The sequence below is a fragment of the Tachypleus tridentatus genome, chromosome 7 (genome assembly GCF_004210375.1).
Source record: "Tachypleus tridentatus isolate NWPU-2018 chromosome 7, ASM421037v1, whole genome shotgun sequence".
In the NCBI taxonomy this organism is placed as follows: domain Eukaryota; kingdom Metazoa; phylum Arthropoda; class Merostomata; order Xiphosura; family Limulidae; genus Tachypleus; species Tachypleus tridentatus.
This window is the reverse complement of record NC_134831.1, coordinates 42,539,247-42,827,604: the sequence shown is the minus strand read 5'-3', so window position 1 is coordinate 42,827,604 and position 288,358 is coordinate 42,539,247. Positions and strand designations below refer to the sequence as shown.

The 288,358-nt window shown below is 33.1% G+C and overlaps 4 protein-coding genes, 1 long non-coding RNA gene and 1 pseudogene across 17 annotated transcripts; 4 read left to right on the top strand and 2 right to left on the bottom strand.

Annotated features, from left to right (window-relative positions):
- Nucleotides 1-11,128: 11,128 nt before the first annotated feature.
- Nucleotides 11,129-24,957, bottom strand: LOC143255532 (apicoplast pyruvate carrier 1-like). 2 transcript variants are annotated; one of them, XM_076511351.1, is made up of 10 exons: nt 24,732-24,957; nt 19,031-19,302; nt 17,633-17,759; nt 15,955-16,082; nt 14,643-14,769; nt 13,601-13,900; nt 13,211-13,333; nt 12,436-12,645; nt 12,088-12,187; nt 11,129-11,620 (listed from the first exon to the last, which is right to left on the bottom strand). In XM_076511351.1, the coding sequence occupies exons 2-10, from the start codon at nt 19,288-19,290 to the stop codon at nt 11,529-11,531; spliced, it is 1,467 nt and encodes a 488-aa protein (XP_076367466.1). In that variant the 5' UTR covers nt 19,291-19,302; nt 24,732-24,957; the 3' UTR covers nt 11,129-11,528. The 2 variants fall into 2 exon arrangements, with proteins under 2 accessions (XP_076367466.1, XP_076367465.1); XM_076511350.1 differs by lacking the exon at nt 24,732-24,957 and adding an exon at nt 19,958-20,089.
- A 62,036-nt stretch (nt 24,958-86,993) lies between these two features.
- On the top strand, nt 86,994-88,559 carry LOC143257664 (zinc finger MYM-type protein 1-like; annotated as a pseudogene).
- A 16,414-nt stretch (nt 88,560-104,973) lies between these two features.
- Nucleotides 104,974-127,322, bottom strand: LOC143255530 (complexin-like). The gene is made up of 5 exons (XM_076511348.1): nt 127,027-127,322; nt 121,542-121,642; nt 113,161-113,324; nt 108,882-108,996; nt 104,974-106,274 (listed from the first exon to the last, which is right to left on the bottom strand). Exons 2-5 carry the CDS (start codon nt 121,594-121,596, stop codon nt 106,201-106,203), a joined length of 408 nt encoding a protein of 135 aa, XP_076367463.1. The 5' UTR covers nt 121,597-121,642; nt 127,027-127,322; the 3' UTR covers nt 104,974-106,200.
- Nucleotides 127,323-127,360: 38 nt separating this feature from the next.
- On the top strand, nt 127,361-146,833 carry LOC143255531 (uncharacterized). 3 transcript variants are annotated; one of them, XR_013030689.1, is made up of 5 exons: nt 127,361-127,458; nt 129,173-129,262; nt 136,587-136,693; nt 139,776-139,958; nt 143,896-146,833. It is a non-coding gene; the product is annotated as an uncharacterized LOC143255531 (long non-coding RNA). The 3 variants fall into 3 exon arrangements; XR_013030690.1 differs by lacking the exon at nt 129,173-129,262; XR_013030691.1 differs by lacking the exon at nt 136,587-136,693.
- A 9,764-nt stretch (nt 146,834-156,597) lies between these two features.
- LOC143255528 (uncharacterized) lies at nt 156,598-213,646 on the top strand. 6 transcript variants are annotated; one of them, XM_076511343.1, is made up of 8 exons: nt 156,812-156,848; nt 160,834-161,688; nt 173,792-174,200; nt 181,981-182,054; nt 196,794-196,910; nt 206,509-206,615; nt 207,883-207,950; nt 208,311-213,646. In XM_076511343.1, coding segments are annotated over exons 1-6 (1,554 nt in total). In that variant the 5' UTR covers nt 156,812-156,847; the 3' UTR covers nt 206,607-206,615; nt 207,883-207,950; nt 208,311-213,646. The 6 variants fall into 6 exon arrangements, with proteins under 6 accessions (XP_076367461.1, XP_076367459.1, XP_076367458.1 ...); XM_076511346.1 differs by lacking the exon at nt 156,812-156,848 and adding an exon at nt 156,598-156,806 and having other exon boundaries at nt 206,509-207,950; XM_076511344.1 differs by lacking the exon at nt 156,812-156,848 and adding an exon at nt 156,599-156,806 and having other exon boundaries at nt 160,774-161,688; nt 206,509-207,950.
- A 10,531-nt stretch (nt 213,647-224,177) lies between these two features.
- LOC143255527 (mitoferrin-2-like) lies at nt 224,178-256,003 on the top strand. Of its 5 annotated transcripts, XM_076511338.1 has the most exons (6): nt 224,178-224,412; nt 228,802-228,889; nt 251,601-251,881; nt 252,367-252,592; nt 254,043-254,099; nt 254,551-256,003. In XM_076511338.1, the coding sequence occupies exons 3-6, from the start codon at nt 251,762-251,764 to the stop codon at nt 255,132-255,134; spliced, it is 987 nt and encodes a 328-aa protein (XP_076367453.1). In that variant the 5' UTR covers nt 224,178-224,412; nt 228,802-228,889; nt 251,601-251,761; the 3' UTR covers nt 255,135-256,003. The 5 variants fall into 5 exon arrangements, with proteins under 5 accessions (XP_076367453.1, XP_076367451.1, XP_076367454.1 ...); XM_076511336.1 differs by lacking the exon at nt 228,802-228,889; XM_076511339.1 differs by lacking the exons at nt 224,178-224,412; nt 228,802-228,889 and adding an exon at nt 247,058-248,100.
- The last annotated feature ends 32,355 nt before the right edge of the window (nt 256,004-288,358 follow it).

The window sequence follows — 288,358 nt, the reverse complement described above, 5'->3', positions numbered from 1 at the left end:
AAGATTACCATCTCTCCTATTCCATTTTATCATTTTGATATTTGCTCTACCAATACACTATCATTATTTTGGATTTATTTCTGTTCCTTTATCTATACACTATATCTTTGTTGACCACTTACAGCACCACCATTTCTATTTTTTCTACGTAATGCCAACATATTTCATATTCATGTTTCGCAACGTCATCTTTGTTTTTCTGCTCAAACTATGAACTGTTGTCAATGCATTTAAAGACAGTTAATATCATTACTTAAACAACCAAAAACTTATTTCTGCATGATTTATTGATGACTTTAGTAGGCTGTCACGTGCTATTTCTGGTGCTCTTCTTGTGGTAAAACTTTCATCACTACAAACTGGTACTTGCTATTTGTGTTTGCTGTTCAGAGAGATACAAAGTCCTCACAATACATCTTTATATTTCCTTAATTTCCATACTCCCAATAAATTTCCTGTCTTGCATCGTGTTTTTATCTACAGAGTTGAACAAATATTATATTTTAAGCATTTCACTGTACTACCGTGTTTTGTTATTAAGTCGGTTCATGGTTTATTAGTATTGTTTGAGAGATAATGCTATTCTCAATTTATGTAATGATAACAAGTTAATATGTTTCTTAAATAAACGTTTACTTTTCCCACATTCATTTTCAAGCCTATTTTCAAATACTTTAAATTTTCAATATAAACTCTGAAACGAATGTAGGATTAACTTATTAACGTACTAAATGATCGAGTAACTTAAGAGCAAAACAAAAACAACAATAATAATTCTCACTTCTATCGTAAATAACTTTTCTAACTCTGCATTAAGTAAACTTAACATTCACTGAATTTCTTAAATTTCGATAAAATAAGAAATCGGAGAGAAAACTTTCATGGAGTTGGGATACAAAATTTATAGATAATCCAAATTTCAGTGAACAAATAATGCCTGTCCTGCTACAAGTAATACAACATAATATCAGTGCTTTTAATTATTTTAATGAATTAAGAAATCGTGTCAATTTAATAATTCGTGCATATTGAAAATGAAAATTTTAATAACGTCTCAATGTTAATACAAACTTTACAGAGTGTTGTTAATTACAGGTGTATTGTGATTGTACATTATTACTATTTACATCCATGAATTAAACAGACCTGTTGCCATTGTTTCTATTAGTCATTATTATTATTACATAAAAATACAAACATACACCTTAACAAAAAATACAAAAACCAATAATAATGCTCCAGCGACGTCTAATGAAACACCCCAATTTGCCTCCAAAGTACAACAATGAACATGTAGAGATAAATGCATAGAAAATCTAGCTAGTTTCTTCATACGTCATGTCCTTGTTGACTCTTTGTTTCAGGTAAGAAGTAATGCAAGGAGTAATGTTTCCAAACGTTAGTATTGTACCGAGTGCCAGATAAATCAGGAAACATCCAGCAACTGACACAAAGAGTCGAACTTTCATTCTGCTGATTTTCTATACGAATAAAACTAGTCCTTTATAGATTTAACTAAATTAAGAAAATAGTAATCCATAGTTATGCACATTCATGTTAGAGAGCATTTACCTAATCACACCATACAACTGCAACTGTAAAAAGTGTATTGATTATTTGGTCTCAATTGTCTGGTCTTTACTTAAAGCATTTCGTGAGTATTATAGACCCCCCTGTGGCACAGCGATATGCCTAAGGATTCACACTGCAAGAAACCGGGTTTCGATACCCATGGTGAGAAGAGCACAGATAGCTACACAGATTTGTGTAGCTTTGTGCTTAATTCCAAATAACGATGTGTAACACAAATTTTATTCCCGGATAGTATGTGCTACTTCTTAATTGCTTATGTTCTAAAAATACAGAAACTGGCCATTATTCTCTTCAAACTTTCATTTTGTCACCTGGATAATGAAATTTAAACATTAACCTATTTTCTTGGTAAAAACGGGCAAATTTGCACATTTTCATTTACATAAGTTCTGATTAAAACAACATGTGAATCAAGATTTACATGTATTTATACTAAAGTTATATAAAACTGAGCAAAATGTTTAAAATCTATAGTTTTCGAGATTTGTGACTGTAATGTAAACAACTTCTGCGTATCAGACTCCAAATATTGTCTCCTATCATGTTTTCGTTATACGCTCCCAGGTCACAAAAGCAAAGTTTGAAGAGAATAATAGGTATTTAAAATTTACTTTAGACATAATCAATTGGAAAATAACATTTTCTGTCCAGAAACAAGAAAAAGTAAAAATTTTATTACGTACTGTAACCAGTCAATCAATGTTATTGAATTAGACAAATGAATGGATTAATTAAGATGATGTCAAAACATACTTTGTTAACGCCATAAACAAACAAATAATATAAAAAGAAATAAATTCTTTAAAACTTACTAAAAGCCAATATATTTCCAATATTACTCAGATTTAATGATATAAAAAACTTCTACCTTATCGAGTTTAGGCTTTGGTACATTGTACACAAGGTTAAGTATTCTATAATAAAATTTTCTTTATTCTTTTGTTGTAGAATAACTGTATTAATTGTTAATCGCTGTAGATTTACAGGGCATTATTTCGAATACGATAGCTTTCAATGTTCCCCATGGAAGAGGAGAATTTTATGTAGCGGCGTATTTAGGACCTCATCTCATCCAGAAACAACATCAAACGTTAATTCACATATCATTAGAGAATCTGAGGATACTTTTGTTTAGATAAGTTGTGTAAGGTTTACCTCGTTTCCTTCACACAATTTTGTTAGAACTACAGTTAAGATCGAAAATTGCGTGATTCTAACATGATATCGAGTAATTAGGAACGTGCAAAACGTGATACACCTGGCTTATTATTTTAGTACATGTAACTATTTAGTGACTCAAAGGTTAAATAGAAAACCAGCATATATAAAACTGAAATTAGGAAAGTGGTATCTAATAAAACTAAATCTAGAATATATTAAGTCATTGTAAACAGTAGATATTTTTCGCTTCGTGTAATTAGTAAACTAAAAGTCACTATGAAACGAGAATAAAGAGTAAAATTTCTAATGTTTATACTGTTATACTGTTATACTGAATTGCTTTTTACTACGGCTTTTAATATAACAAAAATAGTTACTTACAGAGTCCAGTATTGTTTTTTCCTTTTCTTAAAAAAAAATATGTTGGACAAAAGTAACAGTTATTTTAACCATCACAGAAAATATGATACATGAAAACTAAGAAACCCTGTGACTTCACAAAGAAAAAAATAACTTTTATCAAATTATTTTTATTCTTCTATGATAACTGTTCTATTTGTGCGCATGCGCACAACTCAATAAATACAAATGCATAGGTATAACAAGGTAAAACCTTGTATTTTAGAACAGATGGTTTCAAGCATTAATGTAAATATAATATTTTTTATTGTTTTACAGTTATGGATACAAACAAGACAGGAATTATCTAAGAATTTGTATATGTATTGAGCTTGTTGGAAAATTACTTTTCTGTCATATAAAATCAATAATTCACATTATGTGATGACGTGAAAACCCACTTGTAGTGAAAAATATATATGTAAAAAGAGGTGGTATGAGTTGAGAAAATTCTATGTAGAGGAGCGAACAACGTTTCGACCTACTTCGGTCATCGTCAGGTTCATAAATAAAGAAAGAGGTTTGTTTGTTTGTTTGTTTGTTTTGGAATTTCGCACAAAGCTACTCGAGGGCTATCTGTGCTAGCCGTCCCTAATTTAGCAGTGTAAGACTAGAGGGAAGGCAGCTAGTCATCACCACCCACCGCCAACTCTTGGGCTACTCTTTTACCAACGAATAGTGGGATTGACCGTCATATTATAACGCCCCCACGGCTGGGAGGGCGAGCATGTTTGGCGCGATGCGGGCACGAACCCGCGACCCTCGGATTACGAGTCGCACGCCTTACGCGCTAGGCCATGCCAGGCCTTAAAGAAAGAGGTAACTGATCTGTACCTGACCACATGTTTAAGATGGTTGCGTAATTGAGTGTAGAAATGTACAGGGCGTGCCTTGATGTTTGATTATATTTATTAATATGGGTGTAAAGGTGTCACTTTGTGTTGGTTTATTTTGGGCTTGAGTTGTTATATAAGTAAGGTTTCTTTAATTTTGTTTTTGTTTATGTTTGTTTCTTTATTCAGTATTTGATTGTTTTTTATGGTTATATTGTGTTTATTTGATTTGCAGTGTTCGAAAACGTGTGAAGGAGACTTTTGTGTTCTTTAAATCTGTTTTTTTCTACTTGTTTCTCAATATAGAAGTCTGGGCTGTTATCATTTTGTATTTTGTAAATAATGTTGGTATGGTGTTTGTCACTGTTGGCTTTACATTGTGTAGACTTTAGTTTTGTGTCTGGTTTATGAATAAATTTAGTATAAACTGGAATGTGTTATTTTGTTACTAGTTTCTGCCAAATATTCGTCATTCTTCTGATGATATCGGGAATATATGGTATGCAGCCGTACACGGTTTCGTGGTTGTATAATTCGTGGGGTGTATTTACTTTTGTTGGTTGATTTTGCTTTTTGTCTAGGTAGGTGAGTATAATGTTTTCTACTCTTTGTGGAAGAAACTTATTGATGTAGATGAAGTATTGTTTTATTTTGTCTAATTTGTCTTTAATTTTATCTGGCGAACATAGTTTTATGGCTGTGTTTATTTGGTTTCTTAGTATGTTGAGTTTTTGTTTTGTTTCATGTGCTGAGTCCCAAGGAATGTATAGTCAAGTAGGGGGCTTTTCGGTGGATTCCTTTTTTAAACTGTAATCGGTTCTTGTAATTTCGAGATTAAGAAATGATATTTGATTGATTTCTTCCTGTTCATGTATGAATTTAATGTTGGAATGTATAGAGTTAATGTGACTGGAAAAATTAAGTATGTGTTCTGTAGATTTTAATCCCACAATCGTGTCGTCTACATATCTGTACCAGTATAGTGGTGGATGTGTGCTGTGTTAATTGCTTGTGTTTCAACTTGTGTTATAAAAAATACTGGCTAGAACTGGTGATACTGGGTTGCCCATGATTAGGCCATTTGTTTGTAAATACACAACAACCTTCAAACATATTGTTAGCTATCGGTCAGCTACCCTCTCTCTTTCTTTGTGAATCTGACGATGACCGAAGAAGGTCGAAACGTTCTTCGCTTTTCTATATAGAATTTTGTCAACCCATACCAGCCGTTTTAAAATATATAAATAATTCACATTAAATCTATGTTGGTCCGTGATGGCCAGATGGTTGAGACGCTCGACTCCTTATCTCAGGGTCGCGGCTTCCCAAACCTCGTCGCACCAAACGTGCTCCGCTTCTCAGCCATGGAGGCATTATAACGTTACGGTCAATCCCACTATTTGTTAGAAAACAGTAGCCCAACAGTTGGTGGTGGGTCGTCTGTTTTCTCTATCGTCTTACACTGCTAAATTAGGGACGACTAGCACTGCCTGTACTCGTGTAGTTTTGCACGAATTTCAAAACAAAACAAACTATATAATAAAGTATGCCAGTATTTTAATAGCGAGTTTCAGTGCCCATATTGATAAATTTAAAGACTTCCTAACGATAGTGATCAATACACCAAAAATCTAAGTGCATTACCGAGCTTAAGAAAACAACGCGTATTGAATATAAAGTTTCTTTCTAACTGGCTTTAAATCTACAAGATATATATGTATATATAATTATTTTCTTTTGAGGTATATACAAAACAAAACGTATATGACATCATTTACCTTACTGAAAAATGTGTTTCTACATTTAATAATACGGCTACAAGAAGAGATGTAAAGCAATCGAGGGCGCTCATAAGAGACCTTCTCTTCGCCATACTCATTATGTAAAATTTAACTGGGCTAGTGATTGATTATTAATAGCTAAACCGACAAGATTTAAAGTTTATGAGTTTGTAATGCAATCTGGTGACCAAGGTCCAATGGTTGTCCGCGAGAGGTTAAGTAGTGACTCTACAAGAAAAAAAAAAAAAACCTTAAAATTTGCTGTGAAGGGAAACGGAGTACCCCGAGAAAACCCACTTTCACGATCAGGGCGCCGAAAAATCTACCCTAACCGTGCCTTGAAGTTGCTGGAGAGAAAATCAGGGTGAGTAAAACTTATAACAAAAAACACAAAAAATATACAACGATAAAACACAAATGTTGAGCCTGGCATCGATTAAAAGATCGATCTAAGGAACTAGGAAGATAAAGATAGGCAGTTCGTGGATACAAAACTAAGTGACAAATTATATCTGTCTCAATGAGTCGTTCAATTTCGGTCTGGGACGATTGATGTCTTCTTGTGAATCTTGTTTCGGTCTTCGTGCTGAACGTGATGTTGATATCTGTAGCGGTTGATATGTCTGTAGTCTTAACGAGCGTGGGTTGAATCTGGCATGAAGCTGTCTTTTTTTGTTTGGGTCGCTACTGAATAGTTATATCAACGTTGGTCAGAGTATCCTTGTCTTTCTTTGAGGATTAATTAAAGGGTTGCTGTTGCAGAAGAGATAATTGGCATACATCAAGATAAAAAGCTACTGGACGAGGGGCACTCTGACTGATAGACTTTACGTGTTGAAAAGTAGTTAGTCGATGTCGGGGACGTTCGACACTAAAATGAAAATACTGTAGGTACATCTGTGGTTAAGTATATAATCAGATACCTGTTTATGCTCGGTCACGTCTTTAACAAAGTACGAAATATAAAAATAAAAAGAACCACATTATGTTTTATACTTATAGTAATACACAAATATATGCTACTAAAAACAAACATTTAATGTTGAGAAGTTTTCTGTTAGTGATAAAAAAAATTATACGATTGTTTGATACTCTATAGGGTATTTGATTTGGCATTTGGTTTCTTTCATTTGTAACTGGTTTGAAACTTTCGTGATATCTTATAAATGAAGTAAATTAGCTACCCTATGCTCGCCATCAGTATCGGAATAATTCATAGGCTAACCAAGTGAAGAAATTGCGGTTCGTGAATCTGGAAGTGCAGAGGCAAGAGTTAGTTATTTGTATCATTATTCCAAAATATTACCAGAACTCTCTTTAATCCAGCAATGCAACCATGAATTTAAATTAAACTATCATTGATTCGTATCTAATTAGATTATTGAAATGAATAGCATCGTCCTTATTCCAGAAAACAAAAAGATCCAGTTCCCCTTTTACTATTAAATTCGTTTGTTTTAAATGAGGAAAGTAAAGTAAGAAAAATATATTTATTTACTAATTTTAATATCATAGATCAAAGAGTTGTTATTTTTTTCACATTTTTTCATTCCTAACTGGAACAATAATTAATTTCAGCATCTTAAGTGTTGTGGGTTTCTGTGGCCCTGTTTAACTAAAAGGGCAGATAACTTATATTCATGGGATTCATCCATTGCTTTATGTTTCATCCACAATACCCCTTGAAGATTGTGTTTTTACGTTTTATTGTCTAAAATACGTGAAATCAAATAGGTATTTATTAGACAGATTTCAAACAAACCTTTTCTTGGGTTCTTCTTTAATATAAAACTGCTTATAATCAGATGGAATGTAATATACGTAAGTTAAATATTTAGTTAATGTTAAAAGCTGGATACAGTTTGATCAGTAGTTACAGTAAGTTTGATATTGAAGTCCAATGTTATACATCAGCAGCTTTAATAGCAGGGCCAAATTACCAACTAGCATGCCACTTCCATGGAGAACACGTCTCACTCCTAGGATCAGCCTCTTACGCTCTAGAAGAAGTCAGCCATTTCCGTAGAGAAGCCTCTCAATCGCTCGAACAGGACCTTTGCCATGCACCAGAAGCCCCATATCATACACATTACATTCTAGACTTTGTTGATTAGTGTCATATAGTTTTAATTTAAAATAACTGTTTTCGAAATGCCATAAAATGGTTTGAGTACCTGTTTAATCGATAATACCTAAAACTATATTCATCCTGATCCTGTCAAAGGTATTTTGCAGTGTATAAAATTATTCATTTCAAATTAAGAACCCTTATTATGGAAATTGAATGTTACATGTATTTGACAGATTCAGAATCTGAGTTCGATTGCCGGCAGTGACGTGAACGATGCAGTACTAAAAAGGTTGAGACAACTTATGGTTTGTAGTCTCATGAGTAATTTTACCCTGAAGAGAAAATTGTTTTGAAACACTTGGTTTTCCAAGTTTAACTATCCTGATAAGCGCTGCTATGTTATAGCTTCGGAATTTTGTAGTATGCTAACTGTAGCAACCCAACACTATAAAATTTTCACTCTGTGTTGCGTTGGTGAACTTTTATAAGCTTGATAGGACCTGTTCTAGAAATTTTAGTCAAAAATACCTGAAGATAGAAACGCTAGTGCTTTCGTAAAACATACATTGTTGTCTCTTGTACTCGAAAATATTCTACAAATTTTGGGAAGTAGGTGGTTAGTTTGTTGTTTTTTTTAATTTCGCGCAAAGCTTCTCGAGGGTTAGCTGCGCTGGAAATAGGTGGGAATTTCGCAATATGTATTTAACAATGTAGTTACATTTATTTCTAAATATTTTTTAACTAAAATAAACATCTATGTTAAAAATAAGTTGATATTACTAAACCTGTAACAACAACTAAAAAACATTTCTTAAAATGGGTTATTCTGCGAACTTGTCAATGGTCTGTAACCGGTATAACACGATAAATCGAATGATAGTTTGGGATTTATATTTATGTATTAGTATTTTAAGCAGAATGTCTTGCTAAATAATTTACATCAATAAACTAGTTATACCAGTTTTTTCGTACTTCTCAAATTCCTTCGTAAACAAACACTTACTGTATGAATAAAAGGCCTTTCAAATAACTCTACATATAATATACTCTCCTGCTCTATTTACCATAGTCTTTCATTTTTAGAAAACCTCACAAATAAAGGATACAATTCCCTGATATCTCTATAAATAAGTAACAGTAGTGAATTTATTATATATTGGATTAACAGTTAATAATTTAAACAACATGATTTGTATGTACTACACAAAAGTAAGTTAGTAGCTTTTGTTCTAATGATTCTGAGATAATTATCTTTATATAGAAATCTGTGTGAGTAAATAACATTTCAAATATTACATATACTATTGCATCGAGCTTTAGTGTCTTAATCACTTAATTAAAATTAACTCTTAAATATTAACTAAACATTCCTCAAAATATACTCTTCAAAACAAGAAACGCAAAAGGGATATTTTTTATTTTAAAGAGAAATATATGTAATAACGTTACAAGCACAAAGTATGTGATGTTACACGTGTTAAGGCACTGATTGTCAGACAAAAAATGACAATAAAAGTTCTGCACTTTTAAAACGGAGGAAAACATCGGATTTTTCGCCAATACGCATGCGTGTCCAATAGATTTGTTTGAGAGATCTGCATGTTCTGCAAGTGCAACATGTGCAAAATCCCTATAAAAGTGACGGGTTCTCGGTTTTCATAGCTCAATGTTAAGCCACCGACACGCAATACAGTTACGCCAAGACTGACTGAAGCACAACGCAACAACGCCATTGGTCGCTTGGAAGCAGGCGAATCTCGATCAGATGTTGCCAGAGCTGTGAATGTCCACCCAAGCACCATCACAAGGCTATGGAATCGTCACCAACAACATGTATCAACTCGTGACCGTTCACGATCTGGCAGACTTCGTGTGACCACGCCCGCACAAGATCGCAACATCCGGTTACGTCACCTTCAAGATAGAACCACCACTGCGACGTCTACTGCCTCAACCATACCAGGGCTGCGTAGGATTTCCGATCAGACCGTACGCAACCGTCTACGAGATGCAGGAATCCGACCTCAACGTCCAGTCAAAGGAGTCATCCTCACCCAGCAACATCGTCAAGCACGGCTGCAGTGAACTCGGGCACATCGGGTATGGCCTCATCAATGATGGAGGCATGTTTGGTTCAGCGACGAATCACGTTTTATGCTTCGTAGGCAGGATGGAAAGACCCGTGTTTACCGTAACCGAGGTGAACGTTTTGCAGCAAACTGTGTGCAGGATGTTGACAGATATGGTGGTGGCAGTGTCATGATGTGGGCTGCCATTGCCTACAATGCCAGAACAGACCTTTTGCACATTCGAGGGAATCTTACTGCTCAACGATACGTAGACAAGATTCTTAGGCCCTATGTGCAACCCATCATGGTGAACGTCAACGATGTTTTTCAACATGAAAACGCCCGTCCTCACACAGCCACTCACCACTGTCTTCTTGAGACACCACAACATCAACGTTCTTCCCTGGCCCTCCAGATCACCAGATTTAAACCCCATCGAACATCTTTGGGACGACTTGGACCGACGTCTGCGACGGCGACAACCTCAACCGCAGGCTATACCTCAGCTTGCAGCAGCTTTGCAGGCAGAGTGGAGAGCCATTCCACAGGATGTCATTCGTCATCTCATTGCTTCCATGGGCAGGAGATGCCAAGCAGTTATTGATGCTCACGGGGCCATACTCGTTATTGACGTTGAGTGACGTTAAGCTTCAACTAGTGAGCGTGGACTTCGCCTTTGTAGACTTTGGATGTTCAGCAGTGAATGTGCAAAGTTTCACAAATGTCATACAGAACTACCCGGAATAAACTTGTTAACAATTTGTCTCAAATTTTGCCTTTTGCGTTTCTTTTTTTGAAGAGTATACATAACTCATATGTTAAATATAATAATTTATATAACACTATGTTCAACTATTTGTCTAAAGAATAGAAAATCTTCACATAAATATTTTTTACCCACATAATTCTCGGATTATATTTTGTTTTCGATCATATCGTAGAACAGAAGTCGTTTCCTTTGAGATAATAATCACAAAAGAAATTAAAAAACAAGTTTAAACGTCAGCAACGTTATAATGCATGGTTACTTTCGACTTAGAGTTTATCAAATTCTGACAAACCAGGATTTTCTACAATTTTCTCTGAAAGACATGTTATAAATTCAGTGAAATAAACACTTTTGAAACATTTGCTTTCAACACATTCATAGCAATATTTGTGTATGATCTATAACGATAATATATGTAGATACTTAGTAAATAGAAACAGTTGGTATCCAGAGAAAATTATTTTATTTTTCAATGTTTCATGTTAGGGTCTCATTAAATCTTAAACACCTTATTAAACACAAGTCCTGATTAACCAAATAAATACATCTGTACTCCAGTTTACATTATTCTATTATGTTACTGAAGACGTCAGAGCATATGTCAATTATTCAATGAGCCATATAGCATTTTACTTCATCAAATTGTTTTCATAAGACACCTAATCAACATTTCTGTGGTAATATACTTTTAGATGGGTTAAAAAATTTTTATCAAAGCAATTATAGATGAACAAACATAACGATACTTTATTATATAAAGATTAAACAGGAAGTGAGGACAGTGTTGATGTTATTGTTTTAAAACATCTTAAAATAGCATTAAGAAAGTCTCTTCTAATGTTCAAAAAATCCTTAAGTAGTTCCCTCGCTGTTCCCGTCAAAATTTCTTGATATTAATGGTTCTGTACGTTGCGTCTCAGGGAAAAATATAGTCACAAGTATCCCTATGGAAAGAAAAACAGGCGTATGGGAATAAAATTATAAATTATTTATCATTACGCAATCACGTAATATATGTTCATTAATTTATAAAATATTTCATTGTCATTTATACTACATGATAAATGTATATCAATCTCATAGCCAATTTGTGGTGATAGCTCTAACACCTTAATTAAGTAACTGAGAATAATTTTCATTATTGCATTGTTCACAAGAAAACAGTGAAAGCGGAACTTATTAGACATGTAAGGACACAAATAATATGAAGGCTTCCTTGCTCTTGAGTGTCTCAGAGTGCGACTGTTTTAAGTATCATAAAAAAATGGTATTGAATTTGCGTTGTGAATTAGACATTAATTTACTTTTATTTTTTCCAAGTAAACGAATGATGAAACAACAAACGCTGATCTTCAAAACACAGTAAAATAAAACACTTCTTGTTCCTCAACTAAAACGAAATCATTCTGACCTGTGAAAGAAACAGTCGCTGACACACAAAATGTAGCAAACCATCCCAACGAAGAAATAATACGATGGATAGCTAAGGACCAGAGAAAGAAGGAAGCCGTCTGAAATAAAAAGCCATGAATTATCAGTTAAAACTCGTTATGTTTACTTAATGTATTCTAGAAATATATCAGCTTTATTTCTGATAATTTCAAATGTAGAAGATAACGTGGTTTTAAAGTAATTGCAATTTCATAAAGAGGGTTGGTCTTCAAAAAACTTGACTATATATACTTCAATAATTACTTTATAGAAACATTTATTTAGTTTTGATTTAGCAATAAAAAATAATATAATGTTGTGCACTTACTGACGTAAAAATTACCATTCCGAAAATTTCAGAAGTGTATTTCGATCCAAAAACTTCAACAACAGCAGCCGGAACACAGACAAAATCAAGAGAAAATGTAAAAGAGAGCCCACAAATCCAGATCATGTACATTACTTTTCCATCAAGAGATGTCGCTACTATAGTGAACAGTAAAACTGTCTGTATTCCCAGCAAGAGAAGACTGGTAAACTAAAAATATAATATATTATAACTTAAAGTGACTAAAGTTAAAAAACTAATTTAAAATACGAGATAAATAAAACAACACCTATAAAGAAGGACAAAAATCATAATAAATTTAATCCAGATGTATGTTCTTATTATAAGTACACGTTATTCGGTCCAGAGTTTGGATAAAGTGCATGTTTCTTATACTTTCATTTTCGTGAGAAAAACTGATTACTTATCAAATCGACTGTTTAGGTGAGTAATCTAAAAGTGTTTGTATTATTATTTTCTTTGCGTTAAACTCAACTGTTTTAAATACTTTTTCAAAACAGTGTTTTTTTTTTCATTATTTTCACTATTTCAGCATCGCTGAGTATTATTACACTGATATATTTTCTCTTTATGTACAAAGGAAAAAATAAACTATGTTGTTATACGGCATAGCTCAGACACACATTTTGTTATTATAAACTCTCTCTCTTACTGCTTAACCATAGAGATTTTATACATTTAACACAACAAATATTATTTTAATAATTTTTGATAACAACATAAGTTCAATCACTTCCCTTAACCTTGTTTTTACCTTGTAAGATATTTGGTCCTGAATTAAGCCCACAGTCACCCGGCTGAGAGCATGAACAGCTCCAGCTACAGAACCAACGATAGATAGAAATGTATCGTCTTCTATGAACGTCTGTCCATATGTCTGAAAAACAGTAAGAAAGTAATTTTCAAATAAAAAAAATTCTTTCATCACTCCGATTAGATTGTTTTAACACAGTCCTGGAGTTGTTACTTAGTTTCTAAATGTAACTTCTGCTTATTTTATATAAAGTTAGAAAACTGCATTAAATGGTTGTTTGCAGAGTTTGTTCCATGTCGCACATCAAGACGATTTACAATGACAATAAAATTAATATTTTTTGGTGATTAATTTTAGTTACGGTATTTAAAAGTTACAGATACCACTTACCTTATAAAAAACATTCAAAAACATATATGGGTAATATGAGCTAATACAAACTATAGACAAAAGATAAAATTCTTTCATTTTAAGAGCTTCTGTTGGTGACACATGAAGTTCAGCTTCATTATTTCTGTACGGTTCTTGTTCATCAGCGTTCGCATTGGCTGGAGTTTCTTCCAATGATGTAGATAGTTTTTCATTATTTATTGTTGTTCTATAGTCCAGAGTTTTTGTACTTGACTCTTTAATGTACGAATGTCTTGACGTTTTGCACATATGTGTTAATTCAGTGGATACTGTTTCTTCCTGGATTAGAAATATGAATAAAGTTCTTCTATATGTATAGAAACTGACAATATAATATTATGAAAAATAAAAGTACAAACTTTTCTAATTTTTTAAATTAGCTGGTTGAGCCATCATTTTACAAAAGGATGTTTACTTTGAAAAACACTACATTTCATTAATATTAAACACTTGGTGAGCCCCTTTACATGAAACTTTAATTCCACCAACGTTTCTATATATTGTTATAAACACCTGTCCTTATAGCTTCGGTTCACGTAAGCCAAAATTTCTTCAGAAATACGTAGTAACGCTATAATTTTTTTTAGCAATAGAATCTCAAATACTGAAGAAAGAAGAAAATACAGGTACTTCTCTGTTAATGCAACACATCTGAAACACGAAGAGTAATGGTACTTATCAATAATTTATAAAACACTTATGCTCATTTTTATTAATTTGTATAAATTATATGTCCAACGTGAAACACGAGCAGAAGTTAAACGGAGCATTTTAGAACGTTAAGAGAATATACATATATAGAAGTTCAGTATATGTAGTTGAAACTGAATAATTTTTATAATTTGGTTGGAGTTTAACATACGTCCACATTAAACTTACCATTCAGAATTAGAAGATTCATAGTTCACTTAAAGAAAACAGCCACCAGTAAATAAGTCGAACTTTTTCATATCATGTGATGAAGATTCACTTTTCAGTCTAAAGTTTTTTTTATAAACTATTTTATTCAGACTCCTCTAACCTGTTTAAATTCTTGTGGTAATTCTTTATACATGAGTAACCCAATCAGTAGAATGCAACCGGTAAAACTTGCCATTATCAGAAACAAAGCAGGAACACTTTCTATAATTTCATCGTTGTAAAAATATCTGAAAGAATGTTGAATGTTTACTTGTTAATAAAAAACTAAACTGGCGTAAGAATTATTTTAATACTACAGTGATGAGATTGAACAGTATCACTCCACTTAACGCGGACTTATTTGTAAGGTTAGAAACCAGACTTCGGCAATACAGATAATCCAAGGTGTAGCTTTATTTTTAACTAAAAACAATGAAATTATCTCCAAAACTAATAAAAAATCATGGGTAAATTATAGCTTAAATTCCTTGAGGTGATACAATATTTGTGTCTTTCGAATACCTTGCTATAGTCTGGAACCTAAAATGTCATTCACCTTGTTTCAACAATTAACATGTATGACGCATAATCTTTTGAAGATATTGTAAATAGTTTAAAATAAAAATGGTGAGTAATGAGTTCAAATAATAATATGCAGGATCTGATGGGTTGTATACGACTAGCTGGGGTACCCCTACCCTGGACGTCAATTATGTAAATTCGTGATTAATGAAAGGTTGTCTTAGAATATGAAAAGTTGTTTCCTTTATACATAATTTTAAGAAAACGCCCGTAAAAAACAGCAAAAACAAAATATGAAACGGTAAGTTTGCATATATTTCCTCATGAATCCACCAAACCTTCTTGCCATATTTTGTGAAAGTCCATCAACAGAGCCAAATTAGTGGTTACAAAAACGGAGCAAAATATTCATATGTCCACAACATGCTAATTATTTACATGGACATACAACAGACAGAACCATCATATTTATGCAGATGGTGTCAGCGATTTACATCCGCGTTAGATGTATTCATGACGTCATATTTGTACCCTGAGAATGACGAAAAGTTCTATACAATTAGAAACAGAGACGAGACGGGAAAATAGTGACTTCTAAAGCGAATCTACATGTACACACAATAAAATATTTACAAAGTTGTGGTTTGCACATCGCGCGGTAATTTTTTTTTCAGTGTCATGTAAGAAAGAGTTCCATTATAGTATGATTTTACAATATTTGTTTTTTTTTTCCAAAATGTTCTAAATATTTGGGATTTGTACAGTGAAATAAATAACTGTTAAAATAAAAAGATGTAAGAATATTGATGAGTTTGAATAAAAAGTAAAATAAGGTAGTAGAAAACTGAACCTAAGATTGTGTGTGTTCTTTCTCAAAGCGTCACAGAAGTTTATAGAAATATGTTACTTACCCATCAGAAGCAGGTTGTAAATTATTAGGGTTTACAAAGAATGTCTGCACACTGTTCATAAAGAGAGGAGTTACAGCTAGCCCTGAAGCAACTAGCCCTGTAACGAAGCCTTTCTTGTTGGGAAACAACTGTGAAAACAAATGTTAATACATTTTGTGGCGTGTCTTTTGAAATAGTCAAGATAAATGTTATATCACTTCATAAGTTAAGAAACGTGTTGTATGAACTATATATTATCTGGTTATTAGTGGTAACTATATGTATTTGGATCAACAGACACAACCACTTTGTTACAGATTTACGGGATTATTTAGTTTATTTGTTTACAAATTAGTGATAGTTCTACGCATACCGCACGCAAAATATGTTGGGACACTAACTGTCACAACCTTGTATATCCTAACCTCAATTGTCATAGCTAACTTCGAAAATAATTTTTTTGCGAAACCAAGTTTCACCAACGGAGTGGCAAAGAATAAGCGTTCAAGGCAGTTATACGTAAGTAAATTCCATTGTGAATGATTAAGATCATTCATGAAATATATTCGTGACGTTTTCACATAATAATAATTATTAGTAATCAACTAGTTGTTGTTGTTCTTTTGAACTAAGCACACTAATCTACACAATTGGTTGTTTTTGCTCAGCCAACAAAGGGTATCGAAACCTGTTTTTTAGCTTGTAAGTTCGCTGACATAGTGTTCTTCCAGTGAGAGGTAAACATCAAATAGATTATCAACTAATATGTTGAAAAAGCAAGTTGGTAACACCACGATCCAAAACGTATTTTAAACATGTTTCTTAGCAAGAGAATTATAACCTTATATTGTTGTTAGTCTATGAACTTGAAATACAATATGAAATATATACATTAAAAGGGGGAAAATATTTCTTGTTTTATTAATTTATAAGATAACACTTATACAGTTATAATGTTTCACGACATCCCCATCATGGCCCCATTTCAACCCCGTCACTAAAATCGCAATGGACAGACAATACTATAACTATTGTATCTGGATAAATGCATTTTAGCTCTTATGACATCTCCTATTTTCAGAAATGAATCGTGACGTGAAGTGACACATACAGAGTTCAGATTCCCAACGGAATAATTACCGATACCCTTCTCATAAGAGTTTATACAAGTGTGGTGAATTCAAGAATTAATACAATTCGAAGACTTAACAGGCCTGGCATGGCCAAGCGCGTAAGGCGTGCGACTCGTAATCCGAGGGTCGCGGGTTCGCGCCCGCGTCGCGCTAAACATGCTCGCCCTCCCAGCCGTGGGGGTGTATAATGTGACGGTCAATCCCACTATTCGTTTGTAAAAGAGTAGCCCAAGAGTTGGCGGTGGGTGGTGATGACTAGCTGCCTTCCCTCTAGTCTTACACTGCTAAATTAGGGACGGCTAGCACAGATAGCCCTCGAGTAGCTTTGTGCGAAATTCCAAAACAAACAAACAAACAAACAATCGAAGACTTAACTTATCGTGTATTACTATTGTAGGTTAGCTTTAGACGTTAACATGGATATATAAATGTATATATTTACATGTATGGTGCTTTATAGCTGTTGAAATAAAATAGTTAAATGATGTTATTTGAACAAATGGAATGTGAAATTATCTTTTTTTAAATATTTGTAATTGAGATGTTTTCGAAACAACTGTGCTCACCTCGACAGCCGTGACCACTGGGTGGCTATAACAACAGACAAGTCCCAAAGTACTGATCACTCCATAAGTGATTATCGTTGTTACGAGGCTATGTTGTATACTCCAGTACGTTGCTGCTATCCCAAAACTAACAGACGAAAATGTTTTTTATTTAACTTGAATAAATACGACAGTACGAGAACAACGAGAGTTACATACACATAACATTCACATTAACACAAAGTATATATTATATGTAGAGATGTCTTTCAGATCTAAAAACAGTATTACCATCTCTCCTATTCCATTTTATCACTTTCATATTTGCTCTTCCAATGCAGTATCATTATTCTATGATTTCCTTCTGTTCCTTTAAATATTCAGTATATCTTTGTTGTCCACATACAGCGCCACCATTTCTAAATTTTCTTCATAATGCCAACATATTTCGTAATCATATATCGCAACATTAACTTTTCTTTCCTGATCAAACTATGAACTGTTGTCAATACAGTTAATAATGGAAATATCTCTTAAGACAGTTAATAGCATTACCTGAAACAAAAAAAAACTCTCCTTTCTGCAGGATTTATTTATGTACTTTATTAGGCTGTTTACGGGCTATTTCTGGTTCTGTTCTTGTGGTAAAATTGTTATCACTACAAATTAACTGGTATTTTATTTGTGTTTTCTGTTCAGAAAGTTACAAAGTCCTAACGTAACTTCTTCCTATTTTGCTTATTTCCATATTCCCATTAAAATTCCTGTCTTGCATCGTGTTTTCATCTTCAGAGTTGAACAAATATTATATTATCAGCAATCCAATATAGTAACGTGTTTTGTTATTAAGTCGGTTTATTAGTATTATTTGAGAGATAATGCTAATTTCAATTTATATAATGATAACAACTTTATTGTTTCTTAAATAAACGTTTAATATACTCACATTCATTTTCAAGCCTATTTTCAAATAATTTACATTTTCAACATAAGGTCTAAAACGAATGTAGGATTAACTTATGAACGTACTAATTGATCGAGTAACTTAATAGAAAAACAAAAACAACAAAAAATCGGACAGAAAACTTTCATGAAGTTGGGATACAAAATTTATAAATAATCCAAATTTCAATTAACAAAAAATGCCTGTCCTGCTACTACCAATACAACATAATATCGGTGCTATTAATTACTTTAATGAATTAAGAAATCGTGTTAATTTAATAATACGTGCATATAGAAAATGAAAATTCTAATGACATCTCTATATTATTACAAAATTTACCGAGTTTTGTTAATTACAAGTGTATTGTGATGATATATTATAACTATTGACATCCAAAGAATTAAACAGACCTTTTTCGAATGTTTCTATTCGTTATTATTATTATTACATACAAATATGAACATACATCTTACCAAAAAATACAAGAACCAATAATCATGCTCCAGCGACGTCCAATGAGACAACCTAGTTTGCCTCCAAAGTAAAACAATGAACATGTGGAGATAAATGCACAGAAAATCCAGCTTGTTTCTTCATATGTTGTGTCCTTCTTGACCCTTTGTTTCAGGTAAGAAGTTATGTAAGGAGTAATGTTTCCAAATGTTAGTATTGTACCGAGTGCCAAATAAATCAGGAAACATCCAGCAACTGTCACCAAGGGTCGAACTTCCATTCTGTTAATTTTCTGTACGAATGAAACCAGTACTTTATAGTTTTAACAAAATTAGGAAAATAGTTATTAATAGTTATGCACATCTGTGTTATAAAGCATGTAATTAATCACACCATACAACTACAACTGTAAAAAGTGTATTGGTTATTTGGTCTTAATTGTTTGACCATTACTTATAGCAATTCTTTAGTATTTTAGACACTTCAGTGGCACAGTGGAATGGCTGAGGACTCACAGTGCTATGAATCGGGTTTAGATACTTTTGTTTAAACAAGTTGAGTAAGGTTTACTTCATTTTCTTCAGATAATTTTGTTAGAACTACAGTTGAGATCGAAGATTGCGTGATCCTAACATAATATTGAATAATAAGGAACGTGCAATACATGATACATCTGGTTTATTTTAGTACGTGTAACTATTTAGTGAATCAAAGGTTTAGAATAAACAGAATACCAGCATGTATAAAACTGAAATTAAGAAATTGGTATTTAACAAAAGTAAATCTGGAATATATCAAGTCTTTGTAAACAGATAATATTTTTAACTTCGTGTAATTAGTAATGTAAAAGTCATTATGAAACGAGATTAAAAAGTAAAATTTGTAATCTTTATACTGTAACTGTTCTGAATTATTTTCCACTGCTGCTAAAAAAAATAGCTACTTACAGAGTCCAGTGTTGTTTCTTCCTTTTAAAAAAAAATATTTTGGACAAAGTGTAACAGTTATTTTAACCGTCACAGAAAATATGATACATGAAAATTGAAAAACGCTTTGACTTCACAGAGAGGGAAACTTTTATCAAACTATTTTTATACTTGTATGACAACTGTTCTATTTGTGTGCATGCGCACAACTTAATAAAAAAAATGCATAGGTATAACAAGGTAACACCTTGTGTTTTATAACAGATGGTTTCAAGCATTAATGTAAGTGTAATCTTTTTTATTGTTGTATGGACACAAACAAGACTGGAATGATGTAAGAATTTGTATATGTATTGAGCTTGTTGGAAAATTACTTTTCTATCACAAACAAAACAATAATTCATATTCCGAGATGACGAGAAAACCCACTAAGAGAAAAATATATATGAAAAATGGCTGGTATCGGTAGAGAAAGCTCTATGTAGAGGAGCGAATAACGTTTCGACCGTCTTCGGTCATCGTCAGATTCATAAAGAAAGAAAGAGGAAACTGTTGCACAGCTGACCACATATTTGAAGGGTGTTGTGTAATTCAGTGTAGAAATGTAGAGAATGTTCTAAGATGTGTGATTTTACTTATTAATGTAGGTATAAAGGTATTCCTTTGTGCTTTCTTTTTCCATGGAACAATTGAGCTCAGGTTATACAGGGGCGTCAAACAGCAGCTGACCTCATTGGTGTGTTGGAGAGAGCATCCTTATTGACTGAAGGCCTTCGCTTGTGTGGAAATGACTGTATCTTTTAGTAGGAAAACGCTGCAATCCATGTCCGCAGGACAAAGGACTTTTTTATGGCGTATAACGTGACTCTTTCAGACCATCGAGCGTGTTCGCCCGAACTAAACCCAATTGAAAATGTTTGGGGGTGGATGGTAAGGGAAGTCTATAGAAATGGGTGTCAATTCCAAACAGTGCTTGATCTTCATGGAGTCATCTTCACCACTTGGAATAACATTCCAGCTAGCTTTCTGCTGGTGATATCGACCATGTCAAAGCGAATGTTTGAAGTTATTCGCAATTAAGGCCGTAAAACTCTCTACTAAGACCACTTGTTGGGCATTTCCTACCCTGTTTGAGACTTCTTTTTTGTATGGTCTTAAACTTTTGTCGAGCTAGTATTAAGGCTAATTTCATCATGTCCACGCTTTCCCGATTCAATTCTAAAAAAGTTTTTTTTTTTTCTCTTTTCTTATTTTCATCTTTCGAAGCTCTACTCAAATAAGTAGTTGAGTCTAACAACGCAAAATGCATACTTTTTCTTTATCTTCATTGGCCTTAATATTTTGTCCAGTTGTGTATAAATAAATCAAATAAACTATATGTTTTTCCTGAATGGTCAGGTGGTTGAGACGCTCGACTTATAATCTGAGGGTCGCGGGTTCCAAACCTCGTCGCACCAAACATACTCGGCTTTTCAGCCATGGAGGCATTATAACGCACGATCAATTCCACTATTCGTTAGGAAACAGTAGCCCAACAGTTGGCGGTGGGTGATCTGTCTTCCCTCTAGTTTTACACTGCTAAACCAGGTACGGCTTGCACAGACAACCCTCGTTTAGCTCTGCACGAAATTCAAAACAAACCAAACTGTATGTTAAAGTATGCCAGTACCTTAGTGGCGAGTTTTAGTGCGCAAATCTATAAATTTCAGGACTTGCTAACGATGGTGGTGGAAACGAAAGAAACCCAAGTGCATTACTGAGCTTAAAAAACAACGCCTATTGAATATAAAGTTTCTTTTAAACTAGCTTTAAATCAACACGATATATACGTATATATAATGATTTTCTTTTCGAGGTAGAAACAAAACAAGAACATTTGTGACATCATTTGCCTTAATGAAAGATATATTTCTACATTTAATAATACGGCTACATGAACTTATCTCTTTAGCAATACAATTTAATTAATAATTTAACCTATTTTAACCCTTTGTGTTTACTATTTCGTTTTATACGTAAAACATTAAATCTTCGATTTTAATATAACATATCTTTAGTTTCTTCTTGCAATGGCAAATGGTATTTCTCTAAAAAGATTGTCTTTGTTTATTTTATAACAAATAACAAAGCCGCATTGGTTCTCTCCTATGTTCATTGTAGGCAAATGAACCCCGAATTTTAGCATTGTATGTACTCTTTCTTGTTGTTTTTTTTAATTACCGACGGCGAGTTACTACCAACCAAAAACCCATCAGGTAGTTTGTTTTTGGTGTTTGGGTATTATTTTATCGCTAATTTTCTCTAGATATAAATTTAATAAATGTAAGAAAACTAGAGATAAAGGAAATAAATTAAAATGGGTTTATTTATCAGAATTTTGTAATAATTTGGATAATACTTTTTATACCAATACTAGTGTACTTTAATTAATTTGTAAAATGATTTATGAACTTAATTTTTCCAAAATAAGAACATTAATGACTGTAATAAGTTTGTATGTTTTTTTTTATTTTGGACATGATAATGCAAAACACGGACTTGTAGATATTATAAAATATCTCTTAAAAGTCAATGGTTTATCAAGTTAAGAAAAAGAGAAACTACAAATCAAACCTTTATATTTGGTAATTAATTTTAGACACAAAGTATTCAGTGAGTTCCAGATTTCTAAAATTATTGATCAAACTATAAACAGTAATATAATTTCTTGGAAAAAGTTAAAACCTACCATCAGTTATAAATACGAAGTTCCAAGTAGTCCACTACTATATAATGTACAGTGATAGCCAATGTACCTCAACCACAATGTTGTTCTAACTTCCGCAATTACCTCCAAAACCTAGAATACCTTTTATATCCAACATTATAGCTGGTACCTTAGGATCCTTTGAGTTAGTGCAATGTTTTTATTTTATTTTATTTTTGTTTCGGCTTGTTTTTGGTTATAAAAACTATAATTTAACTTTTTTAAACTAATTTAAATGTAGATGAAGTTAATAACTTACTTTGTGAGTGTGAGCTTAGTTTATTCATTGATACTTTACACAAACCTAGAATAGTCACAAAATATAATAAGAATAATATTCTAAAATCTATTGAAAACAATATTGATGAATATATTTTAAAACATAACTATATTATATTTTATCCACCTAGATGATTTATGTAAAGGAAGTTGAAGTCACTTGAAAAGTTAAAATTAAACTATCTCGTACAAAATTGAGCCCGGTATGGCCTAGCACGTTAAGGTGTGCGCTTCGTAATATGAGGGTCGCGGGTTCGCGCCCCAGTCGCGCCAAACATGCTCGCCCTCCCAGCCGTGGGGGGCGTTATAATGTGACGGTCAATCCCACTATTCGTTGGTAAAAGAGTAGCCCAAGAGTTGGCGGTGGGTGGTGATGACTAGCTGCCTTCCCTCTAGTCTTGCACTGCTAAATTAGGGACGGCTAGCGCAGATAGCCCTCGAGTAGCTTTGTGCTACTGGAAGTTACCGACACGTTATAACGCCATCAAGGATGAAAGGGCGAGCGTGTTTGGTGCGACGAGACGCATACCTTAACCCACTTGGCCATGCAGCGCCGTTCAATAAAAGAAATTACTTAATATATTACTTGTTAAAATTAAAAACAAAAGCGTTAATAATATAAAAACCTACTTTTTAGATAATAAAAAATAATTAACTCATTTTAAAATACCTACGAAATTCTGAAGAAATAAATAATATTGAAACATTTGATTTTACTTCATTCTACACCACAATTCCGTTAAAAGATTTAATCTTTGTTTTAAATTCATAAATAGAACAGTTCTGTTATCCTGTTATTAAACTGCAGGAAAGTAGATTTAGCTCCCAAAAACATAAAAGATATATTAAGTTTCTATATCTACAATAATTATGTATTTTTCAATAGCTTATTTTAAACAAGTATTAGTTTCAATGAGAGCTACCTGTTCTACTTGTATAGCAAATTTATATCTTTACTGTTATGAGAATAGATTTATTTAAAACTACACAATTTCATATATTTTTATCCTAACTTACAGATATATAGATTATTTAATTAGTATAAATAATCCCGAAATAAATGTTATTTATTAGGAGAATTAGAAACTGAAAAATTTTCAACATCTATGACCAAAGCACATTATTTAAATTTATAAACTAAAACAAATGCTAAGGATATCAATGTACACATTTTTTATAAAAGAAAATAATTTCACTTTATATTTTACAGTCTACCCTATTTTAAGAGTACGATACCGCACCCTTCTGTTGTAGGCATTATAACTTTTCAATTATTCAGATATTGTAAAATTTGTCATAAGTTACAATAATATATCAGTAATGTCGAAACAATGATACAAAATTTAATAGTTAATTGATGTGATAAGGAAACTTTGAATAAAATTATTAAATTGTTCTGAAACAATTAATTTAAATAAATATAAAGAAACAAAAATTTTACTAAAAATTTATAATAACTATTTTTAATTATAAATAACGCAATTTAATAGCGTGGCACAACTTTATGCAGATGCACACCTTACCGCAAGTAAAGGCTTTTTTAGAACACGATAGTCACAATAGACTTAATGGGTGGTGGTTGGGAGTTACATTAGTTAATTTTCATAACTGAGTGGGACCCTTCATACTGATATATTTCGTTTACTTGGCTACCAATTAGTGCCTTTCTACCTCAATGGAGCTGGAATGCTAACTTCAAGAGTAAATTTAATTAACTTACTTACTCCCAAAATGACCTTATTTTCTTTATTCTTATAAACTTTAACTCACTTTTTCTTCTTCTTTAATTCGGAGAGGAGTTGCCTTCCCACAACTGTCTGCAGGCAGTAAAGGATGGCATAGATGAAAAACGTCGCGGGCTTCAGCACCCACATCTCGCTCTTCTAATTTATATTTCTATATCTATTATTTCTACTGCTATTTCTTTACTTTATTTTTCTTTATGTGAGACTGGCGAAAGGGGTTGATGACTGATAGATGGTGTATTCCCATCGGAATGTGAGTCTTTCTTCTCTAGTCACCTCCAAAACCTAGGGTACATTTTATATCCCACATTATAGCTTGTACCCTGAGATCATTTCAGTCAGTGCAGCGTTTTTTTATTATTTTTATTCATTTTTGTTCATAACAAATTAGTATAAAAAAACACTATTTTATTTTGAAAAAAATTAAAATATTGTAAACAATCCCAATTTTATGTTAAGAAAGATATGATAAACCGCTGTCATTTTTAAAATAAAATATATAAGCTTATTAAACTTTCTAAATAAAATGTTAATTTCTTATAAATATTTTAATACATTAGAGCCACTCAAGATTAATAATGAAAGCACAACTAGAAATATCAGTACTTATTAAATACAAATGTATAAAAGAGATCAGTGTTAACAACGCTCTCAGTGGTGTTGATGACGTAATCGTATTTAAAAGGTGAATATTCAATATTACATTCACAAAGTAATAATCAATATGTAATTATTAATTTGCATTTAATTTATACCTCATTATTAAATTAAGTAACCTTTAAGTAATAATAAATTAAATATTAATTAATAAGTTGCGTACAATTTGTATCTAATTTATTAATCAGCCTTCAGTTAGTAAATGATTAATTAGATATTAATTATTATTTAGCATATCATTTGTATTTGCACATTTACATATACGTTCCCCTCAGTGGACTCAGCAGATAGTCCAATGTGTGGCTTTGCTATGAGAAAACATGCATAAATATGGTGTCACACTTCCGCCTCTATAACACCGTACCTCTCTGTGGCAGCGGTAAGTCAACAGATTTACAACGATAAAATTAAGGTTCGATTCTTCTCAGTGGACAGAGCAAAAACCCCGATGCGGCTTTGCTATAAGAAAACACACACAAGCTGTAATACCATGTGAACATAACATAATGAGTGTGAAATAGCCAGGTGATTACGGTACTCAATTCGTAATCTGAGGGTCGCATGTTAGATCCCCGTCACACCAAACATGCTCGCCCTCCCAGCCGTGGGGTCGTTATAGTGTAACGGTAAATCCTACTATTTGTTGGTAAAAGAGTAGCCCAAGAGTGGACGGTGGATGGTGATGACTAGCCGATTTCTCTCTGGTCTTACATTGATAAAATATAGACGGCTAGCACAGATAACCCATGTATAGCTTTGCGCGAAATTCTAAACAAACAAACAAACATAACGTAATGTTTGGAGTCAGTGAGGGACTGATTCATTCAGCTGGGCTGTTCCATCCTCTCACCCAAACTAAAACTATTAAATAATGATGGAAGAGAGTTACAAACCAGCCCTTGTCATTCATACCTCTACCAAGTTCTATTTTCAACTCAGTCAACTTTACTGCCTCCATGATATCCGAAGGCATTCCTTTCCAACGGCTTACCATTCTATGTAAAAAATGAAATTGTCTTAGTTGAAGACAGTTTCTACCTTGCCTAAATCTATATTTGTGTCACCTAGTCTATAATTCTTACTGTTAAATATGAAGAATGTTGATGCACCAATATTATCAATTACTTTTACATTTAAATCGATCTCCCTCAACTATTATTTTGTCAAGAGAAAACAATTGTAAGCATCTTAATCTCTCCTCACATGACAACCCCTCCATCCCAGGTACCCGTTTAGTAACCCTCCACTGAACTCTTTACAACAATTCAATATTTTTCCTCGAGTAAAGAGCGAAAACCTGAACAAAATGCTGCAAATGAGGAGCAACTAGTTACCTATAAGAAGAAAATAAAACCTCTTTTGACTTGTATTTAATATTTCTGTCGATATAATCTAAAATGTCTTTTTTTCCCTACCTCTAGCAACAGCACACTCTTTTGATGGTTTTAGAGACTGATCAACTACAACACCAATATCCCTTACTCATGACGCTGTTCATGTTATTCACTTATCTTGCATTTATTACATTTAAAATCGATTTGTAACTTATTTGCCCAAGTGACTAAATAATCTAAATTCTTTTTTAAAGCAGACGCATCCTCTTCACAACCAGCAGCACTCAGAACCTTAATATCATCAGCAACTTTAAGTAATTTATTGTCCATTCCTTCATGTATGTTATTAATGTGAATCCAAAAAGCAATGGTTCTAAGAGCCCCGATGTACAAACCTTGCAACTTCAATCCACTTTCACTGATCTCTGTTTATAATAACTCTTCTGTTTTCTTCCATCAGGCCACTTTTCTATCGAATAAGTTAACTGAAACACCATGCCTGTAAAGATAAGTTTTCGTATAAACCTTTTACGTGGCACTTTATAAAGTGCTTTATAAAATTTCAGATAAACCAAATCTATACTCTTACCCACATCTGCATACGCAATAACTATGTCCATGTATTTCAAGGAAATTTTTGTCCTCAAAATCATTTTCATTTAACTACGTTTCAGTTATTCCTATTATACAAAAGTTGTCTGTTTCTCCTGTACTCTAGTCTTATACTTATAGCAATACTATACAAACAGTTAACCTTATTATTAAAACTATTTTTATACTGATTCTCTATGCTAAACGTTATCATCTCAGTTTTGTTTCGTTCAGTTTGTCTCTGCAATCACCATTATGCTGTCCTAGTTTAAATCTTCCCTTACAGCTGAGTTACTAGCCGTTTAAAACATACCGGACCTTTTCCTATTTAAGTGTAAACCATCCATTCTAAAAACGTCCCTCCCACCACTTAATTGATCCATAAGTCTAACTAGCTAACCTGCTTATCCTTAGATATTAATTTCAGCCTAACATTTAGACTCCAAATTTTAGCTTCACAATTAATTCTTGTCAGTATTCCAGGCACAGTTAATTTATTGTAATTATCTTTAAATGTTTTTATTCACGTGTTATACTTATTAATTAGCTCCTGTGATTTACCCTTCCCTGTATGGTTATTCATACGGACACAACAAAACTACATATTTGTTAGTTTCCTTTATTATATCTTTTCCTCTGTCAGTAACGTCTTCCACTTGTGCCCTAGGGTACTCTTTTCTCCCTATTTACCCCACAGAGTATTCTATCCATGTACTGTGTCAAAGATTCACCTACAATTATAACATTTTTAAGTTCATAATCCATATCCTTGTGCATTCCATCTGGAGGAAATCCCCCTTATATTTCGTCGTCTAAATAAGTGAATTGCTGAAATCCGTTGTTTATTAGAATAGGATCTTTAGAATTAAGTTCGCTATTTTATCCTTAATATGACTCATCCTAACAACTTGTATGACAAGTGTGAGACCTGTGAATATCAGTGTGAACGATGTGGGTCTTTATGGATATCATTGTGACTAGTCTTAGTGTATAATGGGTGTCAAGGTTTGGCACAAGACTGATACGGTTGTCAGTGTGAATAATGTGTGACTGTTATGGATGTCAGTGTGAGTTCTGCAAGATCAATATGGATGTAAGCGTGACTGAAGAAACACTTATTGGTATCAGTGAGTAGAAACTATATTAATAAAACACCCATTTCAATGGAATCATATTGAAGAGAAAATAACCCCGTCACAAAATAATGCATAACATAGATATATTATTAATGAACTTTATTGAAATATTGTAAAAGAAGACACGTTTATAAAATACTGTAACTGAGTGACAGAGCCAACTTGTAAAAAAAGAATTAACTATTATACAACTGAAATAATAGCTATGATTGGGAACAGTAATTGTTAATGATAAACTAGATGTCATTGGTATTAAGTAAGTTAATACTCATTGTCGTATTTGACGTAAAAACATCTTTAATAACGTTATACCTTATTCATTACAATATTTTTCAACACAGTGTTTCTCTCCTGATATTATATTCAAGTACAAAACATGAAAACAGTTCAAAACATTTTACTTGAAAAGATAAATTTCCCTAAACAACGGACCTTTCTTCTATACCAAAACACATTATCAATGGTTTTTGTTTTCAATTTCGTTATTTATACATAGACACGAACCAACACCAGTGACATTATACGAGACACATTATAAAACGGAAACAAAAACTACAGCTGTAAGAAATAAAACGTGGCGCATCTTAATTATTATGTGTTATAATAATTATTTCATAGTGTCCACAGTATTAGAAATCTGTCAATACGGAGAAATTTCCTTTTGTTTCTTCCACCATCACTACATGAAAAACGACAGTCGTTAATATGAACATAAAACTAACAGAACGAACGACAAAGTTCTCCCCGTTCCTTTATATTTCTGATCTGTTGTTTTTGTTACATTGAATCAAAAGATTCTTTTTATTTAACGTATATTTAACAGTTTACATTTTAGTAAGTACAAATCAGCTAACTGTTGTTCTATTGATGGTTTATGTTTGGTCTGAAACTTATAAGAAATGTTGATTAGATAGATTTGTAAACATAGTTGAAATAAATATTCATCATATTTACAGAAAATGTATGGTATACATAATTCACGCAAAAGAATATTTGACTACTTATTAAATCTATACTGACGCTTGCCATTTGACATTTTCACAGTCTAATGTTCTTGTTATTAAAATCAACGGAATACAGTTGTTGTTGTTAATAAACACAATGTCCTCTCGTGGCATAGCGGTATGTCTGTGAACTTACAACGCTTGAAACCAAGTTTCTATACCCGTGGTAGGCAGAGCACAGATATCCCATTGTGTAAGTTTGTGTTTTATTACAAAAAAACAATAAATATCTACAATGTTTTCACGATGTACAGATCTCTTGTTCATGTCCACGGTGTTTACACAGTGAACAGTTCATGTTGTTAATTAATGTCCAAGGTGTTTACACAATTTACAGATCTGTTGTTACAATCCGCAATCTTCACACATTCTGCTGTAAATGTCAACATAGCTTTCAAAATGAACATTTATGTTGTTACTTTCCTCGATAGTTTCCCGGTTTACAATTCTTGTTGTTAATAATTGATATTTTCACAATAGATTAATCTACAAAGACATGATGGACGATTTCACTCAAATTTAGTCTAGATCAAAACCACATTACTTCTATAGTATACAGTTTCGTTGTTAATATTCACAACGTGTTTTCAATTCGTTGTCAGTAATTGCTAGTTTAATAAAACACATTTATTGAATTCACTTAGACTCCGTCATAACCAACATCTTCGGGTTATCTGTCATGAAGCTGTTTGTCAAAGGTTTTGGTTTCAGTGTTAAACGTTATTTCTAGTTGATACGACACCTTTAACGTATCAAAATTAAAACTATTTTCTTCAAGAAAAAAGCTTCAGTATTTCTATCTTATTATTGTGATATGATATGAAGCAAGAGACAAAGATCGTTTGCTGCTACTAAATTATGTGACAAGAACAGATAGAGTAATCAAAAACTAGAATAATATTTTTATCTTTGCCCATTTTATGCCTTTAGTACCCATACATCAGATTAATAAGATAAACTTTAAACCACAGAAACTTTTTCTAAAGCGGATTGTTGAGCTCAAATTACTAAGCATAAACTCTTTTCATAAACGTTTTGAACGTAAATATTTAATCTTACCTAGTTCACAAGAAAACCTATATTTTTCCAGTGTGCTCTGTGATGAACATCCAATGTGTATTTGAAGAAATGTGTTATTAATCAATATAACAGAAAATAACAAGAAGAAAAAAGTTAATCAGAGTGAGATTTCGGTTGACAAAGGTGAATATGAAAACAGAACAAAATGAAGAAAAGAAAAATTTGAAAAATGTATTTTAAAGATCAGAAATTAAGAATGGTAGTTTGCCAACCGATAACGTTATAAAAGATAAGTGTAAAAAATATTCGTAAAAAAATGTTATTTTTTTCAAAGGAAAGAGAACGAAAATACTACTAAGAATGTGTAAATCTCTTTGTTTATTGTTTTACAAATTAATTTTTTATTAGGATACTTTTGTTGGAAAAAAAAACAAATATATTCTTCTAGGTCTGAGATCATGAGGTATGGACGTTTATTAAAGCTTATTCATTTCGTAGTAAGGATCAATGATCACGCAAGTTTCAATACACCATGGTATAAACGACCTTTACAAGTTGACGAAGCAGTGTTACAACTTGTAAAGGTCATGAGATATTATTATTAGACCTGTTCTATTTTTTAACACGACATGTTTTATATAGTCCCTTCGGAATTTTAGAAAATTAGAAAACTGTATAAATATAGTACTCCAACCACACTGTGATCGCTACATCCATTATCAAAGACATGTTTCATTCAATCCAGAGCTTTTCAAGTCACCTGGGATGCAGTATAAACAATAGTGGTCAAAACTATTTTAACAAACCCTTTGGTAAAATAGCAGTTCTTATGGTGGAATTAGTAACTGATATGACAAATACAATATGGTTGGAATACAATTGTTATACACTGTTCTAATTCATGGAAATCCCTGTCGGACAAGATAAAGAATGTAGCATTTAAAAATTTAATAGGCCGTATAATAATGTCTTACGAGATGTATAATTAAATATTTACTATGTTTCAGATCAGAATTAAGCCCATGAAACAAGAGTGGCGTATTACGAATATATTTTGAGCAGCTCATCTGTGATATTGATATCTGTATTTGTTAAACACAGTAGTAAATGACATTATGCGAGTTGATAATTACAGTACTAAAAATATGTAGAATTTGAATGAATTTCGCGGAAAGCTACACCATGGCTAGCCGTCCGTAATTTAGCAGTGATAGACTTGCCTTACTCGAAGGAAGGTAGATGGTTAACACCAACTATTACAAAGGATTACTTTGATTAATCGTCACATTATAATAGTGCCACGGCTGGAAGGGCAAACATGTTCGGTGTGACAGGGATTTGAACCTGGAGATTGCGAGCCATGAACCCCTAACCAGCAGGTCACAGGTGTAGGAAATGAGTATTGTGGTGTATTAGATACGTGTATAAGCTGAATATTGTCATCTTAAACACTCATGATGGTGAATGTTATTATGTACAGTAACTGAGATATCACCAAGTTAGTTAGTTTTGTTATATGTTAGATAGGTATAGATATGGATATGTTATTGGGTACGTATGAGGTATTGGATTTGTTATGATTATAATATTAAAGTAACATATATCAGGTCATTATTATAATATAAACAGATCTATAATAACTATCATATCGACTACTTACTGATCATGTACTAAATTTGGAGTTACTTCATTATTTCCATAAGGTTTCCAACTGGAGAATGAATTAATGTAGAGTTTACTGGAATTACAACATTTATCACAATTATAACGCACTGTCACGTGTGTACAATAATCATACAGGTATTTTGACGTTTATGTAGTGATTACATTGGTAATACAATATGCATGTGTTAATACCGCAGCAACTCTGTGCTGATTCTGAAACATTTCTACTGTAACTTTAGTAGTACTGCAACAAGCATATGCGAATTATATTAATACTACAACTTCTCTGTAGTAATTTTTGTACTGTAACATGCATGTGATTATAATAATTGTACTATATCATATTTTAGTTACCATAGCAACACTTCAATGTTACTGCTGTAGTAGAACTGGTGTGTTCTTACTCCAAGTGATTAATCATTGAGTATTATTGTTTTATAAACGTCTCACTTTTGCATTGCTTATTAATTTTAACACTAAAAAAGGGAAACACATCAAGAAACAGTTAATATTAAACAATTGTATTTATATTATTATCTTATATTAATATATTTGAATAATTAACTGTTTTATCAAATTATACAATATTTATTTATTTATCCTGCAATATATCAAATACTAGATATTTTAATATGTTTACACGTCTTTTTCTAATATCTCTTACGCGTACATTGCAATGACAATAATAAATAAGTCATCATATGGTCGTTTTTGACATTGTTTATTTTTGTTTGTGCATCAGTGAAATGAAATAGAACCACGTTAGAACCGAGTTTATATCGAGTGTATTCGATATAGAATTTCTGAATAAAATCTATAACCACTTCGTTACCAGAATCCAAGTAAATATAAAGGTACAAATTAACAGAATATTTACGAGTCAATGTTTGTCGAAGCATTAACAATTTGTCCAAGTATATTTCTCAAAATAATTTCAAACCTTTCTATTCCCTAAATAATTGTTCTAATGATACTTAGTTAGCTTATTGTTTGTGATGACAATATTCACTCATTGTTGAAAAAAATGTGCAATAAAAAATATTGTTGTACATTTTAATAAAAAAACCTGAAGTAACTCACTTTCCAGTTTGACCTTTAAAACAAAATATTATGTTACATTAGTGCAATAAAGTTTCTATCTTTGTGTCGCGGCATATTTACAGAATTAAATGGTTAAAATTTTGGTTACGATTTCATGGTTCAGATTTCTAGATAATACAATAGTACTGTGTTTTCGGACATAATTTGTATCAGTATAAAGTGCTTCTAGTGGCGCAATTTGATAAATAAATGTTTGTTAGCTTGTGAAACGAAAGTATATAAATGAAAATGTTGTTAACACAGTTAGTGCCGCAACTGATTAAGAACTATAGCTGCAGATAAATGTTGGGCAGAGGTTTACATGCAAAGGTCGTACAATAATTATCTTGTTGTTGACGTTAATCTGAAACTATCTATCGATATAAGTAGACATGTAATAATATTATTTTTTTAATAGTTTGAAACTACATACACCGTATCAACACTACTAGAGATGTAATATTTTTCTGAGCGCTTAAAATAAAAGACATGGAGATATTTTTAAAACAAATCTAACCATTTTTTTTTTTTATTTCATTTTCATAAGTGTGTAGAGCATGATGTGGTATGTGTTTTAACTTATTATTATGCTACATAAAGTTGTGAAGATATTATAATATTAAATTCACATATCATCGAGTCATCAACCCAAGTCTTTATTCTATTCCATAGATGACCAAATATTATTATGAATTTAATATTATCATATTAAATATGATAATATTTAATAAACAAAATTAAAATAACAACATGACTTCCAGACTATTAATCATCAGTTTCAATAAGGAGATATTCCACTTTTAACCAATATGAAGATTTTTACACGTTACTTTAAAGTGTTTCTATACCACGTTCATCCAAGTAAATTTACCTGTTCAAATGATAACGTGCTAAAAATGTTATCCATATCTAACCAGAATTTCATTAAATGGAATTAGTGATCTTCAAATGATTCAGTTTCGTTATTAAATATTCTAACGTTAAAACACGTTATTTTCACTATTCAGCTGTTAATTTATAAGGAAAAATGGCAAAAATAGTGATAAAAATGTATATTAAAATAACTTTTCAAACAATATATATCTCATTGAATTAGCTACAAAAATTGATATTTTTACTCCATTTTCTAAGAAAGGTTGTCGATAGGATGAATATTTTGGACAGTTACATTTTGTTTATTAAAGAATACATGTATACACCAAGTGGTCAATTTATTAGGTACACCTGGTCTTTAAGGCAAATAGTCAAACAGAGATTCGTGTGCCTGCAACTCAATGCATAAAGCGTCAAGACATGGTCAAGAGTTAAGACGTTAAGTTGTTGTTCGATCAAACATTACAATGTGGAACGTGTGTGATTTAAGTGACTTTCATTGTGGAATGATTGTTGGTACCAGACGTGATGGTTCAAGCATCTCTGACGTTGCTGATCACCTGGAATTTTCACGCATTACAGTTTCTACAGTATATATATAATGGCGAAAGATTAGAGACAGATAACATAGACACTCTCTGAATTGCTTCGATAAACAAAATCAGCGGATCACCTCATCGTGATATGGTAAGGGTTAACCTCCAAGTGATATCATTTATTTGATTATAAAAAGAAATTTTCTATCGAGGTAAATAATGATGGCCTATAAACTGAAAATCTTACGAACAAAATGCCGGAAAGCCACTCGAAGTGAATACATTATTAAAGAAGAAGTTTCTACGCAGGTTTCTTATAAAAGTTTTATCAAAGAATTGAACATTTGTTATATTTTATATCCTGGAAAATATAACTGTCTAATCTTCAAGTCTTATCTTGCAGGCTTGGTATGGTCAGGTGGCTAGAATGGTCGACTCGTAATATGAGGATCCGAGGGCTCTAATACCTGTCACACTAAGCATGCTCACCTTTTCAGCGGTGGGGAAGCTATATAGTGAAGATCAATTCCGCTATTTGTTCGTAAAAGTGTAGCCCACGAGATTGCAGTCGGTGGTAATGACAGCTGTCTTCCCTCTGGTCTTACCCTGCTAAATTAGGGATGGCTAGCACAGATAACACTCGTATAGCTGAGAGCGAAAAAAAAAAAAAAAAACAAAGAAACATTATCTCATGTCTTTTCTTTGAAGAACAAAACGTTAAATTTTGAACTCTGGCTTGAAAATTTATGGTAAAAAAATTTGTTTTATAATTCAAGTGTCATAATTATATTGTTTTATTCTGTGGTTAAGAGATATCCTGAAACTTTTTAAAATAAAACATTAAAATTTCCACGTTCACATATAAAAAATTATAAAATAATTAATTAACTTAAATTAAACTATCATTGATTGGTGTCTAATTAGGTTGTTGGAATGAATAGCATCGTCCTTATTCCAGAAAACAAAAAGATCCAGTTTTCCTATTGCTTTTAAATACGTTTTGTTTTAAATGAGGAAAGTAAAACAAGAAAACATTATTATTTAGTAATTTTAATATCATAAAAACAAGGTGTGTTTTTCTCACTTTTTATCATCCCTTAATTTAACAACAAATGGTTTTAGCATCTCAAATGTTGTGGGTTACTGTGTGCCCTGTATAAATGAAAGAGCAGATAACTTCTATTCGTTGGAATCATCCATTGCTTTATGTTGCATCCATAATATCCATTGATGGTGGTGTTCTCACGTTTCATTGTCTAAAATACTTAAAATTAAATTGGTATTCATGAGACAGTTCTCAAAGAAACCTCTTTATGAGTTCTTCTTTAATATAAAACTTTGTTTACAATCAGATGTAATCTAATATACGTAAGTTAAATGTTATTCAAGTCCAATGGTATACATGAGCAGCCTTCGAAGTACAAGTCAAATATTCATGAAAAGGAAAGTCCATAGATTAGGTAAGCCGTAACAGTCAAATATATTTCTACCGAAGGAAAACTAAAAGAGTGAACTTTATGACTAGATATTAACGTGTAATAACCTGAATAACAATGCTGCTCACTTTTAATTTTGATATGAAAGTGTTTCGTAAGCATAATGTTATATTTATGCATATTAATTTTATATTTGGTATTTATTTACAGATACCATCTCAGAAAAGAGGGCGCCACAGGATTCTTAACACACCTGCACAAATATTTCTTCATTAGCGTAATTTTGCAACTTAAGAACTTTGATATGTATTTAAATTAAACACGTTTGGTTGGTATATTGACTTGAAACAAGGTATTCAAATTATTGCTTTGTAGTATAAACATAAACATACCATGTGAACTTATTCAATACATTTCAAATACTTTTCACTGTTTATGATGATGAACAATTAACTGCCAAACTAACTGTTGTGGCTTTACGTAAAAGATTCACTATTTTCTCCAAATGTTTCTTAGGCACTGACATGATGATCAAATAAAATACATAAGTTGTACCATAAGTTGAGATAATGTATGGAAAACATAAAAGTAAACATTTTGTAAGCTATCGCAAACAAATAAAAATAGAACATATTTTATTGAAATATTTTGAAAATTAACATGAAAAGCTTCTTGTGAATAAAGTTTATTTTATTTTAAGTTTCGAAAAATGTCTGGATAGCCTATATTATAATTATTCACCCTCATGATTTCACCAGCTTTGTGGTATAGTTCCACTCTGACTGTTGAATTAAATTAAACCCAGTAATATCTCGATAAATTATACAATTAGTTAAAGCAATATCTGTAAAAGTAATTTACAGTGTTTCAATGTATTTCCAAGTAAGGTATAATTTGTTGTCTTCTACATTACATAATGTTTAACATTAATTAGTATAAATAGAGTTTTATAAATTTTTTGTCATGTATCTTTTAATAATCTAGAGATAGTTGATATCGTCAGGAATGTAAGTACTGTAGAGGTTGGTGTTCATCTCTATCTTCTAAAGATGAGGCGGCTGGTGGAGGAAACAAATAAACTATGAATAGCTTCCCTTCCTTTTAAGGGGAAAACAGTCCTGTTTGGGTCCTATGGTTCCAGAATAAGGTGTTGAAGGAAATTTATCGACGTCTTGCTGCGGAAGCATTCCATTGAATTAACGGACAGATGTTCTAGTGAAAAAAACCAGTCATGTTTAAAGACGGGATCCATTGTTCCAGCCAAGTGGAATGTAGCTCAAACTGAGTCAGCCAGGCGTAAACAGATATCTTCAAAGGAGAGACAACATTAAAATTTTTTTGGATGGGGTTAAGATATAGACTCATATTGACTCATTATTAGTGAGTAACCACTAATGCCACTATGAGATCACTTGCATTGTTTGGAGCAAAGCCATTCAATTACTAATAATGTGTAAAATCATGTAATGTTTAGGATTACGACAAATAAAGTAAAAATAAAAATAATTTAATATTTTGGTTTGTTTTCAATTATGTATAGAACTTTGTTTTTTGAATTTCGCCCAAAGTTACAAGAGGGCGATCTGTGATAGCCATCCAAAATTTAGAAGTGTGAAACTAAAGAGAAGGCAGCTGATCATCACCACCCACAGCCAACTCTTGGGTTACTCTTTTATCGACGAATACTTGGAGTGATCGTCACGTTATAATACACCCACGACTGAAAGGGCGATCATTTTTGATGCGACGTGGATTGGAGCCCGCGACTTCCAGATTACGAGTGCACGCATTAACCCATCTTGCCATGCCGGGCCCCAAGTACAAAGCCACACAGTGAGCAACCTGTTCTCTGTCCACCACGAGTATTGAAACCTCGATTGTGAGTCCGCATATATACCGCTGTGTTATTACTGTGCTCATTTATTGGACTTAACTAACTACAATGTAAGTAATGCAAATATAATAAAAAAAACATGCTCGTTTCTAAATTTGACATTTTTGTACCAACGTCTTCTGACTAGTTTACTGAAACCTCTTTTACACTGGTGTATGTATTTTGTTTTATGTCACTAACCAAAAATAATATTTTGTTAAACTCAAAACGCTCAGGATAATCAACTGAATATTTATTGGACCAGTACCTATATGTGTTTGTTGAGCAAATAATGTTTTGGTATTTAAAATCAGGTAAATATGGCACTGATCCTGAGCATAAAGAAATGACGATTAAAATACATCACCATGTTAAACTTCAGTTAGTATTATGAATAATAAGAAAGAGTTGCAACATTATTGTTCATAAAATTAAGGAATCTATTTGAAGCAGTAACAGTTGATATAATTGTTAAAAATGTAGTAATTCGCGATGTCGAGAAATCCTCTTGAAGTAAAATTGTATCCTGAAGACGGCTGGTATAGGTATTAAAATAAAGTACAGAATGACGATTTAACCTTCTTGGATCATCTTTAGGTTAACAAAATAGCTACATAAGCTATAACAATTTAGCAATATAAAAACTAGAGGGAAGGCAACTAGTCACAGCCACCTACCGCGAACTGTGGGGCTACTCTAGTACCAACTAATAGTGGAATTGACCTTCATACTATAACGGTTCACGTCTTGAAGGTGTTTGGTTTGACGGCAATTCGATCCCACGACCCTCAGATTACACGTCGACTATCCATAACCAACTAGCTATGCCGGGCCGCCAAATTGACGGAGCGAGTGTTTGGTAAGAAAAAAAATATATATATATACATCTGCTTTAGAAACGTCCCACTCCTAGGAAAAGCCTCTCATGCTGCAGAAGAAGCCGGTCACTTCCAAGGAGAAGCCTCTCAACCGCTCAAACAGGCCCTTTGCCATGTACCAGAAACCCCATACCATATACATCATATTCTAGACTTTATTGTTCAGGGTCATATAGTTTTGATTTAAAATAACTGTAATTGAAATGCCATAGAATGGTTTGAGTACCTGTTTAACAGGAAATGCCTAAATCTAAGGGGATCCTGTTTCTGTCAAAATTATTTTGTAATGTATAAAAAATGTTCATTTCAAATAAAGAGCCTTTATTATGGGAACTGTATGTCACATATACTTGACAGATTCAGAATCTGAGTTCGATTGGCGGCAGTGACGTAAACGATGCAGTACTAAAAATACAGCTTATAATTTATATTCTCATGAGTAATTTTATCCTGAAGAGAAAACTAGAAAGAAACTTCAAAACACTTGGTTTTCCAAGTGCAGCTATCCTAATAAACGTTACTAAGTTATAACTTCCGATATTTGTAATATTCTAACTGTAGCAAACCAACAATATAAAATTGTCACTTTTTGTTGCATTGATCATATTTTATAAGCTTGAGGGGAGATGTTCTAGAAATTTCATTTAAGACAAAAATACCTGAAGATAAAACGCTAGTGCTTTCGTAAAACATACATTGTTGTCTCTTGTCCTCGAAAATCTACACATTTTGGGAAATAGGTGGCAATTTCGCAATATATATTTAACAGTGTATGTTACTATACTATGAGAGGGGTTAAAAATCTTTATCAAAGCAGCTACAGATGAAGAAACATTTCAATACTTTATTACATAATGATTAAACAGGAAGTGAAGGCTGTGCTGATGTTACGGAGTTAAAAAACATCTGTAGATTAACAAGTATTAAGAAAGTCACATCTAATGTTCAAAAGATCCACAACTGGTTCCCTGGCTGTTCCTGTCAAAATTTCTTGATATAAATGGTTGTGTACGTTGTGTTTCAGAGAAAAATATCGTCACAAGTATCCCTATGAAAAGGAAAAAAAACAAACAAAAAGTATATGGGAATAAAATTATAAATCATTTATCATTACGCAATTACGTAATATATCTTCATAAATTTATGAAATATTTCATTGTAATTTTTATTACATGATAAATGTATTCACTCTCATAGCCAATATGTGGTGATAGCTCTATTCCCTTAATTGACTGAAATTAATTTTGATAATTGCATTGTTCACAAGAAAACACTGCTACGATTAATGTAATTTTTACCAATACCTTTTTGTTTCCTTACGTTTTATCCGAAAGGACGAGTGTATAATAATACATCCATTACGTATAATGCATTTCGCTTAATAGCGAAAATTATTGGACAAGTTTGGATACAAATAATATAAAGGCTTCCTTGCTTTTGAGTGTCTCAAATTGCGACATTTTTAACTATCATAAAATCACGGTAGTTAATTTGCGTTGTGATTCAGACATTTATTTATTTTTATTTCTTTTTCCAAGAAAACGAATGACAAAAAAACAAACGTGATCTTCAAAATACAGTAAAATAGAACACTTCTTGTTTCTAAACTAAAACGACATCATTCTGACCTGTGAAAGAAACAGTCGATGAGAAAAAGGGAAGCCGTCTGAAATAAAAAAGCCATAAATTATTAGTTAAAACTCGATATGTTTACTTAATGTATTGTAGAAAGATATCAAATTTATTTCTGATAATTTCAAATCAAGAAGATAACGTGGTTTTAAGGTAATTACACTTTCACAAAGAGGGTTGGTCTTTAAAAAAAACTTGACTATATATAGTTCAATAATTACTTTACAGAAACATTTATTTGTATTTTTCTTAGCAATAAAAAAATGATATAATGTTGTGTACTTAGTGATGTAAAAATTACCATTTCGAAAATTTTAGAAGTGTATTTCGATCCAAAAACTTCAGCAACAGCAGCCGGAATACAGACAAAAATCAAGAGTAAATATAACAGAGAGCCTATAAATCCGGGTAATGTACATAACTTTTCCCAGCAAGAGAAGACTCGTTAATGGAAGATATAAAGTATTCTAACTTAAGGTGACTAAAGATAAAAAACGAATTTAAACCAACAGCTATAAAAAAAATCATTCTCTTTCATCCAGAGATATGTTATTATTATAAGTACACATTATTCGGTCCAGAGTTTGGTTAAAGTGCATGTTTCTTATCCTTTTATTTCGGTGAGAAAAACTGATTATTTATCAAATCGACTGAGGTGGTGAGTAATCTGAAAGTGTTCGTATAACTATTTTCTTTGCGTTAAACCTAACTGTTTTAAACACCTTCTCAAAACAGTGTTTTTTTTCAACATTGTTTTCACTATTTCAGTATCTTTGAGTATTATTACACTGATATATTTTCGCCTTATGTACAAAGCAAAGAATGGACGATGTTGTTATACGGCAAAGCTCAGACAAAAGTTTTATTATTCTAAACTCTCTATTTTACTGCTTAACCATAAAGATTTTATACATTTAACACAACAAATATTATTTTAATAATTTTTAATAACAACATAAGTTCAATCACTTCCCTTTACACGGTTTTACCTTGTAAGATATTTTGTCTTGAATTAAACCCACAGTCAGCTATTTGAGAGCATGAACAGCTCCAGCTACAGAACCAACGTCAGATAGAAACGAATTGTCCATATGTCTGAAAAAGAGTAACAAAGTAATTTTCAAATGGAAAAAACAAAACTTTCTCTCATCACTCCAGTTAGATTGTTTTAAGACAGTTCTGAAATTATTTAGTTTCTAAATATAACTTCTGATTATTTTAAATAAGTTTAAAAAATTGTACTCAAAGGTTGTTTGCTCCATGTCGCACATGAAGACAGCATATAATGACAATAATATTAATATTTTTTAAAGTTCAATCTTAGTTACGGTAGCTAAAAGTTACAGATACTACTTATAAAGAACATTAACAAACTTATATGAGCAATATGAGCACATACAAACTATTGACAAAAGATAAAATTATTTCATTTTAAGAGCTTCTGTTGGTGACACACGAAGTTCAGCTTCATTATTTCTGTACGGTTGTTGATCATCAGCGTTCGCTTTGCCTGGAGTTTCTTCCAATGATGTAGATAGTTTATCATTATTTATTGTTGTTCTACAATCCAGAGTTTTTCTATTTGGTTCTTTAATGCACGAATGCCTTGACGTTTTGCACATATGTGTTAGTTTACTAGATACGGTTTCTTCCTGGGTTAGAAATTTGAATATAGTTGTTCTGTATGTATAAACTGACAATACAATATAATGGAAAATAGAAGCGTCAACTTTTCTCATTTTTTTTAACTAGGTGATTAAGCCATCATTTTACTAGAGGCTGTTTTCTTAAAAAAGCACTACATTTGGTTAATATTAAACCTTGGCTGAGCCTCTTTTGATGAAAATTTAACTCCACCAACGTTTCTATATATTAGTTTAAACACCTGTCCTCACATCTTCGGTTTACACATTTCTTCAGAAATACGCAGTAACACTATATTTTTAACAAAAGATTTTTAAATACTGAAGAAGGAAGAAGAAAACAGGTACTATTAAATTAAACAAACATATCTAGAACACGTAGAGTTGCGTACCAATCATTTATAATTTTCTTACGCTTATATTCAAATAAAATTGCTAGTAATAATGAAGTGTTTAAAAACGCGATGGAAATAAGCAAAGTTCTCTTACTGCCAAATTTAGGTTTAATGAGGAGTTACTTATCTTGCAAACAACTCATGTTTATAAATCATCTAGATTTGTATTAATTATGTAACCAACATTCAATATCTTTGGTTGCAAATGAATTATTTTTATAATTTGGTTGAAATTTAACATACGTGCACACAAACCTTACAATTCAGAATTAGAAGATTCCTAGCTCGCTTTTTTGAAAACTGGCATTGGTAAATAAGTCGAACTTTTCATATCATATGATGAAGATTCACTTCGCGGTCTAAAGTTTCTTTAATAAACTATTTCATTCAGAGTCTCTAGCCTGTTTTAATTCTTGTGGTAATTATTTATACATGAGTAACCCAATCAGAAGAATGCCACCGGTAAAACTTGCCGTTATCAGAAACAAAGCAGGAACACTTTCTATAATATCATCGTTGTAAAAGTATCTCAAAGAATGTTGAACGTTTACTTGTTAATAAAAAACTAATCTGACGTAAGAATTAATTTAATACTACAGTGATGAGATTGAACAGCATCACTCCACTTAACGCGGACTTATTTATAACATTAGAAACAATACAGATAATCCAAGGTGTAGCTTAACTACAAACCATGAAATTACCACACAAAACTAATAAATAAAACTAATGAGTATATTATAGCTTCAATTCCTGATGTAATACAATATTTGTGTTTTTTGAAACCTTGCTCCAGCCTGGTATCTAAAATGTCATTCACCTTCTTTCAACAACTGACATTTCATATTTCTAAATTTCATGAATTTAATGAAACAACAATCTATGACATATAACACTTTGAAGATATTGTAAATATTTTAGAATAAAAATGATTAATAATTATTTCAAACAATAATGTGCAGAATCTGATATATTGTATACGACTAGCTGGGGAGTGCCTACACTGGACGGCAGTTATGTAAATATATGATTAATGAAGTGTTGTCTTAGAAGATGAAAAGTTGTTTCCTTTACATATAATTAAAAAAACGCCCAAGAATGAAGAAAAATAAAGTCCTACGTAATGAGAAACGAAGACGAAACGGGAAACTTGTGACTTCCAAAGCAAATCTACATGTAGACAGAATAAAAATTACGCAAAGTTTGCACATCGGGCACTAATTTTTTTTTCAGTGTCATTTTAGTAAAAGTTCCATTATAGCATAATTTTACAATCTCTATAATTTTCTTCCAAAATGTTCTAAATATTTGTGACTTGTAAGGTGAAAAAATAACATTTAGAATAAAAAATAAGTAAGGATTTTCATTATTTTCATGACAAAGTAAAATAAGGTACTAGAAATTTGAAACTAGTAGAGAGTGTTTTATCTCTAAAATCGTCACGAAAGTTTACAGAAATTTGTATCTTATCCATCAGAAGCAAGTTGGAGATTATTAGGGTTTACAAAGAATGTCTGCACACTATTCATAAAGATAGGAGTTACAGCTAATCCTGAAGCAACTAGCCCTGTCACGAAGCCTTTCTTGTTGGGAAACAACTGTGAAGAAAAATGTTAAATTATTTTGTGGCGTGTCTTTTGAAATAATCAAGTTAAATGTTATATCATTTTGTAAGTTGAGAAACGTATTGTATGAACTATATATTATCTGGTTATTAATGGCAACGATATGTATTTGCATCCACAGACACATCCATTTTATTATAAATTTACAGGATTATTCATAAGTGTATAAGAAAAGAAAGCGAAGCCACGTCTACACAATAGTGATGGTACTAAGTAGACGAGCATACCATACGTCAAAATATGTTGGGGCACTAACCACTATCGCCACCTCGTTGTATATTTTAACCTCAATTGTCATATCTAACTTCAAAAATACATTTTTTGCGAAATCAAGTTTCACCAACGTAGAGGCAGAAAACAAGCACTGAAGGCAGTCAAACGTCAGTAAATTCCATTGTGAATCAACCAAAATAAAGGTCATTTATGAAATGTATTCGTGATGTATTCACATAGTAATAATTTTTCGAAATCAACTGGTTGTTTTTGTTGTTTTGAATTAAGCACAGGTGTATAAAATTGCCAAATTTATTCAGCTGCCAAAAGGTATCATAACCTGTTTTTTAGCTTGTAAGTCCGCAGACATAGTGTTATGCCAGTGAGAGATAAACATCAATTTAGATTAACAACTGATATGTAGAAAAAGCAAGTTGGTAACAGCACGATCCAAATGTATTTTAAAACATATTGCTTAGCAACAAAATTATAACTTTATATTGTTGTTAGTCTATGTACTTAGAGTAGAAAATAAAATGTATACAAAAAAATTTAAAAAATTTCTTGATTTATTAATTTATAAGATTTCACTTATACATTTATAAACTTTCAAGGTATCCCCATCATGGCCCCCTTTCAACCCCTTCCTGACGTGGAGTGACACATTCCCAGCGGAATAATTACCGCTTCCCTTCTCATAAGAGTTTATAGGTTAGCTTTAGACGTTAACACGGATATACAAATGTATATACTCATATATATGGTGCTTTATATCAACAGAAACAAAATAGTTAAATGGTATTTTTTAAACAAATGAAATATGAAATTATCTGTTTTTTTAATATTTCTAATTGAGATATTTTTGAAACAACTGTGCTCATCTCGACAGCAGTGACCACGCGGTGGCCAAAACAACAGACAAATCCCAAAGTATCAATCACTCAATAAGTGATTATGGTTGTTACGAGCCTGTATTGTTATCTCCAGTACGTTACTGCTATCCCAAAACTAACAGACAAAAATATTTTTATTTAACTTGAATAAATACGACAGTTCGAGAACTACGAGAATTACACACACATGACATTCACATTAACAAAAAATATATATTACATGTAAAGCTGTCTTTGAGATCTAATCTAAGTCTATTAATGCATATAAATGATATATTACTAATGAACTTTATTAAAATTTTGTAAAAGAGGACATGTTAATAAAATACTGTAACTGAATGACATAGCAAACCTGTAAAATAACAAATAGCTATGATGGAAAACAATATTGTTAATGATAAACAAGATGTCATTGGTACAAAGTAAGTTGATACTCAGTGTCGTATTTCACATAGAAACATCTTTAATAACGTAAAACTTTATTTATTACAATATTTTTTCAACAGAGAAACAGTGTTTCTATACTGATATTATATTCAAGTATAAAACAGGAAAACACGTTGAAAATATTTTACTTGAAAAGATAATTTTCACTAAACAATAAAACCTTTGTTCTACACCAAAACACATTATCAATAGGTATAAAAATATGTTTTTGTTAGTTTTCGTTTTCAATGTCGTTATTAATACAAAGGCAGGAACCTACACCACTGACAAGATACGTAACACACAACAACATGGACACAAAAAACTACAGCTGTGACAAATAGAACGTGACGTGTGTTAATTATTGTTTGTACATGTGTTATAATAATTTGTTCATGATGTCCACAGTATTAGAAATAAAACAATACAGTGAAAATTCCTTTTGTTTCTTCCACCATCACTACATGAGAAACAACAGTCGTTAATATGAACATAAAACTAACAGAACGAAGACAAAGTTCTCCCCGTTTCTTTTATATTTCTGATCTGTTGTCTTTGTTACATTGAATCAATAAGATTCTTTTTAGTTGACGTATGTTCCACAGTTTACATTTTAATAAGTACAAATAAGCTGTCTGTTGTTCTCTTGATGGTTTATGCTTGGTGTATAACTTATAACACATGTTGATTAGATAGATTTGTAAACATAGTAGGAATAAATGTTCATTATATTTACAGAAAACGTATGGTATACATAACTCACGTAAAAATATTTGACTAGATATTAAATCTATATTCACGCTTTCCATTTGACGTTTTCGCAGTCTAAAGTTCTTGTTATTAAATTCCATAGTATGCAGTTATTGTTAATATCCACAATGTCCTCCCGTGGCATAGCGGTATGTCTGTGGATTTACAACGCTAGAAACACAGTCTCTATACCCGTGGTTGGCAGACCACAGATATTCCATTGTGTAATTTTGTTCTTTATCACAAAAAAACAAAAAATATCTACAATGTTTTCACAGTGTACAGATTTCTTGTTCATGTCCACTGTGTTTACAGTTCAGTGAACAGTTCAGGTTGTTAATTAATGTCCAAGGTGTTTACACAATTTACAGATATGTTGTTACAATCCGCAGTCTTTACACATTCTGCTGTAAATCTCAACAGTGTTTTCAAAATGAACATTAATGTTGCTACTATCCTCGATATCTTCAAGGTTTACAATTCTTGTTGTTAATAATTAATATTTTCACAAATGATTAATCTACAAAGACATGATGGATGATTCCACTCAAATTTAGTCCCGATGAAAACCACGTTACTTCCACAATATACAATTATGTTGTTAATATTCACAACGTTTTCTCAGTTCGTTGTCAGTAACTGCTAGTTTAATAAAACACTTCTGATGAATTCACTTAGACTCCGACATAACCACCTTCTGGTGTTATCTGGCCAGAAGCTATTTGTCAAAGGTTTAAGTTTCAGTATTAAACGTTATTTCTAGTTGCTACGACACCTCTAAAAACGTATTAAAATTAAAATTATTTACTTCAAGTAAAATGTTGCAGTAGTTCTATCTAATTATTGCGACATGATATGAAGCAGAGATCGTTTGCTACTACAAAATCAGTGTATTCATACATTATATGACAAGAAGAGTTAGAGTGATCTAAATCCAAAACAATATTTTATCTTTGCCCATTTTATGCCTTTAGCACCCACACATAAGATTTATAAAATAAACTTTAAACCACAGAACCTATTTCTAAAGCGAATTGTTGAGCTAAAATTACAAACCTAAAACTGTTACCATAAACGTTTCGAACCTAGTTCAAGATAAAACTTTTATTTTTCCAGTGTTCTCTCGTGATGAACATCCAATGAGTATTTGAATAAACGTGTTATTAATTAACATAACAGAAAATAACAAGAAGAAAAAAGTTAATCAGAGTGAGATTTCGGTTAACAAAAGGTGAACATGAAAACAGAACAAAATGAAGAAAAGAAAACGTTGACAAATTTGTCTTAAAGATAAGAAATTAAGAATGGTAGTTTGCCAACCGATAATGTTATATAATATAAGTGTAAAAAATACTCTTAAGAAAATGTTATTCAAATAGTTTTATCAAAGTGAAGAGAACGAAAATATTACTAAGAACATGTAAATCTCTTGTATTTATTGTTTTACAAATTATTTTTTTAATTATGGTTCTTTTGTTGGAACAAGAAACAAATATTTTCTTCAAGGTCTGAGATCATGAGTTGGGGACGTTTGGTAAAGCTTATTCATTTCGTAGTGAAGATCAAAGATCACGCAAGTTTCAAAACGCCATGGTATAAGCGCTTTTTACAACTTGACGAAGCAATGTTACAACTTGTAAATGCCATGAGATACTACTAGTAGATCTGTTCTATTTTTGAACACTAAATTTTTATATAGTCCCTTCGTAATTTTCAAGAATTTGAAAACTGTATAAATATAGTACTCCAACCACAATGTGAGCGCTACATCCATTATCAAAGACATGTTTCATTCAATTTGGAGCTTTTCAAGTCAACTGAGATACATTATAAACAACAATGGTCAAAACTAGTTTCACAAACCCTTTCGTACAATAGTAGTTGTTATGATATGATTGGCAATGTATATGGCGAATACAATGTGGTTGGAATACAACTGTTATACACTGTTCTAATTCATGGAAATCCCTGTCGGACAAAATAAAGAGTGTAGCATTTAAAAATGTAATACGCCGTACAATAATGTCTTACGACAAATATAATTAAATATTTACTATGTTACAAATCAGAATTAGGCCCATGAAACAAGAGTGGCGTATTAGGAATATATTCTGAGCAGCTCATCTATGATATTGATATCTGTATTTGTTAAACACAGTAGTAAGTGACATAATACGAGTTGATAATTTCTGTATTCGAAATGTGTAGAAATTGAATGAATTTCGCGCACGGCTACAACAGGGCTCTCTGACCTACCCGTCCGTAATTTAGTAGTGATAGACCAGACTTACTCGAAGGAAGGTAGATGGTTACCACCAACCATTATTAACGAGTACTTTGATTAACCATTACACTATAATGGTCCCACAGCTGGAAGGGCAAGCATGTTTGGTGTGACAAGGATTCGAACCTACAATCTAGAGATTGCGAGCCATGAACCCCTAAACAGCAAGTCGCAGGTGTAGGAAATGAGTATTGTGGTGTATTAGATACGTGTATAATACGTGTATAAGGTGAAAATTGTCATATTAAAAAACTCATGATGGTGAATGTTATTATGTACAGTAACTGAGATTATTCCTAGTTAGTTATTTTTGTGATATGTTACATAGGTATGGGGTGAGTATTGTGATGCATTAAACACATTCAGAGGATGGACATATGATGTGTCAGACGTATACAAGGTGGATAAAGTGATATTAAACTTTTGGTAGTGAATAATACTGGATAGAGTATGTGTTAGATATGGATATGTTATTGGGTACGTATGAGGTATTGGATTTGTTATGATTATAATGTTAAGGTAACATATATCAGGTCATTATTATAATTTAAACAGATCTATAATAACTATTATATAACTACTTACAGATCTTGTACCAGATTTGGAGTTACTTCATTATTTCCATAAGGTTTCTAACTGGAGAATGAATTAATGTAGAGTTTACTGGAATTACAACATTTATCACAGTTATAACGTACTGTTACTTGTATACAGTAATCATACAGGTATTGTGATGTTTCGGTAGTGATTATACTGGTAATACAATATGCATGTGTTAATACCGCAGCAACTCTGTGCTGATTCTGAAACATTTCTACTGTAACTTTAGTGGTACTGCAACAAGCATATGTGCACTATATTAATACTACAACTTCTCTGTAGTAACTTTGTACTGTAACATGCATGTGATTATAATAATTGTACTATATCATATTTTAGTTACCATAGCAACACTTCAATGTTACTGCTGTAGTAGAACTGGTGTGTTCTTACTCCAAGTGATTAATCATTGAGTATTATTGTTTTATAAACGTCTCATTTTTGCATTTCTTATTAATTTTAACACTAAAAAAGAGAAACACATCAAGAAACAATTAATATTAAACAATTTTATTTATATTATTATCTTGTGTTAATATATTTGAATAATTAACTGTTTCATCAAATTATACAATATTTATTTATTTATCCTGCAATATATTAAATACTACATATTTTAATATGTTTACACGTCTTTTTCTAATATCTCTTACATTACAATAACTATAATAAATAAGTCATCATGTGGTTGTTTTTGACACTGTTTATTTTTGTTTGTGCATCTGTGAAATGAAATAGAACTACGTTAGAACCAGACCGCTTCGAATTTATTCGATATAGAATTTATGGATAAAATCGAAAAACCACTTCGTTACCAGAATCCAAATAAATATTTACATTACGAGTCAATGTTTGTCGAAGCATTGTCGAAACGATAACAATAATACAATAGTACTGTGTTTTCGGACATAATTTGTATCAGTATAAAGTGCTTATAGTGGCGCAATTTGATAGATAAATGTTTGTTAGCTTGTGAAACGAAAGTATATAAATGAAAATGTTGTTAACACAAGTTGTGTCGCCACTGATTGAGAACTATAGTTTCAGATAAATGTTGGGCAGAGGTTTACATGCGAAGGTCGTACAATGATTATCTTGTTGTTGACGTTAATCTGAAACTATCTATCGATATAAGTAGACATGTAATAATATTATTTTTATAATAGTTTGAAACTACATACACTGTGTCAACATAACAAATGATGTAATATTTTTCTGAGCGCTTAAAATAAAAGACATCAATATATTTTTAAAACAAATCTAACCATTTTTGTTTTTTTATTTCATTTTCATAAGTGCGTAGAGCATGATGTGGTATGTGTTTTAATTTTTATTATGCTACATATAGTTGTGAAGATATGATAATATTAAATTCACATATCATCGAGTCATCAACCCAAGTCTTTATTCTATTCCATAGATGACAAAATATTATTATCAATTTAATATTATCATATTAAATATGATAATATTTAATAAACAAAATTAAAATTACAACATGGCTTCCAGACTATTAATCATCAGTTTCAATAAGGAGATATTCCACTTTTAACCAATATGAAGATTTTTACACGTTACTTTAAAGTGTTTCTATACCACGTTCACCCAAGTAAATTTACCTGTTTAGATGATAACTTGCTAAAAATGTTATCAATATCTAACCAGAATTTCATTAAATGGAATCTAGTGTTCTTCAAATGAATCAGTTTCGTTATTAAATATTCTAACGTTAAAACACGTTATTTTCACTATTCAGCTGTTAATTTATAAGGAAAAATGGCAAAAATAGTGATAAAAATGTATATTATAGTAACTTTTCAAACAGTATTTCATTCATTTAGCAAGAAAAATTGATATTTTTATTCTATTTTCTGAGAAAGGATGTCGATAGGATGATTATTTTAGACAGTTACATTTTGTTTATTAAATAATACATGTATACACTAAGTGGTCAATTTAATAGGTACACCTGGTCTTTAAGGCAAATAGTCAAACAGAGAATCGTGTGCCTGCAACTCAATACATAAAGCATACAGACATGGTCAAGATTTAAGACGTTAAGTTGTTGTTCATTCAAACATCACAATGTGGAACGTGCGTGATTTAAGTGACTTTGATTGTGGAATGATTGTTAGTGCAAGACGTGATGATTCCAGCATCTCTGACATTGATGATCGACTGGAATTTTCACGCATTACAGTCTCTACAGTTGAAAGATAATGGCGAAAAAAACATTATGTAAGATACAATTATATGGACGAAAATATCTTGTTAAAGAAAAAGGTCAGAGGAGAATGGCCAGACTCGTTCAAACTGATAAGAAGACCACAAACACTCTAATAACCACTCTTTAGAACTGTGGTGTGCAGAAGGGTAACTTTGACGTACAAAACATCGAATTTTTTAGCGGATGGCCTACAGCAGCAGAAGACTACGCAGGTTTCCATTCATGTCAGCTAACAACAGGAGTATGAGGCTACAGTGGGCACAGAATCACCAAAACAGGACAAATGAAGATCAGAAAAACGTCTCTTGGTCTGACAAATTTCAGTTTCTGCTGCGGAATGCATTTGGTAGTATTGGAAATTGGCGTAAACACATGAATCCATGGAATCATTCTGCATTGTATCGACGGTAAACGTTAATGGTGTTAGTGTAATAGTGTGGGATACGTTTTATGGGCATACATTAGGCCCCTTAATACCATTTAAGAATAATGTGAACGCCAAAGCCTACCTCAATATTGTTGCTGAAAATGTGCATCCCATTATGGTTATTTTCTACCTATTTTCCAATGGCTACTTCCAGCAGGATAATGCACCATATCACAAAACACGCATCATTTGATGCTGGTTCCACGATCATGACAGTAACTTCAGTGTACCCCAATGGCCTGGCCAGTCATCATATCTTAATTAAATATAGTACTTTTCGGATGAGGTAGAACGAAAGGTTCGCAGCATGAATGTGTGGCCGGCAAATCTGCAGAAACTGCGTAATGTTATCGAATCAGCATGGACCAAAATTCCTGAGAGATATTTCCAGCACCGTTACTTGGTAGGTTTACCTAATAAAATGGCCACTGCCTGTATGTATATATATATATAATATTTTTCGACTCCATAGACCTGAAATTGGCGTGTAAAACGTTATATAATTTTATAACTGATACTTGAAACCGTTGGAACTTGGTTGCATAATCGAGGAAAAAAACCAATACAACAGTTCGTTTCACAAATACTTCATTTATCACCAACCATGGTTACACTATTTAAGGTACCATCAGGTACAGATTAACATCCTTCAATCCGACCTCCTTAGCAAAACTTTTGGCTATTAAGAAAAAAAAATCAATATTTTCCTTGCAGTTTTTAAGATTAACTTGATGATTAGTTTTAATAAATTGGGATGCAAAGGTTGAATCTGTTTTCCTCGATACTCATGTTCTAGAATATTTGAGGGTTGGTAATAATTTTATAATAATGACTTCTAATCTGTCTTTATCAACATATAATCTCTTTGTAGTAATGATTGAGAAAATTAATTTAATTGGGATAGTAAATTATACGATAAAAAGTTTTCCATCTAAATTTTTGGTATAAAACAATTAATTGTAGCAAAAGCCAAAAAAGTTTAAGGTTTAAGATAAATCCCCATTTTAACCTTCTATCCGCTGTTGAAATATTAAGCGTGTAAGTACAGTATTCCACTAATGATTTACATTATTAGAAGGAAAACATATGAAGGGACATTCTCCGTTTGAATTCAAAAACGTTCTCAACATCTCTTGGGTATCGCTATGTGGAGGAAATATTCTCTTCATGATTGTACAACACAATAAATAATATATTCTATTCTTATGGAGTTTAACATAAAAATGTTATCTAAGATATTTTCTTTTTATGTGAATGACACAGTTTGGTAGAAAGCTCGACACATCAAGAAGGATCGGAGAATATTTTTGTTTAAATAAGTTGTGTAATGTTTACCTCATTTGCTTCACATAATTTTTTTAGAACTGCAGTTGATATCGAAGAAAAATTGCGTGATCCTAACACAATATCGAATAATAACTACCGTACAATACATGATATACCTGGCTTATTTTAATATATGTAACTATTTAGTGAATCAAAGGTTTACAATAAATAGAAAACCAGCATATATAAAACTGAAATTAGGAAAGTGGTATATAACAAGAGTAAATCTGGAATATATTAAGCTATTGTAAACAGTAGATATTTTTAACCTCGTGACTTCCATCCGTAATGTAAAAGTCACTTTGAAACGAGATTAAAGAGTAAAATTTGTAATGTTTATATTGTAACTGTTCTGAATTACTTTCTACTACCGCTATAAATATAACAAAAATAGTTACTTACAGAGTCCAATATTGTTTCTTTCTTTTTTTAAAAAAAATATTTTGGACAAAAAGTAATAGTTATTTTAACCGTCATAGAAAATATGATACATGAAAACTGAGAAACGCTGTGACTTCACATAGAAAGAAATAACTTTTATGAAATTATTTTTATTCTTGTATGACAACTGTTCTATATGTATGCATGCGCACAACTCAATAAATATAGATGCATAGGTATAACAAGTTAAAACCTTGTGTTTTGGAACAGATGGCTTCAAGCATCAGTGTAAGTGTAATCTTTTTTTATTATTTTACAGTTATGGACACAAACAAAACAGGAATGATGTAAGAATTTGTATATGTATTGAACTTGTTGGAAAATAACTTTTCTATCATGAACAAAACAATAATTTACTTTCCGTTATGACGAGAAATAACCGTTATGACCCATTTGTAGAGAAAAATATATACGTAAAATTGTCTGGTATGGATAGAGAAAGCTCTATGTAGAGGAGCGAACAACGTTTCGATATTCTTCGGTCATCTTCAGGTTCACAAAGAAAGAAACAAGAAACTAACCCATAGTTGACCACATATTTGATGCGGGTTATGTAATTGATTGTAGGAATGTAGAGGGTGTGCTTAGATGTTTGATTATATTTATAAATATAGGTATGAAGGTGTTCCTTTGTATTTGTTTAATTTGGACTTGAGTTGTTGTAAACGTAAGGCTTCTTTAATTTTGCGTTTGTTTCTTTATTTAGTATTTGAGTGTTTTCTATGGTTATGTTTTGTTTATTTGATTTGCATTGTTCGAAAATATGTTCTTTGAATTTGATTTCAATTTTTCTTCTTGTTTCTCCAATATATAAGTCGTGGCAGTGTAGGTGTTACATGGTATAGTCTTTAGTTTTGTGCCTGATTTTTGAATAAATTTGGTATTAAATGGAATGTCATACTTTATTATCAGTTTCTGCCAAATGTTAGATATTTCTCTGGTGATGTCGGGAATATATGGTATGCAGCAGTATTTGGTTTCGTGATTTTTTTTAATTCGTGGGGCATATTTACATTTGTTAGTTGATTTTGCTTTTTGTCTAGGTGTGTGCGTATAATGTTTTCTAAGAGAACTTATTGATGTTGATGAAGTATTGTTTTATTTTGTCTAATTGGTCGTTAATTTTATCTGGTGAGCATAGTTTCATGGCTGTGTTTATTTGGTTTCTTAGTATGTTGAGTGTTTGTTTTCTTTTATGTCTTGAGTTCCAAGTAATGTATAGTCCAGTATGGGTGATTTTTCGGTGGACTCCTGTTTCAAACTGTGTATTCGTTTGTAATTTTGAGGTTAATATTTGTTTGTTTCTTTTGAATTTCGCACAAAGCTACTCGAGGGTTCTCTGTGCTAGCCGACCCAAATTTAGCAGTGTAAGACTAAAGGGAAGGCAGCTAGTCATTACCACCCACCACCAACTCTGGAGCTACTCTTTTACCAACGAATAGTGGGATTGACCGTCACATTATAACGACTTCACGGCTGAAAGGGCGATCATGTTTGATGCGAGCGGGATTCGAATCCGCGACCCTCGGATTACGAGTCGAACGCCTTAACACACTTGGCCATGCCGGGCCCTTGAGGTTAAGAAATGATATTTGATGCTTTCTTCCTGTTCACATGTGAACTTAATGTTGGGATGTATAGAGTTAATGTGATTGAAAAAATTAAGTGTATGTTATGTAGATTTGAATCCCGCAATCGTGTCGTCTACATATCTGTACCAGTATAGTGGAGGGTGTAAAGCTGTATTAATTGCATGTGTTTGAACTGGTGATACTGGATTGCTCATGCTTAGGACATTTGTTTGTAATTACTGCCTTCAAACAAGTGGTCAGCTGTCAATTAGTTACCGCTTTCTTTCTTTGTGAGCCTGACCATGATCGAAGAAAGTCGAAACGTTTACATAAAAGTTTCTCAATCCATGCCAGCCATTTTAATATATACACTGCCTGCCAAAGTCTTAAGGCCAATGAACATAAAGTAAAAATTTGCATTTTGCGTTGTTTGACACTCATTTGAGTGGAGCTTCGAAAGAAGAAAATAAGAAAATGGAAAATAAAAAAAATATTTTTAGCCTTTAAGAGTGAAAATGTGAAAACTATGAAATTAGCTTAAATAGTAACTGATCAAAAGTTTAAAAGCATAGTGAAATAAAACGTTAATCGGTAAATATGTAGTGAAATTTAGTCATTTGTGTTCAAGCTTTAGCAGTGTCAACAGCTCCCACTGACACCTCCTGTGCTACATTGGGTAAAAACACGACAAAAAATAAAACGTTGGCAGAGTTTAAACGTCACAGAATTGTCGAACTGCAATAGCAAAGTCTCTCTCAACGTGCCATTGCTGGTGAGATTGAGCGTAGTAAAACTGCTGTTGCAAATGTTTTAAAAGACCCTGAGGGATACGGAGAAAGAATTTTAAGTCGCCAGCCAAAGAAAATTTCGCCAGCGTTGAGCAGGAGGATTCGGCGGTTTGTCCGGCAAGACACCAGCTAATCGTCCAGCAAGAATAAGGCCCTTTACAGACGCAGAATGCAGCTCAAGAACAATAAGACTGCATCTACGAGAGAAAGGTTTTAAAAACCGTAAATGTCTTCAAAGACCTCGCCTCCTTTCATACCATGAAACAGCTAGGTGTAACTTTGCTGAGAAGCACCAAACATGGGACATAGAAAAATGGAAGAAGGTTTTGTTCTGTGATGAGAAAAAATTTAACCTGGATGGTCCAAATGGTTTTCTACGTTACTGGCACGATAAGCATATCCCACCGGAGACATTTTGTAAACGACACAGTGGAGGAGGTTCCATCATCATCTTGGGTGATTTCTTCTTCCATGAAACAATGGAGTTTCCTTATTGACTGATAGCCCTCGCTTGTGTGGAAATGACTGGATTTCTCAGCAGGACAACGCTGCAATCGACAATGACCGCAGAATAAAGGACTTTTTCATAGCGAATAATGTGATTCTTTTAGACCATCCAGCGTGATCGCCCGAACTGAACCCCACTGAAAATATTTGGGGGTAGATGGCAAGTGAAGTCTATAGAAATGGATGTCAATTTCAAACAGTGAATGATCTTCGTGAAGCCATTATCACCACTTGAAAAAACATTCTCGCCAGCCTTCTGCAAACGCTTATATTTACCATGCCAAAGCAAATGTTTGAAGTTATTCGCAATGACGGCCGTGCAACTCACTACTAAGACCTCTTGCTGGACATTTCCTACCCTGTTTAGGACTTCTTTTTGGTGTGGTCTGAAACTTTTTACCAACTAGTATCTAGGCTAATTTCATTGTATTTACATTTTTCCTATTAAATGCTAAAAAAGGCTTTTATTTTCATTTTCCTTTTTCTTATTTTCATCTTTCGAAGCTCTACTCAAATAAGTGGTTGAGTCCAACAACTCAAAATGCATATTTTTTATGTTCATTGGCCTTAAGATTGTTTATATATATGATATTTTTAGACCTGAAATAGAAGTTTAAAACGTTATATCTTTCTCTAACTGATAGCTGAAATCGTCGGAACATGGTTACATAATCGAGTAAAAAAACCAGTAAAAGAGTTCGTTTCACAAATACTTCATTTTTCACCAACCATGGTTACACTATTTAAGGTACCATCAGGTACAGATTAAAATCCTTCCATCCGACCTCTTTAGCAAAAGTTTTGGCTATTGAGAAAAAATCAATATTTTCCTTGCAGTTTTTTAAGATTAACTTGATGATTAGTTTTAATAAATTGGGATGCAAAGGTTGAATCTGTTTTCTTCGATACTCATGTTCTAGAATATTAAAGGGTTGGTAATAGTTTTTGCTTAATATTTTATAATAATGACTTCTAACCTGTGTTTATCAACATCTAATCTCCTTGTAGAAATGATTGTGAAAATTAATTTAATTGGCATAGTAAATAATACCATAAAAATTTTTGCATCTTAAATTTTTGGCGTAAACCAATTAATTGTAGTAAAAAGGCAAAAAAGTTAAAGGTTTAAGATAAATCCCCATTTTAACCTTTTATCCGCCATTGAAATATTAAGCGTGTAAGTACAGTATTCCACTAATGATTTATATGATTAGAAGTAAAACATATGAAAGAACATTCTCCGTTTCTATTTTAAAACGTTGTCAACATCTCTTGGGTATCGCAATGTGGAGGAAATATTCTCTTCATGATTCTACAACACAATAATTAATATCTTCTATTCTCATGGGGTTTAACATAAAAATGTTATCTAAGATATTTTCTTTTTGATGGGCCTGACATAGTTTGGAAAAAGAGAGGTCGACTTACGATCTGCGAGTCACGGGAGCGAAACCTCTTATCAAATATTGTCGCTTTTTCAAATGTGTCTTCATTATGTGGTGACGGTTAATCACACAACTCGTTGGTAAAGAGCAGTCCAAGCTTTGGCAGTAGGTGGTGTTTAGTAGCTGTCTTCCCTTTAGACTGTTACTTCAAAATTAGAGACGGATAACACAGATACTCTCTGAATTGCTACGATAAAAAGAAAATCAGCGGAGCACCTCATCACAATATGTAACAGTTACTTAAGACTCTCTCTTTACAGCTAAATATAAAAATAGTTGATATATGTGTAAGTGGTAAGGTTAAACTCGAAGTGATATCATTTATTTGATTATAAAAAGTAATTTTCTATCGAGGTAAATAAGGATGTCCTATAAACTGAAAATATTACGAATAAAATGTGGGAAAGCCATTCTAAGTGAATACATTATTAAAGGAGAAGTTTCTCAGTAGGTTACTTATTAAAGTTTTGTATCGAAAAATTGAACATTTGTTATGTTTTATATACTGGAAAATATAATTATCTAATCTTTAAATTTATTTGTACTATTTTATAACAAATTATATTATATATATTTTATATCGTTTTTTTTTATAGTGTTATTTCTACACTAATTTAATCTGACGCATAGAAATATAAAAACGTATACACTCGTTATTGTTTTGTACAAAATTTACACATTTGTCATAACAAAGAACGTGTAATTTGTAGAAGAACGTATCCTAATTTTGGTTTTTCTTTCTACAGTTAATTTAATTTGCTTTATTAAAACAATTTAACCCTATTTTGCAGGCTTGGTATGATCAGGTGGTTTGGGTGGTCGACTCGTAATATGAGAATCCGAGGGCCCTAATACTTGTCACACCAAGCATGCTCACTCTTTCAGTGGTGGGGGAATTATATAGTACGATCAATTCCACTATTTGTTCGTAAAGAAGTAACCCACGAGATTGTAGTCGGTGGTAATGACACGCTGTCTTCCCTCTACTCTTTCACTACTAAATTTCGGACGGCAAACACAGATAACCCTCGTGTAGCTGAACGCGAAATAAAAAAAAAAACAACAACAAAGAAACATTATGTCATGTCTTTCATTTGAAGTACAAAGCGTTTGATTTTGAACTCTGGCTTGAAGATTTATGGTAAAAAAATTTATTCTATAATTCAGGTGCTATAATTATATTGTTTTATTCTATGGTTAAGAAACATCTCGGAACTTTTTTAAAATAAAACATTAAAATTTTCACGTTCACATATAAAAATTCTAAAATATTTAACTTAAATTAAACTATCATTGATTGGCGTCTGATTAGGTTGTTGGAATGAATAGCATCGTCCTTATTCCAGAAAACAAAAAGGTCTAGTTTCACTATTGCTATTAAATTCGTTTTGTTTTAAATGAAGAAAGTAAAGCAAGAAAACATGTTTTATTTACTAATTTTAATATCATGAAACCGAGGTTTGTTTTTTCTCACATTTCTTCATCCCTAACTGGAACAACAAATGATTTCAGCATCTTAAATGTTGTGGTTTCTGTGTGCCCTGTTTAAAGGAAAGGGCAGATACTTCTATTCGTTGGAATCATCCACTGCTTTATGTTGCATCCATAATACCCCTTGATGATTGTGTTCTCACGTTTCATTGTCTAAAATACTTGAAATCAAATTGGTCTTTTTGAGACAGTTTTCAAAGAAAACTTTTCTTGGGTCCTCTATAATATAAAATTTTGTTTACAATCACGTGTAATGTAATATACGTAAGTTAAATGTTATTCAAGTCCAATGATATACATCAGCAGCCTTCATAGTACAACTCAAGTATTCCTGAAAACGAAAGTATACAGATTACGTAAACTGTAAAATAAAACATTAAAATTTTCACGTTCACATATAAAAATTCTAAAATATTTAACTTAAATTAAACTATCATTGATTGGCGTCTGATTAGGTTGTTGGAATGAATAGCATCGTCCTTATTCCAGAAAACAAAAAGGTCTAGTTTCACTATTGCTATTAAATTCGTTTTGTTTTAAATGAAGAAAGTAAAGCAAGAAAACATGTTTTATTTACTAATTTTAATATCATGAAACCAAGGTTTGTTTTTTCTCACATTTCTTCATCCCTAACTGGAACAACAAATGATTTCAGCATCTTAAATGTTGTGGTTTCTGTGTGCCCTGTTTAAAGGAAAAGGCAGATACTTCTATTCGTTGGAATCATCCACTGCTTTATGTTGCATCCATAATACCCCTTGATGATTGTGTTTTCACGTTTCATTGTCTAAAATACTTGAAATCAAATTGGTCTTTTTGAGACAGTTTTCAAAGAAAACTTTTCTTGGGTCCTCTATAATATAAAATTTTGTTTACAATCACGTGTAATGTAATATACGTAAGTTAAATGTTATTCAAGTCCAATGATATACATCAGCAGCCTTCATGGTACAACTCAAGTATTCCTGAAAACGAAAGTATACAGATTACGTAAACTGTAACACTCAAATATATTTCTACCGAAGGGAAACTAAAACAGTGAACTTTATGACAGCATATTAACGTGTAATAAACTGAATAACAATGTTACTCACTTTTAATTTTAATATGAAGGTGTTTCCTCAACTTAATGTTATATCCCTCATATTAATTTTATATTTGATATTTATTTAAAGATACAATCTCAGAAAAGAGGGCGCCACATGATTTTCAACCCACATCCACAAATATTTACTCATTTTTGTATTTTTGCTACTTAAGAACTTTGATATGTATTTAAATTAAACACGTTTGGTTGGTACATTGACTTAAAACAATGTATTCAATATATTTCTTTGTAGTATAAACATATACATATCATGTGAACTTATACAATACATTTCAAATACTTTTCATTGTTTACGAGGAAGAAAAATTTATTCTAAACTAACTGTCACAGCTATCTCTTGCTATATTTGTGTTAAAAATATACTTACCATTCTGAAAATTCTTTAAGCCAGAAGTCTGTGTTTAGTCTTCAGGTTTCTCTCATAGTGAATACAAAAGACATTCACACTAAAATTTTTAATATCAATTAGTCTGCTGAAGCACGAAAATATCGTTCCTTGTTAAGGAACATAAATGACAATGCAACATGTTCGTATATTTATAAGTAATAATACTATAGGCCCGGCATGCCCAAGCGTGTTAAGGCGTGCGACTCGTAATCTGAGGGTCGCGGGTTCGCATCCCGGTCGCGCCAAACATGCTCCCCCTTTCAGCCGTGGCGGCGTTATAAAGTGACGGTCAATCCCACTATTCGTTGGTAAAATAGTAGCCTAAGAATTGGCGGTGGGTGGTGATGACTAGCTGCCTTCCCTCTAGTCTTACACTGCTAAATTAGGGACAGCTAGCACAGATAGCCCTTGAGTAGCTTTGTGCGAGATACCAAAACAAACAAACAATAATACTATATTTATTTTTGGCCGAAATGACTTTTCATTTTTGACCTAAATGTAGGTTATTTTATCCGATCGGAGTTTAATATTATACAACCAACAGTTATTTATGAAATTCGCAAAAATTTTAGACTAAATGTAGGTAACAAAATTATATAGTTTCGTGCTCCTCTTTCCTGTCGAACAAACTCATGTTGATTGTTTTCGAACAACTCGAACTGAAATTCATCTGTTATCGAACACAAATACGAATACTTCATATTTTTGTTGTTATGGAAACGAACACACATGGATGTATTCCTGATTATGAACATCAGCCTCTCAAATGTCTAGTTAGTGAAGCGGTAACAATCAGATATGAGGGCTTTGCTAAATACACTCAACAGAAACAGAAGATACTGGAACGCTAAGGCTTGTCTGGCTTGTAAAGATAGGGTAGAAAAGGTTTTTTCTCATGGATCTTCCAATCATCTAGAGATAGTTGCTTTCGTCAAGAATGTAAGTACTGTAGAGGTAGGTGTTCATCTCTATCTTCTGAAAATGAGTCCGTTAGTGTCTTGGAGAAAACAAATACACTAAATAGCTTTCTTTACTTTCAAGAGGGAAACAGTCCTGTTTTTGTTCTATGGTTCTAGAACTAGGTGTTAGAGAAAATTTATTGACGTCTTGCTGCCAAAGCATTCCATTGAATTAATTGACCGACGTTCTAGTGAAACACCAGTCATGCTTAAAATTGGGATCCATTGTTCCAGTCAAGTGGAATGTAGCTCTTACTGAGTCAGTCAGGCGTAAACAGATATCTTCAACGGAAAAACAATATTGAAATTATATCTGAAGTGCATGTAATCAATCTGAGTCGTCAGCCCATAAACACATGGCACTATATAACTGGAGGTAACAATGTTCTGGCCCTGGCTGAAACCTGTTACCTCTTCAAAATGTGTCGGTATTGTCACCATATCTGCAAGAATAGTTAGGTCACAAAATGTACGTTTCGGTGTACCTTTACAGTATTACGTTTTCACGAAATCATTCAGTGAAAAGAAATACTATGTCATTGCATTTCAATTGCGATTACTTTAATTTTCCCTACCACAGTATATAATTATCAATACCGAATACCCCATGTTTGCTCTAAAGAGAATATATTTACAGGTTTTTCTCTTGCCAATACTTGTGTTTCGATGGTTGATTCCTTCTTTTCGTGTAGTAAAATCTTCCGAGGTCACTGAGATTGGTTACTTCGTAGTACCTAATTGTCTTAAGGGATTAATTAAACCTTTCTGTACATCAAAGTCGCTGCCAAGATGTCTACTCTACTACTAACTCTCCGTAAGGAATATAGCCTGAGAAACTTAAGATTCCTTTTACACCTCGACAAATTCTAATGGTAATGGTGTCAGTTTTACTTACCTGATAAGTGTCTGCGATACGACCCTATTGGAACATAAAAGATTGTACCAACGAGTCATATTGAATAATCTTCAATGAACACACCTTTTTTTTTCCACACGTTTGGTATTTGTAATTTCTCTTCTGGGAGCTACGGTACTGTTGGAAACAGTAAGGTTGTCTATAGACACAGGCTCATGTAGCGATTGAAGCGATTCACATAAGTAAACAATCAACATGGGACTGACACGAATATACATCCTTCTAGGTGCTTCAAAAATGTTGAGGAAAGATAGATAAGACATTATAATATTAATGATTTACCTAATAGGATTCTTTAAACTTTTAAAAGATTCAACGACGTACAATTTACCCTGAGTGTATCAGCGCTGGTAACAAACGGTAGTTGGGAGCTAAGACTAAAATTTATTAAATTGTTTGTTTGTTTTGGAATTTCGCACAAAGCTACTCGAGGGCTATCTGTGCTAGCCGTCCCTAATTTAGCAGTGTAAGACTAGAGGGAAGGCAGCTAGTCATCACCACCCACCGCCAACTCTTAGGCTACTATTTTACCAACGAATAGTGGGATTGATCGTCACATTATAACGCTTCCACGGCTGAAAGGGCGAGCATGTTTGGCGCGACGCGAGCGCGAACCCGCGACCCTTGGATTACGAGTCGCACGCCTTACCCGCTTGGCCATGCCAGGCCCATTCATTAAATACCAGACTGTTTTCAAACACTAGCAGAATTGTTTTACTATCTATCTTTCCAGACGTTCTAGATCTAGCTAATAAGTTGTAAGTTTCTAAGTCTTCCTACACAATGATAAGATAATGGATATACGTTGCATTACACTCGTTTCTCTAAAGAAGGGAATGTCTCATTGAATTTTTTGGCGAATTTATTGCACTGACATAACAGGCAGAACACTTAATTTACAGTCCGTGTTTCGAGTTGGAAAAAAGTGATATATATTGTTCCAATAGTTACACAATCTCATAAATTGTCCTTAAAGTTTAATACAATAATGTCAACATCATTAGTAAGTTATCAAAGAAAGTAGATAAGAACGTATAATAATATGTCAGCCACACAATAGCTGTGATATTCAGAGATGAAGACGTTTTGAATACTATAAGATAATTCCTGGCGCCGAATTAGGTGCAAGAGTCACATAAACGGTTGGTCCTCTTTAGGACAGCACCAAGTTTACAGACTTCTTATATAAAATAATGATTTCTAGTTCCTGCAGTGTAGAGAGCAAAGAGCTTAATATGGCTTTGCTCTAAGACAAGCAAACATTGTTTTTTACATGGAGGTTAATATAAACACATTATTAGACCCGTTATCAGGTACAAGCCACTATGAGGTCACTTGCATTGTTTGGAGCAAATGCACTTCATTATTAATAATGTGTAAAATTATATAATATTTAGGATTATGACAAATAACGCAAAAATAAATATCATTTAATTGTGTAGTTTGTTTTGAATTAAGAGCAAAATATTTTTGTTTGTTTGTTTTTTGAATTTCGCGAAAACGTACAAGAGGGCTATCTGTTCTAGTTCCTAATTTAGTAGTGTTAGACTAGAGGGAAGGTAGCTGATAATCACTACCCACCGCCAACTCTTGAGTTACTCTTTTACCTACGAATACTTCGAGTGACCGTAACATTATAACGCCCCCACGACTGAAAGGGCGATCATTTTTGTGCCCAGATGATTCGAATCCGTGACCCTCAGATTACGAGTCGAACGCCTTAACACTCCTACGAAAAGACGTTTCTAGTCCTGATTTCTCCATGCCCGTTCCCCTGGCTGTGGTTTCGCTAGATATTAGATAGGGACAGTGGGAATCTCGTTAATCCATTCATTAATGGATTTAAATGGCAATTTCATTTAAATACAAAATTATTAGCCTAATATTAATAACCTTTCAAGTTGCTCTGGGGCCTATTAGGCCAGACTTTTCGTAGGAGTGTTAACCTACCTGACCATGCCAGGCCTCAAGTACACAGCTACACAGTGGGTAATTTGTTCTCTGCCCACCAAGAGTATTTAAACCTGCATTTTAGCGGTGCGAGTCCGCATACATACCACTGTGTTACTGGGGGTCTCATTTAATGGACCTAACTAACTACAATGTAAGTTATGGAAATATAATAAAAGTAAAGAACATGCTCATTTCCAAATTGGACATTTTGGTACTAACTTCTTCTGAATTTGTATAAACTAGTTTACTGAAACCTTTTTTACACTGGTGTATGTATTTTGTTTTATGTCACTAACCAAAAATAATATTTCGTTGAACTCAAAACCATCAAAAAATAAACTGAATAATTATTGGACCAGTACCTGTACGTGTTTGTTGTGCAAAAAATGTTTTATTATTTAAAATCAGGTAAATATGAAACCGATACGGAGCATAAAGAAATGACGATTAAAATGCATCACCATGATAAACTTGAGTTAATATTATGAATAATATGAAAGATTTGCAACATGTTATTTATGATATCAAGGAATCCATTTGAAACAAATGTACAAAAATGTAGTTATTTGTGATGACGAGAAATCCTCTTGAAGTAAAATTGTATCCTGAAGACGGCTGGTATAGGTATTAAAATAAAGTACAGAATGACGTTTCGTACTTTTTAGGTCATCATTAGGTTAGCAAAAAAGCTACGTAAACGTTTTTCGTCAATAATTTTAGCAATGTAAGAACTAGAAGAAAGGCAGCTAGTCACCACCACCTACCGCCAACTCTGGGGCTACTATTCTACCAACTTATAGTAGGATTGACCTCCATAGTATAACGTTTTACGGCTTAAAAGTCGAGAATGTTTGGTGTGACAGAGATTCGAACCCTCGACTCTCAGATTACACGTCGACTGTCCTAACTAACTAGCCATGCCGGGCCGCCAAATAGACGGAGAAAGTGTTTTGTAAGAAGAAAAGTATATATATATGTAAGTTTACTTTAAAAACATAATTTTTAACTGTAATTAAATAATTTAGGTTTATGCATTTGCTTTCTATTCATGTAATTTATATTTATTTTTAACTTAACAGTTAAACAGCAAAGCCAAACTACCAACCAAAATGCCACTTCCACGGAGAAGCACGTCCCACTCCAAAAAGAAGCCTCTAATGCCCTAGAACCGTTGTTCTCAACCTTTTATATGCCGCGCACCCCTAAAAAATTTTAATATGTTCTCGCACCCCCTCACAGTAATTATTTATTTAAGAATAAATGTGAAGGTGCCCAAAACAATTTTTTATAATTATTTTTAATGATATATAAACAAAAACGAAACATTTGGAAAAGACAAAATATTACAACAAACTCAAAGTTGCATAAACCCTACATGGCCTACAAAAAAATAAATTTTCATTCATGTACGAAATGAAATTACTTTGAATTTGAAATGTTCAAATGTTTATAAGCCAATTTAAATTTAACTCTTTTGTTCCTGTTTACTTCTTACGAGTTTTTCAAAGCGTGGCACTTTGTTGCTGATAGCAATCCGCTAGTCTTCCTGTACACCTAAGCGATTTCTATATTTTGTCTTGATTGATAAAAGGGCACTAAATCCAAACTTGTATAAGTATGTCGTCACGAATGGGATGAGCACATTTAGTGCTTTTTCACAAAGTCTTGGAAACATGTTCATTGCCAAACACCAATATTTTTCCAAAGTTTTGCTTTCAAACTGCATTTCAAGAACACGATTTGTGCGCAATTCAATAAGATCTTCCTTCAGTTCTTCATCATCTGACATATTATCCAAATTGAAGGAGTATAGATTCATAACCCATTTTTCAGAAGTTTCCAGTTCTCCTTCAAAATATCCATCAAATGACTTTGATAGTTTTTCCAAATGATCCACAATTTCTTCACACATTCATGGAATTAGGGACTCATCCTCATCTATCAATTCTTCGAGTGATGGAAAATTTAAAAGATTCCCTCTTTTAAAAGATGTAACTTTTCTTTGAAAGCATTTAACTTTTCGTAGCATTTCAATATGTTTATGTTTTTCCCTTAAAGAGATACTCAGGTCATTCATACGAGTGAAAATATCACTCAAATAGGCTAACATTTGGTTGAATTCATGTGATTCTATTTCTCCGAGCAGATCATAGTCACGTTCCTTCAGAAAAGTTTTGACTTCTTCTCGCAGTTCAAAGAAGCCCGTTAAAGCTCTCCCACGTGGCAGCCAGCGGACTTCTTTGTGGAAAAGCAAAACTGAATGCTCACTTCCAACATCTTCACAAAGCGATTTGTAGAGGCGGTGGTTCAGAGCGCGACCCCTAATCCAGTTGATGGGTCTTCACAGGAGTGTCAATGACCTTTTTCAACTTTGGAGGCAATGTTTTTTTATGCCAAAGCATGTGGATGAAGAAAACAGTGATTACCTTGCAAATACGGAATCTCTTGTTTCATCAGTGCAAAAAATCCTGATTTATTTCCTAGCATAGCAGAGGCACAGTCGATACACACAGAACTAATAATTTGGATATCTAAGTCATATTTTGCAAAGAAGTCGTTCACACACTGGAAGACACCTTTCCCTTTTGTGGTTGTTTTCAGATCTTCACAGAACAGAAAACCTTCCATTATGGCACCATCATGGACATACCTCACCAGTGCGATGAGTTGACTGCAGTTTGCAACATCAGTTGTTTCATCGAATTGGAGAGAGATTTTCAAGGGACTAGCCCTGATATCTGCGATAACTTGGTCCAAAATGTCCAAACTCAAATCACCAATTTGGTTTTGAATAACATTATTTGATAACGGCACTAATTTAAGCTTGTTTGAGTCTTTTTTTCCCAGTACAATTGTTGACATTTCTAATGCACACTGTTTTATCACCTCTTCTGCAATTGTATGCGACTTCTTTCATTTGGCTACCTTACACGCCACGTAGTATGAAGCCATCAGCAGTGGCTTGACAACAGATATAAAATCTAATTTTGGATGGGTTGCTCGAAAATCAAAGCGGACCTTTCTACCTTTCAACGATTCAACATTATGGCCTGCAACAGCTGCTCTACCATGCCGGTTGTTGAAGTGTTCCTGCAGATTAGATGGCTTTTAATTTGCGTTTGAAAGGACAGCGTCACAAAGCATGTACTGGGTTTTTTTCAGATCCTCAGTTGATCCGATGCAAGTGAAAACAACCTTCACGTAATCATCATTCCATTTCCTTTTCTTTGACATAATGAAGTTTTTTTTACACGAACACAGAATCAACAAGGCACTGACTACCATAGCATCGTGCATGGGTTTATATACTCTGCGAAACTTTCTAGAACATTCTCGAATATACGTCACTGTGTGAGTAAATTACATTTGAAAATATACATATAAATTTGTATCGAGCTTTAGTGTCTAAATTACTTAATTAAAATCAACTCTTAAATATTAACTAAACAAAATACATAACTGATTCGTTAGATATAATAATTTATATAACACCATGTTCAACTATTTGTCTAAAATCTTTACATAAATATTTTTTTACCCACAGAGTTCTCGGATTATATTTTGTTTTCAATGATATCATAGAACAAAAGTCGTTTCCTATGATATAATAATCACAAAAGAAATTAAAAATCAAGTTTAATCATCAATAAGTTTATAATGCATGGTATCTTTTGATTTAGAGTTTATCAAATTCTGACAAACCAGAATTTTCTACAACTTTCTCGAAAAGACATGTTACAAATACAGTTAAATAAACACTTTTGAAACATTAGCTTTCAATACATTCATATCAATATTTGTATATAATATATAATGATAATACATGTAGATATTTAGTAAAGAGAAACAGTTGGTATCCAGAGAAAATTATTTTATTTTTCAATGTTTATCTTAGGGTCTCATCAAATCTTAAACACCTTACTAAACACAAGCCATGATTAACCAAATACATCTATACTTCTGTTTACATTATTCTACTATGTTACTGAAGACGTCAGAGCATATGTCAATTATTCAATGAACCATTAACATATAGCATTTTACTTTATCAATTTGTTTTCATAAGACAGCTAATAAACATCACTGTGTTAGTATATTTTTAGACGGGTTAAAGAACTCATTTTCAAACCAGCTACAGATAAACAAACATTACGATACTTTATTATATAATGATTAAACAGGAAGTGAAGACTGTGTTGATGTTACAGTTTTAAAAACATCTGTAGATTAACAAGTGTTAAGAATGTCATTTCTAATGTTCAAAAGATCCGTAACTAGTTCCCTGGCTGTTCCTGTCAAAATTTCTTGATATTAATGGTTGTGTGCGATGTGTTTTAGGGAAAAATATAGTTACAAGTATCCCTGTGAAAATAGAAAAACAAACAGGTGTGTGGGAATAAAATTATAAATTATTTATCATTACGCTATCACGTAATATATATTCATTAATTTATAAAATATTTCACTGTCATTTATATTACCTGATAAATGTATATCAATCTCATAGCAAATATATGGTGATAGCTCTAATCCCTTGATTAAGTATCTGAAAATAATTTTCATTATTGCATTGTTCACAAGAAATCAGTGAAAGCGGAACTTATTAGACATGTTAGGATACAAATAATATGAAGGCTTCCTTGCTCTTGAGTGTCTCAGAGTACAACTGTTTTAAGCATCATAAAAACATGGTAGTAAATTTGCGTTGTGAAGTAGACATTTATTTACTTTTATTTTTTCCAAGGAAACGAATGATAAAAACAACAAATGCTGATATTTAAAACTTACTAAAATAGAACACTTCTTGTTCCTAAACTAAAACGAAATCATTCTGACCTGTGAAAGAAACAGTCGCTGTCACACAAATTATAGCAAACCATCCCGACGAAAAATAATACAATGTATAAATAAGGACCAGAAAAAGAATGAAGCCATCTGAAATAAAAAGCCATGAAGTATTAGTTAAAACTCGATATGTTTACTTAACGTATTGTAGAAATATATCAACTTTATTTCTGATAATTTCAAATCCAGAAGATATCGTGGCTTTAAGGTAATTACACTTTCATAAAGAGGGTTGGTCTTTAAATAAACTTGACTATATATAGTTCAATAATTTCTTTATTGAAACATTTATTTAGTTTTGTTTTAGCAATAAAAAATTGAAACAATGTTGTGCACTTACTAATCTAAAGTTACAATTCCGAAAATTTCAGAAGTGCAATTAATTATAACTTCTGCAACAGCAGCCGGAATACAGACAAAAGCATAACTTTTCCATCTAGAGATGTCGCCTCCATTGTGAACAGTAATACGGTCTGTATTTCCCAGGAAGAGAAGAATCGTTAACTAAAAATATAATATATTATAACTTAAAGTGACTAAAGTTAAAAAACTATTTAAAATACAGGAAACATAAAACAACAGCTATAAAAAAGGATAAAAATCGTTATATTTCATCCAGAGATATGTTCTTATTATAATTACATATTATTCGGTACAGAGTTTCGATTAAGTGCATGTTTCTTATCCTTTTATTTTGGTGAGAAAAACTTGTACATAAAGCAAAGAATGGACTATGCTGTAGAATGGCAGAGCTCAGACAGAATTTTATAATTCTAAACTCTCTATCTTACTGCTTAACCACAAAGATTTTATACATTTAACACAACAAATATTATTTTAATAATTTTAATAACAACATAGGTTCAATCACTTCCTTTTACACGTTTTTACCTTGTAAGATATTTTGTCCTAAGTTAAGCCCACAGTCACCCGGCTGAGAACATGAACAGCTCCAGCTACAGAACCTACAATAGCTAGTAATGTATCTTCTTCTGTAAACGTCTGTCCATATGTCTGAAAACCAGTGAGAAAGTAATTTTCAAATGAAAAAAAAACTGTTAGATTGTTTTAACACACTGCTGGATTTGTTAATTAGTTTCTAAATATAACTTCTGCTTAGTTTATATAAGGTTAGAAAACTGCACTCAATGGTTGCACAGTTTGTTCCATGTCGCACATCAAGGCGGTTTATAATGACAATATAATTAATATTTTCTGAAGGTTAATCTTAGTTACGGTAGTTAAAAGTTACAGATACTACTTACCTCATAAAAAACATTAACAAACTTACATGAGCAATATGAGCTAAGACAAACTGTTGACAAAGGATAAAATTCTTTCATTTTAAGAGCTTCTGTTGGTGACAGATTAAGTTCAGCTTCATTATTTCTGTACGGTTGTTGGTCATCAGCGTTGACATTGGCTGGAGTTTCTTCCAATGATGTAGAGAGTTTTTCATTATTTATTGTTGTTCTATAGTCCAGAGTTTTTGTACTTGATTCTTTAATGTACGAATGCCTAAACGCTTGGCACATATATGTTAGTTCACTGGATACTGTTTCTTCCTGGGTTAGAAATATGAATACAGTTGTTCTATATGTGTAAAAACTGCAATACAATATAATAGAAAATAGAAGTACCAACTTTTCTAATTTTTTAATTAGCTGGTTAAACCATCACTTTACTAAAGGTTGTTTCTTTAAAAAACACTACATATCGTTAATATTAAACCTTGGCTGAGCCTCTTTTGATGAAAATTTAACTCCACCAACGTTTCTATATATTAGTTTAAACACCTGTCCTCACAGCTTCGGTTCAAGCATGCCAAAATTTCCTCAGAAATACGCAGTAACACCAATACTAATTTTTTTAACAATAGAATCCTAAATACTGAAGAAGGAAGAAGAAAACAGGTACCACTTAATTAACGAAACATATCTGGAACACGAAGAGTAATGGTACATATCAATAATTTATAAAACTCTTACGCTCATTTTCAAAAAGTATTGCTAGGAATAATGAAGCGTTTAAATACGTTATGGAAATAAGCAAAGTTCTTTTACTGCCATGTTTGGGTTTAATGGGAGTCACTTATCTTGCAACAATTCATGTTTATAAATCATCTAGATTTGTATTAATTATGTGACCAACATGAAACACGAGCAGATGTTGAACGGAGCATTTTAGAGCGTTAAGAAGATATATCTCCAGAGGTTCAATACATCTGGTTGAAACTGAATTATTTTTATAATTTGGTTCGAATATACCATATGTTCACACAAACCTTACTATTCAGAATTAGAAGATTCCTAGCTTAACGAAAACTACCACTAGTAAATAAGTCGAAATCATATGAATAAGATTCACTTTGCAGTCTAAAGTTTCTTGAATAAACTATTTCATTCAGACTCCTCTAACCTGTTTAAACTCTTGTGGTAATTCTTTATACACGAGTAAACCAATCAGTAGAATGCCACCAGTAAAACTTGCCGTTATCAGAAACAAAGCAGGACACTTTCTATAATTTCATCGTTGTAAAAATATATCAAAGAACGTTGAAAGTTTACTTGTTAATAAAAAACTAAACTGACGTAAGAATTAATTTAATACTACAGTGATGAGATTGAACAGCATCACTCCACTTAACGCGGACTTATTTGTAAGGTTAGAAACCAGATTTCGACAATACAGATAATCCAAGGTGTAGCTTTATGTTTAACTACAAACAATGAAATCACCACACAAAACTAATAAATAAAACTCATGGGTAAATTATACATTCAATTCCTGATGTAATACAATATTTGTGTCTTTCGAATACCTTGCTCCAGCCTGGTATCTAAAATGTCATTCATTTTGTTTCAACAACGAATATTTATTATTTTTAAATTTCATGAATTTAATGAAAGAACGATGTATGACATATAACCCTTTGAAGATATTGTAAATATTTTACAAGAAACGTAATTAGTAATTATTTCAAACAATAATGTGCAAGATCTGATATATTGTATACGACTAGCTGGGTATCGCCTACACTGGACGGCACTTATGTAAATTCATGATTAATGAAGGGTTGTTTTAGAATATGAAAAGATTCTTCTTTTATATATAATTTTAAGAAAACGCCCGTAAAAACAGCAAAAAACAAAATATGAAACCGTAAGTTTGCACATATCTCTTCATGTACCCAACAAACCTTCATGCCAAATTTGTGAAAGTCCATCAAGATGGGCAAAGTAGTGGTTACAAAAACGGAGCAAAATATTCACATGTCCACAACCTGCTAAGTATTTACGTGGACATACAAAAGACAGTACTATTATATTTATGCAGATGGTGCCAACGCTTTACATCTGCTTGAGGTGTATTCATGACGTCATATTTGTGCCCTGAGAATGAAGAAAGATTAAATTCTACGTTATGAGAAACGGAAACGAAACGGGAAAATTGTGACTTCTAAAGCACATCTACATGTACACACAGTAAAAATTCTCAAAGTTGGGGTTTGCACATCGCGCGGTAATGTTTTTCTGTGTTATATAAGTAAGAATTCCATTTAGCATGTTTTTCCAATCTTTATAGTTTTCTTCCAAAATGTTCTAAATACTTGTGACTTGTAGAGTGAAAAAAACAGTTTAAATAAAAAGTAGTTAGGATTTTATGATTTTGTCAAAAAAATAAAATAAGGTATTAGAGAACTGAAACTAGTTGACATTGTTTAATCTGTAGAAGCGTCACGAAAGTTTACAGAAATTTGTAGCTTACCCATCAAAAGCAGATTGAAGATTATTAGGGTTCACAAAGACTGTCTGCACACTATTCATAAAGATAGGAGTTACAGCTAACCCTGAAGCAACTATCCCTGTCACGAAGCCTTTCTTGTTGAGAAACAACTGTGAAAAAAAATGTTAATTTATTTTGTGGCGTGTATTTTGAAATAATCAAGTTAAATGTTATATCACTTTGTAAGTTTAGAAACGTATTGTGTAAACCATATATTATCTGGTTATTAATGGCAACGATATGTATTTGCATCCACAGACACATCCATTTTATTATAGATTTACGGGATTATTAAGAAGTGCATAAGAAAAGAAAACAAAACCTCGTCTACACAATAGTGATAGTTCCACGAAGAAGAGCGTACCGCAGGTCAAAATATGTTGGGGCACTAATTACTATCGCTACCCCGTTGTACATCCTAACCTCAATTGTCTTGTCTAAATTCAAAAATAATTTTTTTGCCAAATCAAGTTTCATTAAGGCAGAGGCAGTCAAATGTCAGTAAATACCATTGTGAATGAACCAAAATAAAGGTCATTCATAAAATGTGTTCGTCACGTATTGAAATAATAATAATTATTAGAAGTCAACTTGTTGTTTTTGTTGTTTTGAATTAAGCACTAGTCTACACAATTGGCTGTTTGTGCTCAGCAAACATAGTGTATCGAAACCTGTTTTTTAACTTGTAAGTCCGCAGACATAGTGTTCTGCCAGTAAGAGATAAACATCAATTAGATTAACAACTAATATGTAGATAAAGCAAGTTAGTAGAACCACGATCCAAAATGTCTTTTAAAATATGTTGCTTAGCAACAGAATTATAACCTTATATTGTTGTTAGTCTATTACTTGAAGTACAAAATGAAATATATACATAAAAAGTGGGAAAAATAGTTCTTGATTTATTATTTTATAAGATAACCCTAATACACCTATAAAATTTCACGGCATCTCCACCATGGCCTGCTTTCAACCCCATCATTAAAATCGCAATGAACAGACAATATTATAACTATTGTATCTGGATAAATGCATTTTGGCTTTTATGATATCTCCTATTTTCAGAAATGAATCGTGACGTGGAGTGACACATACAGAGTTTAGATTCCCAGTGGTGTAATTACCCATACCCTTCTCATAAGAGTTTATACAAGTATGGTGAACTCAATAATTAAACAAATCGAAGACTTAACTTATCGTGTATTACTATTGTAGATTAGCTTTATACGTTAATATTGATATATAAATGTATATACTTACATGTATGTTGCTTTATAGCTATTGAAATAAAATAGTTAAATGATATTTCATAAACGATTGGAATATTAAATTATCTATTTTTTAAATATTTCTAACAAATATTTCGAAATAACTGTGCTCACCTCGACAACAGTAACCACTGTGTGGCCAAAACAACAAACAATCCCAAAGTATTAATCACTCCATTAGTGATTTTGGTTGTTACGACGCTGTGTTGTATACTTCAGTATGTTGCTGCTATCCAAAAACTAGCAGACGAAAATGTATTTTATTTAACTTCAATTAATACGCCAGTACGGGAACTACGAGTGTTACACACACATAACATTCACATTAACAAAAAGTATATATTATATGTAGAGTTGTCTTTGAGATCGAAAATAGATTACCATCTCTCCTGTTCCATTTTATTACTTTGATATTTGCTCTACCAATTCAGTATCATTATTTTGGATTTCCCTCAGTTTCTTTATCTTTTCAGTGTATCTTTGTTGTGCAATTACAGCGCCACCATTTCTAATTTTTCCACGTCATACCAACATATTTCTCAATCATATATCGTAATGTCATCTTTGTTTTTTTGATCAAACTATGAACAGTTCTCAATGCAATTAATAATGGAAATATCTCTTGAGACAGCTATTAGCATTACCTGAAACAAACAAAAACTCCTTTCTGCCAGATTTATTGATGCACTTTAGTAGGCTGTTACGTGCTATTTCTGGTGCTCTTCTTGTGGTAATATTGTTATCACTACAAATTAACTGGTATTTTATTTGTGTTTGCTGTTCAGAAAGTTACAAAGTCCTCACAATACTTCTTCCTATTTTGTTAATTTCCATTCTTCCAATAAATTTCCTGTCTTGCATCGTGTTTTCATCTTCAGAGTTGAACAAATATCATATTATCAGCAATCCACTACAGTAACTTGTTTTGTTATTAAGTCGGTTTATTGGTATTATTTGAGAGAAAATGCTGATTTCAATTGATGTAATGATAACAAGTAAATATGTTTCTTAAATAAACGTTTACGATACCCACGTTCACATTCAAACCTATTATCAAACACTTTAAATTTTCAATATAAGCTCTGAAACGAATGTAGGATTAACTTATAAACTTACTAACTGATCGAGTAACTTAATAGAAAAAACAACAATAATTCTCACTTCTATCAGTAGATAACTTTTCTAACACTGCATTAAGTAAACTCAACATTCACTGAATTTCTTAGATTTTGAGAAAATAAGAAATAGGAGATAAAACGTTCATGAAGTAAGGATACAAAATCTATAAACAATCCAAATTTCAGTTGACAAATAATGCCGGTGCTGCTACAAGCAATACAACATGATATCAGTGCTATTGATTATTTTAATGAAATAAGAAAGCGTGTTAATTTAATAATACGTGCACATTGAAATGAAAATTCTAATGACGTCTCTATATTAATACAAACTTTACAGAGTTTTGTTAATTACAGGTTCATTGTGATTGTATATTATAACTATTTACATCCATGAATTAAACAGACCTGTTGCCATTGTTTGTATTAGTTATTATTATTATTACATATAAATACAAAATACATCTTACCAAAAAATAAAAGAACCAATAATCTTGCTCCAGCGACGTCCAATGAGACAACCTAGTTTGCCTCCAAAGTACAACAATGAACATGTAGATAAAAATGCATACAAAATCCAGCTTGTTTCTTCATATGTTGTGTTCTTCTTGACTCTGTTTCAGGTAAGAAGTTATGTAAGGAGTAATGTTTCCAAACGTTAGTACTGTACCGAGTGCCAGATAAAAGAGGAAACACCAGCAACTGACACCAAGAATCGAACTTCCATTCTGCTAATTTTTATACGAATAAAACTAGTACTTTATAGTTTTAACGAAATTAAGAAAATAGTTATCCATAGTTATGCACATCTATGTTATAGAGCTTTTAACTTATCACACCATACAACTTCAACTGTAACAGGTGTATTGATTATTTGGTTTTAATTGTTTGACCATTACTTAAAGCAATTCTTCAGTATTATAGACCTTCCAGTGGCACAGGGGTATGACTAAGGATTCACAGTGCAAGACACCGGGTTTCGATACTCGTGATGAGCAGAGCACATAGAGCCCACTGTGCAGCTTTGTGCTAAATTCTAAAGAACAATATGTAAAAACAATATTGTTCCTGGATAACATGTGCTATTTCTTCATTTATTATGTTTTAAAAATACAGAAAATGGCCATTATTTTCTTCAAACTTTGGTTTTGTGACCTAGATAATGAAATTTAGAAATTAACCTATTTTCTATGTGAAAACGAGCAAATTTGCACATTTTCATTTACATAAGGTCTGAATAAAACAACATATGAATCAATATTCACATATATTTATACTAAAGTTATACACAAACGAACAAAAATGTTTAGAAGTGTGTCGAGATTTGCGATTGTAATGTAAATCACTTTTACGTATTAGCCTTCAAATGTAGTCTCCCATCATTTTTCGTTATACGCTCCCAGGCGACAAAAGCGAAGTTTGAAGAGAAAAATAGGTATTTACAATTTACTTCGGCATAAGCAATTGGGAAATAAAACTTACTGCCCAGGAACAGGAAAAGGTTAAAAAAATTCCGTACTGTAATCAGTCAATCAGTGTTATAGAATTAGACATATGAAATTATTATTTAAGATGACGTCAAAAACATACTTTGTTAACGTCAAAAACAAATAGTATAAAAAGGAAAAAAATTCTTTAAAACTTGCAGAAAGCTATTGTATTTTCAACATCGCTCAATTTCTATGATATAAGAAACCTTATCGAGTTCAGACCTTTGTACATTGCACACAAGGTTAAGTATTCTATTATAAAATTTTCTTTATTCTTTTGTTGTAGAATAACTGCACTAAATGCATCTCATGATCGTTAAAGGCTGCAGAATTACAATACTTTATTTCGAATGCTACAGCTTTCAATCTTCCCCATTGAAGTGGAAAATCTTATATTATCCAGAAACAACATCAAACGCTAATTCACACATCATTAGAGAATTTGAGGACACTTTTGTTTAGATAAGTTGTGTAAGGTTTACCTCATTTGCTTCACATAATTTTGTTAGAACTACAATTCAGATTGAAGAAAGATTGCGTGATCCTCACATAATATCCAATAACAATAAACGTTCAATGCATAATACATCTTGCTTATATTAGTACGTATAACTATTTAGTGAATCAAAGGTTTAGAATAAATAGAAAACCAGCATATATGACACTGAAATTAGGCAGTTGCGGCGCCAAGGGTGGCTTGGGGGCTTGAGTCCCCAAAACAAGCCAAGCCTCTTCAGCTGTAGAACTCAACGTCTTCATTGAGACAGAAGTATGTGTCATGTGTCCCATAGCAACGTACTGAATGCACTGAAACTCATGCGTTGTATTGCCGCTCTCTGTGTAATGCTATTCTATCTTGAGCTTTGACGAAGATTAGACAACCACGTTGATTTCAATTTACAACAGATCATCAGGGATTTTACTTGATAAACCAAAGGTTTCACATGTATTTACCCATTAATTTCATTTATCTTTTATTGAAAAGTAAAACATATCATGCATTTATACAGCAGAGATGCCAACCATTGCGATTTGAGCGTAATCATTACGATTTTGATCTATACATTACGACTATACGCTCATACAGACAAATATTACGACTTATTGCAACTCCCAAATTATTATGTATTATATAGGCCTATACAATAAAGTGATAAATTGTTTCCCCCAGTGCTTGAAAGGGGTGAAAAGAAAATTTCTAGTAAGATACAAATAAATTTCGGTAATAAATAAAAGACATAGTCCAAATGGCTACTTGCGATAATCATTTGAGAGAATGTGGACAAAGACCTCTGGAATAATGTTCATTGGACAGATAAGTCCAAAATTGAATTATTTGGACTGGACACCACAACAGAGGACATGTTTGGCGTAAACTAAATATACCATTCCAGAAAAAGAACCTCATACCAATTATGAAGCATGGAAATGGAAGTATCATGGTTTGGGGCTGCTTTGCTGCAGCAGGACTTGGACAGCTCACAATCATAGAATCCACTATGAATTCTACTGTGTATCATAGGGTGCTTGAGGAACATGTGAGACCATCTGTAAGAAAATTAAAGCTGAAGCGGAACTGGACCCTGCAACACGACAGTGATCCAAAACATACCAGTAAATCCACCAAGGACTGGCTGACAACTAAGATATTGCGAGTCCTTGAATGGCCGAGTCAAAGACAAGATCTTAATCCCATTAAGATACTGTGGGGTGACTTGAAACGGGCTGTACATGCAAGAAACCCCTCCAAAATCTCACAGCTGAAAGAATTTTGCATTGAGGAGTGAGGCGTCTCACTGCAGTTATCTCAGCTAAAGGGGGTAACACTAGCTATTACGGGATATATTAGGGAATATGCATTTTTGTAGAACTACATTTACAGAAGATCTTGAAAAGTCTTTCCTTCAATTTTAATTGTTTAATTATATTTCTATAATCTCTCAGTATTGTTAAAATTGAGATTAAATATCTATATATCCAAAAATGTTACAAAAATACACAGGCTTTTATAGTGTGTCCTAGCTTTTTCACATGACTGTAAGTGTATTGTGTTTAGGTCAAAACTATGAAGCATTTAGCCGGTGTTGTGTCCTCTGTGAGATCATTTTGCATTGTGTATCAGCCATCCAAAATTGTACTGATGATTGTGGCATACACATAAAATTGTGACTTATAATCCAATTAATGTTACACTTATGATTAGATATAACCTTACGTGATAACTGACCAAATAATATTTCTAAACAATTTTAGAATGAATTTTGAAATTGTCATTGGGCTATTGAGAAGTGCCTAATTTAATGTAATGTAGTAGTTACATTATTGTAACAGGTGCTTGTCACACTTATGATAATAAGAACAATATCACAATCACAGTTTGGCCTATATGAATAATGTGAACTTATGAAGAAACCAGCCTTTCTGTGAAGGTCAACTGCAATTTAGACATTTTGTTTTTGTGTTACTGTGATCATTCAATATCCAGGCCGCGGGTTTGCTTTGTTCGAGCGCGCGATTCCCGCCTCGAACGCCTTAAGCGTATGATCACGAGCCGCTGACCATGGTGTATGCTCTGCGTACGGCTAACGATTGGCTCAGGCCGATCGAGATTTAGATGTCAGCCGCACGCCACACACACGCCCCACCGCTCACTCCCATTAGCTGCCCACAGTTTTACAACATACCCTATCAAAGCTGTGTTTGTGTTCCCTAATTAGCCCTGTAATTTTACATTATCACTACCCTCTAATTAAGTACTTGTGCTGTTGTGCTATATGGTTAAAGATAAACACTTTTTCTAACAGTATTTCACGGATATGTTCTGAATTTTCATGTGCTAATAATAATTTGGTAATTTAAATCCCGCAGAGCAGTTGTTCGTAATGTTGAACTATGTTTAGTTGTTATTTGTTCCTTATTCATGAAACGACCCAATAGTATATATGTTATATCTTTTTCCTTAGATTTCGATGTTTAAACTGAATATCCTTTGTAAGCCCTAATTCCAATATAAGGAGAAAAATTCCCATTCGTTTCATATAAACTAACACAATTTGAAGTAAGAAGTGGTACCACCAGTCAGCCAGCTCGGGGGTCACTTTGACGTTCACACGCTCTGTATAAAAGGGAGTTATGTTTGTTTACGTGGTTCACTCGTGTGCCCCTCTCTCTCGAATAGTATTAAATTGGCACTAGCTGGATTATCGGCACCAGCTAGTGAAAGTGGGTTTTCTCGGGGTTCTCCCGTTTCCCCCACATCTAAATTCTGACATTGGATCTATAGATCCAAGCCGCCCTGATGGACCCTAAGTCATGCATCGGCCGTTGTTTCTGTGGTATCATTCATTCACTCACGCATCACCTCGGGTGTGTGGTTTCAGTTCGCCGGTTTTTCGTCTTCTTTGCTTACTCAGAGTTCGTAACGTACATCAAGTTTTTGTTTTTGTTTGTATTTTGTTTTTTTTTCGAGTAGCTTTACCATATTCTTAATTCATGAGTGGGGCAAAGAGAAAGTCCATCTTTCTGAGCACCCCCAGTTATCTCTATCTCTTCTGAGGATAGAGAATTTCAAACCGAAATTACTGTCAGTTTTGTTGTTGTTGTTGTTATACACGGCTCACTTACGACTTTTACGACGACGTTTAGGAGTTTTCGAGCTGTGCAGACGTGTTTAATACTTGTGCGATAGTGCGAAAATTGGTTTAGCGTAATCTCCCTTATTTCTGTCTTGACCCACATTCTTAGAGTGTACGTGCTCGCCCTTGGGAACGTTTCATAGCTACCCAGGCTCATGAACCTGATATTTCTAAACCATAAGTCTGAAAATAACTTGAGATCGGTCCATGATAACCAGAAAGAGAAATACTCGATCTACATGTGAACCATTACCGACCTCAGATCAGATTAATTTACTTCAAGAAGCCGTATAATGTTGTTCATTCAGTAAATCCGAATCAGCCAACATCCAGCTTTCAACTGACGACAGCGATAACAGTCCTTGCAATTCCCCCAAGGATTGTAATACCGACCCCGAGACAAATGAACTCATCGACCGACCAAGCAAGTTAACTCCTGACCAAGCCTTGCCCACTTCCAAGACTTCTATTGATCCTGCACCTTCCATTACTCAACAACCCACCCCAAGATGCCATCAGCTATTATTGTCGAATGCATTCCAGCCACTACCAGTATCCCGGAAATCGCTAATGAACTTAAAAACTTATTCCCACGAATAGCATTCAACAACCTCAGACGACTCCCCAGAGGAGGGGATGTTATCAAATGCGCTGATCCACATGGATACGCAACGTTACTTAACCCCTGGCCTAATACTGCTTTTAAGGGCGCTAACATCTCAACTCGTGCTGGTAAAGCTCCCTGGTAAAGAAGTTATAATCTGAAGTATCCTCTTCGATGTGACGTTGGACGAAGTCAAGGAAGAACTCGTAGCCCAGGACACTCATAATAATAAAATTGACCGTATCAAATCCCCCAGAACTGGCCTATCTACTCCACTGGTGAAAATCAGGATCCTTATTGTCAAGGATGCAGAAAAAATATTGTTATCAGGTGTTATTCTCTACTATTCTCACCACCAGGTAGAAGAAGTCAGGAACTCTGCCCCAGAATCATCCAGTGCTACAAATGCTAACGCTTTGGGCACACCGCGATGGTGTGTCGATCATCCGTTCGGTGCGTTAGGTGCAGCGGCCCTCATCAGGTTTCAATGTGCCCTAACAAGAGAGAAGTCACCCGGTGTGCTAATTGCAACGGGCCCCACGCCTCTTCCTACCGAGGCTGCTCCACATTTCAAGCAGCCCTTCGTGCGCAGCTGACTTCACTTCCCAATACACAAACTACCAACAATGTTAAAAAATCTATCCAGTTTGCTACACACCACTAGTTTCTGAATCCACTGAGAAGCTACCCACCAGAGAAGTCTCACGTCCATCAAGACTACCCAACCTTACAGCCAAGAAAACTTATGCTGAGGCAGCCGCTCCAGTTGATCTTGATGTTTTTAAAAGCTTTACTGATAAAAATGTTTAACGATGTTATCCGTACAACTGTGATAATTCTCTCTGACGTTCTATCCGAACTCTACGACAAGGACTTTAAAATAGACCAAGTCGCTCATTTAGTATGCAAAAGCGCCAACGATCACCTTGGCACCAATTCAGTTCTAAATCCCGTACGTCTTGGCATTCAACTAGAACAGAAAAAGAGGTGTCAAGGATATCGAATAAAATCCTTCCTTGACGACCTGTAAGTTCACCACTTTTGATTTTGGCTTTTTTTCATCCCTTTGTATTTCTCTTTTTTAATTTCTTTAAATTATAGAAATGGTGATCATAACACATATTAATGTTTGTGGAGGTTTATACCAAAAAACATACGAAATTCTCCAGTTACTTAAAAAATTAACACCGATATTTTACTTTTAAATGAAATATTACTAAAGGAAAATACTAATTTTAACATTCCTGGTTATGTTATGAAACATATACCTCTCAGCCATAATTGTCGTGGTATTGCAATACCGTACCTTAACTCTTTGGTAATCTCTTTCTCCAAACTCACGTACATTATTGATAATGAACTCATCGTTTGTCAAATACACACTTCATCTACCCCTGTTACCTTAGTTGCTATGTATGTCTCCCCTCGAACTAAACCCGATTTAAACACTTTGCAATATTTCTGTAATTCATTTCCGAACTCGATTACCATAGGCGACCCAAACAGTAAACACATTGACATTAACTGCTGAACAACTAATCGTAATGGAATCTTACTACACAAATTCATAGAAAATAATAATCTTGTCACTTTAAATAATTATCAAGCCGCCCACACGCATAATAATGGCAGCGAAGACATCCTTGACTTAGTAATTGCCTCCATCTAACTAATTTTCAGGTTCTTGATGATGTCGGAAGTGGCCACTACCCTATTCACATTCAAATTTTCCCTAATCTCTTTCCGAAATCAAACATACGACCGCTAAGACCTGATTACTCTCACTTTGATTGGACTCAATTTAATAACCAGATCTAAAATCAATTACTTTTAACTAAGACTGCATCCTTCTGCGAATCTGACATAGATAATTATGCAGTCCAGATTACCAATGCCATAAATCAAGCTATCCAAAAAAACCATACCTAGCACAGAATACAGTACTATCCCCACTTCCTGGAGAATTAACCCCTAATTGCATCAAACAATCATTCACAGATGCCGACTAAGACGGCAGTTCATATCTTCTCGTAACCCAACCATTTAAACTCAAATTAATAACATCAACAATAGGATCAAAACCCTGATCAAATCTCTCCAAACCCATAATTGGAACCAATTCTGTAATACCATCGAAAAGTCCTATCCAAACCCTACTCTCTTCTGGAGAAAGGTTAAGTTCATTACTAATACTCAACCTAGCATTAACTATCTTGAAATCAAGTATAACAATATCTCAGCAACCTTTGATCTCAACAAAGCTAATCTATTTACCAAATATTTCATGAACACCTTTCTCACCCCAAACGTCTCATCCTTTAATCAATCTCACTACTACCGAATTATCCAGACCGTGAAATCAAACTCTACTATATTCTCCCTCGATTCCCTATTAATGTTAATCTAGATAATCAACCTTCTTATTACACTCGTCCTATAACTAGATCTGAGATTAGACTTATCCTAAAGAAAATTAGAAACAAAGCTCCGGGACCTGACAGTATTAGTAATCTAGTTCTTAAAAACCTGTCCGACACTAATCTTAACCACCTCGTTTCAATCTTTACTCTCTCCCTGTTCTCAGGATACTACCCAAACATATGGAAATACGCTTTAATTAAAGCCATCCCCACAAAAGACAAAAATCTTAAAAACCCAAGTAACTACAGACCGATCAGCGTTCTAAATACCCTTGGCAAACTCAAGGAAAACTCCATTACCAATAGAATTTCTTGTTTCCTCGAGATCAATAACCTGATTAACGAAAATCAAAATGCGGGGAAAAAAACGTAGACAAACTACTGATCATCTTGCCTGTCTCACTGAATCAGTGTTTAAAAGATATAACCGGAAACAAACAACCATCGCTACCTTTCTGGACGTTCAAAAAGCATTCGACTCAGTCTGGCATGATGGCCTACGCCACAAAATATTAGCCCTTGGCATTCAACATATCTTTGTCCGATGGATATCCAGCTTCCTTATTAACCGTAAAGCAAGTGTTAAAATAAATACTTCTGTTTCACACCCATTAAGCCTAAACGCAGGTGTGCCTCAAGGGTCCGTACCACCCAATACTTTATAATATATATGTTAATGGCATACCTTTTCCCCCTCTAAACTCCACCCTTATATCCCAATATGCTGATGATATCGCTATCTGGAGCACCTCTTGCAACCCCCATACTGCAGCCTCTAGGGTTCAAGCAACCCTTGATGCAGTGTGGTGTAATAAATGGCGTGTCGTCTTGAACCCCAAGAAATCACAAACTATCGCTTTTCACAGGAAAATTAATAAGTGCAGGAAAAATTGAAAAATATACAACTTAAACTCAATAACACTGATATTAACTTTATAAAGTCCATCACTTTTCTAGGCCTTACCATGACTCAAAACGTATCCTGGACACAACACTTTCAGAAAATCACTATCCAAGCAAGCAAAATAATTTTTTTTTCTCAAACGAATTAGTAGCCCTAACACGTGCTGCTCTCCCAAAATCATTCTTGCCATATATAAAGCATTCATCAGACCCCTTTTCGAATATGGTAATGCAGTTACGTGTAACATGACTTCTAAACAATATTCTGTATTACAGAACCTTCAAACCGCACCATTAAAATCGCTTACCGTCTTCCTAATTACACTCCCATATCATACCTCAACTCTTTAACTCAGATATTATAAAGTCAGGACAGATTCATGAAACTTGCCGATCGCTACTACACTAAAGCCACTGACAGAAACCTCCGAACACGCCAATTATTTCAACTGGCAGACACACCTCAAGCTTGGGCAAAGTACACATCACCATTAAACTGGAGTACCAGCCACACTGACTTCTATTAACTGGTACCGATGAAACAGACCTTATTTTGTTACCTATTTATATGTCATTAATATTTTATATTTTAGGTCAGGCACTGGGTGGGTAGATTTTTCGGCGCCCACCCAGTGAAAGTGGTTTTCTCCGGGTACTCCGGTTTCCCCCACATCTAATTTTTTGCAATTGGATTTACAGATCCCCGGCACCCCGGCTCTGAAAGGACCTACTGTTTCTATTTCTCCTTCCTTTTTCTTTCACTCTCTGCTCCTGTCTTCTTCCCCCCCCTCTCTTCTTTTTCTTTTCTTTTTCTCTCTTTCTTGACTTATGTCACCAGTTCTCTTAAGAATGTGTGACCTACTGCAGCCTTGGTCTCCCTGCTCCAGATTTTTGATGAAATCGTCCTCTACGTACCAATCACGCTGTCCTGCTCCTCGACTGTACTTTCCTATTTTATCGGTACGCTTTGCCACATACAATTCAAGTGTTTTCACCTCGGGTTCATACCTCTCTCCTCACGACTCGTTTTATCCAGTAATGCGTGTGGAGCTGAAGAGAAACAACAGTTTCTGAGCGCCCTGGATTTGCTTTTAGAGCCCCTCAAAGGTCTTTAAAATCCAAACGACTACCAAGTTAATAATAATTACGCGGCTCTCGCTCTCTCTTGTACTCGGCCTTACACTGGAACACACACTCAGTTTGGATTAATCAAAATCAAAATCAGCGACTCGTTTTCAAACAAGGACACCAACACACCAACAGTCAGACATCACCCACCAAAACATAAACTGATCATACTACACATAAGGTTGATTATGCAACACTACCTGCTACCCAAGAAGAAACAGCGAGTAGATGGTCCTACAAACACATGTGGTGCATGTGAGAAGGACAGTAGTGATTGTGATGGTAAGAATGCGGACACGACTAGTGCGGGACCTCAGCCGCAAGAGGGCTCCACTCACACCCAGGGTGCAAAACTACTACCAAGAACCAAGGACTTGAGCCAGCTTCCAGATAGTGGTCCTACCTGTCGAGACATAAAGAGATACCCGGCCACAGAATACAGCGGCCAGTCAAAGTCATTCAACAAGAATTGGCGTCATCAGCACTTGTGGTTGGAGTACTCTGTAACCCAAGATGCTGTATTTTGCTTCGCATCTCGTCTTTTCAGTCACACACACTTCAGTAAAACTGAGTAGTCCTTCACCCATGGAGGCTTCTGGAACTGGAAGAAGGCGACCACATCACTGAAGTCCCATGATAACTCTGCAGGACACACGTTTGCCATGCAAGCTTGGGCAGAGTCTAAATTGCAGAAAACAAAGGGTGCAAGGATCCAACATGCTCTCGATGCAAGTCATGCTAAAACTGTGGAGGAAAACCGACATTACATAAGAGCCGTGATAGATGCACTGCTCTACACAGCCTGCCAGAATAAAGCCCAAAGAGATCACAGGGAAGGTAGTCAGTCAGATAACAGGGGCAATTTCCTGGAACTTCTTGACATAATTTCCAGGTATGATGAAATCGTGAAGAAGAAGCTGAGTAGTACTGGCAATGTTTAATACATGCACCATGATATCCAAAACGAACTGCTTGACGTCATCACTAGAATGATCAGGAATGATATCAGCAAAGCTGGTCATGGAAGATAAGCATTTTGCTTTAATGGTGGATGAAACAAAGGATTTGAGCAAACAAGAACAGCTGTTCATTGTGGTAAGGTACCTCCACCAACAGAGTCTTCACGAGGAGTTCCTGGACTTTACAGCTGATGAGGGTCTGGATGCAGATTTATTGCTCAAGAAAGTCATGGAGACTCTGACTAAAAGTGGTATTGAAAACAATGCTTGCATTGACCAGTGCTATGACAGAGCTGCAGTCATGTCAGGGCACATCAGTGGCGTACAGGAGAGGTTCAAGAGAGAGGTGTCTCAGGCTGTGTATGTCCACTGTTATGCACACAGGCTCAATCTTGTGCTAATTGATTGTGTGCACAACGTCCAGGCTGCAGCAGAGTTCTTTGTGACAATTCAGAAGCTGTACAAATTCTTCTCTACATCGGTTGTGCATGAAGAATTTCTGAAGGTACAGAAGGAGCTTGAACCCGTGAGCCAGCACATAGAGTTGAAGTGACTGTCAGACACAAAATGGGCCTGCCAACATGCTGCTTGTCTAGCTGTGAAAAGAACCCTCCCTGCCATTGTGACAACCCTAAAGCGTCTTGTGAAGGGGGACAATGTCCACAGAGTCACTAAATCAAAGGGCCTGTGCATACTCCTAGATCAGCAGTTTGTAACCAGTCTAGTGGCCATAGAAAAACTACTACTGATGACAAAACAGCTATCAAACCATCTTCAGTCACCTAACCTGCAGCTGGCCCCTATCAAACCATCTTCAGTCACCTAACCTGCAGCTGGCCTCTGCAGAAGACCTAGTACAATCTGTCATCTATGGTCTCTCAGAAATGAAACTAAAGCAGCATGGAAAGACTTGGAAGGGTCTGCTGAGGATATGTGTAAGAAAGTGGGAATACGCACTGAGACGGTGCATCAAGGTAAACAGCGAACTGCCCTCAGACACCTGGACAAATTCATAATCACATCTAGTACTGGCCAAAGAGATGAACCAACACCAGATGCCAGGAGACACACCTTCTATGCCATCATAGACAGGATGCTCAACGAGCTGAATAGAAGATTCTCCTCTGATGCCTGCAGTGTTCTGATGGGTGCAACTGCATTGAACCTCAAATACTCCACATTTCTGGGCAAGCAAGCACTCTTAGGAATGGCAGCAAACTATGGTTTGGCAAAGGATGACCTCACAGTAGAGGTCCACTAGTTAAACCGACTAATTGCCAGGAAGAAAGACAAGGAACATGAAGTATCCACACCATCGAAGCTTGCAACCATGCTGGAGCCATACAAGGATGCCTTCATGGATCTCCACAAACTTGTATGCATCGCTGTGACCCTGCCTGACACTTCAGCTGCCTGTGAGAGAACTTTCTCATGTCTGAAGCTTTTCAAAACATACTTGCGCAACAGCAGTGGTAACAATCGCACCAGCAACCTTGCTGTCATATCAGTAAACTCCAGGAGGGCAAAACAACTCGATATTGATACTTTTATAGACACATTTGCTGCCAATCACCAGAACAGGCGCATTGTTTTGAAGTATTATTGACTATAAACACAACATGATGAAAGATAGTTAGCCTGACAGTGACCTTGCTTTTCCTAAGAGTGTATTAACTTCACATGGGATAATTCGTTTCTGCTATGTAAACTTTGTATTTATGTAATATTTATTTTATTTGTAGCTTTACTCTTAATGGTATATTAAATGTTCAATCTAAGCTGATCTTGATTTTCTTTATTATTATGTATTACCTTGGGTGGAATTTAGGTAAGCTTCCTCTTTTACATATACGCGTATTTTCATAAACAGATTATTTCTAATTTGTAACAATGAATTATTAATCAGAGTATGAGATTCCAATGAAAACTGCATTGAAAACGCAGTTCAAAATAGCACACCTTTCTGAAATGTACCTTGGTATTTACATTATTATAATTTACAGTCTATACTTCATATTGATGACATTTTGGGAAGCCCCTCCACAGTTTACCTTCAAACATACGAAACCGAAGACCATTGTGCCATATAGTGGTCGAATGCTTTCTCGATATCAAGGAAGCAGGCGACAGTGTATTCTTTTTTATAAAAGGTGTTTATTATTGTTTCAGTTAATCTAATTAAATGATCTGTTGTTTGTCTATATTTTCTAAATCCGCTTTGTTCTTCTTGTAATTTTGAATTAATCTCCAAAAATGTGGAGAGTCTATTAGTTATTATTCTTTCAAGAATTTTGCCTACACAGCTGGTCAGGCTGATCGGTCGATAACTGTTTGGTTTATTGGCTGGTTTTCCTTCTTTGCGGAACATTAAAATATTAGCTTGCTTCCAAGAAACTGGAATGTATTTAGAGTATAGAGATAAATTAAATATGGGTAATAGGTGGTCAAATAATTTTGGAGTGCCTTTTCTGAAAAGAATTGTTTCTATTCCATCATTTCCCGGTGCTTTGTTTTTTGAATTTTTGATTGCTTGTTCAAGTTCATTTAATTTGATTTTTTTAGTGCGCAGTTGGGTATTGTGGTCATATGTTGCTGTTTTTAATGTTGACTGGAAAATGTGGTTTATATAATTCTATGTTATTTGTTACGTGGTTGTTTACTTTATTGTAGTAATAGTTGTACATGTCCGAGTCATTGTGTGTTTTAAATATGTTTTGTAATTGATGTTTGAAGGCTTCTGCCTTTTCTTTGTTGGTTTGTGCCAAGGTGTTGTTATATTCCACTGTTGAGTATTTTCTTGTCGTGGGTTCATTTGCGAATCTTTTTAAGTGTAGCCAGAACTTACTGGGGTTTGTTTGTTGGTTTAGTTGGGAACAGAGGTTGTTCCGTTTTTCTTGTTTTAGCAGTTCAATTTATGCTCTAATTTTATTTCTAATGTTGTTAATTTGTGTTTTTATTTCTTGTTCTCTTGTTGCCATGAATAATCTTCTTAATTTCTCTGTTGTTTTATCATTGTTAATAGTTGTTTGGTTGGTTTCCATGCATTGTTTGTGGTTGTGTATTGTTGTTTTGGTACCGTGTCCGTAGCTGCTTTTAAAAGGCACTCCATGATTATTTGACTGTAAGAAACAATTTCTGATTCATTGTTTGCTGTATGTATAATTTGGTCTAGTAGTATGTTGTCTAATACTTTTTGAAATTCTTGCCAATTTGCTTTTTTGTAATCAAATTTGTCTTGCTTACAGATTTTATCTTTATGGAGGGTGAGATCGAAGACACACCATATTGGGAGATGGTAGCTGTCAACATCGTTTCCCACGTTAAAATTTATTAGCTTTTGTCTAACATTAAAGGAGGTGAGACAGATGTCTAAGATATAATTTGAATTTGTTGCATAGGTAATATGGGTTGGTGTATTATCATTAATAAGGGATATGTTATTGTTACCTATAAATTGTAATAGAAGTCTGCCATTGAAGTTAGTGGATTTTCATCCAAAGTTCTTATGTTTGCTATTGTATTTTGGTTGTGGGAAAAGATGTTGTAGATCAGATTTATGTCTGTGCACTTAGTTGGAGAACACTATAATCCTGCTATTGTTATTATCGAGTGGTTTCCTAAGAGGATATCAACCACTATATTTTCATTGTTTCTGTTCATTTGGATCTCAGTAACTGAAAGATGATTTTTATTTTGTAACATAATTCCTCTGTTGGTGTCATGATTATTTCTTCTATTTCTTCTTATTGACGTATAGTTACATATTTTCAATCTATTCTTAGAATAAATTAGTGTTTCACTTATAATAAGAATATCAGGGTTAGTATCTGTTATTAAGTCTTCGATCTCGTGTTTCTTGGAAGCAATTGCACCTTAAATGTTGATGCTTAGAGCTGTGAATTTAAGATTTTAGCATGTATCCTGTGATTGTTGTTATTAGTTGCGGTATGTGTGGTGTTATGTGTTTTTTAGCTATATTTATGAAAAGGTCTATGCTATCTTTTGATTGGGTTGATTTTATAAATTCTATAATGAACTCTGTAAGAACGTTTTTAATTAAGACTTGTTTTGTCGTTTGTGTTTTCTTTTACTGTAAGATTGTTGTTTTCTTGGATGTTTGTTGTATCTGTGATTTTGTTAAGTTTTTGTAAAGTGGTTACTGTTTTGGTTGAATTTTGTTGTTCTTTAGTTACTGGTTTTGGTTGTGTAGTGTTTTCTTTCAACTTTTGTGCATATGTAATTGGTTCTGTAGTTATGCATGTTTGTTGTGTTATTGTGTTTGGTATGTTATCTTGTGCTGGTTTTATTGTTTTGATTTCATAGATGCTGTTTATATTTGTCGCATCCATTATAATTTGCTGTATGTGTTTCTCCACAGTTACAGCAGTTTGGTGTGGCTTGTTCTTTTTCACAAGCAGATATGTGGTGTTCACCGTCACATCGCAACACCTCGGTGTTGCTCGACATGCTGCTGAAACATGTCCATATCTTTGGCCATTAAAACACTGTATAATTACTACTGCTGGTGTTTTAGTTGTTCCACTTGGAATTTTTGGTACCACAAAATGATACCATTGTTTATCAGTTCCAAGATATTGTAATGTTGTTCCATGTCTACTCTTATTAAATTTGTTGCTTAATTTGTGACCTTGGATATAATTCTTTCCACTTTAGTGTATGGTATATTTAGATTGTGTAATGCTTGCTCAATATCCTGTTTTGTTATGGAGTGGTATATATAATTATTTTCTTTTCGAGGTATATACAAAACAAGAACGTATGTAACATCATTTGCCTTACTGAAAGATGTGTTTCGACATTTTGTTTGTTTGTTTTCTTAAATTTAGCACAAAGCTAATTTAGTAGTGTAAGGCTAGAGGGAAGACAGGTAGTCATCACCACCCACCGCCGACTCTTGGGCTACTCTTTTACCAACGAATAGTGGGATTGACCGTCACATTATAACGCCACCATGGCTTAAATGGCGAGCATATTTGATGAACGAGGTTTCTTTTTTCTAAATAAATAAGTTTATTACTTTCAGCATCCTCTCACTCTAATATCCCCGATCAGATTTTACAAAATTAGTGGCGTTTCGATAAAAATGGAACGTAATCAAAAATTTAAATCATCAACAAATTTTCTTCAAGTGTCACACTCCAGTAATACCGAAACATCATATAATTACCCTTCACAAGAAGACCATTGAAGCAAGTGTATTAGTTTTAGCGATCTCAAATTATTCTAGACAAGTCACAATAATGTATTTGTTTGTTTTGGAATTTTGCACAAAGCTACTCGAGGGCTATATGTGCTAGCCGTCCCTAATTTAGCAGTGTAAGACTAGAGGGAAGGCAGCTAGTCATCACCACCCACCGCCAACTCTTGGGCTACGTTTTTACCAACGAATAGTGGGATTGACCGTCACATTATACACCCCCACGGCTGGGAGAGCAAGCATGTTTAACGCGACGCGGGCGCGAACCCGCGACCCTCGGATTACGAGTCGAACGCCTTAACACGCTTGGCCATACATGTAACGACAAATGCAAAACAAATTTGTACTTTTAATGAGTTGGTTATGGAGGGTCTCCAATTCGTGAATTTCAAAAGAAAACAAGGAAGGTAAATACCCAATTTAAACGTATTTGTAGTATGGAAAGTATTAAAGATATAAAGCGATAAAGATATTACTGGCAAACTGCCAAGAATAAAAAATATAGTAGTTATCGTTAACAAATGAGTGTTGAAACACGTGTGAAGGGCTTTCTGATTGGTGGAAATAAGCTCACGAGTTGAATTATACAGACATAGGATATAATAATTAGTTGAGAAACGTATAAAGAAACCAATCGAATTCAAAAGATTAGATGACTGTTAATATATATTATGTGGATTAACGCTAGAGTTAGTTAAATATGTAATGTGTAATTTTTAAGTTTGATTCAAATTTAAATAGTACATTGGATGTCAACTCCAGCCAACAGTGGATCATATAAAAAGTAGTAGGACTACTGTTCATTCTACAAAACGATCATTGATTCCATTTATTACGACTTGTTTTGCTTACTCAGTCTTAAGGAAACCTGTATTGATTGGTTCAAAAATTGTCGGACAAGGCTCTCTCTTCCTTGGTATGAATCAAGATGGCATTGAGACAGTTTGTAGCTAACATTCTCGAAAGAGTCAAGAAGCCTTTTAAAAAATGATTTTATTAAGAAAAATAGCCTTCAAACAATACTTAAAGTTGTTTTTGGATAAATATATGTACATATATCTATTGTAAAATATGTTTATTATAGTAAGTACGGAGGCATTAATTCAAAGAGACTTAGGACAACTATTCACAAATGATAATATTTTAAAAGAAAATCTGAATGAGTGGTTGAGGAAAATAAACCTTAAGCTTAATCTCAAGAAATGTAAACTGTCCCAGAAAACATTGTCAGCAAAAGAGGAATGTCCAGAGATCCATCTTTGATTGAATTTGTTCATTATTGGCCAATACTTAAGAACTTGAGAGAGGTAAGAGCTTTTTGTTGTTGTTTTTGGGATTATCGTCGTTGTCTAAATTCATTCTCTAATAAAGCTTTTAACCTACCTCAGTTATTTCAAAAACTCAATTAGTTTTGTTTGAATGCTGATTATGTACAAGGGTTAACAATCTGGAGAAAGAGCTGGTATCAACACATCACAAATAGTACGTTACTGTATATTATAGCACAACAATAAGTGCTGCAGAAGGTTGTTATGACCTTTAAAAAAATCTACTAATTATTTGACGAGATCTAAGTCATTATGACTGTCATCTGTTTGGGCAAAAATTCACACTTCGGACAGAGAAACAAAACTAATTTTGCGATATAAGAAACAGCAAGATTAAAGAGAGCGATGTTATAAATGGAGAACAAAGATGATTGTTCTGTTCAGAGAAAGGAACAACTACAGTCATGTTGTGTTTGAAAGAAATCTAAAATAATTGAGTATTGATAAAACAATGATGAAAGCTACATAACGGAACAGTAGAGACGGTAATGTTGTCGTTTCAAATTTTGTCTTTCTCGAAATCTAACCTACAATTAGACATCTAACATATTTTATTTTAATTTCAGAAAATCGAGTTTCTAACTTTGATATTTCTCGCTCAAAAGATGTTGACATATTTATATATGTCATGAAAAAGATATTAATTTATTTAGTTTTAGCAGAGAAGTGACAAGCTGGAGTATGCAATACAACCTGATAGCTGCCACAATTAATTCAGAAATGGTTGATAATTTGGGTTTTGTCACAGCTATAGAGGTGAATATAGTTATTGTGATAAAAATAATTTCAGAAATATACTAATAAAGGATAAAAATATCTGTCATTAATGTTAATTTCACTTTCAAATAATTTAAAAAGTTTTGTTTATTTTATTTTAACAATTAAAAATCATCGTATACATGATAAAAGTAAGCGTATAGTAAAATATAAAAACCAGTAGGAATTCTGTCAGATTTAATTTAGAAAGCATACGTATTTATACATACTTATCAACCTTCAATACACTCAACTGCCTCTTAAGACATAACTCATAGTTTTCAATTCCCAGGAAAAGCTTTTTTTCTGTAACTTAAATATAATTGCTCAAATGTTCATGAAAATGGTCTTTTTATTATTCCCCTTCGAATGCAGATACAGATACTACGAATGTGTAGGCACTATTTTTTTCCCATAAACTTTTGTATAGCTTATGTAAATTTGTAAAACACTTGATGTGTTTTCTTATACAAATACCGGCTTTGCCACTATTGACCATATAACATATTGTTCATATAATATACCTCAGAGCTAATAAAATGATATAAGGCTTCAGCTCCACTCTTTATGAAAAGCATACAGATGTTATGCACAACCTGCTTCTAATAAGGTTTCTGTAAACTTGCGTAATGCTTCTTGATGTAACACGTAAACTATTGGTTTCAATTTTTTGTACCTTGTTTTAATTGTTTCAAAAATCTTTAAATTCCTTCTTTTATTTTTTCTTTTAAATGTTATTGTAACGTTTATAATGGCAATGTGTATAATATTTAAAAAGGAAACTGTCTGTATTTTACCAATGTATCCAATCAATGAGATCCTTATACACTATTGTTTGAAATCAGTGTTAATTATTTTATTTTAAGGCGTAGAAAAAATAACTTATTTATATTACTTATTTAATATCCTTAGAATACATTGTTTAAATTCTTAGGTTTTATTTTGTTCTTATTTTTCATGGAATTATTTCATATTCCAAAGAAACCTCCCACTACCTTACGGCCCCGTGTACCCGCGTCAATAACACGTAATGGACAGACTAATCGAAATATCCTATCTCGATAACTAAATTTTAGCTTTTATGGCTCCTTGTATTTCGAGAAGTTAAGTGTGGCGTGACACACATTGGCTTTGAAACAGATTACGATGTTTGAAACTCTTCACTAGATACATTTCGATACATTTCTGAATGTGCGTAGATATTTTGTAAAACATGTAAGTACACGTAGATCCATTTAGAGTAGCTGGTGATGTAAAAATGGTTTCTGAAGCATATGTAAGATTTCTTAAGTGTAACAGAGAACCTTGGTATAAGAGCAAGTCTTCGGGATTCAGAGATATTCAGAGATGAAGACGTTTTGAATACTATAAGAGAATTCCTGGCGCCGAATTAGATGCAACAGTCTCATAAACGGTATCTTACAAAATTAGTGGCGTTTCGATAAAAATGGAACGTAATTAAAAAATTTAAATGATCAACAAATTTTTTCAAGTGTGACTAGTGTCATACGTTACACTCCAGTAATACCTAAACATCATATAATAACCCTTCACAAGAGAACCATTAAAACAAGTCTATTAGTTTTAGCGATCTCAAATTATTCCAGACAAGTCACAATAATGTAATAAAAGATTGTTTGTTTGTTTTGAATTTCGCGCAAAGATACTCGAGGGCTGTCTTCGCAAGCTGTCCCTAATTTAACAGTGTAATTGAAATTACAGAGGGAAGGCAGCTAGTCATCATCACCCACCGCCAACTCTTGGGCTACTCTTTTACCAACGAATAGTGGGATTAACAATCACATTATAACGCCGCCACGGTTGAAAAGGTGAGCATGTTTGGTGCGACCGAGATTCGAACCCGCGACTCTCGAATTACAAGTCGAACGCCTTAACACACTTGGCCATGCCGGGCCGATAGTGTTTTGTAAAACAATAGTTACTTAAACATCTATTTAGTGATAAAAATCAAAAACGTTGGTACGTCTACTCTCTATTATATTTTATTGTATACTTAAAAACATCAAATGTATCTGTATTAATATTTTTAACATTACAAAGTGAACTAATTGATTTATAGGAAACGTCAAGATAATCGTGTGGTAAAGAACTTAATACACCGGTTACAAGAACAATAAATAATTAAATCTGCGTCATTTCAAGAAGATTCAACCAATGTGATTGATGACGAAGAACCGTACAGTGATGGTAAGTTTGAACTTAATATGCCACCAATAAAAGCTCTAAGTGTATAATAATTTTACCTTTTATCAATAGTTTGAACTTACTCTTATTAACCATTCATGCTTATATGGTAAGTTTATGAATTTGGTATAAATTCATTGTTTCTAAGACCACGACATTTTTAATTTCCCGAAATCACGACTTACGTAAAAAAAATAATATTATTCTCATCATAAACTCCAGATACGTCATGAAACCAAAACCTAATGTATAAAAGTATTGATTGTATAGTTCGAACCTAATAGAAAATAAAACTTGTACTTAAGAACTAGGTTATAACACCAATAATATTTTGAGACATAGGAGGGCCGAAGAATTTCAAGATTATGTCAGATAAAATCCTAGAATATTTTGTTATTTTTAAAATCTTAAACATTTTATGTATAAATGTATAAAAATAACTGTCATAAACAGCGGTAACTTTTAGCAATATCTTGTCTCTCGTGAATTATATGTCTACAGTGTTTTCTTAAATCAAAACAACTGCGAATTAGTTTGTTTTTCAATTACACTTTTTACAATATACATCATAAATAATGTTTAAAAAGAGATTCCAAAAAAGCAGAATATCCAAGGTCCGCCCACCGCGATGTGTAATGTAAGTCAAAATTATGAAGTTTACCGAGCAGCCTGGTAATCTAGGTTTCTAAACTACTAATATTAGTAAACCAAAAAAACGCTACTAGTAAAGGAAATGACTTACGTCTTGTAAAACATATAGTAACTATTTTCTAAATGTACAACAGTTATTTTCTGTAGCATTAATTATTATTTTCTTATTCAAGGAACTGATAAAACTGACAGCTATGTTAGATAATTATTTTAGAAAGCGATAACAGACAAGCATATTGCAAGAAATTCTTTACCTTACGCAAGTTCTTCGGTATTGCAAAATAATAAAAAAATCCAATTTAAGATCGAAAATGTGTTGAAAATGAGTTGAAAATGAGTCCCAGGAAACTTATACATCAACCAAAGAATTCACACTTCTTGGAACTGAGCTCAACCAATCCAGAACTTTCATAATCATCATCAAATTAGCCTATATTTATATTTTTCAAGTGGATGAGTAAGATGATCCACGATGTATCGGAGAGACCTCTTTCAATTAGTTGACTAGAAGTAAACGTTGTATAAATCCAGTTTTATGTTTTAAAGTTTGACCAACTCTGAAAAAGACAAGCGTAAGCAGCTGTTGGAAATCCGTTTATTCATTCTATTGAATCACAATTTTCTGAGTATTTCATGTGTAACAAATGATTGAACCATGGAGGATAAGAACGTTTACCTGCAATGTAGAGTTGAATAAGCTACACTTGTCCTCTTAAATAAAACGTTTGTTTCAATTAAGCTCTATATCCTGTTTAGTTTCAATATCTTAAACCTATCAACAAACAGATTGACTACCTATCACCATGAGTGCAGTGGAACAATGTCATTAAATCTTTAAATAATCAAATATTTTTCACAAGTAAACTTAATAGATTTATACTAACAATCTTAATAGATTAATACTAATAATCGCGAATTCCTGAGGAAAGTTCTATTGTAAAATTTAATTACTAATCTGTTTGTATAAATAATACACTAACGGGTTCGAAATTTGCAATGGCGTAAAAACCAACCTTTCAAATAAGACTTGACACTTTAAGGAGTATTCCAGAAACTGGTGATGTTACATGACACTTTCAGAAATATTCCAGATACTCGTTCACGTGACACTTTCAGGAGTGATCCAGATGCTGGTGATGCTACATGACACTTTACGAAGTATTCCAGATACTCGTGATGTTAATTGACACTTTCAGGAGTGATCCAAATATCATAATGTTACGTAACACTTTCAGAAGTGATCCAGATACTGGTGATGTTACATGGCACTTTCAGGAGTATTCAGATACTTGTGATGTTACAAGAAGCTTTCAGAAGTATTACTGACTCTGGTAAAGTTACATGAAACTCTCTTTAAACAAACAAGAAATTTCTTATTATTTGAATCTTTAAATGCAATTTGTTGTACTATTTTTGTTGTTGTTGTTTTTATACAAATAATATTATCTTACATTGAATTTCTAGCTATATATTGGATACAACTTTCAGGAAAATTATTTTCGACTTTAATTCTTAAATTAGTTATCGAGACACATTACACCGAGAAGCTTTTTATTACCGCAAGTTTTGATTTCAGTTCCTCGTTTGACAGGGATCAAGCAGTCTTGTTTCTATTATCATGTGAGAAAGTGGCTGATAAAGAAACGAGAAATTTCTAGTTTAAAAATCTAAAGAAATCGGTTTCACTCTTCGCGTGGAAAGATGGTGTGTGACATATGAGTAATCTCATAATAACTCCGATCTAGCTCCATAACCTGATAAAGTATGTTTAAAACTTAACAAGTGTCCATAGTACTTTCAATCGATAAATGATGAATTGTGAAATAGAAACATTTATTTCTCTGTTTTGAACACCTTTTGTAAAATATGATAAAACATATTTTAACGAATTTGCAATTTGTATCAAAATAATCATAAATTGGTTAACGTCGACAAGGTTTTAAGGTCTTAATAAATCATGTCTAACATTCCTTCAAACTATACACGAATATTTTCTTTCAAATTATCTAAGAAATATTATTTGAATCATAATCAGGTTACACAGAAGACGATAAAATTTCGTGAATATTTTGTCTCACTTCCATATAATATTTTATACAATCAGTATATTACAAATAATATACTTTTAACAGTTTAACAGTTCTAAAGTCTGAAATTATTGAACCTTTCTCAGACATTCACTTTAGTAACACATCAATTCAATACATCTGCTTTCGCTTCTTCAGCATCCTTTTAGTAAGCAACGCAATGTCTTTCAGACATCTCACACTGTTAGTTCTTTTATATAAGACCTGTTCTTATTCACTAATCATCCTTTGTACACAGATTTTAACAGTTTATGAATTATGAAAAATATGATTATTTTGTAGTTCTCTACTCGATAGTTAATTGATTATTAGTTAACTGAAAACCTGTATTCAGTTGCTCATCTTCTTTTCTTCAGTCGTTTTAGCATCAGTCTTCTCGAGACCCGTCTTAATATTATTAATATTACAGTTAATAAAGATTTAGTGTCACAAATTTCAAGAAATATAAAACAGTGATATGCCCATCAAGGGTTAAGGTATAAAAATTAATTAACAATTAAAACTAAATAATTAAAATGGTTAAATATATTTAAAACCCAATAAAAATGGTCTGTATCTTCAGAAAGAGAATGTGATAAACAGAAAAAAAAACATCAACGTTGAAAGAACGGATTAGTGAGAAGTAAAAACAGAAAAACCTGATCTAACTTTGAACCATCCAATTTTATGAAACTATTCAAAGTTTACGAAAAGTAAAGAAAATGTTTTATTGCTATTAATCAATAGCAAATTATTATTAGAAAGTGTGTTGACTGTAAAGCACGAGAAGTTTATGCTGTTCTCTTACTAGAAAAATGTGCAAATTACAAGGTTAAAGCATCTATTCTCAAAGCATATGAGTTTGTGTAAGAGGCTTATCACCTAAGGTTTCGAGGCTATCGTTAGCAAGATAATCAAATTTAAATGTAATTTGCCCACGAGAAAGAGGTTTACTTTGAACAATGGTTAAATTATTTACTTTCTGGCAAAAGTTTCGACAAACTAAGATAATTATGACTAATTGAGGAATTTATACTCTGTGCAAGTAACGACCTAAAAACTTAGTTGAATCAAAAGAAAGTTGAAACACTGCAGAAAGCAGATGCTCTTTCTGATTATTGTACTTTGACTCATAAAAAGAAATTCCTGCAATCTCAGCAAAAACCTATATCTGTTCAATCCACCAAAGTTAAGGATTCTTCTAAAAAATTCAGCTTTTCTAGTTCGAAGTTTTTATGTAGTTGAAATAAAATTCATCAAAACCATTAAGACCAACCTGCCATTTCTGCAAAAGAAAACAAAAAAAAGGTCATTTTATATTTAATTATTGGTATTTGAAAAAGATAAGGATGCGACACCCAGTACGTTGGTGTCACATATGGATATAGTTCTACCAGAACACCTGATGTTGTTAATTTGGCTACTGATGTTATGGCCAATCTAGTTAGGGAGTAATTTAGACACTCGCTGGTTCTGTGTCTATAACAAACGGCATTGTTAATCCCATACGGATGCGTATTGTTCGTGCTACTGGGGAGATTAAATAATTTTTTAGAAGGTATACTGGCTATAAATTCGAGTTCTGCCACCAGTGAGTCTCTTATTGCTCAGGGTATTGAGGGTGGCTTTGTTAATGTTCCTCCTCATAACATTTAAATAGCATTATCAACAAGATTTCTTTCAGATCCAAAAAAATGTCTGAGACAGATCTATAATATAGATCCAATAAAAATATTTAGTTCCAGACTAGATATGAAGACTCAATATCGTTTATAAGTTTGCAAAACTTTTGTATATAAATGCTTATGTGTAATAATCGTTATTATAGATTGTATTATTATTTGCATATTAAACTGTATGTATCAATCTTGTTGGCAAATATTAAAAACTTTATACATCTCGAGATTTAATTAACTTATAAATTTAAATCACAATTTAACTGAGTTTCAGGCTATTTTAAAACGTATTACGTAACGTAATATATTAGATAAATTATAATACGTAAAATATTTTTTTCTGGTTTTCTTTGCAACTAGTACGATAACTGTATTTTATTTATGAATAAACTATGTTTGTATATATGTATTTTTCTTATAGCAAAGCCACATCGGTCTATCTGCTGTGTCTACTGAAGGGAATCGAACCCCTAATTTTAGTGCTGTAAATCCTTAAATTTATTGCTGTCCCAACTGGGGACTACAAATAAACTAGCCATACTAATACAATAGAAGACGAATGGGACAGAAAATTCGGAGGAATGGCCACAAATATTAGTCATATATATGTGTGTATGTTTGTTTTTTCTATATTTCTAAAGTAACATCAATACAATTCCTATGTGGCTTTGATGTATGAATACAGATATAATATAGTGCTCATTTTAGAATCTGCTATGAAGACAATTACTTGTTCTGTCAGTAATCAACCTATTAATTTTGTATATGAATTATTACTCCTTCTTAGGCGTTAGTATTAGTCCTATTGTATTTTAAGCACTGCATTATATATACATTCAAAAACAGAGTATCTGTATTGCAAGTGTTAGGTTAATAGTAATAACGATACTTTTGTTTGTTGTGACTAATGAACAATGTCAATAACAGAATACAACTGAGTAGAAACTATTCCAGAATTGGAATATGAGATGTTTATTTTAATTATTAAGTATAAGTTAAATACATAAATAGGTACCATGTATTATCATTGATTTGCCTGTCGATGCCCTCGTTCCGTTCCTTTGTTATGCAATCTTTGACCTAGTATATTTGAATAATGAATATTAGGTGGTACCATAACATTGTTTCAAACGTTTATATCTGTTAATTGTAAATTTGAAACACCCGTGAAAATTATAACATGAGATAGTTAAAATAAATTATTAAACTTAGTCTTTAACAGACTGTTGTAAAGTACAAGAAATGTTCACCAACATTTATAAATTACACAAAATCATACACACTGGATTGGAATGAACAAATACTGAAATGAAAATCATTTATAATAAGCTAATCAATAGCATTATAAACTATGATGCTTATGGTATATTGGTACTCCTAAAAGTTTGTTAAATATGTATAATACGTGTTAATTTTACTCACATGACAGCATACTGGGCTGTAACAAAATGTGAGAATCACAGAATTGTATAATTCATGTTACCAAAACAGTTTTAAAATCTTTGTGAGAAAAATATCATTGAAATAGTCACTTGATTTATAACTAATGGTCTTTTTCTTACTATGTTCATGTGTGTAGTTGAAAAACTTAGTTTTAAATATACATAAAGGTTTGAAGGACATGAAAATAAGAGTTTTAGGTCCAGGTAAACACAAAGTCAAAACATTTCATTAACTGGTATGTTGAAATAACCCATCCCATTTGTAAAAGTAACCATTTCTTGACCTTTGTTTTTTAACAAGCAGCAGTCTTGACATTAGACAAAGGTTTCTCTCAAAATTCTACTCATTTTAATTACATGAAGAACAAATGAATAGTACGTGACGAATTTACTGTTACATATTTATTTTAATATCAGTGTTTGTTTCAGTTAAACATATATTTATGTTTAAAAAGGAAAACACTTATACTGTTATCTCTGTATTACAAAATTCCTGCCTATTCACTAAAATTTCTCTAGTGTAAAAAACAATAACATAAATAGTATGTGAATACAAATAATTGTCAGTATTGTTGTGCAAAGTGAGATTTCTAGAAACTCACCATGAGCCGATAACATCAACCAGCACACCACTGAGCTGAGAGACAGTATATATTGTTGGTTTGTAATAGTTGATATATTTTAAACCTCGGAAGCTATAACCGTGATTAGTGCTTATTAATTGGGAACTTCAGATATTTGACCAGGAATGTTTGTAAATTTCGAACATTACATACCATTTAACTTCAGTGGATTAACATCGAATGCTAATATTTTTAGAAAGACATTATATAGTTTCAGCCATGAAAAATTCATGTGTCATCAGCAAAAAGCTAGCTAGCTTCTCGTTAAGTGAATTGTATCCATATCAACTCAGAAATATTTTTCTCGTCTTTAACATTCGATAAGGTATAAAGATATTCCAGATCATATAAAGTCTTAATACTATGAGTAAGTTTGCAAAACGTTTGAATATAAATCATTATTTGTAATAGCCATTATTATAAATAGTATTGTCTTTTATATATTAAAATATATTTGCATTAAGAAAGAAACCTGTGTGTATCAATCTTGTTGGCAAATATAATAAATTTGATACATATTGAAGTTTAATTAATTTAAAAATCCAAATTACATTTTAACTCAGTTTTATGCCATTTCAAATTGTAATACATAACATACTAGATTGGAGAATCATCCGAGGAAAACTATAATACAGAAAAAGTAAGTGTTGAAATTTTAAATTGGTTCTATAATAGTAAAGTTAAACTACAACCAAACCGAATAAATTAATGAAATCATACAAAGAATATCAACATAATAATATAACTTACTTTAGACATTATAACCGCGCATTATACGTAACTATGTACTAATAAAGCGAAACTGTATGTTAAATTATAACATACATCGTCCTTTTCAGGACGATGAATTATGTAAAGTAAATTATTCGTTATGATAACTGTCTCATTCGAGTAATGGATAATATTTGTGCACTGATATGTGTTATAATAGTTGTTCCTTTAACTTGTGAATACAAAACAGCAAGTGTGTTAAAATCATATAGAAACATTGTCTGTATAAAATAACAAATGACAAAATCTTCGGCTCATAGCATTACTGTAATAAGTAAGTATATTAAAAGTATCATAGGATACGTGTGTGAAATGACAGATTTCGTGAAGAACAGTAAAAATCATAGATATATGGATAGCATAAAGACAAACTAATGAACATGAAAGCATTGATGTTAAATTATTTTATGACAGTTTCGCCCTCTGACGGTGTGCCTGGTAACAGCTGCCCTAAATATTGACAGTAATTGTAAGATTCCAATCACTTTTGATTTCTTCAAAATCACAAAAATAGCTAGGATTAAACAAAAAGTCCACATAAGGGATTTTATTTTGATTTGTAAAAATAACATCTTTTTTGAAATATGTGCTTTATAATTTATAAAAATCTAAAACGAAAATGTGAATTACGTATTTATATTATTCACAAAAACTAAAGAAAAAGTCTTGTATATGGTTTGTTACAGTTGGTATACTATAAATTTCAAAAGCCATAGTTGTGATTAACGCTTATTAATTGTAAACTTCAAATATATAACGTGGAACATTTAAAGATTTCGAACATTACAAACCGTTTAACTTCAGTGGATTAACGTCAAAGGCAATCATTTTTACAAAGACGTTATATAATATTTCAGCTGTGAAAAACTGAAATGACAGTAGTGAATTACATATTTACATTATTCAAAACATAAATACGAATATTTTGTACATGGTTTTTGTTGAAGTAGGATTTTTCAATGAAATAACTATTCATAAAAATTAGAAGTTTTCTAGATACAGTCTGTTATACGTTCTAGTTAATATATGCCAAACAGGTATTTTCATAAAAATTCATTTTTTATACATAAAATTGATTGATTATGTGATCTGCAGGTCCGGAAATAGTTCACTACAGACAAACAGGAAACTGTGCTTTAAGAATGTTATATATTTTGATCAATTACAGTTTTCTTTTCTCTCTACGGATTAGACTAATAATAGGATAATTCACATGAAACATTTCATTCGATGCTATTTAAGAATAGCAAATTGCTTAAATAAAAGTAATAAATCTTCTATTAGTAAAACATCGTGGTTTATGATTTCCTTACACTAAGTAACAATTTATCAAAAGTATAAAACATATTTCTTGAATTGATTCATTTTAGTTTCATAACGATACATCTGTCACATGAGAGTGGGTTTGACTTTCAAATTAGAAGCTAAACCGTGTTAAAAACAACTTCACACAATCTATCTTTTCCAACAGATTTTTATTATTAGACATATATCATGGAAATAAATATTAAAATCTAAACTTGAGCTGACTGATATTTCTAGTTTTTAACAACCTATAATTACTATACATTTTCTACATCTCTTTAAAGAACAAATTCGTTGTTTAAAATACAATAATTGCTATGTGCCTTTCAACAAATATTATTAGATAAATATTTTAAATACTGAGAGATATGTTATCTAAAAACATGGAACTAAGTTTCGAATAGGACTTGTGAATGTGCCTTGAAATTTCTTCCAGATTCTCTAGTTAATCTATGCCTTATTTTTACCTTCATACGCTATTTCTACGTTCACATGTTCCTAAAAGTGCGAATCTTTACACCGGAAACACAAGTTATTAACATATTGGTCCTGTACTAATGATCTACAAGAGGATTACTAGAAAATCTATTTACATTGGTTCATTCGTGTATAACAGAACCTACAAAGGGGTTTACTAAAAACTGTGCTACAAAAATTCGTTGTTTGGGTAAAAACATGTGAGTATAACATGATAAAGAGTGATTTCTAAGGCCAGTGCAAAAGTGCTGAGTGGTAAAGTAATGGCTCAACTCTTTCATAAACCATCCCATTATCTCATGTACAAATGAAAGTGATAGTCTAGTTTTAAAACTAAGAAATTCAAAAGGCACTCTGTATTCTAACTGATTAGTTAAAGCACTATAATTTTAAAATGTGCTAAATCATGATATTATTCTCAGGGTTTATTTAAGTACAGTAAAGTTACTTGATATCTTTCCTGGGAAAAAGGGTTTCTTTGAAGAAAGAGTGCCAAGTATTTTGTTCTTAAAGGATATCGGATAACATTAGACAAATATAAACAAACTGTAAGATAAAAATCATAAAAAAAGATTTTCATTTTGTTCTTACAGTTTCTAATGGCTTGAAGTGGAATCTATAACCTATCACCATGTTCCTTGTAACAAAAACTGTACATTCTCAAGTTGAGACTTGTGCTAAAGATAACTTGGGAGAAATAAAAAAAACTGAATATTTAAACTTTTTCTGTCACTGAAGAACGCATTTCTCTTCCACAGAAGACTTGAGCTCTGTCACTTGATTTTCCAAACTGCTCTTCAATTCTGAAATAAAAAGAAACAATGATATTCAATAACATTATAATATGTTCTTTAAGCTACATTAGAAGGTATAAGTATTCTGTTGGTGCCTTTCTCGAATACTTTACAGCTTGAATTAAGATGATATAAATAGTTAATAATAGTTATTCTTAAGAGCAGCCACCAAGAATTTCAAAATTTCCTCAACTCTTCTTAAGACAAGCTAGCACAGATCTCAAAACTTCCTTGACTCTTCCTGAGGAAAAATAGCATGGATACAAATCATCCTCGACTCTTCCTGAGAAAACATAGCATGGATACAAATCATTTTTGACTCTTCCTGAAAATAGCTAGCATGGACATCAAAACGTTTCATTATTCTTCATGGAAGAAACCAACACGGTCTATAACAACTTTCCTAGTTTTTCTAAATAAAATGACACGGATTTAAAACAATTTCGTTAAGTCATCTTAAAAGCTACTAGTTTGGAGTTCAAATTGACTTGAGACAAAAACATAACCAAGACATTAATGTAGTAACAAACAGGTATAATTTTGTGATGTCTTGAAAAAATAAGTTAAAGTCACGAACGAATTCTTCAGTTATAATCGTATTTTATTATATATTTCTTAAATAAACACAAATAAGTACTATTCATTATTCGTATTCTTAAAAGACGTTTAAACATTCAGATAACTATGAATCAAGAGGATCAAGTAATTTCTCATAAAAAATATTATTTTTCTCATTGTTTTATTCATTCTCTAAATTGTACAAATAGTAAAAGTTCATTTGTGTATAATAGAACCTATAAAGGGGTTGACCAAAATTGTTTAGCCCTTTCTATCCCAATATATTTTTGGGTTATCAAAATCAAGGTATATGAAAATTTGACAAACATAATATTACAAACAGGTTACAATTGAACTATGCATTCGTTTCATACCGACTTATTAAAAATTAAGTACTCGTTGAAACACTATGTTGTTCGTGTAATTAAAGTGTTCAAAAAAGTTGCATTGAATCTCCTTACATTTACTAGTTACCTTTGCATCACCAATTATTTATCACGAAGTAAGTTTACAATCATTATTTCATATACAATACTTTTAAACAAAGTCTGTTTTTATGAAACACTGATTAACTTTATATTTCTCACGAGAAATAATTGAAAGTTTTAAGTACAATTTTTCAATCTCTTGCCTAACGCATAGTGTCCCGTGCTATCATATCCATTGTCAAAAACAATATATAGTATTATCTGCCTGCAATTATGTTGGTATGTTTCAAATAATGATGGTCTTCCTTTTTTCACTTTGATATTATCCACTTCCGATCTCAACAAAACCTGCAAAAATCCATAAGGAGTTTTGGCCATTATTTTGTAATTTGGCAGGATAAGTTATAATTAGCCAAGGATTTTCACAGTATGCATACATAAGAAGAAGAAAAAAATATTTGCATGAAATCTGTATCATGGTGAGCTACTCCTCATTCTTCTATTGATTTATTATAAATCTAGACAACAGCTGGTGGTTTGATGCTTTTTATTCTGTGCTGGCCATCGCTGCGCTTGTTTTAGAGAATCGCAGTAAAAAAACTATGAGATGAAATGCACTGAATTGCTGTTATACCACTTCAGGAAAGTTATACTTGATTTTTCTTCTATCTATTATTCAAATTACCAAAGGCTTTTCGTCTTTAGATTTTTATTCTGATATTAGTTTGCTGTGTGAATTCCTGTTCGGATTAACAGCTCTAGCAGCAAAAAAAATCGTCTTTCTTTCATAGGTACTACAAGCCTATAAGAACTGAACAAATTATAAAAATAATTTTGAAATTTGTTTGGAATATTATCAACTCCAGAGTTACTTTCACATCAAATCCAAAATATTCATTTTCTATTGCTTTGTTCCTCTTCCAATAGAAGTTTAGCTTTGCTAGATCGTTATTCACCTTCAAAGAAGAAAGGTTAGCTACATAAAATTATCATGCTAACATGTGCTTCCTTTCTGATGAAAGTAAAGTAATTTTCAAAACATCCACAAGACGTTAACAATAAAAAAAATTTTCCCGTTAGATAGGTAAAAAAAGGGTAGCTCAGGGCTAATCTTAGACTTATTTCAACCTATGATGTCGTGTATAGTGTTTTGAATGTGATTTTTTTCTTCTTGGTATCTATTTCTGAGATATGGACTGTGGAAAAGAAACAAGTATGCTTCCAAGCTCGAAATCTCCTTTCAAGGGATCGACTTTTTATTATATTTATAAATGTATCATCTAATGAGCGTTTAAGAAACCAATGTATATTATAGGCTTAAAAGTATTACATGACATTATATGTAACATAATGATTCATAAATAACTCAATGGTCTGGAAAGGGTAAAGGAAATAACTAGTTATTTATCAGTACAATGAAATGTAACAACTTGTGATAATTGAGTGATTAAAATACAGTTAAGAAGTTTGAATTTGTTCTGCGTCCTTAAAACTGAATTGTTCATATGTTATGCATTATAATAATGGATATATAGATATATATTTAAGAACTGGAACAAAAATTTAAAGATACAGTTCTTTAATGGTTCAATATAGAGATACATACATTACTCTTCTCCAGAAAACTTACTTTTTAAATCATCACTTTCTTCGTTTTCAGCTTCTGGTCCAGGTGTTTCCACTTTAAGACTCGTACCTGATTGGTCCGTCTCCATTGTAGGTTCTTCTTTTTTTTTAATTCCATACTAAAATGTCATGATAAACTAATAAAATTTATTTGGGTTCCATTATATCACAGCTCGTAAATAATTTAATTAATGGAGAAACAAGCATGGTCACAAAAACGTACAGAAAAGATGCAAACATTCAGTCAGCTTGTAGATAAAGAAAATTATCTTATTCTTAAATCTATCAGATATTTTCTTTGTTCTATTAACTTCCAAGTTACTTGTTTAATAGACAATTTACAAGATGTTTCTCAAAAATCAACAATAAATATGTAAAGCCCATGTTTCATGTTGTTTCATATTTTAATAAATATAGCACTCACTTAGAGTGAATACTTAGAGCACTTTTAATTGAATTTGGAGAGTCTTTATATGTTGCCATTGTTGATAACGTACTATGCACCCACGTTAGCAACTCTTACCATTGTGATTTTCTAATTCTTTGGCTCCTAAATGACAAATTCATAGATGTTCCCAAGAAAAAGTGCCTGCCTGATGCATGTGGGTTTTCCTTTTTTTGGTATGGCTCACGAGGCTTTTTAGTCGAGGAAATAAAGTTGGAATAATAAATAACATGTTAAATCACGCAATTTAATTGCTGGTGCAGTATATTTTATATGCAGTTCATGAAATACTTAATGTTGTTGTATATTATAATTTGACCTTGTATTCACAAGTATAAGTGAAAGTTTATTTTAATTGCAGGAATCATAACTTCACGGAATGTGAGCCATGAACTAATTCAAAAGAAAAGATAGAGGCAAAGAAGGAAGAAAACAAAAAGCAAACAGCATGTGCCATACATAAAAAGATCTCATAATGTGCCCTCCAATGGCACAGTGGTATATTTTCGAACTTATAATGCTAGAAACCGCGTTTCGATAGCCGTAGTGGACAGAGTACAGATATCTCATTGGTAGTTTTACCTTATTTACCTTCATTACCCTCATTTGAAAAGTCACGTAGTCCATACAAACAAGTGTGGGCCCAAACACAGCAGGCAGACACTTTTTATTTTTTGGGAACATCTCTAAATGAGTTATCTATGACCCAATGTATTAGAAAACCACAATAGCAAGAGATGCAAGGGAAGGAGATACAAGGTAAGCTATTGAGGATGCCTAACTATTGCCTTTTAACACACCCAGATTGTATATCGATAATCTTAATGGTTGAGTGGGACCTGGACTGTATGGTTGAATCACTGCAACACAACATTTTGGTTTTGAATTCATGTAAACCTGAGTCCCTGGGATGACTCCCCATTGACAATTGGCTATTCAGTTATGATTGGGACCAACCAAATGCAAATATCGAACATTCTCAAAGAGTTTTGTGTACGCCATGTCTCATACTGGAGTTTGAGCATTGTACTTACGAAACTGTGGAATTGCTACACTGTTCCATTTTGACAGTGTGTCAGGTTCCCTTGTAGAATATCATGGTAGGTGATTCAGAAGTAAAAAGTAACTCCTTTTCATGTATAATAGAAACATAAGTAAACCAATAACTTATTGGAGAGACAGACAAATTTAAGACTCGAGCAATGCTTGTACAAGCTCTGATAATTCTTGACCTTATTTTCAAGACAATAATAAACAAAGTTGTCGAGTACCAAAGCAGAAAACTCCCTACTTAGCTCCATCTAACAATATAGGCAAAAATTAGCTGTCGATATTTTCATGTCAAAAACAGATTTTCTTGGATTAAATTAATATCCAGCATCAGATCTGTGGTCAATGAGGATATGATTTAAAAGGTGAATGAAAATAATATCTCCCATTCCCTTACATTTTTATATCACAATAACCAATAAGTTGCTTATTTGCAGGATATTACTAACACCATGGAAGAGTACTTTTCTCACCGTCCTTGTACCTCTATCTATTCTCCTTCCTTCTCGGCTATCAAGAGATGGACTGAAGTAACAAAACTTTCTGACACTGTATTACTATAATACACCCTTTGGGCAACTGTTATCAAATTTATAAGCCCAAGAAGGATACCAAGACTTATTTTAATGATAGGTGGAGAATTTTGTCTCTTATCTTTTTTATTTGAGAAAGTTTACAACAACATTTATACACTTGGAATATTACACACATCAATTCCCATGGATTGTATGAACATTTTCTATCCATAGTCTTTTAAGAGAGGTTATTCCAAGAACATCAGGAGCCAGTAATTTCTCAGTCCTTCCCACAAGGATTCGAGTTTAGATCTGTCTTAAATGTCACATTTTTTCAGCATTAAAATAAATGGTATCACTAAACAACCTCCACCTACAGCCTCTTTGTTGAAAACTTTCATATTTCTCTTTAGTAATCAAGTATGAGATACAGTGAGTGGCAGCTCTAATTTGCTCTCAAACAATTATATAAATGTGCCGCTGTAAACAATTTCAAAATTCAACATCTAAAACAATTTGCAAGCATTTCTTCTATCAGTTTGAATTGCACCTTTATTCAAAGCTCCCTCTGCAGATGTACAAGTTACCGTGATGGCTGAGGTAAAGATCATAGTACTTCTCTTTGACAGTAAACTAAATTATACTTTGGACATTAAACAGCTTAAATTCAAGTATATTTGGGCTTAAAACATCCTTTAAATCCTATCATTATTACCTTGAAAAGGAGGTAGGCGTTCCATGCTTAATTTCTATTGTAGTCTCACTTGATCTCAGCTTGACTATGAGTATTTGATCTAAAACTCAACCAGACACTTTGAACTGAAGACATTCAGCCCTGTGCGTCTATCAAAGAAGTTGCACAGGGACTTGCTACATGTTTCCCTTCCACAATTTATATACAAAGAACTTCACTTTATCTCGGACATTTCCAGCGTTTTTCTAGTGTGCTGTAAAACTCTAATCACTGTTACAGCATCCCACCTATCATTATATCTTGAGGCCTCTGCCTGTTGCAAGATTATGGTTGGTATTCCTCCTTTTAGCCTTTAAATTCAAGCATGATTGAGATGGGTCTTACACTGGATGATATTGCTAAATCTGATTATTAACCCATCATACCATATTATGATATCATTTATTACTGTGATCGCTCCCTGGGTCACGGGAAGAAATCGGATATCCCTAGCTAAAAGCATTAACTTCTCTTTAATGAGCACCTTTTGAGCCATATTCCTGTTCAAATTTTATACATGTTTGCAACTGGATAACTCTGTAGGCTGTGTCAAAGTTTATAAAAACTCCATAAGTGTTCATATGATCCCACTACAGATTGTGGGCAATCTCACTTACTCTGTATTATATAGAAGATAAAACACACAACAACTACTATACTAAATTCGTTAGTTTTAAAGGTCCTAGAATCGCTTATATTATTCCCTATCCAGTTTTTTTTTAATGTTCAGAAAAGGGAGGTTCATTTTACAATACCATCAATGTTTTTTAAGTTTATCTCCATCCATGGACATATTGGAACACAAGGGAAGAAGCTCACGAAAATCGTGGCCAAATCAATCTTCACTAGTTGACATCACTTCTTTTCCCATTCCCTATCAGGCTTTCATCAAGGCAAAGTTTCGTGTTTGTTGACCAGCGATTTGATGCTAGTTATATAGGAACATGTTTTCCAGCTTAAAATCTACAAATGCTAATTGGCTTCTAGTTTAAATAGTAATCAAATGGGGATGTTGTATTTGCACAACTTCACATTAGTCATAGTTTTTGTTATCCAGTATTTTCTCTTAGATGGTAATATCCACCAATGTGCAAGTAGTGTGGCACTCAAGTCACAAATATTCTTACCTTACTTTCATTCCTTTGCCACATTACAGATTAATGCTACCAATTTATACATATTTTGACCTTTATTGTACTTTTAATGATAGACATTGTTGTTTCCAAATATGAGACTAGCAAGACTGACCATATATTAAAATAATATTTTGCCACAAACATCCTGGAACACCTTGTAGCATTAAAGCCCGAAATACAAAACTAAATCTTTCCATAACCAATTACCATCGTTTCCTTTCTTCTTTAGTTTATTTTAGGTGTCCTGGTTTATATTTTCGATTTAAATTGATGCTTTTATTTGTAAGTTCACTTATTCTTAATAACAACTTTCAGACGGTTTGTATTTTAACTAAATAACTGCTGCTTGTTATCAATACAAATGTAGAAAAAACAATAAACTATTGTATTTTGTAATTTCTAACCTTATCTCGAATATCCTGTCTAAATTTTTCTCGTTCTTCTTCCATCTTTCTATGCTTTTCTTTTCTACGTTCTTCAGCCGCTTTCAATTCCTCAAGACGTTCTTGTTCTTCCTGATCGGCTTCGCTTTTGCCTTCTTGATTATCATTGTCTCCAGCGAGTTGTCCTGAAAATAAATTTTAGTTTATAATTGTTTTTTTCATTCTATAGCTTAAGTGCCAATTCATAATAAAAATACATATTAATGCTAAAGCAAAATAAGTTAAGGTTATCAACAAACTTAAAAGAAAGTAAGAGGGGAGTAAATAAATCAACAATGAAATAATAAGCAGAAGCAAAAGAAAGTTGATGAATAAATAAATATATTATATTTATTATATGTGCCAAGAGATAGATGAAAGTAACCAATGTGTTCAAATTCTGTAATTTGATTATACAAACTCACATTTTGTGTTGTAACAGTTGTCTCATTAAAATAATAGTTTTTTATACTTGTAAAGTAACTTTCATGATAAATGCAAATTGATGATAATTTAAAAACACAGTCATTTATGCTCACTGTCTCGTTCAAATAATAGTATAAGTAGATATAGAATACAATGCTGATGATATAATCACATCCTGAGACACTTTACGATATACTTTTGCTTATAATAACACAATACTTAGGAACACAATCTACTTTATTAACACTGCTCTTAGTAACACCATTCACCATTAGAAACTGTTCCTGATAACAACATCCACCTATAGAACCTTAACAAGGTCCATCTAAAGTGGTGTCGAACTATATTGTCGTCCCTCTCTTGATACAGTTGCTTCTTCTGGTGCCATTTTGTGGAACTATGACTCCTAGCAATGCGACTCTAGCAACATACTCTCTGGTTCCACCTCACGAACGTTATCGTCATAATCTGCTCCTGAACATATTGCCTGAAGCAGCCAATCAGTATAAAACTGTAGGGAGTATGAATGCGTAGATAACTACTGAGACTGTATTACACTTTGCCATCCTGAAGAATTGTCAACTCAAAGGAAACTAAGTAAAATTATCCATGAAAGTAATAGATTATCTATAAGTTGATGAGCAGATTGGTCGAGACCGTAGGTAGAAGTACGTTCTTTATTGCGTGTTCAAGAGCAATTATATAGCATATGTCAATGTTCTGCCTTTCCTAAAAAGTAATAAAAATGACACATAAGATGGTATTTAAACCTTTGCAGAGATTCATTTCCAGAAATTAAAAGTTTTTTCTTTCTACTGTGTATTTAATTTACCAAACCATTCTAATTAATGCTATGCTTTTTTTTTTTTTCATTTACAGATGTAGGATAAGTTCATAGTGGTCGGCTCCTTGATACCAGTATCAAGCTAATTAGAGATAAACCACACATAAGTGAGACATAAGTATTTTCGTGGGCGGGTTATAAGAACTGTAATCAAAATCTTAAGACGTGTATATAAAAGCAAAAAAAAAAAGTTTTCTTTAAAATATCATTTATTGAAAAATATGAAAACTGAAATGATAATTCCCATTATATTAAAAATTCTGTCGTTTCCTACCATATTCTTTAGGATTTATGCTCGTGCACACTTGACTTATGACATTATATGAAAAGAACTGAAGCTTTGTATTTATTGGTTTATGGGTGACGCATGTAAAAAGTGGGTCTATTAACCAATAAAGTTTAGGAAAATGTATCATGTTTTATCTTTTGACTTATGAGTAGTTTATTTTAAAGCTCAGGTATTTGACGAAATGTTTGATAACTTTGATTATATTATTTAAAAATATTTTTATTGTTTTTTACTAAAACTGAAACATAATTACTTTGCAATGTACATTATTTAAGATGGAATTGACGTGAGTTTGTATAATTGTTTAACTCAGTTAAATTCCATGAACTGAGTATTTACGTTTCTAACAAAGTTGTTTAACCAGATTCAAGTATTATTATCTTAGATTAACTGTTCAGATTTGTACCTAATCATTCATAATAAACTTGTAAGAAAGATCAGACAACAAATTAATGCAGATATTCATGGTAACTATTATAAGGAAGAAATATTTTCCCCAGTAGAAATAATATGTACAATCATAGATTTCTCTTTCTTAGGATATGATGGTCCTAAAAAGAAGGTATTTAAATTTCAATTGCTTAAACAAAGTAATTTTCTTCAGATGAATATCCCTCTTCTTCTACACCTTCTGGAAAAATCCTAATTTCAAAAAAATAAACTTATTTCAGGATGTATCTAAACCCCAAGTATATATCCCAATGTTCTATCTTGTGATTAGTCAAATAGAATAAATCATCATGAACGAAACACAAGCGACATCCCCCAAGAGATTTGATTTGGTATAATCATGAAGAATTTCTTCACTTAAAAACATTACAAAACATAGCATGTACTTGAAATTCTTAACCTGTTGACTGCCAAGTATTTCAGCTGCTACGGCAGCTCCTATGCGTTTTTGTTTCAGCAAAATTGAGTAATTTTTAAATAAGCAACAAATACTATTTTTTTCTCTAAGCCAAATTTATAGTAGTACACAAAATGAAGAAATATGTACAAAACATGAAACAATAATGCACAAAATGTCATTTTTTGGGTATTGAAATACATGACACATTTAATAATTCACTTTCGTGTGAAATGTTTTGAAGCAGGGGTCAACACAAAGAGCTACTTTGCAATCAGTACATTCATATCTGCTTTCCCTCCTTGTGAATTTGTCAAAGCACACTTTACATTTTCTAGTGGGGTAAGTTTTCTTTTCTGTTTGGGAAATAAGTGTTGGAAAGTGACGTTCAGTAAGGCGAAGGGGGTTTCCAAGGAAGACTGGCCTCCGGTGGAATTTGGGTGCTTTTGAAAAAAATGAAAGGGCTTTGAGTCTTAGCTCATATCGTCGTACTGGACACCATGATTTCCTGAGAAGGGGTTTATAACTGGAGCAGCAAAGGATTCAGCATTCCAATCATTGTCATTAAGGCACATTTTCTTGGAACTGGTCTTACCACGACTTGCAATTTTACGTTTACTCCCTGGTTTTATCGCCCGTTTACCAGTGCTGGTTGATGGCCAGTTATCATCATCTTCACTAACATCTGAGCCTTGTATTTCTGTATTTTTAAAAGAATCTTCAAAATCCTAATCTTCTGAATCGCCACTGCTATCTTCAAACTCCGAACCAAGTTCAAAATACAACTCTAATAGTTCATCATTTTGTAAGTTTTTCGTGACGCCATTTTAGATCGAAAATAAAACAATTTGTAAGTAGATCAAATGCATGTATGGTGCTGATATCTAACGTTGAAGTTAGAAATTACTGAGAACAAATTATCTCGTCGTGGCACTGTGTTACCGATCAGCTTGGACGAGTTATTTCGTCTACAGCACTGAACAGGTTAATTATCAATATTGTGCTGGAATTTTGGACAATAGATCTTTTGATCTTCTTGATTATAGAATATTACTTCATCATATTATTAGGAAGAACTTTTTGACTTTTTCCAATTCCATCAAACTCATACCTTTAACAGATTTCTAATCCTGATAGTGACATCTTGAGAAAGTATGTCAGAAAAATCATATTTATCTGTTATTTCACTGATTGTTTTTAAGTGTTTTTAACATAATGATAAGAAAGTTCTTGACAAAATAATTGATCTTTACATGATACTTCACTAGATTTATTATGTAATATTTCATTTTGTAAAACTACTTTATTGGCTATTTTATTTTCAAAACAGATGGTTTTAAAATGATGTTACAGTAATCTGCAATTGCATTGTTTTCCACTTCACTTATACTTTGTAGATTGAGAAATAGATTAACTGATTTTTTGTCGTTACAGAACAAGGAGCTGTGTTGTTATATATCAGATAAAACTTTTTAGTTCTTGTTTTCCGTTATTGCACGGCACATTGGTAGAATTGAGCATGAATTACAACCTGTTATATAACTTTTGTATATTTCTACTATAACTACTTGTTTTCAGTTCAGATCAGTATTCAACATTTTTAATATAGTTTATAAACGAACAAAATAGAGTTCATTTTTATTTGTATTTTGCCGAGTGCATCAAATTTTACAACAATAAAAGCTTTTGTTCGCCACTCAGTAAGATTAATCTTTATCCAACACACATCAATCAGTCAAAAGTTTAGACATGGTCCATTTACAAATATTCAGAAAATGTAGCTTAGGTTGATAATTAACTAACAAAAGTAACTTAATTGTACTCTGTTCAGACTGTAGATCAAATGTCAGATAAGTATGTGTCTCACTTTTTTATGATACATTATATCCCCATGAATACCAAATTTTAACAAAAATATTTGAACATCATACACAAGTCTTCCTTTATATTTTCGTATATAAAACACATTTCATCTTAAACCAATACATACCGAGCAGATATCATTAATATATCTAGTAAATCACATATTTAACAAGTATAACACTAAATGAAACATTTATTAATAAAACTTCAAGAACTAGATACATTAATATACTATCTGGAAAAACTACAAACATCTTAATCTATAAAATATTGACCTTCAGTATGTGATTGATCAAATAGAATAAATTACCATAAACGAAACATGAGGAACATTTTCCAAAGTGATTTGAGCGAATATGATTATAGAAGTTTCTTCACATAAAACTTTTACATAAATATCACCCACCTGAAATACATAACTAATTAAACTATCACATTTTGATGTAATTTCGAACATTAAATGTTTTGATCTCATTGCCTCCTCCCTATCTCTTAAAATTTACGTTTTTCTATATTCTAATATGGTAGCATCAGTACATATAAATAAAATCACATATATCACAAGTATCACACATATTGAACATTTATTAACAAAACTTCAAGTTAGAAAAAGACAACTTTTTCAAGATTTGCATAATGTGTATGTACCTTACCTTTGAAGATACATAATGTGTATGTACCTTACCTTTGAAGATACATAATGTGTATGAACCTTATCTTTGAAGAATTTAATCAGAAACAAATTCTATAAAATAACTATGATGACAATAAAAAACGTTCTTGAAAAAATAATTTAGTTTTGTATTTCTTCTGATAAAGGATATGGTCAAGAAGAAAAGCCATATGTTTTCTTTTACATGTTATAAATCATTCACCTCCACTCTACAGTGTTTATTATTGCAGTATATACCTTACAAACAAAATAAGTTGTGAGTCCGCTGTACTTTAAGTCTAACTTAATTAATGATGAATGGATTTTGTATGTTAATGAACTTGACAGGTAATAAAAAACGATTTTTTTATTATTTCCCTTTACATAACAATATGGAAATCTAAATGTAAATTCGTGACATTTTTCTCAAGCTTTAAGAGTACATAAGGAAGTGTTTTCTGTTTTTGATATAGAACTCACACATTTGTAGTTTAAAACTATTATTCTTTATAAACATAACTTACCAAGATCTATACATTGTCTAACTTCTTCAATATATAATCATTTAAACTCGTAAAAAAATAACAGCATCATCCATCATAAAATGTGGCTTACGTTCTTCAAATTTATCTGAGGTAAATTCTGCTGAGGAGTTTACAACTCGATAATCTTTAATAATTAAGAACAACACAAACTAAAACGTGTATCGATTAAACATACTGGATTACCAAGATTAAATTAGCTTTCGTACAAATCAGTTAGCATATAATTCTTGTATACTTTCTACTCGATTAGATCCATGAACTGAATGTTTCTAACATCTATTACAAAGTTCTGTAGACTAAATAGGGTATAATGACCTTCGACTTTTTTTTTATTTTATTTTTGTATCTAAACATTCACAGTGAACATGCGAATTAACTTATTAAATACGAAATAAAGACCTATACTTTCTTATGAATCCTCCATTCAGGTAAGTAGCCTTTCTTAAATTTATACTTCACTTTACTAATAGACTATATGATAGCATAATAGACTATGGTGAAACACATTAGTTTTCAGCAGTACTGAAAAGGTAATGCTCGGCACAGTTTAATGTTACTGAGAAGTAAGGGTAAAGAATTATCCTTTAGTTTTTCATTTATAAACTACATTAAAAATCTTGCACACTGAGCAGCTGAGCAGAAATGAACAATATGGATATAATGTTGAAATGTATAAAAGGTGTATGATAGCTAATACAAATGTTACAATAAAGTATTTTATAAATTATGATGTTTTTAATTTTAGTAAATAGCATATTAGTGTATGTAATTCCTGAAGTTTTGTTAATAAATGTTTCAGTGTGTCTGATACTTGTTAGGTCTGTCATTTTGCTTGCATATAATAATGATAACTGCTTAAAGCATTTAGGGTTATGATGAAACATGAGTTTTATATAGAATATATGTTTTGTATCACTATGTAAAGTGAAAAAATAAATAAATCATTTTTACAGACTTTCAAATTCCGTTTAGGGGTAAAATATTGAGTGTTTTGTTGTAAAATATAGAAGAATAGTACACAAGCGTTTTCCAGTTATATGTAATGTAGACAAAGAAATAAAAAAACACAGAAGAATACCTTCTGATTTGTCAACAAATATTTAAAGTAATATATGTTAGAATCATTATAAAATGTACCACTTATAAAGTGAAATGATAAACTCCATTCCGAATTTATGTAGAGTTTCAACAAATTAAGTTTTGAATCAGTTTCACTATAATGTAAACATACTTCGTATTTCAAATGACCGGTTAAACCTGTTTTATACTTTGGTCACTACCTTAGCAAAAAGGTCGACAATATTAGTTGTGACTTTAAATTGTCAACAGTCTTTAAGTTCGAAAACTAAGATACAATAATTGGGGTTTTAGTCTTAGACTGCAGAATACGTCAACTTCATCAGCATGTCATCAGCTGCGATGTGTCAGACTGTTGAAGCAGCAGGGTTGGAAGAGTCTACACTGTTTGCATGTGTGGCCTTTTTCTAATATCTAATAAACATTTATTTTTCGAAATGAAAAGTTCTACAGAAAAATGATAAGAATATAACTCACAAAGTGTGGTATATAGTCTTCTTTTAACATGTTACCCCTATTCCTAAAATTAGAGTTTATTAAGCTTCTAGCTAATATGCAAGTAGTTTCAGTTAGCATTGTGCGTAAACTTCCAAACCAGCGACAAACATGCTCCGGATAAAAATTTGTTCAATTTTTTCAGAAAGATAAGATTATAATTTTGTACAATTTAATGATTAAACATAGTTATTTACACAGTTCTTTTAAAATTAAACTTTAGCAGAACAATTATTGATATTATTATATAAAGCTAAAAATGAAAATTAAATTATTATATATTATTATTTACACATTTTAATAAATGTGCTTCCCTCACTGGGATAGCGGTGAGTCTACCGATTTACAACGCTAAAATCAGGGGTTTGATTCCCCTCGGTGAGTACAGCAGGTAGCACGATATAGCTTTGCTATAAGAAAAACACACAATAAATGTCCTTTCCAAGGCAAACAGATATAATGTTTTTTGCACATAAAACATCAGAAAATGTAAAAATAATATGCCACAGAAATAGGATATAGAAGCAAAAAATATTATTATACAATGCAGTACGTTAAGTGTGTAAAAAATCAATACTTAGTTTATAAAGAACCTAATCAGTTATGGAGTACTGTTGTAACTGTTTCATGAAGTGATGGTTGTACTTATAAAAATGAAACATCAGGTGTAACAAAATCTTTTCAGGACAGATAATTGCATGTTATATTAAATGACGAACAGTTGTAAAAGTATGTAAGATAAGTTATTTACTAGGGTACAATACTTGCCTCTTTCAAATAAGATAGTGCGTAGGATAAAGCATATGTAATATATTGTATAATAATCGATGTCTCATTAATATAATGGTTTTACTTGAAAAGTAACTTTTATGACACGTGCAAATTAACTATAAACTGAAAACACAATCAGTTACGCTAACTCGTTAAATAATAGTTACTTGTAACGTTTTAGGACGTATAATTAAATATAGCATACAATGTTGATGATATAACCATATGATGAGACATTCTATGATGAACTCATCGAACTATTGAGCCACTCAGCGTCAGATGGCATCCTTTGGGTGCAAAAGTGAGTGATAAGGACAAGTCTCTTTGCATTCTAATATATATATACAATTCGGTAATCACAAATTCAAATACCTTTTGCCAGGAGTATTACAAAATATTCCACGTTTCCAATTACCTGTTCTTTGGTACATATCACTAAAGAGTCTAAATTCAAAATATAAAAATTATAAGTAAAAATTCACGATAAACGGAATAGATAAATAAATATGGATAAAATAGTGATTTTCGAAATAGGCTGAAAGCTGTTTACTTACCTTTGACTGCGTTTAGCTTGCTTCCCATTATCTGCTTTGCTACAAAAGTAGCCATGGTGACAGACAGTGTTTAAAATCAACACAGAAGAATAGTGTTCAGCCTTCAAGAGAAAAGCAAACATTTTTACGAATATTAAAAATTAAATACCATAACATGACAAGTTAATTTAGGTTAATAGATGGTATGAAAACTAATCTTTCCGAGGGACATCACTTTCCAACGAGTGAAATAAACGAAACTTAACAAAAGCCATATAATTTATGGTTTTCATCAAAAGCTAAAGCGTCTTTATTTGCAGAACGAAACTAAAATTTGTATATCTTACTAACCATTAAAACAATAAAATAAGTACTTGTAGTAATGTTTTTGTAATCACATATAAATGGTTGCTACGGTTATAGTACCTTATACCATCAACCAACTAAGTCCATTTGCATTCAAATGACGAATAAAACGTGCTTCTAATACAACAAATACATAAGAGATAAATATGATTAAAGTTTCAGAAAAGAAATCGATATACTGATTTTCCCACAACTGTCTGTATTTCATTTTTCATGCTTGTGTCACTTATTCACTGATCATTTTTCTGTGGTTTAACTATACTTGAAGGACTAATCACTGCTGTATATATAATTTTACCTTTTGGTGCAAAGTTAAACTCAGAGCAAAAACTTCTTATCCGTCTCATTTCTTGAAGTTTTTATTAAACATACAATGTGCATCTTCTCTATACATAAACTATGAACAGGAAATTAAGTTTTAATCGTGTAATTTCCGTTATTTTTGCTTAAACAATCATTATTTTTCCCAGTAATTATCTAAATACTTCTCATACAGGCAAACCTGGTAACATTTTATAGCAAAAGTAGGGTTAATAAATGATACTAAATTAAGAAGTCATGATAATAACTTCACAGTTTTTTAAAGAGAAAAATGTTAGTCATAAATAAAGATACATGCAAAGCCCTGGTGGAGGGTTCTAGGAGACAAGTCGTTATAACCAATGACATATTGAAATGAAATTTGAATGAACGAATGGAAATATATTCTTTTGCGTTTCGTTATATTTTATGTTTATAAGTTAAATATATATTATATATCTTCAAAAACAAAACTGATGGGGATGCTTCAGCACGTAAGTGCACGTGGTAGCTACGTTACTGACATAGGTACATAAAGATCGATGTATCAAAGAATATTAAGTTGTCCAGAAATAAATGTCGTGTTTGAACTGCGAAGTTTGGAAAAGTATAAAACAATGTTGTAAAGCTTGTTTTAACCAAAGTAAGCACCGTTTACTTTAACACACTTTTACCAACGTGTAACGATGCTGTTTATGCCTCTGCTGTAGAAATCAGAGTTTCTATGGTCAATGAACTCCCTGAAAGCTTCTTCTGCAGCTGCCTGGTTTTGAAAGCGTTTATTGTTCCAAAAGTTGTAAAAGTGCTTGAAAAAAATGAAAATCTGTATGGAAAAGTCTGGAGAATAAGATGGACGACACAAAAGTTTGATTCCTAATTTGTTCAATTTTTGGAGCGTCATCCTTGACAAGTCTCATAATGTCGATTTTGCGGAACCAACTTATCCATCCTTTTCGCCTTCCCAATCGCACTCATGTGGTTCTCAATGATTGATTTGCTTGTGCCTAGTTTTTCTGCAAGCTCACGTACTGTTGTGCGAGGATCTGTCTCAACTGCTTCCCTTAATATGTTTTCATCTAAAGATAGCTTCCTTCCACGACCTTTGTGGCCTTCAAGACTTTCATCTCCATGTCGAAACCTTTGGAGCCTACGTTGAACTGTACGTTCAAGTTACAAATCCATGGCCAAATGCGGGGTTGATGTTCTGTGTAGTTTCGGTAACTTTTCGTCCAAGTTTAAAGTCGTAGGGAAAAATCAGACGAAAGTCCTTCTTGACCATACTGCCTTGGGGATTGCGAAACTTACTCTGAGTAGAGTAGAAACACCAGACAATTAAGACACCTTGTAAGCAATAAACGTTGGATTAAACAAACCAACCAACCAACCATAAGTTACTCAATATTTAGCTTCTAAATGCCATCATGAGAATTCCGACATTTATTTCTGAACAACCTAACAGTTATATACCACGAAAATTAAATAACTAATACTGCAATTGTAAACAGCCTTAGCCTGAATGCATCTACCAGATACTGAATAAAGATCAAGCTAAAAACTCAGGTTGCCTATTAAGTTCTGATGTCGATTTTACACAAACTAAAAAGTGAAGCGCACAATGGAGATAATAACACCCTTCTATGAATATAATATAAGGAAAGATTTTATTGTACTTCAAGTAACTTTTTCTTGATACGATTTCTTTGGTTTCTTGGTCTTTCTGTAATATTTTACAGTTATTTTACTATACTAAGCAATGACTTGTCTACGTCGTTGGGTAAGATAATAAGGCGCATTATATTTAACACTAAAATGCTGAAAGTAATTTTATAAGTTGCTTTATCAATATAATTAATATCTCTTATGTTATTAAAAATTTTGAATTATTTCATGATGCATTCACTTTCTTTGTGATCACAGTTATTTTCAATTAAGACCCAACGTTATTATCAATAAGAGCTATGTCATCATTTTCATCATGTGCAAGTTCGCCGTTCATATCCATAATATTATAATCGATTTGAAGCAGTCCGTTGTCCACTAAAGCTCAAAATAGATTATATCGTTCTCTTTTTGGCTGATTATATTGTTTAAAAAAAGGAAATTCATTTTTTTTCCGCAAAGGTCATTTTTATAGACAATATGAGCTTACCCAATTTTTAAATGCAAGTGATGTTAAAGTACTTTCCAATACTAATACGACTTTCCTATAAATGTAACTCCAACCTATCGGAAATTGTGAGCAATGAACAACAGCTTGAGGAAAAAACACACCAAAAAATAAATAATTTAAAATAAATATATTTTTTATCCAATTCTAAAATTAATGATAATTTTAATGAAGATATAAAATATTAGTTGTCTGTTAAGTGATATAGTATTGAAACCACTTTAAACCACTAATAGTAATATGAATGACTTTAAAAGTTAACAACTCAACGCGATCTTGTGACTAGGAAATAATTCACAGTTTTCTGAACAAAAATAAAAGGTAACATCACTGTAAGTTACTGAATGAAACGTATTTACACGTTATTGTAAAAGTTCAAAACGAATAAAAACTTGTTGCATCAAAGAGTAGCATATAAATGAATTAAACGCATAGGTACACTGAATAAAAAAAAACAAAATACAATGAAATTAATAGGGGAGAATTATAAAATATTAGTTAAAAGTTTGCCTAAAAGAATCTGAACACACTGAAACTTTAAAATGTAACTCAGCTTGTGGCTCAGGTAGTCCTTGGTCATAAGCTTCAAGTTTTGAGTTACAAGTGAAAAAAGTGTCTTATACAACTACTGGAGCATGGCAACTCTGGTAAAAATTATGTCAAAAAGTACATGTTTGTTGTATCTATAATATATATATCATATGGATGTTGTTAAGCGTAAAGCTACACATTGAGCTATTTGTGCTATGATTGCTGGGAAAAATTACTAGTACAGATTTAATCAACATTTGTATGTTATTTACAGGTTTGTTTGTTCGTTTTCAAATTTCACGCAAAGCTACACGAGGGCTATATGCACTAGCCGTCCCTAATTTAACAGTGTAAGACTAGAGGGAAGGCAGCTAGTCATCATCACCCACCGCCAACTCTTGGGCTACTCTTTACCAACGAATATGATTGACCATCACATTATAACGCTCCCACTGCTGAAATGGCTGTTTGGTGCAACGAAGATTCGAATCCGCGACCCTCAGATCACGAGTCGCGTGCCTTAACCACCTGGCCATGCCGGACCTTATTTACAGGTAATTTTTCAAAAACATCCTCTAGATAATCAAAAGTCTCAGAAAAACCGTTTCAAAGGAACAAAATAAAACGAATCTCTGACTTAACACAGATTAACGAACTTTAACCGAAGAACGAATTTATAAACCAAAATAACAAATACTTATCTTGTTAAGCAGAACTATGAAATTTGAAATTGGAAAGTAACGAGATTTTATGTCAAAAATGTCTTAACAATTGGAAACTTTCCAAATTATTTTGAAGCTACTTTATCTTTCCTGAAAATTAGTATGAAGTGTAAAAATATCTATGAACGAAAATGTAAGACATAAAACAAACAGGTAATAAACTTTTATTATATTTTACTTTGTTACTAGTTATTTATCAATGGCACAATGAAACAAGAGCATGTGGATAACAAACTTTTGTATCATATGACATTTTCCAGGATTAAAGTTTATGTAAAACACAGTGAAACCAGATTATATGGATAATGACCTTCTGGATAAAGTTCACGAAATATAAAATATATCAGGATTATGTCAATAATAAACTGGATTATATAACAATTCTAAGGACAAAATTTAGGAAAGGTATTGTGAAATTGAACTGTACAGAGAAAACACTCTTGGATTAAATAAATATTATGAATCTAAAATTTGTGGAAAATGTTGTACAAGCAAGCTGGACATTAACATTTAACCAGTACTTCTGAAATCAAAGTTTATGTTAAATATGGTAAAACTCGACTGTTTGGATAAATAAATTTGAAATGGAATTCCACCTTTAAAAATAACATTATTTAAAATGCAATAAAACTGAAACAACTGGATATACAATTCTGAATTAAGTAATATATTTTATTGATATATAGTCCATAAAAGATATAATAAAATTTTCCTTGATTGTTTTTAGAGATGAAATATTCTACATGCTATATTCTTCTAAACGCAGTGCACATAAATAAAAAAAAAACATCCTGAATCCTGAAATACATTATTATTAGAATGTTTCTACGTCATAACTAGATCACTAAAATGTATATCTATGCATTTATCATTCTCATAAGTGTGCAGAACTCGCAGTACCAATTATCGTTCCTGGGAAGATATCTCACAACCTTAATATTGTTTGGAATTGGCAGTGGAACAACTCAATATTTATTTAAATTATTTGTTTAAGCTTTATTTATCATACAGATATAGCTTTATTTGTTAATACTTCTTTCCGACAAATCTACTGTATTTTCCTTGACGTTTATATCAATAGTGGTTGCCAGGATCGATTTGTCTGGACTAGAAGCACAATGGGATATAGCTCAGTATTCTTATATTGCAAACACAAAATATAGAAATTTATAACGGTGAAAGCAATATTTTGAGCACGTTTTAACAGCCTTACATGGGCTGATCTTGGATCTGTCTAGTTTTGGGAACGTTTTTTTTCCAAAACGAGAAAGAAACCAGTAACAATCTATACGAAACTATTCAAAATTTGGAAATTCTGTCTGAAACTTTCTATATAATATAATATTATATGAGCTCATTTGAATCTTAGAAAAATACAGAAAAAATACAGATATAATTTGCTACCATTTGAAGTACTTACTTTTTACAAGTAAGAACGCACACTGCAAAAGCCAGCACAGAAGAAATCCAAAATTACGGAGCAAACAATGGGCTAATACCAAAAAAGTAACGTGGCTCAATGTGGCTTTAGTTAAAGGGGAAAAATTGCCGAGACCAGCATAACGAATATGCTTGAAGCTGGTTCGAAGTAAAAATACCTAAATCTTGCTCGTGCTAAACCCAGTCCTTTATAAAGGAAGTGTTCTTGTTACCTGAGGTATCGTCGTTCCAAATCACGAAGCTATCGACCTTTATTCGATCGATGAATGTTACTCAGCATCAGCGGGCATGTTTTCCCTGCGCATTGTGTTGGAACTACGCAGTCCCCAGGAACACCGCTACTCTGTAGAACCGCTAAGGGGCGAACCTATGCAGGCCTACAGGGGATTCAAGAGCATCTGAAACAAATCAGGTAAGTGAACTGTAAACATTAGTAATGAAAACAAAATTTCGTTCTGTATTCTTGTCTTCTGTGAAACTTTCTTTTTTAAACTGCATGGAACTTCAACCCAAAACAGATTTTTATTTGTTATTTTTTCATATTTATATATCTTTCACTTGTATGTTTTCCATTCAATTAAATTTTTACATGTGTAGAAGAAGGCTATGTTCGTACTCATAACGTATCGCTTATACATCACACTAATGAAGTGAAATACTCTGCTAGAAAATAGCGTTATGTCCTATACCCAACACTGCATTTTACAAAGAAAAATTGAGTACAATCTACCTTGTGGACTTCATGGTACCAGTATGAAAATAACAATAAGGATCTACAACACTTTCCACACAAGAACATGTCTAGAGGATGTTCCTCGGATTTATGTTAGACAAAACTAGTCAAGCAGCTTGATAAAAGTAACGAATATAATTAAAGAAATTGACCTTAAAGTAGAAATGAAATATGTTTATTAGTAGCTACATATGTCACTGTTGTAAAATCTCACAACACTCAGCTGCCTTTACAAACAAAACATTTATTCTAAAAACATTTGAATCTAATAAAGCTTATTCATAACCTACATTATTTTTGATGTTAAAATCCGTTACTTACGACTAAATATTAGCCAAAATAACAGCTTACTATAGCTAAACCAGCCAACAACAGGCAAGAAATAACAGGCTTCATCCAGGATTGCTCATTACTTCCAACAAACATCTAACAAGAGAGACTTACCAACAACAGGAAAAGATATAGCAGGCTTAAACTTGAATTCTTCATTATTTCTAAATTATGAATATAAACTGTAAATAATACTGTTAATTGATAGCGTTACTTAAATAATTAGGAGTAAGGTATATCATATAACGTACGGTATTTACTATTATTCAAATTAAGATATCGAAGAAATTAATGGCGAATCATCGTCCACTAAAGACAGGAGAATTTCAACCTGAATAAATTCAACTGTTTAATGTATATATGACGTCTTCTCTGTCGGTGTTGACCATCATATTTCATTTATTTACCGACTGAGCCGACACATGACAAAGAACAAGCGATTATGAACATGTTGATTCTTACTGTATCTGGCTTTAAACCAAAACTACTGTCATGATTATCATATTCTGCTTATTTTTAGGTTGAGCTGCTACACGATAAAACTAACGTTTAACAAATGTAAAAACTATTGAAAAAGAGAAGTATTTTTTTTTCCTTGATCACCTCTTGTTTAACACCAAATCAACTACCGGAAAAAAAAATTCACTGTGAACAAAACCAACTATAAGAAACATCAAGAAGAAAAGCACTGTAAATTATAACGTAAGCTTATAAAACAATGTAATTAAAGCCAGGAATGAGTGAAAGCAAGTATCCCTGTAACACTATTGTTATAAACATTAATTGAATATCCTGAAGCAATTAATCTGATGACATTTCTGCTCCGGAATGTGGATAGTTGTTGAATAACATTTTAACGTGATACTTTTTACACTTTGTCTCATTTCTTTCTTCAGGTTTCTTATTATTTCTAAGAGATCAAAACGTTTTACGAATTACACTATTTTATTATTCAGGACAAAAGAACAAAAGGATATGTGAGAAATTGATCCACATGTTTATACTAAATGTATGTCAGCATATTCAACTAAAATCGATCATTCTTAACCAATTCACTATTTAGAACTGCATGTGTAGCCCTTTAACGATTATGCGATCCTCGTAGCAGTTAATGACGAAGGCTGGTTTGTTGTACCTATTCGAATGAGACCAAGTAAGTGTATATTTGTTGTTAATCTGATGTTTGTGAGGTTTTCAAATTATATATTTGTATAAGTTGTGAAACCTATACCGTCCTCTAGCTCAACAAACTCGATATCCTGGTGAAAATGTTTCATTAATGATTTATCTTTGCTCCAGTTTCATTTCGACGAGATTAAGTGAGCTTAAGTTGTATATTACCATTTTACATTAAGTGATTTTGTGTACGTTAAGCATCAACAATAATAGTATAACAAATACTGTAAGAATATCTATGATACGTCACCTACGTTTACGGAAAATTATTTAATTGGTTCATCATATATTTATGTCTCGCCGCCTTTCCTTTAGTCTTTTATTTGAAATTCAGGGATGGCTATAAGCAAATACCCCTTTTCTTAAGCTATATGTAAAACTTTTAAAACAACACAAAGTTCCATCTTGTGAAATAGTTTTTCATTAAAGAAAAGAGACTTTCTGAAACATAAACAGCAAGGTTAGCAACGAAACCTGGAATCTATGGTTATGTAACAGAGAAAAATATTATCACATTCTACATTTCATTAGAATTGCACGAATGCATAAGTTAATTATATCTGTTACTTGTATTCCTTACGCTATTGTAACATTAACAAGTACATGTTATTTAAGTTATTCCCTGTAGTATGACAGGTCCTTAAATTTAAATGCCATTAACTTCTATATTTCTGAAACGTTTCAGGTGCTATTCAAAGCAGTAACGTGAACAACAACGCGTTTTTAGAGAATATATGTAGTAATGTTTCTTTGTTTCTTTTTTGAATTTCGCGCAAAGCTACTCGAGGGCTATCTGCGCTAGCCGTCCCTAATTTAGCAGTGTAAGACTACAGAGAAGGCAGTTAGTCATCACCACCCACCGCCAACTCTTCGGCTACTCTTTTACCAACGAATAGTGGGATTGACCGTCACATTATAACGCCTTCACGGCTGAAAAAGCGAGCATGTTTGGTGCAACGGAGATGCGAACCCGCGACCCTCAGATTACGAGTAGCACGCCTTAACCCACCTGGCCATTTCGGGCCATATGTAGTTATGACGAAGTATTGCTAGGATAGTACTACTGCTTGCTTGTCGACTTGTGTGGCTTACTGGACTTACAGAAACAACAACTTTTTTCTGAAAACTATAATTTATGATAAGCTAGTGACGACACAGGAAGATCACCATTGTTTCAACTCTATTCGTTACCTTTTTCTTTTTCTAGTTCTAGTTTAATTCATTCATTTTCCTTTCCATATACACATCTACTGTTTTTTTAACTCTTATCACCAAACACCATTCAGGTCTCTATGTAATTGGACCGTTATGGCCAGATGGTTAGAGCGCTCGACTAGCAACGTAAAGGTCGCGAGTTCGAACCACCGTCACACCAAATATGCTCGCCCTTTCAGCCGTATGGGCATTATAAATTTAGGGCCAATCACACTATTTTAGCTAAAAGAGTAACCCAAAAGTTAGTGGTGGGTGATGATGACTAGCTGCCTTCCCTCTAGTCTTACGCTACTAAATTAGGGGCAGCTAGAGTAGATAGCCCTCATGTAGCTTTGTGCGAAATTCAAAACAAGCAAACACTCTGTAATTTGTTCTGGTATTGCTACAAACATATTGATACGCGAATTTAGCATTTTCGTGTTTTTGATAAATCTGTATTCCATATAAAGGTCTGAAGATGTTAGTTTTCCATGAATTTGCGCAAACTTATCATCTTGTAGTACACTTTCTTTGTACAATGAAAATAATGCTTCTCATAACAATGTAATTATTATTATGATGAGGCAGCGTATAGCTGTTATAACTAACAAGATTTAACTTGCAGCTGTATTTTATTGAAAGACAGAGAGAAATCTTTGCGGATCAAGCAGTTTTAATACGGGACGTACTATTGTAAGTAGCAGACAGTTGGTTCTAAGTACGATACGCATGGTTATAGATAGGAAATATATGGTTGTAAATAGGAGACATGATTTTAAGTAGGCGTTTTTCATTCATAAATTTTAATATTAAATACAGTATTTTCATTGTTTCCTATTACAATAACTAAGGAAGGCTTCTTTAGTAAATAACTGAAACCGATTAAACTAATTAATACTTGTCATAAGACATTGTTTTAGGCCTATTGTATAATTAACTCTAGATTCATATTCAATCCCTAAGAGTTCATCAAGAGTGTATAATAGTATCTCAAACACACTATGTTTACCATTTGAAATAGCAATATATACTCTTCTACTTCTAAGGAAACAAATAAATAATGTAATGACAAAATATTTTATAAGCCTAATGTATGAAAAGTGTAATTAATCATAATCAAGCTCTGCCAGCTTAGAAAAAATATTTACACCGTAACATTTATTGTTGAAACTCATACAGTTTAATTAAAATAACCTTTACTATATTCCACAAGGAAGTGGTAACTAAGTTATATATTCTTCAAACTGTATTTGTGAGCAGATATGGAGTATTCTAAAGATGAGTCAAGTAAACAATGAGAAGTTTGTGGAGCTAACGTGTGGAAATGTAGTGAATGATTTGTTCCAGGTAGAATGAAAGAAAAAAGAAATAAAAACCTCAGTGCAAGGAAGGTCAAGAACAGTGACTTTTTTAACTGAAGAAAAATAATGAATGACAAACTGGTTAATATTTAAGCATTTAAGCACTACTTTATTGTTGTGTTAGAGTTAAAATAAGCGAATATATTGTATTTAACTTCGAGTAAACGTATTTATTAAACTAAAACGAAAATAGAAGTTGAATTGTTAATAAAAGAATAAGTAAACATGATAATTTTTTTTATCGAAACTTAAACAAGGTTGAGACTTCGCTAGCGAGACTTAGCTTTCTTTAACAGGTGTTTGAAAACGTCAAAGCTGCTCCTATGATACGTATTCACATTATGGCTGACCAATAATAAAGTTGGATCAATGGTATTTACAGAATCTCTGCTTCTTTTAACAGATGCAGAGTTACCTCAGATGAAATAATGTGTGAAATAATAGTCCGTGAAACAGTTGATAATGTTCTTAGAGAATCTTGTTATAATCCTTATGTTTGAAGTTCATCATATAACTTCTACTAAATTTGCTCTGTTCCAAACTTTAATTTAATAAAAATAATATGATATGAAGTGCACACTGTAAAAGACTGAAAATGTAGTATCTGTATACCATAAACAAATTGTGGTTAAAACACTTAGTTAAATCAAACACTTTTATCAAACAGACATCCCTACAACTGACCTAAATGAAACACGTCACACTTTATGTCAGTTCAGGACACGAGCTTCAAAGTAAAGATTACACTGTTCATTTTAAGCATAATGTGATGTGATGCTTTACAAGTCTCGCGTTGTCACTGACTTTTATATAGATGGAGAAAAAAAAAACATGAACACAACTTTCACTTCATCTGTAAATTCATCAATAACTTTACTCTCAAATGATATTTTTACGTTTCCTTATTCATTCTGATGACCAAGTGAAACTGTCGTTAATCCAACGCTCAGTGTAAAATAGGAAACGTGATAATTACTCATAACGAACAGCATTACACATGTGATTGTTTGTCCTCATACAAGAAAATATAGTTATAAGTAGGAGGCATGGTTCTAAGTAGACCACAAATGGCTGTAAGTACAATTACGTTGCTGTTATTGACCTGTTTGCAGAATGTATGATAATGCAGCAATATTCCCAAAGTGGAAAAGTTATTACCTGCTAAAGAATTGAAAACTGAGATTAATAAAATAACAGTTTTCTGGGCTGTGTATTTATGCAAAAATTGCATAAAATAGACGACATAAAAATTTTAGAAAGTTCCTTAATTCACATAAGAAGGTAAAAAATGTATAGTATGTCCACATTCCACACTTTTCATTCCTTCTCTGTTTGAAGTTCGTCCTCAAGCTGACGTCTCCAGCAGGGACAGCGGTAAGTCTACGAACTTACAGCGCTAACATTAGGGGTTCGACTCCCCTCGGTGAACACAGCAGAGTTCAATGTGACTTTGCTATAAAACACACACATAATCTTCAATCTGGCAATTACATTTAACTTTAAACAATTAACATTAAATTCATGAACTGGTATGAACACAAAGTGCGTTAACTTCCCCATTCCTAAAATACTTCTGTAGATCAGCATAAGATTTACAGACTTACAATGTTAAAATACAAGATTAAATTCCCTCACAGTGGACGCGAAAAACACCCTCAACATATCATTGCGCTAAAACAAACAAATAACTTTAATATACAGTTAAAACAAAAGTTTTATATCTATATAATTATAAAAACTAAACTGAACCAACAACTTCCACTTAAAAAATACACTCTATATCTACAATGTTTAGATCTCATCTACGTCGTCTGCAGGAGAAGAAACCGTTGACGGCTTGAATTAAGTTTTTAAAATTATATAAATATGAAGAGTTGATTTTAAAGATTTATTAAATTTTAAACAATACACAAGTATCGATTATTCATATTTAAATAAATAAATGTTCCTATGAATCTGCTTGCTATACAGACAATAAAATCCTTTAACAGAGAACAACACTCAAATACAACAACAACCTTTTAAGTACAGTTACAAATACAAAACAACCCATGATGAAATAAAAAACACTGAAAATACATTACTCGAAAACACTTAGTCAATAAAGTAATAACTTAAACACAGAGAAATCCTTTTATCAGTATAAGTTATGTATTAGGTTGTCCAGAAATAAATGTCGAAATTCTCACGATAACATTTAGAAGCTGAATATTAAGTAACTTATTTTTGGTTGGTTGGTTTACTCCAACGTTTGTCGCTTACAAGGTGTCTTAATTGTCTGCTGTTTCAACTCTACTCAGAGTAAGTTTCGCAATCCCCAAATCACCATGAACAAGTTGGACTTTTGTCTGATTTTCCTCTACGATTTCAAACTTGGATGAAAATCTACCGAAACTACACGGAACATCAACAAGGTATTCGACCATAGATCTATTACTGAACATACAGGTTTCGATATGGTGATGAAAATCTTGAAGACCAGGTAGGTCGTGAAAAGAAGCCATCCTTAGGTGAAAACATATTAAGGGCAGCAGTTGAGACAGACCCTCGCACAACAGTACGTGAGCTAGCAAAAAAGCTAGGCACAAGCAAATTAAGCATTGACAACCACCTGAGTGTGATTGGAAAGACGAAAAGTTGGATAAACGGGTTCCGAATGAACTGAAAATCGGCGTTATGAGACCTGTCAAGAATAACGCTCCAAAAATTGAAAGAATTGGAAGTTGAACTTCTGCCTCGTCCAGCTTATTCCCTAGGCCTTTCCCCTACAGATTTTCATTTTTTCAAGCACTTTTACAACTTTTTGAACAATAAACGCTTTAAAAACCAGACAGCTGCAGAAGAAGCTTTCAAGGGGTCATTCATTATAGAAACTGTGATTTCTACAGCAGGGGCATAAATAGCATCGTCACACGTTGGCAAAAATGAATTGAAGCAAACGGTGCTTACTTTGATTAAAGCATGTTTCACAACATTGGTTTATACTTTTCCAAACTTCACAGTTCAAAAACGATATTTATTTCTGAACAACCTAATAATAAAATATTTCCTTTGACTTAAAAGACTTTTATACATAAAATGCTTTTTAACAAAAAATAAATACATAAAATAATATTTAAGTATGTAATATAAGTATATACACACATATAAGAAATACGTTTTAACAACAACATGTGATCAATAACAAAAATTCACAAGAATGTAACAAAAGTTATTTACCCTCTTTAGAAAAGGTAGTTTAATAAACTACATTTAAAACGGATAAACAAAATGAAAAAACTAAACAAAGTAAATCTTACCTACTCTCTATAAAAAGCAAAATAAAAATAAAAACCTTTTCTATTTTAGTAATCATACACAATGGAGGAAACTTTTGTTTCTATAGAAAGTAGTATGTAATACATACTTTGTAATGTATATGACACACACTTACACATAAACACTTTTAAATAATGATATGAAAGTAATGTGTAATACAATTTGGAATTTCGAGAATTTCGAGTCAGAGAGTAGTTTGAAGGCTTGGATCCTACAAGTTTGAAAGAGTATTTCTTTGGTGATGGTACTGCTTCCTTACCTTTGACATTCATAGAACCTACCGATGCCACTGGAGACCGTAGAACCTCTGTAGGTTGTAAGGCCAACCCGTTGATTGCAATAGCAAACTTTCCTATATCTGATGCATTACCCAGCAATACAGTTTCATTACTGGGCCCAGCCAGAGCAAATGTCAGGCTGTTTTCCAGGTTCCAAAGTTTAGCAGTGTCGTCATCTCCAATACTGAAAGTGAAAGTTTTGGGCATCTTGGAGATAACCAAGTTTTTAAAGTCAATCAAGAGTTTTTAGCTATAAAAAAGGTTTCACTAAAATTGTTTCACAGCAAATTCAGGCAAGCTTACCCTGCTTTCTGAGCTGTCAGATGAGTTTTAAACCTTTAGCTAATATCTCCAGTTAGACAAGCTGTTGTTATACTCTACATTAACCTTCTTATTCTAGTTACTGTTGAACTAATAGTTACTGTACATTGCAGAATACACAGTGCTTCATGGAATCACTTGACAGTTTGAAAAACATAGGTTGTAAAACTCTTTAAGGCTTTTGTTTCTCAACCAAACAAACATCATAACTGTTTTGATCAATCAGACTCATCCATATTGATGAAATCTGTTTTTTATCTCTAACACTAGTAGTTCCTCCTTAGGCTCATCATGAAGAGCCAAATAAGTACTTTTAGTTCCATTTTTCCTCATCAGGTGAATAACAAGGATTTAAGATAGCATCCTCATCCTCCTCTGACTAGTCACTCTTAACTTCAGACTTCTGGTCCAGTCAGTGTACAATAGTTTATCTGGGAAGCAGCTTATCAGTATTTCACACATTAAAATGTGCTTTCAAATCTATTGTATGTCATACATTAACTGCACCAATCTACAAGATTGTGAGATACACACCGTGCCATCCAGTTCTAAGTGTCTTTTTTGCTACAACAACCAGACCCAGCTCATACATTTACTGTCATGTTGTAACACTTTTATCATTGACTGGCTTTTCACAGTTATTTTTTGGGCATACTTGTAGATCTTAATCACTTCAATTATTACTGTGGACGTTGTGGGATGTTTTCTCGTGGATGAGGACCTTACATGGTGTCAACAGGTGTTGCATTTTCCACTTAATTATGAACATATTTGACAAATATCCTGTGCATTTATACTCAATTAATCTATATCTCATTATCATGTATAGCACGTTTTCATCCCAGTCAGGCTGACCAGTAAAAAAGGCTTGTCAAGAATCTATCTATTAGTCGATATCACCAGTTCTTCCAATCCATCAGACTAAAGATTATAAAGGTGAAATACCTTTTCCACACTTAACACTTTGTACTTTATGCACAAAATAATTAGCTATTAAAACTTGCTCTTAATCCGTGTAAACATGTGAATCCTTTTTAGCGCTCCAAACCATGTTATCATATGCTTCAGCAACACATTAGTGATGAATGGTGCAAATGTGTTTAATAATGGTTAATCCATGACAAAGCTTCATGATGTAGTCGATGGTAATGAGTTTGTATTGATGACTTCTGGAAGTAGAAGACCCTCAGTATCCATGGCTATCTCTTTAAAGGAAACCCAATATTGGGATTTATTCTATCGTAGTAGTTTTTCCTCTGGGCAGCATACATCACACATTGTTCATATCAGTACCAAACGTCTAGATAATTTGACCATAAGAACTGTCACCTAATGTTAAAAAATATATGTAGGTGCTCTTCTGTTTTGTATTAGGCAAAGTAGGAAGAATTTCTTGCCATAGAGCTCTGGAGACCACTAGCTGCAGCATAGTTGGCAAACCAATACTTAATTATTTATAATGATGGTACAACACAATTGCTCCACTCGTAACTGACCATACAAATGCTACAGGTTACATGCATTCAAGTTATTATCCTCTACTAGCGATAGTAGAGTGTTATCTTGCTACACAGCAATGATCACCAATGTTACCTGAAATACTTTAGTTGCTCTTTCCATAGGTCCTGATAGAGTAATCACGGTATTCACCAATTAACAAAATGTTCTATAACATAATGTGTTTTTTATGACGGATATGACAATGATATCAACCCCCACATGTTGTATAGAATCAGGATAGTCCATTACAAGGCTTCACTGTGCAACAACGTAGTCTGTGTTTCCATGCTGAGAGCCAGGAGGTGCATTTTAACAGAATCATATTATCCAGCATGCTGTCATCCCTTATACATTTTTAAAGTTCATTAGCCTGTTTCACCGAAGCATGGTCTGCCTGAATTGAGAACCACATACCATGCAAGTAATGACAAAAGTACATCAAAAAGACTACAAATCCAAATTGTTATTTCTCTGTCAAAGAACCGCTAAGTATAATAACCTTTATCATGTCATATCATATCATGTTATCTCACAACGAAATCATTGATCACTGCTAGCTTTCTATTAGAAACAACTGTCTATTGTGATACGTAAAGAATACTTGATAACAGTATTTATTTTAAATAATGCCTATTTATTTCCACTGTAAATCTCTGTTCAATTTCACACGAAATCATTAATGAGGTAATACAGAAGTATTTTTGCCGTAGATACCTTGAAGAATCTCCCGATACCAAGAAAAACTCTCACATGATTATTACGGTAAATCTGTTTTATCTGAAATTACCTTATAATAGATAGGTATGAAAACATTTTGGTGCTGTGAGTACAAGATAATTTATTATGCAGCTGCCTGTGTTTTATCTGAATTGTGCATTGCCCTAACTTACATTCATGTGTGTCTAAGTTACAAAAGCCTCTTTTGTATAGACATGGCATCTATCAAAGTTAAAAGTAGTTATGAACAAGAAGATGAATTGGTCCCTAAAGTGATACAGTGGTCCAAAAGAATTTTCAGTTCCAGAAGAACTCATAATTCTCCTTTCCTAGATTAAGGGTCAATTACTAGTTCAAATGTCAGGGTCTCTGAATATTTTTGTTACTCTGTATGCGCACACATTGTCGACGTACTCTTATAGAAGTTTTAACCGATAATTCTTAGGAGAAATGCATGGGACTAAAACCCAAGCCTCTGTGAATAATGCAATGCAAATTATGCTCCCTTCCAGCTTAATGGACCATTATATAATCATTTCAGGCAAGAATCGTCTGAAATGAACAGGTGAGGGGAAAAAATGCAATCTTAGCTAGAGTGGCAAACCAACAGTTTTAATGTAGCGTTATTCATCATAAGTTAAGGTGGTTTACTTATTATGAATTTAACAGAACCAAACGGGTTTGGCAAACCTTACTTTGCAAGATAGTCACTCGAGCTACATTTTAGAGATATTACTAGAATGCTCGGTGATATTTAATCACTTATCATAAGGTATAATATTCATATGGGTGAAATATCAGTGGGTTAAAGGGCATTGCAACCCCTTCTTTGTGAGTTTTCGAGTGATTTCATAAAATAAAACATCATCCATCATTTCAAGACAATCACTTGCTTAACCTAGACAAGTGGAAACGTTCTAAGCGATATACTACGCGATCCTCACTAGTGCACTTCACTTTATATATATTCTTTCTCTATGTGCAGTGAAAGAGCTGTACTCTCTCCAAAAGTATATAGAGATGTATACAACAATAACACCACAAATATGAATTCCTGCTGATAAAAAAATTGTAGCTGAAATATCTTAATTTAGTTTAATTCTGTCAGTAATTATTTATGTCGTGAACCTGGAAACATTACCCTGTGAGTTTTGTAGCTTCCAGATTGCAGAACATTAAGAGACCATTGCTGAAATATAATTCTGGGAAAGGAAATTCGTGATAGCTACTGAAGTTAATTGTGGTTGTTCCAGAGGAAATCTGATATAACCTACTTGTGTACATAACAATATGTTATGATGATATGTGTATATAACAACTTCCATGTGTGGTTTGTTCACGTATGCATTTGTTTTATGTAAAATCATTTATGAGTATTGTATAACAAAAATATATCAGTTCACAGAACACCACTACTAAACAACATGCAAATTGAAATCAAGATTTTGTGTCATGAAGTTAACCAAGAATACTGACATAAAACAGTATTACTGGAAGATAAAATATGCCTGTTATTTTTATTAATTCTAGAGAGAGTTTTGTTCTCAAAGTATTTATGAAAGGAAGAGTATTTAGGAAAGCCTAACTATGTCTGGAATTAAAAAATATATATATTACCTACTGTTTTTTGTAAGAGTTGTGCAAAATATAATCGAGTATATTGAATCAAAATATCTATGAGTAGATTAAAATTATCAAGAGTAAAACAATTCACAAAATGTAGATTTGATATCATATCATGTGTAAATTTGGTATATCCTGTGTTTTATTTGACTGTAACGGAACATTTACCGTCATGCAGATAGAAAAAATTCCGAGCAAGAAACTATTAATTCTCCAAGTCAGAAATTAGGGGTTAATGTCCATTAACGTGGTTCAGCTCATATTTATGCAGCCTTGACCATCATTGGTTCTCTTCTGGAACCTGGGACTCTCTTTCAGTTACAATCGAACAGCAGTGGAAGAAACTGGATTGAGCCAGAAGGTAAGCTGTGTTAACTCTTGCCATGGGAATGGTAACAGTAGGCATTACAGTTATATATATATCTATATATACCCGTCAAGCAGATGCCCAATGAAATATAGTAGCCCAAGCCATTAACAGTGTTAAATATACATGTTCTATAAGTGAAAGCATACAAATCGTGCATAAATGTTGCTTTTCCAAGATGATAGTTTATTACTATGAGCCTAAGATGCAAGTTTAGATTTGGGCATATTTGTTACATCCGTGTTGACGAGAAAACCCACTTGTAGGGAAAAATATACATGTAAAAAATGGCTGGTATGGATAGAAAAAACTCTATGTAGAGGAGCGAACAACGTTTCGACCTTCTTCGGTCATCGTCAGGTTCACGACACACGGTGTCATATATCACTGTGTTATCACAATTTTTAGTTAAAAAAACATTTAAACCAATATCAAACATTATAAAAATTGTGATTTCTACTTTATTTTAAACTAATAATATGAAAATAAGACAATTTATATGAGGCTACGTTTTGGACTGGCTAAGAACTAAGCAGGACAAGTAAATTTGGTTTGTTACCTGTCCTATGGACAGCAAGGTGAAAACGCTAATATCAATCCCTAAGGTGTAAAGTTTTCCCAAAAACAACTTAATATTCATTTACAAGGTTTCAGTTGTCATGAAAATGAATATGAAACTTTAAGATGGAAAGAAGTTATTTTATTCTACATTAAAATTATCTTTCACTCAGAGTCACTCAAAAAAGGCTTCATAAATTTCTAGACAAACCCTTCGTAACAGTACTTTATTAAAAATTCAGGTGTTTTGTGTACAAAATATCTAAAATATTTACTGTAAGCTTGAAAAAGTTTATGACAATACACTTAGTGCATTCAGAGATATGTATGGCTTGAATGGGTAATGAAGAATACTTTATTATCAATGTGCAACATTTCGACAAGATTATGTCATCATCAGATACAAACTGTTTATAATACACTTATTTAATAAGTTTTATACAGTTTGTATTTTATAACCTATCATTACCTTTATATTTAAATTCAGACACAATTTGTGCAAACAAAAGAAAGGAAAAGCAATTGGTGACAGAGTAGCAGTCACATTTGCAATAATATTTATGCATACATTAGAAAGCAAAGCCATTAACAAATATAGAAACAAAATAGATTTAATTATAAAAATGTGATACAGGTACATCATTGACATATTTGGTATATGGGATCATGGAAAATAAACACAACAGCAGGTTTACTACTTTCTTGGCAACTTTAACCTACCTAAAACCACTCAATGCAGAAGAAAACTTAACATTCTTAGAAACAATCATAAAAGTTCAAGATAGACAAATATTGAGCTCCTTACATAACAAAGAATGTGAGAAGCTGATATTTTTCCATAACTAATCACACCAACCAGAATGAGACAAAAGAGAAACAATAACAGGAGAACTAAAGAGAATAAATAGAAACTGTTTCACACCAAATGTTTTTTTTTTTTATTTTAGGAGTGTTATGGTATACAGAAAAAATCACCTCTTAGTCCTTGTTATTTATTACTATTCTGTTACTGACAGAATTCTCCCTGGATTTATGATCAAGCAAATCCACTGCTGAGTATATCCTTGGTGATCTTTTAGAAAAGGTCTCAATGGAAACCCTGAGAACTTCAGCAGATTGACTTTTCATTGTAAAATTCATCTCTAAAATTACCCTGTTGGCCATTCTCTCAACAAAATTCTTCGTAAGATTATCATGGTGGTTGATCTTTGGCTTAGACTGCCTATCCTCCTAAATTCTGTAAACCACATCACTTTTTTCTTTTTTTTTTAGTATAACATGTAGCTTTTACTATCATCTGCTTAACTCTGGAATTCCTTTTTTGTAATGGCAATTGTACAACCATACCATGACACCTTGATGAAATCTAGTCTTATCAGCATTGACATTACAGTGACTTTTCATTTTACTGCCAACTTATTTAAATCTCTCCTAAGTAAAGTTATTTATAACATCAGTGGTTCTCCTTAGCTCTCTATACAGTCTGCGTAAGGCTGCTGAGTACTTGTTCTCTGGATGTGACATTAGAATGTCCAATAGAATTTTGTAGCTTCTATATGATAGCTCATAATTAGCAGTGAAAAACCTTGACCCCATATTTTTCTTATGTTCATTCACACATTAAAAGTGTACTGTTGTAGTTATTCAATATACCAACAGAATATGGATGAAGTTGTTGCTCATGGTCTTTTTGATTTCAAGGACCTGATACATCTCGGCAAACAAGCCTCATTCAGAATTTGGATTTTAATCTGAGTGAAATTCCAAATTTACCCCTCTTCTTGAAAAATATTGTTGGCTAGTTTTTTTACTGAAATTGTTACTAACTTGTTAAAAACATATGCTACTGGCAAGTCAATTAAATTGTTCATTCCAATAAAAATGTATTTAGTTTCACTGTTGCTCTGTAGTAGATGGTCAAGCATGTCAACAGAAACTTTGTCAAGTGGTGTTCCAACACAATATTGCTGTAGCTACTAGTGTAAATCTTTAATTATAATTTTAAAAGCTAAGCTACATAAAAGCTTATAAAACCTAAGCTACACATCCAACTATTGGATAGTTGTGGAGTTGCTAATGCACTTCTGATTGTAACGAATGTTTGATGAAGTACTAATTGATGTGGTAATTTCCCTCCTCTTAAATTTTCCCACTTTTAGCATAACAAATCATTTCATAGGCATAATGAATCTCAATGTACTCAGTGTTTTGTTTTGGAGGTTTATAGAATGGCTGTTTGCCATAAGGGTTCCTATGCACTCTTTGTTATCTTCTGAATAATTTGTTTCAAACTGGTATCTTTTTACCTGTGCAACTTCAGTTTAGTATTGGATCAGTAATTATTTGTGGGTGTCATGTCTTACATTGTTTTATTTGTTCTTTAGGTTGATCATATTTAGTCTCTTTCTCTTTTCTCTTGATTAACTGTCAGAACATCTAACTTACAAATAATTGTTGAGTTTTCTCATTAATCGTCTGAGTAGTTCAATGAGCCCAGTAAATATATATGAATCACTTTTCTGACACTGAACGCAAAATTCACTAAGCATTCTCTTCAATTTTCATTCAGTCTTCACAAACTGACTACTCTCATTTATAAGCTATTTTCGTTTCCCCAAATTCTATAAGACTTCTGGATTATTAGATTCTCAAAATTTCTATTTATTCTAGAACAACTTTGTAGATACAGTGTTTTCACTATAATTAGCATTTACTCTAGCATACCACTTGATTTTGAAATTAAAAACATTGCTTCCAACAGTGACTTTTAATTACTATCTTTTTTTATGTTTTTAATAGATTTACGTATGTATAGAGAAATGAAACAGACAATTAGAACAAATTTAGACCGCAATTTTATATTGGTTAAATAAATTAGTGTTTGTTTTTTTTAATTTCGCCCAAAGCTACACGAGGGCTATCTGCGCTAGCCGTCCTAATTTAGCAGTGTAAGACTAGAGGGAAGGCAGTTAGTCATCACCACCCAGAGCTAACTCTTCGGCTACTCTTTTACCAACAAATAGTGGGATTGACCGTCCTTTGTAACACCCCCACGGCTGAAAGGACGAGCATTTTTTGTGTGTCGGGAATTCGAACCTTCAACCCTCAGATTAAAACTCGAGTGCCTTAATCACCTGGCTATGCCGGGCCTTAAATAAAATAGTAAAAATATAGAGCAAGGAAGAGAACATTTTACAAATTGTGAAGCTACGAAATGAAATACGTAAAATTAGCGCCCGATATAATAAAATATTTTAACCGCATATTTTCAATACTTTTCAAGAAGTTTAACTGATTTTAATGCTTGAAAGTTCATCGTTAAAGAAAAATACTTTCTCACTGGTAAGAAGATTAATTTTTATTTACATACTAGAGGAACTGAGCACCAGCCAAATCACGGGTTCTCCTTCACCCAGTATGAAGTTTTGTCGTACATATCGCAGTCCATGTAGTGAGAAACCATCCCTAGTTCTCAATCATCAACCACAGGAAGACAGTCAACAAGCAGCAGAAATGTGCATTATTTTCCTTTTGAATGTGTTTATTATTAATTATAATTATGATTGTTTAACTTCTTTCATATCAGACCGAAAAGTTTTAGTATAGAAAAAGTTGGAAAAGGAACTTTCACTGTGAAAATCTTAACTAAGCTATTTATCGAATTCATTTTGAGTTAAAGGAGTAATGACCAGAAATGTTTGAAATATAAAACTTCTTTCATCAGAAACGCAGAAAATAATGTCAAAAGGATCTATTTATACAGCAGAATCATACCCAGCTTAATCGTGCCTAAATACACGTCAGTTTTTGTAATTAGAAAAATACACATGTTCGGAAATCTTTCTTCGTAGATGCCTTATCGTTAAAGTGATATCGTCTTTAGCTCGTAAAGAACAGGTATATTTTCAGACACTTGGAATTTTATTGTTTGTTTATTTCTGAATTTCGCGCAAAGTTACACGAGGTCTATTTGCGCTAGCCGTACCTAATTTATCAGTTTAAGACAAGAGGGAAAGCAGTTAGTGATCACCACCCACCGCCAACTCTTGGGCTACTCTTTTAACAACAAATAGTGGAAATGATTGTCACATTATAACGCTCCCAAGGCTGAAAGGGCGGGCATGTTTGGTACAACGGGGATTCGAACCCGTGAATCTTAGATTACGAATCAAACGCCTTAACACAGCTGGCCATGCCGGGCCCAGGATTTTTAAAACTGTCTTTAAATCGGAAGAAACTCTGAAAACAAAAACAAAAAATTGTTGAAATACGCCTTACGTGTAGTTGAGGACAAACAGTACTGAGCAATTTGGAAATTTATAAAAACTTATAAACTTTGCAAACAAGCAAAAGCTTGATATTAATAGAAAATAGTTCACATTGCCTTTAACGTTATTGTCCATAAAATTATGTGGAACCTCTCCCCCTTTTTTATCATGATTCCCGGAAAGGGAGTCAAAACTGTCTGAATGGTTCACCTGTTTTAACCATTACCATCACTATACAGTAGTGTATTGTCTGTCATTCAGTCAGTCTACACTAAAATGACGTCATCTAAGGGACGGTTAACTTTGCAATTTGTACCGTCGTGACGTCAGTAAAATGTGTGCATGTTATGAAACACGAGAAGAATTATACACACTTTTTAGATTACAACACAGCATGACATATTTACTTTAAAAACAAAATAAAAATATTTGTTACTCATAAATTTGGTTTTATTCTTGAAACGGAACACCTTTGAGAACCCTATGGATATACATCTATAATGTTTAACATTGTTAACTAGTTGTTGCTTAAGTTTGAACGAAAATAAAATTGTGTTTAAATGATACAGGTATAAAATTTGTAGTGTAATAAAGACCCGTAAAAGTATATCTGCAAAAGCATCTAACATGTTATTAGATAAAATTTGTTAAGCAATAATACCTAAAATGAAAGATTGTGTTCATTTACAAATCTAGCAGAAAATTCGTTATTATTAAGACGTACTAAAAAGAAATCACTTGTTCATTGTTATTCAACAAGACAAACATATCAACAACATACCTAGTGTGGCAAATAGGCTTGAACTAACAAGAACGATTATTGAGAACCCTATGGATATACATCTATAATGTTTAACATTATTAACTAGTTGTTGCTTAAGTTTGAACGAAAATAAAATTGTGTTTAAATGATACAGGTATAAAATTTGTAGTGTAATAAAGACCCGTAAAAGTATATCTGCAAAAGCATCTAACATGTTATTAGATAAAATTTGTTAAGCAATAATACCTAAAATGAAAGATTGTGTTCATTTACAAATCTAGCAGAAAATTCGTTATTATTAAGACGTACTAAAAAGGAATCACTTGTTCATTGTTATTCAACAAGACAAACATATCAACAACATACCTAGTGTGGCAAATAGGCTTGAACTAACAAGAACGATTATTCAACTACTGTTCTTCATAACTTTTGAAGAAGTTTGTTAATAAAAGGACAAAACAAGAACCCATTGCTACCCATTTACATGGTCATAAATTTCAATATTAAAAATTAATCCGTTGTATCAAATTCCTTTTTTTTTTAATTTAAACTTTCTAATCCTTTTCACGTTGTCCTGATTATAATATACTAAGTTTATGGTCAAATCAATAGTTTCATTGAGCGAACACAACATTAACACTTGTCATAAAAATATGACAATACTGTGGTTTGGTTAGAAAAAGTGAAACTCTCTTAAATGATCAATTCAGAAGAAGTAAATTCCGAAAGAAATAATTTAAAGAAAAACATCCAACTTACGACTGTAACTTCCAATAGCAGAAAGACTAGGCCTAAGGGAACGTTAGTTTTATGTAATTTTTAGTAATCTATGAAGAATATCTCGATGAAAATCAACAGCTATAAGTAATTGGAAACAGTATATGAAATATGTTGTTTTTTTTATTTTAAGCGAAAATCTTTGAAGTTTAAGTTCTGTATTAAAGGTAAGATCTTGTCAGAGTTTTTTCTAACTTATTTTAATTTGTCAGTACGAACTGAACTTGGTTTATATAATTAACATTGTTAAGTATGACTACTGTATTTCCTTTATCGGACTTACGTATAATAACAGACTAATAAATGCAAACGCTAGAGAGATTGATCGCATTTCGTAAACGTTAAATAAAAATTTAATTTACGATGGTTATATTTATGGAAAATGTCTAGTTTAAAGCTACTAGTTTGTTCAAATATAATCAAAGAATATATCACTTTTAACCCAGATAGATTAACAGTTTTTTAAAGGAACCATGAATTTCACTAAATTCAGTTTTGTAGGTGGCAAAAAGCTTAAGAACGGGATAACTGGGGAACCTCTGCTTAAGAGTCAATTTGAGTGTGTTGATTGCAAATCTGAAGTCGGTTTTGTCTGCAAGCTACAGATTTTATGCAATTTGACATTTTTTTTTCGTTATTATAGGAAATTATAGGAATAGCTTATCAATTTGTTTGTGTATTTTATTCAGGTAGGAATTTGCGTTTGTAACTTTTGCGTTTGTACACTTCATCTGGACAATCTCGTTTAATACTCCAGCAGTAGTCAGCCATCATACTTTTGTCCCAGCGCCCTTGGTAGCGTTCTTCCATGACCTTTAGGTCTTGGTGGAATCGTTCTCCTTGTTCGTCACTCACAGCCCCAGGTTGTCAGGGGAACTTATCAAGGTGACTGTTCAAAAATGAAGCTTGATGCTCATGTTGCACCCGAGATCAAGAAGCATTCTGTTCACAAGTTCATTGTAGTTCATAGGATAACCATGCTGCCTTTTCTAAAGCGGTCATTTAGCAACAAACTGATCATCACGAATTAGGGTTCGAATCTGTGGGCCATCAAACACGCCAGCTTTGATCTTCTCAAATGATAACCCTGGTAAAGCTGTGATGATGTGTTGGAAACATTCACCTTCGGTTTCCAGTGCCTTGACAAATTGCTTCATCAAACCTAATTTGATGTGAAGAGAAGGAAAGATGATCTTATCTCTGCTTACAATTGGGTCTTGTATGATATTTGGCATACCTGCTTCAAGGGTGTCACGAATAGGCCAGTCTTTCTGGACCCAATGTCTGTCTCGTGCTCGGCTGTCCCACATACAGAGGAAACATGGAAACTTGGTGAAACCTTTCTGTTGTCCAAGAAGAAAGTTGACCATCTTTAAGTCTACACAAATGATCCAATTGTGCTCATGATATTTTAATAAGTCCATGACCATTCTCATATCATCATAGTCTTCCCGCAAATGCACTGAGTGACCGACAGGTACTGCTCCATAAACATTCCATTATGTAAAAGAACACACTGAGACTGGTTTTGTGATAATGCTGTCAGGATTGAGTAAGAAACCAGTTCTGTAGTTGAATTTGCCAAGAAAATTTTATTTTCTTAGGTGCTTAAGAATTATCCTTTCCATAATTTTATTGCTCTACATTTCAAGGAAACCGAAGATGTGTGTGTGTAATCTAGCCATCTAAAAAGCTCCTTACATTTATTAAAATAAACATGCAGATTATTATAGAGAACTTCACGCATTCGTAACTCTTTTTGTATTGAGCTTTTTTGAAAACTATGCTTGAATGTAAACTTTGTTCGCAAGTTTAATCTTTAGAAAATTGAGTAAAAATTGTAAGTTTCACAATTCTCCAGAAAAATCAAATTTAACGAACACTTTTAATTTTTTTTTTTGCATTTTCTAAAACCCTTCAGGCTAATGTTGCCATAACATATTTTTTTTAAACAGAAACAGTAAAAGAAATATATTTATGCAATCTGAAGGTACTAATAAAGAGAACCGGTAAATATAGAATAGTTTACACAATGAGGCAAAAACAAATTCATCAGTGTAAAAGAAACTTAAATATCAAGGCACTAAATAATTTTTTTTCGATTACTGTACTCATACCGAAGGCTTGAAAGATATAAAAAGGCTTTGAAGACATGTTATTGAAACTAAAGAGAAAACTCATGGAAATAAAGACGTAGTATTGAAAATGTTAAAGTAACTACACAGTGATATAGATAATCTTATGTTACAGTACAAAAATCATCTATATATATAATAGCGAAATGTCTGTCATACTCTTTAACTCCTGAGCGGTTAATCGTAGAAAAAATATATGATGTATCAAATTGCTTCTTTTCAATAACACATTACAGAAAAATTATTAGTTTTTCAACTTTTATAAAATGTTGTGTATCATCACCAATCCGCCAGTATTTGAAAGAGTTTAACGGTCAATCTGAGAAAGAAAAAAAAACTCATTAAGAGCAAAAGTGTTCCTTTTTGAGGTGGAATTTCATAACAAACTCAACTTTTTCCGTCGTCTGATTGAAATAAATATTTCAAAAACAGAATCATGAACGAAAAATAACGCATAAGGGAAAAAAATGTGTTTCATCATGTTAGTTTTTAAATAGGAGTTGGATTTTTTACAGTAGGTGTTTGTGACTTGTTTGCGATTCATTTCAACAATAAACGGACAGCACACAACCCACTTGTTTTAAAATAATACGTTTAGAACAGTTCAATCGTATATAAAAAAGTCGTTTACTACTGGTTACAACAATTGAATCTAGAGCTTTGGATTACTGTCTTTTTCGTCAAAAATCTACACAAACTGATTCAATTATTTTAAAACCCAACTAATAAGCCGAATTATTTCTATTCTCCTGTTTTATCACAATACAATCAATGATAAATGTACTTACGTTACCCATAGGGTTAGCACAGTTGTGCCCAGAGCTTTAAGTATTATTATTCATGTTAACAGTCCACACAGACTGGACCAATTACTTTAATACCCAACTGACAAGCTGAATTATTTCTCTCTATCTCTATTGTTACAATGCAAGTTGTGAAACTCACTTCAAAATCACCACAATAATTGTTGGTTACAACAGTTGTATCCAGAGCTTTAAATAATTGTCTTCTCGTTTTCAAAGTCCACCCAAACTGGTTTGGCGACCTTAAAACCCAACTGACAAGCCGAATTATTGTTCTCTATTTCTATTGTTACAGTTCAAGCTGTGAAACTTACTTCAAAATCACCACAACAACTGTTGGTTACCACATTTGTATCCACAGCTCTAAATGGTTGTTTTTTATCTTAGTCCACACAGACAGGTTAAATTACTTTAGAATACCCTTTGACGCGACAAATTATTATTTGTATCTCTGTTGTCATAATACAAACCGTGAAACACCCTTTATATATCAGCCTAATGGATAAACTTACACTCAGTTTAACTTCACTTCCTCTTTCACTTTTACTAACTTTCTTTCCATTCATTACCTTGTTTATTTCCTCTCTGTAACTATACGTATTTCTAGCATGTGACAAAAAATTCTAGAAATATCTAGCTTTATAGTAAGAACAGTATTAAATGTAACAAGAAAAACTTAAAATATTCGTCTAAGGTTACGTCAACAATATTACAAAAGTCTTGTACAACATTTAAACTACATACGCACCATACAACTGCAACAGAGATAAGTAGAAAAGTTGTCATAATTATTTATTTTAAAATAATTAAATTTTATCATGAGAACTAAATAATCATTCAATATTAAATTGCTAAATAAACTGAATAATAACTCTTGAACTGAACAGCCTTGTATGTACATCAGAGTTTATATTTGTTATTGTTTGGTGTATATATATAATTTTTTATGTCAGTGTTATATACTCGCATGATTTTATACTACCATGTTGAATAAACGGATCTGAATTGTATATCTTTCCTTTAACATTTCTTGTAGATAAATAACAACAGTTAAAAAGAGCTCACTTTGGTAGTGATCCTTTTTTTGTGATAACAAGCAGATCTTTTATTCGCAATCCATAGAACCAATAGAAATTAAAACGTAATCGACGTCTCGTGATAGTTTGGATATCATCGACAGCATAATTTTAAACTATAGAAAGAAAGTTGAAATACTATTAAACTTAATGTGTTCAAGTAGAAATATAAATGGAATGATTGAGGAAAAATAGTAATTAATAAATGATATCTCCTAAACAGTAACGTAATCGATCTGATCTAATATTACTGAAGAAACAGGAATTTTAATCCTACTAGCCGAAAAAGATTTGCAGAAATATTATCGTATATGAATATTGCACAAGTTGCTGAAAATGTAAACAGTGGTCATGTATGAAGATTGCACTATTGAAAGACTGGAACCCATCATACCTAAATAGGTTCATTTTTTATAAACCAATGGTGTAGTATATAATCACTTGTTTCTTGATTGTTATTATGGGCTGTTGTTAAATACTGAATCCTGTTAATATTATCAGTCGTCTAAAGTTTAATATTGCCTACTGTAAAGAACAAATTATAACTACTGCTACAGAAAAGTTAGTTCAAATTAGTCAGATATAGCAAATAGTACGGATAAACTCTAAAATATTTCTATTATAACAGTTCACATCCTACAAGCCACAGTGGTGTATAAGTTAGGGAAAGCATTAAGTATACCATTAAGTCTAAATCATGTCAAGGACTGTTTAAGACACCAAATTAAATATACTTTACACAAACCTGTAAGATATAGATTTTCAAGAAAGAGTGATATTTCGTGTATTGATTAATATTGGCAGGCTGATTTACTAGATTTAGATATTTTAAGTTATTATAAAAATCAGTTTAAGTATTTACGGACGTGTACTGATGTGTTTCCTAAATATGTATGGGCTGTTTCATTCAAAGATAAGAAAGAAGTGACACTCATAATAGCCTTCAAGGCATCTTAAAACAAGGTTGAAAACCTTGTAAACTTTAAACCCATGCTGAATATTTCAAAGTTATCTCAAAGAACAAGACACTCATTTCTTTACTATGCATAATGAAACAAAGCACCTATAGTTGAACATTTTAATCACACTCTTAAAAACTATAACTTAGTACTATTTTACTTATCATAAAATATGTGTTAAACAATATAGTCAGTGTTTATAATAACTTTATCACTACAGCATTAAGACGAAAATTGCTTCGAAATTCTCAGTGTTTTTTTTTTACTTGTGAATGAAATTTCCTTAAGTGAAGATTCAAATATTTCAGTCTTGCAGCACATATCTGATTTGTGTATAATTATTGAGGAGTACTTCTCTCCTCTTTTTTTTACTGTGGATTCAAAATCCCTTTGTTGACTCTGAAAATACCAACGATTTGCCTTTGAAAGAGAAAGAACAGCTTATAGAAATTTCAACCAATTACACCTTAAAAACAAAATTTCAGCAGGAAAAAATTACACAATTTTGGATTCGAATGGCCTTGGAACACCCTGAAACAAATAACAGAGCTTTGAAAATTTTGATACGTTTTTCAACAGCATATCTTTGTGAGCAAACGTTTTCAATGTATACAGCTACAAAGACCAAGTTTAGAAACAGTCGAAATACTGAAGATGATTTGCGCTTACAAGTAACAACCATAACTTCAAATATTGAACTACTTTGTAAACAAAGGCAAACCCATTCGAGCCACTAATAAATAATAAAAAAATTAAAAAGCCGTAGAGGAATACCTGCTTTTGATAAGTGTACACTAGAGAACCGATAATGATGTGAAATAGGCTAGGAAACGACTATACACGTTTTAGTGCCCGGTCCTAACAGTTTTGTATTGGTCTGGAAACATTTTTTATTATTAAAAAAAAAGAAACAGCTAAAAAGCCATAGTTCAGTCCTGGCATGATTAAGTAAGTTATTAAGGAGCTCGACTTTTCCATCCCACCATATATTTTCGTCTTTTTAGCCGTTGGGGTATTATAAAGTTACGGTAAATCCCACTATTTGTTCGTAAAAAGAGTTTCCCGAAGGTTAGCGGTGATTGGTGATGACTAGCTGCCTTCCCTCTAGTCTTTCACTGCTAAATTAAGAACAGGAAGTGCAGCTAGCCCTTGCGTAGTTTTGCACGAAATTTCAAATCAAACCAAATTCATAGCTCAAATAATTCTTCTTTATAGGTGTATATTAGGGAATGAGTAATGACGTGAGGTGGGTTTGAAGACAAACAGACACATTTTGTGTTGGTCTGGAAACATTTTTACTAATTGAAAAATTGAAAGGCAAAGACGAATAACTGTTTTTGATATTTGTACAGTACAGATTGGATTATGATGTGAAATAAGTTAGGAGACGAATAAATTCCTTTTAGCGCTCTGGGCATTTTTATGCTGATTTAGCAATTTTCTTACTTACAAAAAATTAAATCCATGGAAAAATAACTCTTTCTACATTATAGAGCAAATAACGATGTGAAAATGTTTAGAAACGATCAGACACGTTTAGAGTTCAGGCATTTTTGCGTTGATGCAATAACATTTTAAGTAAAGACACATACGAATACTAATCAGAGCAGCGGTTATTGAGGATTCCCTTGTGGTTACACATGTGAAGAAAAAGTGGAAGTTTGATATTATTTTTAAGTAAATTGGATCTGATTTTGTAGTCCGTCTAGAAAATTTTTTGTTGGTCCTCCCATCACCCATTCCAAAACAGAAGAGTTCAAGGATTGTAGCATTTTTTTATTTGTATGTACAAGTGTAAATTTCTTGAAGAGTGGATCAAGACACGCTACTATGTCTTGATGCCAAGACAACCTACTGCAAGTGTAAATTTGTTGAAGAGTGGATCAAGACACGCTACTATGTCTTGATGCCAAGATAACCTACTGCAAGTGTAAATTTGTTGAAGAGTGGATCAAGACACGCTACTATGTCTTGATGCCAAGACAACCTACTGCAAGTGTAAATTTGTTGAAGAGTGGATCAAGACACGCTACTATGTTTTGATGCCAAGACAACCTACTGCAAGACACACCGTACAACTAACAGAAGACATTGTTTAGCGATTTTTTACCTTTTGTATCTAGGACAGTGGTTCCCAAACTTTTTTATGCCCCGCACCTCTAAAAACGTTTAATATGTTCTCGCACCCCTCACAGTAATTGTTTATTTAAGAATAAAGGAGAAGGTGGCCAAAACAAATTTTTATAATTAGTTTTCAATGATATATAAACAAAAACGAAATATTTGGAAAAGAAAAAATATTACAACAAACTAAAAGTTACATAAACCCTACATGGCCTACAAAAAAATAAATTTTCATCCATGCATGAAATGAAATTTCTTTGAATTTTAAATGTTCAAATGTTCATAAACCAATTTAAATTTAATGACTCTTTTGTTCCTGTTTATTTCTTACGAGTTTTTCAAAGCGTGGAACTTTGTTGCTGATAGCAATTCCGCAAGTTTGCCTGTGCACCCAAGCTATTTCTAGATTTTGTCTTGATTGACAAAAGAGCATTAAATCCAAACTCGTATAAGTATGTCGTCGCGAATGGAATGAGCACATTTAGTGCTTTTTCACAAAGTTTTGAAAACACGTTTGCCGAACACCAATATTGTTCCAAAGTTTTGCTTTCAAATTGCATTTCAAGAACTCGATTTGTGCGCAATTCAATAAGATCTTCCTTCAGTTCTTCATCATCTGGCATATTATCCAAATTGAAGAAGTATGGATTCATAACCCATTTTTCAGAAGTTTCCAGTTCTCCTTCAAAATATCCATCAAATGACTTTGATAGTTTTTCCAAATGATCCACAATTTCTTCACACATACATAGAATTAGGGACTCATCCTCACCTATCAATTCTTCGAGTGATGGAAAAATTGAAAGATTCCCTCTTTTAAAAGATGTAACTTTTCTTTGAAAGCATTTAACTTTTCGTAGCATTTCAATATGTTTATGTTTTTCCCTTAAAGAGATACTCAGGTCATTCATACGAGTGAAAATATCACTCAAATAGGCTAACATTTGGTTGAATTCAGGTGATTCTATTTCACCGGGCAGATCATAGACACGTTCCTTCAGAAAAGTTTTGACTTCTTCTCGCAGTTCAAAGAAGCCCGTTAAAGCTCTCCCACGTGACAGCCAGCGGACTTCTTTGTGGAAAAGCAAAACTGAATGCTCACTTCCAACATCTTCACAAAGCGACTTGTAGAGGCGGTGGTTCAGAGCGCGGCCCCTAATCCAGTTGATGGGTCTTCACAGGAGTGTCAATGACCTTTTTCAACTTTGGAGGCAATGTTTTCTTATGCCAAAGCATGTGAATGAAGAAAACAGTGAGTACCTTGCAAATACGGAATCTCTTGTTTCATCAGTGCAAAAAATCCTGATTTATTTCCTAGCATAGCAGAGGCACAGTCGGCACACACAGAACCAATAATTTGGATATCTAAATCATATTTTGCAAAGAAGTCGTTCACACACTGGAAGACACCTTTCCCTTTTGTGGTTGTTTTCAGATCTTCACAGAACAGGAAATCTTCCATTATGGCACCATCATGAATATACCTCACTTGTGCGATGAGTTGATTGCAATTTGCAACATCAGTTGTTTCATCCAATTGGAGAGAGATTTTCAAGAGACTAGCCCTGATATCTGCAATAACTTGGTCCAAAATGTCCGAACTCAAATCACCAATTCGGTTTTGAATAACATTGTGTGATAATGGCACTAATTTAAGCTTGTTTGAGGCTTTTTTTCCCAGAACAATTGTTGCCGTTTCTAATGCACACTGTTTTATCACATCTTCTGCAATTGTATGGGCTTCTTTGATTTGGCCACTTTATACGCCACGTGGTATGAAGCCATCAGCAGTGGCTTGTCAGCAGATATAAAACCTAATTTTGGAAGGGTTGCTCGAGAATTAAAGCGGGCCCTTCTATCTTTCAACGATTCAACATCATGGCCTGCAACAGCTGCTCCACCATGCCAATTGTTGAAGTGTTTCTGCAGCTTAGATGGGTTAAGTTTGCATTTGAAAGGACAGCGTCATAAAGCATGCACTGGAGTTTTTGCAGATTCTCAGTTGATCCGATGCAAGTGAAACCAAACTTCACATAATCATTATTCCATTTTCTTTTCCTTGACATAATGAAGTTTTTTGCACGAACACAGAATCCACAATGCTCTGACGACCATAGCATCACGCATGGGTTTATATACTCTGTGAAACTTTCTAGAACATTCTCAAATATACGTCACATGATGTCATCGATTAATTCTGGATACTTCTGGAAGTTTCTCGAGTCACGATCACGTGAATACATAACATAAATAAATAATAGACACTTTAAGACGGCGTTTACGAACGTAACCTAATTAGTTGTGCCGAGTATTTAGGTCACGTTTACGTTTCGTGTGTTGTTTGTTTACAGTTGTACAATAAGATTTCGATCTGCACCGGTGACGGTAGAAACGATATTTTATCGTAACAAGGTAAAAAGCTACATCTGTAACAAGAAAAATAAGAAATAAAAATCGAACGTAATTTTTAAATATATAGGACAGTACCCTTAATATAAACCAAAAAAAAAAACTGAAATGTTATCTCGCACCCCCTGGAACACTATCTCGCACCGCTGGTTGGAAACCACTACTCCAAAGGAAGGTATTAACATTGTTTTAATATAGGCTACTATCGATTATCACTTTCTTACTTGCTGTTGTTTGTTGGAGTGTAATGACAAAAGGTCATGATATCTAATCACAAATATGTTAGATGTGGAAAAAGGTGCAGCCAAAAAAGAATTGAATGTGTGACTTAAAGGAATGAAATTAAAATTGGCGGCCAAACTGGTAGCTACGCTTACAGCAATCATAAAAATTTCACAGCAAATATTCATTCAGTAGTTAGCTAGGCCGCCTATATTATTTTACGTATCATCATACCCTAAATTGAACAAAAACGCTGTCTAGCTAACTGATACGTTTGTTGGAAAATTATTACAAATACTACAAGTGTAGTTACCAGTTTGGCCGCAAATTTTGATTTCATTCCTTTAAATCCCACATTTAATCCATTTTTGGCTGCACCTTTTTTTCACACCTAAAGTATTTTTGATTAAATACTTTTATTTGTGAGAAGAGGGAGAACATTTAAATTTAGTTTTTAATATCGTTATAGAATATCAGATTTGCCTATTTTGCATCAGAGACAAAATTTTTATAATACTTGTTATAATTTTCACTAACTTCAGACACCAGAAGTTTAAGTACACGAATTACGCTTTTTGTGCTTTGATAGCTTATTGTGATGAAAAACTGCGTTTTTAGTAAAAATTGTTCATTAATTAACCTAAATTAAACTTTTATCTTGGGTATACCACAAATGCTTATCTGATTATAGTTGTTTTAATTGGTGCCAAAATACGTGACGCAAGAGGTATATGAGCAATTTTATGTGGTAAGGATTAGAGATCGTGAGAAGGTTGAATCTTAGTTTCAAGTTGGTGCATTCTCATGATAACTTCACTGTGTTACCAGAATGATATAAATTTTACGTTATTTATATACTGAAACTTCAGATGTTGTATAGAAAATATCATTTGCACTTTTTAAAAGTTACATCAAATTTTAGTTAGTCTTTATACATGTATTACTAGGTTTTCAAGCATATCATGTCCATGATAATGACAACTCACGCCTAGCCTTAAGTAGTTAGATATATATCCTTAATAGAATATTGAATAGTATTAGCAGTATTTTTAAACGTATACTAGTAGTAATAGTTGAATAACATGTTGGGACCTTACTGGGGTTATGTGAGAACGTTTTAGTTTTCAAAAGAAAATAAATTCCGCGCTTAAAATATGGAGGGTAGTGTTGACTATTTTAATATTTGTTCAATTATAGATAATTTACTAGCGTGTTCTACAAGCCAACACTCGGTGTTTGTGTATTGTTGACTCATCATATGTATAGTTATTTTTATTTACTTTTTTATTAATGAAACGACTCAATTTTTTAAAAGACATTTTTTTGTGCATCAAGGATATGCCCCTGGTTCAAAGGTAGAAAAGATGTAAGCTTATAATTTTAAATGTTTTTGAGTTTAATTACTCTATCCTTATCTCTACTGTTACTAGTATTACTGCTATTGTACTACTACAAGTCTGATAAATATATCAGCCCAGTAGATGCTTTATTCAGATTATGGCCCATTCCAAAGAATTTCCTGCAACATTGCAAGCAATACTGAGGTAAATTTAACAAACATGTCCTCAATACAATTATAAACTTAACTGAGTTGACTATGCTATTACAATGAAAAAAGAAGTGTGAAACACTTAAACGTTAATTAAAACCACAATATTAAATATCACATAGCTATCACATTTTCACGTGATGGACATCTTGAAATAACATTTAACAGTTAGAAACAACCAGTATTGCACTACAAGATGTGCCACAAAATGATTTGTGAGAATGCAGCTAGTCATAAATTTGAAATATAGAACACCATTTCTGTTTTGTGACAGATGAGATTGTGACATTTAAAGAAACTATACTAAAAAAAATGATACAGGCATAACTTGTAAGACAACAGAGGAGCAGTTAGAAGCATTAATATCTTGTTTTATAATACATGCTTTTGTAAATTTGGTGATAGTTTGCAGGTTGGTTTCCATTTTTATGTTAGTAAGAAATATAAAATGCCTTATTATCTTATAAATTACTAGCAGGAGCAAATTATAGAAATATTCTGTATTATAACACTAGGTATCTGCAATGCTTCCAACTACTATATCAAGTTAGACCTAACTTCATTTTTATTGTAGAGTTTCTTCAAACATGACCATCTTGTTTCTCATAAAACACAAATGTGTTCAGTTTATTATTAACTTCATGTCAGTGATTTGTGTTTAATTAACAGGTCTCCAACCCAGCCATTGTGATTTTTGTTTTTTAGCACATTATAAGAAGCTTTTTGAAATTATAAGTTAATATATTAAGAAAACCATTTACATCATGGCTACAAAACAAGTTTATTTGAGAGTAGAAAAAAATTCTCTGTTCATGAAATCCATAAAAGTGGAAAATGATGTTGGAATAAAGTATCAGGATCATTTTTTTACACTAAGTTTATTTCCATCAGGGAGCTAAGTTAGTTTTAAGATAGCTTGCATATATTACATTGCTCTAGCATAACTAAATACCATATGTTAATTTGGCCAGTTGATCTAAAACTATTTGTAAAACAACAGCAGCATCCTTGAAGCCAGCTGCACCCCAAATTTTAGTAACATCAGCAACAGAGGCATAACTAAGGGGGGGAACCCAAAGGGTTCTGTCTTTTCCAGAATCAAACTATATTGATCACATATAAATTTTCAGCTTTTATATGCAATAAAAATGTAAAATAATGGTTGTGCCAGTGATCAGCAAACTTTACCAGTTTATTTACCTTTCCTCCATCTATAGTGCTAACATATACCAGATCATTTCTGATATTTACCATAGAAAGCTCATGGTCAGGAAGATTTCAATTGTTGTGCCAGTGATCAGCAAACTTTACCAGTTTATTTACCTTTCCTCTATCTATAGTGCTAACATATACCAGATCATTTCTGATATTTACCATAGAAAGTTCATGGTCAGGAAGATTTCCAACATATTATTTTTTGAAGGTGGAACCAGGAGAAGTAAGGTGCCACACAGAAAGCTTGCATAGAAAATCATATCATTGTAGATTATGGAAAGAATAGTTTGTTGAATTGTATGTTGGCTAGGTTAAAAAAAAAAAAAATGTTGTTGGTGGAATTGTGTAACTTAATGGTCAGTGCTTAGGTCTTTTTTGATGAATGATATTAATGAGGTCATAATTATTGAATTGGTAAATTTTGCTAATGATATTAAACTCTATGAAATGTTTAGCTGTGTTACAGATGTAGAGGTACTACAAAATGACTTGGATTAATTGGAATCTGTAATTTTAATACCACATTCTAAGTTTGTTTTTATGGCTGGAAAACAAAATATAAATCACTTTTCCTTTGGCCAGGTGAGCATGATTTGCTCATCCAAGAAATAGAGAATCATCCCAGAAAGAAAAAGACTAAAGATGGATTAAAGTTTAAAAACATTGTATAAAATGACTTTTAGTTATAATTATATGTCATTGGAATAGGAATAATGCTGTGTTACTAGAAGAAAAGAGTTATGTCTACACAAATCAATAAGTTGGCACCACTGAGAATATAGTTTGAGTCTTCTTACATTAAAAAAAATGGATATTAATTTATTGGAAGGAGTTTGGAAAAGATGTTTTAGTGTTAACTTATTGGCTTAGGGTAATTTTCTAATTTCTTTTGAGATCCCCACCTCCCATTGACACAATAGTATGTGTGCAGACTTACAGCATTAGAAACAAGGTTTTGATACCCCTGGCAAGCAAAATGCAGATAACCCAATGTGTAATTTTGTCTTGCTTCCAAATAAACAACCAGTCTTTAGAAAAAGGAAGGGTAAAGGTAACCTTGGTGAAATAATTATCAGTGATGTCGAGAAAACCCACTTGTAGAGAAATATATTTTTATAAATATAAGGATAACCTTATTGAAGTATACCAGATTATATAGGGAATTATTAGGATAAAAGGCTGTGATTGGTTTGTGCTAGTCTATACTTAAAATATAATAGGGTGAAAGAATACAAGATTAAGATATGAAAAAAAGGTTGTGTAAACTCCAATTAAGACTTTTAATTTTTCCAGTGGGATGATTAGCTTCAGAAAGAATTGTCATTAGTAGTAGTGAAGGCTCACATTGTGGTATTTAAGGGGAGCATTAGTTAATTTCTGAATAAAAATGGTGGGTTTATAATTTATATTTTCAATTTACTATAGGAGTGTGTGTACAAAGACAGCCTTGTAGGACAAATGTTATACATATGCTATTAAAACTACAACATTCTTTTTAACAAGGAAACTCTACAAACAGATTTTAACAGCTCTCTTCAAAACTGCATATTATTAGAAAATGAACATTAAAGTTTAGAAAAACTGAATAAAAATTGGTTTTTGTGTACTTTTCCTTTCTTACATAGTTATCAAATATATTAATTATACAGTATATACAGAGTTTGATGCATTGCTGCTAAAGTTGTTACTAGTAAATAGTAAGTACTTCAAATGAGAAGAGAGACATGTAACATATTTAGGTTTAGGTTTTAAAACACTGGAAATAGTCAATATTTTTACAGAATATTCAAGAACTGAAATTTAATAACAAATTAATGTAACAGGAATTATTGCAATAAATTGATTTATAATTTCATATTTTAGTGACCATAAGGTTTCTATTGTTAAATATTAATAGAGAAAGCTGAATTCATTGCTTAATTTTCTTCTGTTTCTTTCTTTTTGTGTATAGATACAGAGCTGTGTAACAAGAAGTATTTTGATAATCTCATTTTATTTGTTTAATCATTAGTGAATTCTGTTGGGAATCTGTTGAGAAAGATGTCTGTTGAACAGACACCCAATGAAGAAATATTTCAGATTGATCAGGGTTTATTAAACAAAGACAGCTATAATAGTTTTCCAGTTTTCTCTGTTGATTGTTTTAAGGTGGGATGTAGAAGTAATGAGACAGATCTCTTAAAGTCTCCTGATTTGTGGGGAATAAATGTAGAAGGTGAATGTAATATCACAAGTCTCCAAGAATCTGATGGGCTTGAATTTCATGAGAAAACAGTCTTTGATTCCCAGTGTTCATTATCCCCATGGGATGCCCCAGTTGAATTGGATAATCTTAGAATGGATGATGTGTTCCAAGTGGAAAAGGATGATCTTATCCAAGGGCCTACTTTAGCAGAACTGAATGCCAAAGATGAATATGTATTTGATGCTTTGGAATTTGATCACTGGCCTCATTCAATTGAAGATCAAAATGTATTAAAATGCAATTCATCAAATAATACATTTCAGACAAAGCCAGCAAAAGATACTCAACATTTGTCTCTTGCCAAATATGACACCAGACCTGTAACTCTTTCAGTGGATTCTGTGATGCCTTCTCACCAGAGAAATGTTTGTTTTTCTTCCAAGTCTGCTGAAAGTGCAAGAGTATATTCTAAGGTTGGAAGTATATCCTTTCCAAAGACTGATGCGTTAAAGTTCGACAGTTCCTGCATGTCCAAAAATGTTGAGTCTTCTACTCAAAACCTTTCTCTCTCTACCAGTAATAAACAGATTCCCAGCAAAACCAAGATTGAAGCGTGTAATCTAAACATGCCAGTTGATGAATGTGCAGATAATAGTGATGATGAAATAAACACTAAAAGTAGTAAGTATATGTAGATCATATTTCATAAAACTTGTTTATATGTTAGCAATGCACTAAACATGTTAATAGTTATTTTAAATTTATACTTGTTGTGTGGTTGTAAATAAAAGGTAAAAAATTATTAATTTCATTCTTAATAAATGATTGAACTCAAATTTTTGTCTTGATGCTGAACTTTTGATGTTCTTAACTTATTTTCTTCTCTCTGTTTGATATATTGTCCTTCAACTTTACTTTTAAAGTAATTATAGTTAATAAATGAAGAAAATTAATAATTTGGTTGGATTTGTAACTTGTACATTAAACTAAAAGATTAAATTATTACACAAGTAGAAAAATAAATTTATTCTTTCACACTGATATTAGAAATACTTTCAGTAGATTGTTTTAGTTAGAGGCTTTGATTGCCAATAGTTTGTTAAATATTGCAAAGGCAGTTTTTATTAAATAAAGATAATAAAAATGCTATTTTAAAAGCTTTTGGAAATCTGTTAACTCTCATAGTAACGGGATTGATAATTTCATTGGTTTGAATCTAAGTGAATACTTTCAAGAGAAATGAAATCAGAGATGATGTAAAATATATAAAGAACAATTCCTCATAGATATCTAATAAAAAAAATGGTTTGTATTAGTTTTCGTAAAGGCTTTATTACTTGTGTGTGTGTTTTTCTTATGGCAAAACCACAATGGGCTATCTGCTGAGGCCACTGCTTTATTACTAGTATTGTTATCATCTTTAATGATACTGTATGTACATGCCAAATTTACAGGCCTGCAAATTTAAACTTCATAAAATTTGTTTTGGGTTTAATAATGGAATTTCCATAATTCAGTTATGCTGATTTGAAAATAATATTCTTTTTTTCTATCGTCTAGGGATTTGTTACAAATGAGGAATAAAACTTACTTAGACCAAGTTATTATTTCGTTTACAACATTGTACATTTTTTTTATTATGTTTGTTCCTCAAAATACATGTAAAATCTGCCTTGTAGTCTCAAAACTAAGTCATGTGTTCTTTGGAGCATCTTGTTTCAATGACCAGCAGTAATGAGCCATCATGCCTGATGTTCCACCTTCCATGATACTTTTTTTCCATTCATCTGATGTCATAAAGAAACCTTTCTCCTTATTTTTCACTGACAGCACTAAGATTTCAAGAGAAATGCGAGTGTAAGAAATGAACTTTTAAGCTCGTGTTACAAGTTTTTGAATTTATTGAAAATGTTATTGACAATGTTTTGATAATTTGGGTTCTTGTTGTTTCTTAAAACTTTGTCAATAACATCTTTCAAGGCAATCCATGCTTCTTTTTCGTCTTTCCTCATTGTGCATCATCTGCAGTTAATTTTCTAATCTAAGGCCCATCAAAAATCTCCTATAAGTTTGGCTTCTGAAAGAACTAGGAATTGCCTACATAAGTACTTAAAACAGTGCCATCTTTATCTAAAGCATTTACAAACTGCTTCATCAAGCCCAGTTTTATGTGAAGTGGAGGTAAGAGGACTATCTTTGTACCAATGAACTTCCAATGTATTTTAACCCTGGTATCTGGCTGATTCTGCATAGCCTTTACTTCAGTGCTGATTTTGTGCTGTACTGTCCCATTCACACAAAACACATGAAAATTTTGTGTAACAACATACAAAAGATTTAAATTTTCACACAGTATTCAACCATGTTTTGTATTTTACTTTATTAATAAGAACTTAGAGATTTTTATATGTTTTCTTGGAGTGAATTGATTGAGCAGTAGGAACAGATGCACACATGTTACCACTGTGAAGGAGGACATGTTTCTTTTAAAGGAATCAATGAACAATTATCACTCATATACTGCAGCTCCTAGCAATGAAATTAATTCAGCAGTATTGTTGCAATAAGCCAATGAATCTTACTGCAAACAGAATGGTATAATCTATTCTACACGATATTTGTATCAGTAAAATGATGTAAAGAAAGTAATTTCTTAGCCTGAAGTCTGGACTCCAAAATTTCTGAAGAATCCTTTGGAAGGCCCAAATTTCTCACCAAATCATTAAGTTAACTTTGTGTGAAAGATTGTGGTTCACCAGACATTTCAGGTTAATGATTCTTGTTATATCTGTTTACATCATCTTCAGAATCAGATGAAATTGTATCAATAGTCTCTGGTGGAGAAGGTATAGACACATCAGGTCTATGAGCAGCAGGTCTTATAGCAGATTAAAAATTTCCTTTTCATTTTGAGTGTTATAGTCTTGCACATTATTTGAGCAAAAATTGCAGTCATCTTGTGGTCTCTAGGCTCATGGCAGATCATTGGAATTTTGAAAAGGCAAAGATTTTTTCTCACTTTTAATCCATTGTCTCAACTCTATGGTGTAAATAGGGCAGAATTTGTGTGGAGCCTATGATTTGTCTTGATCCCCAAGTTTTATTCCAAAATAGGTGTAATATTGTTTTTTGATTAATTCTGTAATGCTTTGGCTTTGTTTCCTTATAACAAATTTAGTACAAATATCTCAGAATATGTTTGGGTATTTTACACAACTTCTTTTTGCTGTAAAAATGAATAAACATTATTGAAAGGTAAAATGTCAAAGTGCACACATCTAGAAATGACATGTCATGTGGCCTGTTAAGCATTTCTATACTAGTGGTATGTTTTTTGTGGGTTCTGGAACATTTGATAAGATTCACGTCATGAGTGGTCTTAAGAAATTTATAGCCAGTGTTTGTTAGTATTTTAAGCATAACAACATGTGACCCAATTTCAATGAAAATGATTCCCTAATGTAAAAGTACATGTGACATTTTGCAAAAAATCTTTACACGATAGAAAAATATTTACATTTTCGGATCAGTTTACAAGAATTACTGTAGAATATGTAAAAATTTTGAGTTAATAAAATCATTGTAGCCCTGTGTTATTTATGCTTTTGTTGATAAATCTCTGGACTTTAGCTGTTGACAAACTATTCTTTAAAGGATTAAATTATTTTCTAATATAGTACATCACTATATAAAGATACAGCTATTCTTTTATATGCAAAAATATTTTTACCATGACACGAGTCTTAAGCTCCCAATCAACATGGTTCAACTGTCTCACTTGTGTGAATTATTATGCAACATACTATCCTGACATGACTCCCTCTATGCAACATACTATCCTGACATGACTCCCTCTATTCAGTTTTACCAAACTATTGGCAGTGCTGGTATTAAAATGTTTTTAATTGTGCTTTTTGATCATATTTTTTAGACTTTGTGAATGTTTAGAAATATTTTTTCCACATTGATTGAACTACCTTGTAATTTTTTCTAAAATGAAATTGTTATTCTTATTTTTCAAACATTCACAGATGTATAGATAACTCACTATTTTTTATAGTTTTTAAATTTATTCATTTTAACACTGTTGTGTTTGTTTATTCATTTTCCTCTTTAACAATGAATTTCAAAGTCCGAGTTACCACTTTAGAGGTAATACCGTCTGCCAGCGCACTTACATAGGCTGCAAGTATTGGGAATTCAACTGAATGAAAGAATGATCCATATACAAGATGATAATCTTCTCCTGATGTTGTCCATTTTCTTCCTGAACATTCCAAACCTGTACAATATGACAAGGAGTTTGACAACTTTTTTCCTCCACCTGATTTTCCCATGTCTTCCTTACACCTCTACTGGAGAATCAGCTAGATCTGATACAGGTTTTTTAGACACAATTTCTCAGGTGAGTTCTGTTTTATCAATTTCTCCAATTTCTTATAATCCTTTTCCTTCCTTAGTATTTTCTCTTTCTCTCTTCCCTAGATTTTGGGGTTCATGCAGAGTATTTTATATTTGATACATGAAGGTACTAGCATGCCTCACCCTCATTGAACTTCAAATCAGTTTTCTTTAGCTTATCATCAGATGAATTACCCTTTCTCCTTTCTGAACAGTTGAAATTGGTTTTTCCAGTGTGTAGGGCAGACCTTGATTATCCTACTCATTTACCCTGTACCAAGTTTTCTCAACTTTATATTACCCTATCAACTCTCCTATAGTACTTATCCACCTTCTATTCGAGGCATTCCACTGAGATCCTGAGGATATTTTGAAAAATACTCTCTCCCTGATTACCTCTACATTGACATGTTTGTTTTCATCATCCCTTTCCTTACCCACAGGGTTTCTCTGTTGTTGGAATCTTCTGGGGAGAGACTGTATTGACTCATATATGAGACTTAAATACTTTTCCTTTTTTCCAATGGTCTTTTTTAGATATTCCTGAGAATTTAGAATCCTTTATAGAATAAGTGAGACAGCAATTGACCCTTCATCTTTGGTTGATGTTTTGTCTGATTCTGAGCCGATACAGTACCCTTTTATGTTTCTAGTCCCACTCATTCCCATCCTATAACAGTTTATCTCTAGGTGTTCCTCCACTCATTGTATTATTCAACACAGATGAACATGTTGCCAACAGTACTGGTGAGTACCCTGGGGTCATGGTCTAGTGGGGACTTGCTTAACTGATTTTGTTCCATTGTGGTACAACTTTGTTACAGGTCTTTGGGTATTGTCAGAAGGACTTGTTATCCATTTTCACTCTCATTCTCCATTATCTTAGATACCCATATCCTTTCAATGTCCAGTATTCATCTTCTTTCATGACATGTTCCACGTGTATTCAACTTTGTTACACCTTGTTTTTACCAAACGAAATTCATCTGACTGAGTGGTCTTCAGATTGTCATGTTTCTCATAGGTTATGCCTTTGTGTCATATCTCTAAATACCATATTACTTCTGTTTTGGTCTTCAGTTTCTTGTCTACTTGTACTGGTTGCCAGTGCTTTCAGCCATGATTGAACCAACAAATACCTTTATGTTTCTCCTCCTATCCATCAATTTTCCAGAGTGATTCCACTTATCCACACCATTCCATGTGAAGTTCTTCTGATTGTTCTTTACTGGTCAGCACATCAGCCATAGTTTCTGTGTGTTTCAGCTCCAGTCTGCTCCATCATTGGGTCGTTCTCTTACTCTGTCCTTCAACGTCAACCTCTTGTTACCAGCACTTCATCCAACCCTTTCTACCTTCCATCTTCACAGTTGGGTTTTATCTGTTCCTTGATAAGGAGACACAGATTGTTAAGAAGAGTCCCTTTATTTTCAGGGTGTTCTATTTGTCCTTTCTTTATGAATGTTTATCAACATAAATGGAATATATTCTGCCATTGGTCTTTAGGTTGGGAGTTCTCAACCTGCTTGACCCACTGTTCTCTCTTCTTACAGATTTCTTCACTTGGCTGTTTGATCAGAAGACTTCTGTCTCCTTGATCTCAGGTTATCAGGCTACCTTCTACCTTTTTTATTTGTACCATGAAGTTTTTACTTCTCATACCTTCAATATATTGTTGCATTCCTTCCAGATTAGTTGACCTCCTCAACATGTCCTTCTGGATTGACTTGTCAGTCTGGTTCTTCACTGCCTTACTTTATCTTCATTTGAGCATCATTCCTTGAGTTTGTGTTTTCACTCCTCCCTTAAGACTTATTTCCTTCTCTTTGCTTTTGAATATTGTCAGTTGGACTTGCCATCAACATTTTATGCATCATTCTACATATATTCTCCTTTATTGAGATCAGTCTTTCCTTCCCAAAACTTCAGTGGTATGTGAGGGTAATTCCTTATTCTCACCTATTTCCTTTCCATTTTCCACCTCTATTTCTGGTCTGATCTGAATAGACTTTTATGTCCCAATCATGCTCTTTGTATTGATTTTGCCTGCACTGCTTCCTTCCATGATGTCAATTCCCATCACTTCATTCCATGGTAACTATCATCTGTTACTGAACTTTCTCCTTTCACCCTTACCAGTTAGGTTCAGCTTTTAATTCAATTGACTTATTGTTACTTTTCTCATTCCTGTAATTTGTTTCAGGTGCCTTCTTACCAAATTAGACACTTTACCCTTTCCCTGGCATCTCTGTTGTCCATTGGAGTAAATTCTTCAGTGAAGGCATCCTCCTGAACATGATCAATATACATGATGCAAATAATACTGAATCTATTCAGTTTTGAGAGTTAGAGGTAATGTTATACTGGTGCAGATGACGAGATGTCCTCCAGTCTAATGCTTCATCTTGGAAGGGGTTATCTAAGGTGGTGGTGTAGCTTTGGAGTGAACAACCAAAATTGCCATTCACCACTTTGATTTGGATCCCTTTTCCTCCCTCCTAACCCACATGGATGTGAGGTCAGTTACCAGTGGCAGAGTATTGGATTCAAAGCTGGACCAATTAACATATTTCCTCATACATGTTATACAGGTATTTATTTTCTCATTCATTTGAATTCAGGTTCATTGCTTTCATGTTGTGAATCACAGTGGATGAGCATGTGTGTTACTATGGTTCTTCCTTTTGCACTATTCCTTGAAGATTTTCATATATCAAGGATGGTATTGTGTTGGGGTGGTTTCTGTCAGAGTAATATTGAGTAGGATACTTCTCAATACAGGGACATTTGGATGTCAGATTCCCAGTTCAATAAAACATTTTATCACTTTGCTATCATCTGCCCTGTTCACAGATAGGTATGATATTTCCTTTCAGTCTGCTGAACTTGAGGTGAAGGTTATATGATCCTCTTTCCTATCCCTATCAGATGGCTATGTTTTGAATTGCAGTTGACTTGTCACTAGAACCCCTCTACAGATTCTGTGTTCACTACTGAATTGTATGCCATTTTTCTTGCCCTGGATCACGTAGAAGCTATGCAGTACACGAACTGTACTATTTATACTGACTCTCTTAGCTCTCTGCTGGCCCTGTAGTTACTTCACATAAGTTCTCTCCCTATTCTCATCAGTATTCAAACCCAACTGGATACCAAGCCATGTTGGTATTCATAGGAACAAGCTCACTGACACTGTAGCCCTCTCTGCTCTGATACTATCACTGCCATGCCTGTTCCATACATGTACTACAGCCTTGTGCTCAAGATGCTGCTTCGTGCCACTTGGCAGTCAGCATGGAGTGAACAACATGAAAAGCTTTTCTAGATAAAACCTATTGGACATTGGTTGTCTTGTTTCTATAAGGACGGGAAGAAGGAAGTTGTCCTAACTAGACTATGCATTGGTCAAAGTTTTTTAACTCATCATTTTCTTTATGGTACTGAAACACCAGTGTGTGGTTTATGTGACACTCAAGTCACAATAGCCCACATTTTACTGTTATGCCGTTGTTACAATCACAAGCAATGGTACCATTTTAGACGTGTTTTTACTCTGAGTTTTTAACCCTGATGTTGGGCAGTGTAATTAGCAATGATGACACTTGACCACGTTACAAATGTTTTTAATTTCTTTTTTTAAGGTCTGTTGGCCTTTTTAATTCTATTTACATTTTTATCCAATGCTAGGCCATTGTTTTTGTTTTAACTTAATTTCACTTTATGCATTATAATACTTTCACTGTTTTGTTTTTTTGTTGTTGTTGTTTTTATCAGTTGTTTGGTGTAGATAACCTAGTTGCTTTACATCATAAAATGCCAAACAACAACAATAACTTGCCACTAGTATTATCTTCTTTCCTACCTCCATATGAATGTTGGTTTCCAGCAGCTAGGTTTTAGAAACGTAGTGGACTTGCTGATGGTATGATCCTCATTCTACCTCCCCATGGATGTCACTTCCCACTGGCCAAGTTTTGGATGCAATTGATTTTCCATGTACAGTCTATCTCGACCTAGCAAATTTACTCTTTGGGGCACATTCTTTGTACTCTCACCCACATTACTGACTTCAACAACTCTGAATGAAAAGTGATCACCATGTGCAGTTTCAAGTTACATTAACATAACCACTACAACCTCTCAAATACATATCTAAAGTTTTCAAAATCTGTATATATTATATCTGGTATTTTTTGTAGTCTAATGTAAACATTTGTGAAATTAACATTGTAGTGTAACATGAAAAGTTGATAATGCTGATATCAAAGTCATAAAACCATGTTGAATGGCACACTAAATTGTTGGGACATGTACACTTTGACCCCCAACTTTTGCACATGGGTTAAAGACTTGTTTAGAAACTGATAGTAGATTGTGCTAATAAATGTAAGGCTAAAGTTATATTTTATTGTGTGTTAATTATAGAAAGCCCTCTATTATGCAAATATAAGCCTAAGTAGACATGTGATTTCTGTTGTGAAGTTTAAGGAATGTTAAACATGAACATAAATAGTGAAATAAACACAGTAATATTGTTGTGATGATTTCTGTTGTTGTCCAGGTTAGATTATTTAGTAAACAAAATAATTGAAAGTGAAAAAAGTGTTTTATTTCTCAAGTACCATTTTAAGAGTATCAGTGTTCACTGATAGACCTAGCTACAACTTGCACAAATTTTGCTAGCTAATTTCATATCTATTCTTTAATGGAAACCAAAACTCAGTCTTCATAGTGTTGGCTGACAAAAACAGACAAACTAAGTTGTACTAACTGCTCATTAACTGACTTCATAAAACTAGTTAATTCAGTAACTCACTCATAATAACTTTTTAAACTTTGAAGAAAGTACCAGACATTTATGACCATGCCCATTATAATACATTAAAATTCCATTTAACAACAGCGTAACTATACTTTAAAAAAAAAAGGCTACACCACCACCACCACCTCCCTGGATTGTAAGTCGCTTGAACAATCACATTCTGCAGGAAAAAAAGGTTGAGGTATTAAAGGTACACTTCCTTAACCAGCAGCAATTTGTAATGAACAATGTTAATAGTCATATTTATAAAGATTAAAATCCTTAAATCGTTACTGGTTTTTAAGGTGAGGCTTTGGGAACACTTACTGAAATTTGCTGTTGATTTAACTTGATCATTGCTACTGCAGGAATAGAAATAATGAAATAAAATTGCATTCGCTCGTGTGAAAATTATCAGGTAGATTACATTTTATTGTGAATTTTATTATTATTATATAATTCATACAATATCTTAACTTTCATTGATCATAGCTAAAGGAATGTTGATAGACTGTGCATTCTCGATTGGGAAAGCCAACTAAAAAGATGAAATTACACAAGCAGAGTTAAATTCATTGAGAATAAAATATTTGATCCATGTATTGGTCATAATGTGTATTATATTCAGCAGAGATACAATTCGGAATTGAATGAATTGGATGGTTGCCATTGTAAATTACTTCTTGTGTACTACAATTTTGTTGTTAGATATTTCAGTCACTCTTCTTATGACATTTTTTCTTGGATGCTAAATAACGATTCAAAGTACAAAACTACCTTACACAGCATTATATGGTTACATTTTGTCTTGCAATAATGCATTTCATACATTACTTCATGCTTGTTCTGGTGCTGAGACTTTTATCTTTACACATTTCATAAGCATTTTTTTTTTCATTTAGAGTAAAACTGTTTTCTAATTTTAATATATTGTTTATTTGATTTTTATGTGGTTTGTTGTGATCTCTTGCTTTTATCTTACTAAAAAAAACAACTTTGCTTTCTTTTTCAGAAGTTTTAATACAGTTTTTTTTAACCTAGACAAGGCTCGGGTCTTTGTATACTTTGTATCAAAAGTTCAAAATGTAATTACTGTTCTGTTTCCTCAGTGACTTTTTCCTGTTGATCTGTTTTTGTTGTTGATGTCTCATGTCTTATTGGCATCCTTAGGTTGAGTACTATTGGTTTGAAGAAGGATCTATTTTGAGTTACTCTCTGAGAACTTGATGAGATGAATTGCAGGACTTGTGTCTTTGCTGTATAGTAAAACTTCAGTTTTCTGATATTACTGCATTATAAACAGACTGTGTTTTAAGTGTTGAGATTTTACTTTTAGATTTTATCAAACATTAGAGTTAGGAAGATTAACCATTTTTCTGTGGGTCACAGGTCAAAGGATGTCATCAAGTTTGTTGACTTTCATTCAAGATTTTATGGAACTACCATTTTATGAATTTATATTAGTAAGTTTAGAATCAAATTGTAGATTATAATAAAAACTTTAATATTATATATATGTTAATTTCTTAATTTAAAGTAAATGTTAAAAATACTTCTAAATATAGATTGTAAGAGTCATGGTATGTTGAATGCAGCACTGTTTAAAATTAGGTGTTTGTGATGTGAAAATACTAAGTATAGTTTCATACTAAGTAAGGAATCAAATTACTTATATTATCAAGGTTGAATATACAGTAAGAACCTTGTATCTTTTATTTTGCTGAGATATGGCTCATGTACTGAATCAGTGTTCCCATTTACTTTCTATTTTTTGAAAATAGTCTCTAATATACTTACTTCATTATATGACATGTAAATAACCAATCAACAGTTTATAATGTCCCCAGAATGGTTATTGCCCCACAATTTTAATCTGTGAAAAGGCTTCCACGTTCTTTCCATCCAAGTTTTACAAGGAGGTAGATTTTGTCTTTAGTCTGCTTGAAGTTTCATATTTTTTTAATGTAAATACATCTTAATTATTTAGCTTAATAAATTATAGTGTAGTTCTGTAGTATCAGTGTAGTTATTTATGATTTTGTGGTTATTCAGCTGTATAAATCTAAAAATATTTTCTTTGGTATCTTCCATATGTGAAGATTTAAATTTTGGCAACTGATGTCCAGCAGCAACAGAGTACAAAGGTTGTAGTGAGAAGAGATAATAGTTTGCTTAGCTTCTTGATTTATTGTTCTATATTTTAAGAGAAATAAGCTTAATTTATTTCTAAATAGTAATAATCTGTATACATGTATACAATACATAACAATTGAAATGTGACTGTATATTACAAAATACTAGTTCACTAAAATTTAGCCAAAACAGGGAAGACTAAAGATTTATATAACTGTATACATAACATGAGTCCACATATACCTTGTCAGTGCAAGTTATGTAATGTTAGCTAGACATGACTGGAAGATCAATATAGTAAAAAATAATGTATATAAATAAATGTGTAGTGTTATAAGACTTAATCTACTTAAACCTAACATTGACATTTTTGTGTTATAACATGTAGTCATTTTAGCAAGAAAAAAAGCATAATTTATATTTATTTCTTAATTTTTAGTGACAGTTGTGAGTTTGGTAGAGTGGCATACCTCACACAGTTAGAGTATAGAAAATAATAAAATATAAAGCCTTACTAAAAGCAAACATTTGAAATGTATTTAGGAGATTCTAGAGATTACACAAATAATATTTGAGATTTTTGGAACAAAGAATAGTTTGTTTTTTTTAAATCATAACATGAAATCACTTTGTACTCAGACTAGTAATAAAAAAAGACTGTTTTCACAAATAAATCTTCAGTAAAATATTTCATTAAAAGGTCTGATTTCTTGTATACTAAATACATGTAATCTTTACTAAAAGTCTACCAAATTTTGTGGAGATAAACATGCTGTACCATATATTATAGTGCAAATACTTGTACAGATGTGTAGATAAACTTGTGTATATTATACTGAGTCCATAGTGAAATCATTAATAAAACAAGAAGTTTTTAAAACAATCATTTTAAATATGTGGTTTACTTTATAATAAACATGTAGTTCAAAATAGGATAATACCAACAGAAATAACTTAAACACTTTGATAGTACGTAGAATAGTTATACATTTATGCATATTTGTTTATTGTTTACAAAGTTACTTTTCATTTTAAATACTTGTTTAATAATATATGATGGGGTCTTGTAATCATTTCCTGGAATAATGCAGGACCTAAATTTAAATGAGCTCTGGTTACCTTGTTTATTTGTATATTTCTGTGAACATTAGAGTTAGGAGAATTAAACTTTAAAAACTTTTGAAAACTTGTCATAAGAAATTTAGTACAAAATTTGTTGTCAGCTTCTATAAAATTAAATCTAAAAAATATGATGAACTATGATTTATGTAATCTATTTCTTCTTAGAACATTAATGCTGCAGGAATAGCAACTGTCACAGTTAGTATGAAGTATTGAAAATGCCAGTGTTTCTTTTATTTACATGCATAAAACTTCTTATTCATTGTAAATTAGATTTCAATTAAAAGTGAAGTGAATTATAATTTAGCTTTTATTTTATCATTCTAGATTTTCTTGAAAGCAGTGAAAAAAAAGAGAGTTCTTTTGAGCTAAATGGTTCACGTAGAAACATCCATCAGTGCAAGAAAAGGAAATTACGACGTTATTTTTGGCAATATAACTCTCAGTCAAAAGCTGAAAATAATCCTCTTTGTGTTTCAAGAGATGACCCACATGTACTGACTAACATTACTGATCCTGTTTTCAATGATGGATGTTCTGGGACCAGTGTGAGGCATCCAGGAAAGGCCAGGAGAGGTGATGGAAATGACTTAACTCCAAATCCACATAAACTGTATAACATTGGGCTTAAGCTAAAGCAGTTAAGTCAGGAAATAAAGGAACTAACACAAGGAGCAAGTATTTCAGTTGGTGCAAAACCAAAATCTCGCAAGGAAAAGAACAAGTTAGCATCCAGGTAAAGAAGTTTACACTACTTCCATAAGTAACAAGTGTTAGAACAGTCTTTGTTAAGGGCCTCATCTCCATTTCTATATAAAATACAATGTTAACTCTAATTTTTTCCAACTTACAAATAATTAAAAAGTAATTTCAGTTAATGTTCTGTTGTTGTTGATGAAAGATCTGAGGAAAAAAACTATTTCTGCATCAGTTTTTACAGTCTTAAAAAATTGTGCTCATTTATTTTTTAAATGTATCTGGAACCTTCTACCATAAGATGCTGTATTAATTCCTTCATAATTACTGTCTTGTCCAGCAAATTGAAATCATTAGTAGAACTGGGTGACTAAATACATTAATCAATATAATTACAGGTATCAAAATATAATGTTCGCTCCACATGTACAGCAGTAAGTCTGCAGATTTACAACGCTAAAATCAGGGGTTCGATTCCCTTTGATGGGCTCAGCAGATAGCCCAATGTGGCTTTGCTATAAGAAAAAATGCATGCAAAATATAAATTTTAGCATTATAAATCGTTAAGCAATCTATTAACCTTATTTTATTTGATTCAAGTTAACTTTCTTTTGGACTGTTGGCTGAAAGGAAAGGTAATTGGCTGCCAGCAGCTCTTGGGTTACTTTCTTGTTTTTGCTAATCGGGGATATCATGATTTGAGGAACACTACTAATCAGTCAGTCATGTAATTGATTATTAGGCCTGTCAATTAATCAGTTAGCAAGTATCACTAATTCACCAGCTCTGTTCATGGATATGGAAAGGTACAGTTTTGTGTAATGATTGAGGTACATTTTAATTATACAGGGTGTTTGGAAAGTCACTGTGCACTTATATATTTGTTAACAGATAAAACTGCACAGTGACTTTCCGAAAACCCTGTATATGTATATATAATGTACAGATCATGTTTTTATAAATTTAAAATAAAGATTGGTGTAAAACATTAGAAATGTAATTTGAAGTCTAAGTAAATGATCAAAACTAGTTTATAGCACTAGGTTCCACTGCAGTCAAGTCAAAGTGAAGATTTATTTTTAACATGTTCTTATGTGATTATTGCACCGTTTTATGGTGCAGTGACAACTATGCTTGTCTTCACTGCTAGTTCAACCTCCACTGTAGGAACTTTCATCTAGTGTATAGGAATGTCTTGGTCATAGATTGTGAAGCAACACAACATGGCCAAAAGTATGTGGACACTCAACCATTTCACCTGTAACTGTTTGTTGAATATCTCACTCTAAGTCCATTGGCATTAATATGGAGTTGGTCACCCCATTTGCTGCTATAATAGCCTTTGCTCTTCTGGGAAGGCTTTTCACCAGATTTCAGAATATGGCTGTGAGGATTCACTCCTATTCAGCCACAAGAGTATTAGTGAGGTCAGGTGCTGATGTTGGGCAAGAAGGTCTGGCTTGCAGTCGGTGTTCTAGTTGATCCCAAAGGTGTTCAGTGGGGTTCTGTGCAGGCTAGTCAAGTTCTTCCACACCAACCTCAGCAAACCAAGTCTTTATGGACCTTGCTTTGTGCATGGAGGTATTGTAATACTAAAACAAAATAGGTCCTTCCCCAAACTGTTGCCACAAAGTTGGAGCTTGCAATTCTCTAGAATGTCATTGTATGCTGTAGCATTGAGATTTCCCTTCACTGAAACTAAAACACCCTAGACCATTATTCCTCCACCACAAACTTCACAGTTTGCACTATGCATTCAGGCAGGTAGCATTATCCTGGCATCTGCCAAGCCCAAATTTGTCCATCAGACTGCCGGATACTGAAGTGTGATTCATCACTCCAGAGAACATGTTTCCACTGCTCCAGAGTCCAGTGGCAGTGTGCTTTATACCACTCCAGCTGATACTTGGCATTGCGCATGGTGGTCATAGGCTTGTGTATGGCTGCCTGGCCATAGAAACCCATTTCATGAAGCTCCTGACAAATAGTTCTTGTGCTGACATTGCTTCCAGAAGTAGTTTGGAACTTGGTAATGAGTGTTGCAACTGTGGAAAGATGATTTCTATGTGCTTCAGAATTCGGCAGTCCCATTCTGTGAGCTTGTGTGGCCTGCTGCTTTGTGACTGAGCTGTTGTTGTTCCTAACCATTTTCACTTTGCAATAACAGCACTTACAGTTCACCGGGGCACTGCTAACAGGGCAGAAATTTGACAACCTGACTTGTTGGAAAAGTGGCATCCTATGACAGTGTCACGTTGAAAGTCACTGAGCTCTTAAGTACGATCTGTTTTACTACCAATGTTTGTCTGTAGAGATTGTATGGCTGTATGCTTGATTTTATGCAGCTTTCATCAATGGGTGTGGCTGAAATAGCTGAACCTACTAATTGGAAGGAGTGTCCACATACTTTTGGCCATATAGTGTATATGCAACTAATTTGACCTTGTATTCATGTTTTCCCAAGAAATCATCTCTTTCTCAATGTCAGTTGGCACACTTTATGAGGTACAGAGAAGCTTTTTGCAGTGGGTTAACATCAGACGTTCCTTATGTTGGATTTTATGTCCACCTAATGTTGTATCATTGCTTCTTTCTTTATCTCTGGAGGTAATTTTCCAACTTTTATCCCTAAATCAGATTAGATTATTGTAACTGTAGAAGAATTGTAGATCAACATTTTTCAAGGCTCTCCATTAACTGCTCTTTTTAAATATGGACTTTTGTATCTCATTTAGTGTATGTGGAATATTCCCAAGAGAACTTTGTCCCATAAGTCAAGCTAATTCCTGTTTTCTGATGTCTGGTTAGCCATTTGTTATTCTCTAGATCTGGTTGGGCTCAAAAATTCATCCTGAGTCTCAAAAATAAATGTACGTTTTTGAATAGCAGTAATTCGTGTGTGTGTGTAATATATGAGAAAGAGGTTATGTTGAGCTAATAATTCTCATACGTTAGGTGTCTATGACTTGTTGGCAGTAAATTTGATAACAAATGAACAGCATGCACTCCACTTGTTTGTGAAATATGTTCAAAACAAATTAAGCATATATATAAAAGTTCATATATATCATAGTTGCATTTTAAATACTATATAGTTCTCTTCTTGATGTCAAAATTCCTTCCTTTTTTTCTTTTATCACTGCCATATCATGTGTAATTCACTTCAGCTGCCTTGTGAGTTACTGCAGTTGTATTCTGAACTTTGATACTTGTCTGCTTTATTGATTTAGGATTACGTAGAGTGAACATCATCTGCTTGTTATCAAAGTCCACACTAGCAGGTTCAATTACTTTAGAACATCTTTTGGTGTGAAGCAAATTATACTCCTAAAATGTCAAAAAACTCTCTTTCCCATGGTTTTACTTTTTAGCTCTCTTCCTGCTCTCAGTTTGTCTTCTCATCTGGTTGGCTATTTATAACTTTCACAAAGGCATTCTTAAAATCTCTGAAGCCTCAGCATCAGTAACTTACAAGCACAACCTCCAATAAGTCTTCTTTTAATTCTTACTATAAAAAAACTAAATCATGAAATTTTAACTTAATTAATACTACCTACACCAAACAGTCTTTTATACTTGATACTTGGAGTATTCTCTTTGTTATCTTAACAGCTGACAAATCCTCACATTCTAACTTCTCTTTTGCAGGTATCTTTTCAGAGAAATTCTAATTTCCAACAAGCTTTTGCCTCCACTTCCTGGCAATATTTCCTTACAAGTTATTCTTGAAACACTTGTTTTATGTTTTTACCTCCATTTTTTGTAATTTGTTATCTAATCAGTTCTTTTAGCTTTTCTAGGCTATCGTCAGAGTGAGCTAATTTTAACGTTACTCAATCTGACAATCCCCTTCAAGGTGGTGTCTTTAATTGTTTATCTGTGATCTTTTATCACCAACTACAGAGCTTCTTCTAAAAATGTATGCATACTTGTTGCATCAATCTAATTTTCATATCCTTATCTGTTATATATTTGTAAATTAGTTATGACTAAACGAGTTCATTTCACTAGGGCCAAGATGATAAAATATTTGGGCAAGCCTTTCCAAAATTTTCTGTAAGTTTGGGTGAGATCATTTTTATTTTCTGCCATACCCTGTTCCAGAATGTTGCTTTGGATACTTCTTTCTGGTTTATCACCCCAAACCTGTTGGATAAGATGGATATTAATGCTTGATAGCCCTTATGGTTCTTAGTTGGAAGGTGTTAAAGCTAGTAACTAGTTAGCAGGATGGACAGTCTTTGTTGTTCACCATTCAATTCATTCATACTATAAATGATTTCATTTAAGCCTTATATATCTCCTATGTTACTTTCTTATCATATTCTGTTGGATTTTCTATTGGTTTATGTTAAACTGGCAAACCAGATTCTCAAACTAAATGTAGTAGTACCATATGGAATAGTCCAGGAAGATCATTCAGTAACAGATGGTACAGCAGTTATCATAATAGGTGTAGACCAAATTAGCTCTCCAATAAGTAATGTAGAATGAAGTATATTTGGCTTAATTTTTGGAATTAATCATTCATTTTCCAGAAATTTTTCTGCCACTAAAGTTTTCTTCTTGATGTCTTTCTTTACTTCATTCATGCCCTTTTGTACTTCATAAATCTTGTAATTAGAGCCTTTCAGTGTATTTTCAGTCATTGTTGTAATCTGTACATCAACCATAGCTTCCTCAACGTGATCTTCAATTGAATTAGTTTTATTTGTAACTCTTCTGTAAATAGTATATCTTCTTTTTTCCTGTACAATACTGTACCTTTTCTAATGTAACAACTTTCTCAATGATTGCTGTCTTTATATGCACAGATTTTTGCTTGCCACTAACCTTGCACTCCTACTTATCTCCACATGCTTGCACATGGCACAGCCACATTGTAGGATGTGATAACCCTCCCCCAATAGAAATGTGATACACCCTTTGTGCACTGCTGACTCCCTTTTTACCATAAAATCCAGTCGCTATATATCAATTTGGCACTGTAGCATTCAAATGTATAGATTGCATGTACTTTGTACATTATTTTTCATTCATTTCGAACTTCATTTTCCTTCACCTTCATTCATTTGTCGTTGTTTTTTTTACTTTTTTTTATTACTAATTTATTTTCCAAGCAAACTTATCTGAGGATTATATGGCCCACTCTTTTCTTAAAATGAACTCTTAGTTTATTGTTACTACATCTTCTCTCATCACTGATACTATGGTTCAACAATTTGTTGTTACTGTGGCACAAAGGAAGTTTTGGCCATATTGTGCCATGAAATTAAGTTGTTTGTGGCATGAGAGTTCTGAACCTTGACCAGTTTTCCTATTCTTGAAGAAAGCTAGCTAGAGTGATGAGGATTTTGACAGCCATTTCCTGCCTTCTTCCTTTGCCAAGCAGTCTTGATCTATGCCTTCATCAATATTCCTGGACATTGTGACACTTTTTTTTTTTTTTTTTACATTTTATCATTATACCCTCTATCTTATGACCCATCCCTTTCACATAGTACCCCTTCCTCTGAGTATTTAGTTCTCTCTTTTCACAATATCAGGGTCTGTACTACTTGTTACATGGATCAGTTTGCCTCTTACTCTGATACTCATGCTTTAAAATATAACCGTTCTGCAGCTCTGTTTCTCAATTCTTAACACTTGGAATTGTTAACTTAGGTTTGGGGTGCAGACCCTGCTACCTCCCTTTGTTTTTCCCAGGCCCAGTTCTCCCATCTCCATTTGACCCTCACCACTCTTTTCTTATGAAGGTTTTTCAACAAAACCCACTTTCCAACCTTTTTCCATGTTAGTGCATTTTTTTCTCTGCCTTTTCCCTCCACATGTTTGTGATTTATGTTTGTCTCCTTTTCTATATCTGTCTGTTTTGGAGAATCTACTGGATTTGTTGGAACCTCCTGTAGAGGCTGCTTAACAGCATGATTCTCCTTCCTCCCTCATCACTTGACTGTTGAGGCCTTCTGCTCCTGTCCCTGTCTCTCTCCCTTAGTTGTGCCTTCGTCATAGGTTTCAATGACAACACAAAACGTTATTCATTACCAACCTTCATGTAAGCAGTAGTTCTGGTGACTATTTGATGGGTGTGGATCCCATTGGGGCCAGATTGTCAAGGTTCACCTCTCTTTAGCATGTCTTCACCTCCAGGTCTTGTGAGAAGATCTCTCAATTCATTTTCTCACCCCTCCTCCTCAGGATTCCCTTTCCCATCAGCATCTTTTTGAGGTGGTTCAGAATTTACTTTTCAAGGAGGCTATCTAGCTCATCAGCCACCCTACTTTGGGGTTCTGTTTCTGGTTGTTCATCATTCCCAAGAACACTGGAGACTGGCATCCTATATAGACTTTCCATTTTGAACCATTATATAGACCTTTCTCACTTCATCTTGGAGCCTTTCCTGTCATGTTGATGGGCTTTTACTCCAGGTCTGTGTGTTTGTGGGGTGTCTTTGGATGGCTGATATTGGTTGTGTACTAGGTCTGCATGCATGTGCTGGCCTGAATTGTAAGAACAGAAGTCCTTTTTCTCTTCTGGTTCTTTGGCTTAAGTGGAAACATTTGGGATGCTTTTCATATCATGGCCCAGATGCTCCATTCCTGCTGAAGTTGGTCTTCCAGTTATGGTCTGATGTGTCTTAGCTGCTATACATGATTTACATGTCCACTTTCTTAGATCTGCTTCTTTCCATCCTTTTTTGCAACTATTCTCACTACAAGCACTGGACACTTTCGAAAGGATGATAATCTGGGTAACTGAACTGGTCACTTCTTTTCAAGGTGCAATTCTAGAGGAGGTAAGGTACTACATTGAAAGTTAATGTTTTTGACACTGAAAATGTATTTCTGATGGATACTTACCTCCTTTCACACTTCCAACATGCTCTCCCCCTTTCTGGTGTGTATTCTTTGTCTAATTTCAAGGTGATTATTGGATTCTGCAATATAGAGGGGTCAGCTGCTCTCGAAGGGTGTGTCATACTCATATTTGTAAAAGTTTGTCACATGCTGCAGTGTAGCTGTGCCACATGTTGAGGTATGCAAGCAAAGAATTGTGCTTCTAGAGGGCAGTAATCATAAAAAAAAGCTATGTGAGAGGAGGAGGTATTTAATGCAAATACATTTTCAATGGAGGAAAATGTTAACTTTAAATTCATATTACTTTCTCCTAATTTTGTCTCTCTCTACTTGGTTGTGTTTTAAGTATATATATATATATATATCTTCTTTCTTTTTCTTGTTTAAATTGTTTGCGTTTGTTCTTTTTTTCCATTATTTTGTCATGACTAGCAAATTTCTTGTCTCATTCTGTGACTTTGTGATTATTTTGAATGAAAATTGAAGTATAATCAAAAGTCTTTTATTTTCACTAAAATATCCTAATTTCTGACATCAGTGTTATAACATTGTTCTTTTCATGGTGTGTTTGAGTTTCTGCCAAAAATAATTTGAAGTCCATTCTTCATAAACAGTAATGTATTTTTGCTGTGATGTAATGTATTTTGGCCATGATTACCAAGCATTATCTTTCCATTAGGTGTAAAATAGGATATTAGTTTACAACTTTCATTTCTTATAGTCAGTATGTTGTACATGATTAGGTCCATTAAGCTAGTTTTTAGTTGTGACCTATGTTGATTTGTGTATATTCTGGAGAAATTGTTGAAAGTGTTTTTATACATATTTTATAGTATACATTATCATTATTGTAATTTAAGAAAGTATTGTTTCTGTTATTACTTTTTCTTCCTTGTATCGGAATATCCAGTTTACGTGTGTAGATTATATGGAAGACTGATAGTAAACTAATAATACTTTCAGAGCCTGTCGCTTAAAAAAAAAGGCTCAGCATGAAGCTAACAAACTGAAACTTTATGGACTTCAGGAGGAACACAGTGAGTACAAAAGTTTCTTACCTTTAATATTAAACATGTCTTGACAACTGAAACAACTTTTATTAACATTTTCCAAGTCTGTAATGTTTAGGAATGAATCTACAACTAAAGTTTCCTGGGCTTCTGCAAGTAAAATTACTCTCTTAGCCACAATTTTAGGTTGCCAAAAACTGTGTGGTGCGTGACTTTTAATATGCATCAATTCCATCTAATAAAAAATAGTTGTAATTATGTGAAAATCTAGAAGACATTAAGTTTTGTACTATTTTTTTATTCACCAGCAATCTTCCCTGCCAAAAAAAAAAAAAAATAAACATGATAAAGAGGAAAATAGATACATTTCTCAAAATAACACAGAAATAAAAAAAAACTTAAAACTAGAATATGGTAGCATGACTAGTAAGTAGATAAATTCAATGGCAGCTCTTCAGCCAAATCATTCTCAACAGAAGATGTGGTAGAAGTTGACACCTGAGGTTCTGAAGCACATTTCTTCAACAGGGAATAGTACCCACATCTGTCTTTGTGAGTGACCCAGTATCTGAATGCAGAGTCAAAGTTAAAATGATCTAAAGGTTTGAACTCCATGGATAAGTTCAGTAACATTTCTGTCTTAGCATCTGTTTTGATGCTGTTGTACCTGCTAATTTCCTGCTCACAGTCAGCAGATGTAACTGGAATTATTAATCTAATTGCTGCAAGCTGAGACAGATTTGGAAAAGTTTGATGGGTCTGGTGGATGTATTCCTTGTAAAAGCTCTTCATGTTTCTGTTTTTGTGAGCATCCTGTTACATTATGTTCCTTAGTAGCAGCCATTCAGTCAGTGCCTCATCCTCATTGACGAAAGGAGAGAAGTGCTGAATGAGTTTCTTCAGTTCATCCTCATCAACTACTGCTCTGCTGTGACATGGGCTAAATATTGAAAAAAATGACATGATGTTAGTGTCTGGGAATGCTACTTGTATGTAGTCTTGTGACCACCTCTTCAACAAATGACTCAGCAGCTGATCTGTACTTTTCACGTTGTTTATCAATATATTTAATGTCATGGCCTCTGTAAGAAGTGTAACCACTGGCATCAGGAGCTTGTGGGAGTTCCTTTACTGCAGTCTGTGTGTAAGGACCAGGGATGTGTACCAGCGACTAAATTGACCCATCAATAATTGCTTTAGCCTGATCATAAGATAAATCAGCTCTCTGTAGAGATCTTGACAAAAGTCCAAGAATGCTAACAGCGTCAGCCAAAAAATGTGTCATCATGACAAAGCTGTAACATGACATTTGCTGAACTAGACCATGTAGCAAGGCTCGGCCTGGAGTACCACGTTCCATTGCTACAACCTGCAGGCAGCTTATCACAGATGCAATACAGTTGACTAGTGCTTGGACGGAATCATTAAAAGAGAGCCATCTTGTTGCTTTTCTCTCCATGCAATGCTCTCTTTCAGAACCCAACACAACTTGGGAGAATATTTCAGGCTTTTTGCAAACTTTTTCAAAACTGAAATGTACTTCACAAGGTATGGCACCTGGTTTTCTGCCTTTTCAGCTGCCAACTGTAATCTGTGTGCCAAACAATGACTTGTTATTATCCAGGGCCATTCCTCCTTACATTTTGTAGCAACACCTGTTTTTATTCCCACCATGACATTTGCACCATCAGTTGCAAGTCCAACCAAGTCAACATCAAACAATCCTTGATCTGCCATTGCTGAGTGCATTGTGTTGTAGATAGTATCAGCCCCAGTGTTGGTCAGCTCATGCACAGCAAGGAATTGACTTGTAACCTCACCTAATGATGAAAGATACCTGATATAAATTATCAGTATAGAGGTGTTTCCTGCATCAATTGCTTCATCTGCTTCAAGAGCAAAAAATGGGAAAGGCAATGCCCGAAAGTCTGCCTGCATTTCTTCCTGAACTACATGATTTAGGGCACTGTACATATCATTCAGAGACTGGCTGTGAGTGTATATGAAGCTCTCTGTTCCACTTTGTGACTGAGTCTGTAGTTTCTTTGGAGAGGTCACTCCCTGTTAAAAAAATATACAAGAACTTGTGTTTTGAAATAAGACCACCAATTAAAGTAATAAACAAAGATATTTGGGAGAGTTGGCTTGCTACTTAATTTTTGATAGATATTTTCAAAATGTTTCACTTTTAGAAAATTGTCAAATTGCCTTTTGTTTTAAGAAAATACTGTAGAAAACAGAAAATATCTTAATAATACTAGAATGAAGAATATTCTTACATTGAATGCTTGTAGTGAAAGGAGGGAATGAAACTTCACATTTGGGATGGCTTCCTTTCCTTATACAAGCAATGTGGCCATCTGTGCCTGAATGCCACCTTTACACTCCACATACACATTCACAGCAGCAGTTGACATGTCCTTCTTCAAAACTTGTGATGCCACTGCACTGCGATGAGTTTCTGACCATGCATGCTTCACCAAGTCGTCTTTTTTAGGCTTAGTAGCAGTTTTCCTAGTGGTAGCATATGTCTTCTTGTTGTCCCTGCATAATTTGCAATGAAATGTATTTTGTCAGGAAACATGTTCCAGCCAAGGAAGCTGTGAAAATCAAGTTTCTTAAACAACTTCGTGAAAATCGCAGGTATATTTTCTTTTTACACTGACAGTCTGATGACTGCTGCAAGCTTCAGTTTCTTCAGCCCCCCAGTGGCTCAGCGGTATGTCTGTGGACTTGCGCTAAAAACTGGGTTTCGATACCTGTGGTGGGCATAGTACAGATAGCCCAATGTGTAGCTTTGTTCTTAATTCAAAACAACAGTTTCTTCAGAGCTGTCTTTTCTTTTGGAAGTGGATTTCCCACCATTAGTTGATGTTGTTGCTTCAATCTTCTTTTGAAAAAAACTATATCTAGCTGTTTAGATGTCTTTTTATCTGATCTAGGAGTTGTCATGATCTCAATTCAAACACATATCAAATGAAACTTAGGATTTCCACTTTCATACATACCATATGTTGGTTTGATGAAAGTCAGGTTTTCTCTGATTACTGTTTATGTACCACGGGCAGAATCAAACATGCAGCATAAGAAATGAAAATAAAAAAAATCATTAGCACAGTTGAATAATATTTTTTTTAATTAATTTGTTGGTTGTCATATCCCTGAAATCATTAATATACATATATAAAGAAATATAGATTACAGTCAGTGGTAGGTTTTAGTATTTGAGTGTTTTCTATGGTTATGTGATGTTTATTTGACTTGCAGTGTTCAAAAAACATGTGAAGGTGACTTATTATGTTCTTTGAATCTGGTTTCTATTTTTCTACTTGTTTCTCCAATATAAAAGTCATGGCAGTTATCACATTGTATAAATAACGTTGGTGTGGTGTTTGTCAGTGTAGTTTTTACATAGTATAGACCTCATTTTTGTGCCCGGGTTTTGAATAAATTTGGTATTAACTGGAATGTCATATTTTGTTACTAGTTTTTCCAAATGTTGGTTATTTTTCTGCTGATGTCGGGAATATATAGTATGCAGCAGTTTATGGTTTCATGATTTTTTCATTCGTGAGATATATTTACTTTTGTTGGTTGATTTTGCATTCTTTCTAGGTGTGTGTATAATGTTTTCTACAGATGTGATAACTGCCACGACTTCTATATTGGAGAAACAAGTAGAAAAATGGAAACCAGATTCAAAGAACATAAAAAGTCACCTTCACACATTTTTGAACACTGCAGGTCAAATAAACATAACATAACCATAGAAAACACTCAAATACTAAATAAAGAAACAAATGCAAAATTAAAGAAGCCTTACTTATACAACAACTTAAACCCAAAATAAACCAATACAAAGGAACACCTTTATACCTGTATTAAAAGTAATAAAATAAATAATATAAAATTATATATTCAAACATCTAACACTGCCCTCCACATTCTAACACTCAGTTACACAACTCTTTCCAAACATGTGGTCAGCTTCCAGTCAGTTACCTTTTTCTTTCTTTGTGAACCTGACGATGCCCGAAGGTCGAAACATTGTTCACTCCTCTACGTAAAATATTTTCTCAACCCAAACAAGCCATTTTTTACATATATAAATTTCTCTACAAGTGGGTTTTCTCTACATCACTGAAAGCTGTTAAGATTGAAACTTGAGCAAAATAAATAAAGTAAAACCATCCAAGACCGAAAAATTATTATCTTTCGCCACTGTGGCGAAACCAACACTAGATTTTTAGCCACAGGCTTTCTTTTTGCCAGTGGTGATGTGGCTAATGGCTAGCGGAAGCCTATGTTTCATACGTCAGAAATTTACACCACAAATCGTGTGCTGTACCCATCCCTAAAAAGATCATGCAACAGTGATAGATATACAATCAATTGAATACTCAATAAAACATCTTTTATTAAGCTAGTTATTTAATTGGAATTTTTCCTATACACGCTTCTTACTGTTTTATGCTTTCCTGTATAGGTGTTTATGTATTACCAATTTTGTTTACCAGTATTTAAAGATCCATGTCATTTAGCCAACTAATTATCGAAACAATTTCAAATTTAACTTTTATATTTTTGTATGTTTTTGATAAACATCAAAATCTGTCATATCCTTTACACCATTAACAAATGCTTGCATTTAATTTTAACAGTGAAATAATTTGTCAAATAACATGTCTTGATTTACACTCAACCTAGCCACTGACAGATATTTATCCAACTTTAAGCACAATAATTTAGTCACCTATCTTTTACACTTGAGAAAACAAATCCAAAACTAAGCTTTTCTTTGTACAATCAGCTTCTAAAAGCAAGATATCACTTTAGGAGTCTATATGTACGTTATTTTCAGTTGAGCTTTTGGGAATTGGGAGACAGAATTTCTAAGAAGTATTTACTTAAGTTTTTTAACATATTAAACTCAGTATGTCATTTTAAAAATAAGTGTTAATTTGTGCCAACAAAAAAGTATGAAAAAGCTGTTTAAAATCTTTAGCAACTTTCTTTCTCTTCTAAAATAATCTAGGCCTTCTGTTCTTTCCTAAGTAACTTGTAACTTAATTGTTTTTTTGTACCTCCTGTAAAAAACAGTCCTTAAATGCTTCTATGTATGATAGATAGTAGCTTTCCATTTTTTATTTTTTTTTAATAATTGACATCTGAATTTGTAAAACCCTAAATACTTAAATTTGTTTTAAGTACAGTACATTTGGTAGTATTAACTGTATCACCATAGGTATTCTTTACTCTGCATGACCGAAGGTTTTAATGTCTTGCATTCAAAATTTTATTAAACTACTGTTTGTTCATGCTACACCATTTAGAATAGTATAAAATCTTAGCTACTAATCCATATTTTAATAATATAGAAGTTTTAAGTTCTTAGTTCTACAAGGCAATATTAAAAGAATCCCAAACTTCTGTAAGTGTGATACAAGTGACACATTTTCTCTTAGTATGTTCCCTATTTTATCCACCACCCCTCAATAATGTGTGAAATTAAATGAAAATTATTTTTTATTAAATCATCATTGCTTATACAAACCTTATTTTTTTATAGTCTTCAATGTTGTGTAGTTACTGAGTTATTGAATAGAAAATCAGGCCCCTCCTGACACAACTACTGCTACCTGTTGCATTTTCTTATATGTTTAATTGTGTATTACCTATAAACAAGAGAAAGTCAAGGTTCTTGTCTATCAAATGATGTGTAATGTTATGTTCTGTATGGTTAAATTTCAGTTTTACTGAGAGTACCAACACCTTTCCCTTGAGAAAGATAATGATTAGATTGGATGAATTTGTAATGCTCTTGTTGCATAGTTAGAAAGCCAAAAACATTTTGAGGTAAGGGAATTTGTCTATTTTATGCAGGTCATTATCTATATTGTTTGGTGAATTATTTAATCAATTAAAAAATTATTAATTGCATTACAGTCATTAGCATAACAAAATTAGGGTTAATTCTCTTTGACGATCAATAGCAAGAAAAAAAGATTGGTAAAGTATTTTATTTTGTGCTTATATCTTTATTGTTTATATATAATTATAAAAGTAACTAAAATGTAAAAAATAGAAATCCTTTTGTGTTAGTTAAGATCAGGTAAAATCAATAATTATAACGTTTCACAAGGTACACAGGCGAGCTGCACATTTCCCAAGTGATTCACAACTTATAATTGTGCAGATAGCAATTAGACAGGGTTAAGAGGGCAATAAAAACAATAAAATTTAATTATAAATAGACGTATACTGTTATGAACTTAAAGCCACTTGAGATAGATGAATGTTGTTTCATGTTACAATTTAAAGTAATTTTGTAACAACAAAAAGATTGATTTGTTTTAATGGCTACAAGGTTGGTCAAATTGATCGATTCTGTTTTAAGATAGGGTTAAGAAAGTAACAGATTAACTATAGAGTTTTACTGAAAAGAAAAAAAACGTGTGAAATGCATTTCGGAGGTTTTAGGGATTACACAAATTTGAGATTTTTGAGCTAAGGATAAGTATTTTTTTTATTTTAATATGAAAGTACTTTGCACATGGACTATTCAAAACAAATACTCAATATATTCATGGACAAATCTTTATTACAAATACTTCTATAAAGTGTATTTTTTTTGTGGGGGAAAACTTGTAATATTAGCTGAAAGACTTCCTTTGTACTCATTTAAAGTCCTTTTAAATATAATACTTTCAATATGGTGTATATATCTTCACAAAATTTGGAAGTCTTGTGTATTAATTAATGTGGTTTAACTATTTTAGTATGAGCACAGCTGATTTGATCAATTAAACCACATTTATTAATACATATAGGCTGGTTGTGGCTTATGATATTTAGATAAAAATGACACAAAAGCCCTTAATAATTTTCTATTCTCTTAATAGGTATGTATAATTCATAAACTATTAAGAATGGGTAAAATGTATTTAATTTTTACACTTTCTATTTAACTTGTCTAATAAACCTTATTTCATGTTATCAGAATGAGATAAATTAATATTTCATAAATGGAAAAGAAAAAAATTGATAGTTTTGTGGCCAATCAGAATGTTTTGGAAACATTTTAATTAAGTTAAAATTTTTTATGCAAAAGTGTTAAGATTATTCCTCACTATGAATCAGCATTTTTTACCAGGATGATGGATATCCAAGTTTGAATCACTATCTGTACATTTGCATAAAGGTTGTATCCCATCACTATCTGCATTTTGTGCACAAAGGTCAGGTGCTACAGTTCATGACTCTGCCCTTGAAACTTGCATCAGCACCATATGTGTTCAGCTAAATCATATGAGTTTTTTCTTATCACTTCCATTCCTTTGTCCTATACACACACCATTCTGGGGATGACTGGTTGCAGCTGGCACAGTCTCATCAATTGGTTGAACGTCACACTCAAATTCAACTTTGAAAAGTAACCAAGGCAGGCTTCATTGTCAAATCTAAAATATCTCTCCTCTCCCCAACACTTGTCATTCATTTAGGTATCTGTTTTTAAAGCATACTTCAATCAGGCTTGGCCAACTTCCAGTCAGCTCCACACTATGGAATAAGCAGTCCAACTCTTTTTCCTTTTCCAACTGTGCAGGAAATTGTTTTGTTTGGGGGTATATGGGCATCACTCAAATCCCTCATTCTTTTTGGAATGAGCATGCAAGATTCCTTCAGTGTGACCAATGGATCATGAACAGCAATTCACTGGATTTTTCAGTCTCTTTATTCAGGCTCATCATATTCTATATTAAGGGTGATTAGATTGGAACAATACTATGATAGGTGTTCTTCAGCCACCACCTTATCTAAAGATCCATCTCTTCACAGATGCCTTACTTCAAAGTGATGTACACATATCTCAACATTTAGAAATACAGGACCTATGGATGGATGACTTGTTAAGTTTTTTTGTCTTTTCCCAACATATCAACTAACCTCATAAGAGCTTTCCAACATATTTTTTTCTTTTCAGGAAATTCACATGAACTACTTTATCATTCAGAAGAAAACAAGTAGAAATTGATTAGAATTTTAGCATCTTGATTGACTTCTGATCAACATCTCACTTGAAGATAACTTCCATGCATTGTTAGTTTATTTTACCTTGTCTACCTCATCCGTTTCTCAGTTGACACCCATTTCTGCTCATTTGTTTCTACCCTTTTGATTAGCCACAGTTAGAAACAGGTAAGGAGAGACTTTTTACCCACCCTTTGATTCTGAACAGTTCCTATGTACAAACTTGTGGGTGATTGTTTTCTTCTTTTTATTTTCTTATTTACAAAATTTTCACATTTCCATTGTCTCTTATGACTTTACAAACTTCGAAGTTGTGTACTTACTCATCTGTCTTTTGAATTGATTTTGAACTTCTTGGTTACATTAACCCCTATGCAAACAGTTCCATCAATTTGATCAACCTTTTAACAACCATGAAACTATACATCTTATAAACCTGAATGTATTAAATATATCATTACAAAATTTAATAAGCTTTTGTAAACATTACTCGGGTGGTGTTAAAAAATTTTTTTACTAAAACAATGTCCTTGCAAAATCATTGTGTGAAAGATGATATTTCATGCTTAGAGTAAAAATACTTTCTAGTATCTTAGTTTTCATAAAGTCTTGAACCTAGGAGTAAATTACAAAGTTTTGTGGTAAATATTTGTACTTTGACTTTTATTTTCTTTACCCAAGCACAAACTGTATGAAAATTAACAAAATTAGAGAAAGTGCAAATAAGAAATTGAATCAAAATTACTTTTTTTTTATTCTGAGAATGATTGCTAATTGTATCTATGAGTTTGTTTTGTATCCTAACACTTTCAGGCCTCTACCTTTTGACAAGTAGTTTTATTTAATTGCTGTTGTTTGTACAGTGTTTGTCCATGTGCATTCCTCAAAGAAAGAGATCACGGGGAGTATTTGTTTTTAATTATTCACCTAACCTAATAAGTTGTAACTTTTACATTTTAGTTGGTTTTGAGAAAAATACATAAGAATAAATAAAAAATTACATTAAATTTAACACTTTAATATTGAGGCTTTTTGCACTTTATTTTTCAGTATTGATTGTCAAAAAATAATATAACTTTCAAATATGCATTTCAGGACACAAAATATATCAGGTACTAGAATAGAATAATCAGAAACTACTACATAACTAACTTTCTAACTAACCAGTATGTAGGTTAAAATACTTTCATTGCTGTGTGGAACAGTGTCTTTAAACATGTCAAATTCTCATTGTAAGTTACAACTTTTACAACTAAAACACTTCAGCATGTGTTATAGATATATGAATGTTTCATTTAAATTTAATAACAGATTTGTTTAGTTTATGTTGTGTGAGTGTTAAACATAGTAAGTTATTTTTAGAAGTGGTAGTTATGGCAAGTTTCCTTACACCCACCATAAAGAATTTTGGCCCTGTGTATTTGTATAGTACTTGAGACATTGGAGACAAAATGGCTCTTCTCATAACTTGAACTAGTATGGGGAACACCTTACTGCTTTATTTTTCAACCTTTTCACCAGTGTCAAGTTGTGAACCTCATTCTCAGGTCTGTCTCTTTTGTTTTGTTTTTTTAAAACTTCTCTGAATACCTGCTGATTAAACTGGTTGTGTGTCTTAGTTAATCTTTTCTTTTGTGGATAAAGAGTGCTTTAACTGCAGGAGTGTGTCTGTTTATTCGATATTACTAGTTTTCTCTTTTGAGAACCTTCCACTACAAGTACAGGACTGTGCTTTGTTTAGACCCTAAATACCTATTATGCTACCACCTCTGACATTTGACAGCTTCATAGGTACATGTGTACTTCCCAAACTGCTCCTTTAAAGTAACATATGCATAGATTGAATAATTATGAAGAGGAATGCCTACTTCATGATGTCTTCATTTGGTCTAATTGTTTGTGATACTGATCCTATCCAGTCATGTTTCCAGTGAATCAAATCCATTGATTTTACTCCAGATTTGTTTGCTCATGTTTCCATTGTATTGGTCAAGGTAATTACATTCCAGCATAAATGCTTAATTGTAATGTACCTATTGTCTTATAACTTTCTCCAGTTCCATTCTCCTTTTCCAAGTGGATATTCTGCTTTTTAAAATTTCAGAGGCAAGTCTACTTTATATGAATTTGACATTTTTGTAATTAAAATGTACTTACCTCTGAAATACATTCCCACCCTCCTTCCACAATCAGGCAGTTTGTGATTTTCCATCATGACTGTAACTTCAAAACCTGAATTTTGGTGGGAGAAAAGAGCTTATGTAAGATTTTCTAAGCATGCACAACAAGTTAGAAGGTGGGGATGGAGAATTACACTGGTTTACAAAAAAATATTTTTTGTCTGAGGCAAGAATGTGAATAGGTGTTTTTTACTAATTTGGGTGTGCTGAATTCAAATTTATAAACATTTTTGCTCTATCACCTCTAGTTTTTTGGCTTTTAAATAGTCTCATTTTAGTATATACGGAGTATATACGTGCTTATTTCAACAGTTGCAGCAGCTTATTACAGATAAAACAGGATAGATAAAGAACATTGACGGAATAAATATACTTGGATGACACAATGTACACAATTCATAGTACCGCAGACAGTTAGAAGTGTGTTTTCTTAGATGATCTGGTGTATTTTACCTCCGGGATGTCACGCAAGAGCATCCAGCAGAAGTCTCCCATCATGCTGGGGTTCCACTTGCCTTGGTAGTTGCTCTCCATCTTCGTAATGTCTTGGTGGAATCTTTCTCCGTGCTCATCACTCACTGCTCCAAGGTTTGGAGGGAAGAAGTTGAGGTGGGAATGGAGAAAATGAATTTTGAGTGACATTCTGCATCCCATATCCTCATAAGTCTTTAGCAACTTCTCAATACAGGCTTGGTAATTTGGTACGCGTGTGTTACCAAGGAAGCCACTACAGACTGACTTAAATGCTTCCCATGCTCTCAGTTCCTTTAAGGTAAGAAGCTCCTCACAATCAGTATCCTTCAGCACTTCTCAGATTTGAAGTCTGACAAAGATGCCCTCTTTGAGCTTAGCAGCACTGAGACCTGGGAACACAGTAGACAAGTGTTGGAAGGCAGCACCATTTTTGTCCATGGCCTTCACAAAATTCTTCATCAAACCAAGCTTGATGTGAAGAGGAGGAAGAAGCACCTACTTCATGTCAACCAGAGGATTCTCCTTGACGCTGTGTTCGCCAGGAACGAAAGTGCTTCTAGACCCCCAGTCTTTCTGCTTGTAATGCTGGGATACAGCTCGGCTATCCCAGAGACAGAGAAAGCAACAGTACTTTGTGAAGCCTGCTTGCATACCCATAAGAAGACCAATGACCTTGAGGTCCCCACACAGACTCCACTGGTACTGGTTGTACTTAACAGCTTCTAAAAGAAGCTCCATATTGTCATAGGACTCCTTTAGATGGACAGAGTGTGCTGTGAGAATGCTGGGATATTTATTCCCGTTGTGCAGAAGCACAGCCTTGAGACTTCGCTTGGTAGAGTCTATGAAAAGATGCCAGTCTGAAGGAATATGTGGCAAACCAAGGAAAGTGAACAAGCCAGGTACATTTGTGCAGTAGCACAACTTGTTTTCCATGTCGAAAAATGAAGCAAGGTCTTTGTTTCGATTCCTGAAACTGGTGATCCTTACATCTTCCTGGACTAGGTTCCACTGTTTAAGCCGAGAAGCCAAGAGCTCTGACTGCTGTTTTGACAGATACAAATCACGAGCAAGGTCATTCAGGTCTTCTTGCGTGATCCAGTGTGGCTCGTTGCCACTTGTTCCTGAATAAGAAGAGTCAATATCTTCGGAAGAGATTGACTTGACAGAATCTTCCCTTGGAGGCATTTCTTCATCTGATGAGGAAAGAAGATCCTTATTTACTGGAGGTGTTGGGACAGGAAGATTATCTGAATGGGGAATGGGTCTCATAGCAGATGGAAGGTTGGGATATTTGATCTTTTTTCTAGAAAATGCATTGAAACCAGTTATATTTGTTAGACAAAAATAACAATCATCTGCATGGCTTCGTGGCTCTCTCCAAACCATCGGGACTGCAAAGTTGAAAGCCGCTTTCTTGCCATTAAACCAAGCAGTTAGTCCATTGTAGCAGGGTTTACAACAGATGTGTGGAGCCCAAGATTTGTCCTGATCACCAATTTTACAGTCAAAATAATGAAAGTAGGCAGTTCTGAGGAGGGAAGTGATGGTTCGACCCTGTGCAACTGTCGTGAAGTCCCCACACACGTAGCAGAAAGAATTGGCCTTGTTGAGGCATCCTCGGTGTTTTGACGAGCTTGAAGCCATTGGAGAATCTGAAAAAAAACAAAGTAAAATTAAATCATATGTAAGGCAATAATAAGTATGTGCGTCGTTGGAAATTGTAATACAAATATATACCCAAAAGATTGTGTAACACAATTGTCGAGGGACATCAACCTCCTGCGCTGACTGCCAGTGCACTACTGGCTGTTGATTGAGATGTGTTGGCTACGCTTAACTGCCAAAATCCGTCTTGATATATAGCTATATATATAATGTAATGCTATCACTTACATTTATTGCATAATAACTAAAAAAAAGAAGACATAAGTCACACAATATTAGAAATTAACCCTGAATGCATATACGCCTTTATGTACAGTATGTGTACAAAATTTACAGTATGCATATCTAAAAAACTAGAGGTGATGAGTAAAAACGGATTTCAAATCTGAATTCAGCAACCCCAAATTAGGTTAAAACAGCTATTTTTGTGCTTGCCTCAATTTCTTTGTAAACCAGTATTATGGATAAGTTAACACATGCTCTGTTATGCATCAAGGATATTATGAACTTTAGTCACAAGTCATTTTACAGCACAATAGCAATTCAACATAAAATATTTTTTCTTCTATTTAAGAGATCATTACCCATTTGAAATTAATTTTAATTCCAAAAATTAAGGGTGATAAGTTTCAAACCCTAGTACAGGCACTGATTCAGTAAAATTATTATTTTCTTCAAGAATTGAATACTTAGGAGTGGTTTGCTTGATGATGAAGTTTGAGATCACAAAGTAAAATTTTTTTTAACTATTTTGTATATGAAGGACTACATTTTATTTTGTTTTTCTGCTGTGGTTGGGTGAAGAGTGACCTGAAATTGTCAAATAGCCTTTTATAATTTTGATCCTTTAGTATTAATTGTGTAATGTATACTGTACAGCTTCAAAACAATTCATAATTTCTTTACTGTGAGATTCCAACCATTTCAGAGTTTATTCCATCTTTGTATGCATAATATATATATATTCAGGTATTATACACAAGTTAAAGAAGTTAGGTACAGTTTGAAAGAGAAACCTTCATAGAGTCCAATTAGTAATGTGTGCATGTGTAGCAAAGATGTAAGGGAATTAATGTTGTTGAAACATATCCAGTGACAATTGTAAACATTTATATTTGGGTAAACTTTCACATATTGAATTAGTTAACTCTCACTATGGGTCAGTCAAAGTGTGCATGTCAAGACCTTTTAGATAGTTACATTAAAAATGTAATTAAACATTATTTTTCTTATTATATACAGGTAAACTTGGCATAAAAATATAGTTATGAATTAGATTTTAGTACAAGGTTTAAGTCCTTAATTTTATGAAGAAGTAATTAAAAATATTCTTCAACCTTCCCTGATATGATGAATTGTGACATTTCTTCTCCAGGTCTTCCCTCTTTAATTTATCACTCTTCTGAGAAGTAGAGTTTAACATCAATATTTTATTGTAACACAGATATTTCTAAAGCAAAGCATTTTGATATCCATCAGTCTTATTTGTTTGCAAGTCATAAGCTGGAAAATAAGACCCATTTGGTATGCCCACCTGTCACATCCTCTTTGTCAAAAATCACCATCTCTAATATTTTATACTGTATTATTTATAAGCAATAGAAAGTCAAGATTTTAGTCTATGAAACCACAAACTGTTTTCAGTACAGAGAATTGTCCATTTTGTCTGGAAAGCAGTGCATACATTATGTAATTTGATACAGTAATGTGAGCTACACATTTGCTCAGTAATTACCATTTTCTATGGTGGGATTATTAGTTTGACACAGATCAAAAGAGAGTAAAACAATAAAAATAAATACAAAGAGATGTGCACTGTTATGAATTTGAAGCTATTTAGAATAAACAATTGTAGTATCCAGTTATAAGTTTCAACTGTGCTTGAAAGAAAGAGGGTAATTTTTTATTTAAATTTTCTTGTGTTGGTTACAGAGTCAGTCAAACTGAATTACCCCATATAAAGTATAACTGAAAAATGTTTATTTATTTAGGTGGTTTTAGAGGTTACACAAGTGAAATTTAAAAATTTATAAGTTAAGAAAAATATTTTTAAACTGAACATAAATCACTTTGTACTCAAAAGAATACTTAATTTAAAAAATCTTATTTTTGTGTCCAAAAGATGTGTAATGTTTGACATATTTTGTGAAGGTATATAAAATATTATAGTGTGGAAGCTCTAGTGATCAGTTTGGGGTTATGAACTTGAAGTTGACTAAGCCCATAGCAAAATTGTTAAACTGAATTTTTGAACCACTGCATGAATTATCAGACAATAGTAAAATTGTAAATTTGTTTACTTTGAAGTTTCTGCTCTCCATTTTGAAAGTTTAACTTATATCTCAGAATTGTAGTTGCATAATAAAATCAGTATGGTAAATACTTATTTTTTTTTATTTTGTGTTTTTTTCAGGAGCACTGATGAACCTGATGTTAGAAGTGAGAAAAATGATCAGGCAAAATCTTGATATTAGTTCACAATTATCTTTCTCCTTGACTTCAAGGGTAGAGTCTATTATTTTAAGTAAAGGTAAGATAACATATCTTGCAACTCTTTTAGAGCTCCATATTCAAGCACAAACCCTTTAGTATAAGTGGAAACTTCTATGTTGGCTTGACATTTGTTAACTTGTGACTTAAAGCTTATGAGTGAACAAGTTTTATCTTATAGAGAGGCTTTGTTCATCATTGTTAAGATTTTAAACATTTGATTTGTCAGTGTTCTTAAATTGCACATTTCTTCACATGTGTCAGCTTTTTTGCAACAAGGACAAGTAAATTAATGAACTGTTTGTTTTCATTGAAGAAGTACTACAGATTACATTCTAGTTTAACTCTAGCTTCTAGCACAATTTTTAATTATTTTTTGAATATGTACTGCATAACATTTAAAATTTAATTAGACCACTTTATTATCAATATATACTCTTCAAAAAAAAAAACGCAAAAGGGATATTTTTGTTATTTTAAGCAGAAATATATGTAATAACGTTACAAGCTCAGAGTATGTGATGTTACACGTGTTAAGACACTGATTATCAGACCAAAATGACAATAAAAGTTGTGCATTTTGTAAACGGGGGAAAACATCGGATTTTTCGCCAAAACACATTCATGTCCAATAAATTTGTTTGAGAGATCTGCATGTTCTGCAAATGCAACATGTGCAAAATCCCTATAAAAGTGACGGGTTCTTGGTTTCCATAGCTCGGTGTTAAGCCACCGACACGCAATACAGTTACGCCAAGACTGACTGAAGCACAACGCAACAAGCGCCATTGGTGCGCTTGGAAGCAGGCGAATCTCGATCAGATGTTGCCAGAGCTGTGAATGTCCACCCAAGCACCATCACAAGGCTATGGAATCGTCACCAACAACATGTATCAGCTTCGTGACCGTTCCGCGATCTGGCGAACTTCGTGTGACCACGCCGCACAAGATCGCAACATCCGGTTCGTCACCTTCAAGATAGAACCACCACTGCGACGTCTACTGCCTCAACCATACCAGGGCTGCGTGGGATTTCCGATCAGACCGTACGCAACCGTCTACGAGATGCAGGAATCCGACCTCAGCGTCCAGTCAAAGGAGTCATCCTCACCCAGCAACATCGTCAAGCACGGCTGCAGTGAACTTCGGGCACATCGGGTATGGCCTCATCAATGATGGAGGCATGTTTGGTTCAGCGACGAATCACGTTTTATGCCGTAGGCAGGATGGAAAGACCCGTGTTTACCGTAACCGAGGTGAACGTTTTGCAGCAAACTGTGTGCAGGATGTTGACAGATATGGTGGTGGCAGTGTCATGATGTGAGCTGCCATTGCCTACAATGCCAGAACAGACCTTTTGCACATTCGAGGGAATCTTACTGCTCAAGCGATACGTAGACAAGATTCTTAGGCCCTATGTGCAACCCATCATGGTGAGCGTCAGCGATGTTTTCAACATGAAAACGCCTGTCCTCACACAGCCACTCACCACTGTCTTCTTGAGACACCACAACATCAACGTTCTTCCCTGGCCCTCCAGATCACCAGATTTAAACCCCATCGAACATCTTTGGGACGACTTGGACCGACGTCTGCGACGGCGACAACCTCAACCGCAGGCTATACCTCAGCTTGCAGCAGCTTTGCAGGCTGAGTGGACAGCCATTTCACAGGATGTGATTCGTCATCTCATCGCTTCCATGGGCAGAAGATGCCAAGCAGTTGTTGATGCTCACGGGGGCATACTTATTATTGATATTGAGTGACGTTAAACTTCAACTAGTGAGCGTGGACTTCACCTTTGCAGACTTTGGATGTTCGGCAGTGAATGTGCAAAGTTTCACACATGTCATACAGAACTACCTGGAATACACTTATTAACAATATGTCTCAAATTTTGCCTTTTGCATTTCTTTTTTTGAAGAGTATATATCAGTGAGATTAACATTATAATGTATGGTATAATTTGAATATTTGTTATGTATTTCCTAATTACCTTGTTTCAAAGGAATCCTGTAAAAAAAACAACTTAAGCTGCAGTTTTCATGTTACATGATCCATGCACTATTGAATTTGGCAATGTTTCACTGTTAACCACAGTGAAGATGAATATCCAGATGACAGTGTAGGTGTATATGGCTTTTTGACACAGAAGATACAAACTCTCACAACTGTATTCACTATTCTTTGCCTTGAGATCTACAATATACATATAAATAGCTGACAAAAGTGTATATAGTTATTAGAAGGTGCTCAGTTTACACTATACTGTACCAACAGTTAATTTGATATTACCACACGTTAATTTTGTTGTCTGCTTTATCATCTATAAAGATTATGGTGTTTTTTTTTACCTGAACATGCTATGGTTAGGTAGATAATTAAATTGTATTTATATCTTACTTTTATATTTTTGTTAATTATGTATCATTTATTTACAAAATTATATTTGAAAGATTTAATGATTTTTATGAATTGTTGCCTGGATTGTGAAAATGTATGATAAAGATGTTATTTGCAAAGCATTAGTGAAATGAGTCTTTGTACAAGTGTCACCATATAGTAATGAAAAAGAAGTCCTGTGGTTCATGTTGGTGTAAATAATAAAAAACAAAGAACTGGCAAATAAAATTAAAAAATAAACCTTAAGTGAAAGTTTGCATATTAAGAAAAGTTTTAAGACTTCTACAAAGACCTTAAAAGTATGTATCAGGTCATCCCTTAAGTTGTGTCCAGTTTTAGGTTCAGAAAAGGACAAAGGATTTCAAAAGCTTTTAATGTTATTTAATCAACAATGTATGTTCCATTATTATTAATTACTTCCTACATATGATTCTGAATGCCAATTCTATAAAATTCTTGGGATTTGGAGCAAAAGAATGTAGAGAGAGTAGTTTTGACATCTTCATGTTTTCCAAGCTCTTTTCTGTCAAGAAAGTTCTATAAACGTTGGAATAGATGATAATCAGATGGGGCAAGGTCTAGAGGATGTGGAAGTTTTTCCCAGTCCAGCTCTTCAACCTTTGCAGATGTCATCCTTGCTGTATGGGGCCGTGCATTATCCTGGTGTAACACAACACCTTTACGATTGATCAAAGCAGGCCTCTTTTCTTTCAGTGCAACATTCAAGCACTCTAACTATTAACAATAGAAGTCTGATGTAATCATCATATTGAGTGGCAACAACTCAAAGTGGATCACACCAACAGTATTCCACCAAACGTTTGACAAGACTTTCCTGGGATGGAGGTCCATTTTGGGCTGTGCTTTAACCAGTTTACCTGCATTGAGCCATTGTCTGCAATACTTAACATATTTGTAAAAAATCCTTTTTTTCATCTCCAGTCACTAACCTGTCCCAGAAAGGTGAGTTACATTCACGAGAGTGCAGAGAAGTGCAAATGTCCACTCTTGCTCTAAGGTTGGCTTGACATGAAGATAAATAGTATTTTATACTTTATGTGAAAAATCACCTTACAGGTGAACTATTCAGACTTTGAGTGCAGATAACTACATTAAGTAATGAATATTTTTATTAGAAATTTTAATTTTTCTGAAAGTATTCACTTTTGAAAACATTCATGTCAAATTTAAAACAATTTCATCCCATAATTTTATTTTTAGAACAAAATATGATGAGAACAGTTAAAAAATTGAGGCCAGCAGCAAGAGTGTTAATAATACACCTCGGTTACACAGGGTGCATAGTTTTTTTTCACATACAAAGACTATTTGCCAATATGTGGCAAAACTATAACAACTGAATGTTTTGTAACTTCATAGATTGGTGGTTTTATGAAGTGTTGTTTGTCCTCATAGTCACATCTTGTTCTGTTAGTCATGTCAATCAAGTGAATAAGACATTCACTGTAGCATAAAGGTCTCTTGATCATATATAACTCTGCATAAATAAGAACATGAAATTTTATATCCATGATAATCTGAGATCTTAGCTAAAATTTCGTTGATTGTAGCTGGGATGTAGCAAAAGATAGTCGAAGTGAGGCTCAGAAGCCAGATATCAGTTCACACAAGATATCTGATAACCTCCTCTTTTGATGACAGCACTCCACCATGGACCACCTGATTTGACTTGAAACATCAGTCAGAGAAGCCTTTCTCAAATGATAACATTTTTTATCAATATTCTTTGACCTTGAGAAGGCTTATAGTACTACATAGAAGCATGGCATTTTGTGAGACCTCCATTTATATGGATTATGTGGTCATTTGCCCATTTTTATTAAAATTTTTAATGGGCAGGTTATTCCAAATTTGTGTATGTTCAGCACTTTAACATTCTTTTCTGCAGGAACTTGGAATCCCTCAGGGCTATGTTTCAAGTATCGCACTTTTCATTATAAAGGTTAATGCCATCACTGAACATCTCCCTCCTACCATTGCAAACAATCTCTATATCAACGACTTCCACATTTCATGTCAGTTTGTCAAACATGAGGTGTATTGAGTGGCAGCTACAGACTGCCTTCAATCATTTACTGAAGTGGACCACAGCAAATGGTTTTAACTTCTCTCTCTCTAAAACCATTTGCATGCACTTTTGCCACCAATTGGGTATTCACCCTGATCCTGGACTCTGGTATCTGTGAAGTTATGCTACCTGTGGTCTCTGAGACAAAGTTCTTGGGGCTTATCTTTGACTGTAAGCTGATCTTTATATCACACATCAAGCAGTTACGAGTCAATTGTACAAGAGCACTGAACATCCTCCATGTCCTCTCTTCCACCACTAGGGGGCAGATTGATGTTCTATGCTAAAGATATATCGTGCTCTTATTCGATCAAAACTGGACTATAGGTCACCTACGCCGTTTGTAACTGTCTATACTATATGCTTCGAAACTTCCTTTCTTATGAAAGCATCCCACCTGGGGTTATGTTTTTGTTCCTTGGTGGGCCATACTTTTTCAGAACAGATGATCTGCCATTGTTCCTTTTGGCTTTCATATCCAGGCAGAGTTGGATGACTTGGATCTGTCCTTGGATAACATTGCTGTATCCACTTATCAGCCCATCCCACCATGGCTTATTACAATCCCCAAATGTGACCTTTCTTTAAGTCATCTGAGGAAAGCAGATACTCCTGATTGGAAGTACCATCTTCTATTTGCTGAACATCTTTCAAAACATCCTTCCATTCCTATTAATACGGATGATTCGAAATCAGGTGGCTCTGTGGGCTCTGCCATGGTTTGTTGTGGTTTGGTGGTTGCACACAGTATCCCCTCTACAGTTTCTGTATTCACTGCTGAACTGTATGCCATTTCGTTTGCCCTGGATCACATAGAAGCTAAGCTGTACTCAAATTGCACTGTTTATACTGACTCGCTTAGTTCTCTACTGGCTGTGGAATTGCTTCACGTTAGTTCTCACCCTGTTCTTGCCAATATTCAAAACTGACTGGCCCGTTTCTCTTTAACATTTATTTCTATCCAGTTTTTCTGGCTATCAGGCCATGTTGGTATTCACAAGAATGGGCTCGTCGACACTACAACTAGATCTGTCTGCTCTGTCACTATCACTGCTGTGCCTGTTCCATACATGGACAATTGTTCTGTATTCAAGACTAGGCTCCATGTCAGTTGGCAGTCAACTTGGAGTGAGCAACATGAAAAACTTTTCCTAATAAAACCCTCTATTGGACTTTGGCCATCTTGCTACTGTGAGGATAAGAAAGAGAAAGTTGTCCTAACTAGATTACACATTAGTCATAGTTTTTAACTCATTGTTTTCTTTTATCTGGGACTGATGCACCAATGTGTTTTCTGTGTGACACTCAGGTCACAGTAAGTCAATTTTACTGTCTTGCCGTCATTACGACTCACAATGACAGAACCATTTTAAACATGTTTTGTCCCAAGGTTTATCCGTAACGTTAGCCAGCGTCACTGGCGATGGAGACATTGTCTACCTTACAAATGTTTTGAGTTTTTGTAAAGGCCATTAATTTCTTTAATGCAATTTAGGCTTTTAATTTTTAAATTAGACCTTTTTTATGTGATTTGTTTCTAAGAATTAAAGTACAATTAGTTCAATTTGAAATTAGAAAAGTGGCTGTAATGTCAAATAACTAGAAACCAGGACTGGAAACGTCAACTTCAGGTGTCTAACACTGCTGTTTGAACTACCCATTAGTCATCCTGGTGAGTTATAATAAATAAAATTTTACTACAAGTCTTATAAAACTTGTATTTCTCTACTTTCTGAAAATGGCCATTACATCAAATAACTCAAAACCAGGACTAGAAAGGCCAACTTCAGGTGTCTAACACTGATTTGTGAATTTACCCATTAGTCTTCCTGGTGAGTTATGATAATTACAGTTATGCTACAGAAGGTCCTTTACAACTTGTATTACAGTAGTTTTTCTCTTACTGCTGTAAACTAGATATAAAAATTGATTTAATGCTATTTACATTTTTAATTCAAAAAATAAACTTTTATGAATTTTAATAATTTTACTTTAATTTTAACTTTCTACCAAATGTTTTGTGCAGATAGCCAGGTTGCTTTGCATCATAAAATGCCAAACCAACCAACCATCCACACCCTGCAAAGAATTTACTTTGACATACAACAGACAGTACTGTTATATTTATATAGATGCATATGTATTAGATCTGCATGCGACATATTCACGATGTTGTATCTGCACTCTAAAATTGGGAAAAAAATCAAGTTTTCCGTGTCTAGAAACTGAGGTGAAATGGGAAATTGTGATCCACATGAAAACAGGATAAAGAATTTTGTGAAGTTTGGGTTGCACATTGCATAGTAAAAAAGTTTTTCTAGTATCATATAAACAAGAATTTCATTATAGTTTCTCACTTTTAAGGTTGGTTAAGTCAAACAACTTTGTTACTAGTATGGTTAATGAAAGTAATCATAAAAAAAGGATAGGGCAAAATTTATTTTCTATTGCTTCAAGAAAATAAATAATTAGTGCTAGGGAATTAATTTATAATAGTTCATTATATGTGAACATTCATTAATGTCACGTAAAATAAACTGTTAACCAAAATTTCAACAAAATACATTGTCACAAAAATAAGTAATTCAGTCATTCAACATAATCAGTTTGTATCACTACTCATGCAAATTATCAACTGAAGTTAGTGTTTCCAATTATTACTACATTCAGTTATTCCGAGTATCCCAGTCTTATGTGAGAACAATCAGTTTATTGAATGTAATCAATTAATAAGCAAGCCAATCAGTTGATTATTGAATTCCAACTAGCTTTATAAAAAATAATCTATCGATAAAATTTGCTGAGAATGAGAAATGTACTCACTATTAGAACAAAATCTTCATTTCCAGAGCATATGTGAAACAAATATTACTACATGTCATTCTACTATAAAACAATCAAGTGAGGTTACACCCTCCAGTAATTACCTGCTTTGCTATTTTTAAAAATGTTATTGTTCACTTATACTTGGTAAACTATGTGTAACAACCTAATAGTTTCATTTTGAGTTTACTTTCTGATGAAGTATATTTTATTACAGTTCACAGCAGGCAAGATTAAGTTGTAGAACAGGTATGACATTTCAATCATTGGCGCAATCACAAGTTTTAACAGTAACGAAAATTTTAATATTTAAATCACTATTTAAAATCTAACAAAGTATTTAAATTTGAGCATTGGTTCCAGTTAGATATTCATGTAAATATCAAAAATATGAAAAACGTTACGAAGATGAATAAATATTAAAAAAATGGAATATTTCATGTAAAATATTTGCATAAGCTTTGGAATCTTTGAGAAATCAAAGATATATAGAGATGCACCTAGGGATTGTTTAATCTTATTGATAAAGCATTTCCAATTTTTCTTCTTCTGTTAGCATCAGGCTCATGTCTTAATACTGTGACATTCTGTTCAGAAAGACTTTACGTTGCTGAAACTGTATACATGTCTGGAACCATGCAAACACTAAAATTTTGAAAGTTTCTTTGAACTTTTAAGTGTTATCTATGCTATGCTAGATAACAAATAGAAATATACGTAACTGTATACTGTATGCCATAAAATTAAAGAAAGTTTGTGATAATAATAACATTTAGTAAAGGAAGCAATAAAATGGTGTATATGACAAAGTAATTAGGTGGAACTAATATAACCTAACTACTAATATAATATTATACTATACTGATGGAAGGTAAAACTAGTAGTTGCAGTATTATAGTAATTCTTTATTAAATTAAGTGGACATGATCATTTTAAAAAGATATCGTAGAAAACTAAAGTATGCAACTGCCAGCACAATTACTGAATTTCACACAGAATTAAAATAATCTTTTGCTAAACATTGAGGAGAATCCTCATTCATTGAAAATTAAGATTGCATTTAGTAACTCTGTGCATGCAGTCTTTTAATGTTGAACAAATTCTAATGTACCTAATAATCTGTGATTAGTAAATATTAGAGCACAACTTTGAAATAATATTTTACAGAAATGGAAAGTTTGTAATTTTATAACTTGAAGCATATGTTTTATTCCAAACTTTAGGATTAATATTATATTAACGTATTCATGGTGTGATTGTTCCTATTGAATAATTAGAAAATAAAGTTTCACTGTGAACTTTGTCTTAGATACTACTAAGTTTGTGGCTTTATGTCCTATGACAGAGTGACTGCATTGATAGCTTCCTCTTGACTGTACCACCTGTGATACCAGACATGCTGTCCTTACCCATTTAAGCTTTGACAATCATAAGCCACTGATATTCCACACAATGGTTTAAGTAATAATAATGATCATAACATTTAATATTTTGTTTTTCAGAGTAATTTTGCTGTTCATGAGAAGAATTATGAATATTTCGCAACAAAAAAGGGGAATCAGATGAAATAATCCCTTCTGTGGATTATAACAGTTATATCTTTATCATATTACAATTTTTTTATCTATGAAAGAAGTCTCAGTTTGATTTTAAAATAAAAAGTGATTTAATCATGTAAATTTGTTTTAGTTTTCATTTCAACATGGCATCTGTGATTCAGAAATTGGTACATGACAAAAGGAGTGGTTTTATAATAGCTGCTCATATAGAATAACTACTTTCATATGGAACCTTGGAAATATGAGGTGCAGTTATATCTTATGGGTGCTGTGTACTGCTGGTGGTTCACGAGAACCAACAGATAACGTACAAGTGATGCATGATATCATGAACATGTTAATGACATTAATATCAAGAAACTGTACTTTCTTATTAGTGAAAAAGACATTTACAACAGTAATGACAAGAAAACCTTTAGTAATTGAATGTCACCAATACAACAACAAACATTCCTGACATGCAAACCTTTACTCTTGCCTGAAGCTTAAATTAATCAACTCAATTCACCATATAAATTACTACTTATAGCTGAAAAGCTCATATATTTAATGAAGATCTCCCAGTTTGCATAATTTCTTTATTTGTTCCAATTTATTTATAGCAGCATGGGATTACAAATTTTTTTGCTTTTTGGATGTAACAGTAAACTTTTTCAGAATTATTATACTGGTAGAAAGTTGTAGCTTGTTTTAAAGTTTAGCTATGTTTAACTTTGAAGTGAGATTTGTGTAGTAAGTTTGTTAACAGGGAGAATTTTTTATAGTTCCTGAACCTGTAGCTGGTTACTCTGCAGAATTTGTGAACAAGGTGCTTAAGACCGTGGAAGAGGAAGAGGTAGCTGAAGACCTTGAACAGGAATAACTTAATATTGTACAAAGTTTGCATATAGTTTCTCAGATTATTTTGTAGTTAGTGTACAAATATATAGTTGGGCTGGATATGTTGTATGAATTTGGTTTTAGATTTAAGAGTTTTATATCCTTTTTGGAATTTCCTACATGATATTAGAGCTTTTTTTTTTAATTTAAGAACTGTAAATATACCTTAACTAAATTCATTGGCATCAGTTTTGTTGGCTGATGTGTTGAATATATTAGTTTTATTTGTGTAATAGAGAATTGCTATCTTTTATTATTTTCATTACAGTATGTCATATAACAGTCATTGACATATTCTAACAATTACTGAAGATCGATCACATATAATACTTTTATTGAAGTTTTGTAGTATTTCTTGTTAATTCAGAAATGAAATGTGTAAGTATTTTGTTAAAAATGACTAATAGTAGAAATTAATGTGAAGTGTTTAAAGTGTATGACATAAAACCCTGTCAGTTATTAGAACTACAGCCATCAATTACATGAATGTTAAGAAAATAATTATGTGCCTAGTTTAACTGTTCTTTTTCTCTGTGTTCTGATACAAACATTGCTGGTTTTTAAAAATATTTCAATCCATGATTTTGTAAAAGTAATAAGCAAGAATTTTATCACTTGACAACAACTTAGTTAACCTAGAGTAACAAATTATCGTTTTGTTGTGTTAAGAATATTTTAAACTCACTTGTTTCAGATATTGAAATAATTAAATTTTTTTGATCAAACCACATGCACTGAATGAAAAATTGGCAAATTTCTTCTGCTATTATCTGTTAGAAGCTAGTAGTAAAACAGTGTGTGTATTTTCTTATAGCAAAGCCACATCGGGCTATCTGCTGAGCCCACCGAGGGGAATCGAACCCCTGATTGTAGCATTGTAAATCCAAAGACATACTGCTGTGCTGGTGGTGGGCAGTAGTAAAACAGATATGGAAAACGTAATACACCATTTAAAATAAAGAACATGAAACTGGTTGTAACACAGTAAGACTGCAAATTTAGAATTTTTCACTGACATTAATTTCAATATTAATTGGTATTTGTATTCTTCCAGATGCTTAAAACAGTTTAACATACACAATGATTAAATAAAAACATGAACTAATATTTAGTAATCCTACAGATTTGTAAATTTTCAGTGGAGAAAATTTTATGTGGTAGCAGCTGACATTTAAAATAAAATAAAATGAAATTTCTTGTGTTGAGACTCCCAGGGCTATACTTCTGTGTTTTCCTGCTTTTTGTTTCTCTCATGATAGCTAAACTTGGGACATTTTCAACTGCATCCAAAGATTGTTTTTGTAGTAATGAAGGGGTTCAAAATTAGGTATGGAAATATTTCTATTTTTATAATTTAATTTTCTAAGTGAGGAATAATCCTTTTAAAAAGCTATAAATATCAGTCTGTTCAAATTTTTGTATAGAATATCACTAACTGTTGGAGAAAGGTTCAAGAAATTATTTTTTGTAAGAATTAAGAAATCCAGTTTAATATACATGGTTTTATTGATTATAGTTTAGGTTGAACATTGAAAAAGTGATTGAAATTGACTTTTTTATTATTCAAATGTTTTTATGTGACTTGTTAACACTATATTGCCAATACGTGAATATGAAGGAACTTGTTACTGCTTTATTAGCAGTCAGTAAATAAGAAGGACCTTGTTACTATTGTCTATGCCAACAGGTGAATGTGAAGGAACTTGTTACTACTGTCTTTGCCAGCAAGTGAATGTGAAGGAACTTGTTACTACTGTCTTTGCCAGCAAGTGAATGTGAAGGAACTTGTTACTACTGTCTTTGCCAGCAAGTGAATGTGAAGGAACTTGTTACTACTGTCTTTGCCAGCAAGTGAACGTGAAGGAACTTGTTACTACTGTCTTTGCCAGCAAGTGAACGTGAAGGAACTTGTTACTACTGTCTTTGCCAGCAAGTGAACGTGGAAGAACTTGTTACTACTGTCTTTGCCAGCAAGTGAACGTGAAGGAACTTGCTACTAGAAAAACACTACTGAAAACTTGACATTATGGCTTTCTGTGATAGTTGTGTATTATTGCTTTTGATGTAGTTTCTTGGTTTGTCATTCCAGCTGATGAGGTTTGAAAACTGTGCTGATGGCTACTTTTTTTTTCAAAACTGGTATCATATGCATCGTTTTCACCTTCCTTTTCACATATTATCAATGCAATATAAAAACTAGTTTGTTTCCAACCTTTGGTGTTTTTTTTATTCCTCATGGATAAAATGCGCTCAGCTCTGAAGAGTAAAAATAATGAGTGATGGCTTAAAATATTAGTACAAATATGTAGTCTAAATTTTAATACAACATATGACTTTTTCAAATGGCAATTTAAAATTAAGTATGGGCAATCTTTCCCACCTCTGTTTCTTTTCAAGTTTATAGTTTGAAGTATGACTGTAGCCTTAAATGTGTAATAGGAGTTTTGCTGAAATAAAAGTTAGTTTATAAACTGTACTGTAAAAGCTAATTTGTATGTTCTACTGTAAAAAGTGTATTTGTATTGAAAGTGAATAAAATTTGGAGCTAGCTTGAATGGATAATGAAAGAAGCTATTATAAAGTGTAAAATGTTTGTTTTGCTATCCATTCAAGCTGTCTTCAGACTTTGTTTTTTAACAGTGGGTTCCTCATCATCAAATATTGAAAGTTAGTTTAGTCACTCATACAATAATTAAAGTAGCTGTTGCTTAACAACTTTAATTTAAGATACTTGTTATAACCAATTTATTTAAGATATAGATAACCCTAAGTATAGAAGCAATATTAATTGTATATGATAGTCCTACTGTAACATGTAAAAAGTTTGTTCATGGCCATATTGTAAAACGATTAATGTGATAGCTGTACTTATAGGAAACTTATTTGTGTAACCCTAGTATTTGAAGTTTAGGTATAAGAAACAGTTTTAAGACTTAGATATGATGATTTTAATTGTGTGGCTTCTTTGAAACAAAGAAAATGACCATCATTATAAGATGTTTAACATAGTAATCCTGCCATACAAAATAGTCAAACAATTTATAAGAAGCTAATTATTTAAAGATCATATTTTAGAAAGTTGATATTGATGATCCATAATGACAGTTGGGCTACCATATAGTGATTTGGTGGTCACAGTCAAATATTCTTAAGTTTTTCATGTGATAATTCCATTATTATTTTTTATTGTATGCAGTTAATTGACTATAAAATGAAATAACTTTAAAATATTGCCTTATAGCATGCTATTTTAACAATGTATTGAGTAGTCATGCTTTTAGCCCTCTCACTACAGACAAGTCAAAGTGTACATCATGAGTTTTTGATGATTTGCATTTAAAATTTATTTTAACTAATTTATCACCATGTATGTGAATAAACTTGATATAAAAGGTGATTAATAAATTAGATTTTATTATACAAGTTTTAAGATAGATTGTTAGAAACTTGACATATTTCTTTTTAAAGAATAATTTGCAAGTCCAATTTTATAGTCTATTCATCTTTCATGTTTTATTATATTTTTCTTTATGCCACAGCATTTTATTACAATTGAGCTACCATTCTTAAAACTGTCAGTTCCTCCTTTTATGTTTTAGTTTATCATTACTGATTAATGTTTTAATTATATTAGCCTAAGTAATATTAAAATATCCTTCTAATGTTTTTTTCTTTAGTTAACTTTTGATAGGTTCTAATTGTATACTCATTTTAAATACAGTCACAGTGACCAGTAGCCTTAACTTAAATTCTTCTGCTAGTTCTCTGTTGGTGTTTTTTTATGATATAAAAACACACAAACCTGTGATAGTGTTTACTGACAAGACATGGTTTTGAAAAAATAATGGGGAAAATTAAATGTGGACTCTTGTTCTCTGTTTCTAAAATAACAAGCTGTCTCCCAATAATAAAGGCTACATGTAACACTTTTCTTTAGTTTTTTGTGAAAAACTGATACAGAAAAACAAACTACACTTTAAGACCTTATAAATCATGAACATGAGGGATGTAATAGATTATACATTTTCTAGTATTTCTAACTTTGTAAAATTTATTATTTCAAAAATGTGGGCAAGTATGAAATTACTTACTGTTCTTCTTTTTCATGTTTTGATTACTTTTAATTGAGAACAGATAGATTTACAGAAAGCTGTAAAATTTTCTATTTTCAAGATTAATAAGCCATTAAAATGTTATATATTATTACTTCATTTACATATGTACATACATATACTTACATGTTTTACTTTCTGAAACCAGTTTTCATACAGTTAAATGGATCTTCAAATGCAGTAAATTAAAACATTTAGTGGTCAACAATTTGTAAATACATTCATATCTACTGTATTTTCATGTTTCCATTCGTTTTAGTTTCATCTGCTATTTTTGTTATGTAAATTATGTTTATTTAGGCCTTTTAATAAAATGAGCAGCAAGCCTTTAGGTTCATCACACATAAAGTGAAGATAGTATCTTTCTTGCAAACAACATAAGTTAAATTTTATATGAAAAACAATTTCATTTGAAAATTTCATGTAATTAAGCAATTTAAATAAATTGCACTGAGTAAGTGAAAGTGTCTTTTAAATTTAAAAAAATGATAAATTATACCAAGCTAAGTAATTCAGTTATGCGACTTTGACATTAAACACAGTTATGATGGTAAAAATATGGAGTTTTCCTAACTTCCCTAGTCAAGTTTATTACCTCCCATGAGGCCATTACCTGTGACTTATTTCAGAGCTTCTAGTCTTTTTGTCAGTCAAACCTCATTTCAATGTGGTATGTATAATTTTGTTGATAAACCAAGGTGAAATATATTCCTAGCATTAGGTCTGTATTAGTTAGTGTATAGCTGATATCTGTTATCTAATACAGTTTAAACATTGAACATATTTAATAAAAATTTAAATTCAAAAAGATGCAGAAAAGTGACAAAATGATGGCCGAATTTATCTGATTCTTTCAACATTTATTACCCATTTTTCATATTATTTGTAAATAACCTGGTCATTTCATATCTTTACTCAGTATTGTTTGCATTATTTACTGGTTTTGAGATCCTTTCAAACCTTTACTCCTCATTGTTCATAGTTCATGCTAATAACTTGATCTTCTCATGCCTTCACTCCAATAATTCCTTTGAGTTATCTAATTATTTTCAAAACTACTACTCCATGTTTATAATTCCTATAAATAACCTGATCTTTTCAAATCATTACTCTTCATTGTTTATGGTTCTTTAAATAATTTGATTCTTTGAACCATTGTTTCACATTATTCATATTACTTAACAACAACCTGATCCCATAGAAATATTATTGTTTGCACATTATAGTTACTGTCAATAACCTAATTTTTCAAATACTCTCTCAATTGTTGACACTACCATTAGCTTCATTTTTTCAAACTTTCACTACCATTGTTCAAAATACTTACAAATAACCTGATCCTTTTAAATGCAATTCTGTTGTTCAGATTTACCAATAACCTAATTTTTTCAGACTTTTACTTCCTCATTGTCTCTCTAAAAACCTGTTATTTCACATCATTGTTCCCTATCATTTCTGTAAATAACCTGATCCTTCTTAAACTATTACACCTCATTACTCATAGATTCTACCAGTAACTTGATTCTTTCAAACCATTACTCCCTTTTGTTTATAGGTATATAAATAATCCAATCCTTTAAACCATTACTTTCCATTGTTCATATTTTGTACTGACAAACTGATCCCTTCAAACCATTAGTTTTAACATTTTGGCAATAACGATAGAAAAAAAACTTGCCTTCACAATCCATATATACATGACTTTTAACTTATCTTTGAGCATTATTTCCATTCCTTTAATTTATAATCATGTCACCTATTAATCATCTTATTATTAAGCTTATTTTATGAACTTTTGAATTATTTTTACTAATGCATGTATTGTACTTAGCAGTCTACTTGAATAGGAACAGCTGTAACCTAGATCCTTCTGTTCAGGTAACATAACATCCTACAGACTTGTTTGCCTGTCAAAACTAAATAATAATCATTTGTTTGAATAATATTCGAACAATATCTCGTCTCATCATGGAGTGGCAAAAATTCTTAAACTTACAATTATTAGTTCATTTTCTTACACCAATATATTTAAAAACATATTAGGTTATATATATATATTTTTAGCAATGCCTAAACAGAGCTCAAATGTTTTAAAATTATTCCTTCAATAAGAGAATTGTGCATTTAAAGTTATATATTTATACCTTATGAATTTTTCTACTTCATGTTAATGTTAAACTGGATAGAAATTTAATAAACTTGAATTCTTAATTTTACTGTTATTTTATGTGTTAAGTGAAAATTTAAGAAAAATCATATGGGTATTAGATAAAATGTTTTACCTCATAAGATTATAAATCATAAGGCAATTTTGCAGATAAAACAGTTCAGCGACAACAACCATAAATGTGCTGTTACAGCTGTTAAATGCTTCCTTTTGCTAAAACTGAGGCAATAAATAGATGTATCACTTATTTCATATAAATATTATAAATAATCGTTAATGTACATAACTTCAAGTGTAAAACTTTGTTTTAATAATAATATGTGATGTACAGTTGTTTAATCACAGCTTGACTCCATTCAGTGAGATTTATTGTAATCCATAAGATAGTTTTCTATTGAAAATTTGTTATTTTAAATAACTCCACATTGATTTTGAGAAAAAGGACTTCTACAGTTCAGTGTACATAGTGGATAGTCTGTGATACCACTGATTATATTTCTATTTTAAAAAGAAAAATAAGTTTCTGAAGAATAATATCAGTTCTCTGGTTTACAGTTCTTCATTGTGTTTCTGATTTTTTGTTTTCATTTCCTTCCCATGCAGAAAGCTGAAAGGAAAAAAAATGTTATAATACAAGTTGCAAATATAGTTAGAAAAAGTACAAAATTAATGTATAAAATAAAAGATATATTTTATTCCTACGTATACCACATAAGTATGTGAAAAATAAATTTTTTCATCATTTTTCTGTGTGTTCATTATATTTTACAACATAGCATTTGTAGAATTCTGGGAATCAAGAGCATCACATATTTTAAAATAATAAGCATGATATGTGCCTCTCTGCAATTGTAGTCAACATTCTTGCAAAGTATTAAGTATTGTGGTAATATTCCCAAAGGTGTTATATATTCCAAAATAACAAAAGCAAATGGAACTAATCAGCAGTTTTGTCAGTATGGTACATGAAAATTGCACATATACAGAACAAAGAATAAACTACCTATTATTTGTCTTCTTCTATAGTTCCCAGTCTTCTTTCTAATTTGTAGACAACTTTTTTACAGTGCCACTTGTAACAGTGATAGATTTTCATTGAAGGCATGGGCCATTTTCTGGTTTAATGTCAAAGTTGAAATGCTTTCATTCATTGGGAAGATCCTAGCTAAAGCATAAAAGGAGGCCTTACTGGTCCTGGCCCTCAGTGATGGCCATGGAGGTTGTTACTGCAGTCAGTGGTGGTGCCAGTCAAGCTTCAGCCATATTCTTATTTTTCCTTAAGGAAAAAGGTCATCTCAGTCAGTCAGATAATTTTCCTCTAATTGTGGAAGCTGAAGTTGGTTTATATCTGGTATGTTTGACTACTGTGAACAGACTCCCATTGATGGAATATTCAAGATGAGGTGTCAAATGCAGAGATATTCACTGTGTTTCTTTTTTAACTACCAATAGTATGGTGGCTGGTAATTGTAGTTGAGCAGCTGGTAGTTTTGGTTCAAAAGCTGTAGAAGTGGTACTTGACTCATCTTTGGTGATGTCCACCACTGTCTAAAGAAAACTGCAATTCTGTGGGAGTAAAATCCTTCAATTTATGCTCCTTGGCTGTTAAAGGCTTTGGTACCAGACAAGATACAGACACACAATGGCATATACATCCATGGATTCTACTTGGTGAAAGGTCAGGTAGGCTCTTGGCATATTTGAGTTAGTAGGTAATCCACTATTTTATCAAACAAAGTTGTTAGTTCTCTGATATCCATCAAAACTTCTTTTATTCATTATAGAACTAAAAAGCTTTAGCATTCAAAAGATTGAAACACCACTTTGCTAGTTAAAATACAAATGAGCCAAAGTTAGTCAAGATCTCTATACTATGTAGTAAGGGTACAGATTAAAATGAAAGGTTGGATAAATTTCAGTTTAACAAATTGAAACAATGGCCAAAACTCTCTAGTAACAACCAGGAATACTCTCTTAAAATCTATCTCTAGAGAAAGAGTAATCAATGGATTAGATAACATTTCTACAGGGTTAAGAGATGCTCATACTATAATTAATAGAAAATGTAACATCTTTGAATTCTTTTATCAACAGGCCATATTGGGTCTCCACTTGATGAAGACCTTAGACATGACAGCAGTCAATAAATTGATTCTTTGACTCAGGTCCATTTCTTTCATTACTGTCTGGTTATGTAAACTGTGCCTTGTTCCAGTAGGAAGGAAATGGGGTTGAGTCTGTAAAACTGGATCACACTCACATGACCTTATTTGGGTCAGGCAGTACCAAATCTTACTTTTTAGTTATAATCCACTATTGATTTTATTTTATTTTCTTGTGGACCTTTTTCAGTTACAAATTTAATACTAGCCATTACATATTTTTTTCATCTGATTGTTATTTCCTGTTCCCTCTCACTACACTTAGCATTTTCTTGCATCTTTCAGTGCCCCTTGTGTTGCAACAATGCTTAAGAAAATATGCTTTACTAACTACAGTAAAACCTGTCTAAGGCAGAATTGCACAGGCCCAAGTAAAATTTCCAGCTTAAGCAGGTTTTCTGGCTAAGACTGTGAGCATACATTTCCTTAATTATATATAATTTTTGAGCAGAACATTATACTTGCTTGACTCAAGGGAAGTAAGACATTTGTGAATAAAGTTATTGTACTGTTTATACTATATTTATTAGAATAAGAACAAAAATAGACATTCAAAATATGCATAAGTACACAAAATCTTAATCATATTTATTTGAAGAAAGTGTCCAGTTTCAACTGTTTCAATTTTTTTAATGAACTTTCTCATGTGGTTAAAAGAGAATGCCAGTTCTACATCCTTTTCATGAAAATAAAGTTCATTTTTGCATAGAATTTGATGGTGTTAATATAATTTAACACTTGCGATGAAGTAGAAATTTCTATTTCTCCACTAGCTTTTCCATTTTGTTCATCTTTGAAATCTCTCACACTTTTACCATGTTGTGATTCTATTATAGATTTTAATTCAATTTCATCAATTTCTTTTGAAACATTCTTGTCAATGTTCACAAAACTTTCTGCATTCACAGAATCATCTGCATTAGTCTTCTCAATCAGAGTTTGGATTTCACTAGAATCGTCATAACAAACAACTTTTTTAAAAAAATGAGGGTATTTAGTAGCTTTTTTTAAAAATGAGAGTATTAAGTAAATTTTCCTAAATATTAAAATTAAGGAAGATAGGAATTTATTTTTTTCATGAGAATTATTTAAACAGTAGAATTTTGCACTACATTATGTAATTGATCCTTTTATTCTCTTCAACAATCAGAAATCGTTAATACAGTGTTTCTACATGCATGGGAGTACATATATACACATTTGTTTGGACAGTGTTATTGTGATATGCATGTTTCTATTACATTCCATCACATATACTAATGGCTTCCTACATAGCTGTCTGTCTTCTGCTCAAATTACTTCATAAATATATATCTTATTATTTTCCAAACTTACAGCTTGTTAGTTCTGATCAAGTAAAGTGCTGCTACCTACAAGCTGTCAAATATATAGGTTTCTTCTTTTTAGGCATCATGAAATAGCCACTGGCCAAGTGACAAATAAAGAATTTGAGCTAAATATTAAGACTGTAATATATGAAGTTAAGCTTGAGTTATTGATCTGTGTGTTATCATAGTAAAACATAGTGTAGTCAATATTTTTATTTGTAGAAGAGAAAGTAAGATTTCAGTTTCAGAAATTGAAATATTTTGGATACAAACAATGTCTCACCAATATATTTTTTATATAATGTGCCTTTTTATTTATTTATTGCTTTTGTTTGAAGACATTTTGAATGTTTGTTTGTTTCAAAGTGATAACTTAGTTATGTCAGTTTCCAAGTGAGAATCTAATAAGCTAGGTAATTATACCTTGTATTTTTCAAGATGAGAAATTACACATTGTTGCTAAACATTTATCATGTTGTTGCATAAAATTGGTGTCTTATTGGAAATAAATGGTTTATATCAATAAAACACAAATAAATCACATTTTTCAGTCAACTACAAGAGACTAAAAATTTTCAAACGATTGGAAAGTACAAGACATACTTATTCGAAGAAATAATTTTGTCTGAACAAAAAAAAACTAAAATATGATGATTCAATTCATGTAAATAAAAACTTAGAGCAATTACCCACAATTGAAACATCATTCAAAAATCTTCTTGAATATTTATAAAAATTACAGAAATTTTGGTGCTCAATTTCATTTGACTACCACATTCAAGTCTTATCATTTTTTGCAAAGTATAGTTTTTATGCTTTATCAGAGTAATGCCAAATTTTTGTAAAATTCTGTTTTATGAATAGGAATGCAACACCAAAAGTTAGTTTGTTTTAAAAGCAAAGTCGGTGATCATGGAAGTGAGACATTCATGATGACAAGAAACCCACTTGAAGTAAAATGTATTATCAAGACAGCTGGTATGGGTATAAAAACTTGAATTAAAATAAAGTACAGCATAATGTTTTGACCTCCTTAGGTCATCTTCAGGTTAAAAAAAAAGCATTCTTCCTTTCTTAATTATAATTTTATTTAAGTTTTCTTTCAGTGTTTCAACAACAAGCATACAACAGAATCCAAAATTTATAATGGCTATTTCACTCACAAAGATTTTGACCAAACTGGTCTTATCAGATCCACTCCAATAACAAATACATGTTAATTCCATTTTATCAACTTTAGATGTGATTTTTTTTAAAGAAAGACACACCTGAAAATATGGGTATGCATATTTATGCAACATTAAACAAAACTTTTTAATTGAAAATGACAGTTTCTCATTATAACACTCTTGGAATGTATATAAATCTTTATTTTAATTCAGATAAACACAAACGTAATGCATCTTAAAATTGTTGTTCCAATAGTGATCAAAATGTATTTCTCAATCAACATGTTGATATTTATCATACTTCATTTGGATTGATTACACCATTCACTTGGTTCAGGAATGTTTTCATTTCAGACATCAAAGGGATTTCCTATAATGTATAAATGCCAGCTAAGGATTCCCAGAATGCTGGAGGTTCCATTTAAGAGATTGAAATAAAATACTTATAGGAAGTAAAAGTATAACTGTGGTTTTAAGAAAACATATACAAATACTTGTTTAATAACAAGGTTGAATAAACAAATACTTAAAATCCTAATTGACCCTGCTGGATTATTTTTTTACTATTCCAGTCAGACCACATACCTCCAACTTAAGACTGGTTTTCTAAATAACCTATTGTGAAGAATCTTGTTAAAAGTTTTACAAAAGTCTAGATAAATAATATCAATGATGTTTCCCCAAACAAAAGAAGTTAGCTAAGTTAACTCTTCTATAATTGTTTGGTTTTTCCTAGGCTTGTTATTTCTAAAAATTTAAAAATATGTATCACTTTGGCTATCTTCCAACTATGGGGACTTCTGGAAGGTTTAATATTCCAACTAAGTCATTACTTATTGTCTTTTTTAAAGTCTTCCACATTATATATTTTATTACCATTACCTTCAGTGAAAACATAACATTTAAGCCATGTATTTATTCTTAGCAATAAGGATTCTATTTAACTCTCTTCGCAATCAAATGTTTTTTTTAATTTTTGTACTCAATCAAGCACTGTTACAAATTAAGAACTTTTCAGAGTCTCTATTAGCCTCAGATATTGCTTTGTTACCCTGTTTATATTGAAAATGCTTTCACATCTTTTACTTTATTAGGTTTTCTTCATATTCATATGTGCTTATAAATGTATAAAGTATAGCCTTTCTCAGCAAACTCAATGGATCTAGTAAGAAAGTGTTAACCATCACTTGCATATAAGAGACTTGCAAAATAAAATTTCTAACCATATTCTCCTGAATACAAAACACAAGTTCATTTTGTCTTGCAATTAGTATCAATTGTTGATTATAATCAGCTACCTACTAAGTTGCAAAATAAAAACTTACTTGGTAATGAATGTAGCTAAGTAACTATATTATTCTTATGTTCTTACTTATCAAAATACATTATTTCACCTGTTGGTTTACCCTGCTATTAATGACATTTTTTACCATATAACCAGTAATGTCTCATGAGGTTAGCCAGCCTAGAACATTTATGTTATTCCTAAATAAGATCCCAATGTAAAATAGTTGCTGTAGTATAAGTATAGTTGCAGAGATAATACAGCATACTTCACTTACAGAACACACAAACATTAGTTGTCAGCTTCAAGTATTGCCATGGAGTAGCTTATTAACATGCTGAGTTAATAAACAATTTCTCAACGTATTAGGTGAACTCAATCTCATTTGTGAACCATATTAATCTTGTTCATGTCATAAAACTAAAGGCTCCTGTATCAACAATCTAACAGAGCATGAAAAGTCTGCATGTAATTTTTTCTATCAATTTCCTAATTAACATATTACCCCTTACACTCTCCACCTTATTAAAAACCTCCTAGATAATGCATTTCTTAAGATAATTAGATCATTTTGATAAGAAAAACATAGTTTCCAAGGAACATTTTAAAGTATTCTGCTCACATCATTTTAACATCTCAGTAATATCACTGGTGCAAAACATACTAAGAGCAACTAAAGTTTCTAATTCTAATAATTTGTTACAAATATTTCTTGAAGCAATATCAAAAATCATAAGTTTTTTTTGGGTAAGCCCTTCACTTTGTAAAATGATCTTCAACCATAAGCTGTAAGTCTTGTTTTAAACCAACTTAAAATTTCTCATTGTCTAAAAACTACCCTCATTTCTAACATTTTCGGTTCAAACAGGTCATGGAATTTCTGTAAAGTCATGGGAAAATGTTTTCCAGTCCTTGTAGATTGGGAATTTTTATGAATTTTACTTGTAATCATGGAATGTGGGAGAAAATCTTGTCAAGTGAAAGTTACTGCAGAATGTGTAAGTGGATAGTGGTTCTCATGGACTTTCAGTTTGCCCTATGTTCAAATGTCTTTTGTTTCTCTCCCTCTCCACTATTCATGTTGCACATTACTAATTTTCCTGGCCAGCATATTTTGATATAAAGCATTCATTTGTAGTACTAACAGAAACACTGCCCTAGAGTTGTTTGTTGTGCTAGTAATTAGTAGTATTCATATCTCATTGAAAAAAAATAATAATAACAGAAATTTTTTTTGTAAAATCATTTTTCTCTGGGAATTACTACATGGGAAAAAGTTTTCAGATTGTGCTCTTTCGTCATACACAACTCATTGCATCAAAATGAAATTTTCATAAATTTTACCAATATAAATTGTAATGGTTTTGTATGTTTAAAGTGCTACCCTTTATTGAAAAAAATAACAGTGTTATTGAACTACATTTGAAAAGTACATCAATAAAAATATCATCAAACTCTCATGTTCAGCTAGTGAAAGCTGTGGTTTTGTTGTAAGGAGAGTAGTTTTATTTAACACTGTGTTCTATTACAAATAAATGGTTGTTGCACATACCACATTATTTTCAAATTGTCTAAATCTTGAATACCAAAGGAGTGTTTGTACTGCCATTCAATAGATGGTGCTACATTTCATAAGCCTAAAATCACCCATAATGACATTGAGATCTTCTTTTATTTCAGCACAACGGGTATTTATTACAGTATACCCTCACCTGTTCTCAGGTTAGGCTCTTAACCCTATCGCATCGTATGCCGGTATACCGGGCTAACGTCATAACGTCATAAAAACGAATGCTCGGTAAACCGGGTTTTTGTAGGTCACAGAGACGAAAAGCGCTTTTCGAGGGTATGTCTGTATTTACTCTCTCAAGCAGTTTTATCGATTGATGTCTTTATCGAACAATTATTACTGAATTGTACTGTACTGTATTATTATTACCTGAACTGTGCGTACTGTATTTATCTGTCTAAGTTTGCCTTTAAATTTGTTCCACTTTCTGTCAATTCTAATACATGTGTTGTACGCATGGAAAATGACTTTACGGTACAGTAATACAGTATGGGTAACTATACTATGCGGTGTTACTGTCCTGTACTTACGTTTCTTTTTGATTAAAATATTGTTGCAGTACAAAATTAAAATGTGTTTACATTATCATTACTACATTAGTGAAATACATGACTGCATGCAATATTACTACATTATTACTGTATTAATGAGTAAGATTGTCTTTAGAAAGTGTCTGGGAAGCATTTAGTACCGTATATAATCTCATACATAGAAGTTTTAAAACTGCATCCAATATTCGAGGGAATACTGTAGTAAGTTCGCATATGTAGATATCAATACACCTATACCATTGATCCATTATAGTAAAAAGAGACAGTGGTGTTGCTATTGTTGCTTACAATGGTTAGTGCACAAGTTAAGCTCTATAAAAGTGATTATCATACCTGTAAACTTGATTTAAATAGATTATGTTTGGAAACTTTACTTTCAATGATAAATTGATAACTGATGAGGGATATAAATTATGGTTGTCCTGAACAGGTGACAGAACTGCAAACTATGTTTGCAAAACGTAATCTAGTGCAAAACTAGATTTGTCAAACGTGAATGACTGCAGGGGCGTAATTTTTTTACACCCGATGGGGGGTATGATTTTTGCAACCACTTATGTGGACTGTTCATTTTGCAAATTGGTAATCTCTGATTACATGAACCTGAAAGCTGTAAACATGCAGTCACAGAGTAATCTTGTTGCCACGATACTTGCATATATACTTAGGCCTACTGACTGATACTTACGAACTATCGCATAGATCGAAAAGCTTAGAAGCACGCCTGTATTAAAGATGTACATTTCGGCTGCTGGAAAAGCCTACATCTAGGCCTAATTATGTAATTCGAACACGAGAATAACAAGAACAAACAATTTATAGGCCTGTGATGCAATAAAACAATTCAGCTGACCAAACTGTAAGGGGAAATGATTGTATGCATCATACCCCCACCTAAAATAAGGGGGGATGTATCCCACCCAGGATCTACTCCCCTGTGGGTGAGGGAGAATTATGTAACCATGCTCAAAGCAGCAAATACCAGACTTCCCAGTAACAAGAGAAACCACACAATTTATGGATATAACCATGTTATTTGGCAATACTGAAACATCCCCAGTCGCTTTAAAAAAAACTGGTGGAGTTCAAGGTCTTAGTATGGCAACACAGTAGACGTTAGAACCAGAAATTATATGGTACCTGAAGCCTACCTAGTTATAATTGTCCTGTAAGCCATCAAACTCTATGAGTATGACTACAATATTTGTATAATTAGGAATTTTACTTTAATAAAAACTTAGTTTTTTTGTATAAAAATTTCTGTTTATATAGTGAAAAGGATTTACATTACATATTGCTTTTAATACAATTTCTGATTTTTGCTATGTACTTATTTCTATAGATCTGACTTTTTTAGGTAATCTGCAGAGTTGGTTTACTAAATTGTTTACTCAGAGAAGTAATTAGCTTCTCCAGAGCTCAAATTTTAGGAGATGAATTGCATATTGTTCTGCACTGTGATTAGATTAGAACATAGGAAAAACAGAACACATTACTGCCAAAGTTTTCAGCATCTGAAACCACTAGTGGATTTTAAAGCAAATGCAGGATGTCAGGTAGATTTCATTATACAACATGGTGATAAGCAAGCATTAAGAATGACTGCTGCCATTCTCTGATTAACTAATTTTGAAAAATAATTTAAATTTTAATAATTTACACATGCAGGATTGATGACCATGAGGATTTAGGAAAATAAAAATTGTGTGCTTGAAATTAGTATTAAACAATGGGAAGAGATAAGAACTCTACACTAACTTACTGATAATTTATTATTTTTAATTTGAATCAGTGCTGCTACAAATAAGGGTGACAATTTACCTTATTTTTACTTGTTTTATTATATTTCAATATTAACAAATTATCTTTTTACAAATCTCCAGATTGGGGTGCAAGTAATATTTTGGAGAGATGTAGATTTAGAAAAGGAATGATGTGATATGATTTACTGATAATGCTGAAATTTGTAGGCCATATATTTCAAAAATTTAACAGGTGTCAATTTGGCAAAACATTAAACTCTTTACATTGTTGTGATAAAGATATTTTTGTTATTTCTGCCACCTGGTGTACATTGGATGCTATTACACTTTGATATTTCACATTTGAGATCTTATTTGTTTTTACATGTGACTTATGGAAACCATTTGAGATTGATATATACATTACTACAAAACATTACTGCAATTAATTTTAACCTAATATAGGAATAAACTTTGAAAACTGTAAAACATTTTACCAAACATTATTATGGTATGACATATACTATTGTTTCACTATAAATGCAAATAAATTGGAGATATACTGTTATTCCATATTTTAAATTGCCTCTCAAACCTAAATAATATATACATATGAAAATAGTATGAAGATATTTGGATATTGTCAAAGACCTTAAAATTAAGACAAAGATTGAATACCTCAAAACTGTTTGGAACATGCATGTGTGATTCTTAGTATGAAAAATTTGATTAATGTGAAAATGTTTACCAGTATGACATATTATACGGTTATTGTTTATAACAACATTTAGATGACTTATTTTGTTTCAGCTAGTTTAATTCAGAAAAGGCTTCTATTTTAAGTGAGCACAAGATCTGTCTTATTTGTGATCATAACTTGAACTTTATGCAGCACATAAACAACATTGCATATTTTTGTCTGGTTTTATAAAACTTTCTCTCTCGCTCTCTCTTTTTTTCCATTTTAGGTGACCTCTTCCAAAAGATATTTCCAGACTGTAAAGTAGCTAGTAAATTTTAGTGTGTAGAATAATCAGCTTACTTGACTGACTTCAGCCTCACACATTTCAAATGACTTCTTGTTAGTAGACCTAAAAGCTGACTGTACTCAGGATGTGTTCTACTTTTTAATGAAAACTTAAATACCAAAATACATGTGCATGTATCTAAGAATGTGGGATAATGATTCTGTAGTTACATGCTATCTCACTTCAGAATTTATGGAGCATGCCACAGCAGAGAACATGATAGGGGTTTTCCCACAGTAATTTCTTAATGGATAAAAATGTGTCGAATTAATTTTATAAGGGTTTTAGTACCGTGAACTTTGTTTTGTTGCATCACGCTCTTGTGCAGAAGAAAAAAAAATCCTATAATGTAGTATAAGGAAGTTTTGGATGATAAATAGAAAGAATTGCTTACACACGTTCCTGGTTTGACTTCGTAGGTGTTAGTGTAAGTGAATAGGGAAGATTTTTGATATTGTAACAAACTGGTTTTACACAACAATTTGCAATGAGCTAGTTTTTAAGTGAGTATTTCAAAACAGAGAGATCCTGATTACAGCATTATGAGGAAGGATATCTTGATAGTCCTTGTTTATTTTTTCTCTAATATAATTACTCAAATAGCAGGTTATAAGTTACTAAGTGAAAGTAGAGAATTGCAAGTAAAGGGTATCTGAAACAGAACAAGAAAGATGAGTGAGTACCCAGTTAAATATTCAGAGAGTTGTATATCCATGTGTACTTGTCTTGGAAAGGTGTCTGTACCTTTATATTCGTTGTTAATATCACGAAATATTGTACTCGTGTACTGTACTGAAGAGCCGTGTATTAATGTTTTAATCACGTTTCATTGGCTGCTCACTGTATTAAAGTAGACTCGTATTTAATATTACTTAGCACATCTACAAAAATATTTTCAAATTTATAAACGTCTATTTCTAATCAAGGTAGTGTGCTAAACCCTAAGCAGCTTTATACATCATATTTAAATACAGTGATTTTGTTGCTAACGTACGTAGTAATTTTATTACAATTTTTAATAAACACAATCTTGTGTAATTTATGTTGCTGTGCATAACCTGCACGTCACATAGTAAAATTAGTTTCGTGTTGCAATTTTCAGTTAACAGTAACACTGAGGTCATTATTGTTTCTTATTTGTATAGTGTTAGAATTTTAAGTAAAAATATGCCATAGCTTCAACTAAACAGTAGTTTTCATCTCGTAAAGTAGATAACTTAATGATGGCACTTGTAAGAAGGCTAGAAGCTGCTAAAGAAAAAGTATTTAGATATAGCATAATACTGTACTTTGATTATTTATATGGGTTTCCAAAAGTTGGCAAGAAACTTTAAAATTTGATTTGTATTTACACAGATTTAGCCTGCATGTAACAGCGCTACAAATTTAATGTTTTATAAATCCGTTCTGCAATATAACAATTCGCCTACGATTTCTATCTACGCTTTACAGTTTCGTATGGCGCGTTGCTATCATGTAAAAAATAAACAAGGTTTGGTTTTTTTGGAATTTCGCACAAAGCTACTCGAGGGCTATCTGTGCTAGTCGTCCCTAATTTTGCAGTGTAAGACTAGAGGGAAGGCAGCTAGTCATCACCACCCACCGCCAACTCTTGGGCTACTCTTTTACCAACGAATAGTGGGATTAACCGTCACATTATACGCCCCCACGGCTGGAAGGGCGAGCATGTTTAGCGCGACGCGGGCTCGAACTCGCGACCCTCGGATTACGAGTCGCACGCCTTACGCGCTTGGCCATGCCAGGCCCCTAAAAAAATAAACAATGACCTAATTCAAAACCGGAACATTTTCAAAGGGAAAAGCAGATGCCAACAAACATTTGACACTACGAGTTGAGGACATGGAATTACTTCAATTAAATAACTGGTTACTGTAACTGAGTTATTTTTGGAAATAATAAGATATTGTAATGCGTAAGATTTTTAATTAAAGTAATAATGTTACAGTTGAGATAAATAAAATAATGACCTCTATCTCCAGAATGTATCATTAGTTCAACCTATCGCTAATCACAGCTTCGTTTGGACTATCAGTATCGTACAAATTCATTTATTTCCCTCACCCGATTAATGAACTGGTAATGAAGATGAAATATTGAACTAATAAAGATACATTCTGGAGATATATGTTATTATTTTAGTTATTTACCAGAAGTATCTCAAACCCCAACTTGCGTTAAATAAAGTTAATAGTAATATTAGAATTACTCACCTGAAGAAAAAAAAAGCGCGTTTATCTCGTTATCTTCTTTTACATGTACACGTAAATTAGTGTTCTTTTCTTTTTAAAGGCTAAACTTCTTAAATTCTAATATTATGTTACGAATTATACTTTATTTCGGACGAGTCTCTTGCTTATTATGTTACGTATTACTATTTCAAATAACCGAGAATATTTATTTGAATTTAGAAGTTAATAAGATGTTAATACGTATCAAATTTATGTTATTCGTCAACAATATTGATACACACAATTTCTTTTTTAACAAATATATTTTGATACAATTTATACTAACAGTTATTACTAATAATTATTACAAATTATAATTTATATACAATAGTTTGCAAAACTTGCAAACAATACTGAGTTTTATATCCAGTCTGGAACTGAATATTTTATCGAAGATCCAGGTTAACGACGAGCAAATTAATTGTGAGTTGATATTGTAGTACCTCCTCAAATAGCTAGGCCTGATTGGCCTCACACCGCTTACAAGCTCACTTCTTACCAATGAAGATATTTGATATTCGCGTAGAAATACTAACGTCCGAAGTTATTCACTAAAGTTGAACGCTTTGTAATGTTTGAAATCTGTAAACGTTCCTGATACAATTATGTAGTTTTTCGATTAATAAACGTCATTCAAACGTTGTTCATATAATATTCTACTTGTCTCTCAGCACGTCGGTTTTTATATGTCAATCACGCGAGAATCAAGAACATTCACCAAAGTTTTCTTACAACAATACTCTTTATCACTAGTACTACAAACACACACATCTAGTACAATGATGATTTTTACGCACAGGAAAGTTATACAAATTTCGAATACAGGCGGTACTTGTGGAATACCCATTAAAGAATAACATCACATGCAACAAAGAAAACTATCCAGAAACAAGGGTATGCACTAAAATAAATGTACAACAGTAAATCCTTTACACTAATTAAATCAGAAAAGTAAACAAGGGGTCAAATATGATCCCTCTTTAAGTACTCACAGGACTAAGTAAAATGACATTTATATCAATTTTATTGGCTCTGAGATCATAGTGTCGTTTTTTCTTTCTCTCAAGAGAAATAAATGTAATAATATAACACAACTAGGATAGTTGTCTCTTGAACCGTGTACACTCATATGTTGTTATTCAGTGAATTTGTTTTTAAGCAAAGGAGGCTGACTGCAATACATTGGTGGTAAAACGTTTGCATTTTGATGCAGTTGGTGCACTAAATAGTCGCGTAGATTTGTTTCTGGTTGACGCCACCGTTTATTCTCATTTTACTGAGTGCAAGAAGAGATCAATATAGAAGTGAGCGTTTTTTTTTTTTTTTACATTTGTTATTTCTGTATTGTTTTGTTTTTTGAACTTCGCGTAAAGCTACACGAGGACTATCTGCGTTAGCCGTCCCTAATTTAGCTATAAGACTAGAGGGAAGGCAGTTAGTCATCACCACCCACCGCCAAGTCTTGGACTACTCTTTTATTAACGAATAGTGGGATTGACCGTTACTTTACAACGCCCCCACGGCTGAAAGGGCGAGCATGTTTAGTACGACGGGGATTCGAACTCGCGACCCTCAGATTACGAGTCGAACGCCTTAACCCATCTGGCCATGCCGGGCCGTTATTTCTGTAAGAAGAGGCAATGGGGCGATATTCAATTCAGATCAACTTATTTGAGATGGTGCAACACACGTGTTTGTAATACCTACATAGAATATGTATATATTTATATAAACCAAACGACAACAAATAAATACTCATGTTCCTCTCTTTATGCTTCCCTTCATTTTCGTGCTTCTATCTCTGAAATATTTCTTTTAATCAGTAGGCAGAGGAATTCCCCCCTAAAATCTCCCCATAAAAAAGAAATGTTTATGTTCTTAATACGTTTTTTCTAGATAGACCATTCAGCACATAAGAAAAGTGACTGAGCAATGTTAATATGAATATGAAATTTTAAAATAGTAACAAATTCATAACTATTCTGTTACATATTCTTGAAAACGTAACCATTTAAGAAATAGAGAGCACAACATACAGACAATTATGCTTTAAGTAGTAATCACTTCTTTGGGCCGGGGATTTCCGTAACTAACAATGCTGTTGTTGTTTTTGAATTAAGCACAAAGCTACTCAATGGGCTATCTGTGATCTGCCCACGAGGGGTTTCGAAACTGGTTTTTAGCGTTGTAAGTCCGCAGACATACCGCTGAGCCACTGGGAGGCAATTAACAATGCACCTACAATTAAAAAAGTAATTACTTTGAAACTTTGTTTTTGAATTTCGCACAAAGCTACTCGAGGGCTATCTGCGCTAGCCGTCCCTAATTTGGTAGTGTTAGACTAGAGGGAAGGCAGCTAGTTCTTACCACCCACCGCCAACTCTTGGGCTACTCTTTTACCAGCGAATAATGGGATTGACCGTCATATTATAACTCCCCCACGGCTGAAAGGGCGAGCATGTTTAGCGCGACTGGGATGCGAACCCGCGACCCTCAAATTACGAGTCGCACGCCTTAACACGCTTGGCCATACCGGGCCACTTTGAAACTTATGGAAACAAATTTATTATGCTTTGTTTAAATGTCACAATGTGAGTTTTACATAGAAAAATGTAACTCCTGGAAAAACGAAACATTAAATTAAGTATCATTATTTCTAAATCTAGTAGTTTTTAAATTAAAACTTTAAGGTTACAAATATATATACCAACATCTAAACGTTATTCTCAAACTTTACATAGTCATGCAGTAATAAAAAAACAAAAATGAAACCCTTTAACCTGAGCACTTTCAAAATTATGTCTTTCTGTGTCAGGGACAAACTGGGAATGACTTCGGAAAATGAAAGATGGAGTGACATCACAGTAGATCACGATGACAACCCACGTTTTCAAAGGATTGTTGTAAGTGTGGCTCATGTCTCTTGTGCAATACCACAGGAAACAAAAATGTTAGATGTGAAAGGTTAAACAGGTTTTGTTTATAAAAACATGTAAAGAAAAATTGATACTGAGTATTCATAAAGAAAAATAAAGATATGAAAAAATATATATTAAGAAGAAAGAATTGAGATAAAAAACAGGAGAAAGAACTAAAATAAATAATTAATGTCCAAAATTATCCTAAATAAATAAAACTAAAATAATTCTTGTTAGTTTCTTTCTTCATTATCGAAGCAATTGCATAAAAATTTGTAAGATATCCAATTGCTCTAGAACAAGGTACACTACAAAGAGTTTTTAATCTGTAGAAGATTCTCGAGAGTAAGAATCAACAATATATGTTTTACAAAAGCAATAGTGTATCTTGTTGCAAACCAAATTTCAGAGAACCTCACCCTAAAAGTTTACAAATCGACGTGCCAATAGACAGTTTAATATGGCCGGGCATGGCCAGGTTCTTAAGGTACTCGACTTGTATTATAAGGGTCGTGGGTTCGAACCCCCGTCACACAAGCATGCTCGCCCTTTCAGCCGTGGGATCGTTATAAGTGACGGTCAATCCCACTATTCGTTGGTAAAAGAGTAGTTCAAGAGTTAGCGGAGGGTGATGATGACTAGCTGCCTTCTCTCTTAGTTTTACACTGCTAAATTAGGAACGGCTAGCGCAGGTAGCCCTCGTGTAGCTTTACGCGGAAATTAAAATCAAATTAAACTCTCTTGTGTTACACTGCTAAATTAGGGACAGCTAGAGCAAATAGCCCTTGTGTAGCTTTTCGCGAAATTCAAAACAAACCATACCTGTTTAATATTGTTGGTCTGCTACAGTCTGTATACTGAAAACCTCGGAAGCTATAATTGTGATAAACGCTTATTAATTGGAAAACTACAGATATTTGATTTTGAACACTACGAGCCGTTAAACTTCAGAGAATTATCTTCAAACGTTAGTATTTCTCCGAAGACACTGCATAACTTTAGCGGAAAAAGTCACGTGTGATCAGCGAGAGATACTTTACCCGGTGAACTGTACCGGTATCAACACTGAATTATTCGTCCGATGTGTTTGTTCTTGAATTTCGCGCAAAGCTACACGAGGGCTATCTGCGCTAGCCCTCTCTAATTTAGCAGTGTAAGGCTAGAAGGAAGACAGCTAATCATCACCACCCACCGCCAACTCTTTGGCTACTATTTTACCAACAAATAGTGGGATTGGCGTAAGATTATAAAGCCCCCTCGGCTGAAAGGGCGAGCATGTTTGGTGTGACGGGGATTCGAACCCACAACCCTCGGATTACGAGTCTAGTGCCTTAAGCACCCGGCCATGCCGGACCTGCAGATTATAAAGAAAACTGTTTTATCAATCTTTTTTGGAAGATATCATAAATTTAATATATATTGATATTTAACTAACTTCCAAATTAAAATTGAAATTTCCAGCTATTTGGAATCGTAATATGTAACTTAGTTAACATAATAACTCGGATACTCGTCCGTGGTAAATTATAGTTCATAATAAACTATGAAACTTCACATGGTAATATATCTCAGATTTTGCAGCAAGAAACATCGTTTAGAAAAGTATTGTTTATTGAGTTCTAAAGTTACTGAACTAGTTTGTGTGGACTTTTGATGTAAAAGAAAATTGTTTAAAACTCGGTATTCATCTGTGACAACCCACGAGGACACATCAGTAAACTTATTACTGATTCTGTTTGATGAAACATTAGACAAGAAATAATTCGTCTAGTTAGTTGGTTTCTGAAGTATCCGAAATCAGCTACACGGACTTAGACGACGTGAAAGAGAAGTGTTTAAAGCGATCTATATAACTGTGGTAACTCACAGGTTAACGTAAGTGAACTTATTATACTGTGATATTAGAAGAAAAAAGGGAATTATTTACTGTGTTAGTTACAACTTTGATATTTTTGAATAGTGTAAATAATTTTTGTTCATACGTTTAACTTGTTTTGAACATATATTATTTTAAAACAAGAAGATTTTGTGTTTCCGTTTATTGTTCGAACTTATTATCGCCAGCGAGTCATGATCTGTTTGTTTTGAAGTTCGCGCAAAGCTACTCGAGGGCTATGTGCGCTAGCCGTCCCTAATTTAGCAGTGTAAGACTAGAGGGAAGGCAGGCAGTTATCACCATCCACCGCCAACTCTTGGACTACTCTTTTACCAACGAATATTGGGATTGACCGCAAATCATAATGCCCCCACGGCTGAAGAGGCGAGCATGTTTGGTGTGATGGGGATTCGAACCCGCAACCCTAAGATTACCTGTCGAGTGCATTATCCACCTGGAAATGCCGGGAAAAGTAATGTGAAGGAATCCCAGCCTACATACAAAACCTGGCATCAACATCTCACAACTGTTGATAGTAACGTTCATTCAACCTAAAATAACTGTTTCTCAGCACGTATTTGATGTTTTGAATCTTCTATACTATTAAATCTACACTGTATTTATGATTATTTACAAATTCCATGACATCAATAAGGACAGAGAAGTACAAAGCCTGAGCAAATACACTGACTAATATACTATACGTTACACTGCACAACAAAGTTTTTGCTTCTTGAACACTGTTGGGTGTTCCTTATAGATTTTTGGCTGCTGATCACGAAAAGCACATCCACATTTGCCCATCACCTACCGTTTCATTAAAATCTTCAGTTTCACCAGAATATTGCTACAATGGAAAAACGATATCAGGGCAACTGTAATCCGTCAATGCTTGCTGACTACTGTTGGACACTGCAACGTGATGCACCGGACATTGAATACAAACGAAAATTAGGAGCAAAACACTTTTAGTTATGTTGAACTTAATAGCGTATTAGAAACATAAACGCAATTAAATACGTTATTACCGGTAAACAGTTAACTGTCAATTTCTCAAAGTTCATACGTGACGAAGCAAAACGAAAACTACATTTGTGCATACCCACCAGGCACCTGTCACAATCAGCAAAAAAAACTTTTTAAAAAAATTGTTGTACAGTGCTATTAGAAACTCTTGAGTGCTTTCTTAAGTGTGTAAGACTAAAATTCAAAATAACTGTAAAGCAGTCTACCTAAAGCCACGAGAGTTTTTCAGTTAGCAAGTCATGGACAAACACGAGAGATCTCAAAGGGATATCTTTTTTGTGGCCCTTGGGAAGACCATATAGTTTCCATGCTATGCTGTTGTTTGGAATATATAATTGTTATATATTTATAAAGTGTTGAGTTTTTACTGGTCTGTTTAATTAGTTAGTTAGTTAGTTATCACCATTAGATTCTTCAACAAGTATTTAAGTGAGTAGGTTGTTAGCTCACTGCACCGAGCCGTCCCTAATTTAGCAGTGTAAGACTAGAGGGAAGGCAGCTGGTCATCACCACCCACCGCCAACTCTTGGGCTACTCTTGTACGAACGAATAGTGGGATTGACCGTAACATTATAACGCCCCCACGGCTAGAAGGGCGAGCATGTTTGGCGCGACGGGGATGCGAACCCGCGACCCTCAGATTACGAGTCGTACGCCTTAACGCGCTTGGCCATGCCGGGCCCACTGTTTAATTAACTATTTACATTTTTTTCTGAATGTTTTTAGAAGGATCTTCCTGTAGTATTTTCTAATTGTTGAGATGGCAATTTATCTTATTTATGTATCCATAATCACAAAATCCTTACCTGTATCACATAATTTGGTAATCATATCATTATTATCTTTTAGACTACTCAAAGCCGACTTTTATGAAAAAATTAACTCTTAGTCTGTGCCCCATAGTACCTTTGGCTAAGAAGTCTGTTTTATATCTGTATGTATGTTTAATGTTCTCATCTACTTTTGGAGAAAACGAACATAGCCGATCAAATGAACATTTTAAAATGTTGGAATTATGCAAATCGTGGATCTATTTTTCTTATGTGATTTGAATACCACTTGAGGTGTCATCATCTTCATATATCCACTCAGTGGATTTAGTAGGTTTGTCTTCAGATGCTCAATATATGAGGATAGTCTCTGCATTACTCGGTGTATCATCAGATGTATTATCCCGTTGAGCTTCACGATAACGTTTTCTTTTAAGCAGGATTGGATAAAGTGTTTTAAGTTCATGTTCTTAGTCCCACTCTTACTAAGAACTGCACACTTTATGTGATACTACTCGTTCATGTTTGTTACATGAATCACGATTCCTCATAATACTTCAATATAACTGACAAGCTCTGTCAGGAATGGAACTCTGAGAGTAGCGGCAGTACTTTTGTGTCTTTTTCTGAACAATTTACAGGAGAAACATGTTACATTAATTAAAGTCCCATAGAACTGGAGAACACTAACCAGGCCCGCTGATGTTCCCCCAATTTTCATATTAGCCCTTTCACTACGAGTATTCTTTACTGCCATGGCAAAACGTTTTAGTGTCCTATCATCAAAATTTCATTAATCCAGTGGCGGCGCCAGGATATTTTCGTTTGGGAGGGCTGAGGTAAACTGTGGAGGGGCTTCCCAAAATGCCATCAATATGAAGTATAGAAGATAAATTATAATAATGTAAATACCAAGGTACATTTCAGGAAGGTGTGCTATTTTGAACTGCGTTTTCAATGCAGTTTTTATTGGAAACTCATACTCTGATTAATAATTCATTATTACAAACAGGGCATGTTGTAAAACTGTGGGCAGCTAATGGAGTGAGCAGGAGGAGTGTGTATGGCGTCCGGCTGGCATCTGGATATCGATCGGGCTGAGCAGATCGTTAGCCGTACGCAGAGCGAGCGTACACCATGGTCAACGGCTCGTGATCATACGCTTAAGGCGTTCGAGGCGGGAATCGCGCGCTCGAACAAAGCAAACCCGCGGCCTGGATATTGAATGGTCACAGTAACACAAAAACAAAATGTCTAAATTGCAGTTGACCTTCACAGAAAGGCTGGTTTCTTCATAAGTTCACATTATTCATACAGGCTAAACTGTGATTGTGATATTGTTCTTATTATCATAAGTGTGACAAGCACCTGTTACAATAATGTAACTACTACACTACATTAAATTAGGCACTTCTAAATAGCCCAATGACAATTTCAAAATTCATTCCAGAATTGTTTAGAAATATTATTTGGTCAGTTAACATGTAAGGTTATTATCTAATCATAAGTATAACATTAATTGGATTGTAAGTCACAATTTTAAGTGTATACCACAATCATCAGTACAATTTTGGATGGCTGATACACAATACAAAATGATCTCACAGAGGACACAACACTGGCTAAATACTTCATAGTTTTAACCTATACACAATACACTTGTACATGCATGCTATGTTTTACTTTTCAATAAAAGATAAATGAAATTAATGTAAAACCTTTGGTTTATCACGTAAAATCCCTGATGATCTGTTGTAACTTGAAATCGACGTGTTTGTCTAATCTTCGTCAAAGCTCATGATAGAATGGCATTACACAGGGAGCGGCAATACAGCAAATGAGTTTCAGTGCATTCAGTACGTTGCTATGGGATGCATGACACATACTTCCGTCTTGATGAAGACGTTGAGTTCTACAGATCTATGTCTTTTTATGTTAATTGTTAAGCAACAACGACAATTGTGTTTTCCATATTTTATGAATATATCTAGGTAACAATATTTGGGGGTGCTGAAAGGGGCTTGAGCCCCCCAAGTCTCCCTTAGCGCCACCACTGCATTAATATACTTTTTGTTTATGTTATACCAATCAGTATAGCATAACATCTTAGCTAATAATCCATATTTTAATCGTATATAAATTTTAAGTTCTTAGTTTTTACAAGGCAATCTTTTTTAAATCCTGAATTTCCACCAATGTGACACACGTGACACATTTTCTCTTATCATGTCATCATCCCTCTTTAATCCATCACTCTTCAAAAAAGTACAAAATTAAACGTAAATTACTCTATAAAATCTTCATTGCTCAAATAAACAATATTTATTGTAGTCTTCAACTTTGTTGGGTTACAGAGCTGTCGAATAGAATATCAGTCCCCTCCTACCACACCTACCTTCACTTCCTTTCTTTCATAAATTGTTAATAGTTCTCTATTACAGTTTATTATATATTACATATAACGAATATAAACTCAAGATTTTCATTTGTCAAATGACGTGTGATACAACCTTATGTTCTGAATAGTTAAATGACAGTTTCATTAAGAGAAGCAACACCATTTCCCGTGACAAAGTTAACACTAGTTTGGATGAGTTTATCACAACTGTTGTCGCAGTTAGAAAGCAAGAAAAGTTCTTAAAGGTAAAGGAATTTTTCTAATGTTTGCGTATTAATATTCTGTATTGTTTGGAGTATTATTCAAGTAAATAAAAATTATTGATTGCACTACTATAAGTAGTATAAAAAGTCGGTAAGTTCATCTGGCCAGTGTTAGATCTGATAAAATAATAGCTTTCATGGTACTTTGATTAGTAGCTACAGAATTACTACCAACAGGGTTCTGATCATACAGGCAGCACCTTCTAAATCGGCATAAGGTTAACTCTGAGGTCGTTTTGTTGGTTGAAAGAGTTCTTCTTGTGATGTATTTCAGTCACTGCAACAAGATTTGGTCTCTTGTGTTACACTTATTTTCTTAGTTGTAATTTATCTTAAATTGCACTTAAAAATAAAGTCATTTTGGGTAATTTTGACATTCTATCATTCTTTTCTTCTTTAAAGCCTCACCTTCCTATTGTTTCATTTTCTCAATCAATAACTTGTATTATTAACAAAAACAATATCGATCTATGTGCAGAAATTATTACATGGATTATTTTAATACACAGCATATAGAATCGCTTATATTGTTCTATCTTCGAGTGCGATTTGAAAATATAAACATTCGTTTGGACCAATGACATTTACTCATCAAGAAAAGGATTGTTTGTTTGTTTTGGAATTTCGCACAAGCTACTCGAGGGCTATTTGTGCTAGCCGTCCCTAATTTAGCAGTGTAAGACTAGAGGGAAGACAGCTAGTCATCACCACCCACCGCCAACTCTTGGGGTACTCTTTTACCAACGAATAGTGGGATTGACCGTCACATTATAACACCCCCACGGCTGAAAGGGCGAGCATGTTTGGCGCGACCGGGATGCGAACCCGCGACCCTCGGATTATGAGTAGCACGCCTTAACACGCTTGGCCATGTCGGGCCATCAAGGAAAGGAAAAAATCGTAATATCAGGGATGTTATCATAACTAAACACCAGATAATTAAAATGTGAAGCTATAAATTATCTTCACACTTCAGCAATGACTTGTTGATTTTGTTCTCTCCCCACTCACTCACCCCAGAGTGATCTGGCTCCGGACTTCCAAAGCGAGAAACCGGATATCGATACCGGTGGTGGCACAACACAGATAGCCCGTTGTGTAGCCTTGTGCTGTGGTTCCGAACCAGTAATAAGAATTGTATGGACTCAAAATTATGTTTTCTTTTCTGCTGTAACTTACTGAAATTATTTTGGAATTTTATAAATATATTTCAAGTATCCATACAAGAAGTTTGGAGAAATATAATAATATATATTTTTATCATTTTCTTTCTTCCACTATATAGAATAAATCGTACAGTCATGTGAAAAAGTTAGGAAACCCTATGAAAGTTTGTGTATTTTTGTAACATTTTTGGATATATAGATATTTAATCTCAATTTTAACAATACTGAGAGATTATAGGAATATAACTAAACAATTAAAATCGAAAAAAAAAGACTTTTCTACAAAAATGCATAGTCTAACTGAGGAGAAAGTTAGGACACCCTACCCCTAATAGCTAGTGTTACCCCCTTTGGCTGAAATAACTGCCATTTACCAGTCTCTGACATCGGTCTGAAGAAAGTTTGCCCCACTCCTCAATGCAGAATTCTTTCAGCTGTGAGATGTTTGAGGGTTTTCTTGCATGTACAGCCCGTTTCAAGTCACCCCACAGCGTCTCAATGGGATTAAGATCTGGGCTTTGACTCGGCCACTCCAGGACTCTCCATTTCTTAGTTTTCAGCAAGTCCTTGGTGGATTTACTAGTATGTTTTGGGTCATTGTCGTGTCGCAGGGTCCAGTTCCGCTTCAGCTTTACTTTTCTTACAGAAGGACTCACATGTTCCTCAAGCACCCTCTGATACACAGTAGAATTCATAGTGGATTTTATGATTGTGAGCTGTCCAGGTCCTGCTGCAGCAAAGCAGCCCCAAACCATGACACTTCCACCTCCATGCTTCACAGTTGGTATAAGGTTCTTTTCCTGGAATGCTGTATTTGGTTTACGCCAAACATGTCCTCTGTTCTGGTGTACAAATAATTCAATTTTGGACTCATCTGTCCAAAGAACATTATTCCAGAAGTCCTGGTCTTTGTCTACATTTTCTCTGGCAAACTTTAGTCTGGCCTTGATGTGTCTCATAGAGAGCAAAGGTTTCCTCCTTGCACACCTCCCATGCAAGTTAAACTTGTGCAGTCTCTTTCTGATTGTAGAGGCATGCACTTTCACATCAACAGTAGCCAGAGCCTGCTGTAGGACCCGTGATGACATGTTAGAGTTTTTGGAGACCTCTTTTAGCATCTTGCGGTCTGCTCTCGGGGCGAACTTACTTGGACGATCAGACCTGGGCATGTTGACAGTTGTTTTGAAAGCCCTTCACTTGTTGACTATTTTCCGAATAATGAAATGGCTGATTTCAAAATCTTTTGGGATCTTTTTAACTCAGAAGCTGCTACAATTTTCTTTCTGAAGGCCTAAGACAGCTCTTTTGCTCTCACCATGGTACTCACTCTCACTTCAACAGTCAGGAGCACACCAAACTAAATGTCTGAGGTTTAAATAGGGCAAGCCTCATTTAAAATGCTGAGTAACTATCTTCTAATCATGTGCACCTGGTGTGATACACCTGTGTGTGAGTTGAGCCATTTTAATTGGGGTAATAATAAATGTTGGGGTATCCTAACTTTTTCTCAGTTAGAATATGCATTTTTGTAGAATTACATTTACAGAAGATCTTGAAATGTCTTTTCTTCAATTTTAATTGTTTAGTTATATTCCTATAATCTCTCAGTATTGTTAAAATTGAGATTAAATATCTATATATCCAAAAATGTTACAAAAATACACAGGCTTTCATAGGGTGCCCTAACTTTTTCACATGACTGTATATGTTCATATTCTATTTACTTTCACACATTATTTTAAATTCAACTTTCGATCACAAATATAGACAAAATGCATACTTAAATTTGAATTAATTCATAATATGAACAAAGGCTAACATAGAAAATGCATAATATGGCTAATATATCATATTTTAGAAAACAAAAATCTCCGTAATTTCCCCTATCTACCTGCACGTTCCTGGATTTCCCCATCTCACCTTCATTTCTTAATGTTGGAAAAGTTTAACCCTACTGCGCCTGCAATACCTGGTATTACTCGTAGAAAGTGTACAACATAGAATTTTTAATAAATTATTTACTACTTTTACGATAAGTTTCTTCGAAAAATAAAATCATAGTGGAAGTGTTTAGATTCTAAATTTTCTTTTGATATAAGTTTTAATAAATATCATAACTTTAATTGTTGCTTTTTAGCCCCCTGTCGTATTCAGACAGTGAAAACAAGTATCTCACCCGAACAGAGAAAAGTTACCAACATAACATTAAACACTGGCAGGCTCAGCGTGGCCAGGTAGTTAAGGCACTCGACTGCTACTCTGAAGAACGCGGGTTCGAATATCCATCACACCAAATAAAGAACGCGGGTTCGAATATCCATCACACCAAATAAACTTGCCCTTTCAGCCATGTGAGCATTATAACGTGATACTCAATCCCCTATTCGTTGGCAAAAGATTAGCCTAAGAGGTGGTGGTGTTAATATTATAGTCATGTTTACAGAAAGTGTACTGCGTGGTTATTGGTCTGTGTTATCTATTCGAATTTTACAACAGACCTTCGCCTTGTTAATGTAGTTCAGGTTACAGAAACATTAAAGTTGCTGATTACATTTTTGTTGACAATTTTAGTCAGGTCACATTTCAATCGTTTCTACTATTGGTAGCAGGCTCTCTTATACATTCAGAGAGGCCTGGGTCACTTTTATCTTTTGAGACACCGAATGCGATATGTAAACAAAATAATATAATTATCTCAAAAGACAAATGAAACATATTTTGAATATTTAATTTGTATGTGTAATTTGCAGGTTTAAGCTGAGAATGTGTGGCTTATTTTGATCTGATTGGAAGGCACGTGAAAACAAGTGGAGAAACTTAACAAATTAAAAATAATCAAATGAGAGTCTAAAATTGAGGCCAGGGCCAAATGGCCTACCTAAACTCTAATTGACCGTCTTTTATATGTCAAGTTTATTACAAATAATTATTGATATTTATATAATGAGAGTGAATTTAATTTAAAGAATTCAAAAGAGTTTGTTACGAAATTATTTTTAAAATTAAAATGATTTACGAACGTCCCAATAAAACAAGTACTTACCAGTTAAACACAAGGCTAATACAGCAGGATATCCGTTCAACTGATGTTATTGTTTTCACAAGAATGTTACTGAAAATGACATTTTTCTCCCAAAAGATAAATATCATAAAAGTAAAATGTTTAGCTATGAAGTCTCCCGTGACTCTCTTTCTACTTGAAATGTCCATGTGTCATCTTGAAAGAAAGATAAATAAACTGAAAACGTACCTTTAAACCTAAGAGTTATATATTACAAATGTAAATAACGTTTTCAATACGGCGTTATGAATTTGAGAAAAGTAGAATATTTTGTAATTTCTATCAGTAATGTGGATTCTACAAAAGATATTAAATTCCCCCTCTAATGTATCACTCGCTGAGACTGTTTACAATGCTAAAGTCAAGGGCTCGATTCTCCTTGATGGACATAGCAGATAGCTCAACATGGTTTTAAAATAAGAAAAAACACACACACACACTCTTTGTCATGAATTTACTGTTATATCGTGTGTTTTTAACATCAATGTTTGTTTCAGTTAAATATATTTTTAAAACGCATGTAACTTGCACTGTTAAATGTGTTTTGTGAAATTCCCCGTTATTCCATGACTTTGTAAAGTGGAAGTTGATAAATACTTTCATCATTCATAAAAAGTTGCCCAAACCACGTAATAGCCCACCGAAAAGTGGTCAGTATTATTATAAGTGTTTTAACTAGTGAAGAATAAGAAGCTTATAATGCTCTTTTTTTGGAAGATTGTACAAATTATGATAAGATTAAGCGCTATTCTCAAAGAATACGATTTACTACTGGTGGCTTATTGTCAAAAGTTTCGAGGTTTTCGCAAGCAAAATAATCAAGCTTATGTGGAGTTTACCCATGGAAAAGAAATTTATTTTTGATCGATGCTGTAATTCAATGCATATTGGCAACAGTTTTGACAAACTGAGACAATTATGTCTAATTGAGGAATTTAAACGCTGTGAAAATGACGACCTGAAAACTTACTTGGATGAAAAGTAAAAGTTGAAACACTACAGGAAGCAACTGATTTTTTCGATGATCACGCTTTAGATAAAACAAAAATTTCTGCCATATCATCAAAACCCTGTATCTATTGTAACCACTAAAGTTGAGGATTCTTCCAGCACATTTAGTTTGAAATATTCGGATAGTGAGGATAAAATTTCTTCAAAACCATCAAAGCCTGTCTGTCATTTTTTTGAAAAAACTCGGTCATGTTATGCCCGGTTATCGGTGTTAGAAAAGTAAAAACAGAAAAGAAGGCAACACACACTGCGTTCATGTCCACATACGGACGTAGTTTTACTGGGTCATCTAATGTTGATTTGGTCACTGTTAAAAAGGCTGATGTTTATGTATATGTAAAAACGGCTCGTTTGGGTTCAGAAAATATTTTACGTAGAGGAGCGAACTCTACGTAAAATATTTTCTCAACCCAAACGAGCCGTTTTTACATATATATTTCTCTACAAGTGGATTTTCTCGACATCACTGATTAAGGCTGATGTTGTTAGGTGGGAATTTAGACCCTTTGTGTTTGTTGGTTCTGTGTTTTAAGAATTAATACTGTTAAACCCATATCCATACGTATTCTACATGATACTGGGGTTATTCAGACATTGTTATTAGAAGGTATACAGCCTATATATTCCACTTCTGCCACCGGTGAGTCTCTTATTGCTCTGGGTATTGAGGGTGGCTTTGTTAATGTTCCTCTTCATAACACTTCTTTAGCATCAGACCAAGTTTTGGGATTAGTTGTAGTTGCATTAGGATCTACTTTACCAATTAAGGATGTATACTTATTTTGTGAAACGATTTCGCTGGGGTAAAAGTTGTTGCCGAACCGTAGGCGGTTAGCAAGCCGATCACTGTTTTATCTAAAGATGATGTTATTGTTGCGGAAAATCCAGTTGTGTTTCCGTCGTGTGCTATGATTCGAGCTCAGGCTTAGAAATTTAGACAAAAATCAATGATAGACACTTGTTCAGAGACTGATATTATAGATCTGTGTCAGATATTTTTTGGATCCGGCGAAAATATTGTGAATAATTGCCTTACTGACAACTCCTTAGTGATTTATAATGATGAATGTGAGGGATCTGGTTCAACTGGTGAAGTTTTGTTTGCGAGAAGTAAACTGTTGGCCAAGCAAGAAAAGGATCTGCAGGTCTTTCTGTTATTTAAATACGCACTTCCAAAAGATGAACTGGAAATAGTTCCAACTGGTTATTTTTTGACAAATGGTGTATTTATGAAAAAATAGAGACCATTAGATGTGCCAGCTTCAAATTACAAGGCTATAGTTTATCAACTCGTTATTCCCAAAGTATATAGTTCTGAAATATTGAATATTGTCCATGAACTTCACATTAAAAGTTTGTTTGTTTGTTTGAATTTTGCGCAAAGCTACTCGAGGGCTATCTACACTAGCCGTCCCTAATTTAGCAGTGTAAGATTAGAGGGAAGGCAGCTAGTCATCACATCCACCGCCAACTCTTGAGCTACTCTTTTACCAACGAATAGTGGGATTGACCGTAACGTTATAACGCCCTCCCGGCTGAAAGGGCGAGCATGTTTAGTGCGACCTGGATTCGAACCCGCGACCCTCGGATTACGAGTCGAACGCCTTAACACGCTTGGCCATGCCGGGCCCCACATGAAAAGTAGCTTATGTATAAACAAGACACGTGACAAACTTATGAGCCATTTCTTTTGGCCAAAAATAGGACAGATGATTCTAAGAATTTTGTAGGATTCTTATATCGGTCAAATTGTTGAAAAACCTAACCAGAAATTTCCCTTTGCTCCTATGAAACCTCTCCCAGGTTTCAAAGAACGTTTTAGTCGTGGTATTATTAATTGTGTTGGGCCTTTACCAAAAAGTCGTTCAGGGAACCATTATTTGTTGACTATCATGTATGCATCTACTCTATTCCTGAAGTAATCCCATGAAGAGTCGTTTCAGCCAAACAAATTTCTAAGGCTTTGATTTGTTTCTTTACTATTATTGGTTTGCCCAAAGAAATTCAGTCTTATAAGGGATCATTCAGTGTGTAGTCTTTGAAGTTGCTGAAGAAGAATGGTTGACAGATTGCTCAAAAGAAATGAACTTACTGGTCCAGTTGTGGTCCAGACTATTAGGTGTTTCTGAAATGGCTAGAAGAAAGTTAAAGTTATCCAAGCTATTATGAAAAACGCTTATAAATGTAGGGGTGAAGAGGGTAAGTCCATCCTGGTGACATGGTCTTACTATTTTTACCCACTATGAGACATCCACTCAAAGCTACGTATCATGGTCCATATTAGCTTGTTCGGAAATTCGATGATACAGATTATGTTGTAGAAAACACCTAATCGTCGAATGGCTACCCAGTAGTATCATATCAATATGTTAAAGCTATATTAAATCCGAGATACATCGAAAAGCATTTTAGACGTTCAGTGTTCTCCTGATACTGATGTCAGTCTCTTTGACTTAGACACCCGTAAATATAAAAATACTGGAGATGAATGCAACATCAAACTGATTAATTTTGTATTCCTGCTAACCTTGATACAAAACCTGATCACTTGCTTCAAGAAAAAAATCGACTTGGTAGTTTATTGACTGAATATCAGTGCATATTTCTGGATGTTCGTAATCAAACCATCATTGCTGTTCATGATGTAAATACAGATGTTACTTCTCCTGTGAAACAACATCCCTACCACGTGATTCCATTCAAGGCTGGTAAAATGCGTAAATAAATATCTTATATGCTGGAAAACAACATTATACAACCCTGTCTCATTATTAACATGGCAAAAAAGTGACTTTTGTAAAGCCAAAGTTGTTTACTTAGGTCACGTGGTATGCCACGGTCAAGTTTCAACAATTCAAGCCAAAATTGATTGCATTTTGAATTATCTAACTCCTTAAAACGAGAAAAGTTTCATGAGAATTTTAGGAATGGCTGGTTATTGTAGAAAGTTTTGTAAAAAATTTGCTGACATCACTGTATCATGAACAAAGCTACTGAAGAAAAATCAAAAATTTAAGTGGTTGAACCATGTAAATCTGCTTTCGAAAAGGTTAAATATTTATTGTGCTCTAACCCTGTACTGGTGGCATCTGTCTTTGATAAGCATTTTGCATTAGCTGTTGACGTTAACATTGTGGTGCTTGTGACATTCTATTACAATCAGAAAATAAAGATGTATTGAATACTCTGTTTTGTTATTTTTCTGAAAAGTTTAATTGTCATCAAAAGAATTATTCTACTGTGGAAAAAAAATTGCTTTAGTGTTAGTTTTACGACGTCTCAATATGTATCTGTCTTGATTACAACAACCTATTGTCATTTATACTGATCATAACTAATTACAATTGATGTTTTGGAATCAAGGGAAAGGCACAAACAAAATACTGGTAAATTGGAGTTTAACATAACAAAGTATGATTTGGAGATAATCCATGTAAAAGGGAGTGATGCAGTTTCACGTGCTATGAAATTTTATGATCATGAAGTTATTTGTATTGATTGTGTTATATACTGTCATTATTATTGAGGTTTGTATAATTCTTTGACAATATTTTACGTATTGTTCGCAATGTATATGTACATATAACATCTTAGTTGAAAATTATGTAACACCAATTTTAATACTTTAAGGAGGAAGGTGAAATGGATTTACTGTTACCCATTTATATTAATATTTAAGTTTATTTCAGTTTAATGCAGGTAATATTATATTGTTAAATATAATATTGCGCAAGTTCCGCCTGTTCTCTAAATTTGTAGAAGAATCTCGAGGATAAGAATAAACAATATGTGTTTTAGGAAAGCACTAGCGTATCTTGCTACCAACTGAATTTATAAATCGGCACGTCGAGAGTCAGTTTAATATTGTTGGTTTGCTATAGTCTATATACTATAAACCTCGGAAGCTATAATTGTGGTAAACGCTTATTAATTCGAAAACTACAGATATTTGACCACGAATGTGTATAGACTTCCAACATTACAAACCGCCTTACTTTTATGAATTAACTTTAAACGTGAATACTTTTACAAGGACATTACGTATCTTTGTCTGTGAAAAATTCAAGTGTGAACAGTAAGAGTTTTTTTTTTTTGTTTGTTTGGGAATTTCGCACAAAGCTACTCGAGGGCTATCTGTGCTAGCCGTCCCTAATTTAGCAGTCTAAGACTAGAGGGAAGGCAGCTAGTCATCACCACCCACCGCCAACTCTTGGGCTACTCTTTACCAACGAATAGTGGGATTGACCGTCACATTATACACCCCCACGGCTGGGAGGGCGAGCATGTTTAGCGCGACGCGGGCGCGAACCCGCGACCCTCGGATTACGAGTCGCACGTCTTACGCGCTAGCCCATGCTGGGCCAACAGTAAGAGACAGGTTTGGTTTGGTTTGGTTTGAATTTCGCGCAAAGCTACACGAGAGCTATCTGCGCTAGCCGTCCCTGATTTAGTAGTGTAACGGAAGGCAGTTAGTCATCTCGACCCGCGGCCAACTCTTGGGCTACGTTTTACCAACGAAAAGTGGGATTGACCGTCACTTATAATGCCCCCACGGCTGAAAGAGCGAGCATGTTTGTTGTGAGGGGGGAATCGAACCCGCAACCCTCGGATTACGAGTCGAATGTCTTCAACACCTGGCCATGCAAGGCCTGAGAAATAGGTTACCCGTTAAGTGAACTGGGTCGATATCAACATGGAATTAACTGTCGATAAAATATTCAGTTCCAGACTAGATAGGAGACCAAGTACTGTTACTAAAGTTTCTAAAACTGTTGTGTGCAAGTCATTATCTGTAATAACCGTTATTAGAAATTGTATTGTTGTTTGAACATCAAAATATATATGTGTTTAAAAAGTGTGTGTATCAAAATTATTGGCAAATATAAATTTGATACACAACGACATTCCATTAACTTCTAAATTTAAAATCAAATATTTGGCTGTTTGAAATTGAAAGACGCAATGCATGCAACGTAATAAATCGGAGACTCATCCAGAATAAATTACAACATATAACAAATAGCTGGTTCGAAATAGTAAAACTTATGAGACTTGTTAGTAAAGGTATTTAAACTGACTTATTATTCTGTGTGAAAATTAACCAGATCGCCAAGATTTGAGTAAAACCGAGAAAGTTTATTCATAAAAAGAAAATCGAAAGCACATACATGGAACTACTAATAGTTCTCATTACATGTTATGCAACACTTAAGTTTTGAAGTCTTCTCATTAGATAGTTTACCTCCACACCAAATGGTGATCAAGTTCTGAAAAGTTTCCAGGCAGAAACTAAAAGCAAACTGATATAAAGAAAATGCTCGGACTCTAAACATCAGCTTTCTTTCTTTGTACAGTGGACGGTATTTCCTTATAATCTCACTTCATGTTCGTGTTATTATGTTGAGGTTTAGTTAAAGTTCTGTTTTATTTTCACCCAAACAACTCCAACTTTTCGTTGGATGATTTATTTTGGATTATTTGGTAAAATTAATATGACGTCCAGTCCACCTAACAATAATGATTTAATTAATTTAATTAATAACTTTGCTAAAAACTACTTCACTGGTTGGCCCGGCATGGCCAAGCGTGTTACGGCGTGCGACTCGTAATCTGAAGGTCGCGGGTTCGTATCTCCGTCGCGCCAAACATGCTCGCCCTTTCAGCCGTGGGGGCGTTATAATGTAACGGTCAATCCCACTATTCGTTGGTAAAAGGGTAGCCCAGGAGTTGGCGGTGGGTGGTGATGACTAGCTGCCTTCCCTCTTGTCTTACACTGCTAAATTAGGGACGGCTAGCACAGATAGCCCTTGTGTAGCTTTGTGCGAAATTCAAAAACAAACTACTTCACTGTGGACTCAGCAAATAGCTTGATGTGGCTTAGCTATAAGAAAAATACAAACACTTGACTGGTAGGCCTGACTTGAGAAACATTTAAAGAAAAGTCTTAAACTAATATACACTTAAGTTGGTTGTAAAAGCTATTCACTAATCGATCGATAACAAACATGCTGGCAAACTTACCAACTCAATGAAAGAACAGATCACTAACTCTCACTTTTGAACTTATTAAGACTGTTTAATTGATACTGAACTAACTAAATACCTCACGAGTTTCACATTTTATATATTACGAGTTATCTACTACTCCAGGAACCTTTGACATGTTATAGACATCATTTTTCATAAAAATTCTTGAATTCTTAAATCATTATTCACGTAAAAACTACTTACATGGATGATATTACGTATTATAATTTATCTCGGACGAGTCTCAGATTTGTTATGTTATATATGCTAACATATTACCATTTCAAATAGCCAGAAATTTTAACTTAGAAGCTAATTGAATATCAATATATATCAAACTTATGATACTTGTCAAAAAGGTTGATACAATTTTTTTCTGAACACAAATATATTTTAATTTACAAACAGCAATACAATTTATAATAATGGTTATTACACATAGTTATTGCAAATAATTATTTATATACAAAAATGTTACAAACTCACAAACAGTATTTAGTTTTCTATCTGGTCTGGAACTGAATACTTTTATTTACAGTCCAAGTACATGACGAGCGAATTAGTTTTATGCTGATACACAGATGCACTTCGCGTAACGGAAGTGCTAGCTATCTCTAGTCTTGTTTAACCTAACGCGGTTTATAAGCTTATTTTTTCACAGAGGAAGTGGATATGTAATATCCTCGTAGAAATACTAACGCTCGAAATTAATTCTCCGAAGTAAAAGGGTTCGTGATGTTTGAAACCTATAAACGTTCCTGCTCAAATATCTGTAGTTTTCTGATTAATAAGTTTATGACAATTATAGCTTCCGTCAAGACACCAGCCGATCATCGAACCAAATTAAGGCCCTTACGAACGCAGAATGGAGCTCAAGAACAATAAGACGGCATCTACGAGAGAAAGGCTTCAAAAATCGTAAACACCTTCAAAGGCCACGCCTCTTTTTACACCACGAATCAGCTCGGTTAAACTTTGCTAAGAAGCATCAAACATGGGACGTAGAAAAGTGGACGAATGTTTTGTTCTCTGATGAGAAAAAAATTGATCTTGATGATCCAGATTGCTTCCAACGTTACTGGCACAATAAGAATATCCCACCAGAGACATTTTCTAACGACACAGTGGAGGAGGTTCCATCATGATCTTGGGTGCTTTCTTCTTCTATGGAACAATGGAGCTTCAGGTTATACAGGGGCATCAAACAGCAGCTGGCTACACTGGCATGTTGGAGAGAGCATCCTTATTGACTGATGGCCCTCGCTTGTGTGGAAATGATTGGATCTTTCAGCAGGACAATGCTGCAATCCACAATACCTGCAGGGCAAAGGAATTTTTTTATGACGAATAACGTAATTCTTTTGGACCATCCAGCGTGTTCGCTCGAAAGTCTATAGAAATGGACGTCAATTCCAAACAGTGCATGATCTTCGTGAAGCCATCTTCACCACTTGGAATAACATTCTAGCCAGCCTTCTGCAAACGCTTATATCGACCATGCCAAAGCGAATGTATGAAATTATTCGCAATGACGGCCATACAACTCACTACTGAGACCTTTTGTTGGACATTTCCTACCCTGTTTAGGACTTCTTTTGGTATGGTCTTAAACTTTTGACCAGCTAGTATTTAGGCTAACTTTATAGTGTTCACATTTGCCCTATTAAATGCTAAAAAAGTTTTTTATTTTTATTTTCCCTTTCTTTATTTTCATCTTACGAAGCTCTACTCAAATAAGTGGTTGAGTCTAACAACGCAATATGCATATTTTTTCTTTATGTTCATTGGCCTTAAGATTGTGGCCAGTTGTGTATATACAAACGTTCATTACATAGTTAATTACTACAGTTTAATCTAGAGTTATAAATAATTCTCTTTTACATCTAAAGCCCAGATAGGTTGGTTCAGTTACTTTAGAACCAAATTTACAATATAAATTACTATTTCATATTCCATTAATACAATACAATTTGTGATTATTTCATTTTAAAAGTTCCCACTATTCACTCTTTATGGCTTAACTTATAAACACGCTCTAGGTCTGTTTGACTATATTTCTCACTAACTTGCACTAACTTTGGTTAGTGATAGGTATGGTTTTTATCCCTATCACACCAATCATGCTCACCCTTTCAGCCGTGAGAGCGTTATAATGTAACAGTCAGTCCCACTATTCGTTGGTAAGAGTAGCCTAAGAGCTGACGATGAGTGGTGATGACTAGATACCTTCCATCTAGTCTTGCACTACTAAATTAAGGACGGTTAGAGTAGATATCCCTCATGTAGCTTTGTGCAAAATTAAAAAACAAACGATTTTTATCTAATCAGTCTTTACAGGTTATAATAACATGCCATTTAGACTAGCCAGTATAAATGTATTGTTCCAAATCTCTAATAATTATTCAACTTTTAAACAACTTTATGGTAGTCCTAACTCACAAAGATTTGCTGAGACACAGCTGCATGTACATTAAATAAGCTGCACTTCATGCACGTACTTTAAATGTTATTAAATTTTGCTTTTTCTTCGGTTTTTACCAAAGAAGACTGAAGAAGTATTTTACATCTTGAGCAGTTGATAAATGGAAACGAGATCAAACAAGATGACTGAATTAAGTCTGAGTTGGTTAAGAAAAAAATGGAAAGTTTAAAAAAACATTAAGGCTCCTTGACCAAATATTCCCCCAAGAGTTTTGAAGAATGTTAAATATTGGATATGCAAATCACTTACTACTGTTTTTCTTTAGTTCTTTAATAGCGGGTAGGTACCAGAGTATTAGATGTTAGTTAATAGAACTTTTTTTTTAATGGAAGTTATAAAAATTATCCTAGCAATTATAAACCGTTAGTCTTGTGGATTACGTTTTTGAAAGTCAATTAAAAGATACTTTGTAAAGTCATGGCCCGACATGGCCAAGCGTGTTAAGGCGTGCTACTCGTAATCTGAGGGTCGCGGGTTCGCATCCCCGTTGCACCAAACATGCTCGCCTTTTCAGCCGTGAAGGCGTTATAATGTGACGGTCAATACCACTATTCGTTGGTAAAAGAGTAGCCCTAAAGTTGGCGGTCGATGGTGATGACTAGCTGCGTTCCCTCTAGTCTAACACTACCAAATTAGGGACGGCTAGCACAAATAGTCCTCGAGTAGCTTTGTGCGAAATTCAAAAAAGCAAACAAACATTTTAAAATGTTTGAAATTTATTTTTCGGATGACATGGATGAAGGACTAGTCAATAAATTACTTAAATTTACAAATGATATAAGAGTCTTTGGTGTTGCTAGCTGTTAAAAGGATGCTGCTGATTTACAATAGGTTTAAATTATTTAGTGAATTAGGTAAATAAATGGTAGACTGTTTTTAATTATAACAAATGCAAGATAATGCATGTGGGTTATCAGGGGGCGCAGCCAGAAATGACCATTTGTGGGGGTAGTTTGAGTGCTTGATGCAAGCACCGCAAACGTGAAGCCATGCTAGGGGGTTGCGGGGGCATGCTCCCCCGGGAAATTTTTTAATAAAAACATAAAAGAAAAGCCTGAATTATGCATTCTGGGACCACCTTTTTGGCAAATTTCAGAATGGCACAATGAGGTGTTTGCCTTATTTTTTAATCATAAATAAATATATAGGCCTATATATATAATATACAACTTAAAGTTATCAGGCCCAGCAAAGTAAGCCTCATTATACATTCACCGTGATATTAAAGTTAAACCAAACTGTGTTGTAGATATCCTGGCAAGAACGAACAGGAGTTTGAGTCTTCCATAGATATTCGATTGTATTTCTTTAGTTCTGACAAAACTTGTTGTATTAAAAGAGTGTTCAATCAGAAATTTACATTTGACCATTTGTTGTGTGTGAAATTATCTGCCATGCAATCGCGAATCTTTATGAAACTTCACAGGTGGCAACTGAACTTGTCTAAAATTTTTGGGTCCATGGGGGTTGGGGATTAACACCCAAATCCCCCCTTGGCTACGTCCCTGAGGGTTATCATAATTTTAAGTATAATTTTAATGGAAATAAAGTCAATAATGTTATGAAGGAAAGGGATTTTGGTGTGATAGTCAACAGTCTCTAAAGCCATCCAGTCAGTATGCTGTTGTTAATGGTAGGACAACTAGAATTTTAGGTTGTATGTACAGAAATGTTTAACACAAGTCCATTGTATAGGTCACTGTTTAGTTCACATTTGACTTGTTGTGTCCAATCTTGGGCTCCTTACCTTATGAAGGACACCAAATTGTTTTAAAGGGTTACTAGAACTGTGCCTGGGATAGAAAAATTGTAATAAAAGGAGAGGCTGAAATCTCTCAAACTGTTTGTTCTTGAAGAAAAGAAGAATCAGGGGAGATCTCATTGAGGTGTTTAAGATTGTAAATGGAATTCATAGTGTTGATGCATAGTAGGACTAGGAGACACAAGTGTAAATTTTGGCAGGGTAGGAGTCATCCTCAGTTAAGAAAGTTTTATTTTTCTAACAGGATGGTTGGCCTTTGGAATGAGATGCCTTCAGATATTGTAGGGGCAATAAATTTAAATGAGTTTAAGAAAAACCTTGATAAGTGTATAAGTAATAAGGGCTGACTTTATGTGTTTTTTTAAGTTAATTTAATTTAGAGTGTGGAACATATGCCATGCAGTTCCAAAACGTTATTTTATGTTATGTTATCCAGGACTTGTAATTAAATTATGTAGATTATGATGTATTTTTTCATAATTATGCAATAAAAAATTTAAAACCTTATCTAATTATTAAAGTATGTATAAATTCTATAAAGCCAACTACTTTATTATTACAAGCTAAGTAAAACAGTATTGATTAAATTTGTGAAGTTAATTGATAATACTTTGATTTAGATTTTCAATTTCTTTAATTCAGAAATTCATATTAAGAATTCGATTTTTATTTTATTTAAGAAATTGGTATTTTGTGTTAGCTTTAGCAGCCATTCTTGTCAACTTTCATTACATATTTTTTGCTGAATATCACTACTTCCTTATTAAGTATTCAAACTAGCAACAGTTTTAGTGTGTTTATTTGTGTGGAAACACAATTTCATTTAGTATTATTTGTTTATTCAATCTTAATAGGTACTAACCTACTGCCTATAGAGAAGAAAAGAATTTACAACCTTGACAATTTTTGGAAGGTTCTGTAAAGTTTCCAGTCTTATATCAACCCTTGGTGGAACAGAAAGAGCTAGAAAATATCCTAATGTGTCCTTACTTGTCATCTTTATACTGTTTACAGAATGGAATTTGATGACTATGAGTCTCTACTTCCTAGTAGTACTGTAGCTACTCATATGGTAGCTGGAGCTTCTGCTGGAATTATGGAGCACTGCCTTGTATATCCAATAGACTCTGTTAAAGTATGGTTTTATCTTTTGTTTTAGGGTTGAATTTACACATACTTTATTGTGTGATATCATCTGTACTTAATATATGTTCCTTCCAAAAATTTTTTAATGTACTTAATTTTAACTTGTATATGTACCATATCTACTTTTGCAGTATCTAAGTTATCTCTAGATACACAAAAAACATAAAATACATATTTTAAGTATTTATATGAAAAACAGTACCTTGTCTTTATGATGGTATGTTCTAAACTCATATGACTATTTAATTGAGATACATATATGTTACAATTGCAGTGAAAAAGTTAAGTATACATTTGCATTTCACAGTTATAATAGTGTTAATACATTAGTTTTTAAATTCTTTGTATAGTATCAGTATTCATATGGCCTTATGTCATTTAGCTATTTTCTTTTATTAAAATAATATTAACTTAAAATATTTTTTTACTCTTTGTATATATATATACATACACATTATTTTGTGATTTTCCCAGACTAGGATGCAGTGTCTTCAACCTAATCCAAAAGCAACATACCACTCAATCTCAGATGCTTTATATAAAATAGTCAAATATGAAGGTATTTCCCGTCCTGTTCGTGGGGTGAGTGCTGTAGTTTCTGGAGCAGGTCTTGCCCATGCTCTATATTTTTCTTGTTATGAAAAGATGAAAAGAGTTTTCAGTGGTACTGAAACTGGAGCCCATAGTCCCATTTCTCAAAGTAAGATTTATTAATGGAATGAAATGAACATTCATGTTTGTCAGACTTGACAGATTGTTAACATCATCATTCCCTAACTAAGGAGAATATATATATATATATATATATATCTTTCTTTTGGTACTTTCTGATTTTTTATCAATATTTTTATGCATTTGTTCTGCATGTAATTATTGCCACTCTTGTAAAAAGTTCATGAATTTGTTCAAATTCTTTGGTTTAGACAGAGGTTACATATCAAAACAATTGTTCAGTTACACTTATACCTGCTTGACTCTATTTCTGTATCATGCCTACCTGGAGTGAGGCCTATGCATTTAAAGTATAACAGAGCTTTGTGTAAACTAATATATAAATATAAAGGAAATTTCTGCTGTGGTAGTTAATCTACATTTCTGAAATATTGGCTGTACTAAAACTTTTTCTTTTCTGAGTTCACATTGTGAATGTTATCATTATCACGTGTATTGACATAAGAAATAATTTGGTACATATTGTACCCATATTGGTACAAGATATATTTAAATGGAGTAAAAACAGCATCAGATACCATTAAAATGCATCATTCTCTGTGAAAATTACAAAATGTTTCAGAAGCAGCATGTCTTTGATCATTGCATTTTGTATCTATAGAACATTTTCCTTTTCATACAATAAGAACACCTCTTTATAGAATTTTGCCATTGCTCCTGATCATGTTTCTTAGCCTATACAGACCTGTATAGCTGCAGGATCTGTAGTTTCTGTAGAAATAACTTTATCAGTTCAGTTAAAGCCCCATTGTTTCTATTAATAGAAGTTTTGCTTTATTTGTATATTCCATTTGCTTGTTTTATTCATTTTTAACACTACTGAATACGCTATGTATGATATATATTGTCTATTGAATAAAATATATACGGAGCTTATTCTTAAACAAATATTTGAATTTCCTAGAAACTCTAAATGTATATAAAAAATGCCAACACTAAACATAGAAAATAATTCTCAAAAAAGATTGCTATTTTTGTGATTCCTTTTCATTTTTCAAGAAAAATATGTAAGAAATTATATAAATGTTCAACACAAGTTGTTTACCATTCACTTACTGGCAGAGTTTTAACTATTCTTATAAAAAAATATTATATTGAAGTAATTCCTTTAAAAAAGAACAGTAAAACTTTAATTTGATTATTTTAAAAACTGATATTAGACCAATTTAAGACTTAACATCTACTCTATGTGATTAAAGATGAACAAAGTCCTGGCTTAGAAAACTGCTCAAGCTAAAACTCAAAGTAAATACTGAGTATTCAAATTTTCATCTCATAATTTCCAGAAAATCATCTTGACAGTTAACTACTCCATAGTAGGATTTTTGGAAAAAAAATTGTGAATGAATGATATTACAACAATGTGTGTATCATTTTAAATTGGATAATGCATTTTTTAAAGTTCAAAATATTTACAGGTGCAGCTGGTTGTTTAGCAACATTGCTACATGATGCAGTGATGAGTCCTGTAGATGGTAAGACAGAGATATTCCCATGAAATATGTTGTATTTCAGAAATACTAGCTATATCTACTTTGTCTCTGTTGTTTCCCTTTGCAAATGAACAAATTCTGATGAAGTAACTAAAATATTAAATTTTTATTAGTTTTACATTGCTGGCAAAGATCATAAATGTATTAAAAAGTTTTTCAAATTATGTTCAGTAATAAGGACAATAAATAATTTATATAAAAAATTCTAGAATAAAATGTATTTTTATATTCTATTTTCTATTTTTAACAAATGATCATTGTGGTGATTGATGAAGTCGTTCACATAGCTGTAGATAACAACTTTATTCACTAAAATACTATTGGATAATTAAATAGATAGCATTATTTATTTATTTAACATTTTATCTTTTTTTAACTTGATTAAATTTTAATTATTCATGTAATCCATGTTTTTTCCCCTGTTCTTTGCCAGTTATCAAACAGAGAATGCAGATGTTCAACAGCCCATACAAGAACATCCTTGATTGTATGAAAAGAATATGGCAAAAAGAAGGTGTGTGGGCATTCTATCGTAGCTATTCAACTCAACTAACTATGAACATTCCTTTTCAAGTGATCCATCTACTCACGTACGAGTTCATGCAAGATTTAACAAATGATCAACGGACTTACAATCCAAAAGCACATGTATTGTCAGGAGCTGTTTCTGGAGGCTTTGCTGCTGCTGTGACAACCCCACTGGATGTATGTAAGACTTTACTGAACACTCAAGAACATGAAACTCTTCGAATGACCAGGCAATCCCATATCAATGGCTTGATCAATGCAACCATGACTGTGTACAGACTTCGTGGACCTAGAGGATATTTTCAGGGTTTTCAAGTTAGAGTATTTTCACACATACCTTCAACAGCAATAGCATGGTCAGTTTACGAGTTTTTTAAGCATGTGCTTAAACATAATCAAAGCCAGAAAGACAAAACTCATGAATCCTCAAATCCAGTGTATTTCCAAGAGGACCTTTTCCTTACAGATGTAACTGCGTCACATATATGATAGACAGAAACTAAATAGTTCATAACTTTTATGGCTTTCAGTGCCAATATGGCTTGACACTCAAACAGAAGACAAACAATCAACTTATTATTTAGAAGTTTGATTTTCTATGTTTGTATAAATCAGTTTTTGCTACTTATAAAATAGAACATTTCTTCTGTGCGTTGAAGAGATTAAGACTAACTTCAACTGTTCCAGTTACATCTTGTTGAGAATCCTCCATTTCTTATAAACATTAATAATAAAGGCATTAAAAAAAGTAAAGACATTCTCTATAGAAATCCATTTTTAGGGAAAGTTTATGTTTTGATAAGAAATTATTTGCTTTGGTAGAAACAATATCTAGAACTAAATCAATGACATGAAAAGTTTTGAAATCACTTAAAAAACATAAATTGTTTGGTGACTTAGAAAACACTTATTTTTAATGGTGTATATGTTATGGAATAGATTTGTTTTAAAAATTACTTTCACATAATTGAATATATTCACAAATCAAACCTTAAAGAATATTCAGTGCAACGCAAAAGTATAGATGATGTTACAAAAAAAAAGGATAAGGATCTTTACTTTATCAAGTATTAAATTATTTTAACATGCCATTGTTTTTTAGTAATTCTCAAATTACACCTGATTTCATATGAAAGACTTGTTTAAGAGTCGCCACTTGCACAGAAGAGAGAAATAAATTCTCAAAAAAATTTCCCACGAGTTTTATGTAAATTTCCTACTTAGCGGATAAATTGCTCATGTTGATTAAATACCACCACGTGATCGTCATTATTTGTTTTCCAAATGTAAAGTAATTTCATACTGATCTTCTGTAAATCAAATAAATTGACAATAAAAAAATGAAAACATGTTGTACTTTGAAGATGAATGTAATAATGCTCGTATTTAAAGCATACCGTAATTGCAATAACAGATAGTTAAACAACCAATTTATTTGTGTACGTTTGTATAGGTTAAAACACAAAAACAATTATCATTAAAGGCGACTCTAATGATGTCATGGTAAGTCATGTCGGATTACAACGATAAAAACCCATTGTTGCTAAATTCACTAAAATAACAAATTTGCCAATGGTTTTAATTTTAAGCCTCCCGCGCCCGAAGGGACTTACGAAACAACCAGGGAGCATTCAGGAATTTTCGTTTCTCTTCAGCTTTGTTTGTGGAATTAAGGTTTGATTACACTCGGAAATAGTAATCATATTACTTGAGGGTATGATGGATACCGAAACACTTGAGATGTGTCTAAATTAACATTAAAAACAGATGGGCGAAAGCTGTGAGACAAGACAGAAAGTAGGGACGGAGAGCTAGCTAGCGGGCCTGGCATGGCCTGGTGGTTAAGGCACTCGACTCGAAATCTGAGGGTCGCGGATTCGAATCCCCGTCGCATCAAACATGCTTGCCCTTTCAACCGTCGGGTCCTTATAATGTTTCAATCAATTCCATTATTCGTTGGTAAAAGAGTAGCCCAAGAATTGGCGGTGGGTGGTAATGACTAGCTGCCTTCTCTCTAGTCTTACACTACTAAATCAGGGACGGCTAGCGCAGATAGCTCTCGTATAGCTTTGCGCGAAATTCAAAAACAAACTAACAAACAAAGCTAGCTGGCTTGGCTGATCGGAAAGGTAGCCTCAAGGATGACTAGATGGTTCCTGGAAGACGGAGACCAAGGCTGTGGTTAAGTAGCGAACTCATGAATTAACAAATCAAACATGATAAACTGATTGAATGAAACAGGATTTTAGAATTAACATTCGTTTAACTATTTGTTTTTTACCATGGTCATGATTTTGTTTTAACTTTAAATGACTTCAGTTTTAACTTGAAATTATTTTAAATGAGAAGGCACTTTTTCAGAGCAGAAATCATAGAATTCAACAGTTCAAGGCGATAATTTTCCTGTGGGAGAAACGGGAGCACCTAGTGGCGGATATAAGGTTATGTGAACCCAGGGGCTAATACTTTTTGTGGTCCCTACACCTCATGTAATTTTATTCTACGTATGGAATGTATGACTTCGACGCCTTCTTCATTGCAGGATATTCCAAAGAAATGCTTTTTAAATTTTTTGTTTTGTTTTTCCTTTTTCATGTTTTATTAACGAGAGGGAGCTCAGCACTTACCTAAATATGCCAAGGGAATATCTCAAGAAAACCTACTTTCACGATCAGAGCGCCAAACAAAGTACACTGACCGTGCTCAGCAGTAGCTGAAAATAGAAAAAAAAAAAAAGCAAAGTTAATAAAACATAAAAAAAAAAAAAAACATTATTTGGATGATCCTGCAATGAAGAAAGCGTCGAAGTCATATATGGAAGGTTTCTGGGGAGTGCTTGAACGGCAGGGCGGTTGGGTGTAGGTTGATTGAATCTTTTGTTGGACATGTGTTTTGAACGCAGGAACCTGTGGTAGACATCGTTTTGTTCTTCAGTGGTCTAGAGCTTTTTGTCTTTCTTGATGATCCGAGTTTGGGTCTGGGCTGTGGTAGTTGTCAGCTTCAGGATTGGTGGTGTCTGAGTGATCGGGTCTGGGCTGTAGTAGTTGTCTGCTTCAGGATAGGTGGTGTTTAAGTGAATTTTGTGCTGGTGCTTGTTGTTTTCCTCTGTTGCTTAACGTATGTGATCGTCTGTGTGGAGTTGTTTTTAAACTGTGGAATAGCTAAAGCTGTATTAGTGATAGGTGAGGCTATGAATAGCAGCGTAGGTCTCCTTGATAGATGTTGTGTGAGTCAGGTTTGATGAACTTGTAGAACTGTAGTGACTCGATAGTAGAGATGTTTGACTGTAAAGTGAAAGAAATTTAAAAAGAGCCATTATTTAGAATGTGGTCAGCTACTCGTTTGGTGATGGTTACTACCTCCATGAATTGGGTGGAGAGGCCTGTAATTCTGGACCGGATCTGGTGGACAGCATGAAGTTTGGATTCGTCGGTTGCTTCAGGCAAATTCTAAATATCTGCTGGAGAGACGGGAAGGTGAAAATTTCTAAGAAAAACGGAAATCTCGTCCTTCTCGGATTGATAGAAACTCCTGGTTTGCATTGGTTTATAAAGAAGATGACTTGGCCTGGATTGAAATCCAGTAGCATTCCATCAAGAATTATCAGTGAGATCAACAAGTTATTTGTAGAGGTGTTTAGATACATCTTGGCAGAAATCAGGTTTACTCGGCCACGTGATTGACTGGAAGATATATTTTACTATTTATAGGTTAGAGAGGGAGTACATGTCTGACCGAAATACCTTGGAAACGTTGGGAGAGAGCCACCTGCATTTGAGAGTATCGGCGGAGGTGAGCAGGAAGATACAGACTGCAGTACGCCGTTAAGTAAGAAGATAAAACAGAAAGTACCAACTTAAACTAGCCTCTGGGCTAAAGTGAAAAAAACGGTCGTTTTCAGGGCCAGAAACCAATAGATCCAATGGCAAAAAATATTTGTTGTGGAGAAAATCGAATACCCGGAGAAAACCACTTTCACTGGCAAGTACCGAATCAAAAACAAAACTATCCACTTCCCAAATTAAAAAAAAAAAGGTATACACGTAGAGTGGGCTTATTTTAAGATTGTGATATTGTTAATCATGTTAAAGGAGATATGTATTAAATTCATGAAAGAGAAGTGGAAGCGAGGGAAGCGAATTCTGTTGTTTGTGTTTGTAACGTTTAAAATATCTGGTGGCTCGTTTGATAAGATGTTGTGTTTTTTTCAATCGTTAGTTTGGTCAGTGAGTAAGAGGTAAATTGGGGGTGTAAAATTCGGAAGTGTATAACTGATGATTTTATTTTATAGGTTTTGTAATGCATACTTTGTGTAATGATATAATGGATTTGGCAGAGAAACCTTTGTTCATGCTGCCAATTCATTTCAGGTAATTTACTCGCGTGCTGGTGCGGTTAATGATATCATTGAAATATTTATGTCATGATAAATTAAATGGAAAAGTTAAACCTATAAATGTAATCGTGTTGGTGAACTTGATAGATGTGTTGTGTAGTGTTAATTTGGGGTTTCTCAATTTATTTTTGGCACTGTTTATACAGTTACGAAATGCTATGGCTTGTGATTTTGATGGGTTAAGGGCAATCCGCCGTTTGTTACATCATTCGGAGACTGCGTTAAGTGAGGCTTGGGCATGGGAAATGGCTGTGTTAACTCGATGTGCTCTAAATTGTATTATCTCTGCATACTGAGACGTGAAGGTGTATGTTAAGAAAGGGAAGAGTATGTCGTTAACCAATATCCTGCATGTGACTGGGCTGAACACCAATCTTTGCGGGACCCCGGCTGTTAGATTGAAAGATTGCGAACTTCTGTAATTTACCTTGACTTTGGCAGTAGGGACTAAGGATATCCAGCAGACTAAGGGTGTAGATAAGCCTGTGTTGTGTACTTTAAATTTGAAGTCTTCGTGACACATTGAATAAAATGTTTTCTGGAGGTCTAAGGAAATGACTATAGTGGTTTGCTTTCTGTTAAAACCTTTATATACGAATTCAGTTAGTCGGAATAGATGGTCATTAATTTGCCTCTTTCTTCTACTTGCATTTTGATTGTTATTAAATGTTTTGTTTGATTCCAAATAACAGTTAAACCTGTTTGTAATGCGTTTTCTATTACTTTCCCTTTTGCCATTGCTTTTCTTAGGATTGCCTTAATGATTGTAGTTTTCCAGAGAGTAATGACAGATTGTTTATGGCTGCTAGGTGTTTTAAGATAGAATCTGAAAGGTTCTTAAGGTGATATTGTTTATGCTATTTTTAACTGATGGTTTACGTTTTGATTTCTGTGAGTAAAATGGGCCTAGTGTATACGGAATTATGGTGGAAGTCACGAAGTAAGGAAATGTAGATATTATTGGATAGCGATCAGTTATTCTGCTATAACGTGCTGTATCAAATGAGTCAGTATTAGTGACAAAGAAAGTTTTTTCGCAGAACAGGCCAAATAGACTAGCTTGTTCGATGACGGTTGAGGCCATGATATTATTGTATTCTATTTTGGTTGTATTGCTCTGGAGTTGATTGTTGGCTATGAACTTAACTTTAAACCAAAACAGGGCAGTGTTTGAGCGTGCATTGTCGATTTATTTGCAGAATATATCCTAGTTATTTTATTGTTGGTGTTTAATAAGTTTCTTAATATTGTTATTATCGCTGTTGATTAGCGCTTTAAGGATAGTTTTGTGGGTCGAATGATTTCACGACGGAGTTGTTTTCTTTTTTATTTTGGGTGCAAGTTACCAGGAGTTAATATTAACGTTGCGTGCTTTGCTGTATAATGTTTCATTAGTTAAGGAGTGGGCGTAACTGTTGATTTTTGTGCACTTGGCGGCAGATTTAGATAATCGTTTCTCGACATTAGAAACAAGTCTGTCCCTATCTGACTGGGTGTAATCATAAACTAACTGCTGCGGTCTAAAGGGACCTCAGTTGTAAGGACATAGTGTCATAAACTTGGGGTTATGTTCCACCCCAATATAATTCTGTACTTTGAAATTATAAGATTTATTGAGTCAGGTCATTGTTATTAATTGTTATCAAATTATTGTTGCCCCTGAATTTGTATAATATTCTACCGTAGTGCGACAGTGAATATTTATTTACATGTTTGCAATTTGGATCACTTATCATAACTGTATGAGGAAATTGGTTTGGTTTGGTTTTTTTTCTGTACGGGATTTATATCCAGCTTGTGGGTGGAGGAAACGTACACATTGGCTATTGAGAGGGACTGTGTGATATGAATTGTGGATTGTGCACAGTATTATTTCATTTGTGTGGGAGTTATTGAAGTGTAGAAACGTAATGTTGAGATCCGACTGTTGCTAATTGAGCGAGTTTTTTTTTAATGATCTAGCGGCCAAAATAAATCCTCTTGTAACAAACATAAGGAATCCACTCATAAGCCTAGATAATTCTAACGACTGACTAATTTTTTTAATAAAAATTTGTAAGCTTAATTATAGTTATAAAGTTTTTATTCACAGCTACGATTGAAAGGTGATGTCTGATGTAGAGTACTTACAAATATTTACCACACATCTTACATTAAAAATATCCCACGCAAAGTAGAGTTTTATGATTGTTTTTTTTATCTTCAACTCCTTTAAACAATGGAAACAAAACTTGATTGAAACAATACAGAAACTACTTGCTTTAAAGTTGATATATTATTAAAATTTATATATAATAGTTATGATAGGTGTGGGTTAAAATATTATTAAAAAGTGTTTGATCAATCATATTCTCTGAAATTCAGTCAATGTTGCTATAGAATGACAGATAAAGGAGTGTCGTATTCGTCAACTGGCGCTCTAGGCTTACAGTTTCAAGTGTGCTCCTTCCTTTTCGAATGACTCACTAGGAAAGTTATGAAATTATCCACCAACCACGAAAAATGATAAAGTACAATGGATTTGTTTGTTTGTAATTAAGCACAAAGCTACGCTTTGAGCTGTATGTGCTCTGCCCCCCACGGGTATCGAAATCCAGTTTCTAGCGTTGTACTTCTGTATAAATACCACTTTCTCACTTAGTATTTCCAAATCACTGAAATATATCTTTCTCTGTTGCAGTTAGTGACAGCTACGTATAACCGTAGGCCGTATAGGCTAGATGTTGGGATTCAACTTCAATCCAGTTACAAATAAATTTAAATTAAGTTCAGGTATTGAGCCGCGAGTACAGATTACATGTTCGTAGCTCGAGGAAGTTTACAGTTAGAATAAAAATTCGAACCGGACACTGAGATTCAAAATTCAACAATACTTTAATGCAATACATCAAGATACTCGGGTTACATCGAAGTTACCGTCCATGATGTTAGCATTCCAGCACTCAATACGATTTTTTGACTTAAAAAACAACTAATTATGGTATTACTATTCTAAACCCAGCCTATACTAAAATATAGTTCCCATCTTCTACCCTTTATACGTTACCACCTGGATCTTCAATGGTTCTAAAGAGATCCACACAGTAGTATATCTTATATAAAATTAAAAAATAAAACAAACAAGATATTTTGTACTTGCATAATAACTTGTTCTTAACACTTTTTGAAGTTCTTCCTAACTTGATATTATGAAACAACCTCCTTTACTATACCATGTTGATTTTATTTAGTTCTATATTCTTGATAAATGAGATATGTAGATTTGTAAGCAGCCTTCCACCAGGAGACACACATGAGTAAAAAAAAATATATTTTCTGTATTAAATACCTTGTTTACAACACTACTTGAGATTATACCTTATGAGATACAGGGTGTGGAAAAAGGAAAGTGTCCCTCTTGAAAATGTTAATTTGTTATGTCTTTCATTAGATAATAAAAAACTTGAAATAAATTATATTTTTTAGAATCTACTCGACAAAATATGTTCAAATATGATCTAAATCCTAATTTTAACACCGTTCAAGGCGAACTTCTGAAAGCCACTGGGTGAAGAAGGCTCAGAAACGGAGCCTTCTATATCTTTTGCAGATATTAAACTCTTTCCGAACTCATTAACTTCCAATAGGCTTGTGTCCATGCCCAGCTTGTCAGACTTCAAAGCCAGAAGAAATCGTGGATTACATTTACTACCATCATATTAAAGCTGTCTTGGAGTGTTTTTTCACCTTTCCAGTATTTCTCTTTCGTACCCTGCCTTTTTTTTTACCTTTAAGTGGCAGTTTGAGCCACTGCCATTATCGCTTTTATGCAGGCTGGAAGAACTCAAGTTTGCTCTTCACTGGTCTGGCATTACATCAGTTGGACACAAATTTTTAACAGTAAAGAAGATTTTAGTATTTAAATCAGCATTCAACAGTCTAAGTGTATTGAACTTTTAGAATTGATAGTGGTTACTTGTACACGTGCATACGAATCAGCTTAAAAAGGCAGATTATTTATTTACGTCTTAACAGAAAAATAAACAGTTGTTGTTTGTTATTAATTACAAAGCTACACAAGCTATGCTCTACCCAACGCGATACTGAAGTTCGATAATAGCAGTATTAGTCGAGAGAAATACCACTGGGGGTAAAATGAACAGCAAGTGAGTAAAATGAACAGCAAGTGAATAAAAAACTATGGAATAATATTATGCAAAATATTTGCATAAGAGTAGGAATGTGTGTAAAAATAACGATCAGACATATAGAGAAGTAATATTACTTCTCTTTTTATTAATATTACCCTGAATGAAACCATTAATATCCCACTATCTAATCTCTTTGCTACAAATATTCTTGTTAAATCAGTGACGTAGCTGGGTCTTCTACTTCTACTGGGGGTGGGGAAAAGCAGAAAAATTTAAAGGAGACCCAATAAACTGAAAAATGAAAATGATCTAAATTTTTAATATTGTTCTCAGAAGTTTTATTTTTCTCATTAAATGCTATAAAATGAGTTTATTATACATAGAAGCAGAAAAATAATGTGATCAATGCTGGGCCCTCCAGCATGCTTCTGTTATTAATGTGCTTTCCGTGATTGGACTCTCGACTAAACACTCTCTACACCTCTTTAACAACATTCTATATGAGCAGATAGATGGCATTGGTATGGGCTTCTCCTCGGGTTTTAGGCTTGCCAACATTTTCCTCTGTCACCACAAACATAAATGGGTTGACAATTGCTCTTTACGTTTTAAACCTGTTCTCTACAGAAGGTATGTTGATGATACTTTTCTTACTTTCCACTATAAAAATCATATCCGACAATTTCATGGCTGTCTTATTTCACAACACTCCTCTATACACTTCACACAAAAAACTATTTCTCACAAACAAGACATCACTTCTGAAGATTCATCCCAACAAAGAATGCCTCGCAATAGCTGCTCTTGCTACACAAATAAACAGAAGTGTACATTTTAACAAACTATCGACTTCTCTTCTCAGTAATCAGGGATGCAAGTGCACAGATGAACTTGTGTTTACAACCTGTAAAAAATTGTTAGCTTTTTCTTTGCTGTCTTGATGATACCGTTCCAATTCATGTGCCTTGAAGTGTTCAACAGCCTTCTTCCAGCTTATGTATGGAAATTTCACTATTTGTCCCAATTTCTGGCTTCCAACACCAGCACCATCAGGAGCAAAAAGACAGCAGTACTTGTAGAAAGCACCCTTTGCATGTTGACTGTAGAGTAGCCATCTCCACTGTGAATGCCAACGATCCTGAAAACGCAGCTTTCTTGGACCACACTGGAGAAAACATAATCACTCCCTGGCTTCCAGGCATTTTCAAGGAGGCATTTTTTGGTTTCAGCGTTTATCTAAAAGAGACAGAAAGACATATTTATAATTAAATTATTTTGTACATAGGAAAGTTTGTTATAAGAGTAAAATAACCTCGAAGAGAAAGGCTTAAAGCTGTACTTCACAGAGCAGGCCTGACATTCTGTGGTTGTAGGCCTACAATCACTAGCAACAATGAATATTCAGTCTAAAACTCATCAGAGTGTTTGCATGATTTTTAATACAAAATTAATATAATGAGGAGTCGACTTACATGTTTACCAATGCTGACATCATCAGAAATGCAATTTCCAATGTACCAGACTGGACCTGAGGTGGTAGTGGCAGCACTGGTAGAAGGCCACGGTGATGACTCTGACAATTCAGTTGACAATTCTAATTCAACCTGATTGGCTGCAGCAGATTGACCAGGTTCAGCCTCATGAATGGGTTTAAAGAACCCATGCAGTGTCTTTTGCTTTTTCAGGCTTGACATAGTGAATGATTGTTTATCGCAACTTCTGTTTGTCAACGTCACATTCACAGTACCATTGGCGCCATCTATAGTGAATCACTCACTATCATACACTGTCCATGATATTTGAATACAGATTATAGACACTATACATATACTTTGCACTCTCCTGAGTGACTGTATATTTTATATGTTGATGACAGGACTGTAGGCCTACTTTGCTGGGCCTGATAACTTTAAGTTATATATTATATATATAGGCCTATATATTTATTTATAATTTAAAAAAAATAAGACAAACACCTCAGTGTGCCATTCTGAAATTTGCCAAAAAGGTGGTCTCAGAACGCATAATTCAGACTTTTCTTTTATGTTTTTATTTAGAAATTTCCCAGGGTTAGCATTCCCCCGGACCCCCCTAGCATGTACAAAAATTATTGTGAAATGAAGAAATGAATAGTATGTTCTCAAAGGGTGGAAGTTTCTTTGCAAAAAAAAATAAAGTTATTATTTCTGATTAGCAAAGAATGTCTTTAAAGATCGAAAGGTAGGTTGCTTGGTTTGTAGGCAAAAAGTACATAGCTGTGGAAATATGCAAAATAACTGTTTTTTCATGAATTACACTATAAAAGTCAGAAAATTACAAAATATTAATGATAAAATATTATTGAGTCAAACCTGTTGATACATACTTAGAATTAACCTGTAAGATTGACTTTAGTTTTTGCAAAAAGGTTTCAATAAATAATGTTAATAGGTTCTGTGAATGATTAGCTCAGCCAAGTTATAATACAAGAGTTTCAAAGCTTACATCCTTATTTCTATTGAGGTGGGCCGGCATTGCCAGGTGGGTTAAGGGATTCGACTCTAAATCTGAGGGTTGCGAGTTCGAATCCCCGTCGCACCAAACATGCTCGCCCTTTCAGCCATGGAGGCATTATAATATGAGGTCAATCCTACTATTCGTTGGTAAAACAGTATCCCAAAAGTTGGCGGTGGGTGGTGATGACTAACTGCCTTCTCTCTAGTCTTACACTGCTAAATTAAGGACGGCTAGCGCAGATAGCTCTCGAGTAGCTTTGCACGAAATTCAAAAACAAACAAACAAATTATTGAGGTGATAAAAATGAGAAATGAAACAGAAATAAATTATTTAAATTTTTGCATTAAACTTAAAGTTATAATTATTTGCAATGATATTTGGTAAAAAGAAATAATATTAGTAAACAGTATACTTGTTTCTAAAGTTTGTCTTATAAAAGTCAGTTGTTGAAATAATTATAAACAGTAATAACCAAAACAATTAATTTCAATTTTATTTTCATCTCCTTTTTATCACCTCAAGAGTCTGTTAGTTTTTGAAACATTAGTCAAAGTAATCCCTTCTTCTAGGTTATATTAATTTATTGTCTAGCTCTGATTAACTCAATATTAGTCGTAGCTATGCCATACTCCCACTAGAACAGTAGTAAGTCTATGGATTTACAATGCTAAATTCAAGGGTTCGTGGCTTTGCCATAAGAAAAACACACAAACAGACTTAGCTTTGCCATTTTCACTGTATACTTATTTAATGCAAAACTACACATAGCAGTAGCTACACATAGCGACAATTTTCTATCACCTGTTTCATAACAATAACAAAGATAATGCAAAATTTGGCAACACAGTAATCTCGTTATAGCCATATCAAAACCTCCCATTATCATCCCTCAATGATTCTACAACAGTCCTAACATTTCTTTTAATTTTAATACACTTAAAGAAATAGTTACTGTTAATATTTACGTTTCTAGCGAACATTTTCTCCTACATTCTTTCAAAACAAATATGATGTTTCACCAACTATCTGGATCTTTCAAATCTTCTGTCATACCAGTTCATTTAAATTTCTTAAATCTATTATTCTTTTCTTTAATTTTAGCACTTACATTATTTGTGAGTTAACCTAGTTTTTACGTACTGCTATCATTCTCTTTCTATAAGGGATGCTGAATATTTAATTTTTCCACATTTTATTAATATCTCAAAATAATTTAGCTGTCCAATTCACAACAGATAATTCTTGTTTCATCTCTTAAAAATTTACTTTTTTTCAAATTTGTATCCCAGATATCTCTCCACATGCAGAGAAACATTGAACTTAATACAGTAACGATCTTACCTGCAGATGTTCCCAAATATCCACCCTCTGTCATTTATATATTTCAAGTTAACAATAGATCTGAATTAGTATTGTTTCCTGCAGGTTCCTTAACTAACTGATGAAGGAAGACTTTTTGGACAAATTCCAAAAATCATACTCGCTAATGATTTGACTCGGGCATTTCCCAATCTAAATGGGTGAAATTAAAAAAACCCACAATCATAACTTCACAAATAACTGAAATCTTAATCTCATTGTAAAAGTTCTCACTAATTTCATTAACATCATTTGATGGTCTGAAATAATCTCCCACTAAAAGTCTTTTCCCTTTATATCTACTAATAGAAACCCAAAATGGATTCAGTCTCCTTGTTCTTATCTTTTATATGCTAAACTTCAACAGGATGTAACACACATTTTACGTATTAAGCCATTCATCCCCTTTTGTAATAAATTTCTGTCACAAGAGTTATCTATAATTAACTATGTTTCAATTATTCCTCTTATATCAAAATATTCCATTCCTTCCAGTGCTCTATAGTCATTTATTTTATTTATTATATTTGTAGCATTGCAGTATTAACAATTAGGCTTACCCTTGTAACTACTACTGTACTCATTCCTTTCAGTAAACGTTTCTTTGCTTCTTATTTTTTTTGCATTTAGTTTTTTCCTGGCCTTCATCACTGTCCAACACTAGGTTAAAACTTTCATTACAGAAGAGTTAATAGCCTTAACAAACAAGCCGACCCCCATCCACTTCATAAAGCTTCCATCCACTAAATTGAAACCAAAAGTCCAAACACTCAATCTTTTCATCTATAATACTAACCTAAACCTGCCATTTAGCTCTCGTGACTTACTTATATCTTCATCCCCACAGTAAATTTTAGGCAGTATTTCTAACAGATTAATCTACCCTTTATACTTATTAATTTTCTTCTCTGACTTGTCTTTTCCTACATGCATCACAAAAACTGAATCTCTGCTAGCTCTCTTTACTCAATGCTCTGCTCTGTCAATTATATCCTCCACCTGTGCTCCTGGGTAGAATAATGAGATTCTCTAATCCCTTTGTTATACATGTATTTTTTCAGAGTCACTTATAACTATAACTTCCTTATCATCCAAATTCTTCACTGATTCTTTTTTTCCTTCTCACCAATAGCTCCTCGTCTGAGAAGCCAAAGACTAAAATATGTTGATAACCTTACTAATTATACGTAGACATTAACCAACCCAATCTAATATTATTCTTCATCAATAAATTACAGAACGTAAAATATCAAGGCATATCAATACTGCCAAGAACAATTACTTCTAAAATCTATCTCTGCCATTCGAGATAATGCTAATGGTTCTGGATCAGGATCAGTAAAACCTGAATAAGTAAAATGGACTTTGGTGAGAATAAAAAATATCATAGTTCCAAACACAGGTCAGGTTTAGGTTATTCGTTTTGTGTTTAAGTAATATTCATAATAGGTTAATAATTTTGTTCATTATATGACAAATCAGAAACAGTGAATTATATATATACTAATTTTTAAATTCCTTAACACCTGTGTAAAGTTCAATGTTTAAAAAACAAAAACTCATAATAATTTTAAAACAACGATTATTTAATGAAAAATAACACAGCTTTTAGTCTCAAAAGTTCAATAAAATACTATTATTGCTTGTTACTAAAGGTAATCTGTACTTTGCCTACTGCGGGTATCGAAACACGGCTCCTAGCTACATAATTTTGCAGACAAGCTGCTGTGCCACTAAGAGGCCAATAAGATACCAATAACTTACTATATAAGATTAAAATCCTAATGAGACTGAAAAACAGTCTCATACACTCTACCTGTTTTGACGTATATCAATGGATCGTCTTCAGGAGTGTAATATTTTGTAAAATATAAATGTTATTTATATATTTACCACTAGACCAATTTACATATTCAATAATTTCATATAATTTACCAACAACCTTTCCAACAGGTTCACCATCCTTATTTAATAATTTTAATAAACTTTTTCTTTCATTTAATTATCTCAATAAGTTAACGTATATTCATACTAATTAACTTTTCGGGTTGTGCTAAAATAGGCAGTTTCTTTCCCATTGATCTAGGCCCGACATGGCCAAGCGTGTTAAGGCGTGCTACTCGTAATCCGAGGGTCGCGGGTTCGCATCCCGGTCGCGCTAAACATGCTCTCCCTCCCAGCCGTGGGGGCGTTATAATGTTACGGTTAATCCCACTTTTCGTTGGTAAAAGAGTAGCCCAAGAGTTGGCGGTGGGTGGTGATGACTACCCACTTCCTTCCCTCTAGTCTTACACTGCAAAATTAGGGACGGCTAGCACAGTATAGCCCTCGAGTAGCTTTGTGCGAAAATTCAAAACAAGCAAACCCATTGATCTGTATGTTCAGTTTCACTGATGTGTTCTGCTAAAGGCGAAATGGTAATATTATTATATTTAACATTTCTTTTGTATTCATTGACTCTGGATTTTAAATTTCTTCAACTTTATCCCATGTAATCTATTGTATATTCACACGTGACATTTTATATATATCAAATGTTTGCGTTAAATCAACTTTATCTTTAATTGCATCAAGATTTTGGCTAACTTTGTTTGTTGCTTTATGTATCGGTATGATATTCATTTGTTTCTTTAAACTGTTTATTAGTTGACAGGATAAGCCAAGTATAAATGATAGTATCAAACATTATTTTTTACTTTCTTCATCAAATGGTTTTGACTTAATATTTTTTCCCTGATTCGTAGTTTCTTAACAGCTTTATCTACAACAGTAGGATTAAAACATCTTTCTACGGCAACGTGTTTAATTAATAATAATCCATTGTTTATTTGAAATTTAGTGTGACGAAATTTTTTATGAAGCGGAATGATTACAGAAAAAAGTTTTGCGATAAATAGTAGTTTCCAATGTGCTCTTATTTTCTACTCGCTAAAACATCCAAAAAGTGAATAAAGAAATTAATGAGGAAAGACTGCATTAAAAACAGCAAATCCCAACCTCTGATTTATTATATTACAACCATAGAATTTTCAAGCCATACACCAAAAGACATTAACACTTTGTTTATTCATTTAACTTTATTTAGATATAATTATTTAATTTCACTAAACTTTATTAAATGTATGTGAATGGTCGCTGACTATGTGGCACCTTCCATTGCATTGTTCAAACTTTATGAAGTTAAGTTTAATAGCCTTAACTAGACATATTAAATTTAGCCTGGCAAGCTGGTTATAGTAATTATAATACTGCTAGTGTAATTAAATGTAACAGCAAAAGATGTCTCACATGTCCTGTTCTAAATACTTATCATCCTGTATTAGAGAAATTCTACTAAACATTATTTTTAATTAGAAATAAAGTCATCTAAGAACTTGGCACTACTTGTAGAAGTGTAGAAGTGTTCAATTAAACAAATGTGAATAAACAGATGTAGAAGTGTTCAATTAAACAATATGTGAGTAAACAGATGTAGAAGTGTTTAATTAAACAAAATGTGAATAAACAGATGTAGAAGTGTTCAATTAAACAAATGTAAATAAACAGATGTAGAAGTGTTCAATTAAACAGTATGTGAATAAACAGATGTAGAAGTGTTCAATTAAACAATATGTGAATAAACAGATGTAGAAGTGTTCAATTAAACAAAATGTGAATAAATAGATGAGAAGTGTTCAATTAAACGAAATCTGACATGACTCAGTAAATTTTTGTCATAGCTTCTGGTTGACCAGAATGGTGCAAGTGGGAAGTTATATTTGTATTCAAAGAAATATAACACCGGATATTTAGAAAGGAAAAAAGTATAAAATCTGTGTAAGAAAATTACTCATTCCTGTCATAAATTTGTACTTCATTTTTGTTGTTTGGCGTGTGTCTTATAACTGCTTTATAATTCTGCTGTTATAATGCAACACATTCTACTATACTTAATTAACGTAACTTGGTTTAATATCGCATTTTAATTAATAACTAAAATGACATCACATTAGCTTAAAATAAAGATTCACAGGAATTTTATTTGCTACTTGTGGCATATTTTACTACTTTATTGAGAAAATCCTAATAACACCATGTTTTGAAAAAAACAAAAAACAACAAAACACAATGATCACTTTAATTAGAAAGATAAAATAGATTTCTTCTTCAGCGAAAAGTATGTCGCGCCATCTTATGACAAAACACAATAATCACTTTAATTAGAAAGATAAAATAGATTTCTTCTTCAGCGAAAAGTATGTCGCGCCATCTTATGACAGATAAAGAAAGTCCTAAAATACGGATTTTTAAACAGAGACATGTTTTTGTACATGTAACAAATATTTCTAATGATTGAAAGAACATTTTAATTCTATCTTGGTTTCTATCTTGGATAGATTGGTTTCTCCTTAACGATACGAGTACCTTGGAACGATAAACCAACGTTAAGAGGTCATTTTTGTAACCCACGCTTTACATCTCTAACCAGACTCACTGTGTCCGTACACAGTTGATAACCCCATGCAAGGGTCAAAGTAATTAATAGGGAGGATACCATACTGATCCTAGTATGGTGCCAATTTTGAAACTTATTGACTGGTTTCCAATGAAGAATATACAATACAATAATTTTACAGTGTGTCAGTGGGTAAAAGATTCCTGGGACTCTATTGATCCAAAAATCGTTGTCAACTCAAAAACATATAAGAGGAATACACAAATGAACAATATAAGAAAATGAACTAATAGTAGCTACAATATGAACTAATAGTAGCTACAATATGAACTAATAGTAGCTACAAAATGAACTAATAGTAAAGTTACAAATGTTACTTAAAATAAAATACAAAACATTAACTCAGAAAAAAAAGGTATAAGGTTAGAGATTAAGGAGGTCGTGTATTAAATACAAAATAACCCAAAAAGATAATTTTCAGATATTACAATTAATATACGATACTGACTTAGACATTAATAACATATAGTATCTATAAGAGAAATAATTAAATAAAAGAATAATATTAAGTATAACCTGGCTGTGGTAAGAGCATAAGAAAATATTTTAAGAATATTAATTGGACAATGTTATAAAGTGAACATAAATGATGACATATACGTAAATACAAATGTTTGAATTAAATGAAAAGATATATATATATATATATATAAGTTTCTATACGATTAAGAAAATAATGCAAATTTGAGACTAAGTTACAAGTTTTAAAAAATAAGATATCAAAACAAAAAATAAACTGTACAAAACTTGTGGAAGGTAAGAATTACAATTATAATTTAATAAAGATCTTAAGAAAGAAATAGTATCATGGACACAGTAAAGTGACTAAATGAAAGATGCAGGATGTCTGCCTCAATCCAGATGGAAAGACGACATTGAAATTGATGGAACATATTAAAATATTATCTGTGGAACTGTCAAATAAATAATTATCTCTTGTTAGCCATAATATGTGCTTCACCAAGGCTAAACAGTAAAAAAAAAAAAAAAAAACGAAGAAAGTCACAGTGTAGTCTATCTACTGGTAAATTGTTGTGTGATTACTAATTTGTCAGAGATGGAAGATGCATGCTAACCATCACGAAACTTATTCTGTAAGAGGGCATAGTACAAATAAATTGAGCACCAACTCCATTTGGTCTTTACAAATATAATATGCTACTGTTGTACTTATATGTTGGATGTTCTGCCATTCTTTCACTGGAAGAATATTGTGGACAATCTGCCAGCATAAATCGTGTAAACATCGATCCAGATCGCCAGTGTTAATGTGTTGCCACGCTTTTTCCGTAAGATGTGAGGTGCCTATTGTGTCAACCTTGGAGTAGGTAAAGAGGTGAAAAAAACATACAGGGTGTGAAGATCAAAATCAGGGTTATCCCATGTGAGATTATATATTATCCTGGAAATTGAAGCATACCAATTAGGAGAGTCAACACAGGTATGGAAAGAGAGTATGTTGTACTAAAGTATCTAACCCTGAACCCTATATAGTAGGTACTGAGAAAATAGCAAGGAAGATCGGTTTGTAGGATACTATGTCGTATTAAATCTATGTGTGATGCAAAGCACTTGATGGATATAACTGGAATACCAACACCTCCACTGGAAGATGAAAGGTTAAGTGCCAAGTGTTCAACCAATTCAGCTTTCCAGTTCCATATAAATCCAGATATGAAACATTCAAGCAGTCGGACAATGACATCTGGTGGAAGATAAATAACACCTAAGTACCAGAGAAGTGGCATAATTCTCCGACAGACAATGGTGGCCTGAAGATAATTTAACTGTGGAGAGTGTTGGTAAGTTTGTAGTTTACTGGCAATGGAAGTTAGACAAAGGTTCCAGTTGACAGAGGTGTATGGAAACAAAATGCCCAAACATTTCTCAGCACAGTTGGACTAGCGCAAGTTATAAGGAGTATCTGGGCAAGATTTGCATCTACCTAGCCATAGAGCTAGTTCAGTTGTGCCCCACTTGCCTCGGAGTAGTGGATTATAATATTCATTTATTTTCCCAGAGAACCTCTATATCACAGATAAAATGATACATCGTCAGCGTGGCTAATGGTCTTAATGTGAAATCCAGAACTACCCGATGAACCCCTGAAAAGTGGGAAAAGATGAAGTCACTAAGCTATTGACCAACACCTGGTTAGTTGCCCCAGCATATAGGGATTGGAAACTACTAGTAAAATAATCCGGGAACCCATATATTTGAAGAATGTACCACAGGAAACCATGATGAACGCGATCAAAGGTTATGCTCTGATCCAGAGCCAAGAAGTTAGCAGGAAGGTTTGTTTTGTCGATAATAGAAATACAAAATCAAGGTGAAGAAGGTAATATTCCAGATGATATTTCCTCATCAATCAAAGAGCATCTTTTGGAGTTAAAATCATGCTTGAAGAAGTATTTTCCTCCATTTGACAGCAGTATAATGTGAATTAGGAACATTTTTGCTGCTGACACGGAAAACGAGAAAGGATTACAGTTCATTGAATCAAAAATTCATTTTGTTATTCTACTATCCTGTGACACTGCACCGAATGACCGTTTTAGTCAACTCTCGTTAAATAATTTTTAGATGAGCTGTCGTGCTGAGTATCCAGATTTATCAGAAAAAAGCAGTGAGATTTTTATGCCCTTTGTCACGACTTATAAATGCGAATCTAGTTTCTCAACGTTGGTTTACTTAATAAAACCAGTCGAGGCAGACTTGTGGATCAAACTGACTTCTTTTCCTTCTCATTTGAAGTTGCTACGTGATGAAAAACAGCGTTATCCTTCAGGTACATTATTTATTAAAAGAGCATTAATAAAGGTACAGTTAATGTAAAGATTAAATAATAATAAATATAATTTCTTTTATTTCCTTTTACACAGTGGTACTAAAAACACCTATATATTTTATAATAGATGATATATTGATAGAACTATTGTTTTCTTGATGTTAGGGTTATCTAATTAGGTATTTGAGAAGGCTAGGCCTCATGAAGAATTAAAAAAATAAGCCTTTCCCTAGTTGGAAGAGTTTGGGAAACGCTTGACTACAAGATTGGTAAGTCCTTAATAACCCCACTTGGCGGAAACGAATTTTTTATAGCTCTTTAAAATATGTCTACCACTGTCCTTCATGAACGCTTCTAACGCTGTGTTCGTGAATAAGTGAAAGGAAGTCTGGGTAATCAAGTAATGAGTTATTCAGTCTTCACACTCCAGGGCCTCTAGGCTTAGGAGGAGCGGTGGTCGCCACCTCAAACATCACAAACTATCATACAATCAGTCTCTACCTGGCCAAACACAAGACACTTCACACCGAGGTGTGTCACACTGGTTGGCGAGAAGATTATCTATACCACAAAAGCGGCATACCAAGATAGTTGACCCAGATTGTAACGTTTTGGATTTTGATAAAATTAGGGACTGGTGTTGTGATATGCAAACAGCTGGCCTTGTTTGGTAGCACTCGTGTTCTGTTTTAAAAAGCTTGGCCATACTCTTGCAATGCTAAAGCTACTATATCATTGAGCAACTCATAAGAGGATAAGAGCATAGCGTCATACACTTTATATTTTGGTCTGCCTGTCCTACTGAGATTGAAATGTCATTCAGTACGAAACTGCCTCGTCCTAATAACTTCAGCGAGGTAACCAAGGGCAAGGGTCCAACCTGGGTCTCACACAATGAGTCTATCGCTACTGACAGAAACGAGTCGAACAGAACGACAAAGTTGATCGATCACGAGCGACTCAAATAATAATAGATGGTGGTACACATACCAACCAACCATTAAGTCTGAACAAGAACAAAATAAAGTACGAAATAATAAACAAAGGTTAAAAAGAGACAATTCAGTGTTGGTAAATACTCTACTCACTCGAATCCAAGAAGACTGCTGATCGCTATCGAGGAGTAGTCGCTTCCACAGCTGCCAGGCTCGGCCCCACTGAAGTCATGAAGTAAAGGAGCTTCTTAAAATAAGGTTTGGTAAAAACAAAAACAAAATGACTTTTAATAAATTCATACACCAGTTTCTTCTTCACAAAGCTAACATTTGTCTAAACATTTAGGCTAGTTGATAAAAATACTTTTATTTTAATTATTTCTTTATTTTCTTACTTTTCGTTTTTTAAACCCTACTTGTAGATATTTTATTTATGCATTGAAAATTCTCTCTTTCGTATAACTGGCCCGGCATGGCCAGATGGTTAAGGCAATCGACTCGTAATCTGAGGGTCGCGGGTTCGAATCCCCGTCGCACCAACCATGCTAGCTTTTTCAGCCGTGGGAGTGTTATAACGTTACGGTCAATCCCACTATTCGTTGGTAAAAGAGTATTCCAAGAGTTAGTAGTGGGTGGTGATGACTAGCTGCCTTCCCTCTAGTCTTACACTGCTAAATTATAGATGGCTAGCGCAGAATGCCCTCGAGTAGCTTTGAGCGAAATTCCAAAAACAAACAAATCTGAGTGCCATGCCACCTGGTTTACGAAATGCATTCAGTGAAGAGTATTATTATTTCTTTAAAAAGCGAACTGTCAACTTACTGAGTCAATGTTTATTATTTATTTTTATTTCTAAAATAACTTTGAAAGTAGGATAAAACAATAATATTTATATGTTTTAAACCATCATGTAAGTCCTTTTATGTTTCATAAAAATATCCCTCCTGAATTCTTTAGTATAATGTTTTAAAAATGTTATTATGTACAATTTGCACCAGAAAAAAAATAATTATGTGAAATCTTATTGATTAAAAATTTAATATTGAAGAAACTGAAAATTGTGTTTTATTGTGACCAGGATTTGTTTTTATAAATGTCACGTTTTTGTTTCTTTCTTTAATATTTAATTATATGCTCTCTATACAATTGTATATTGTCGCATTACCAAGTCTATCAGTGTGCTATTATTCTACTTTAGTTCACTTTTCGAATCTAATACAAAACTATTGTACTTCATTGATGCCGTACAGCTAAACTTATTACTGCTATGTTTATTCATTCACAAAACCGCTCAGTTTATCTGGTATTTTAATATATGTATATCATGTTATTTACACTTTGTTTAAAGTATTTTGAAATTTATATATAATTTTTCAAATCCTTGATGTGTTGTTTGAGTAAAGGACAACACAAAACTATAGTTTTAATTTATTTATTTCGAAATCTACAAAAAATTATACTTGTATCATGAAGAACTTTTTTGTTCTTTTATCAATCAGAAATTATATTTAAAATATCACTTTCCTTGTTAGTTGAACGACAAATTAAAATGGGAAGAATGTGTAAGGAAATTATAAACTGACATCATTTTCATTTTATTATTTTGAGAACTATCCTGCCCTGTGTCAAAGGTCAGTTGTGTTGTAGAAAGAGGTGGGTCGATATAACAATAATGAAACATTTTAAAAGTTTCTATTTTCATAGGAACTTATTATAAATAGGCGTAAACACTTATTCGTGATCCTATACATACATATGATGTTTGATAACACACGACTGGCCATTGTAAAATGTCTTATACTCGTGAAATACTATTTAGCAATGGTTTATTTATGTGTCTTTCATAATAAATTGTATAACATGAGTTGAACGTAGATTTTGCTATAATTATATTATGAATGACTATGTTTCCTAATATAATTGTTAAATGAGAAAATGCTCATCTATTAAAGGTGAAACAAATGACGTACAATAACATAATAAATACTTGGATAACAAAATATATTTCAAAGTGCAGGAGGTTTACTTAATGATCATCTCCTCCGTAATTCATCTATGTATTGTATATAATAAAATAGTGATCATGGAAATAATAAATATAAATTAAAACCAATATATCTAAATCGAGCTCCGTGTAAAATAACTTTTTCGAGAATTGCGACTGTAATGTAAATCACTTTCACGTATCAGCCTTCAAATAGTCTCTCATCATGTTTTCGTTATACGCTCCTTGGTAGCAGCGTTCAAAGTCCACTATATCTTGGTGGAAGCACTCGCCTTGCTCTTCTGAGTATACTCCCATGTTTGTGTCTGTGTTTTCTTACAGCAGAGCTACATCGGGCTATCTGCTGAGCTTACCGAGGGGAATCGAACCGCTGATTTTAGCATCTTGGTGGAAGCACTCGCCTTGCTCTTCTGAGTATACTCCCATGTTTGTGTCTGTGTTTTCTTACAGCAGAGCTACATCGGGCTATCTGCTGAGCTTACCGAGGGGAATCGAACCGCTGATTTTAGCGTTGTAACTCCGTAGACTTATCGCTACTCCCATGTTCTCCCTGAATTTATCAAGATGAGCGTCAGGGACATCCTGCAGCCCATTTTCATAGTTCTTCACGATAGCCTCAACCAGTTTCACATAATTTTTGGCCTTGTGATTGCCCAAGAAGCCACGATTCACTGCGACAAAGCTGTCCCAAGCTTTTTTTCCTTCCTACTGAACTTCTTGGGGAATTCTTTGCACTCCAGGATCTTCTTTATTTGTGGTCCAACGAAGACACCAGCTTTGATCTTTGCCTCAGACAGCTTAGGGAAGAAGTGTCGAAGGTACTTAAAGGCTGCAGACTCCTTATCAAGAGCTGTGACAAATTGCTTCATAAGACCAATTTTTATGTACAATGGTGGGAACAACACCTTCTGGAGGTCCACTAGTGGCTGAGACTTGACATTGTGCCTCCCCAGAGAGAACTCGGTCCATTGTGACCGGTGCTTCCTGTTGTAGTGCGCTGCGGTGTCCCTGCTGTCAGAAAAGCAAAGATAACAGGGAAACTTGGTAAAGCCTCCTTTGAGACTCCTGAGGAATGCCACCGTTTTGAAGTCTTCGATAACATCCCAGCCACACTCATCATACGTCAAGGCTTCTAGCAAGGTCTTGATGCTGTTATATTCCTTTTTGAGGTGCACAGAGAGAGCCAAGGGTAAAGCTAAGTTCTACAAGATCTTCAAGATCCTAGAAAGTTCTTGAACATTATTGTAAGTTCGGGAAACTTCTCTATCAGCTACTCATCCCTGAATCTTCCTGGAATGTTCTGAAAAATGGATAAATTTGAAACGTTTATTACCTAGATCACAAAAGCAAAGTTCGAAAAGAAAAATAGGTCTTTTCCATTTAACAAAATAACTGTGAACCCACATAAAAATACCTTAAACTTGATAAAAAGTACAGATTAGATGTACATTCTGTAATATATTTATTTTATTACAAGAAACAGTACCGAAGTCTGGTTAATATCACTTGCATAAGTTAATATCACTTCTATAAGTTAATATCACTTGCATAGGTTAATATCACTTCCATCAATTAATACCACTTCCATGGATGACTCAAACTGAAGAAATGTAAAATACACTTCAACAATACGAGTTTAAAAATAAAAACAACAACAACAAAACAAAACTTCTTTTTGAGTTTCAAACGGTGTTTTATTGAGAAATATGGAACAGTTGCTTCAAGGTTTAACTTATGATAGGGTACAAGTACAGTTTAGGCCAAGACCTTAAAGCGAGAAGTGCAATGTTTATTTCTAATTTGTCGAGAGGATGGTAATGATAAGATTGTATGCAGACGTTTTGGAGCAAAAATGTATTGTGGTCTTTGAGATGAAGTGACTGTTGTGTCATTTAAAAATCCTAGTGCAGTAGTATAACTTACTCTATTAGTCATTAATGCTTCTAGACAAAGTATATTGTGAATACTTCAAACAGATGAGGTTGAACCTTAAAGATCTCTTATTAAGTGATGTTGCTTTGAAGTAGCTTGGCTTCCAGGTGGCCCTACAATTCAAAGTTATATTCATTCAATAACTGAAATACCTTCAAACTAGTACAATATGTTTTATACAAGTGTATATTTACAGACATCTCACTTCTACATCATTGCAGATTTTGGTCTTGGATCTTTGTCAATCAGGGTTATCTGGCTAGAGAGTTAGTTCAGAACCCTCTCACCAAAACCCACAAAAACAATGATATTAAACATAGAAATCTAAAATTTCAAAAACTTCAGGTAGCTAGGCGGAAGGAAACGTTTCGAAAACAGACCAACGCATATTGTTCTGTAGATACTACAACTTGAATGATGTGTATACATGGTCTAATACAAATTTTATCACTAGGATTCAGAGAAGGGACAGCTCTGCCACAAACTGGGCTGTGAAGAACTTTACGTAATAAAGCTAATTTAAGTATATCTACAGCAGATAAGAGAGATTTTCCTTGAGAATAAATATTTTTAGTGTCTACTAAGCGAGACATTGTGGTATTATTTAGAAGCCAGCAGCACTCTCTAGTGCCCGAAGAACCTGTGGTGTTGGTAATAATGTATAACATGAAAGCTTTGATCAAACCATCAATGTGGAAAAGCCTTTATAGATTACTACAATGGTTCTGTTCAGAACACAACCTACATAAGTTGAGCTTAACCCTCTACCAAATGTTGAGTATCAACTAGGATTTTACCAACCCATGAAACAAGTATATTAGTATCCTATAACCCTCACTAGACTGCATATACTGAGAAAAGGTTATCACGAGAAAGATTTTCATAGAAATCAAGCTGTATATTTCACTTACAGCTGTATAGAGAGATTTAAGGACATCATGGCGAAGCTCAGAATATGATATAGACAAGTCTGTCTCAATCTAGGATCAGAATACAGAAAAGATGGACACCAAGAACTCATCAGAGTATAGCCATCAATCTAAGGAAGCAAAGTGAAGTCTGTCTGTCAGAGTAAGCGGCAGTCTGTTCATCACAAACTGTTCGAGTAAAGTCTGGTATATTATGTATTGGTATATGGAGGGGAAGTTTAATTTTAAGTTTCTACTGGAGCACCGACCAATGTTCCAAGCACTTCTAGCAAAATCATCACTCACACCAATTAATGCAACTTCATTTTCGCTAACGATGATAGACTAGAAGGAAGCAGAGAAGTATGATTATTTCATCTTACAATAGATAACATCTCAAACCAAACAAATGCTGCCGTAACTGAAATTGGCTCAATCATCTTCAAGATAAACTGCGTGAGTCATCTGCAAGCGTGGCTTGAAGAAGAGATAATTTGTACAGAGACCATCAAATGCTATTCAAGTAAAGGTTATTTAGAAGATGAGATGGAGATTCAGTTAAAATACAAGTGCAGTATATAACATCATATGAATGGAATTATGGTGACCACACATGTGCCACGCTGTTTTCTGTCCACACATGAAGTCGCACTTGCTTGCTTGCGGTATTTTTGAGATTGAAATATACTCCAATAATGGTATTTAACTGTGGACAAGTGGCTAGTACGTTACTAACTGAAATAGTACAGAAAGGGTGTCTGAAAGGGTAAAGCTCAAATGAATTTTACCAAATCATTGTATAGGTGTCAATACATAGCTTACAAAGCATCTGTGATTGTGAGACAGCCAATTCTATTTTTGTTATGATTATTATTATATCCTTTTATCGTTTAGTTTCTTTATCGGATTTTAGCTAAATTACAAAATTAACTCACCTTCTACATAATCATTTGTATTTTGAGTAAATATATGTGTATGTTATGCAGCTTACATCAGTTTCCCTAGCGGTAACGTACAGATACTATTAATGTAGTAAAAGAGTATGCAATTTTATTATCACACGACGTTGTACTCTCATGATCTACTCACTGAATACATATTCTGCCAGAAACTTCACTAAGAAAGAGTCACGAGATAATTATTGAAAGGTATAGTTGTTGTTCGTTTCGTTATCGAAAGGTATTGTTTGAATGTTGTTATTGCTGTATTTCTTCTTCTTTTCTTTTTTGAATTAGGTTTTTCTTTTTGGTTTATTTTTGAATTTCGCGCAAAGCTACTCAAGGGCTATCTGCGCTAGCCGTCCCTAATTTTGCAGTGTAAGACTAGAGGGAAGGCAGCTAGTCACCACTACCAACTTTTAGACTACCTTTTGACCAACGAATAGTGGGTTTGACCATCACATTAAACGCCCCCACGGCTGAAAGGGCGAGCATGTGTTGTGCGACGGGGATTCGAACCCGCGACTCTCAGAGTCGAACGCCTTAACCCACCCAGCCGTGCCATGCCCACTTCTTTTTGGATCCTTTTTCCTGATTCCATTATTATGGATTTATTAACACTTATGTTAAATTGTTTATTAGCATTGATGTGAAGTCCTGACTAGACACTTGTTTATTAATTGTGTTGAACTTATTTCTAAATGTTGTTATTGTGAATAAATTGAGTTTCTGTTGTTAAACCTTGATTTGAGTGGCGTAGTCATTCTAGACCATTACAACGTCGCTGGTTGAAGACTGTAGCAACAAGTTTAATACAAATCTTAAGAAGCAATCCATGGACTACATACAGATAGGCATGTTGACGTATTTATAGGATCACATTCTTAAAGGAATCAAATAAACATAATTTATCAACATGCAGACGTCGCTGACGAACATCCAACAAAGCAAATAATATTCAGAGGCTTCCTTGAAGTCCTAGGGACACCTCGGAGGTTAAAGTATATTGAATTATAAAGTCATCATAGGGTACAGTATCTAGAAATAGTTAAGAAGGCACTATGTGAATTTGAGGTGAGTCACCGTGATAAATTACATCAAACCATCTATATTTCTTCATAGAGATGATTGTTTGGATATTTTAGTAAACGTATTAGCTCTGGAAATAAAGCCTGGCCATGAACGTGTACCTAAGAATGCTTCCAGTATTTGAGAAGGCATGTTATTCAGCCATTGTAATTTGCCAAGGACTTTCAAGTAACTTATTTGCAACAGAAAAAATGTCTGATATATTATACCGTGCACATGTTTTACCATATGGCTTGGTAGCTTGTTTGGAAATAAGAACAAAGCTACACACTGGGCTATCTGAGCTCTGCCCACCACGGATATCAAAACTCGGTTTCTAGAGGTGAGAGTCTGCAGACATACCGCTGTGCTATCGGGGGGTGGTGTAACTTGTAAGAGAGAGAGACAAAGAACGTTATATGAAAAATATCAAATGAAATGAATATATTTCTATACACATATTTATATTATTTGTCGTTGCACTAGAAATGTCTAAACACTTGAGTTAACAACGTAGAACTTGACTTTCTCAAAATTACTAAATTTACTATTCCATTGGTAATGCTGAGGTTTTTTTACCCTAGATGTGTGTGTGTGTTTTCTTATACCAAAGCCACATCGGGCTATCTGCTGAGCCCATCGAGGGGGATCGAACCCTTGATTTTAGGGTTGTAAATCCGTAGATTTACCATTGTACCAGCGGGGTGTTACCCTAGATGACAGCACAGTTTGGCTTTGGTAAGTTATTGGCCGTGACAGTAAATTTTCTTAGCAAAATAAGTACATCATAAACACATTTCTAAGAGAGCTTATGTTAAATGTGTATTTGATGCTGGTGCACACAATAATCAGCAATGTTTCTGCCGAAGTTCTAATTACATACGGAACAATGAGGTGTAATAAGAAACTACTGTACATTGTGCTAATGTATTGTCAAACAACCGTATAAACAACCAATTCACACTTATTCAATGAATGTTACTTCAAACTGAGATATTTTGTTTTAATCTGTGTTCGGTTTGGTGAAAAATAAGTCATTGCAATTATTGCAGGTTTAACTAGATAAATTTAGCAAAGCCATGGAGGAAGACTGAAAATCATCTCACCATAAAGAAGCCTAAAATATCAAGATGCTGGAAGAATCGTCTGTTGATAGGGAAGAAATAATCAAGATGCTAGAAGAATCGTATGTTGATAGGGAAGAAATAATCAAGATGCTGGAAGAATCGTATGTTGATAGGGAAGAAATAATCAAGATGCTGGAAGAATCGTATGTTGATAGGGAAGAAATAATCAAGATGCTAACCATTATTACATCAGTAGCTGTCATCAGTTCACATTCCAAAGGTCTTAAAAAAAAAACCACACATGTGTCCCAAGTAACCAAACATTATGCTAACTTGAATCATCTTCAAATAGGCATCTGTTCACATTCCAGGAAACTACGCTTGATGCTAACTTTTACAGTCATTAAACGAATATCTATTCAAATTCCAGTAATCTCCAATAAAACCCCCTCACGTATCACTTGTAACTAAACGTGATGTTAACTCAAACCATCATTCCAGGAAAAGTCTGCCCATGTACTTATATAGTACTGTCCCAGACCTCACTAATAGAGATCAAACAAGAAGTGTACTAGAACACAAGAACAGAATCGTTCAGTATCAATACAGGTGTCTGGTTTAAGAAATATCTTAAAGACATCTGGATATTACACCTGCTCAATGTGCCTAAAAAAAATTGAAACAAAAATGGTGAATATCAAAGACTGAACAATGAACCAGATGATAGTAAAAGAATACTTTTTTGGCACATACCATAAGCCCTATATTCCCACAAAAGCTCTTCACCTGTTTATATCTACAGGTTTTCATACTTTCAATTTTAGCAAAATGGAAAAAAGGGGCCTGTCTGTTCTTAGATTTACTAACATTTTATTGAATTAGACTAGTTCCCTGTGACCTCTACTGGCATTCTTACCTTGATAAACGAAAATAGTATCTTGTATTCTCTACAAATGTTGCAATATAAGTAAAACTTGCATTCCATAACCTTCTATTGTAAGTCTGTAAACTTACAATACTAAAATTTCGTGGTGGATAGCAAGAACAAAACCTGTCGTGTAGTTTTGTGCCAGAAACAAGAAATTCAATAAGTATTTGTTTCTCCCCAGTATCTTATCAGATAGTTTAAAGACTTTAACGCTAAAAGTCAGGTTTCGATACCCACAATGGGTGGAGTACACATCTCCCATTTTGAAACTTTGTGCTCATCAATAAGCAAACATAACGTTCATATTCACAAAACAAGGAATGGCTCATGATAATACATAACTATGTATTAAGTGAGCCACAGCTTCTGAGTCTGAACCATAAAATAGTAAGATAGATAGACAGCAGATGGCAGCACAAACAATGTTTAGTACAAAATATTTAAATTGCATCGTATGAAACTCAAATATTTTTATTTCAAATTTTACGCGTGAACGACACCTTATGCACTCGTAGGCTAAAAACTAAAATTCCCAAGTGTTATCTATAAACATTCCCGATTTAAAACTTCTGACCAGAATGTGGGCAACAGGCCAGCGGAACCAACCGCCCACATGACCATTCTGAATCAAACGACGAGATGATTTACTGTAGCTTTAATTTCAAAGTGCAAAGCATATTCTGGGACATCAAGGTTTGAATTTTCAATCATTCGAACTGCAGTCCGAAACGTTAATTACCAGGCTACACTTACCTCTAAGTAAGGGGAAAGTCAAGGCATCCCCAAAAAACAACACCCAAAACTTTTATCATTTACTGTTTCAAAGTGTTTTTTTTTCATATTTATCTTGTTACTTAACTTTACTTTATGACTAAGGTATAATTCATAGCTCTATCCATACTAATAATGTAAACAGAAAAAATAATAAAAAGTTCAATTTTTTTAAATCAAAATTTGTCCAAATAAAAAGATTAATCACGCGAAGAAAGGAAAGTAAGCTATCTAACTTCGGCGTTCTTAGGTTTGTTGTTTGTTTGGAATATTGCACAAAGCTACATGAGGGCTATCTGCGCTAGTCGTCCCTAATTTAGCAGTGTAAGACTAGAGGGAAGGCAGCTAGTCATAACCACTCATCGCCGCCAACGAATAGTGGGATTTACCGTACATTATAATGTCTCTACGGCTGAAAGGACGAACATATTTGGTGCGACGGCATTCGAACCCCCGACCCTCAGATTAGGAGTCGAACGCTTTAACCCACCTGGCCATGCCGGGCCTTTGTAGCTTAGAAAGCTTTATTTTTACTAGACATACTATAAAATATTATGTTGTTTTTTTTTTCAACCACTTTGTTGCGACTGGCTCTACAACGACAGCGAACTTCTATATCTCGCGTTGAGAGTAAGGCTTCGTTGAACACAGTTTACAAGAATAATGAAACGTAATTTAAAGGCTATAAATAATTTTTCTCTCTCTAGAAGTACGTTTTATAGCCAGTGAACATAACAGTTACTAGTGAATCTTAAATGGTTAGACACTTTCCAAGCTGCGGTGATACAAGCCACATTTTTATTGGTTTTTTTTTAATTCGTTTTATTTGACACGCATGACACTCTACGTGTTCACATTAGATAGTTTTCAGTGTTCTGATTTTCGGATGTTAATTTTTGTTCAAATTTTAAACTATTTTTTTGGTTTGAAATATAAAATGGATTTATAAACAATAATATCAAAAAACAAAAAGACCTAAAGATCTGCATTATAAATCCTGGTAAGTCTAAGGGCTTTTCATAGTAAAAGGTCTGGTCTCAATACCTATGGTGAAGAGAGCACAGATAGCCCACTGTGTACTTTGTGTTTAACAAAAATCGAACAAAACAAAATATGTTATTATGACATGTGGTGGGGCAGCAGTAAGTTTGCCGAGTTACAAAGCTAAAATCCCAGGTTTGATTCCACATGATGGGAAGATTGGAGGGAATCCATTATGTACCTTTGAACTAAGAAACAAGAACTGCAGTCTAGTGTGATTCTAATGATCTTCTGTTGTAGATGTTCCATGAGAGGACAATATTGCATGTTCAATCCTCATTCTATTAATCAGCTCGAAAAGAAGCGAAAGGAAAAGGTTTCATCCAAAACTTATAAGCACTTTTATTTACAATATGCTAATTAAATTATGTTGTTTTCATGAGAGACCAAATATAATGCATTATTAAGAACCATTTACCTTGTTTAGTGTAAGAGAATGGGGGTGAAACAAAAAAAAAACAATATCATCGTGGTGTTGCTTAGGTGTTTTTTAGTGTTAAAAACATTAGTTTTAGTTTCTTTTCTGGTATTAGGCAGACACATAGTTTCTGCTGTTCAGTACACTTGGTGTTAACCCCTTTTGGGTCATTAGAAGGTTTGCAGTCTTACAATACTGCAATTTAGGGTTCAGTTCCTGTGGTGGATAAAGTGAAGAAGTAGATAAGCTGTTTGTTATTTGTAATTCTTCGTGGTACATGAGCTAAACGGACATCTCGAGAGAGGTTCTAGAGAAAGATATTTTCGAAACGACCCTTTAGTTTGCTGAAACTAGATGGTCAAAAGCGTACCGAAAATCATAATAACGTAATGTAAATCTAGGTTCAAATGTCGCCTAAATATTAGAAGTATGTTTTGTTTCATGATTAAGGCCTGAAGCTTGCCAGCTTACTGTCTATATGCTACTGTTATCTTATAAATTCTGAAACTTTACACTAGAGCTTATTGAAAACATGAATAATCTAATCACTATTAGGAGGGCTAAAAGTAAACATTGTTTGTCGAAAAATCGTCAGTTATCAACTGAATATGGTTTATTCTAAGTGTATAGTCTTTAACAAATATTCAAAATATGAAACAAATAATTTATAAGCGCTGTAGATGTAAAGTAAACACAAGTTTGTTCTAAATCTGCAACGGTTGCAAATTATATTACAAAATAACATTAGCCAGAAGTTGACGTTGTATATCTTTTTCGTGTAAATCGGTATAGAAAAATAGCAATTTATTATTGGCTAACAATGATATAATAAAGAGTTCTGGAGCTTTTCCTTGACGTGTTATAGCAAATAGATCTGACTCTTGTCAATATGATGTGTGCTGGTAACTTGAATTACATTTCTAAAAGTAATTTGATGGAGTACACTTATTACGTGACATTATTGTGTTTGGAATGAGCTGGTATTTGTACTTCAGTTGCTCAAATGTCCTGTGTTACAAACAGATATTCTGAATCATTAATTTAATCCTGGCAATAAAGGGATGGAGCAGAAATGGGATCAACTATTCTAGCAATTACATGCTAACAATGCAACTAATTTGTTTACATTAGTTTACTGGCTAACGCAAGTATTTAATTGTTAGTGTTTATAAGTCATTGTTTATAAATAAAATGGATGACACCATTCTATAAAACAGTTCATTTCTCACAGTTTTCTGGTATGCATCTCATTAATTAAAGATATGTTGACCATTTCTGAGTAACGCATATCGTTATTAATCATATCTTACTAGATATATTTCTTAATAGGTAGGTTTTTATTAGTATGTTATTCTCTGCTTATAAATTCTTATTAAAATTGTTTTTGTCAGACAAGCTATTACCCTGTTTATGTGAGGATAGCTCGAATTGTTCATTGAAATAATATTTTAAATATCTCGTCAGAACTTTACAATATTACGCAGTGTTTCGTTTTATAGTTATAGTTATGTAACGACTGAGTCACAAGTTCTTGAAATCTGTAAATATCATAACAAAAAGTTTGAATTTCTTGTTCTTCTTTCTTCTACTTATTTTTATTACATGATAAACTGAAAAACCAAAACAATGGAGTCACTCAACTTCACTGTGGTGACATAGTTTCAAACGGAGTATACAGTTTTATAAGTATTATTAATAAGTAGTAGTAATAAATATATATAATTATAGTGTAAACGATGTTATCATTACCCCTTAAAGATAGCTTTCTTACAGAAATTTGGTGCTCTTTTAAAAGCTTAAGTAATAGATGAACAATGAATATTACAGTTGGAACCTTACTGTATTTAGAACTTGGTTATAAATACAACCTTCCTGCGTCTATTGAAACAATGTATTAAAAACAAGTAAACAAATAAAGTAAAATATCTATCCTTCAAAAACAAAACAAACAGATGGTATTCACAACATACCTACATAACAGTAGAGACAAAGAGTGTAGTAGAATGTTAACAGATAAAAATAGGATAAATTAAAC

Coding starts and splice junctions, on each gene's coding strand:
- LOC143255528 (XM_076511343.1), top strand. Junction 182,055..196,793: donor TGGACTTCAGGAGGAACACA/GTGAGTACAAAA, acceptor TGTTTTTTTCAG/GAGCACTGATGAACCTGATG. Junction 196,911..206,508: donor GTCTATTATTTTAAGTAAAG/GTAAGATAACAT, acceptor AATTTTTTATAG/TTCCTGAACCTGTAGCTGGT.
- LOC143255527 (XM_076511336.1), top strand. CDS start 251,762: ATGGAATTTGATGACTATGAGTCTCTACTTCCTAGTAGTACTGTAGCT. Junction 252,593..254,042: donor CCATAGTCCCATTTCTCAAA/GTAAGATTTATT, acceptor AAATATTTACAG/GTGCAGCTGGTTGTTTAGCA. Junction 254,100..254,550: donor AGTGATGAGTCCTGTAGATG/GTAAGACAGAGA, acceptor GTTCTTTGCCAG/TTATCAAACAGAGAATGCAG.
- LOC143255532 (XM_076511351.1), bottom strand. CDS start 19,290: ATGGAAGTTCGACCCTTGGTGACAGTTGCTGGATGTTTCCTGATTTAT. Junction 12,188..12,435: donor GAATGGTAATTTTTACGTCA/GTAAGTGCACAA, acceptor TTTTTATTTCAG/ACGGCTTCCTTCTTTCTCTG. Junction 11,621..12,087: donor AGCGACTGTTTCTTTCACAG/GTCAGAATGATT, acceptor TTCTTTCCATAG/GGATACTTGTGACTATATTT.
- LOC143255530 (XM_076511348.1), bottom strand. CDS start 121,596: ATGGCTACTTTTGTAGCAAAGCAGATAATGGGAAGCAAGCTAAACGCA. Junction 113,325..121,541: donor CAAGCTAAACGCAGTCAAAG/GTAAGTAAACAG, acceptor ATTTATTTTCAG/GACAACTCGCTGGAGACAAT. Junction 106,275..108,881: donor AGAAAGTGATGATTTAAAAA/GTAAGTTTTCTG, acceptor TTTTTATTTCAG/AATTGAAGAGCAGTTTGGAA.